Source organism: Anser cygnoides, chromosome 1, assembly GCF_040182565.1.
Source record: "Anser cygnoides isolate HZ-2024a breed goose chromosome 1, Taihu_goose_T2T_genome, whole genome shotgun sequence".
Taxonomy (NCBI): Eukaryota; Metazoa; Chordata; class Aves; order Anseriformes; family Anatidae; genus Anser; species Anser cygnoides.
In genome coordinates, this window is record NC_089873.1 from 64,177,160 (window position 1) to 64,465,517 (window position 288,358).

The following is a 288,358-nucleotide window of genomic DNA, read 5'->3' on the forward strand; positions in this document are numbered from 1 at the left end:
GCACAGACCTGGGCCAGTTGGTTGAAGCTGGCTCTGAACTGCTGTCCACCAGCAACACGTATGTTCTGCCTGCTACCACATGGTAACAACCGGCCTCCCTTCTGGCATGCCCTTCCCTTTTTTAACACACTGCTCTCAGTCTCTCATGTTCTTCATCTCTGGGGAGAAACAGACAGACTTCTGGCAACGTCAGGAAGAGAAACAACATCTTTCTAAGTATAAAAATCAGAGAGAGATGTTATCTTGGAAAACATCACCCTGAATGATGAAAAGTTTAGTGTTATAATAGGAAACAGGATCTGAGAAAAGAAAATACTGAATAAGCTTAAACACAGACAAAGCTGCCTATTCTGCTTAAAGTATGTGACATTACTTGACTAAAAGTCCTGCATCGGACCTCCCACCCTAGACAGTGTGTGGGAAGAGTTACATACCCCTTTGCTCTATAGCAAGAGAGGTAACCCACAGCTAACCCACATTCAAGTGTGGGCAATAGCTGGGCCATCTGGCTCTAAATCTTTCTGTGAGGGTGGTGAGAAATGCAGTGGTGGAGAACTCATTTAATTATACCTATTTGCATGTGGGAGGTACAACAGGAACCATATGGAAGCCCACAGAGGTGCAAAAGGTGGCAAGGAGCGCTGGCAAGCTTCAGCCTCAGGAAAAAAAATAAAATAAAATTAAAGAGCAAGTGAAGGGCTTGAAACCATTCAATTTGTGCTGCTGGATGACCAGAGCATTCAGGGAAACAGGACCTTGAAGTCAATCTTTCTTTAGTTTGTAAAATGCTTCACTTTTTCTGTATGTAAAACATTGGGCTCTCAGGAAACTTCTTTGTGGCAACCTTTTCTTTTCCTAATGGAAACAACCTTCAGAAGACTGGATTTTGACTGCTTGAGACCGCTTCTTTCTATTTTTGCATCTGGTCAAGTTTCTTTATTTCTGCTAGAGCTTATCTTTATTTTCATCTGAGTTACAGTTAAATCTGTTCCTGAATTCAGTCTATGTTCCTGGCTTCAGGTTATGGCCTCTAGCTTTAGTTTCCCTGAGTACTTCCTTGTGCTGTACCTCTCAGTAACTCTGTGGAGTAACATATTTCCGGAGCACTAATCTACCCCCTAAAGAAAGAATGCACATGAACTCGGCACCTAACAAAAAGGAAAGCATAGTGTTTCAAAGAATTACACAACATTACCTTATTTAGAGTAGCGTATTTAGAGCTGACATGTACAGAATGTTCACTGACATCTGACAGAAAAATGCCATTCTCTGTTAAGTACTAAATAAAAATTAAAATGGGTCTTATGATATAAAAAAAACCATACTTCTATACAAATCTAACCAAGCCAAATCCTGCCTAAGTCAGGATATAGATCATCATATATTTTGCATCTTCTGTGAACTAAATATTGTATAACCCACAAACCAGTTCTGCCAGTAGGGAAGTACAATGAAAACAAGAACCGATACACCAAAAGATACAGTAGGATACTAATTAGAGAAGAATCTCACGCATCTCAGGCCTTCATGCACATTCCAGATGAAAAGTCTCTTCTGATGGCAGCAGCAGTACAATGCACAAAGCAGCTGCAGTGTGTGCAACAGAGATACACAGAACAAGCAAGTAAATGCGAGGGAGTTACTTAACCTCAGTTAAATCAGCAGGCAAACACAGGATCCAGCATTCAAGGACATAATGTGAATTTCAGCCTGAGGCTGTAGACTCTGGCTTCTTAGTCTGGGGAATGGTTTACAAAGATTAGAGGGACTCGAGCCTGTGCAGCACCCAGTATTTAAGTCAGAACAGGGGGACACTAAATTTAGAGTTTTATACTGGCTTACACTGACAGATACACCGAGCTGTTTTTTTATTTACTCCCCACCACAAAGCGCGGTACACATGGTCTCTTAAGTGTGGTTTTACATCTATGTGAGAAGGAGCTGCAGAGTCAGTAGTGTGAATTGTGAGCTAAACATCAGAAGTAATCCATGACAAGAACTCTAGGGAGTTTTAGGCAAATCCTAGGTATTTGCTGCTGGAACAAAAAAAAAAGGACGGGTAGGTACTCATCAGAAGCAAAGCCACGACAATTTCTTTGAGCCCGATCAATAACATTCCCAGTACAGCTCTCCTGTTTTGTCTATTCGACTGTGTAAGGCAGAACAAAGACGTCATCTAGGGCCCCAGCAAAGGTAGTTGGGGTCCAACCAGCAGCAGGTTTTGTAGGCTTCCAGCTACTTAAGAACCATATTAGAACCCTACAGCCAGGGTTTCCTTCCCTACCACTGTGTAGACCACCAGATGAATGCTCATATGTAGCTCTGCAAGAGTAGCACTGGGATAATGAAAGGAAGAAACCTTCCTGCCTCCATGTTAATTTTGTCTAAATGGTCCCATTCCACTTAAACTCTTTCTTGCATCCCAAATCTCAAAAGTAGCATTCCATTCATATTTATATTTTTTTAATGCATTTTTGGATAACTACATGTCACATCACAAGTACACCTTACCTCCAGAGATCTAACATTGTCTAATTTTGGAACTCAGTACTTTAAGCAAATTTTGCTGTATACATCCAAGGCTTTATGCACTGCAAATTTGTTTACCTTTACCATACAGAATTGAAATATGCTTTTATATTCAAGCATAAACAGCACTATGCATAACTGCATAGATGAGGGGTGCTCATCTTATAGATGAGAGGAGCATGGACTGAGACTTCAGAAGCTCTAGAATCTTCAGTCGGACTCTGTCACATCTTTGTACTCATGATTTTGAATACAGTCTTTAAAGGAATGCAGTCAATTTAAAGGAAATTCGAGTTCTCTACCAGAAAAAGAACATCTACATTTTACTGCGCTGACATTGTTGGGGGGAAAAATGTTTTCATCTTGGGCAGCGCTTTCACCTTGGGCCTAGTGAGTCAAATTGCCTTTTTAGTCTACAGGCCTGGCACACAGTGAGAAGGAGGACATAGGCCTAAATAAACTAAAACAAGAAAGTGAATGTTAAACCTCTGCTATTTATAGTGAGGATCTGTTATTACCAAGCACTGCAGGGACAGGGATCTAGCTCTGAATGAACTCAAATACTAAAGAAATGCAGGTTCTGTAGCATGGGCTACCACACAGATTAAATAACTCACCTTGCTACTGCATCTAAAACACTTGGTGTTCATGTGTGTGCAGGAGAGATACATGTGGAGAGATGGAGAGTTAAGTGTACAGAAACTTTTATTTTATTGCACGTTGATGATGTTTTCCATCCTCTGAGTCTCAATTTGTCTATCTGTAGGTGAGAGATAACAGTACCCATTTTGCAAAGATGTTTTGGGAATTAATTAATATGCATAGAGTGCTCTGAAGATAAAAAGAACTAATTTGCATTTGGCTTAGATAACAGGAACCTTTGAATGCAGTGGTGGATTTACAGAGGCATTTTCTTTTTCACCAACTTAGGACTTTGAAATTGCTGGTATTTGTAGGCAGTACATTTATATAACATTATATAATAATTTTAACTTTCACACAGTTCAATTTGAGTCACAAGCTGGTTACAAAAGCACAAGACACTCCATGTTGTGCCCACAGTCCTCTAATCTGCTCCAAACTCGTAAATACCCAACATCCAGATGGAGTCCTTTCAACTCCAGTGGAGCCCTGCCCCGACCTGGGGATCTCTTTAGATCACATTTCTATGGAACAAGCTGAATGCCGGGTCCATTCGCTCAGACCAAATCAAGTTTCCCACCTGACTTTGAATGACCTGGGTCAAAACCCATCACACTTCTACAGTATCTTTCCTGTTCTAAGGTCTGCTGGCAGTATCTGTAAGGCCATGAAGGAGAGCTGTCTCTTCACCTCAGAGCACTAACAAACTGCACTGCTGTAGGAAGACACCTTACTTGGATGGATCAGCATTGAACCATTTGAGCTTACAGAGGTTGTGTGTCTCTAACAGAGGTTTCCTATTTCTACAGCAAAGCATTTTATTCTTGTGTAGGTAGATAGGAGATGGGTACTGTAAACACAGTAGCTCTTTTTCTCCAGTTGCCATATGCCTTTAACCACTTCTGTAAGGTGAAACAAAATATAGGGCCTGCACTCTCTGCATTCAAAATTTGATCTTCAAAGGAAGCTCTGTACTCACATGGCTTTCCATCTTATATTCCTAATCTCATTAAATAGCCTCAGTTTTAATACTTTAACCAATATGACATTGAACACAACTTAAAAATAAGACAGCTCTCTCTTAAGTAAGGAATCTTATGAATTCATTTAAATGGCCACAACTCTCTCTTTGTTCTTTTCCAAAATTTCTTATAAGTCACTTATGGGAGATGAATCTTCCACCCTTACATGGAGCTTTAGCACAAATACTATTTTTTTCAATCATGTATGATTATACCAATAATTTTAAAATTATTTTTATTTTTCTCTAGAACTGGTTATCAAACCTTATTTCTGAAGCTAGATACCTCCAATATGATATAAAAGAATTTATAAACAATAATGAGTGAAATGTATGTTTTCTAATTTACTGTTTCAGTAAAGAAGGAATCATTCTTGCAAAGGTCAATAATTTTTTACTGGATTCTTAACCTTCTGCTGAGTTGTCAGCTGTAGTATTGAGCCTTATTTTTGTGCAAAGTTAGGGCTTTCTTTTTACCATCAGGCAATCACTCAGACCTTCCACTGAGAGGAAAGCACTTGTGACTGGGCCTTTAGCATACACAAATAGATGAGATCTGGCTTTATTCCAAACATTTTTTCCCAAGATACAAATAATTATAATTATCTATTTTAGCTCCATTTCCCCCCATATTTCATTCTATATATAAAACCTTCTCTTCTGTGTTATTCACAGGCTACTAGAAGACAGGGATGTCAGGCCCTTCAACCTGTCTCTCTTCATTATTAGTAGTTCTGTTCTTATTAGTGGTCTCCTGAAATCTGGGTTTCAACATTGCTCAAAAAAAAATAAAAAATCTTTTTTCTAACATTGAAGGGGAGGAACACCTGGCAGGAGAAAACTGTATCCTGAGCAGTCACACTTTTGCTAAGATGATCACGCGATGCCTTTGCCAAAGGCACTTCCTGCAAGGACCACAGCCAAGGTGGTGGGCTGAGAGACCTCCCCCTGCTTGAGGAGAAAAAGGAAGGAAAGAGAGAAGTGGGAAGGATTCAGGCAAGTAGCAGCTCTCGTGCTGTCACTATGCACAAATCCTGTTACTATCCAAAGCACCTCACCGGCCAGCCAAAAACAAAGCCCACCCGTAGTTCCAAGTCCAGCATTACAGAGGCCAAGCAGGCTTGGAGGCACGATCCTTCCTCCAGGCCTTTTCCTGGTCTGTTTCTAAAAGCTGCCCACCTGCTGCCCCTTGGGGACCTAGGGAGCTGCAGCGGCCACCTGCCTGCCACGGCCACGCGCCTGGAGCACTGCAGGACTGGCTGCCGAGGGAGGGCTTTTGACCCCCTTGCTGTCAGTGAGGCACTGCCACAAGGGAAAAAGGTCTTTCTGACTTTACAATCAGCCGTGATATGCTGTACTGAACATGGCATGCCCAGCCCAATTTTATGCTGACTTCAGCCCTTACTTTGCTTACATATCTCCTGAGGGTGGAGATTTATATCTTACAAACCATTCTTGTACTGAGACCTTATACAGATGTTGGAGCATTTCAGAGTGCTCAGATCTATTGGTAACTTTATCTGGGGAATCAGTCTTTAATGTAATATTTCCTTCAATCTCAGAAAATAGAGGAAAAACCTTCGCTTTCATTCTGATTCCCCTTGACTTTAATTTTGATTTCCCGTTTCAATATCTTTTTCTTTTATTCTGATACTTTTTAAACTTACAATTATGGATCTTTAAGAGATAAATAAATGTAAAAGCACAAGCCATGACAACACACTGCAAACTGACAGAAATACAAGCAGACCCAACAGCATGGAATTAAATGAACAAAAATGGCCAGTTTATTCACTGGAACAGTTATGCATTACACTGTAATTTCAATTTGAACATAAAGATGTAAGAATCAGTATATTGGCTTCTTTTAATTATTTTCTTCGGCACTAGAGTGTTTTTCCCAACCATTTGACTGCATGATCATATTACACATGTTACAAGCACAGACTTTATGAATCCCTCACAAGGCATTAATCTGGGATTGTCTACAAGGACAGGAAAGAGTTAACATGGGAGTTACTTCAATTTTAAAAACAAATGATGCATTTTTGGAAACAAGAATTATTTAACTTTTTTTTTTCTTTTTTTTCCTTTTTCCTTTTTTTTTTTTTTTTTGCTTTTAGCATAAAGAAGCAACAAGAAGAGTTTCCATTATTCAGTCTTTAGCAAATGAACATATATACTTTCATATTCTTCACCATCTAGAAACACTTCATCATTTAACCCAAGAAGGCAGGACAACATAATGTCAATTCAAATAGGATTAGCTGAGTTATCACAGCAGAAAACATACTGTATACAAATTTGTGTTTGTCACAATCTCCACCAATGTTAAAACTCTTTTGGAAGGAACACAGCAATCTGTATGGTCAGTTAGATACAGAACATCATGCAAATGGAAACATTCAATAGATTACAAAAGTCACAAAACATCAGTTTTCATTTTTTAAAGTTGTTTACAAAGGATCGAGTTAATTAACCCTTTAACAGTCAGACCACAGGGCTGAAAACCAATAGGGCAATAACTAATAAAATGGACTTAATCTATCCACTGGTATAGCACACAGAGCCATACCTGCGGACAGGGGGAAAAAAACCAAAAAGCTAGATTACTCTTATTTCTTATTCACAGCTGATGGAATAACAACTCAGCTAGCAAGCCAGTCTACTCAAAACTTTTATCAATCACTTTTTTTCATTGATTTCCAAAATACCCTTGAAACCAAGTAACTGTATAATTTAGTTTGCAAACACTCTTCTCCACTGTTTCTTTTACAGCAAATAATGATAGTCAAAACAAATATGGAGCTTCATGGAAAGACACTTCTGAAACAAAGCCCTGTTACCCAGAGTCTGCTTGCACACTGACTCCAGTCATGGAATATAGGATTTTTGCTTTACCCTTTGTCAGTTTGTCACTCAATTGCCATTATATTTCATGAAAGGGATTTTCAAGAACTCCACAGGAAACAGATTAAAATCCAATAAGGATTTAAGCCATGCACCTCAGAATGAAAGATACAGAGTCAGTGATAGTCCTCTTGCCTTTCTAACATGAGAAATATGCAGATCACAAGAATTAAGAATTTTCTAGCTTAATTATGGATATGGAAAAGCTACATGATGTTAAGAATCTCATGCACGCATTTTATGTTGCATATTTAGATGTATTTATGCCTGAAGGCAAAAGGCAATTGCTTTTTTGTTTCTTTCCACAGGATGTTTAACTATACTAGAAAAGAAAAGAAAAGAAAAGAAAAGAAAAGAAAAGAAAAGAAAAGAAAAGAAAAGAAAAGAAAAGAAAAGAAAAGAAAAGAAAAGAAAAGAAAAGAAAAGAAAAGAAAAGAAAAGAAAAGAAAAGAAAAGAAAAGAAAAGAAAAGAAAAGAAAAGAAAAGAAAAGAAAAGAAAAGAAAAGAAAAGAAAAGAAAAGAAAAGAAAAAAGAAAAGAAAAGAAAAGAAAAGAAAAGAAAAGAAAAGAAAAGAAAAGAAAAGAAAAGAAAGAAAGAAAGAAAGAAAGAAAGAAAGAAAGAAAGAAAAGAAAAGAAAAGAAAAGAAAAGAAAAGAAAAGAAAAGAAAAGAAAAGAAAAGAAAAGAAAAGAAAAGAAAAGAAAAGAAAAGAAAAGAAAAGAAAAGAAAAGAAAAGAAAAGAAAAGAAAAGAAAAGAAAAGAAAAGAAAAGAAAAGAAAAGAAAAGAAAAGAAAAGAAAAGAAAAGAAAAGGAAAAGAAAAGAAAAGAAAGAAAAGAAACCTTAATGGTTAAAAATTGTCTGAATACTGTTTATCCCTTTCATACTCACTGCACACACAGCAAGCAAAGGAAAACTGAGGAAAAGTGATGACTGGAATTTTTAAAGAGGTAACTATAGCAATTATCATTACTTCCAAGGTAAAACATCAGTGTCTGCCATTTTCAAACATAGATTTCCTAAGTAGAGAGAAATTTACAATAACCTATGTGGATGTACATCTTCCATCAGAGAAAGGAAACAGCCCTCAGAAGGGTTGATGCAATCTATACCTGATGGTGATGATGAATCCAGCTATAGCGGAACTGGCAGCGCAAATCTTGACACTAGCATGGCACGCTGAGCAATAAGGTTGGTATCAAAGTAAGGGCCCAGGCTCCTGGGCATTGTTCCCAGCCTCATGAGGACTGGTCCATATTTTACAAACAGCTGTACTTCAGTATTTGCAACCTAACTAGCACAAGCAGCTTTTGTAGGTGAGGTCACATTGCATAAGTGAGGTTATATTTTGTAACGTAATCCTTCGGTTAACACTTTAATATGGTAAATGGCTTAAACAAGTTATCAAGTTACCAATCTTTTAAAATCAAAAGTAAACTGAAGGTCATCTTGGCATTAAAATTTGCAGCATTACATTAGTTATAGTTCACTCTATGAGCCCTACTGTATAGCTATGGTTACATTAATTTACCATGAAAAATGTGGATGGAGCAAGCACAGAGGTGCCAACCTGTCAATCAGAAAGAATATCACTATCGCCTCCACATAGAAGGCAGAAACATCCATATGATTAGCATGAGAAATGATAATATTCCCTCTTTCTGTAAAAGCTTCTATTAACCTTCTGATAGAAAATATATTTTCCTTACTATTATATGTTACATCTTTTGTTCCCCTTATATTTCAATCTTTTTTTCTTTTTTTTTCTTTTTTTTTTTTTAATTTCCACACATTTCCTATAACTGGATTTCCAGACTTTTATCATTTCACTGAACAAACAATATTTTTTAACACTGCATTGGAAAATAAAAGCCAAAACAGAATGCTGCAGAAATAAAAAGGCTATTCTAAAACCAAGGAAATTTCAAGGCCATCACAGAGAACAAAAACTACATTTCAGATACGAAAGTCAGAGCAGGATTTGAATTGCTTCCTTCCTGCTTAGGACACATTTCAGCAGTTCTGCGTATACTCAACCATTAGGCAATATATATATCCTTTCCTTCTTAATCTTTAAAAACCAGCATAGATAACACCACACCATAAATTAATTTTAAATGGACAGAGTATAATATTTTGCAACTCAAAAAGAAAGAAACAAACAAACGAAAAAACCCTTTTGTGTCTGGTTTTGTCTATGTAAATATTTCCTACAAAATATCTCACAAAGTTGCATGCTACCAATCACTATATAACAAAGAAGAGTTTATCATCTCAAGTTCAAGATATGTATTTTATTTTGTACTGGTTAACTGACAAAAGTTGTCCTGGGGACCTACACAGTTTTATAACTTACAATGCAATAACTACAGCCATTTGTACATTTAAGTTGGTTTGTTTCTAGTTCTCTTAAATTTCCAACATTTACTTGTTTTATTACATATTAAAAATGCAAATTGAAAACTTAGAAATGAAGAATTTAAAGCTTAAGGGAATAAAAAATTTAATAAACCCACTTATTTCTATAAAACAGGACCACAATTTCTATGCCATTAAATGGTGTTTTGTAACTCTCGATCCACATCGACATACCAGTACGTTGCAGTTTCCCAAAGTTGCTCTGCAAATTACAATCGGAAACAAATACGTTACTAAACAAATGTTCCACTATATCATTTTTTCATAAATTCATATCTATATAGAAAGGAAATGTATTTCACTGAATTTCTGTTTAACTAAAATTCAGGGCAAATGTTTGCTTTGGATATGAAAATAGGAAAAACTATTCCAAGTACAGCCTGTGGTAACTCTGTTCAATGTGCAATGCAAATTCTTTTTTTGTTTAACAATATACAGAGCTGTCTTTGTTGGACATAGACATTGCCACTATTTTGCAAGGTAACTATACCAGTCTGGCAATGTCAGGAATTGTGAGGTGCTCTTGGAAGGCAACATTTGCCTCAGACAATTTTTTATTTTTATTTTTTATTTTTAATAAAAATCAAAATAGCAGCTAATCTCCATGTCAAACTATGATAGAGCTGAACAAGTTTTACTTGACTTTTGTATGACAAGACAACACATCAGTTAAGTACGATACTAAATAGTTATGTAAATGTATACAAGAAGAACCATGTGAACTGCATGGAAACCTAAGCAGAAACACTGGTGAGTATTGTCTGTTTGTTCTGATTAGAATTTGATATCAGTCTGTTCCTATTTTCCCCACCTTTGACACTGAATGTTTTGTTACAATAGCTCAGCTGCTTTGCCAAGGCTGTATGACATACACAGTTGATTACACAGAATATTTCTATTTACAGCACCTTCATTACTGGTACCATGGAAATAATGATTGTTAGGCACACTGATTGGTCACTGATTCTTTCCTCTGCTGATGTTTTGTGTATCATAACATTTGGTAAGCACTGTTACTAACAGAAGACTGAGTTCATTTTCTCAGATTCAGGCAGAATATAAAAGAATTATTCCAACCATATCTGCAGCATTTTTTTCCAGCTGCTCTGTACCTAAGGCTGTACTGTGTTTCTCTCTTGTAGATCACACTCATGCTGCAGGGAAGGAATAAAGATGTGGAAATATCTAAGCCTTTCTTCCGTAAATAAATTAAGGCCACCTGACCGAGCAAGGAGTCTGCTAGTTACCAACAAATAGGCAGCGCTGAGGACTTCTTCTAGCTGATGGCCGATCAGGAAGCCCACATATGCTGAACACCTTACACAGCCGCTTGCCTTGCTGTCAGGTATTGTGCAAAATAAATTCTGCTATCCTTGGTTTTGTTCTGAAACTTGTTATTTAAAAACAAACAAATAAACAAAACAAAATGATTTACTCAGCTTTTACAGGAAAGAATCTTTAACTAGGAGCACTGTGCACTGTTGCGATAGAGTCTGCGTAGCGTAGATCACCTGAGTATTTGTCATAAACTGACATTAGCTAAGGTTCTGTATCTGTTGATTTTTGGCAAGGAAAAAATGCACTACAGTAAAGTCCTGCTAACTTTGATCCACCATTAACCCTACCTGCAGCAGTTATTTCACCACAAAATACTTCACTTGAAGTGCCTACAACTTGGCTTTTCATACTAGCCTTTCATGGTAAGGCCTCAAGCTAGTATCCTGAATATGGGAGCAAGAGGAAAGAATGTTTTTAATTAGCACACAACATTTTACTTGTTTTAGATTTTTTTTTCTCAGATACCAAATAGAAAGCAGCCCAAAAAAACAGCACCAATTCATCTACTTGTCTGAAATGCAAAAATATAATCACAATGCAAGCAAACAACTGAAAACAAATCAATACATCATCCTTTCATCTCCTTCTTAGGCTTAATAATTATCTTTCTGTGAAGAGCTAGAACAAAACCAGAAGCTAGTGAAATAGGAATTAAAAAAACAAGTGCATAAACAATATCAGTGCAGCAGCAAAATATACAGTCATTGTTAACATTTCAATTCCACCCATTGCCAGCATTTTTGTGCAAAAAGAATTGGCCATATGCTGGCCAATGCAACAAGCCTCTTTTTAATATTAACACAGTCATTCTTCGCTTAAGCTATTTCTCCTTGTTTTTTAAAAAATAAAATGAATTAAATATAATTCTCACAAAAAAAAAAGACTATTTTATAAACACAAAATCATGGTGCAAATAAAGTAAGAAATAAATATCACACCCTTAATGACAAAAGGAAGTTTGAACTGGTTCCTATGGCCGAACTTAGAGGTTGTGAGGGTAGGATTTTAGTAACTTTTTATTTTTTTTTTAAATATTGGCTTAAGTCTCTCATTGTATCAGAGGTAAAGCCAAGCAGCTGGGAGGAATAACTTTGTTGAGATATTAAATTTCACTATACTTTAGTTGTGATAGCAAAGTTTGAATACAATCAGAGGAACCATAAAAAGTCTTCTTGGTAGGTTGGGCTCTGTGCTTTGTGTTCTTCTTCTCAACCTTCCCTCAGTTGCCAGAGCTGTGGATATGAATCCAGACTTGTCGATGCAGCAACAAGGCGGGATTGTCTACCTGCTTGTTGGGAACAACCCAAATCTTTGTTGCATGAACTCCACTCTGTTTGGATTTTCTCTTACGTTGCATATGAAGATTAGGGATAAGGAGGAGGCTTAGAGAGACAGTTGAGAGGGGCACATTGAGAGCTGGAATGTGGCTGCTCTTCTGGAAGAGCACTAGGACTGAAAATTAAAAAGAAAAGAGAAGAAGCATTTAAAATACATGGCAAACATTTTACATGCATGTAAATTGCACAACGCTGGAAACAAATTCTAAAAGGTGATAAAACTGCATCTTTAAATCTGTATCCTCAAATATACAGTATAAATAAAATCCTCAGCGCGCACACACTCGTTGGCACCTGGATTTACACATGAAATGCCATTGATGGCCTGCCTGCCAGTTTCTGTATGCAATTGTTGTTTGCATGCTATGATGAAAAATGCTCTTTGGAAAAATAAATGCATTTGTGAAATGGGAGAACAAATTTGAAGGGCGATATACAGGTGCCATCTTTATGTGAGCATTAAGAATTGTATGTATACAACTGCTTAATTGCTCTAAATGAAGAAAAGTGCTAATCTGGAAATCAGGTTTCAGCACTTCATGAAAACAAGGTCTCTTACTGAATGCAACCTACTAACTAGTACATTCAAACAAATACAGTGTAACCTTCCTCATCAGGCTACAAACATTATGTATTTTGTAATCAACACTTCCAAAGAGTTTTTGTTTTACATTTTTGAATCCTCTTCAATTCTTTTTGTTGTTGTTGTTATTTGACTATTTTTCATGAACAACTGTTCTGATGACAGCATTCACCTGTCAAGCCTCTACGTGTGCATTTAGAGCGTACCCTGTAATGTATTGCAGAGGGATCTGAACTAGCTTTCAGTAAACGTGGTGTGGTTGGAGTAGCAGTCTAGCAGTGGCAGCACAAAGATAAGGGGCAGCTAACGGGAACATACCCCACTTCTTGGTGCAGAGTTCCAGGATGCTCCTGCTAGAAAGCTTCAGATATGCAGGCTCAGCTTAATTCAGCCATCTACACTACACAGCAGCAGGCAATGCGGACACAGCTCAACTGAGTCCCATATCATTCTTCAGCCTTGGCCTGTGAGGATGAACTTCAGCTCATCCAGCTGATGTCAAACTAAGTGTCAGCCATTAAACATTCAAGGAAAGCACATGGCAAAACAAGATTCCAAAACGGAATACAAATAAATGGAATTCATTAAAAAAAAATGTCCAGGAAGAATTTTTACTTAATGCTTCTTTAAGTTATTCCAAGCTCAACAGCATGATGTATGATGAATCACAATCATTCACAGCCCTTTCTTCAAGAAAATTTGCCTTTTCCATTTTCCTTCTTTAGAAACCGTGCTGTTACACATTATCTCTACAGTACAGACTATTGAGTGCTGGCTGAAGGAATGCAATTAGTCTATTGTTGGAAATGAATCAATTTGAAATGCCAGAGGTATTTGAAAATCTGCCATTGGAAATACCAGCAGTACTGAAAGCGTCTATTTCCACATATAGCATCTACTTCAGGAAACAAAGAATGGCATTGCACTTTCTTGAAGACAGAAACAAGTGTGTATCATCACCATTAAGAAAGGTGATGACAATGTCTGTTTTCAAATCAGGGGAGCCAAGAAGATTATGGCCAAAAATCCGTAAATATTGCAATTCAGCAGGAGCTGGAGTCCTTGCATTGCTGGGCTTATTTGAAGATCATGGACTTGCATGTCTTCGGTTAAACTCTGTGTCACATTTATGTTCCTGAAGATGAGTTACCTGATTTGCAAAATGGCTGGTGAGAGCAGGTTATAGGAGCTTAGGACCTCACTGGCTTCATTTTGCACTTGGCTGTCTGAGTAGGTCAGTCCCAAAGTGTTTACTGTTTTTTAGGACTATGACTCCTCAGTTTATATATAGTCTAACATTACCCACCTAGGCATAAACATTTCATCCAAAATATTTTCTTGAAGCTTAGTAGTAGGACTTGTTTAATCAAAAACTCTGAAAGGACTCAAACCTAAGTATTTCTTTCCACGGCTGTAATCATCCTTTTGTTCTGTCATATTCTGCAACATATAAATGCAGATAGAGAACCTAAAGAGGGATCTGAGTGAGATCTTTACCTACTCCTCTCAAATGAACCTGTGTCAGGAGTGACTGAAGATGGACTCAAAAGCTCTGCATTTAATCCAGAACTTATGAAGAGTCAGCTCCAGGCTTCAGCACCTCCTAAGTTTTCAAGATAATCTTACTAGAAGCTCTACTCTTCTTAAAGCCAGACTTTCAGAGAAATTAAAGTGAATTGAAACTTTAATGTGACATCTGGGGAACATGAACAACAAGGTGGTCATGTTAGCCTACAAAGATTGCCTGGCTCTCCTCCCTTGCTGCCCCATTGCTTTTTTACAGAGGACTTCTGTAATTGTCAGAAAGGAACTGAAACTATTTTCCTTGCTCATAAGCAGAGATCCAGAGATCTTTTGGGGGTTCCTTCCCAGCTTTAAATATAAACAACACACATGTCCATGCTTCAAGGCAGAGGACCGGTAAGGAAACGGCCACAGTTAGTACTAATTATGTAGAGGAATGGCCTGAAACAGGACCTCTTTGAGACACATTGGATTCTCCTCTATACAGATATGTGCAGCTTCATTAATGTACTGCCATCACTTTTACTACAAAATCATCCCTGACTGCAAATACTGTAACACAAACAATTCCAGAATATGCTCAGGTTAGGAAGCACTGGGCTTAGAATTACTTTTTTTTCCTCTTCACAGTAATTCTGTATTACTTCTCACTTTCAAATACAAGCACATTTCTATGCACAGAAGAAATATAAAACTTTGTCTCACCATTCCCTTTTCAACCAATAATAAATATTAGGGGCATTGGGAAGAGAAAAAAGATTACAAGGTTATCAGTACAAGTACCTTTGCAGCAACACATATACACCCACCACTTACAGGCCTAGTAGGTTTGAATCTTATCCTAACACTCTACTGTTACACCATTCTCCCTTTAGAAAAACAGTACATCCAGCTCAGTAATGCAGATTACTGTAGCAGTGTCTGAACAAAAATTACATCATCCATCAGGCAGAATCAGCAAGTGACACATGGCATGCAGTGTGCTTTTTATGGCAGTATAGGTGATCGTGGTAGCAGGTCCTGGAGCTGAGCTATCGGGCATATTGACAGTCACAGGCAGTAGAGGCTGGCAGGTGATATTAAGGACACGAAGCAAGAGAAAGCCATGGAAGAACCTGAAGCTGTTGAGTTTTAACTGGGAATAAGTAAGAATATTGTTACATTCTGCCCATGGAATATGTGCTGCTCTTAAAATACTTAGTTTTAATGCATTATTGTAAACCTCTCTTTAAAGGCTGGTATCATTTGGAAATATATCCATTCAGTTGATGAATGAGGTCTCTGTCATTTTTTTGTTTCACTCTTATTGCCTATTTCTAAGCAGCTCTTCTCCCCCACCACAGCACTCAAAATGCTAATCATATATTTCTAGGATCAATCGGAAAATATCATGCAAAGCCCCTTGGTGTTAGTACGTACTCTGTTCTTTCTTAAAGATGTCATTTGCATGCAGTATTATATGGCATAGATTGTAATTGTAACAAATCAGCAATGGAAAATACAAACAGACCGGTGATATTTTCAGAATTGAACCATTTTGCATGCATTTTACCTTATTTTTATCTTATTTCCTTAACATTTAATGTTATTTTTAGTTTATTTCATATTTTATACAAAATCAAAGCATTATTTCTTATAAAATAATTAATATTGCTTTCATTTCAGTGTTACGGGGGGTTTGTTCTGTTTTATTTCTTTTTTAGATAATTTGCGTCTAGCATTTGGCCCAAAGACAGACACATTCTTTTTAATATTGGTTGACAGTAATGTTTTGTTCTTGTCCAATATGAGACAGATTTTTACAGATGCTAGAAAGGGAGGAACATCATCCAGTAACTTTCAGTGTAGTCCTACATTTGGTTGTTTGCCCCACATTCCTGGACTGAAAAAATGAGGTGATGCATAGAAGGCAGTGTGAGATTTTCATGCATTGCTTCATCAGTTTTCTTGGAAAATCTCTAAAGAAAGTTCTCCCAGATTCTCCAGACCAGGTTCTAATAGAAGTATGCAAACATAAGCAAAAAGACAGACAAATGTATAGCTAAACACGTTGACTAGATGTATCTTGAAAATCTGTTCTTAGTTTTTTTTTCCAGTGTGGTTCACCAAAACCTTTACACTGGACCCAGTGCACTTTCATAGCGACTGTGAAAAACCCAGAGATACACAAGTCCCATTTAAAATTCAGTACAGATGCTTGATGAGGAAAAGCTCTCTATGTTTGATACCAAAGTTCAGACTGAATCTATTTGTGTTACGGTCAGGCACAAAAACTAGTTTGAACATGACTATACATACTGCAGGATGTGGAAAGCGCCCGTGTGAATTACAAGTCTTAACAAGCTATTGCTAGATCTCACGTGAAATGCCACTGAGATGTCACATCACTGCGAGAGTAATGTTAGTGACTTAAAAACAAGCATACCTCTCTCTTAAAATGTGTGACTTTAGGGCTGGGCACAGCTTTAATCTTCCTCATATGGTATCGTCACACGATTGAAAGCAGCTCTGCCACACCAGGAGGGACTATCACAAGAGGAAGAAGGATATTACAAGCTCCTGTCTTCCTCCTCTCCTGGATTTAGAAAATCTGAACCAGTAAGTTTAAATTTTTTTTTAAAGGTTCTTAAAAAGCCTTTTTTTTTTTTTTTTACTCCAAACTTCAATTACTTTATATGAAGTAATCGACAAACATCATGCTGACTTTATTAAATCTGTTGTTACGCTTCACTGCTTTATGAGGCTATGCAGCTATGTGGCTGAGACAAGCAAGGCATCAGTGTTAATATACCAAAAAGAGTGGGGTGTTTTCGCTTACTGGAAGAGTAACAATCTAGTGGTAAAAAATGACAGTCATCTGAAGGTCAATAGTTCAGCTAAGTGTATAGGTGTGTGTTCTTTGTAGGATGACTGATCTGAATTTTTAAAAATGTTGATCATACAAATAAAAAAATTTAACCTTTTAAATATTATTTCTTCCTGTATGCCATGGTTTTGGTTTGGAAACCTGCCAAGAAAGGTTTCTTCATCCAGTTCTGGTTGTGACTAATGAGATCTTTCTAAGTGAGGAAGCGTTCAGGGACAAGCCATAAATCCCTGAGACTTGCCTTTGGAACATCCCCTTCTCTGCTGGTTTGTCTGCAGAACAAGGCCACGCTTGCAAACAAACATAGGGCAGAGGTAGATCAGGTAGGTCTTCGCTTCTGAGAAGGATATATAAAATTGCAGGAACAATTGTTTGTTAGCATTTAGAGGGGGAACAACAGAGAAGCACAGATGAAAAGGCTGTTCCAAGGCCACTGAAGGACTCCCCGTGACCTGGCAGAACACGCACAGCAGTGCCTGATGTGCAGCCTGAAAGCAGTACTGCACCCCTTCCCCAGCCTGTGTTATGGCAGACTTCCACACATGTGGAGTTTAGCACTCTGTGGGAAACAGCTTCATACATAATAAGGCTGTAGATCAGCTGGTTCTCTATAGATCAAGGTAAGGTCTAAAAATAACATAACCTGTTTCAAATTGCAGAATATAGTCAGAAGTGACTATATGCACAGAATATACTGTGAACTGCTAAAGATACTGTCATCTCTTTTTTCTTAGGTTGGTTATTATGCCTTGATTAACTCAACCACCTCAGAAGCATGATTTGGCCTTTGCACTACCTACGAGCACGGACACAAGAGATTACTTTTAACAAGATTAGGAACTGACTACGGTGAGACTGAGTTTCCAGGTTAGGGAGAGCTGAGAAGTGCCTGCTAAAAATCTCACAAGTGCCTTTAAAATACAACCTTACAGAAAGAGAAGTCTGTGTATAACTCTATAATCAAAAGCCCCCCTTTAAGTAAATATATCTAGCAAAAAAAAAAGTGAAATCATTACTGTTTTGGCATCATTGAGGAACTGTCTGCATAAAAAGACCAAATGAGGACTGCAAGATTCAATTTTGCATTCTTTTCCATGTTTTTACATGGATATAAGTGCTCAGATCCTGTGGTTCTTGTTTGTATTGACCCTGCAGAAACCATCACTGTTCCTCCAGTTGGTACGTTTGCTGTTAGAGAAGAATCATAGCAAAGAGGCTTTGTTCAAGGAAAACAAGGGGAGTTGCAGACATACATGCAGCTATGTGCAAAGAGAAAAGAGTTTGTTAAGTTTACCTGACAGTCTGGCAATCTGGCCCCCTGGCTAGTTGTGAGCCGTGTGGCGGTATGGAGGCAGCAGGCTGCTGACAATCTACAAGAAACTGATAAATTAGACATATATACAGAAAGATTACAGAGCAAGGGGTTAGTAACAGCAGTACACAGGCTGTGCATCTGATGCGGAAGATTTAGTGAGGAATGTTTGCTCAGTTCCTTATCTGACAGAAACACCTTTTTCCTGATAGTAGTAACATTACTTCTCGCCTTTTTTTTTCTGTTCAGAAGAAGTAGAGAAGACATTTTCATTTGCCCTCCCTTAACACTGGGAAATTTTTGTTTAAACAGATAGCCTAACGGGCTGTGTTCAGAATCTGGGTTTAAACCTTGTACTCATTGTTCTTCTGTAGGTGATGAAGCTGTTTTGCTTACATCTAATATAAAAAGTGTCAATAAAGCTACTCAAAATTTCTCCAGAGAACTTATATCCATAAAAGAGATGCCATCTCATTATGGTATTGGAGAAAATGTTTGCAAGAAAGTCTTCACAACTTCTAAATGGTGCTTGTGAGAATTATTATTTTTTTAGAGAAAAGAAGAGGGGAATTGTTACATTAGATTTTCTCTATTACATTTAGATTATTTTATCAATTTTCTGTCAAAGCATTTTCCACATAAATTACTTGCAAAGCTGTACTCTAGTTCTTATTAAATAACAACACAACCAAATAATCCTTTGAAGGATGAAAATAGCTTTAAACTCCATAATATTTGGAGGAGTTAAGAAAAGTAGCCAAACAAGACATAACCCTGCTTTGCAGCTCACTAGTTTCCACCAAAATTTACATATCTCAGGATGAGCTAGTTTTCCCCACATTAGTCTGGCCACAGCCTGCATGACTCAGATTGTCAGAAAGCGCACTCATCAGGGTCCTTTTGAGCATTTAAAAATATGGGTGAAATTCAGACCAACTGGAGAACTACTGGAGATCACTTTTTGTCTCCAGCAGGGTTTGCAGATCTATCATTAGCTCTAGCTGCTTTTACTTGATTCTCAACCTAGAACTTTGGTGGTAAGGAGTTACCTAAAAATGAGATGACAAGATTTCATGTGATAGGAAAGAATTTGATTGATTGATTTTTTTTTCAAATGGCTGCTACTTAAACCTCAACATCAGTAATCTTTTCCCCTTAAAATATGGGTGGCTTCTGAAATTCAGAACTATTCTTTGTCTCAGTCAAGTGGAATAACCTGTCAGTAATTTCATATCAAGTCTTTAGATGATAACAGGTACAATGCAGAGCAACACTGCTTCCCAGCAACAATGAGCACCATGACATTTCATTTTTAAGACCAGAAAGCTTCTCCTTACTTCCTATGAAATTCTATGCTGACCTCCAGTGGGTGGAAGCAACGTACCCAAATCACTAGTTTCTTCTTGCTTCAGCTAGCAGGAGAGGATTTTGGACCTATTTTCAAGCTCACAGGTATCTACTTCAGAAATATATATGCATAGCTATATATGCTGGCACCATTGTGTCAGGAAGCAGAAATGGAACAAGAAAGGATAGTAGGCCATTCTCTCATATGCCAGGATGGTCACTGTGGTCCTGAGAGCAGAGGAGTACAAGAGTTTGCAACATACCTGAGCTACAAATAGAAGGGTCTGTCACTTCAGCACAAGGTTCAGATAAAAGTGGTGCCTGACAGACAGAGCAGGCTAACTGTAGAAGGGAAATGATGGTCAAAGAAAAAGTTAGTCTTATTCTAAACTAGTTTGCATAAGTCCAAAGCAAAGTTGTCTCTGACAGCTTAAAGGAGGTAGTCAGTGAGAAATGGAAGACAGCAGAATGCTATGTGATGAAAAGGTGTGGACAGATTTCACAAATGCAGAAGGAATTGTTCTGACAGGCTTTGCCAGGAACAATGCAAATACCTAATTTATGATCCTATACTAATATCTCAGACATCCTGCAAACATTTTATGAAGCCTCTTCGTCTGCTAGATTTGGCAGAGTGCATAAATAGAGAGCCAGATCCTGCAAGCATTATGCAACCTGGATAATAACTGTTTGACATGAGCAAACTCCCTAGACTTCACATGAGGCAGCAGCTCTACTTGGCACGAGCAGCACTCACAGAATCTGGCTCACCCCCAGTCACACCAGTATGAAACCTAGCGATCCGCATGAATTAAAATGGCTGAATTGCCCTCCTACACCCTCCAGGAGTGAAGTTTTTGAGGATTACACTAGGAAAGATTTAAGCAGAATGCATATGGATTACATCTATGCATTTCAAATTCAAAGGGGCTCATATCTACTTATGTCCAGATAGCTGTGCCAGAGCTAACTTTATTCCTTGTATGTTTAATCCTTTCAAATGTTTCAGAGCATTTGTAACCCAAATTCTTTAATGCCATGACAGTCATAAAATGACTTCTTGTTATGGTGGGTTGAAAGGTGAAAATGAGAAGACAGTATTTGGTCTTTCTGTTCTGCTATGGAGCTCCTGTCTGTATCAAGTAAAGGATTGCTTATTTCTGAAATGCCCTATTGAAGGTTAGAAGTTTCAAACGTCTTTACTGGCTTTGTGGTCAATGTCACATACCATAAAGACAGGGAAAGACAGGCATGTGGGCTTGTTATAAAATAGTAATAATAATAAATTACATTGTAGAGGCCTGTTCCCCTATTTTTCAAACCTGAGAGAGTGCCAGTCTAGCTACCAAGCAAAAGGACAGTTTGTCATTTGTGCAAAAGATACTTGGGGAACAGACATAGATTATATATGGTGTGTCCTCAGAATAGAGCACCAAAAAATGATAAAGTTATTAAATACAGACTATTTTATTTCTCTTATCTTTTCTACTTGCTGTGAGGAAATGAACTACTGAGGCAGGGTATGGGCTGGCTGATGTCCTAAGAACCCTTTTAAGATACTATGAACCTGTAATAAAGAAATGCAATTAAGTGACAGTTTCAGTCATAAACAGCAAAGAGGAGCTATTCTACGTGCACAAAAGTCATATGTCAATTTGCACTGAATTAAGCAGGACATGAAGCGAGTACTGAGTCCTACGGCAGTATCAGACAATGGTCACTGTAGCATCTTTTGGATCTTCAGAGGCTCAATTCCTACTGTAGATTAGGCCTGTTAAGATTTTCCAGTTCTTAACATTTCAGCCATTTGCTAGGAATGACAATGTGAAGGGCTCAGAGATTTTCTCTCACACATTAGTCACTGCTGATTTTCCTTTGGAATCTAATGCCCAGTCCTAATTGGGCTAATCAGCTCTTGATGTAAGAGCTTTAAAAATAACAAGCTTAGCGAAGCTACATCTGCTTATATGAGGACTGAATGTGCAACTATAAATTACTTGCTGAGAGCAAATCTCAGAAAAAAATATTTTCCTGTGCTTCCCTTTGGCTCAGCCACCAAAACAACACATTTTGCTCATGTCACAAGGTGTGCTCTGCCCTCCAGTCTATGAACTGGGTGACTCCAATCAACACAGGGCTGCTAAACTGGGTTATTAGTGTCTGAGAGGTGGGTTTGCCTGCTGTTGACATCAGCAATGTCCCCAGTGAAAATCCTATGTGCAAGCATTTTTAGTCCCACCTGTCCAAGACCAAGCAGACTGCAGTGGAACATTTCAGTACATTTTGACACTCAGTAAATTTGACAGCACTCTGTAGAGATCAGTAAGACCAAGAATAGTAAAAATCCCAAGCGTTGGGGATGCTATGAATGAGTAACTGATATATATTTTTACTTGTGCCTAGTTCAGTTAATCATCAGAGAAAATTTTCTTTTATCTGAAAGGATTAGACAGAGTCAAGCAACAAACCAAAGTGGTGTTTTTCCTTTGTTTGTTTGTTTAAAAACAATTAGTGTTACATATTTGGTATTTCTGATATGGAAAACATTGGGAAATCAGTTCTTAATGAAACGAAAAGCTCTCCAGAAATGCTTATGGAAAAATGTGAGACAGAGGCTTTTTTCAGTCTTTTAAAACAAACTTTTCTTAGTATCCCATTGACTACTCCATGATGACTGAAAGTCCTTTCATCCTAGCAAAATGTTTTAGAGCATCTATAGCAATTTCACTTTGTGTCATGCTACCCAGTATTAACTGAACTTGCTATGTAAAGTTTGAAGAATTTGATAACATGTCCATGAAGATGTTATTGACAATTTACTTGAAAACAGAAGCTGTCCCTATTTATATGGTAATTAATTATTTTCTTCTCTCAGATGTTAAATTAATAGGAAAGAAAGAACAGTTAATAAGACGAGTTAAAATTATTGGGCAAAGAACAAACCAGTAGTCTTCTGGTCATGCGGAGGCAGAAATATGTTGCACCACACTGCAAGTCCTAGAGACAATAAATCAATCATCTCTGCTCAAAGGTAGGGAACAAGGAGAACTTCAGAACTCAAATGACAAACATGATATGTCAAGAAGAACAGGGTAGAGGTTATTAAAACACATGTCCATCTTGCTGAGTTGAGGTTTGTAGAAATGCTTTCAAATTGTAATCTGAAAGGATGAGGCAAGTCCCAAAACTGTTTCTGTACAGAGGAAAAAAAAAATCCTTGTTTTGTGTATATATATATAATTTTTGTACTTTGTTAAAAAAAAAGTTCATGCTGTTATTTTACTTGTTGGTTTCACTTATCATTTATCTCTGTGTTTCTAATGGATGCCAAGAAAACTTTGACCTTCCTCAAGGCCAAGAGGAACTTTAAGTGGCAATGGTTATCGCAAAGAACAGCTGGTGAGAGGACAGCTGTGGTTCACTGTACAAAAAAGACATGAACAATGGTACAGGTCAAAGATCAGAAGTCTCTCTCCCTTCTCCTGCTTCCAGGGTCACTTTGGATCTGGAAATAACACAGTCAGTTTTGCCCTGTACATAGCCCCAGCTGGTAACCCTGTCAGCTATAAAATGGGTGCAGCTCTGCATTTCTGCAGGACGTTCCTAGAAGGAGAGGACTACAGTGAAGCCACCACACAGGCTCCATGCAGAGCCTGGCCAGCCTTATGAACCCTAGCCCTCTTAGAGCAGGATTGACTCGGGTCGTCCTGACCTCAGAGCAAAACCACCAGTGCGGGGCGGGGGGGTTGAGCCATGGTACAGAGCCGCCGCACAGCTCCATGACAGCCAGCCCTGTTCTGGCATCAGTAGCACTCAGGAAAGCTGATAAAACTTCACCAGAGGCAAATTAGCACTTACATAAACATTTGTCAGTACCCAAATCCTCTGGCTTTTCCCACCGATTTCTCTCTTTTCCCATTAAACTGAAAAATGGATTGTTGATTGCAGGTAGACAAGTATATCGACCAAGTAACAGTTTTGGTTCTACACCATGGTAAAGCAGACCAACAATGAATTTTTTATGTCAAGTCTTACAAATATCCAGGTAACTCATATCGTAAGCTTAATATTGAGAAAATTGGCATCTTAGATTATTGCTGGTTGGAGATGTTTTAACAACAAAAATAACGAAAGTATTCTTCCACAACTTATTTCTTAGTCTTCCCAATAACTATTTGAAGAATAAACCTTAAGAGATGTGAGCCTGCTGCTGAACTCCGATTTGCACACAGAGCGGAAGGCATCAACAATACCTGCACACAGAAGCAAGCTGCAGCATGCCAGCAGTAGGCTGCATCTAAAATCTTCAGCTCCTATCCCCTCTGCCTGTTCTTTTTCTTCCAAACGTGGCCCAGGAAGGTCCCACTGTTTCTACACTCCCAGGCTTCTGACATCTGCTCCTCCCTCCTCTTCTTTCCTGTTTACCTTCTGGATGAGGTCAGACAGAGTAAATGTAACTGAGAGCCTTCTGTTAGTTGCTTCTCGGGTGATTGAGCTTATTGGAACAGGTAGGGTATTTAACTGCTATTTTCTTATAACATCTAGAGAAGTGCTATCTGCCTTACCTGATTTCCACAATGCAACTCATGGAGCTTTACTAACAACTTTGCACGCTATCTGATAAATTCACATGGGCACACATATCTTAATAGATGGCTCCCCAGAACGTCAGGTTTCTTGGCTTTCATCTCTACAACAGTAACAATATACCTCCTCCCCGCCCCCCCCCCCCCCATTTCCTTATTTTGCATGACTTGACTTCTACTTTATTTTTAGACCTGAATTATCCCCAACATCAAGAGCTATTTCCCTATCAGTCCATGTGCTTCAGTAATAATGTGACTGCAACTATATGTTGAGCTATCAAAGCTATGTGCCAGCCTTGCCTTTTGCTGTAGCTCATATTAAGAATACTATTAAAAATTAAAGGAGAGGGGAGGGGGAAAATGAAAAGGAAATTTTTTTCTAGTCACTAACAAAATTAGTGAAATGCATTTTTTCTCCAAGGTTTGGGCAAAGAACATTAACAGACTTCTTGTCAGCTCTGTAGGTTTTTTCACACTTTTTATATCATGATGTATTTATGTGATTTTCTCAAGTGGTTTCTATGAATGCTTTAAATAATTCCTCATTAAATCTGTCAAGAAGCGAAATAATGGGTTAGTAAAACAGTAGAAATGGGGATGGGTAGAAGCTGAAAATATATATATATATATTAGGTTCCTTTCTTTTATATACAGTTCATAAAAAGCAGATTTGGAAAGGTCTGATGAGTCATGAAATACTTATTCACTAAAAGATGCACACATTTTAAACATTGCAAAAGAGGAAAAGGAAGGTCATAAAAATACAGAAATCGTCATACTTCTGTGTTGTCGATCACTCATCTTTCACGGAAACTTAAGTGTCATACATTTCAGATGGCCACAAATACATCCAGACAAAAAGTACTTGCACTATTTTATAGGTAAAGGGCCTGATCCAAAACTTGAAGTTAGTGGGAACAGTACCTTTAGTAGGCTTTGGAAGAAAGATAAAGTACAACTATAAGCTTTCATAGCCCTATAAATGCAGACAGGGAAATACTTACAATTAGGGATACTAGTCTTGATTAAAGAATTGCTGGTGAGCTTACTCCATACATCACAACATCTTAAGGAACTGCTCTATCAGAGAGCTAAAATATCAGCGTGTCTAATTTAAACAGATACTCACTTCTGCTTTGCCTATTTTATGAGATGAGAAGGACAATATTGAATATTCCTGTATATTTGATGGTAAAAAATCAGTAAGTCATGAAACCACATTAAACCTTGTCATAAAAGAAGATAAAGACAGATGACTTTTGTTACCAACATTTTCAAGAGACTTGAAGAGCTGTTTTAGTTAATTGACAACACTGGATTCCAAAGCCCAAAATTTTCATAGAAAGCAATATCTGGTAACACACCTTAAATATACGTGTCACCTGTGTACCTATTTTGTTAGAAGCAACCAAAACTCTAATAAACTTTTATCAAAGAACTTCAACAAATGATGTTAATATTTACTATTCCATCTAACAACGATACCATAACTTGGATACAGAGATAAAAATGTCAATAACCTTTTAATGAAAATAAACAACAGTAAGGCATGGGTTCACTGCAATCTTTTTTTTTTCTTTTTTTTTTTTTTTAACCTTTTAACAAACAGATTTGGGTTTCTATTAAAAATAGGTTTTATTTTGGAACTGCTTTCTTTACACAAGGAAAAATACAAATAAAAATTAAATGTTCATAGAACTGCAGTGAATTCATGCCATAATAGCTAAATTATATTGAAGTAGCTAAATTATATTGAACAGCATGAAATGTATGGCTTTGGTCTCATCTGTGATAACTGGAAAGCTAAGTATAAGAAAGCAAAAGCATAGAGCAATAAGGTCCTATTCACAGTGGCACCAAGAGGTAAAAGTACATTTAGCCAGCTGATTTCTTCATCAGTTACAGCCAACTAATGTCCTTGGCCAGGATACTGTTCTTCGAATTCAAAACGGCCTCCACAAGGACAATGTACCATGCTTGAAATAGCATAAACATGTAATGCCCATTAAGCTTAGTTAAATGAGCATTCAGATGCACGACATGGCCCCAAGAGCAAGAAGGTATATACATATATCTGTATATATGCACTAATAACACTCAGTAAACAATGAACAATTATATACACAGATATGGCATATTTACAAAACCCACAGAAAATAGAACAATGCAAAACAAAAAGTGAATATAGATAATAATGTCTGAATTATCTTTGTTGTGAAGAGCATCATGTTCAGTTAAAAACAAACAAAACAAATAAACCTAACTTTTAAAAACCCTGTTAAAATCACATCATATCTTTTTTTTCATGGAGAGCAGAGACACACTAGATCGATACCATAGGAGCCTTGCATTTGCCAGTAGCCTGCCTGATTATACAAGCTCAGAGACAACTTGCTCAGAAGTGAAAAAATGTGGAAAACTGTTCATGGGATGACCTATGCAATCATGAAGATCTACAAGACACCCTCCTAACAAAATTCAGGTATCATCTGATAATGTTCCTCAACGAACTTCTTCCACAATAATTTTCAAAATAAGCTATGCTTTCCTCAGTGTTCAGATTTCTAACAGCCCTGCTGTTTCAAAAGTGAAAGAAGTGCATAAAAAAAGCAAAGTTTGGGTACTAAAGTAGTGCTTACAGTAGCAAGGTTCAGAAATCTGTAAAGAGCTTTGTGACTCTGGAATTAAATTCAAAAGCAAAGCTAGAACAATACTTTTTGCAAAATATTCCTAAACAAATAAATAATGTGCAGAGCTACAGACCTTGAACTTATGACCTAATCACCACACAATGAAAGAAGACAAATTCACTATCAAAAACATATTCTCCCTACCTTTCCAGTGCTGTGAGGTGCATGGGTCATCTCTGTGGAGAGCCTCCACTGTGGAGGGTAGCATCAACTTGAATCTCCTTCAACCATTTGCCCAATCCCTTCATCCAAAAGGGGAGGATAAAACCAGCTTCATTTCCTACCAGGAGTTTCTATTTATAATATTCCCATTGAATGTGCTTTCCATATCTTTGCATTGCCTAAACAATGTGAAGAAGCCAGGACAGAATCCAAGAATCTTGTCCCATATGATAACTTCCACAACATTATTTTAAGAAAAACCCACGAGAAGGAACATAAGCTTTTGGTTTCACAGACAGTAACATCCCACAGAATATTTCTGAAAAATAATTTTCTAAACATTGCATCTTGAAAAAGCTCAAAGTCCAGAGTGAGGAAATGGGAATAGCAGCAGAGGGTATTGCTCAACCTTTCTGTCTGAAGAGTTTATCCAACACCTCATATCTCATACCAAAAGCCTTTCCTCCCTGTAATGACCACCCTACTCAACAGACTCCCTGTTCTTGTAGTCTTACGACAGCAGACTCTCTATCCTTGCAGTGTTAAGACTGTTTGTGCTATATCAAACACATCCATACATTCCCAGGTTTCCAACCTATTCTTCTCAGGTGAAAGCACTACAAGTGAAAAGGGTTGTTAACAAAGACAACTCAAGCAGTTCTCCTTGAGTCCCAGCTTAACTGGAAGACTTCTTAGGACTTTCATATTTGGGTGATTGAGTTTCTTTCATTTTTTTCTTGTATGCTTTAAGAAATAATTTCTACCTACAGTTGCTCTAACTTAGCTCTTAGAGACTCTATTAGCAACTCTCTATAGGAATTTCTTTCCAGTTAGAATTTTCATAAATTTAGATTTTTTTTGTAAGAATGCAAACCACCAACAACAAAAACTAGTTATTTGTTTCAAATTAATTATATTTGATTTGCATGTAAGCATAGAGCCACAGTAGAAATTAATCTTTGATGATTGCATATTAAGAGTATATATAAGTATTTATATACTCTTAATTGTGTATGATATGTGGCAAGCTTAGTGCTTGAGCAGTTGTGCTATTATACGATATTCCTTGTGCTGTCTGTATCTTCCATATTTGTCTCTTCTCAAGAGAAGTAAATGCCTTTCTGTAAATCAGCCTTGAAAGGCACATGAAAATCAAACAAACTTTCAGGTTTAATGTGCTTTCAGAAAAAGAACAACTCTCCAAAATCAACTGATTTTAACACTAACACTATTTGAAGTGTTTTTCTGTGTAGGATTTAAATACTGAAATTTGCCCTGTGGTAACTACAAATGAAAACAATATGGAAAAGAAGCATCTATCACAGTTTGTCTGGGGAACACCTCAATGAAGGGGAGACTCTCAGATTGATTGTGATTGACCCTTTAATCCCCCCTATTTAAGGGAGAATGCTGAAGGCATTAGTTACTCTTTGTTTCATGAGCCTGTCAGGAAACCTTTATCTTCAGATGCATCAGCAACACAAGGATCCTCATTTTAAACTAAAATTAGATAACTTTACATTCAACTTTGAGAATGTCCATGCTAAAATAATGGACAGAAAAAAGAACACTATCAGGGCACCGATAGCAGATTTTTTTCTGTCCTGTTCTTTCCTTGAAGAAGTCAAGAGAAGCACATTTCAGATTTGGGACTGTAGGATAGTAGGAGGCATCTAGCAACTTTGTTTTCAGGCCCTGTATATGAAAATTTGGAAGAATTTTGAATGTAACTTCAACTGAAAGGTCATTTCCAATACATTTTTACACCATCAAAAACGGTGTTAGGCCTTCTATATGCCCTGAATTCTTCATGTAATCATGAACATAGCCACATGCAAAAGAAGGCTGGAGTTTCTGTTGAGCAAATGCAATCTGGATCTGTCTATCAGAAGAATAAAGATTTTAAACTGTAAAAATACACGTTAATAACGGAAGGGAAGAAGCAGCACACAGCAAAGCTAAATGCGTGCTATTACCTAGGGGAAACAAAACATGATACTTTGGAAATGGACTGAGTGATATTTTTAGCCACAATGATTAGGAGCCATTAGTTCCTAAAGTCATACTGCCACAGCTTGATGTCAGTGGGACACACGAGCTGATTTAAAGTTGAGGGCAGTAAAGTGGAAGCCAAGAAAGAAATGATCATCTCTTTCCTGAGAAATCTTTACTTCAGTTGGTCTTCACTACTGAGTCTTCATGCCAGGGTCTTCCTCTGAAAAAGGCAGAAAAAGTAATCCCAGCTTTCTGCAGAGGGAGCCAGTAGCAGTGAAAGCTGGGGACAGAGCATGGTGGGGCGGCCTCTTCTAAGCACCAAGTCCAGAAGAAAGTGCAAGAAGACAGGCACGGCCTGCCTACTGCAGGAGGAACATACGACAGAGGAGCCTGCCCAGTTTCTCTACCAACTTCAGTTCTTCTGGCTCTTGGTCTCCATCAAATGCATTCCCAGCTACAGCCTCCCAGCCCCTATGGCAGTGGGAGCTAATGGAAGAATAGGGAAGCTCACACATCACGTGGGTGAAATCTTCATATAAAGGAAACCTTTCATGACTTTAAAAAAATGAAAAAATAAAAATTAAGTTAGGCCTGAATCATTTCTCATTTTTCACTTGTGAGGACATAGCCTCAAATCAAGCTGTATTCTGCTCTGTAGTGTTTGAGTTTGGATGTTGCTCTTCTGCAATCTCTGTGATGAAGAAGCAGGTAGGGGTTGCTACACTGCTTGCTCACTTGCTTTACTGCACAGATCGTTTGGGAAAAGAATCTCTTTCTGATACGAGGCAGACGTTTTAAACATTCCCTCTGCAAGCAGCAAAATAGCATCCTTCACAGTTGCTTGCCTTCAGGAAAAAGATAATGAGACAGATGGAAAAAAAACATCTTACTTATTCCTTTGTTCTGTTAACAATAATATATCTTCAAGAAATTGGTAAGACCAATGCTGATTCTCGACCTGATTCTGACATTAACCCTGCTGATAACAGAATCAATGTGCTGAAAAAAAAAAAATCACTGGTTTGAACACATCAGGCTCACAGAAATCAGTAGTACTGTCTCAAGCCTTTATACTATGAATATTAGAGATGGTGGCAGGTGAGACTCCAGATAAACATTATTTTCTGGACAACTCTATTTTTTCAGGCTGCTTTATCCCTTGGTCTCTGTTATTACAAAAAGTCAGAGACTGTGTCAGTGTCAATCTGCAGTTTGTGAACCTGTGATGCTCTGTGAGGTATCAGATGCTGGTCTATGAAAATGGTGACAAATATATAGTGCATGAAGACAGTCAGAACCCAGAGTTCCATATTAAAAAATCACATATTTTATGGTTAGTACTAACAATTTTGCAAAACAGTAAATTTGTCTCGTCTGTTGAGCACTCTTCTTTTTAAATCATTACTCCTTCCGACCATCAACATGCAAATACAATACAGAGATCACAGGTCTTCAAACAAAGATCATCAAGTCCTTGAATTAAGGATTCTTAATGATTCTCCTTGGCCTCACAGTCTATTGTAAATTGTAAATTAAAAGTACAATTACAATTAGAAGTCTTGTAAATTCTAAGACAGAAGATTTGTCATTTTGGGGTCTACTTCCTTTCATTTTCTTGCAATTCCAAAGAGGAGTGTTTGGTTATACAGGAAATTCAAAAACCACTTCTTTAAAGAGAGGTAAGTGTCCATCAGAAGTAAAACCATTCTTATTCTGTTGAAGGATGAAGAGGAAGGATCACAAGAGACACTGCCGGTGTTTAGGAAGCGGATTCCTGTCTATAGGGTAGAAAATGAGCACGTGGTCTTCCCTTTCTTATCACACTGCTGCCTTCTCCAAATCACAAAAATATTGACATAACTGCTCACACGAGCTTCTTCTGAAGTCAGGTGGGTATGCCTGCATATTTTGGAGTGTTGCCAACAGAACACAAAGGAGTTGTTAAAAGCTCAGTACCATTTATTTTATAAATTTTGAAGTCTTTACTTTTTTCACTCTGCCTTTTCCCCCTCTAGGAAACAGCTCTTCAGTTTATTTACTTCAACAAGAGAAGGTTTTGTTTAGACTCTGCAGTTTTACACTTGTCCTCTGTTACTTGCACGGCACTTCTCAAAGGTGGCTGTGATATTGCTGGCACTGAGATATAATGTACTGTATGGTATTGCTCAGCTTTCCAGAACAGATAGTTACTTTAGCAGAAAGCACATTATGGGCTTTAGCTTTTACATTTTCTACGTAGGCTTATTGTGTATAAGAAATTTCAAAACAAATGAACGAAAAAAAATTATCACCAGACAAGGGTGTGCACAAGGCTGGAAGTTCGGCATGGGCACAGAAGAAAAGTAACTATTATTTTGTCAGGAACAGAGAGATGTCACAACCTTTGAAATGACATTCAGTTCGCATTTCCTTTCTACATATCGTTCTAAGCAGATACTACAGCTTGGCAGAAAATGAAGAGCAAAAGCTTCCTGTGAAGATAAACTTAATGATTCAGTTTCTATAAACTAAACCTCCTGTGAGTTTAACACTACACCTTAGAAACACCTCTGCTGCCAGCAGGAGAGGGACTCTGCTTAGGCTCGCGCACATCGCCAGCCACTCCGTCATCAGTCCTCACCCATCTAACTCCTCTGTCCCGTTCAATTTGGGTCTTCTGTGGGGGCTACCAACACAACCACCAGACCAAGCACCACCTGGGCACAGGGGTGCAGCTTCTGTGGATGCCAGCAGGACTGCACCCACCTATTCCACAGCAGGACTTCCCCTACTGCATCTGGAACCAGTTTGGGCCACAGCTGGCAAAATGTCAGCTCCTGCTGCAGGTGACACAGGAGGAGACATTTTGCTTTTCAGGTCACAAGAAGGTGCCCAAATTAGATTGCATCTGCAGCGTTGGGAGGATGCACTGCTCTGCTAACCACTCAGCACCACATGCACCCAAGGAAAAAATGTTTACCTGGTGTGGCCACGGTTAACCTTTTTTCCTTGCTGAGACGGTGCCCATGGATGAATTCACTCATGGAAGGGGGGCCCCTCAGAAGATAGGATTCTGTGGAAGCGGGATGAGGGGGGGCTCTTAATAATTTCTGGAGGTAGGTCCCTGAAGTCCTGGGATGGCTCTGATCACAAAGGGAAGGTGAGAATAGTCTTGCAGGAGATCCAAGAAAAATACATATGGAAACAAAAGAGTTTTACTTTAATTACCTTTCAAAGCCTCACGAATGACAACATCATGTTAATTTGCTTAACAGGTAAAAAACAACTAGTGTTGCCACCCCATGTCATTTCCACAGCAGAGCACCTTGCCTGCATGGGAAATCCTGGTCCGTATTAGGGGAGGAGGAGATGAGGTTGACTTATATCTCAATATCCTGGAGTCGATATGTACAAGGCTCCCTGAATGTTCTCTGCTTTTTGCATTGTGACTAGAACGTACAAGAAAAAGGAATGATTATCTAGGACTTCTCTAACAGAGAGTCCTTTTCATCTTCAGAACCATGGAGATCCCCACACCTATAGAGCTTTGACAGGACAGTCACAAGACAAGATGAGAACTCACTGCTTGAACAGCAAAATATTTGCATTAGTTTATGAATTGCAGCCATCCCCCTTCGAAAGGTTGCTTGCTCCTTTGCAGAGAAATTGATCTGAGTGAACACATCCATATTCTTTTTGCACTGATGAAGAGCAAGTGAGCACTAGAGCTTAACAAAGAGATGCAACTTCTTTTGTGTTAAGCATTGAAATGCTCACAGAGAACAATCTTTTTTTATTTCAGATGCTCATTATGGAAAACCTTAAGAAAAACTTAAGGGAGAGTTGTTAAAGAAAATACATTCACACTAATATTAAAGACATACAAGATGCACTGAGACACTGACAGATAATAGTTCAAAAACTTTGCATTAAGAAGGAGGAAATAATATTGTGAGTAGGAGGATCAGAATGACATGTTGCCAGGCTTTGAATTTCATTTTCATATCTTCCCCACCTCCTTCTCCCCGAGTGCAAAACAAAAAAATAATAATGTTTACAATTCAGTGAACGACTTTAATGAAAGTCTGGCCACTGCACTGTACTATAAAGATCACTGCATGCATACCTTTTCCTCTGAGTGCCACTGCTGACCAGTAAGTTTGGTTGCTGTGGGCCCTGACTATGCAGGAGGAAAGTGTCTATGGTTGGCACGGTGGCTGATGCCTCCTCACTTACTTTAGGGCTGCCGATCTTGCTCTTTCCAAGCTTGCCTTTGCTGCGTCGGGACTGCTCATGGTCAAATTCTAAATCCTCCAGTCGCTGGGTAAGGGCAAGTTTTTGTTGGATAGCCATGCGCAACAGAGAGTTTAGTGTCTTCTTCTCATCCTCTGCAGCTGCTAGCTGCCTTTGCATCTCATCCAGCTGCGTGACGTATTCATCACACCTGGGAAAACAAACAAGGCAGAAAACTGGGGAACTGGTCCAAGAACCAACTTTACCAGTGATCGTATTACCGGGCCTCAGTTGCAGGCATAGATTTAGATCCAAGCTTTTGCTGAACCTAATCCTGCAAGCAGATAGCCTGAAAACTTCTCTTCCCACTTCGAACGAATACCTACTTGGATCTGAATGCTGAAACTTCCTATTGAGTAGTATAACTTATGTCTAGAATATCAGAGTATTCTATGACTATAACATGTTTCTAATGCACATAACTAGCAAATGGAGGATAGGCTTGGGATTATCCCCAGCTTAACCCATAAATAACATCTTGGAGGGCTGGTTCAGCTAGTAACTCACCATAGATACAGACGTCTACTTATTAGATAGTAGTATTTTCCATACATACTAATATCTACTACATAAACAAAATATTACCCAAAAATGATGAAAAAAGACTAAGTATCTTGTACACTTGACAGATCAGATTTTGTGAAATTAGAAACCTTCATTTGTTTGCCATTGTTAATCGGTTAATGCAGTAATATTCAGGAAGCCCCACACTTGGAATGAGCCTTCTGGAGGTGTGCTCAGATATCAGTTGTCATGGCCACTTACCCCTTTTTAACCCTCAGCCTCTCTTATCTGCATGAAAAACTTTTCATTCTTTTTCATTAGCTTTAGATCTCTGAGACAGATTTTGAAGTAAAACCACCTTTCTGATACGAGTCTGTTAGCATTTAAGATCAAATCCAATTTAGTCTTGCTTTTTAAAAATGATTCAATTAAGTTAACGTGAAGAGCAAGGCATTTCAGAATTTCTTAGTCAATTTTTGGAGTGAAATAGTTTTGGTTTATTAAAAATAGAACCATTTAACGAGTAACAACCAAGAGTGATAAATGTATACCATCAGTGAAATGATTCATGGCTAGCAGCACTATCTAACCATAAGGCATTTGTGGCAACATCTAACATTTTTTCACATTAAATAATACAGATTTCATTAAATCTCCTCCCCACATGTGATCTGTTTAAACCTAAGTAGATATGCTGCGTAATTACAATAGTGTAATGGATGATGATTTACTTTTATCAGTACCATTCTCAGAAAACAAGCAAAGAAAATAATTTTAGGTTTCCTTCTCCAAATGTGTGAAGCAATAAATTTTGAATTATTACAAACTGAGTGATGAAACTTGTTTGTAATTTTAATCTTCTCCTTCAGAAACAGAAATAAAGCATACTCAAAAATTCATACTTACTCTTCACTCACATACACACACATATATATATATTGCACTCTCCTTTTGAATAATTTAGGCACTTTAACTGGAAGCAAAATGACTCAGCCAGCCATAGTTTCAGCTACAGTTACAGTATCATCTTTCTCTACAGGACCTTAAAAAGCGTAAGTCTGTATTTAAGCCCCGAGGAAGAGAGAGATTTCTGAAATATTCTTCAAGTCAACTTGCACCTATTTCTACTGCAAGTTATGAGATGTTTATTGATGTCTTAGCTAGTTTCTTTGATAGAGACATTAGAATAAGCCAGCATTCTAGAAATTAAAATGAATTCAATGAATTCGTTTGAAATAGAAAATGTCTGAGTTAACAGGGTTTTAAAGACTCATTCTTGTAAACAGATGGATCCTGTATCCACCTCCCACTTTTTCTCTCCTGCTCTCCTCTTGTCTAGAAGAGACTTCTTTTCAAATATGCTTGTATTGAAAATTAACAGTAAAAAGTAACATCTGCAGCAACACCTGTAGCACTGTGCCATTAAAGGAATGAACTGTCTTGCTTTAGTATGCCCATAAGCCAATTTTCTTTTTAGAAGATTTTTTTACTTTTTTTCCTCAGGCCTTAAAATATGTTCTTGTATCTAGACATCTGCTTTGTAAAAAGAGCATAACTGAGCAGTTAAGAAACATAACCTCCTGAGGGTGGATACTACTAAACAAGGTTTAGACAAAAATGCTTTTCACTACCTGCTATGAACTCTAACAAGATAGGCTTAGAAATGCGGATATGCTACATGCTGTTAGCTGGCCTCACACTCAAAACAAAAACAATCTCATTAATACAACATTTTCCAACTGTTCTCACTAACTATATGCCCTTCCTAGAAGTCTCCCCACAATAGCAATCCAGCATTCTTGGCAGTTCACTGCAGTGTTTGGGTGGTTCCAGTCATCTGACCTCCACCACAACTCGAAGTTTCCTATTATTTTGCACAAACACATGGACCATTGTCTCTGTGTTTTGTTGCTCAAGCACATATATTTTTTGAGAAATAGTGTTCAGAAAGGCTAAGCCTAAATCAGTCAGATAAAGGCCATAATTAACTTTAGAAACTGCTGAATTAACAGCCTCAGATCTTGAAGTCTGCAGCAGCGAAGGTTATTCCATGTAGTGGGAGGTAGCCACTGCCTGCAGACATGGTCCTGTAATGAAATATTCCCTGATATATGCAAGTGAGGGATAAAAAGAAAAGTGTTTCCAATTAAAAAAGAAAAAAAGCTTTACACACATCCATATTGCCTTTTACCCATACATTTTATAAACATTGGTGAAGTCTCACAGCATACAGAGGAAGAAAAAGGCTAAGAGCTCTTAAGAGAGATGATTTCTGGCATGGTGTGGACCACTGCAGAACAAGCAGGGCTCCAGGATACACCAGAGCTCTCAATGGGTCTTTTAGAAGTGCTAGAGTAGTAGTTCATAACAGAAGTTAGGTTATATCCTCCCGCATCAGAGCTCTGTCACAGTTTCTCCCTTGTCTCATGATGGGTGTAAGCTGCAAGTGACTAGTAAATTATCTTGTATGCTGGTCTTAAGTTTTATGCAGTGTCAAGATTTCACGTTTCTTCTTTCTCCTGTCTCAGAAAGGAAGAAGACAGATGCATAAGCCTGCTTATTTTGTATCCAAGAAGCTTACGTAGGATTTGTCCAGATTTCTCTGTCATCTAGGAACGCAAACCAAATACCAGGTCAGGCCTAGGCATAATTTCGGTCACACAAATCATAGCGGAGCTTGAGCTAAACCCAGAGACATTGACAGTGAGAAATCCTGGCTCTACCACATAAGCATAATTCTTTTCTGCTCATAAATGTTTTCTCATCCAGGATAGCTCCGGGATCTGTCTGTACTTCTTAGTCCATGACTTCAGCACAAATTTTCTTTAAGTATTAATCATAAGAAAACATCTTGGTGGATACAGAATAAAATCAGTACATGTAGTGTCAGGAGGATGGCAATATCTTGAGAAATATTTCTCTACTTTTGAATATCTATTTAGCTTAGGAAAATAAAAAGTATGCAGGGAATCAGTAAAACTAGCTTTCTGAATTCCTTCAGGATCCTTCTGTACAAGCAGTTGTTTCTCTCCTTCAGCATGAGACATTTCATCCCTTCCCCTCTCAGCTCAACCCCTACTCTAGATGGCAAACCTAAAGTTTTAAAGAATCTGCTTTTCATTTGCCCTCTAGAGGAGCACTGGCTGTCAGTCTCACCACCGCACAGCTCACACCATGTCAGTGTCTCGGGGCTGGAGCAAGGGGCAGCAACAGTACGGGCAGGAAAGGCTCACACCATTTTTCTGCACTGGGAATATCAGAAGCAACACAGTAAATAAGTAGACAGAAGCTGTGAATCTGACGGGCACCACGTAGCCCTGGTATCAGGTGGGAATTTAAACTTTGCTCTGCTAACTCAATGCATCCCACCCACAAGCAGCCACAGAACATGACTTCTCCAGCAGAAGCTGCAGCAGCAGGTTTAATGCACCATTAAAACATACCAACAAAAGCGCTGCTATGGAAGAGTCCTCATCGTGGTGTCTACCCCAAAAATTACCACAGATATAAAGACATTGACTTTAAAAAAGCAAAACATTTAGGATGCTTGAAAATGAACAGTTAAGGTGTTTAACAATTAGCTGTTCTTCACATCTGGCAGATAAATTTCATCACTCCAGTTAATTCCAACATTCTGACCTTCTCCAGCTCTCTAAACTTTCCAGACAGATGTTTAAAAGAGTCTAGAAAATGGAACCTCTTTGTCCTATAAAGGTGGTGGATTTTTTGTGGTTTTAAGATCCAAAAGGGCTGGTGTAAAAATGGAGTGATTTAAAAAAGTAGCTGTATCAAGGGTTTGATAACAGTAAGAAGTTTTTATACTTTTGTTTTATTTTTCTTTTGTGAGGTGTGTTTGGGGAAACAGGAGCTTGAACTGTGGTGAGAACATATTCTTGCAGGTCTAAAGTAAATTCAGAAAGGGATCGAGGCTAATGAAGAAGGAAGCTGTAGAGATCAGAACCACAGAGATTTTGGATTGGGAAACAAACAGTCCAGGAAAATAAAAAGAGCAAAAGAGATACAGGCTGGACAGAAGGACTTCTGAGGGGCAGAAGAGAAGATCTGAAGAAAGAAACAGGAATGGAAGGACACACAAGTGTCAAGGGAAAATCACAGAAAAAGGAAGGCTCTTGCTTTCTGCATAGGGAAGCTTTGCAGAAAATTGTTGTCTTCACTATTCAGACTGGAAACACATGCGCTATGCTCTCCTTATAATGTGGCATGAGCTTTAACCAGTGCATATGATGAAGGATCCATACAGTTCATCACCAGAATGAACATCCATTTGAGAGTCAAGTGAACAGAAAAGAATGGGTTATGAAAAAGGACATTGCTCAATCAAGCAGCATGTAAAATCATTTTGAGACCTATAAAACAACTCTACTTTTAGAGAGATATTCTCCCTATAGTACAAATTCAGGAGTAGTATCATGTGATGCAGGATTACCATGGAAATCACTGTTTTATTTAACAGAAGACTATATATATATATATATATATACATATATATATATATATACTGAATGTTGCTATTGTATCAAATGTTACTGCATGGAGAATCTCACGTTCTTCTATTTCCAAACAGGTTTCTCTTCTTGAACAGACATTTATAGTATATTGTCTCTTTATCAATTAAACAAAAGCTATTCCAAATGAAGTACACAGAATGAGTCAATGATTTGAACATTTAGGAAAATTGATTTAATTATGAAGGTCATTAAATTCCAGGGTAGGGAAGGAAAAGCAATATTCTACAACAGAAAAATCTATAGAAGCCCATTGATATGCAAGATGTTGCAGTGAGTGACTTTTAATCACTGTCCCTTCAAGATACTGGTCAAAACGTATGACCTCAAGGAATACATCCATAGGTCCTGCAGTGAGCTTTTAATCACAACTGCATGGCATTTACCAACAGCAGTTGATGCTCTGGGTGGGGTTTATCTCTACTAATATTAGACATTTACAAAGTGGAAATTGGTAACTCAGCAAGCGACACAGATTCCTTTTATAGATGTAGAAGAGACACGTTTCATTGCATCCTACACAAGATATCTATAATAGGCATCTAAACAAATGGCACCCTTTAAGCTTAATTCTCACAGAAAAGATGCTGCTGCCTCCCACCGGCTGTAGGGCATGCCTTAAATCCAGCAGAAGTGTGCACGTTGGATGCATGAATACAGAAAAGAGCATTTAGTACACCAACCTAATAACCTCTTCAGGTACCAGCTTCTAAATCTTTGCAAACTTGTTTTACCTCGCAGGCTGATGATTCAGGCTCCACACAAGGCCCTTGTTTGCTTTATGCTCATGATTCCACACCTCTCTTCGGGAGTTAGTAGCCCTCCAGGTAGCCTTATAGAGTTAGTACATTCATTTATCTCCTGGAGTAATGAGCTTGTAAACAAAGACCACCACGTGCATTTCTAAAACACACACAGAAGTTTGCTTTCCTGAAGAAAATCTCTAGATGGCAATGAAATGAATGGAGCTACCTTGGTTCACACCACCTGATGATTTGGTTCTTCATTTCCATTATGGCACTACACGTACTCTTCCAACGATGAACCTATGATGAATTTGTACACAGCACCAAAGTCACAGAATGTAAATGGCCCCTTCTCCATCCTTCCCACCTCTCAGCTGCTGCTGCTACCATGACTAAGCAACAAAAGACTGAAGAAGGCTGGAAGAGGTGAAATGGCACCCATATAGTGCAGGGAGCACGGGGGAGATGTTGGCATGAGGCATGAAGAAGTTTTATTGCTTACGGACTAAAGCACAAGCAAGAAATCTTCATTGTGTTTGATCACAAACAGGAAGCGGGGGGGGAGGGGGAAGAAAGCATGATATAATAGAAAAAAATGTTTTCTTTGCTAATTTGGGTGGTAAGAATTTATTGATGGAAGCACTGGATCTTCAAAAACAAAATATTTGTAGCTAACTTTTTGAAAAGCACCTAAAACCAAAAGCTCTTCTAAGGACGTATGGGTGAAGGAAAGAAGAGAAATGATTAATAACTGTCCTGTCAGGAGGAACTGTACTACAGAAGGTAAGTGAAACCTTTATCCTGTGTAGAAGTTAATAAATTTGATATTACAGCTGGAGAAAGTAAGAATTCATGTTGGAATGTGAAATTGCAGTGACCTCACAATTATTAGTGCTGGATTACAGCACAGGCTGGTTGATGAAATAGATTTTTCCAGTGGTAAGTACTAAATCTCACGATAATGAAACCATAAGATTCTGAAGATCTTCATTAACCATACGACAGCTTTATGTGACAGAATCACTGCGTACTTCTGAATGTGAATATCAGCCACATAAATCTCCTATTTGATTTTCACTTAAAAAAGCCCTATAAATGCAAATAGACTGACGGTTGATATTGGCATTTATAACACTTTGCTCAAGGTTGTATTGACATTGCTATTCTCCAGCATTATTTTCCAAGACATGCATCCCAGTAGCACTTGAAAGCTTGCAAGTTTTGCAAGCACACACTGTAAGACTCGTTCACCTTCATCCAGCAAACCCCTGACCTTGCACAAAATAATTTCTGTCCCTCCTCCTAAGTACCCAACATACACAGGTATGTCTGTTCTCGCTGAGCACACTTATTTACTTTTACAGTGTTGAGTCAGACAGTGAAATCATTTCCCTTACCTGGTTGCAAACATTGCTCTCAAGGATGAGAAGGTTGCTGCATCTTCCTTCAAAGCCTTTAGTTCATTTCGTAGCTTGGTCATGGTTTCAGTCACCATTGCTTTTTCATTTTCGTACTTATTCTTCAAATTGGCTAATGCCACTTCAGCTGTCTGAAAACACAGACAAGGATATTTGCTTATGACAGAGATATCTGATAACAGCTCAGATGCCATGTTTGATTTTACTTTATATTTCCTTCTCCATTCATACAGCAAAATAAGGTTAGACCTGCACCGTGCCCTTTAATGTCATCTTTTAAGTTGTACTTCATAAAGCCAGGAAAAGGAGAAAGCAGTTCAAAGGACAAAGCCAATTATAATGCACTGGCTACAACTCAGCACCTTAAAAAGGCAAATGAGCAAGTTACTACAGCTTAAGGAGTTGCTACCACATCCTTGAGCCACAAGGTGCATCTCTGACCACTTTGCAAACGGGACACATGGCACATTAGACTCAGCCTTGGTAGCTGCAGGCTGAACCAACTTGGTTTTCCTCATGCTTTCTGCCATGGCTTTCCTTGCATGAGGTGATTGCTAGGATGTGACAGCTGGTTTTCACATCTGAGCACTGGCAGTACCTACTGTTGTGTAAAACTACATTATTCTGTCAGCTTTAATTACTACAAAAAAGAACAAAGAAAGCGTAAATTACAATTTTCACTTAAAAGGAAAGCAAGGCTTTGTAGCCACCTATTTCTTTATTTCTCTGCTTCCTTCTTTCTTTTATTTTGTCCATTTCCTCCACTAGATGTCTTTAATTTCCTGACCATATAATTACATTTTAGTAATTACATTTGTCTTATTTTTGCAAAAGTAGAATCTTTTGTTGTAGTTATGAAATTTAGTATCATTTTTAGTTTATTCAAAATACATACTGTTACGGAGGCTTTACACCTACTGCTGCTATGACATTTTAAATTATTGCCGTTTAAATACCTGAAGAAAAAATGTTTCCTTTTGCATTTACCTAGAGTGGGGGGCTATTATTTTTTCACTTCATTTAGTGCAGAATAAGTTGTAGCATTTCATATCAGCAATCAAGTTCCCCTGTTGATCTTGTGGTTTCTTGAACCATCATCAGGGAAAGGGATTGTGGAAAAACATTATTTCAAAGATGCCAGCAAGGGGATGCTAATGACCAAACTTGGAAACTGATTTTAAACTCAGTTTTCTGAATCTTGCTAGATTTGTCACTGACAATGCCTCTTAAGAAAAGGACATTATTAACATCTCCTACTAAAACACAGCTCTATTCATTTGTGCCTGGGGAAATAGCAGTTACAAATGGCCACATTAAAATAAATTTTCCTTTTTTTTTTCCAATTATATATCCAGCAATAAAGTTTCCTCTACTTTCACACTAGTTTACATTGAGAAATTTTTTAAAATTGTTAATAACTACCTGAAATTTTAAATAGATTTTTTTTTTCATGTCAAACTTGAAACACATCAGCAACACATTGTAAAACAAAACAAAACAAAAGCCACTTAGGGTTTTTGGCAGCCCTGATGACATATGCTTTGGTATAATGTAGGATGGTAGACACCATCCTACGCCTTAGCAGGAAAAAACAGAAATCATCACTTTCTATGTTTCCAACCACGAGCAAAAATTAACACATAAATTAACATGGAGAAGAAAGATTAATTATGTTTAACAAAGACACATTTTTGAAAAGAAATCTAGAACATAGTGAGTCAGCGGACAAATTCCTTCTTAACAGGTATGATTAAATTAGATTAATTTAAGAATTTTCAGGTCACTAATGAGGCAGAAGTGATTTATGAGAGCAGAGCTAGGCTCTATTGCTTAAACTGGGTTCTGCTTTGGCCCAAAGCAAGAATTCAGATGTCTTTGCTCTGCAAGAGGAGTCCAGCCCACTGTCTCTTAACTATGGCAGTTCAAATACAGAATTCACCTATTCAAGATTTTTCCTTTGTTTAGGAATAAAAATGAGTTAAAGAAATGTGCTGTGCCACTTAATGCTAGACTTATAAAAAATAAATTAATTGTTTCAGTATTGGAAGCATACATATTCCCTGTAAGCCCAGTAGTTTACACACAGGGGAACTGTGTACAAGGACTAGAGCTAAATAGTTAACAGGAATCAATGCCCTTTCCTCTTGCCCCTCCAGTTATTCTTCATAACCAAAATTCTCTGTCTCAACAGAAACCAAAGGGGAAAATGTCATTCTGCAGAAATTCATGAGGATCACCTCCTATGCAGAAACTCAATATTCATGTTCTGGCTGGTTGTGCTGATCTAGCAAAACAAAGTTTCAGTGCCTGCAGTTCAACTGGCCTGTTTGCTCCGGCCATTTCTGCACTACCAGAGAAGCGTGCTGGAAAGCATTAAGTATTATAGCTCAAGACAAGGCATCACTTTATCATTGCCTTGTTTTCTGAAGAATTTAGAAAAACGTAATCTTGGTATTCTGAAGTAGGAAAGGATAACACTAATTAATTACTTCTACTTTTCCCATAGACAATCAACAATTTTCTACCCAGTAGGTTTTATGTAGCCACAGCTGAAATTTATTTTCCAGGTATGGTAGAACCATGAGGAAGTGTGTTTTTCCATCACCAATGCCTTAATTTGTTTTATAAGAAAAATTGAAGTTACGTAGAATATAACAAAATATGCATTTTCTCGTAAAACAACAAAGACTTCAACAGTACTTTCTCATTGTTAACCATCTTAATAGGTTCTTTATATATGCCTAACAAGCTTTTCAACATGTTCCTTTGCAGGCTGCCCAGGGTCTCCCTTCTGAAATTCTCCTAAGTGAAGAATCATGAGCACAAGTGCAGTATCAGCAAAGCAAAACTGAGCGAAATGTGTTTTTAATAGGCAAGACAAAGTAGGGGGGACAAATCAGGAGATGCTTCTGCTAGAAATGTGCAGACAGGCAACCACAGCCAGTGGAGCAGAAGGGCATTGCTTCAATGCGATGCTCAGCTTCCTCAATCAGTCCTTGTAACAGCCAGCATGCACCGGTCTGTGCAGATGCTCATGTTACCCAGAGCTCATCAGTTTGGGACCTGGATGCTGACTGAGGCCGAGTGCTGTCAGACTCCTTGGCTCTGAGGATGTCGTTTTACAACTTAGCTAAATCAATCTATATTGGCTAGCTGCCACTGAAAGAATAATTACCCAGCCTTTCTCCATCCCTAACCTTTGCACACTGGATGGTTTTCTTCTGTTTACCACAAACTGGTCTGGGGAGCTGAACAGGCAGAAAATGAGCCTGAAGCACCCTGGAGCCAGGATGCATGATGAGGAGCATGGCTCAGGGTACAAGGGGTGGCTGGACCCTCTCTTGCAGAGTATCCATGTGTCTGGTCACCTCTGCTGCACTGCTAGGCTGTGCTGTGAGTACCATACCCAGGGAGAAGGCAGACTGAAGACACAGCTTCATGCTGTTCTTCCTCCAGCGTAGCCTAAATTATTTGTTTGTTCTTCCTCATAGCCAATCTCCAAAATTGTGCCCACTGCACCATGTGTGTGGCTGTGCCTGGAACCAGCTCTGGGGATAATCTAGGGAGGGAGCAGAGAGCTCCAACAAGTGGACTCCTGCCAGTGTGAAACACTAGTAAGGAAGAGAGCTAGGGCACACCAAGCTCATCACACCTGTTCCCCCAGAACACAATTGCAGAGTTTGGGCCTTCAGGAGTTGAGGTGAACACATACCCAAGGTGCTGCCAGAACTAATAAAGACCTTTTCGTGCCTCTCCTTATCCTTACAGAAGAGATCCATGCTCAAATCCAGCTTCCTAAAGGTTTCCCTCCTGAAATCCATGAACATACCTCATTTTCCCTATATAGATTTCATATTCCAGGAAGACTTTATATCTCATTTACTTTATATTAAGAGTAGAAGAAGCAAACCAAGTAAAAACAAAATGTTGCTGAAAGAATATTAAGTCCTGCTGTGGTATGTACAAAAAAGGAGATCAGCAGCTTGCCATTTTAGTGCAGAAACCACATGTGATAATGAATCTTTCCACCCAGCTTCAGTGTACAAATTCCACTGCACTGTGTCTATATAACAACTGAGCTTTTGTTTACAGATCAGGTGCTGCACATGTGGTGTTACCCAGCCCAGTTATCTGAAGGACCTTTACCGATATCTCAGTTATGGAAGCTGCAGACACCATAGTTATTGCCAATAATATGGATGTGAAAGTCTTCCTTACTCATACAGCTCCTTCCCATTCAATTATTTACCTAGAAGAATGACTGATCATATTTCAGTCACAATTTCAGGATATTAAATTCCCCTCACAGGCAGGTTTGCTCTCTGTAAGTTATTAGAAACCAAAATCAAAACCATTACTGAACTGGTCCTAAAAGTTATTATATCATTAATTTGATATTACTTCACGATTTATGCTCCCTGTTAATCCTAATGTTACTTGGTTTTGCTCTACGGAACTGGTGCTGACACAGTAATTACAGCTACAAATAAACAGATAGATAAATCAAGCTGAAGTAAGCAAGCAAGCTAGCAAGATTTATGTTGTGACTTGCTATCTTGAGCCATTGATTTGTTTAATAATCAATTTCCCTGGTCTTAGCTTTGTGGCTTCTTAGAGCAAATCATGTCCTCTTTTCCATCTTATAATGTTTGGTGTCTTCTATTTCTGGCCCAGCCTAATGCTAAAATGCTGATGTGAAAATATTACTAAAGAAAACACAGCTAGAATAAAAAGAAAGACTTTAGCATCAGATATTGTCAAATGCAGAAAGTTAGGCAACAGCTTATCAGGTTCAAACAGAAATTTATTGCATGTTGTTAGAGATTTAAAAGCTGTAACTGCACTGCCAGAGTGCCCAGCCCACTGCAACAGAAGGAGCAAGAAACAGAGATTCCTTCAGTGCTTTCCTGCAGTCTGGTAATTTCCTGTAGTCAGGCAATTTCCTCTTAGGAGAACTGAACACAGTTCAAGTTTGTTCTTTTTTTTTTTTCTTCCAGTGAGCCGTCTGTCCCTGTACCTGGGTAACAGAGGATGTTAGCACACTGCAATGAAATGTATGGCCAGGAAAGCTGTACATTTTTAATGGAATGTTGCAATACTTCTGATGGTCACTAGATAGCACCAGTGCTTCCCCAATAAAGGGCGTAACTCCATTACTGAAATACAGCCCCAAATACCCAGGGCCTGGCTGCTGATCTGCCCCCAGGATCTGAACGTTGGGATGCTCTAGAAAGACCAGTTCCTGTCATTTTTTTCCAGTGCATTCGATTGTGCTAATTTTGCCTCCCAAAATTATTCAAAAAATAAAAAATAAAAATAACAATCACCTTAAGTATCTCACAGCACGATGTACAGGATGAAAAGACATCACTGCATGTCAACATGCAGTCTTCAACATGCATGCTTCATTAGGGCTCAAAAGATGTTTTTAATAAATTGCAATACAAACTTTTGTGGATTTAGAGAAAATGAAAAAACCTAAATCAGATGTCCTCTGTAGGCTTGTCTAAATTGAACCCACAGAGGAAAATATCCCCAACCTTTTGCTGCTTAGAAACTTATTATTTTGGAGAGGAAGAACTCAAGGGGATAAATCTTGACTCATGTTTTCTGAACATGAGATGTGCTTTTGGTTGTTTTTTGTTCTTGGGAAACACTCATTGCCAGAGGCTGGCAGTACTGCTACACCACAATTAACTGAACCCCCATCTCTCTAAGTTTAAATTTCTTCACCCCTTTTATATTATTATGCCTTTTAACTTAAAAGTTTGAGGATACTCTTATTTGGTTTGCATTACAAGAATTGATACCCAGTTGAATAGCTACCAACATTTATGCTGTTACCCAACAAAGAAAAGTTTAGCTCATAGCACCTTCTTACTCAGCAAATCTATCTTTCCCATTTCAGTGAGCACACTTCAGGATGATGTGTTACTTCTGACAGTAATTAAAACAAACAAACAAACAAACAAACAAAGATTTAGAAAGACTGAGCTAGTTTAAAATAAATGATAGGTCTATGCTACTGTAAAAAAAAATCTTTGTTTTGGTATCTAAAGATGTACTTCAATTACATCTTAATTACATGGAAAATCCTCATGTAATTGCTCAGAGCTATTATTACTTAGCTAAGGATGGTACTTAATTACTCCAATTAATATTTAGGGGAGCATGGTATAAATGACTCAATGTATACTGAAATACAGATGCAATTTAAAAATCCCCAGTACCTAGAAATACAGTTGCAGATCCAATCATCAATTAAATTTCAAACTTTAACTTCAGATTAATCAACTTCTGAGAATTTTAACAGTGAAATCCTATCACCGTCATCAGAGAATAGGATCCCAAGCTATTAACCAGGATTTATGCCCCCATGTGGTTATTACTACACATCTTTAAGATGAGAAAAGTCCTGGGCAATCTGGACAGAGACTCTGTCCCTGCAGTGTCTTGCATTCACTTAATTCTGTGCATAAGAAGACTGTCTGAAATAAATAAAACTGTTTGCATGTTCAAATTTAACTTCTTAAAATTATTTGCAGACCCAGAATCTATCAGATACAAGGGGCTTGGGAATATATACCATGCAAAAATATTGTGAGTATTCTTGAAAAACACACCATTATGCAGTACTCTTTTGGTATTTAATATAGAATTCTGCAATTCTCAGCCTATTTACATTGGTATAACATCAAAAATAAAGTGGGTTTGATGAGTTGATAGTAAGACCCTGATAATTACAAGCCTGTCAGTTTCACTTCACTGCCTGGCAAAATTATGGAGAAAATTATTCTGGTAGTTATTGAAAAACACATGAAGGACAATGTGGTCACTGGCCACAGCCAAGGCAGGTTCATGAGGGTAAGGTCCTGCTTAATGAACTTGATTTTCTTTTATGACAAGGTCACCCATCTAGTTGACCAAGGGAAGCCGGTTTATGTAATCTTTTTGGATTCCAATAAAGCTTTTGATACTGTTTCTCACAGTATCCTTCTGGACAAAATGTCCAGCATACAGCTAGATAAAAACATAATGTGATAGGTGAACAATTGGCTGATGGATCAGGCTCGAAGAGTTATTAAGTAAATGGGGTTACATCAGACTGGTGGCCGGTCGCTAGTGGGGTCCCACAGGGCTCCATTTGGGGGCCAGTTCTCTGTCATGTTTTCATAAATGAGTTGGATGTAGGACTAGAAGGTGTAATGAGTAAGTTTCCAGATGATACTAAGTTGGGAGGAGCTGTTGACTACATCAAGGGTAGAGAGGCCTTGCAGAGAGATTTGGACAAACTAGAGAGCTGGGCAATCACCAACAATATGAAGTTTAACAAGAGCAACTGCCAGCGTCTGCACCTGGGAAGAGGCAACCCTGGGTATACGTACAGACTGGGGGATGAGAGGCTGGAGAGCACTCCTGCAAAAAAGGCATCTGGGGGGTGTGATTGATGGCACTGAATGTGAGTCAGCAGTGTGCCATGGCAGCCAGGAGGGCCAAGAACACCCTGGGGTGAATCAGGCACTGATGGCTGGTTAAGGAAAGGATTGTCCCAGTCTACTCTGGAGCTTTCGAGGCCTCACTCTGAGTACAGTTTATAGTCTGGGGCATCAAAATATAAGAAGGTCATAAAACTATTGGTGTCCAAAGGAGAGTTACAAAGATGGTGAGGGGTCTGGAGGGCAAGACATATGAAGAGTGGCTAAGGTCAGTTGGTTTGTTCAGCCCAGAGCAGAGCAGGCCGAGGGGAGGCCTCATGGCGGCCTGCAGCTCCCTCACGAGGGGAGCGGAGGGGCAGGCGCTGAGCTCTGCTCTCTGGGGACAGCGACAGGACCCGAGGGAACGGCATGGAGCTGGGACAGGGGAGGGTCAGGCTGGGGGTTAGGGAAAGGGTCTGCACCCAGAGGGTGGTCGGGCACTGGGACAGGCTCCCCAGGGCACTGGTCACGGCCCCAGGCTGCCAGAGTTCAGGAAGCATTTGGACAACGCTCTCAGACACACGGTTTGGTTTTGGGGGGGTCCTGTGTGGAGCCAGGAGTTGGACTCAGTGATCCTTGTGGGCCCCTTCCAACTCAGGATGCTGTATGATTCTATGATTTTTAAGCTGTTTGCTTTTTCAAAATACTCATTTGAAATTTTTTATTCTTGTAAAATATAACTTTATAATGAATCTGTCTCAAAAAAAATGCAGTTACTGTTTCAGGTTGCTTTATCATATAGTGATGTTGTCCCTTTTCTTAAAAACAAACCAAAAAAATTATAATCTAAAGGATAAAAAATGTTGCAACAGCAGGAAAAGTTATAAGAATAAAAAAATAATAATTTAAAAAAAAATCCAACGACCTGTAAATAAAATAACTCATCATTTCACCTGGTGTTTTATCACAAAAATGCCCTGCTCTATATAGTCCAAGGTGACTGTTTGCACTCTCACACCTGCCGTTCTCTTCAAGAGGTGTGCTTTAGCTTTCTGTTTTTTAAATTAATTTCCTTAAAGTTGCTGTGGTGCTTGACTGTAGTGGATCCCTCCCTGCCCCTCTGCTTTTCCCTCACTCTCTCTGCTGCCTGAGCCCTTGCTGAACGGTGTGTGCTGGAAAAAGCAGAGCTGGAGAGCTTAGAGAGGAGGTGGGGTGGGAGGGAAGAAAGGCCTGTCCTCACTGTGATTGAGAGGCTCAGTAAAATCTCTCCCCCTGAAATACTGATGGATAAGCTTGCAAGTGACCTGTATAAATAACAGGCACTCCCAGCCGACTCTTTTTGGCACCTTACCTGCTTGTTGGCTTTCAGGACTGCTCTCAGGGTTGCTATCTGCTCCCGCTTGGTACTCAGGAGGGATTTCAGCTTCAGTATCTCTTCCATTAAGGCCTCCTTGTCTTTGTCAATCATGGGCGCCAGCTCCCGAGCTGCAGCACGCTGGCGCGACAGCTGCAGTGACCGATCTACAGCCTTCTGCAAGTGCTTGATTTGGTCCCTTATTATGGCATTGAGGTTGTAGATGTTCATCGGCTCTTTGCGAATGTCACTGGTATCAGAGACAGGGGAGGAAGGAGGGGCTGTGATGACGGGGGAAATTGTAGGTGTTTTAGTTGGGCTCTGCTCCTTGCCAGGCTCCACGGCCTCTTTTGTCACCTGCTCGGTTGGGGTCCTGGCTTCTACGGGTGATGCCATTCCCCTTCTGGCAAGTCGCGGGGAAAGGAGACCTCGAGGGTCATCTGGTCCTTTCAGGCTGCCGCTGCGGGTGACTCTGCTTTGCCTGTAATAGTCCAACATAACCCTGTTTGGTGTCTCGTTGTTGCACAGGCAGACATGATGGTAGAGCTGAGCCAGTTCCTCACTAAACGTCACCAGCTCATCCTGGGCGGTGTTGAGGGTATTGTGGTTTTCATTCGCTATGCTTGTCATCCTTTGTAATTCCTTTTCCATGTGGACCATTTTTTCCTGGCTTTCCTTGGTTGACTTCTCCAGGGTTGTCACCTGTTCATCATATGTCTGGATTCTGCTCTCATACTTCGCCTTCTCTTCAGTGTAGTTTTCCACATATTTATTGTATTTCTCCTTTAAGGCTTTGATTTCTGCTTTAAGGTCTATCACCTCTGTAACAGCTACTTTGTATTTACATTCTAGAATCTCCAAGCCATTGATGTCCACTTCATAGTCATGTGCTTCCTCGCCAGGATCTCGGCCCTTCTCACTGTCATGCTCTGCTTTTAGCTCCTTGTTGCTTTGCAGCCCCCTCATGGCGTTGACGTGTTCCGTGAGCCTGTGGACTCGCTCATGTTGCTCAGTCAGGGCTCCCTTCGTGTGCTCCAGCTGCGTCTGAGACTCTTGTAGGTTGGCCAGGAGAATGGCCTTCTCTCTCTCCACCTGCAACAGAGTCAAAGTTAGACACCTGGCATCTGATCCTACCCGTGCTTTTCTGTTGAACACCTAACTCTGCCGATCATGTTCACCACTTCCACTCCCCCACTCTGCATATGCAACCTGAGGGCTTCCAAAAGATTCTACCCATATACCCCTAAACCATGAAATTAAGTCAAAGAGATATGTGCAACTTGTAGAGGATTATGAAGTCCCAACTTCTGCTGCCATATGCAGTATCTCACACATTGCCCACTGAAGAATTAGTGCCCAAGCACTAAGTGCATAGTTAGCTAGCGTGATGATACTGGATTTATCAAGACATATGTTCCCTGAATTTTATAGGCATAACTGCATCACTGTCAACTATAACATGTTACACTGATACATACATATTTCCCAGTGGAGTTTAAATTCACATTTCCTGTGAATAGCTTTACCATCCTCCACAATTTTTATTTATATCTTTGGACTGTTGCGAATTTTCATAAAGAGGGGCTTGATTACTGAACGCAACTACAGTAAACAAATGGCTGTGTACATTTCCACAGATTAGATCAAATAACCCACCATCTGTGAATACAACACAGATCAGGAGCCTGAGCACATGCAGCTCCTAGGAAGCCCCTTCCCCAGCACTTCAAGGAAAGCAAAATCCATCCTTTTAAGAATAATGCAGAAAAAGTGGAATTTGCAGCATAATTAACAAACCACTGGTTCTGACCTATTAAGTTCCTTTCTGAATAGCCAGAGAAACGTGGATGTTGAAAAGTGGAAGAGGTCCTAGAGGACTCTTCTTGACGTTTTAAAGCACAGCATCTTAAAGCAAGCGAACAAGAAAAATCTATCTGCTCAGATATTCACTGCTCATAACACCCCTGAATGATTCTCATTTCAAATTTTAGTGTAATGTTCCAACTTTTTTCTTCTTTGCCTTCATCCTGTTCTGAGCTGTGAATTGGGAAGCAGAGGAAGGCACAGGGACATGGCATGATTCTCGCTCTCATGGCCTTTGCAGCAGGACCTGGAGCCTATCAGGCTGACTGCTCTTACTCTCCCTCTGCTGCAGTATCTCAGCCCAGTATTTACACGTGCAAAGACATCATGTTCCACACTCCCACTGTGCATGGCTGAATTACTAATTCAGAGAATTCAAAGCTGTCAGTTCTGAAAGACCCTTCAAAAAAGCATTGCCTTCCCTATCAGCATCCCCCCAGGTAGTTTTTGGAAGAGTCAAAGCAGCCACCATGAAACTCACTGATGGAAAAGAAAAGCCTTTTAGAGACTTTGAGCTTATTAATGTTGTCTCACAAAATGTTTGAAGCAGTGGTTCAGACTCCTGTTGTCTCATAATGGGGCTTCTGAGCAGTAGCTGCTGCTCAGAAATAAAGGTTACTAAGGCATATGATGATCCTCCGGCTTTACAGAAAGGCTTTCAAAACATTGCCTCAATTACAACTTGCAGTTGATTGCAGGCAAAGACCGTAAGATTAAAAACAGAAGCCATGTTAAAAACATCTAAATAGTCGGCCTAGTTTTCTTGTGTGCAGGTGACTGATGACTCAAGAAAAAAAAAAAAAAACCATCATCATTATTTTATGACCCAAGAAGAATCTGTCTCCTTAAATATAGGAAGCTCCATTTAGGCACTACATAGCCTGTGCTGTAATGCAGAAGAGGACAGCTGAATGCAATGAGTACACTGGTACAACTGTTCCCCAATTGCCATCCCAGTCTGCCTTTAGCCTGTCGTGCAGCTCACCACCGGTGTCATCCCGCTCTTGTTGAGCATCTGGTTTACTGAGAGAAAACACAAAACAGCACAATCCTCCCTCCTACCAAGCCACCTTCTTAAACGGTGATGGCTCTGTGCAGATTTCCCTGCCAGGCCTATCCTGGGGACCAACACAGAGCTACCAGCAAAAGCATTTTCATTATCTTCCCTACGAATTTTCCACTGGGTAGCCTGCCTCAGGTCTGCTCTCCCTGGCAGCTCTCAGCTGAACTCTAGTTGCTACCACCTGGCACAGCAGGCTGAAGTGTTAATTACATTATCCTCACCAGCTAATGGAGGTATTTATTCCTTCAGCCTGGTAAGGTGAAATATATGTGAGCTTCTGGTAATTTAAAGGACCATCTCGCCTTATGGTGAGAAGCGTGGATAATGATGCACACACCAAAAACAGTTGGCTTTTTAAAATATATGTGCCCACACGTGTGGGTATGTTCACATGGAAGCAGGCAATTAACAGTGGATTCCACCAGTGTAAAAATTAACAGCCAAAGAGTTTTTCCTTACATTAAAAACAAAAAGATGACTTGGTGCTAAAGAAGTACTGTGTTTCAGTGTCTGCTTAAATTTATCAGACAGAATCCTACCAGATTATTGACCTTAGCTGTCATATTCTATAATGAAGAAAAACTGCAACAGAGCTAATAGGGATCTTTACGATCATTTTTCTGCTGAACATAAATGGGGTCTGGAAATAAATACTTCTCTCAAACAGAAAGGATTATTTCTAGAGAAAACAGTCAAATTTAAAGCCCATACACCATCTTGTACAGTAGGTAAAATGAAATACATGGATCTACTGAATTTCACTCATCCTAGTCCAGTAATTATGGATGACATTAATCCACTTCTGTTTGAAGATAAATACGTGCTCCTACTTCCAAGGATAAAAAATGAAGCTCCAACTGAGCCCACAGTGCACCTTCTGAATATTAACAGCTCTGCTGTTTCTAAGGACAGTAGTTATATTTATTGTTCTAGACAACAGTCTTTTATTCCACACAGAACAAACGTTTGGGAATAGGCTGCTCTTCTTCCATCTGTTTTTGTTTGTTTGTTTTTGTTTTGTTTTTATGATGAAATTAGTAGCTGTGGAAAGGATCCTTGTCATTATCTTAAAATGAAAATAAAAGCAATTCAATACTATTTGTACCCATTTTGAAGGGTGTCCTTCCTTCCTTTCAAAGATTTCAGTTTGAGAAGTTTTCCTCCCCAATTTATTTTATAGTTTGCACTTATGGAAGCCAATTATAGCATTGCTATTTCATTCTTTTTTCTTTTTTTTTCCTTTTTTTTTTTTTTTTTTAAACATAACATGAGAATATCAGTGAACAATTCCTGGTGAGACTGGAATAAACGAAAAGGAGAACTCCTCAGACACATCATTTTTGTCAGAGAGTAACAGGCAGTTGGAGGAGTGTCAGAATCTGGGCTGACTGACACTTTCTTTTTTAAAAGAAAGCTTAATCTAAGTTTTATAATGTTGGCCTTGGGAATAGGGAAAGCAGCAGGAAGAGAGGAGTCCTAGGCTTTAAAACTGGGATGGATAATTCTTCCCACTGGACAAGAAATGTGAAAGCAGAACAGAAAGCCTTGAGCAAATGGAATATGAGAATTCTCATCAAAACATTTGTTACCTAGTGGATTTAAAAGATGGAAAGTGGTCACTTGCAGTTGAACCTCTTCTAGGGACCAGCACAGATCACAGAGCATTAGCATCCCAAAGTTGAAGAAGGATCTTTTATCTGTCATGCTAACTTTTTTGGTGCAGACTTCTTTTTGAGATTGAATACCAAAAAAACTAGCCACACACATGCACAAAATGGCAAATCCAAAGTTTGATTCTCTCAAAAAAGAAGCCCACTGTCCTATAGACATGAAAATGCTTCCTAAAGAGGTCAGTTCCTTCAGCAGCTCTGTCATTGTAGAAACCTCTTCTGAGTAAAGAAGAGGAACATGTACCAAATATTGAGATATGACTGTATGAACACCACATGGCAAAGACACTGCTGAGGAGAAAAAATCCAATTATTCTGAAGAATTACCTTTTGTCAGCTTGAACCCAATTAAATCTCCCTCTTACCATGAGGAAAAACTTTTGATGGAATTTTTCACAGTTAATTCATGTGACCCAAGGTGAGCTGATACAATGAAACAGAGAAGATGATTGCTTTAAAAAGAGTACACATCGGCAGTTCGTAGTAAGCCTTCCCAGTATCTAAAGAAATCAGGTTTCCAGCTAGGTATAGTCTCCCTTTTTCAAACCTTTTAACATCACTAGAATACTAAACAACAATGGAGGCTATTTCCATGAGCTGCTGAGGCCCAAAGAAGCCACTGTGACCAAAAAATGGTTAGATTTATCTTCTAGGGTCCTTCTAGAGTCCTAGGATGGACAGCTAGTGGCTAGTGACTGTCAGAAGTCTGACTCCTTGTTTAAGAAGTGTAAAAGAAGTAACGTTAAAATCAGAGATGATAAAAATGCAATATCTTGCAATATCTTTCAAGTAGAAGTTTCCTGATTCAACAAGTTTAATATTGAATAAAATCAAGAAGACTTAGCCAAACAACCTTGTTTTTTAATTTCCAAACAGCTTTCACTTCATATTTCTATTACACTTCATTGTAAATTATGCTTGAAAACAGTTAAACTGTATATTAAAATATGAACATATCAAAGTATGTTTTTTCTGAAGTTGGGTATTTTTTCTTAACATTGTATTTCTGAATAAAATCACAACTTGCACTTAATATGTATGTAGAAGCAAAATATACATACTGTTTCTATTTTAATACTGGAAGAGTCTCTATCAGAATTTTTCACAGAAATAAAATTGCAAATTTCAAGCTTTTCTGGTTAAAATATGTATATTCTGCACCAAAGGTAACTGCACTAGATGCCATTGACATTTTCCTTGTTGTAGCTCAGATCAAAACTTCCCACGGTGAGTTTGGTGATTAAGTAAATAAAACAATTAACACTTCAGCAAGTACAGGACAAACTCATAGAGATTTGTTGTTCTCCAGCAAGAGCTGAAAATTGGGTTTGCCCGACTTTACCTCCAAATCACACTGTAAGCAGATCTTACTTTAGGAGAGACCCTCTTTGTCAGCCCACAGCTAGAAAATGCTGGATGTTTCTTTGAAGGTACCAAAACCTTTCAAGCTCTTTAGGCAGAGCAGATGCTCAACAGCTTGGACAGAGGGACCCCTTCACTGTGTTGCACTGTACCCCTTTCTAAGATAATGTCAGCTCTGGGCTATCAGCTTGATATTTAATTTGTATCACACCCCAAGCTCCTATTCTGGTTATGCCTGGGCTGAGCCTGGATAAATCGAAAATAAATGATCAACATTCACTCACCTACGCATCTGCTGGGACTCCCCACATGGACAAGGCATGACACCTCAGATGCTCTGTGAGTGCACACGTATTAAGAGGAATGCTTCTCTCCCTTTGTTCTCTCCTGATTGCATGCTAAGTTTAATGGCAAAAAACCCTCTGACTTGCAAGGATCATAATCAAACCCATTTGTATTTCACTTTTTTTTTTTTTTCCTGGATAATTTTGGTCATACTGAAGAGGACTTTATTCTACTTGAAACCTCAGGGATATTTCCCATTATTTAACCAGGAAAAGAGAATCTAGCCACATGCAACTACAGTAACCAAGCCCCTTTCTACTCTTCCCAGTAAACATCAGCTCAGATGATGCTGACTTTGCACAGACAACTATTCTGTCCTCTAAGGTTATTTCTGTCAAAATCTGAATATGGAGAAACACCAAAGTAGAAATACGTGGTCAAGAAGAACATTGGGGGAAGTTGAGGTCAATGCAAAAACTAGCAGCAGGGTCCATATGATGTGTGCCCAGAAGTTTTAGGACATTAAATTAAACTCTTACCTGCATAAGTTGCTGCTTCAGTTTCTGTATTTCTGATATGTTGAGCTCACTGAAGAGGTCGGAGACGGGGTGCAGAGATTCTCCTTTCCTACCCGTGGGAGTTCGGTAGTCACCATTGAGTTTCACAAGAGGCCCATGGATATGTCCATTCATTTTGTCATCATTGTTGGGCTCGCTCGCATCCTCTGCAAACTTTAATCCATCTACTGATATATTAATATGGTTATTATACATACTATCATTGAGGTTGATATACTGGGAGAGTTCCTTTCTCAGATTGTTCTTTTGCTCCCTTTCATTTTTTAAAGTTTCCAAGGCTTCCTCCAGCTGATGCTCTGCAATCTCCTTCAGCCGGATGGCATCTTCTAGCTGACTGTTAAGCAACACTGTCTCCTCCTCAAATCGTTTAATCTCATGCTTTAAGCCTTCATATTCAACCTGAATTAGACAAGACAAAGAACATTCATAATACTAAAACTTGAGTCATGAAAACCTGCCATTTATCAGCCCTATTGAAATAGGTACTACAGAAAATGTAATGTTAAATACCAGGCATTGCCTGCAGTTGCAAAGAAATGTCTGCACAGAAAATGCAAGTGGAGCTTTCTTTGTTGAAGATTCCACTGCACACTTTTTACAGCAGGTGAGAAACAGGAAATATTACACCTTTTCCCAAATAACTTATGACAATAAACGATGTATTTCATGGAAAGAAACTGTTTAGTAGCAGGTGTGCCGGTAACCATAGATTTATTAAGAATTACCATTAGCGGTATATCATGGTACATATAAATCTCAGGTTAATATAGTCTGATTTATTAATTACAAATATTCTGAAGATTACTTCATATCTAAATTCTTACCAGATGTAAAGTCACACAGGCATGGATACTCTAAAGTACCTTGGTGTCTTAGTGTTCAAAAATACTGATGGAAGGTGCAGAAACTGCAGGAGAGCCTCAACTCTTTTCTGTGTTACATGATCTTCTCCTTTATTCAAAAAGCATTTAATTTTAAAAATTGGACACTGGGCTATTCACACAATCACTTTAAACTCCGAGATGCTTAAACTATTGCTCATTCAGCCACCCAGTCCTTGAACTGTGTGTAGGGATGCCATTTTGGAGCATGTGGTAACCTGTTTTTGCCTGAAACACCTCCACCACTGACCCTGCGCTGCTGCATCAGCCTTGGAGGGACTCACGGGTCCTTTGCCTTTGACAGCCCCACACACATTGCAGGATTTTATCAGTTTATTTATGTGCATTGTGGGCTGAGGAAATCATCTCTCTTCTTTAAAGGCGACTCCAACATCTCCCACAATAAGGAGATAACTGCAGTACTCTCTATTGCACCTAAAAAGAAGCAAAGCCTAGGGAACCCCATTCTAGCCTGAAACCAGTTGCTCAGCAATGTATAGACGGTGCAGAAGTTCCCCAGTGAGGCATATCTTCCCTTGCTGGCCCTCTTCATCTTCCTTTTCACTGGTAGAAAATCCCACAGAAATGAAAAGGAAGACTGGTAAAAATGTCTCCTAGTAAAAATGATCATACTTTGATTTTTAGTTTAATTCTAGGCATGTTAGTCACCCACCTTTTCATTTCTAAATGCCAAAAATTCCCTGTATTGGGTGAAATAATTTGGTGGTTTAGCAAAGGAAAAGAAACACTGAACTTTCATCCTTCTACAAAAAAAAAAAAAGAACCTTTTAGTTTGAGACATTTCTAATTCAAATGAATATGCATTACTATGTGCAATTTTAAGCCATTGTCTAAAATATTTTTTATTTGATATGTATATATATGTATATTTTTAAACAAACTATAAGATTCTGGTGAATACAGAAACATTAACCATTCCTTTTGGAGTAGAATGTTAATCAACCTGTCAAAAGTCTTGTACTCATAAGCTTTTGGAAAGGCAAGCTTAAAAATCAAAGCACTAATCTTCAAACCCAGAGAATGAAAAAATATTGAACAACAAAGAAAGTTCCCAAGTCATACTGAGAGATTTTAAACAGAAAAGAAAAATCTATCGTATTTTGAAATTTGCATTTAGGTACCTGGTATATTCTCTGATTGTAGAAAGACATCCATCTAAAAAAATTATTAAATCCAATCAAGTAGCTACGTTTACAACTTAAAGACTTGGAGAGGAATGAAAAAAAAAAAAAAAAACCACCAAAAATCATAGACTTTCTTCCATTTTAAATCCATATGAAAATCAGAGTTCCACATAATCTATGCAGTTAACTGTATCATGGATTCTTGCTTACAATATACTTGTAACATATGGTTTTGTAAGTTAAAGTAGTAAAATATAAAATGCTCTTGATATTTTATCTTGTAGATTGAAATTGGTTTTGGAATCACAAGTGCGTGGGTATGTGATATGAAATGACTGATTTTTTATGTCGTTCAAAATGTGGCAATGCTTTTTCTCTCCCCAGAGTGCCAGCATTTGATTCCATTAAGAATGAAATACTATGACAAATACAAACACTGGGAAACAGATTTTCTTCTGGGGGAAACTAGGATGGTCCATAAAGGGGTATTTATATTTACTTTTCCTGTGAAGATGCCTCCTATGAGGTTGGTGTGGAAAAAATATATTCCTCAAAGGCAAAATTTGCTGGCTTGTTAAATAACTCTGACATAAAGATGATCTGCTAGAAATTCAGAGTGTGAAATAAGGGAATGACACCCACTTGCATTAATTGTGCATTCTCTGCAGCACTGCTCCATTGTTCTACATGCTTCAATTGCATTTGTGCTAGTGGGGTAGAATAGCAAAGACAGATGAAATAGTGCTGCATATTCCTGCTGGAATAAGGCGACCTTGCTAATGGACTGCTGTCAGAAACTGCCAGTCTTGGCTATTTGATAAAAGCCCTAAACTAACCATTCAGTAGGCTAGGACATAAAACAGAGTCTGCAGAGAAATATTGCTGCAATCTGCTGGAAGTTAGGGAAATGCTGTTCCAGAGCACCATGTTATGCTGGTCTGGGAAGTGTCTAAAAGAAACTGTTTCATCATCCAGCTGGGATACTTACATATTTACTGTGGCAAGCTCAGTTTTCTGACATGAGAACAAACCTTTTTCATTCAGTTCAAAAGACAACTGTGTGCCTGATGACTTCCTCTGCAGTATTTATATCCAGCGTCAAAGGAAGTTGTGCTTTTGTAAAGGCGAGAGGACAGACCCAACCTCTGTTTGCATCTGGATGTAATGGGGCTGTGATTTACGGCAGCTCCTGGGGGCACATTCTGTACTGCAGTGAGAATTACAGCATGCTGCCTTGTTGCCAGCTGCATGTCACTGCCATGGGGAAAATATAAAAGAAACTAGGAGGATCTGACATCCCTTTGCCTATTTTTGGAGCTTGCCAAACGTGCAGGTTAGCACTTCTGAGCAGAGAGCAGCAGTGGTACAGGAAAACCCAGTGAAAAGAAAGAAAAGGAGAATGGGTAAAAGATTATTTCCTCTTTTCTCCACTTCAGACGTGGAAAAGGAACACAGGAAACAAAGTAAGAGGAAACGGAGGGCTGACCTGCTCCTGCTGCTCGGCATAGAGGTCAGTGTGCAGGGCGGGAGGGGAGGAAACACAGAAAGGGAAAAGATGCAATCATGGATATGGTAATAATTATCCTGCTATTAAAAAGTTCTGTGCAGAAATAGTCCCTCAGGATTTTCCCAAAACTGAGGTAAGGGCCACCCCATATGTAAAAAATGGCCAATAACACTGTTGCGGAATAAACATCTAGCAAAAATCCAACTAAAAAAAATACCAATACACACACACAAAGAAACTTCTATCAAAGTGTTCTGCTGGATCACGTCATGGAAACCTGAGAAAATGCCATCATTTTCCAGCACAGCACCTAGAGTCTCCCAATGCTTACTTGGTTCTGTTTCAGAGTGGACACCAGCTTCTGCAAAGTGATATTTTCTTCTTCAAGTTCAGTGTAGTCCTGCAGGAGCCTCGCCTCTCGAAATTTGTACTCTCGAATTTCATCTTTCATTCGTATCCTCTGCAGTTCTACCATTTCATTATTCTGGTGAGAGAAAAAGCAAGCACGTTACCATTTGTGCACAGCCCCTTTAATGATACACACTGCCTTTGGAAAAGGCCACGCACAAAAAAAATTAATCCTGAAATAAAAAGGATTTAAGAGTCCAAATCAAAACAGCATCACCCTTTGAACTGAGGCAAAACAGTACTTTCAGGTGTGTACTGGCAGCACAGTAATGAGAACATCTGATAAGGAAGCTTGATTAAAACAATTTCAAGATTAGATGTTTATTGAAATGGGAAGCCTGGCAGGGCTTTATCATCTCATTAGTTTTATTGCTCAATGATACAGCTAGATCTAAATAAAATTACCACCCGTTCTCCACCAAAAGATGCTCCCTACATTCATACAGCAAAGCAATGAATTACAGCATCTATTCTGCAGAGACATCTGTTACTCGCTCGCTCCTATCTGCAGGCACTAACGAGCAGCACGGGCAGGTGGAGGACTCGCCATGCAGCCTGCTGGAAAGCACTGCCCCAAAACTGACACAAGCCTTGGTGTGTGGGGCAGGATTTTACCCGCAGGGCCTGGGAACACACAAGGTCACCACTTTCATTTTCCCATTAGCAAATGCAGTTCCTGGACAGCCTTAAAAGAGGTCACGAGGGATCGGCTGCACGAAAAATCACTTCCAAGAGATTCCAGGCCTGAGTGTTTTTTACATCAAGGGTCAGGATGTTCCAGAAAGCCCCCCCTGAATCTGCTGACATAACCCTGATAAGAATGCACTGTGGGAAGGTGGAGTTAACACAGCTGGAGGAGAACAGTGACTGACACAGCCAGCAGAAGCAACCTGCCCCTCTGCTGTGACGAGCAGCCTGGATTTTCCTGATCAATAGAAACAGGCATAAATGGTCACAGCATTGTCTTCCTTCCAGCAGTAACTGAGCACTGCTGCAGGGCTCCTGGAGGCAAGCACTGCTGGGTCTCTAATGATGGGGCAGGGCCTCCTCTCTGCTGGGGTGCAATAAAGAGCACGTGGGGGGAAGCAGTAACAGGTTTCTCTAAAAGGTTTCTGTGCGGAGGGAGGGCAATATATGTGGCCTTATATCCACCTGAAAATGTGGAATGTTTAAGAAATCATTACAGCAGAAATTGTAGTCGGTGAGCTCTGAATATATCCATCTCTACAGCTGACCCTCTAATACTTAAAGATAAATCCATGTGGTCTGAATTGGTGATAAACAGAGTTTTGCTTAGCATCTAGGTTAAATAAATGGTAATAAAATCCTGGAAAATAACACTGCAAAGCACGAAAAAAAATGTTGATGCAAGAGTTATTAAGGTGACTTTTTTAAATGAAGCCTTTTTGTTAAAGAAAAATAAAAAATCATCATCCCCACTCTGGCAGCTGTGTAAGAAGAAATAATCAACATGATTTCTTAACTGGAAGCACACCTTTGGTTTAAAAGATCCCCAGTGGCAAAAGAGTGACAGAGCATGAAATAAAAGTAACTCTTGCATCCTTCACTTTCTAGTAAACTCATGAGTGAACTGTAAAAATGGCACCACAGCTTATTTCACAAGGTGAAGGCTTTTTATACCACAGAGCTGTTTTCACACACATTTCTGTCCGCACACCTGCAGCAGCAGAGTTTATTTATGCTTTTAGGTGTGAGGATCTGGGCAAGACTGAGGCTGGTAGTGGGCAACACTGAATGCACAGCTCTGCCACGTCAGGTATAATCAAGCTATTCTGCAGTTCCCTGGTGTTTGCCATCGATTTCAGTGGTCAAAAGGAAGGCCTCTTCAAAACTGAGGAAGAAAAAAGGCAGCCAGGAATGGAGGATCCAAGTCAAGAATTGTTACTAAACCCTGACATATTACTTCCCTGAAAGAGTCCAAGGTACAACACTTCCAAAAAACCTCCGAAAGTACTCTGTAGGACCAAGGTGCTCCTTTGCCTTTCCTGTTATTGCAAACAGCAACAGAAAACATCAGTTATCATTTCATTGGAGTGCATCACTATTTCTTTAAGACAGAAACCACATTTCTTTGTCACTTGTAACACTTACCTCTCCTACATCATCTTGGAAGTATAAACCAAACTATTTATAGCACTTCTCCTTTTACACACACAGAAGCTCTCGCTATAGAGCAACCTCCATTTTTCATTACTCACAGTACTTGGTCAAACAAGAAACAGGATAGAAGGGAAGAGTTGCTGGTCAGAGCATCCCTTCCATGCCTGCCTGCCCCAGCTCTGCCTGCAGTACTGCTCTGGCACAGGGGACAAAATCTCATCGTGTTACTTTGAAAAGATGATGAAATATTCTCTAATGGAAAGTGCATTTTGTCATGGAAAAAACAGACATGAATTAGTGGGTAATAATGGTGGTAGGGGGATGGTTGGACCACATGATCTTGGAGATCTTTTCCAACCTTAATGTTTCTGTGATTGTTCTCCCTGCTACGAGATCTCTCCTTCTGTTTGTAAATGTCTGCATTAGGCTGGCAGATGCCCAGCTGAGAAGTGCTTGGTTGCTTTCACTGCTTTGTACGAAAGGCAGTGAGTGCTTCAACATTACAGGGCAAAAGCCTGCTGTTGTCACAGTTTACAAGTGAGTAGCCACAGGAGATGCCAGACTCCCATTCTGCCTTCATTCATACGGAATCCCCATGTGTTTTGTGCAGGTAAGCTATTCTTCAATCTATACAAATATCTCATGCTGAGGTTATACTTTGTTACTGTCAGGAAATAGGATATATTTATTTCCATCAAATGCCGTGGCTAAATACATTACCTTCTCATGAGTGTCTATGGCTATTTTGAGATATTTTAAATACGTTTTTCTCAAGCAGACAATATACAGTTATAGAAGACATCTAGCTGTACTGACACAGTGTCATTGAGGTGTCAATTTTTATTTGGTCATTGTATCAGCCCTCTTCTGAAGTGACTTGGACTTGTATGAGAACAGCAGGAGAGGATATAAAAACATAAGGCAGAAGAAGTCTGTCAGCAGGGCAGTTATCTATGTGAACCACTAGAGGACAATGTGACCCAACTTATTCTCCAATCTGTAAAATAATTCATAATTAAACTTAACTGGTAATCAAGCACTGAATGTTAAACTTCCAGGACAGGGCAATCGATACATGCACTTTTACTAGGGCACAGCCTCAGTAGTTTTTACACTTTCAGAGAGGATTCCCCTGTGAACTACTGCATCTGTAAATAAAAAACAATTTAATCCAAGAGGTGGAGCTGACGACACATGAGTAACATTTTAATGTCTATAAGTTATTTTTGATCCTAGTCACCAGCAGAACATAGTGCAATGGTTCTAATGGACCCGTGCCAGAAAAGGGGAAAAAAAGAAAAAAGGATAAGGCCTTTTTGTGAAGCTATAGCAAACAACAGAGTCCTTGTCAGCATTGCATCTAATTATATGCGAACAGTAATTGTGGAAGATGTCAATCACATCATTCAACGCATGTCTAATGTAACAGAACAGACCATGAGAAATGAAAAACAGAGGGCTCCAGTTCAAAAATTGGGGAGCTAATGTTTGGGCTTTTCCCCTACATTTTTTCATGCAAATTTTCATGAAAAGCTTTCAGATCCTTACTGCAGTAAATTGTGCTATTTTTCATCCTACAAAACAACCTTGTAATCAGAAACTAATTAGATGCCCCAAACTACCCTGACGAAATCACTACTTATCTGCTGGAAAAAATGCAAGCATTAGCATGATACTGTGCATTACTTTATAATTTTCATAACTCATGAGTAAGAGAACAATGGAAAAATTATATACTTCCGATTTAATGTCACTGTGTTATGGCTGATGCAGTATAAAATCTCATTCGATCTGATGACAGTTTTATTACACTAGCAGTAAATTGAATCTAACAGAAAATTTATGCTTAGACTAATATCCGTGATCTCATGTGTTTGTTGACAAGTCTCGCTTTCCTTTGCAGAGGAAAATAAAAGGTGCATTTTTTAGGAAAAACAACAGTAAGCAAATAGTAGAAAATAAAGTTTAATAGAGGTTCAAATTTAATTACAAACAGGTTGACTTTTCATGGGGAAATGGCTTAGAGGCCTACCAGCACAAGTCTGGCAAAAAAACAGGTTTGGGTCTTCCTTCAGTATCATTCCATCACAAAACTAACCCTACTTATAAATTATTTTGTCTTCTTGTTAAATACATCGTTTGCATCTATTTGGCAACATCAAACCATAAATAAATTCATGAGAAATTAATGAGGAAAAATATCAAACCCTAAACTATCTTTGATTCGTTGCTTTTAGCAAATAGAAAATCATTAAGTTTAGAAAACACCTCCAAGATCATCTGGTCCAACCATCCCCCTACCACCAATGCCACCCACTAACCCATGTCACTAAGCACCACATCCAACCTTTCCTTGAACACCCCCAGGGACGATGACTCCACCACCTCCCTGGGCAACCCGTTCCAATGCCTGAATAATCTTTCTGAGAAGAAATTTCTCCTGATTTACAACCTAAACCTCTCCTGGTAGAACTTGAGGCCATTCCCTCTAGTCCTATCACCAGTTATCTGCAAGAAGAAGCTGATCCCCAGCTCCCCACACCTTCCTTTCAGGTAGTTGTAGAGAGCAATAAGGGCTCCCCCGAGCCTCCTCTTCTCCAAACTAAACAACCCCAGTTCCCTCAGCTGCTCCTCATATGGATATACACTTAGAAACTTTAAAGCTCAATTACACCTCCTATTTAGAAACCTCTAATGTGAATTGTGGGTACTTTTTTGTCTTCCTTAAGAAAAGGAAAGTCTATTTCTGCATCCTACAGAGATGTCTTCTACCCAACATAGTGTAGCAGGAAGTGAGAGGACACCACTGGAAAGCCGTCCCTCCTCCTTCCTATGGACGAAAAGAACCACAAAGAGACTTGCCATACCAGGGATGAAAAGTTTTGCAGACCTGCACACCCTCAAAAGGAAATGATTCCCCCGAAAAATAAGAGTCTATACTCAGCTTACTCAACACGGGGTAAGCGGAATAGGGCTAAGTGTAGCTTTGGAAAATCCCAGATAAAGGCAAAGCATGAGGTTTCAAGCAGCACCGCCAGCCAGCAAGAAAATGGACAAAGAGAAAATGCTTTATCAGGTAGGATATTGAAATAGTGCTGTGCAATAAGGAGAGAGGTAATCCTGTTAACTTCACTGGCTGAACCAACGGGGCCATGAAGGATCTGAAAGTGTTGGAAAGCCAGTAATGGCCTCCAGAGATACCCAGCTTGCCCCTGGCACATCCTGATTTTTCATTCTGAAGGGGACAGAGAGAAGAGAGGACAAAAAGGGGAACAGAAGAGCAAGGACCATTTTTCTTTTATTTACTGTCAACTGTTTTCAGTCCCCAGATGAGGTCCTCTAGATTTGCCTTTAAGTTTCTCTAGTTCAATACTTACTTTGAACTGAAAGAACGATATTTTCAGTGTTTCAGAAGATAACAAAAAATATAATGGGATTTTGTGGATGACCTAGTCTGTCCTGGTCTGACCTTTGTGTAGACTTTGCAGCCCTGATCCTGCTGATGAATCATAGATGTGGACACCCTAGCAGAGTAGAGACAGAGCACCTCTTATAGAAATGTTTGTTCTTCCTTTTCAATATGTATATCCCAAAATAAATTACTTCAGAGATTCACTTTCTTTATTGTAAAAAGTCTGCATCCTCCTTTTTAATCTGAATTTATCTGATTTCGTCCTTCAAAATGTTTCATCCATGTGGCATTATTAGAGTTCATAATATCATATACGATCTAACCATCAGTATTGGCACACTACTTTAGAGCACAAACATCTCTCCTACAGTAACCAAGAGCAGAAACCACTAACAGTTGAAATGTTTGATTTTGATATTAAAACAATTTCCTTAGCTTTTGATATACTATACAGTCTCAAAAAAAAAAAAGGAAAAAAAGACATACTATTGTGAACAAGATCTGTAGAATAGTAAGTACCTATAATCTTTCCCTCTTATGCATTTACTTGCACAATGACAGCACTATGAAAAACAAGGATAAAAAAAGCCATATGTTTGTTAGCTATAGTATATTGAATAGAAACCAGATTAAGATAATGCATGTTTCAAGTTGCTTCACCAGCAATGGCTCTAAAATAAAGCATTTTACAATCCACCTAATAATTTCACTGTCTGAGATTTTCAACACGTTTAATTGGATAGATAAATCTAAAGAAGTAAGGTGAATTTCTAACAAAAGCAATTAAGTGGCCCATTTATGTAGTTACTACAGTTTGAAACCAATAACATTCAATGTTTTAAACCCTACTACATATAAATCCTCATAAAATACCTATTTTATTGACTTTCATATATAAGTATGTATATAAAACTAACAAATGTTCTTATTATTTAGGCATTTAATTTTCCTTCTCTGTAGCATGGGTACATTATATTATAAAGACTTTTGTATAAATGAAGTATAAATATCTAATCATATATATTTATCTGGTGAACACATGAAAAATTATGGTTCGATCTTGACTGCATTAGTAGCACTCAATATTTTATACTGGCACCTTCAACAAACAATGCTGCAATATTCCTAAGAGTTCCTTCAAAGAAGAAGAAACTTCACTTAACAAAATAGTATTAAACCAATGTGCAAGGAAATTCAGACTCCAGGGTTACAGCACAGTTCAGTTCATATGATCCTACCACATATCTGTGGAATGAAGTTGTGCATTTAAACATGAGCGTGGCAAATACTAAAATATTTGGCTGGAAAAAAAGTTTTGCTGTGCGAAAGACATCGTGGAGGTCATTTTTGTTTCAGTTTAAAATTCTGCTACTTATCTGTCTCCTGCAGCTCTGGTGGCATTAAACATTTCTGAGAAGTGGGAGTATTTGTTTCTAAATGCCACATTGGCTGGGTAGAAGAAAGAATGAAATACCTGGGCCTTGGAGCAAGCTCATAACAACATCCCACAGAACAAGAGCAGGCAAGGGCTCTTGATTCAGGGCTCTCCGCCAAGAATCTTTCCACAGTCCATTCAGACCAATTTTGGTCTTCAAATTTCCACTGGTTCCGATGGACCACGGCCATTCAGGGACCAGCCTGGGCCCAAAGTCCAGTCCTGCTCTCTCCCTCTTGCCCACTCTGCGTCACCAACTATCCCATGCCTGAGTAGGTACTATTATAATGATATTAGAAAGAAATTGCTCAGAAAAAAAAAAAAAGAAAAAAAAAGGTGTGTGTGTGTGTATTCATTCTGTGGCATTTTGGATTACATAGCCTTTTTTTCCCCCCAATTACAGGATTTCCTATGAGTGTTGTCACTTTCTAGCCACAATTAAAGAACCCAACAGAAGTGATTCTACATGACAATGCCTCAAGGCAGGGTTTTTGATGAAGGATTCACACAGGCCTTTTCAAGCTTGTCAAGAAACCCAGGGCTGGTTCTAAAGCTGAACAGATCACTTGGGAGAGGCATCTGCCAGCTACACCATCCCTTTGAGAGGCCATCTGTCCGGTGCAAAGTGCCAAATTTCTTTCTGGACCCAACAGGGCACTGGCTGACCGTCAAATGAAAAGTTGTGCTAACAGGGTGCAGATTTGCACTCCTCTGTTCAAGCTCATCACTGGGACAGCTGCTGTTCCTGGTCCTGCCCCCCCTTGGGCCAGCACTCTCTACCACATCATCAGCCAGATCAGGGGGCAGCAAGACACCCCCAAAAGCAAAACAAAGTTGCTTTCTATGGTATTTACTCCCTGCTACTGTTGGCAGGGTGAACACAGAGACACTTGTGCTAGCAGGAGGTAGGAAACAGGAACGTGTACCATCTCTGTTTTGGACATTTTTGCTGCTCAGCCACAAATACATAACTTACTTGGAATTCCAGAGGCAGAAACCCAGACCCATCAATGTAAATTGTCAAATTTATATAGCCTCCAGAAGGACTAAGATTTCACTGTATGAGGAGTGGAGAGGAGTAAAGTGAGTTGCTGAGGACGGGAGGAAGAGAAAAGACACTGAAGTGGATACATACAAGCACCTAAATAAGAGGGGTGAGCTTTGACTATTTTAGCACCCATTATGCTTGGTTGGAACAGAAAAATGTACCCCCGCTTGCTTTTGCACTGCCCTCTGCTATATTACCCTACCTTTTGATGCCAGGATATTTTCAGAGCCCCCTGCTGTAACCTGTCTCTGAGCGTGCCAGGCAGCAACTCCAACCTCCCGTGCTGCAGGCACAGAGCTACCCTCCTTGTACACTCTCCATTCCCCATGGCAACTGCCTCCCCTCCTTACGACTCGGAGCTATTTTAATTACAGCTTGCTGCTAGCTCAATCATACTCCTTACACCAGCAAACCAGCTGCGCTGCCAAGGGATGTGTGCACAGGGCCCGGGCTCTCAGCTCGGCCTTGCCATCCTGCGCTGCATTACAATACCATCCAAGCTCTGCTTTCTTTCAATTTGCATGCCGAGCCAATCGCCAGTCTTGTAAATACCAGCTAGAAGTTGTAGTAACAATGACGGCTGACAAGTGCCTTTGCTTTCCCCAGATGAGCAGATCAGTTTGCTGTGGTAGAGCTCGGGAAGCTGAGAGCCTGTGGACACACAGACCCAGCGCTGGGCAGCAGAATTAATACATCTGGTCCTGGGGAGAGCGCAGCTAAGCTAGCAGGGGGCTCAGTTCAAATTAACCAGGCAGGTAATTAATCCTGATCTACAGCTCACAAAAGATCATGGAAACCATAGAAAAATGGATCACGAAAGCCCTCTGGAGAGCATCTAGTCCATTTGTCTTTCCTTAGATAGGAGCAACTACATCTATGTCATTCCTGATATCTAATCTCTTTTTAAACAGTTCCAATGATAGGTCCCATTACTTTTCCCAGAAACTTGTTTCATGACTTCACTATTGCCTTTCTCAGAAAACTCTTTTGAATACTTAATCTGACCCCAGGTCTTTTGCATTGCATTGAGAAAACAGTATTTATTCTCCTACCCACAAAAGACAGGAAAATAAATACCTCTCTTCCTTTCTGCAGGAGCCCTCCATTTACCCACCATATCCATCTTCAGCCACCTCTCCTGTACAAACAGAAAAACATGCTAAAAGTGAAGATTTCCAGATAGCTCCTACAACAGAGAAATCCTGTAAGATGTCCTTGCATGAAATATAGCAGGAACACAGGAAGATGGGTGATGATGATAAAAGTAACTAGATACCAGGGAAAAAGAGAATAGGAGACCCCAATTAACTCTCTACATTCTTTCTAGTGCATGGTTCCTCACAAAGGATTGAGAGAGGAGGAATACATTGAAAGAAGCAAAGAAGAAACTGTTAATACCTTTTAGAAATTAGTATGAATACAGTATGAATAAATAACTAAAGGATACAATAAATAAATAAAACTATTTACAGGTAAAAAAGCCTGTTTCTAGTAGTCATCTGCTGAGACGTTCTCTATTGTGCTGCAGAGGAGCTGCAAGAGTTCAGAATCAAAGGAGCTCTGTAAAAACCCATGCTTATGGCACAGCTTCCCTTGAGTGCCAGCTGCACAGGTGTTTTAAAAGAGACTTGTGAATGTGCACACACCTCCCTCACAATGACAACAGACTATTTCAAGTTATCCTTGAAAAACATCTATATGGTATAAAAGGTTGCTAAGAGAGGAGGAGCAACAAGCAAGTAAAACTTGAGTAATTCTTATTCTTCTCCAGAAGGACAGAGACGTTTTTTAACAAACACATCTGTGCCACAAAATTCAAATGTTATCATGTGGCCAATTATGTCACTAATAAGGTAGAGTATTTCCTAAAAGTCAGGATTAATTTCAGTAATTAAAATTCATGTAATGTTATCCATCTGCTGCTAAAACAAGCACAGCATTCTGCAGCAAATTTGACCTTGTGCGCAGAACCCCCACCAGCCTCCCCACACTTATTTTTGTGACAGTAGCACAAACATCAATTCAGAAACAGCAGTTGATTAATATTTAAAAGATGAAATTTGACTTGATGACTAATGCCTTTTTACTCAAAGACTTGGCGTTTTTATTTTAGGTAATAAATTTGAGTGACTTAGGTGGCAAACAAGCAAAGATAAGTATCTCATCTGTCTATAAACTGCATTCTTTGGGACTGAATTTTACACATAATTTTAATTCATCACAGCAAACATGGTAATTCATGACTACAAATGCCTTTGTGAAAGATTTGATAAAGTAAACTGCACTACAGATTACCTAAATTGATTGATAAGGACAGTGAAAATACCTGTACCCAGAAAGTGTCTCTGAAACATCACACTGCTCTTGACAGTTCAACATGAATTGGTTTGACGCTTAATCTTGGCTCTTATAATCTGACCTTTCCTTTATTTGTTTTAATACAGACTGGATATTACACAGATACACTTAATATACATATTACAGTCTACACGGGTAATTTTTAAATTGACAGTTTTCTATCTTGTCCTTAAAAGGCTGAGCACACAAGATGCTTGCCTTTTGGCACACAGGACAGAAACACAAATGTAAAACACAGTCCAAGGGCTGACTATTAATGACATTCTCTGTGAGAGTTACTCAAGCATGTTGCTCGTGGCAGCACAACCTTAGAATTAAATTATTCTTTTGGAAATTGAATAAACACTGAACATTATGCAGAGCCTGCAATGCACCAAAACAGAACTAAATGCCATAAAATACCATAAATGCCATATTTTCTTAGAGAGTAAAATATTAGTTTGACTTTGGATATTAATTTTATATATATATATATTTATCCTATTATTTTGTATTCCCCGTTAAAAACACTGCTGTTTTCCTTTCAGCATGTTTCCACTGACTGTCAGCTGACTTCCATACAACTGATGACGGCTGTTGGGCTGACAACAGAAGCCTTCCACTGAGAAGGATTATTGAATTATTAATAAGATATGGTTAAAAGAACTGAACTGGGAATGCCCACAGAAACTTAAAATGGCCCTTTATTTACCTAAAGATAGCATTCACTAAATCACTGCTGATTGCCCCTGAGGACCTTGTAGCATGAAGAGGACAGCATCTTACGAAAAATACGGAGTGACCCCCATGATTGTTAGGGCACACACAGACGAAGGGACTCGGCATCTCTTGGACTGTAAAATCCACAGTTCAGCAAGATAGCAAAGCAGCTTCTCCATCCTTGCTGAAGTTATGCTCAAGGACCTTGACAAATGAAGACCTACTCTTTTTCCAAATTTATGGAAATCCAGAAAAAAAATACCCATATGACAAGTAGACAGGAAAACTTTTTTTTTTTTAATTTTTTTTCACGAAGACAGGTCCATCTAAGCCTTACCTACCTCAACATCAGTGTTTCCGAACTCTAAGCCTGCCAGCCTGCTGGTGTCTGCTGGATGAAACAGGGGTGCCAGCCTGGCTGCCCCACCCAGCCCCCCGAGGTGTCCCCCTGCAACACGGGAGTGCCGGGCTCCAGCTGCTGCTAAGAAATCTCCATGGCAGCAAAGGATTGCAGTCCGAAGTCTTAACTGCGCCCTCAGTTTTCTAATATCCCAGCAGAACAGGGCTGATTGATAGCTCTTGCTCTATTTGTGGGTGGTTTTTTTCCCTTATTTTTAATATAAAATATAACAAAATATTGGAGGAAGGCTCCAAGCTCATTTTTGTGTTCTACAATTTCCCTACTTTTTTAAGTACTCCAATAAAATCTAAACCCCGTTTGAGCAAGTAACTATTTAAATACAGGCTTTTCAGTTCTGTTGTACTTTCTATGGCTAGATACAGCATAACTGAATTCATGTATGCGCTGCAAAAATGCAGCAGAATAATCGATCTAGTGAAACGACAGCCATCCTCATGGGGGAAAATCAGCACCACACTTGAACTAGGTCAAAATTCAGACAAGCAACAGGAATAAGATGGGATTTATGAACTTCCCTTGGTTAACTGATCAATATATTCCCTGCCATATAGCCCCACAGCTGCAGACCATTCTCAGTTTCTTCTTTGAAATACAGCTACCGGTGTCTCTAAAGACAACAGCCTCAGCTGCTAACTGGTCCTTGTGCTCTTAATTATCATACTGAGCTTTAGTTCACCCAGCATCTTGACCAGAGAATTGACTTGGTATGTAGGCATGCAGTGATCAGGAAGATGCAAATACAACATGGTACATGGAATATGCATCATAGCTGCACACTTGCACCATGCTCTTTGTGCAGTACAACGTATGATGCCACCAAATACATTGGCAGAATGGGAAAAAATCCCCCAAACAGAGCTTCTGGTATAATAACTTTTGGCAACACATTTCCCCTGTCAGGGGCTGCACAATTAGTTAATAGCCTCTACCTTTCACCTCTGATCACGTGGAAGTTTCTGTAGTTTCTGATTTTGCTTCAGCTTGTACAGAATGCAAGCACCTCTTGTGAAAGACTGCAGCCATGAAAAGAAAAGTTAACCTTACAGCTGCACTTGTCAGTTCTTCGCCCTGATCCTGCCTCTACCGATGGAGGCTCCTTATGGTAGAGTGGCTGAACCACCACACTATATAAACGCTGTCTATGAAATGTAAATGGTACCCATTTTGGTGATCTAGAGAATGGCTAGCATTCCTTTGCAGTAGTTTGGCATCTGCTGCAGGAGTGACAGCTGTAGCAAGCACAGGGAAGAGAGCTGAGTTGCTTTAGGCAAAGAACATCCCCACTTAGGAATCGTAGATGTTAACGGCATGGAAGGTACTGGCTTTTAATAAAGTGTGGTCTTCAACCTAGATGCAGTTCAAAGACTCAAGTTAAAAATCCATTTCTTGCTTGTGTCCTAAGAAAGAAGAAACTTTATTTCCATGTGGATCTTTCCAGCTATTACCGCTAAATGGGAAACCACTGGAGACAGCTCTCACACAGCAACAAAGGGATGAGGACAACATCAGCCACTGAACCCTAAATATTTTGCCCACACTCCTGAGCCCCTCAGAAATCACATTAGCTAAGTTTTAGGAGTACCTAGGCACAATTCAGATGTATTCTTTGGTATTAGCCTAGCACATTGGATCACAACTGCTAATATGGTTTACTTTGCTTGCTTTCATGAGTAGAAGTGACACAAAGCCTAAACCTTTTTCTCAGTCTCATTAAGGGACTGCAACTGCTGTAGCACTGTTCCTTTGGGCTGCTGTTTGACACTAACTGAGCTGAGATTTTATTTAGGAGCTGCTTTACTAAGCAAACTATGTACTTAGCTGTTTTTTTAGCAAAAGAGATGGATTTCAAACAAAACTAAACACTGTTCCAAACACTGTAGTTTTTCTTCCCACTCATTCCCTTGGTAGAGTGTTTCTGGTGACCCAGACAAAGCCCTGCAAATCGTTTCCAATCATTTGTCTCAAATGTAAACACCATACTGTAAGCTTCTCCTACCCTTACTTGTTCTAAACTCACCAATAAAAACATCCTGCCCTGCCTAATAACACTGAAAATTCAAGGTTCCCAGGGGATTTTTTCTCTCCATTACCATCTGTGGATGGAAGACTGCCAAAACATATCCTTTCACTGCCCCTCCAATCCTCTCTCCTTAGTCCACTTTTCTTTAACTAGAGGCATGAGTGTGATTAACATACAGCAAAGACTAATTGACTAATTTCTCTCAAATATGTCATTTCAGCTAAGCAGGGGTTAATGAAAGACATACATATACCATGTATAAGAGCTAAATTTAAAGTGGCAAAAAAAATAATCTTGCATATTGCTTATTTGCCATATTTCTTCAATAAAGTGCATTAGTACCCCAGTGATGACAAATGTTTCAAGCTGTTTATTTGCTATAAAACAGGAAAAGTATTATACCCCAGTAACAAAAACCAGTAATAGAAATCAGCAGCAGTCTATCCCATGGTGCAGACTTGTGGACAGAGGAACAGGCCAGTCTCTCTCAATGCTGCTTTTCCCCAAGGATTTACGAAATTGAGGATATCTTCTTACAACCAAAGTTTTTCTTTTTCTTTCTTTAAATCAAAGTTTTCTCCCAAATTCTCCTTCTATTTTAAAATTATTTTCTCACATTCGTGAGGGAAACTTAATTAAGAAAAATAAAACAAAATTTCACTTTGAAAAAGAAAACCCAAAATTCAGTAAAACATCTTGGATATTCTTGGCTTTCAGCTTATGAGAAAGAGAGGCTGAGGAATACTGTGGACAGAATTTTTTATCTCACAATTCAGATGACAAATGAAGATGATCGCCCAAGATGAAAACTCATGTCTGACCATGCATTAGCTTATGTTTTAATTTAACATGTTAAAACCATACAACAGAGAAAGTAAGTCATACTATCCCTGCATGATGGATGCTTAATTGAGTTCAGCCTCATCAGGTGTTAATGCTGTAACGTGTCACCATAAGGATTTTTATACTTATCCACTAATACCTGGAAAAAATGTTTTTTATTTATGTTTGACAAAGCCCTAAGTGTTTGCTGGAAATTAAGAGCAGTAAAGATTTGTCAGAGCTTGACTAATCACACCTGAATCTGATTCTCTTCCAACAACAGAATAACACGCACACATTTCACTTAGGTGTAACAGACTAGGGTAAGAGATATTGCATGCCACAAGCCCTGGCATCAGTCCCTTTCTCTTCTACGGAAATCCTGAGGCTGATCCAAATCCAGGGAAACCAGTGGAAGAATTTGGATGGGAAATTTAAAAATACTGCTAGTTTGGTGAGCTTTGAATCAGAGCCCACATTTCTCACAAGTCTGGGACTGGAAGGTTTGAGTAAGACAGTAGCAGACCACGAAGTATACACTGGTCTGTGGCTCAACTATGTTCTTACAGTGGCCTCAAGGTCAAGCACCAGCACTCTAACAGGCTCTGAGCAAGACCAAGGCCTCCTCTTCTCTCAGCCCTGGGAAATGTTTGAGAGATGCAGCTCCTGACTGTACCAGGTACTTCATCACACCATCACTGGTGCTGATTGTGCACTGCACTGATAAGAATGGTCAGGGCTCTGGATAAAGCATCTCCTGGCTCAGTACAGCTCTTTCAATACACTGAAATGTCACAGTACTTGTTTCAGACAGGAACTCTTCTTTGTTCTCAAAGGTGAAAGAGGACTGCTTTATATAAGGCAGTCTCCATTAATATGGGCTTTCATGGAAGAACAAAAGCCAATGATGCAATTTTTGCTGCTTAGAATCTCAATTAGAAACTTGGACTTAGCAATAGCACACAGCTTCAAGAGTAACTGGGAAATGGGAGAAAGGAGTTGATGCAGAAATTATTTCCTGAAAATTGAAAAGCTTTATTTTAAAGAGAAAGCCAGTTGTAAGATCCTATAATTTATCAGAAAACCAGAAAGCAAGTTAAGTTATTTAAATACTCCATCAAGGAAAATGCAGAACATCGATAGTGTTTTGTGTGTGAGAGCACAAAACAGATGTGAAAGAAAGATGCTACATGACATTTTGTATCTTCCCTTACAGGATATCAAGAAGAACCTGACAGATTCATACTAACGCAGTTAAAAAACAATCAGGAGCACTGGGAAACAGATTACAGTATTTGAATCTTGAATAGAGAAATCAACGCGTTTCAGTTAGTTTTGGGGATACAAGCATCCCAGGAATTTCTGAGCTTTAGGATGCAACGCAGATCACTGACTGTAAAAAAGAAGTCTTAAAATGCAAGAGGACATCCAGTTATTGAATATAAGAACCTTAGCCTCTGCTCCTTAACTTCTCAATTAGGGGAAAAAAAACTCATCTGATTACAGTAAATTTGAACAAATTATATGTCTTAAGAATTTAGAGCATATTTAGAACACAGTGCAAACATTTGACTACCAAGTAAAACAAAACATATAAGGAGTTAGAAAATTCATAAAACAAAACTTGGTTTTCAAAAAGGAAATCCTTACTGCAGACAGAATTTATTTACATAGTATTTTATCTCTCATATGAATAGGATTAATGCGTGCTATAAGAACAGACTTGTTAAATCAGCTCGCTGAGTATGCAGGGAGCTGAACAGATGGCAGCACCGAGGTAGCAGCAGAAATCACTAGTCCTCGTTTACACAGATGATCTTGATCATTTCCATAATGTGAGAAAATGACTCACCTGTGAAATACAATGTTCTGTGGTTGAGGCAGAAATTTTCATTTTTGTCCCCTGGAACGGAAGATTATGGACTATCCAGACATCAGCACTATATTATTACCAGTTCTGGAAGGAAATCACATACAGAGATACACCATCTCTGCTCATTTGTGGAGTTATCTTTCTAGGGACTATTTATTTGACACATCATGAATAGATTTTCTCTAACTCAACTACACATAGTTTGCTGCTGGCTACTTCAGGTTATTTAGTTTCTTTGTAGCTAGTTTTATTCCTTGGATAAGATTATCTTGAACTTCAAGGAGGAAAAGGCTAGAAATATACATTTATCTTGTCCATAAAGAAGACTTGTTTAGAGTGCCCAGTCAAAATTTGTATGACAACATTTATTTAGAGTAAATCCTTTACCCATGCTAGGTTTTGGGCACTTAAATTTATTCTGTGGTATGAAATGTCCACTGGGGGGAGGGAGGAAGGGGGACGACACTTTGATCTTTTCATATATTCAAAGGCAAAGGAGAAAAGTCTTAATTACAGGAGTTAGTGGAGTACTTCATTGCCTACATAGCACAGCAGAGCTTTTTCAGAAAAATAATTGCTTTTATCACTGTTTTCATTTACAGCTCAAGCTCACGAGTTAAGTGAAGCATCACACACTAAGGCTAAGAAAATCAGCTTAATTTTACTGAATGGAACAGAGCAGTGTATATTCTAGGTTTAGGGCTTCCTCATTTTTTCTTCAACTTAGTGTGGCAGTATGCAAATGGTTAAAAAGTAACATTTAGTAATTTTTGGTAGCAATTTGTGTATAATGAGGCAAATATATACTAAATATAATTCAGCTGAGGTCAACATTATTGCATTAAGGATTAACTGCAGCCAAGGTCTATAAACATATATATGCAAACAAATCTTTGATGAATCTTGATAATGACATGAGACCAGTTCCTGAAAAAAAGAAAAAGGGGGGGGGGGATGAGGGCAGGGGAAGGGAATAACATTTAAGGGCTCAGAAACTTCTCTATCACACAAGCAATTGAAGACAGTCACATTAGGTCACAGACTCAAACAGAGCTTCTACAGTCTGATCTGGCACCAGAAAAATTACTGCTTGTAGCCAGCTGTCTGTACCTTACAGAAAAATAGCCTCTGAGAGTAACTCTTAACAGTATAAGAAGGTTGGAGATTTTCTATGTGTTATAGAACTTTGTTCCCATGCAAATCTTGCATTAATTTTTCACAGTAACTATGAGGTTTAATGTTCTTGAATCAAGGCAACTGCACAAAGCTGACAGATCATGACTTTTCTACAACTGCACAGTGCTGGAGAGTTTATGCACTACACTCCTCTGAATCCCTGCAAGGGATTCCTTAATTTAGTCGAAGATTCAATACATCATGAGTTTGCCTTCAGTCCATTTTTGCACTGAGGACAGTTGAAATGTGGGCATCTGACCTGAGCAAGGCACAAGGTTTTAAAAATATAAGGCAACAAAATATACTGAAAGTCAATAATGCACAGGCAAGAAAGAAATACAGTACTCCTGGGGGGTGATGCATGGGAAAAGGTGTTTGAGTATGCAAGAGAAGACACGCATACAGTTCTCCCTTTACTGAGAAATAACAGCAGGTGAGATTTGCAACTGTCATTTCCTGGCTGAAACAAAAAACTTGGTGGCATCAGATCTGGATTTTTTTCATTACTTGCTCTTCTTAAAAACACAGACACCAATCCTACTTACATTATACAGCAGTGACACCGGCAAACAACAAAAAGCCTGCAAACCCACCAACACAGAGACGACCCATCTGTGGAAGGCCTGCATAGGCCCCTGTAACGTTCATTATCTGAACCAGGGAAGATGTGCCATCGGTGCTTTGGTTGTTCTGGCACACACAGGGCCCTCATAACTCAACTGCTGTCCTGCTTGTCTGCTCCCAGAAGGCACACTGCAGCCACATTTTTCAGTGATGCTTTCCACTTCGAGGTGTGGGAAGATGCAAGATACTTTTACTGCATGGACCTGCTGGCAAGCTGTGAGAGCAGGGTACCATGTGTACCAGGAGAAGCTGCAGCACAGAGGAAAGGTGGGAAGGAGAGAATTCACATTATAGGTGCATTTTGCTGAAGGGCCAAACTAATGCTTCAGTGCTTTTTGTCATCTTCCAAAAGAAAACAAACGAAAACTCTAGGAAAACACTAATTAAAAAAAATCAATTTATGTTCTGAAGAACATGAAAATTGTTTCCTAAACAATCAAAGATAAAATGTCTACTTGGTGTAATTTTCTTTCTCAGAGCAAATTATTTTTTCCCCACCCTTGGCTGAACCATAATAGGCTATCAACTCTGTGCAATAAAGCCCGACACGATAAAGTGAAAATTGCAGGAACAATAACCAAAAAAAAGTATCTAACTAGGCAAGAGCTTAGCTGAAAACACAGGCCCCATCTCTAAGAGGCGGCAGCAATAAATCATGTTTAGAAGTTAACCCCCATCATGCTGAAATAATGAAAGTTTCTAATGGATTACAGGCAGGAGATGTAAAGCAGAAAGCCAGAGAAGGAGAAGGCACATGGCTCTGCATTGCAACCCCAACAGCTCCTGAGTTATGGGCTTCAGTGGAGGAAGTGACATGTGTTTATTTTACTCTACTGTTGTTTTCACAACCCATTTTACCACACCATTGAACGACACCATTATAGGATCTGACCTGTTATTCAGCTACAGCATAAGCTTTAAAAATAATTTGACCTTCAAGACCTCAACAGAGACAATGCTTGGAGCTGCCTCCACTACTTCAAGGTAAACTAAAATGGGAGTTTTCCTGTCAAGTGCAGCATAAAAAACTATTAGGCAAAAATGCTTAAATACACATAATAAAAACTGAGTGTGGTTTTAAGTTTCAGTAATAAGACAAGCTTTAATATTTCAGAAGTTTTAAGATGGTATAGCTCATACTAGAGTTTTGCTGTGGTGTTAGACAGGAAAGAAACAGTCATGGCTAAATTTCCTTAAGTACTAACGTGTAATAAAGAATAAACCAACCTATTGTGTTCTTATTGGTCTGAGCTTCCTTATAGCCCCCCTGGGAAAAGTCAGTCCAATATTATAGGTAAAGCACCATGATAATCCAGTCTTTGTATTTGGTTCCTGATGGAAGGAAAGATTACCTCTACAGTTCACTCTAAGTTACTGCCATATTTTTTAATGAAACAACAACAGGGCTGAAGAAAAATCTCCAATTAATATGCTACCTTTGGAAGCAAGAAGTTTTCCAGTTTAGGTCAAAGAACAATTTTTGCCTTTAAATAGATGATCATGGCTCTTCCTGCCTCAAGGCACCAAGTTACAGAGGCTGTAGCACATGAGACTATGCAAAGAATCATCATCTCTGATATTTCTAAGTTCAGCTGAGAACAAAAATGTAGACTGTGGTAGGGGAACTTAAAAGTTTCAGTTTCTGTAATGCATTTATTTGGTCTTGAAATGAAATATGGTTCTCAAAAGTAAATGGATATGAAAGACTGATTAATCTACATTCAAAATACAGCTGAAGCTGAGCTGATAGCTGGTTTACTTCGTCTTTCTGATTGCTGCAATGTGAAACTAGGTAATAGTATTATTTGAATTCCTGCAAACTAGTTCCTAGCTCACCCATGAAATTCACAGCCTGAATTCAGTGGGAGGCAGGTGGCGTAGCTGACCTATATCACAGCTGTTGATACAAGAAAAGTTTATTGCTATTGATAACATGCTAAAAGGAGGATGATTTCGTAAACAGAAACATCATCAGGTTTTCCCATTTCTTATCGTAAGCTTCCAGACACACATAGGTGTGGTTTCTTGTTTCTGTTTTTACATTTTAAACTTCATAGCATGCACTGTCATTACTTCTTTCCCTTGAGGATGTTAATACAATTTCAAATGGACTAACCATATAATAGTATTTCTAAACTCTATCAGCAACTTCGGATTCAATTTCATTTATAGCCTATAGAGTGATTTATTTTAAAACAGAGTTATAGCTCTACTGTGTAACTCCATCTCATAACAAATTTGGTGAAAAGAAATTATGTAATCAGGCTGAGAGGAAGATCCATTCATAACTTTTAGTGTGCAAGGAAAGTGGTCATGGAAGGTTCATAACTGGCTTTTTGAAAGTGTTTGCAAAGTATGAAGACAAAACTATGTAAAAAGGTAACAGATGAAAGCTGTCAGAGGGTAAACTTCAAATCGCTAATGACATCTATAGAGCACAGGCAAACCAAGCTGTATTAAAAAATCATCTGTACCTTCTAGCCTCCAAAAGAAAATATTCTGGTATCTCAGAGATCTACAATAAAAAGTGTCATAAACACACTAATCATATTAAGTCTACATTTCTTTTACCTTACATTTCTTTTACAGCTTATTCCACAATAAAGTGCTTGTTATAAATGCTGCCAAAACAGTGAGCACCAGTTCTACAAGACGCCTATGAGCACATCTCAAAGTATCATCAACAGTCCTATCCATATGCTTCCCTATACATTTTTCATGTTTCTGCTTCAAAACATTCATAGAGGTCTTTGTGAATTGGAACTTCTAACATCTTGCAAAGGGTCTGCAGGTCTGTGTTCAAAGACTTGGACAACAAACAAAAGCCATCCATTTTCTGTCAGATTTTTGGAGCAAAGCCAGAATGAGTTTGTGAAACCTTGCTGTTGACTTGATATATACCAAAATATTGAATTTCTCTCTTTAATATATTTGGAATTACTCTTCCACTTCCCTGCTTTTCTTATCTGTCTTCAGACCTGCGAATGCCTCTTTTGAGGGCTGCAGATATTCACTGCACATGAAACACTGGTTGAGGAAAGCCACTTTGCTTCCTCCACATTCCTCCACATTGGCCAGAATTTTGCCCTTGCCACTTTAATCGAGTAGAGGTACTAAGCACAGAAACTGTGCTTCTCACTGCTGTTGTGTTGCCACTTTCCTTGGTAAAATGAGACAGTAGAGAATATGAGCAACAACTGTAAACCACCCTGTATCACTATTCATAACTCAAAGTATTGCATTAGCAAACTGTATTGTATATGAGTCCCATTTTCATGAAGAGGTATGCAAGACTGACAAGATGTACAAGATGTGGCCCATTTTTAACCCATTCCACTCTGAAGCTGACACTATAATGTCACAGCAATCCTTCACATAAAGTTCACAGCCAATATCAGAACAGACATCCTGACTGTGGCACTGAAGTGAAAACCACACATTTATTATGATGCCTTCAAGACACATTTGGCTGAAATAGCTGATGTACCGTGCTTCGAAAGGAGAGGAAAGTCTACGCAGACAGAATGAAAGAGCAGTGAAGGCAAAAATTGCATTCATATCTAGTTCTACCTATTTGGTGTGTTTTTGAAACAATGATGTCACAGAAGCAGACAAGCTCCGATTATGTATGAGCATCTGCACGTACACATCTAAAACATTTGCCAGCAAAAGTGCATTTCTCTCAATCCTGAAGCTTAAAAGTGGATTTGACCATCACAATGAAAGGGTGATAACACTGTCTGACCTCTGCCTGACTTGCTGCCCTCCTCCTGGACGCTGACTGGCACTAACTGTTGAGAACGACTAAAAATAACTGGCTTGTCTCATATACTATAATAAGGGCAAAGGGAGAAAAAGGGACTTATTTGAATTTCTTGCTGTTCACCATCCTGTCATATTCCTCTTTTATGTTTTTTCCCCTTGAGAACAGAGTTTGTTACAGAAAGCACAATTAACACACATGGTGAGAGCCAAGAACTTATTAACAATTTCATACCAGTGCCAAGCTGGTAATGAGTTTGGGGGTTTGAGGCAGAAGAGGGAACTGAGTATGAGAACCCACTCCACAAAGGGCCATATTTAAGGATGCCATCACATTGCCACACAGGGCAGACTTCCTTTTCCTATGGTGTAGGCTGCTAATTATCCAAAGACATGTGTTAGGTGTGTCACGCTCAGCCTCATTCTGCATAACAAATCATCCAGTCCTGGGGTCAGGTCATCAGCAATGCTCTCTGTCCTGGTTTCTAAAATATTTCCCTAGGAAAAGTTAAATCTCATTTCTCAAAATTACCCAGTAAATCACAGGAGAAATCCTTACAAGTAAATCAGTATTGATTAAAGGACAAGAAAAAAAAAGCACCGAAAACAAATGTGTTCATTGAACACATAAGAGCAGATGTGGAAGCAAAGTACCTTGGCTGATAATTACTGTCCATGTGTGATCAGCATGTATGAGTTTCTCTCAAGGTCCAGGTACTAATCACAGCTCCAAAGGAGACTGTTAGCTGTTTCACATTTGTTTGGTGGATCTCATCTCCGAATCAGTGTCTCTTCAGTGCCACCAGTTCCACACCGCTTAAATCATGAGCGATGTCAAAAGTTAAGGAGGAAGCAGGTTAGGAAAACAGCCAGCGATAGATAAATCTGTATGCAGTGAACAGGAGAAAATCAACAGCAGAAGGTTAACCTAGGCAGAGCTACAATGTACATGGGGACTCCCAGGAGAAGAGAAATACGACTGCACCATTTGTGTACTGATGGCTGGAAATACATCAAGTTTACTGTTTGTATAACCCAAAGGAGTCCTTAAGGCATAAAACATTCAACAATTGCCAGGCACGCTTTAGCACTGAAGAACTGGTAAGAATAGTGTCAGTCTCTCAGAGATTTAACTCTTTTTTTTTTTTTTTAAATTGGAAACTGCTCAGAATATTTTCACTGGCAGTCAAGGGGAATTAATTGGAATAGGGACAACAACTTATTTTCATTCTATGCTTAATATCCTTTATCAGTGGCACATGCTGCTGAGACTTATGCTCTACTTGCCCATGCACTCAGGGGGGTGAGGACTTTCAGCAAAAATTTCTTCTGCTGCTAGGTTTATCTCAAACAGAACTTAAGCCTTTGGACTAGAGCTTCAGAAAGTCTGGCAAGTAGAGTAGTCCCCCTTTCGCACTTAATCCTAGGCAAATGAATGAAGTCACAAGGGTAAAAGTAATCACTGCTCTTGGGCTATTGCTCCTGAGGAGTCCAGATCACGTTGCAAGGATTCTTTAAAAATTGGCAACACAGCTAATCTGAGTGCTGCCAAAACCTCTTACTCCATGCCACTTGAATAGATGAATGCCCAAGTTATTCTTAACTAGAAAATTAATAGTGAAGAGTGAGTCAGCACAAGCAGTTCTTATGAGAAACATCCAGAAACAAAAACAAGTCAGCAAAGTTATGCATTAAAAACAAAACCAAAGGTAGAGGGTGCTCAAATCTAACATCTTCTCAGTTCAGAGAGTTGCTAGTCCAATATCCTGCCTCTGGCAGTGGCGGCTTACATGTGCGTAAGACACGAGAAATGGAGACACTATATGATGATGCTTTTCCTGGCATCCTGTCCCAGCATCACAGCACTGAGGAACTGTCTAAGCTGGGCACCAGGTCTGAACCTTCAGGTGTAGTAAGCAGTGACGGTCCCATTCTCCATGAAGCTTCTCTCACTCCTTTTTAAACCCGTTACCTCTGGCCTCCACAGTTGTTCTTGGTGTGTTCTCACAGAACACCTTGTGCATGGGTGTACACAAAAGGCTTTGAGATGTTACATCAGCACAAATAAGAGTTCATTATTTCACCAGACTTTATGTAAGAATGGTTCATTGCCAGGTCCTGATTTGATTAATCAGTGCCTAGAGATTACAGAGCACAGCTGAAAGTACACACTCTTTCATTTTCTATCTGAGGCCCTGTAAAAGACCCTTTCTGAAAGAAGATGGGCATTTGAGTGTTTATAATAAGGCACTCGGTATTTATGCAACAGACCCTCGGTTATGCTCTATTATCCTGCCTGGCCTTTTTTTGACCTCCCTACTGTCCATTGTTTGGCTCTTTTATTCACAGTAGGGCTAAACGCCTGAGCACTGCCAAAGAAAACAGTGTCATGCATGTGTCAAATCACAAGTTTGCATCCTAAGTCATTGTTCCAGGCTCATTAACAGGAAACACAACCAGCCAAATCTGGATTTGGTAGACTGCAGGTATATTTGGATGCAAGAGCAGCAGACCGAAGAGCTAAGGATTACCCTGAGAAAATAACATCACAACAAAACGTACTTAACCTGCACTGGTAATCTTCATAAGCAACAAGTGCAATAGAATAGGAGGAGTATGTGCTTGGAAACACAACCAAATTTATGAGCAATTATAGGATTATAAACCACAGATCGGGAAATATAAAAGTGAATCTTACATGGCCACCTTTGGTTTCACTTGCTAGAGTTACTGGTTCATTGGCCTATGTGTGAAACAAGAACCTCAAGAAAATGTTAGGTGGTATCTAAGAAGGAGATGAAATTGAATGACAGATTCATAATTAAACCTTTATCTGTTAATAAGGAAACGGCTCAGGAGCAGCCAGGAGCTTATCAGACCTAGACAGGTCACGTTGTCTATACTTAGAGCTCCTTCTCTGACAGATAGACAATATCAGATACTAGTGTATTTATCCCCCTCACAGCACAAGGAGAGGTTGGGTAGGATTACAAGTCACAGCTTCATTTATTTTTCTGTCTCCAAGACATAAAGCCATTTTGTTTCTTTCCAGAAAGAAGTTCAATAAAGTTCTGTGAACAGAGAGAGCGATAAGAAAGTAATGCATCAGTATCCAGCTCTACAAAATAACACCCTCACAAAACTGCTGCACAAAGTAGGCCAAAATTAGTTACCAAAAGTTTTGTCTGCAAACACCACAGAAGAACAGGTCTCCAGTCTATCCAGAGCACAGGCAAGCATCTTCACAGGAAAAGCATTAAAATCTGGCTGCTTAAAGAAACTGTTAGCATGTTTTTGAGGATGCTCAGGTAAGACACAAGGGTATACTGGAGTTTGATTTTAAGGTCAGCAATATCTAGTAAGGTTTTCCATGTTACAGAACATTAGCCTATTTTATGATAAGTAGGATTAAAGTTGATCTGAACACACTTTCTGAAAGCTGAAGGAAACAGTTTTTTTCTCCTTTGTCTTAAGAAACTGAAAAGCTTGCTAAAACATTATCACTGTCAGCAAAGGAGGCAGAAAATATTCTGAGTGTGGCTAGGCACCAACAAGCTAGAAAATCTCTCTTCAGTATGCTTTTCTAAAAAGAGGAGAGAGAAAAACACCTCCCCTCAGGCAAAGTAGCAGATATATATTCTAAGCCTAATTTAGAGCCAGTTCAATCAAAGACTACTTCCAAAACAAAGGAATGTAAACATAGTCAGTTAGAGGAACTATGCTAATACTATGCTAAATTATGAGAGAGGTCTCCTGACAAGAGAGACAGCTCTTATCTCTCCGTCACTCCTTGCTCTATAGCAATCTCTGTAGGCTGCTCCAGCATCACACTTCTGCAGCTCCTTTTCAAAAAGCAGTGCTTGCATGGAGATGAAGGCACCACTAGCGATATCAACTCTGAGTACTTCAGTATTATTCCCTTTTTTCTTCTCTAGAAATGAAACCATTGCTACAAGTACCTGCAAAATGTAATGAGATAAATACATTTATGATGCAAGCTTTATCTGATCAGTGCAAATGCCAAAAGAAACTCCTGCTCATCAGCTGGATGGCTCTAAGGCACAGGATAACACCATGAAGGAGAAAGGTGAGCTCATGGAAGGATGTTGCACGCGTTGCAGCTGTCAACACTGCAGTAACTTAAACCACCTTGGTGCCTAGAATAATGGTTAGATCACACACACAGGTTTCCTATACAGTGCATGAAGAAAGCTAGGCAACTAAGAGGGGAAGCAAGCTAATAACACCGGAGGGAGACTATCGTTATATCACTATGGCCAGTCTGATTAAACGTGCTTCCCACAGTGCATGGTTCATAGCAGTGAATCCTCTCCTGCACTTGCTCACCTTTTCCAGCTTCCTACAGTAGTTAAACTGCTACGGACATAGGAAATCTGGGGCTGAAGACCACACTGTCTCTGAGGGATGGAGACAGTGAGCCGTTGTTGAGGGCAGTCACCTCACAGAGGAGACACTGGGGTTCTGGTCTCTGCTCCAATTAATATTTAAGTATTTCTTATTAAACATTAATTGAGAGACTAGAACTAGTTACCTATTCCCAGCTGAGTGGCTGTAGCCTTTAGGCTATGGAGTCATTCATTATAAGCTTGCTCACTCTCACTCTGCCTGATCCACAAAGTACTAACTATTCCCCAGCAAAGTGGAACAGCTTCGTCTGAAGGAATAAAGAGAAATCTCACCCCAAAATAACCTGTCAACTGACTGCTGGGGCACTTTCTTCAGAGAGAGAAGTGGATTCACATTGCCTCAAGCAGAGAAGATATTTGAGTTTCAAACCTTACTACAATCATGGAAACGGAGTAGGACATCATGAGCACCCATATCCTCCTCCAAACAGGTCAACTCTAAAAATACCCAGGGATGAGGTCAGCTGGGGAAACATCTCCCCGAGGGATTCCCAGTGGCACCTGCAGCCAGTTCTCAATATCCAGCAACAGTGTAGTAACAGAGCTGAGTCCAAGCCAGAGGTGCTCCTGAACATGCCTCAAACAGACCACTGGATGGGCAGAAAATTTTACAGCTGGAAACTTAGGCACCTATTGACTGGAGGAGCCCCAAGGAATAGATGGCAACTGAGTGAGTCTGCTAAGGAGCTGGTTTGGACCTAACTACTTTCTACATTAAATAGGAAGCACTATGTACCCAAATCCCATTATAGTCTAACCTTATAACAACAAAAGAATGTGAGATTGGTGTGGATATTTATTAGATATGTGCTCTCAGTTGAAGTTTTTAGGTTTTATTTTGAATTGACAAAAATGAGAGAAAATCTTAATTCTTCTGACTCTTCAAACTGAGAAAATATCATTTCTAAAAAGAAAGTAGTCAAATAGGATTTTTTGAAGGTGTATTTAGTATAAAATACCTTTTATATTTTGCATTACTCATGTATTTTTCACAAAGCTGTATTTCTAAAATGGCTATAGCTAGGAGTGAAACTTAGCTAGCAGTGAAACTAGCACCCAGCACAAGTGCTCACACTTTGCATCATGCACAGGTTCCCCTCACAAGGAGTCCAAGCCATCACTCCCATACCTTTCCCGATTAGCATGAAGTACAAAATCTTGGTACCACTAAAATGAATACAAATTTAGCTATTGATTTCAATGGTATGGGGGGCTATGCAATTTGTCTCCTGACTGCAAATAAAAAGTGTTTTTAAATAAGAAAAAGCAATCACTGGAAAATTAGAAAATGATGAAAGACTGTATATTTAAAATATGTTTTTAAAAGTTTTTTTTTTCCTTTAACATTCATTAAAGGCAGTCAGTTCATACACAGTTAGAAAATGTTAAGTGAGCTAATGACCATGCTGGTATCTCCAATGCAGAGAGGCCATCTACATAGACTTTGTGATTCATAAAAAACACAAAATCTAGTCTCTGAGTACTAAAAATGATCTCTCTGGCATCAGTTTTAACATCAACATATTTTCTTGTTCAAATTACAGACGTTTTAACAATCACCAAATGACATTGTGTCCCATGTCTGAGATCTTGGTGGGAGAAGAAGAAAAAAAAATCTTAGTTTCCGTTATTTTACTTACTTAGATGATGATGATATTTCTATCCAAAACTGTAGGAAATTTTATTACATCATAATTAACAATGCTGGTGTTTTAATCTTTTGATCATTTTAACATGGATCTAAAAAAACATCCGGGTACAGAAATTCTTGGTTCATCCTTCACCATCAGGGTGAAACAGACACTTAATTTCTTCCAAACCAAGTGTTTCTTCTAGTGATGAGGATTGAAAATGGTTTGTTTGCCTTCCTAGACTGAGATGCATTATCTCCAGAGACCTGAGCCTGATACAGCAAGAGAGATCCAGGTCAAGCCACCCTGCAGACATCAGCTGTGACTATATGGCACACTCTTGCAAAAAGGCATGAATTTTTAAACTCTGGGGATATGGAATTCCCAAGATTCTTAAAAGTCATCAGCATTCATGCGAGTGCATTCTGGTGGTTCAGAAAACACTCACATGCTTTCACATGACTATGGATTTCTGTGCAGATTCAGAAAGCTGAACTTTTTCAGAAGAGAACTCCCAGAGAATGGAAGAGCACTGACTGTGTTATTTAGGGACGTGGGACCAGAAACAGGAGGCTGATTTTTTGAAGACCAAGGAATCAGTCTTCAGTATCATAAGGAACCCAGAACATAGCTAAAATACCATAAATTTATGTTACTTATGTATAAACGTTATTTCTACCTATATGAGAAACATGCAGCTTTTTGTTGTTGTTGTTTGTTTATATTTAAGTCTAAAGGTAAAAGGAATGATTATTTTTGGTTTTAGTTTGCAAGATGCTTTAAATTTAAGAACACTTATAAATCATGTCATATGGGGTTGGGACTGGGGTGGGGGGAACAGGGCACAATCAAGTAACTTAAGTCCAGAATTTAACACACTCAGCGGAGCTGCTCACATAAAGACCATCCTTTCTTCCTTTTTTTCTCTAACTAGATTGTCAAATATACTGGTTAAAGAGACAAATGACTTTCTTATTGTAGCTGTCAACCTGTGGCAGCTCTTCTAATGACTGCTTTTACACCAAAACGTACCAGATGTTTCATTAAAGAAATGTTGTTGTTGCTTTTTTCCTATCTTAGTGTTATCAAGATTTGGATTAAGCTAAGTCTGCCTTTTCCTATTAGCAGTACTCAGAACCAGAGACACATTTCATAAACACAACAGAAGGGCAACTCATTTCTGAAGCCACTTGGATGTTACTGCCTTAGGATTTATAAGATTGGACCAAGGTATACTGAGCTGGGAACAAGGATGAGATCTCTTTGAGCACAAGGTGAAATATCAATGTAATTCAGTGTGACAAGGTCGCTAACAGCCTAGGGTAGGTGTCAATCACCCTCTATCTCTTATATTCAAGCAATTAATTGTAGTAGTGTCTGGTGTAAGCTTGGTAAGTGAAGGCACTAATCCCATTTATTGAAATACGTTGACTGTTTTTCCACAAAATAAAAAGTTCAGCATTAGACTTTGTCTTTGTGGTCCAATATCATCTTATAAATAAATGGTTTATGAGCCTGATTTTTATACAAGTAAATTCCTTCCTCAGACTGTAATTAACTATTATGGCTTGTTCTGTTTAGCATCTAAACAGGAAATAACTGCAGCTGGGCTCACACTGAGAGTTGTTATTATCTCAGAAGAGATGAGGACAATCAATATTCTGGGGAGGACAGGTACTGAAACTGCCTCCTGAATAACTTACAGGTCAATAATCATGACAGAAAATGGAAGGGAGTTTTGCATTTGAAGGAATCCCAAGGAGACCCCTGAGGAAGGAATTGAGTACAAAGACGAACCTGTATCCTCTGACTTGGTTGTTTGTCTGACTGAATCCAGGTCACAAGGATCCTGTTCTCCTGCAAGCATTTGGGTAACCAAATGATTCGGTAGGTGTGTCAGTAACTGGCTGACTATGTAGCACACAGTAGGAGAAGCTGTTAGCATATGACTTCAGGATAAGTAGATATAAACTTGATTTTATTTTTTGTTAACCACTGTGACCACAATTATAATCACATATTTCACTTGAATACTGAAAATACTTGAAACATTCAGGTAAATATACCTGAAAGAGGTATACTTGCCTTTTACTGAAACCCGACTTGTACTACAGGCAAGTTCAGTGCAACCATTAAATAAGAACGTTTGTTCCTTTTGTGGGCGATAATCTTTAAACCCAGAGTAAACGTCTCAGTCCTAGGGGTTTCTCTAGGTTAAGAGGATGCCATTCCACTCAGCTACAGAAAATGTAATCGTTAAAAAAGACAAATTATTAAATATTAATTTTTTTTTTTGAAATTAGCCAAAAACCACTGTTTCCCATGTGGACAATGATGACATTCGACTTCCTTAATGTTGCCTATTTTCTGAACATGAGTGTGCATTTTGATTTTTACTGTACAGTACAAGAAAACTGTTGAAAGCTTAATCTAATCCCAGCAAAACCAAAATACCTGAGTAATGACGTGGGTGGTGAGAAAAAGAGTTGTGTAAATATTGGAAATTTTCAAAAAATAAGAAGCATTTATGTAAAACAAACCTTCATGTAGGTGCTGTAAAATGCAATGCAAAGTCCTAAGAGTACTTTGAAAAATTATAGCTTCCTAAAGCAGGTTTTAATATATTTGTAGTTTTGTTGTTGTTGTTTTAAAGTAATTAATTTTTTTCCCTCCCCTTTCTAAACCACAGCCCCTCACACTGGCAGGTATGTGGGATAATCAAAGACTGATAGGTGTTTTCACATGCTGTAGCATTTTCATCATTCAGTGTCATGTCATCCATGAAAAATTGCTCCTTTGCTCCCTTCACACAGCCATTTACCTCTTTCAAGTCTTGGACAACAGCAGTGAGTCTCTCATTCTCTGCCTGAACGTTGGTAACCACCGCCCTGCTCTGCTTCAGCTCGTTCTGCATCTCCAAAATCTTCCCCAGGTAATAAGCTTCTTTTGACGCAGACTCCTGGAGAAGAGTCTCTTCACGTGTTTCCCCATCTTCAGCCACTTTACGATGAATTGAGAAGGACTGTCCAAACGCCTGCAAGAGGAAAACAGTGCACACTATTAAACTACTGAAGCCCTAAAAAAAAAAAAAAAAAGTTATCAACGATAATGAGCACCTGCATAGCCAGAGGGAATGAAATAGATTGGTGTCCCATTCTCTGACCTAATAAATACCGCCTTAGCAGCTTCCTAGCAGCTGAGGGCCACCATCTCATTTAGCTGAAAGGAAGCATCTTGAAGCTGTTCTCATTTGCAGTATGGATTTATGGCCCCATCCAGGCAGTCTCCACTGAGATCAAGATGGTGCAGTGCTAACTAACTCTTAATTATTGCCTGTATTTTATCTCTCCTGAATGAGGCCAACTGGTAATTGTCAATACCTCTCTTCTCTCACACTGCAAAATAAATGTGTTTTCTTTCAGAGAGCATAAACAGCTCAAAACCTTTCTCAATTGTTTTCCATTTTCAGTGTTCTTTTCTGAGGAAAGCTGATCTTACGGTATAGAAAAATGGCTTCCTACAACTTGAAAGATAAATGAGCTGAGTACCAAGCAGAGGTCACCTATGCCATGGGTAAGGTAAACATGGAGTCTGACTGCCACTTCTCTTCATTTATTCTGAAGTACTTTCTGCTTCAGCTAAAACAAAACAATATTTAAGTATTCAAGACATTTCTAAATAAATAGGCACTTTTCAGTGATTCTCTTGCTGTTCTTGTTACTGGCTAAGGGTGAGCAGTTTAATAACGTAATATTTTTCAGTGACAATATCTGAAGGGATGTTATTTGCATCAGCTCTGACACAACTTTGAAGAAAGCAAAGTACAAGCCATGATATCAGAACTGAAGGATATAACATTTAACTATGAAAGACGGGAAAAACACACAAAATATAGTTTAAAAGTGTAATATAGAAAAATAACTTAAATAAAACCTAAATATTAACAATAAAATAATACTTAAAATAAAACAAAAACCCATTTTGTTTGTATTATCTTTAAAAACAGAACATTTGATGAAAACCGCACCGCCTAACTCTGGTGGAAATTTCCAAAACGAAAACCAGGCACCTAATGTCATGAATATTTAGCCTAACATAGGCAAAAGCTCTCTCACATATCTTAATTCAAAGAAAGTGTATTTGCACTGAAAAACCATACGTTGTTTTGTTTTGTGTTGTGTTTTTTTTTCAGTGTTAGAGAGGTAAGCCATTGTAATAACTGGTTGTACAGAGGGAAATTCTCCATGAAAGCCTAATTTCTGCCCAGACCGATGAAAACACATAGCATAGTATATATTTGCACCTGCTGTAACCAGTGACCTCTTTTGCTTTCCCATTATTAAGAACTCCTCACCAAATAGAAATCATTGTTTTACTGTTGTTATTTATTGCCTTTCAGAACACGTTCTAAGTTTTACTGGCTCTGCAGCAGCCCCTTAGAAACTTCAAAGCAAAACCCTGTATAAAAACTTTGCAGCTTGTAGGTCTACTTTACTTGGAGAATCCTGTGAACTCAGCATTAAAGGATTCTAAAAATATTCAATAATGTATTAACCCAGCTGTCTTCTCTAAAGACTGCAAGTTACTGAAATAGCAAGCATCAGCAATTTGCTGAATAGGATTTTCCCAATAACAAGAAATTCAATTTAATGAGACTGTTGAACACTGATTCAGTCACAGTCTGTGAATAAGACAACTTTCAGAAACACTGCTAATAAATTTTATCTTACAATGCATACTTATATTCAATGGCTCACTACTCCTAATCTGAGACCTAAACAGAAAGCTCCAGTCTAACAGATTCCCTACAGGACAAATGTGAAGGCCATGTACCCAGGGGGGAAAAAAATAAAAATAAAAAAATCAAAGCACAGCAGGACAGCAGGTAGGACAGACAGGGTTCACGAAGAAAGGTAATCTGGAGCCCTTTCTACCAGAGGACTACCAGAGCACTACGGATGAAAATCAGTACACAGCAATGAAGGCTTTCCAGGTACATATTGTATTTTCCTCAGATGTAATGAGGGTGCACTTTAGCACATGTGATGTCTGAGAATGGCCATGAATACAGATTTTGGGGAGGATGGTTGGTTGCATAGGCCTCAGAAACTCTCCTTGTCTTTATTTTGGGCCATGCTCTATTTTGGTTTTGAAAAATAAATAAATAATCTTCTGTTCTATTTATTAAAACTGTTCTGGGGCACCAATAGAATTTGAGACGGCAAAAGATTTATCTAAAAAAATGTATACATGAAAATTGAAACATTTCTGTGGCGTGTCTATAAAAGCACTGTTGACATTTTCCAAATGCAACCATTTGTATTGGAACCATTGCAACAGCATATAGAGCTTCAGCAAAATAGAAACACCAGTAATTAACCAGGTATTTTTTCTCCATTGCAGTTTTCCTGTAATCTGATGAATAAATCTTTATTTCTAAAAGGGGGACAGGACAAATGACTGCCAAAAACATCTGATCTTCTCAGTAGATTAGTGAAGTCACAGTATTTTGTTTGCACTGCATCAAACCTCCATTTGTTCTTTTACTTAAGGTAAATCATTTAATCGCATCAGCTATTTCACAAAACATTTTAAGAGTGACTATAAATTGTTTTGGACTTCTGAGCTGATCTTCAATGCTGCAATGTGTTATGTTAGCTATACATTTGCTCTTACACAGCATAACCTCACCCCATTGACTGAATCTTCACCTCTGACAGACATGAACAACATATATGAAGGAAAAGTACGAATATAATACACGTACAGTGCATAAAAGCATAACTGAATTTTCAAAATTTTAAATGCAATTTTTGTTAGTGTAACAAAGTTACTGTGTACTTAATAATAATTTGTACTTATAACTATAGGAAATGTGAGAGAAAAATCATTAAAACATTTTTCCCTATGAAAGCAAATCTGAACTTTACTGTATATTATACCAGCCTCTTTATTTCTAAAACTGCTATCAATGTGTTAAAGATCTGGAGAAAGAAAGAAAGCACAATTATTTTTCCATATCAATGAAAATTATGCAAATCCATGCAGCATGGAGAAGAACACAAGATGACTTTTAATTAAAATGCAAGCCAAAGGTCCTGCTTTTGTTTTTCATGGTCTATATAGAATGACAAAAATTTTAAACTTTCTAGACATACCCACTTAAGGACTTCCACAAGATTCCTCACTTTTACATTAAGCCATACAGCACTATTTTTCATCTGGTAGCCAAAAGCAGTGCCAGGCTCTTACATGATTCCACTGAATTAGAAAAAGTCAAGAAACACTAGAGTTCCCTAAGCTAACAGTACCCAACTAACTCACTTGTATTGTTTCTGTGATGGTTTTTGGATTAATGCTGCATTGTACCACACAAACACATTAACAGCTACAGTTATTGTTAGTATGGTGCTGTCTTGCTTGGTGTGATTACTCATGAAAGCCACTTAGAAACCATTACTAGTCCTTTGCTAGCTCTTAGTTTCATCAATCACATGGCAGAAAGTTTCTGACAAAGCACATCATCTTCCAGATTCAAATCAGGACATAGACAAGTCTGTATACACCCATGCAAAAACCCTTCGTAGCTTCTGTTCCCTGGAGAACCTTCTTCCCAGCATAAGTACAATAGCTGAAATCAGCTACAAAGGCTGAGGCACACCATGTTTTAACACAAAGACTGTTCTAACAGAGAATTTCATATTACATTACTCCCATCACATCTCTCAAGACTTTGCTTGAAAGGATGCTGTTGACTGAGTTAGAAGATTTATTTATTTTAAGTTGGTGATAAAAGATGAATCACAAGATGCCATTCATTAAATATTGTGTGTATACATATATGTATATGCATAAATATATACGTACACACTGAGACCTGAGAATTGTATTACATAATTGTATTACACGTGCATAAAGTATTATGACTTCTTAAGGGATGTTTTAAAATCTGAGCTTATATATAAAAATAAAATTAAAGCAATGAATAACATTTGAGTGCGTGAGAAAGGATGGTGGCAGCAGACACGCACAGGAAAGAAGTCAGTCCGATCACTGAGACAGGTATGAGGAAAAAGTCATTTGTCATTGAACTCAAGATAGTCCCAAATAGAAATTCCAGTGCCCCAGAAGCAAACTACCATGAAAGAAATAATGCAGTGAATAAAACAGGCATAAACTTATAAAAATGCAATAGAAAAATACAACTGATCCAAACAACGTATGTGAGAATATTTATGTCACATATAAACAGCAATAAAAAACCTAGTGTATAGTTAATGTTGTGAAATGATCCCTGTACAATGAAATTTAGATGTAGCACTTATAAAAGAAGGGGCAAGAGAAGCTACAAGTTCAGTTTAGGTGTAGAAAGCAGCATATATGCAAAAGATCAGCTAAAAACAGAAGTAGGTAATGAATGAAGCTATTTCTGAGTTTGTTTTAATTTTACTAGCCACCTCCTGGGGCAAGAGATCTGCACAGAAACTTGCTCTTCTAGTATATGATGATTAACGAGCAATAAAACATGACTTGACTGCTATCAGGATGATCAGGCAGCCTATCTTTACGGCTTTGACACTTAATGTAGTTTCTCTGATGTATAATGCAACAGCATTGAACTTGTTCAAATGATTACCTGTTTCAGCTGCTAACTTGCTGCAAAGTGGAATGCATTACATATCAGTTACCTCCACATTCCTAATACAACAGCAGGGGAAAAGAAGGTTGGGATTATCCAAAATGGTAGTGTACTTCCAAGGCAAACTTAGTATGACACCACAGATGAAAATCTGTACTAGAGAAGCCTCACTGGGGTACTGTAGGAGGACAGCTCTTTTGTGGCACCACTTGCATGCTCACTTATTACATAATATTCACTTAATCACTTGCAGTTCTGCATCTGTCTTTCAATATATATATATATTTTTAATTAATCTCACTATATATTTGTGACCTTTCTTCAAAATTCATTTACCAAGCTCAGGGTTCTGTGACTTTTTTCTGCTAAGAAGCAATACATTGTAGACATAGGTCTATGATGAAATCCTTTCTCAGCAAGGCTGAGAAGGGGAGTGAGTGAGCTAAGCAGCTCTAGCCCTTCTTCAAACCCAGTTGGTATGAAACTGCCTCCCGCATAAGATGTGATGTGGTGGCAGCTGCACTGGTGCTCCATTTAGATGCCTTCTCTCTTTGTACTTACCTCCACTATTTCACACCCTGCTCATTTGAGCAACCTGATCTTGGTGGCCCTACCTGAGCAGGGGCTTGGACCAGGTGACCTCCAGAGGCCCCTTCCAACCTCAGCCATTCTGTGATTCCATAATCTGAATGCTGCTGAAGTCATCCAGGATGAAGTTTCTTTGCTACTAAATCCAATCCAGCATTCAGCCTTACTAGGAACCTTTCTTTCCATAGGCTTTCCTACAGGCATGTGCTTGGTGCTTGGGTATGATAATTTGTCTGTTTGTTACTCCTTGCTCCCTCATCCTTTGGGTACACAGACTGTCCAGCATTTTAGACAAGGATTGTGTTTTATCCTTGAAGAATACAGCAGGTAACAGTCTAAACCTGACTTGTATGTCTTGACAGCATTGCAATGCAAAGAATAAATAACAATGTCCTTGCAGAAATGACAGATGTGTGGACTGATGGTCATATATGTTTTCTAAGAAAGTGGAAAAGTTTTATGACTCTAAGATTTACTCACAGTTTAAACCTTTATGTAGTTGGCACGACCACCTGCTGTTCATTTAACATAGCTGACACAGATCAGCTATTTGGAATCTAATACAGAAGTGATTAAAATATTCAAATGCAAATAGGCATATTGCAATCAAAACAAAGACATGCATGTTTAGTCAAAAATGGTGTGAGAACAAAGGATTTCATAGGTATTGTGTGGACAGTGCATGAGAGAGAGCCCATACCAGGAAGCAGGTTTTATACTTAGAATGCAGGCTGAATCAGCAAGGTCACACAGGCAAGAAAGCTGGAGGAGGAACTTTTGGTTTGTAAGGCAAACTAAAAACAGTTTGTTTTACACCTACTGAAGTATCCCATTCATCTGATTCCTCCTGTGTTCACTAAAGCAGGGTGCTGAACACTCCTACAGACAGGCAGAAGATAGAAAGATGCTGGATCCCAGCAGTAATTTCTCTTTCAAATCCAAACAAGGAATACAAAGGAACTGATCAAAATTCAATCATATCCAAGCAACCATCTAAGCATGAGCCATTTCATAATTTCAATACTCATGAAGATGATCAGTTTTACTCTTTACATCACACAACATGAATAGTCTTTTTTTTTTTTAAAGTAACAACATACATTTTACTTCATATGCCCCAATTTGGAGAAAAAAAACTATTCAATGTTTTATACACTTCGAAGTAAACTAACAAATTGAGGTTTCCTTATACGTTCTTGTGAGATCAGAAAGCCTTATAAAAAGGGTGAAAATTAAACCTTATAGGACAGTTGTTTCCAATTCATGCTTGGCTAAAGACAATCAATATGACCTTAAGGAAATTGTGCAACTTCCCATTGGAAAATGTAGATGACAGCATCTGATACACAGGGAAAGAGACTGCTATTGTGCACCCATTCATGGCCTGAGACACAATATATTATAGTTATGAGCATAAATGCTACCCAAAGAAGTTATTTTATTACCTCATAAAGAAAAAAAAAACAAACATTTATTTCCAAATACCAGTATATTTAATCTACTCAATTCAATAATAATAATGTGAATTTTGGTGCAATTGTAAAGTCGTGTAAGTTAATATCTCCATTAAGTATTTAACTTGCAAATAAGACTTGCATACCAATGTGCTAGAGGTTTTATCTGTCAGAAATACTGAAGAGATCATATACATGGGAAACAAAAGTAATACCCAGACTGTTACAGATGCAGAACTGTAGCAGAAATGTAAACAATTCGTAGTCTTTTCCCTAGGGAAGCTTTGAATAAAAGCATGCACACTGTCGACGTCTTCTGTTTGCTCTCAACAGATGCCTGCAGTGTCTACAGGCCTGTTGAAATTCATGTATCAGTTACTAATCAAAGCCTTCAGAAAGTACTGGGGGAAAATGGCATTTACATTCAACTCGGCTACGTGCGTGGCCATGCTTCTGTAGTCCCAGTGCATCTTGTGTTGATTTCAATCAATATGCCACGGTACGAGGCCTTAGGCAGCCATGCTTTATATAAATATGGAACAAAAATATTCCTAAATGTGGCAGGAACGAGAAGAAAGCACTACCATGAAAATGAACATTCAGTAGTAACCTCCATTGTTCATCATCAACCCAGTCAAAGCAGAGTGAATAAGAATTTCCATTTAATTGCCTTTAACAGCACTCAATATGAGAATTCAAATTCCCTCCAGGCACAGAAAACACAAGAAAAAAGAAGCTTGCAACAAAGAGCACCACTTATCTACAACACAACTAATTAGTTTTATGATGGCAATTTTAAAGCAGCTCTATTCAAAATGAATATGGCCAATAATAAATTTATTTCAATAAACAATACTATTAATGAACCACAAGACAACTTAAAAATTTGCACCAATGTCTATACTGATGCTTTTATGAGTTCACACTATCATCAGATCAACCTCCAGCTATTACAAATTTCCAATTAAAACCAAGAGAAACATCACCAGAATAAATGTGAAAGAACTGACAAGAATAGGGTGTTTTCTTGTTGCTTTTTGTTGGTTTGCTTTACAAAAAAAGTGTCTAGCCTCTGAGATAGAACATGCCTTCCATGTAAACTTTACCACCTTGTCGTGTGGCAAAATCCCAAGTTTAACTAAAACTTTGTGGTTTTTACTCTTCTGTCTGCTTTTCTGTTCTTCTAACAATGAGGCTAAGGTAATTGCACTTCCTTGTCCTGCACTTGCTTGAGTACGGCTGCATGCTGAGATCCAGTTCCTTAAGGGCTGCGTGCCTGCCTGTGATCTCTAGTTACTTCAAATGAGCTCCCCATACGTAAATTCATATACCATGGTAAGAGTGTGTTTGTAGTGCATTTTGGAAGTGGCCTAAGCTATGCCACATTGCTAGTGAACAATAAAAACAACCCATGAAGAATACTGACTGCTTTCTACATTGCTGCTGCTACTTCAGCAGTAGCTTTCTGCTGGAGAGAAGTTTCAAGGGTAGTATTTATAGGGAAGGATTATTTCCAGTTGCAAAGTCAGAACAACAGGGACGAAGGAAGAACTCTTTTGTCACATCAAATTAAGACTATCCCAGAGCAGCCTATAACAAAGCAGAGGCAGCATGCCCTGAATGCATTCTCTGGAAAAGAAAAGAAATGAGAAACAGGGACAGGACTAAGCCCTAGGCAGGTATACACAAACCAGTGAAGCTGTATGAAGCAAAGAAAGAAGTTTGCTTCTTAGAAGAGAATATTCTTTGCACATTAAAAATTATAATAATAATAAGCAATAGAGAAATCCTGTATCCTAGGCCCCAGTTGGAGTACTGTGTCCAGGCTTGGGGCCCCCAGCACCAGAAGGATGTGGACCTGTTGGAGCGGGTCCAGAAGAGGCCATGAAGATGATCAGAGGGCTGGAGCAACTCTCCTATGAAGAAAGGTTGAGAGCTAGGGTTGTTCAGCCTAGAGAAAAGGCTCCAGGGGGACCTTACTGCAGCTTTTCAATACTTAAAGGGGGCTTACAAAACAGATGGAGAGCAACTGCTTGCTCAGTCAGATAATGACAGGACAAGGGGGAATGGCTTTAAACTAAAAGGAGAGATTTAGAGTAGAGGTTAAGAGGAAATTCTTCACTCAGGGTGGTGAGGCACTGGTACAGGTTGCCCAGAGAGGTTGTGAATGCCCCCATCACACCATAAAACTTGTTGAAAGTGCTAGTGTTGCAAATAATTAAAAAATAAGGTTTGTTTGTGCTTGAAATCAGCTTTCCTAATGTTGATCTTTCCTGTTTTTATAAGCTCCTTTATATCTAAACAATCTCAAAAGTCAGTCCCTGAGAGAGGAGCTCAGTCTAAGTCATTGTAACCAGGCAATATTTAGCTCATATCTACAGCAGTAAAGGCAGCAAAAGACGACCTTCCTAACTGCTAAAACATCATTAACAGCTACACCTTTTGTACCTAACTACATTTAATAAGCACAAATACTTCAAGTCTTAATTTGTCTGTTATCACGTATTCATATTGCCTGCAATTCCTTCTGCAAACCAACAGCACAGCAGTTCTGACTACTCCATAGGTGATTAATAAGAATCTCAGCCGACACCTGAATTGTAAATAGTTCCCAGACTTGTTCGCCGACATGGTATAAATACATAGTACTGCCTGGTGATGAAAACCCCCATTTGTGAAATGAATCATCTCCTAGTAAGCAATTAGCAAAGGATAAATTTAAGAAGACAATATGCTTTTGCTTTGTTAGCAGCTTTGTATCAAGGTGACCTATCTTCTAAGCTATGAAATAATTGCATAAGAATATGCAAACTAAGCACCCATGACTTCTCTAATTCTACTGAGAAAATAACCAGAACTTTCATTGGCTTCAATGGATCCCAGTCTTCAGCCCTAGAAATTTCCTTCTGAATGATAAACTCTATTCTGGCTCCTGATTCACTATATTTGCTCATGTGGAAATTACAGGCAGGAATCACAAGCAGTTTAAATAATTAACTTTTAAAAGACACCAAAACCTATCAATCTTGGCTCTTTAAGGTGCAGCCTTACTTTCACAGAAGCTTTCAAACAGCTTCACAAGTATCATCAGAATTTTCCCTTTAGAGAGTCTTCAGTCTCACAACAGCAGTTTTTGTGGAATGGAAAAGTCTGCTTTCTTCCTGTGATGCCCGCCTGCAGGAGCAATGCCTGTGCTTTTGCAGAGCCTGAGATCAGCAGCACAGTCAGGAGAAGACTCCAGTCAGCAAGGGAGCGTTTAGCTTGCAAGCTAAATCTGTCATGGCACTGGATGCCAGAGCTTTCCTCTTTTTTTTTCCAGAAAGGAAGCTTTCAAATGTCTCTGAACTTAATAATTGGCAAATTGTACAGATGGCCATTCACATTGTTGCAGCACCAGAATCTTAATATTGATGCCTTCCACAAATGCTTAATGATTTCCTACCCTTTTGAAGAGACTCATAAGTATTAAGATTGGTACAAATGAAGTACAAAAGCAACTATTTGCTGATATGTGCACGTGCTCACATGCACAGCATAAGAAAGAGCAGAACAGGGGTTAAAAAAGACAGTTAGCAACTGTTTGCTACAGAGTACCATAAGTGTGATTTCATGCAAATTAAAAAGAACAGACTGACCTAAAGATAAGGTGCCAAGATGAAGAGGACTGAAGCCATAAAATATACAGATAAGGAAAACAAGAAAAGACATTTAGAATTTTTACCTAGCATTTATGAGGAACAAAACAAAATAGCGAGGCATGATACCAAACCCACCATCCACTCCTAGCACATACAGACAAAAGCCAGTCAATAAGAACTCAAAGTACGTTATGAGAACTTACTACCTGGTATCCCCTGACACACATTACACGTAATCCTGACCTGACTACTTGTGCACACATACATGTTTTGATTCTTACAAGTATAGGGTTATTAAAATGAGTGAATGAAATCTGTGACAGAATGAGTGTAAGCAAGCAGAAATCAGTCAACTTACAGATTCTGGAAAATAAGTATCACCTCCCCCTTTCATAACGCCTCCAGAAGCACTAGCAGCTTGCCTAGCTCTGGAGGCAACTTTTTTTTATATAAGTAATCTGTGTACACATAATCAACATGCAGACAATCAGTATACACAATGTGTATTCAATTGTAAGTATATTTACAAAGTAAATTGTAAGTACATTTACAAAGCATTGTCATGTCCTTGAAATATTACGTGCACCTGTACAAGGACTGTAACTTCACAGATATAAGGAACTGGAGCATATTTATTATCCAATGGACTTTTCAAAGCTAAGTCCACCTTCTGAACTTGGCTGCTTGCAGTGACTGATGAACCTGTATTATGATAAAACCCCTATAAGAGTGCTAGTGAACAGAAAAGTGGGCAAAACTCGGTGAATGAGAACAGCACAGCATGTTGTGATCCACGGTCAGCACATCCACAGCCAGGGTCCCGTCATCCAGGGTCCCGTCATCAGGAGGGATGTCAGATTGCTACCATGTTACTACTGTCTTTATAATTTCTATCCTTTTTTATTTTTTTTAATAGCGTAATGAGCTTCAAGCGTTGGGTGCCTTTCCTACTGAGATTAAGAAAGCACCAGCAGCTCCTCAATGCAAAACATGGTTTCAGAGGCAGCTTTGATTTATTGTTAATCTCTCATACTGCTTGAAATCTCCATTATATGAAGAGCATTTCTAATCTACATTTGTAATTTACACTTACTCTACTCGATGAGTCATTATATAACAAAAATACTATCACAGCATGGCATCTGACAGAGATGTCACAGACACATATAGGGATGTTCATTTTCCATTCATCGCTTTATGGACTAAAGAGTCTTTGGAGAGCATCACACAAATCTACATTGGAAAATATCTCAGTTAATCAAAGGATTTGTATCATCAGAAGGAGATAGAACTCTATCAACTCCCACTTTGAGGCAGTTCTTGAGAAGTTTTTTTTCCTTTTTGTTGTGTGTGTGTGTGTGCGTGTGTCCATCCCCCAAAGCAGCATGTTCATTAGGTATCTTAAAACTGAACCTCTGAACTGCAGCACATCTACACATGAATTTGTTGGTAACACACACCGATAGAAAAGGGTACATAGCATAAAACAGTCTCATTGAGCAACACATTTAGTTTACAATGGATTTGTATTTTGTCACAGAGGAGTATCTACAATTGTAACTACCTCTACTGTTGGGAATCTGTAAGCCAGCCTTTTAAACATAGCAGTGACTCCAAATGAAATCTGTACAGATCAAGTCAAACTGCATCACTGAAGTCTCTGCATACCCAAAGAGGGACATCACAGAACAAAAAACACCCATTCTAAAGAGCCCTAGGAAAATGAAGAAATGTATGCTTCTCGATGCAGTTTTGAAAGTCCTGTAGACACAGCTGTGTGTATACTAACACTGATATACAGTGATGTGCAGTGCCCCACCAATCCAGATATTTAGGAAGACAGAAGAGATCCACGGCAGTCTCTCACTGGCCAGGCAAACCCAGGCTGTTTCTGTAGAAAGCCAGTCAGCTACCTCTGTACTAAGCTTCCCCAGAATACTCCTTTCTGAGCTGACCCATATAGCAGGGTTATAGCAGGGTTTTTCAGTGGCTTAGCTCCTTTTGCACAAAACACTGTCCCAAGACAGTGAATTCAAGCCATAACCAAGAGTTAATCGAGTGTTTCCCTTTACAGGATGAATTACAAATACATTCATATACTACTAACACATCACCAGGAGCTGTGAATCAAAGTATAGTTAGGAAGGAAAAAAAAATCAAGGAAAGGAGAACAAAAATATTTTTATAAAATATCTAGTATTACACTCCCACACTTCTCTACCCTCAATGCAGATTAGAAAAGTCTGGTAATATCAGAAGCCAGGGGTTTGCAATTCTATATATACATATAAATATAAATTGATTAGGACAGAATTCATATGAAAAAAGAAACTTAAGTCATCATGACTCTGCTGTTTATTACACAAACAGCACAAAGACACTGTGCTGTGTATTTACACACAGAGACACGTAATCACATACCAGTGCTGATGATTTCAGAACACTCCAGGAAATGGAGATGGATTTTGATTTAAAAGACTGTCCAAACCCCTTAGGCTGCTTTCAAAATAGCAACTCATAGGTTTATTTCAGGGCTATTCAATCCATTTTTGCTAACATGCTCCAAGCAATTTTATGAAGGTCTGTTCAGTAGGAGCAGCATTACAGCTCAGCTGGGCCAGCCACATCCGGCATGCCACCTCGCAGCTCAGAAATACAGGCACATATCTAACCTGCTCCCAAAGAGATCAAGGAATGTTAAAAAAAATAATAAAAAATCTGAAACATCATCACAGCCATGGCTGCAGTAAGGTTTAATCACATGCTGATTCCTGATTGAATACAAGTGTTATCCTCTCATGACAGGAAGAGCATAAAAGCAACGAAAAACAGAATAAAGGAACCAACAATGTAGTATAACAGAAAATATTCAAACTTTTGGCATTAAAAGTTCTTTGATATATTACCTGGCATGCTGTAATTTATTACTACAAAATTCATGTAAATGTCATGCACTACTGAAAAGTCCAACATGGATTTATTAAGTATGTTGCAAAACAAAACAGCACAACCAAACAAAAACCAGATGAAGAATGTAAAAAGTGCAAAACAATACATGTTTAAAATATTTGACTGCTTGGAAATATAGCAAAAAATTCAGACAGCACTACTGGCATAGCAGTGTATTTATTAGGAGGTTAGTCCCAATGGGTCAAAAGGTTATATGTCTGAGCCACTGAAAGAATTACAGGAGACAGGAAACTATTTCATCAGATCTCAAGATTAACATGTTTCATTGCTGACCCTGGTGATACAGCATAGAATACAAATAATATTAGCAAGACAGTACACAGCAACTCTTGGTGACAAAAAATAAGTATATTTGGAAACAAAAACAGAGACTTAGGTTTTAACTTCAGTGAAATATTGCAGAAGAAGGTCTGAGGTTTTGCAAAGGTCACGGTAAGATGATGACATTTTCTACAGAAAAAGAATAATGTCATTCGTTGAAAGTACTGATAAGTCAGGCTTCTCAGGACAAAAAGCACTGAAAATAAGCACGAAGTGTTCAGATCTCATCTTGAGATACCATCATACTATTTGTTATTTTCAGAATGAGGTTATGCACTCACCATACAGCAAGATTTTTATCTATTTTTCACTATCCAGAAGATTAGACCGAAGAGCTGTTAACAGTTATTAAAAATGGTGAGTGATTCTTACTTAACTTGAATTGCTGGAAACTATCCTACATAGAACATTTTAAAAAGCAACAGAGAGAATTGTGTCTCTAACAAAGAGCTTTTCATGAAACAATCACCCTGAAGAGGCGTAACCTATGACCAGCTTCTTGATTTTAGAAATACTGATCCCTTGCTGTGCAAAATTATAATTTAAAGAACTGGAAACATGTTACCACTTAATATCGCTAAACAGAAACATCACTACACATTAAATATCCAGCCTGTTTTTACCAGATACCTGGCCAAGCCTGCTCCAAAGGACTAAGGAGGTCACTTGAATCCTGTGACTGGCCACCTTCTTTGGCCATCACTCCTCTGGAAGAAACCCAGACCTCCTACATCCTATGGCCTCTTTTCAACTACATTGTGACCACCACTATGTTAAAGAAAGGATGAAAGGAGGAGGAAAATGTCAGCTTTTCTTGGTTACACTAAACAAACCGAACTAAAAGCCAGCCTTCAAAATGCACAGAGGGAACATATTTCTGCCCTTTCATTTCTGTTTTCATAGAAATGACCACATAAAGAACATTCTCCACTTATTTAGATTGACTAATCTACTTTATCTGTCAAAGATGTCATGTATTTTAAAAATGCAGACCCATTTGAAGGGTAGAAAATATCAAAAAATAGTTAATACAAAGAGAAAGATGTGGAAAGTGGAATAAACCACTAGCAAGAACAGCAACTTCTTCAGTGCTAAAGGCAGAGTCACTATATTATAACCAGGAAAGGACAAAAATATAAACCCACATCGATATTTTAACAGTATTTAGCTAGAATTTAATAAAAAGTAGTTAGGTAGAATCTACACCTCTTCATTGCCCTTTTCCTTCAGAAGGAGCTTCACAGAACTGTTAACTGATATCTTGGACTGTATCTGTATATATATGGAAGTACTGCCCAACTATCATTAAAAGGAAAATGTATTTCAATTATTTATTCTAAAGTTTGCTGTTCATGTTTGGTTGTTAATGTAGTGCCATGGAATCTAATACAAAGCAGAAAGTCTATGAAGAGCAACTGCTTTAGGAAATTTCCAGTAATGAGAGGGTTCAGCAGAAAAAATGGGGTAGCCATCTTCTTTAAAGAAAGGACACAAGAATGAAATAAGGAAAAAAAGTGTGAAGTACAGGCTGCTGTTTAAGTCATGCTAGACATGGAAGAGAAATCAAAAAAATGCTGCTTATCCCATAGTAATGAGCAAAAAACAGCTTCCAAAAAGTTAGCAGAAAAGCAGGAAGAAAATGAACAGTAACAGCCATGATACTGGGGACAATTATGAAGGTCCCGAAGAATACAGTACATGCTTTCCTTACTCTTCATTAGAAACAAAATAAACCAAATGCAAAAACTTTGTGACAGAGAACATTATTAAACAGAGAGAACTGGGGATCATAAGCAAAGCAAAAATGAGCAAACTATTACTGAAATAAAATTAGATGTCAGTCAAGTTAGAACTGTACCTTATTATATTAGGCCCTTAAACAAGAAGACATCAGCGATTTGCAATAGAAGAGTAAAATATAGATCAAAATCAAATTGCTTAAGCAATCAGAATAGTAGATGACAGGCTTGTGCTCAATTCAGAAATGCATGCTAATCCAGTAACTAAAAATGAGCTAATAAGATGGACTTGGTGAGTCTTGCAGTGCTTTAAAGGCTTTGATGTATTATCAAGATTGTCTTTATACTATACAGTCCTCAGATCTCTCATTTTCTTATTGCTCTTCTCAGAAGTCACTACTGGGAACTACAGTTGCATTTGTGCTCAAAAACAAGAGTCGACAGTTATAATGAAGATAGCTTCAAATTAACTGTATATGAAGGATGAAGTCACCTCTTAAAGGTGATTATTTTCCACCAGAGAGCAGCAGTTAGGTTGGGTGAGCTTGCATATAATATCTGAAGGGTTGAATAATTTTACAGGAAGACAGAGATGATTTTTGCATGCTTTTTTAATGAAGATGAAGAAGAGTCTATTTAAGTGGTAATCTATCACAATGAAGGACTAGAGAGTCAAGCAAAACTCGGAGATGAGGAAGAAACCGTAAGAAAGAGAAGTGGATATATTTTAACACAAGTTACAAGACTGACTGTCCTTAAAGGATACCAGAAACAGAAAGAGTGGGTGGCACAAAACACAGGAATAGAATTGGGTCTGGAAGTAATTAGAAGGATGGGAGGAAGATACGGCTAAGGTAAGAAACCAGTGCATAATGAAAAGGCTTGGTGAAATGAAATTTCCAAGCCCAAAGATACAAAAAAAAAAAAAAAAAACCTTTATGATCAGATTAGGATAGCAGTAATTGTTGTATAATTGTTATAATAGGGCAGGAAAAGGATAAACAAATCCTAACCAAAACCATGCCTTATGTTAATTGGTTCCAGAGCAAGAGCAAGAGTAAGCAGTATATAACAGGCTTGAGTATCAATAGCCAACATAGGAACTATTTAAATAAGAAATAAAGCTCGCGAGCAGATAACAAGCATATGTGGAAGACCTGGTGTTACAGCTACAAGGGCAGAAGAAATATTTATTTAGCAAGGAAAAGGACTCTTCGTGTTCAAATGAATACAGACCCAAAGGAACACAACAAGATATATTGAGCAGCTTGTTTGTGAGGGAAAATAATTTGGTGCTGATTTTACTAATTGCTGTCTATGGAGTAGCTTGAATGAGGCTAGTGAGACCTGGATTTCCATGGTTCATCCGTATCAGGGAATAAGTACCTGGGACAGATGAGAAACAAATATGAGAATATTCAAGTGAAAGCACTTATTGGTCCAGCCTCAATACCACAGTGCCAGTACAGATATCTACCAGAAGCAAAGGATTGATTGCAGTTTCTTATTGATAGTTAAGATCAACAACTGCTGTGCAGCTGCCTTGTATTACCTGCAGCTCTCCATCCAGTCTACTGTAGCATTGGCCAAACAACAGACAGAATCCTAAATATTTAGAATAGTCTCAAATCCTAAATTCAGAACAAGCCCTACATCTTTGAACTCCACCAAAAGCTCCAGCTGCAGCCAAAATGCTACAATTGTTGGAGCTGCAAAGCAGTGTTCAGAAAAACATTTAGTATATCATTTTTATAACCCCCTTACTGCAGTAACGCTACTATAAGTTCACTTTGATGTTCCAAGGGAAGCAGCAGTGTCTTACTGACATGCCACAGGCTTTCCTTAATGCACCTGTGCCTTATTCACTTACCATGCCACAATTATATTCACACAGATAACATTCCTACCCAGTATACCAAGCTGGTAATATTTGGAGGTGGTTAAAAATAAAGATCAGTAGGCTAACTGGACCAAAAGGTCTTTGTACCTTGCAAATTCAAATTTAATCTGAATTTAAGAAGCAAGACACAGATATGGAACAACTTTCACTGTGCATGGCCTAAAACAGAAGTTATAGTATTACATAGAAAAACCCTTTCAAGAAGACTCAAGATAGAGCAGTAGCACAAAAAACAGCTCCCATAATGTTTTTATCTCCCTGTTGTAGTTTATCAAGTGCAGCATCGTTGGGGTGAACCTACACAGTAGCCACAACCACTCAGCGTCCAAAGGAGTTATAGAAAGGAAATAGTTACTCAAGCAGGAAGGTTATGCTTCTGCAGAGAACCCAACTACTCCAAACCACTGTGGAGAGTTTCACACTTGGAGCACAACACTGCGTTCAATGGAACTGAAGTTAATTTGCATAAACCCTAAGTCCCCAAATAACTCACCTAGAAGTGAAGTATCAAGCAAGGTCTACACTTCTCAAATGGACAGAGAAATATTTAAATTGAACTGGAGAGGTAGAGATCTATAACAAATCTGATAAAAGAGGTCTCCTTACCAGGTGTCCTTATCAAGATGTTTGAGAGTTGTGAGCAATAACTAGTTAACTAGCAGTAACCATTAACTAGTACAGATCTCAAATACATTTGAGGTAAATAATCAATGCTGAGCTGAAAGGTTTTCATGTGCCGAAAGCTTTCTAAATGAGGAGAAAAAGTTTCAAGTCTTCATACGTAATCAAGCAGAATCGTTGCTTCTTGAACAGGCTACGTCCTCATTAGTTTTAAACAGTCTATGTGGTGTGCTGATACGAAAATGTTTTGAATATTTCAATAAATATTAATTCATACATTTGAATATTTCAAGAAGCTAAACTAAACCAATTAAGGATAGAAATGTCTGCCTTGATAAACGTTCTTCACCCTGTGAAGAACTGGTAACACACGTGAAGCATTGAAGTTGGTGCAAGGAGGAATGAATTGTAATGTGTGGGTGTGGGAGCACCAGAAGATGCCAGAAAAGGGCAATAGAAAGCCATGTGCTTACAGCAGGTCATCAGGATCCTAGTATTCCATTTCTCAAGATGCATCATTCAGGAAGACAGAGGACTTGAGCTTCACGGCTTGAAAAAGATAGGGTTGGCACCTCAAGACACCCAAATAACAATGTAAGGGCAGCATGGAAATGCCAACAGTTTATGAACAGAGTTAGGATAACCCCAACAAATCACAATTCCAGCTCCTAAAGAATACAAAATGTACATCCTAAATCAGCACGTTACCAAATTAACGGCATGACAAGAACTTAACAGTGGGCATCCCTTTTTTTCTGTGTCATCAGAAGAAAAAAGGAACCTTGACAGAGCACTTGAACACACATTTATCTTGGTGCTTGTGGGAATGTGGCTATGCAAGTGTGTGTGAGTGAAATCAATTTTGGTTCAAAATCAACTTCCTCTCCTATAAGTAATGTTTTGGCTCTTATGTAAATATCTGCATATTCTAGCAAGTTATTTGCCACCCATCACTGGAAAAAAAAAATACTTTCTGAGGCACGCCGACAGCATTTAAAATTGAGAGCTCTATCAAGAGGATGGTGGCAATAAGCAGTCTACACAGGCCACGGGCACATGATTCAACCAATTGGACTTATAAGACGATGGTAACCTGAGTAAGTCACCATCAAAGAGGAAATTATTGTAACCTGAGGAGAATCAAGTTTAAACCTATGCCAATAATATTGCTATAATTAGGTGATAGCAAGTCTTAAAAGAGGTATTACATGTGCCCTTTTATCACTGCTAAGTAACATAAATTTGCAGTTACTCTAAGAAATCAGGGAACCCAAATGAATACATGATCAATGACGTATTATAACTATCTTGAAAATACAGAAAAAGAATAAAAGGAAATAAGGAAATCACGTCTTGACTATTCTGACTGAAAAATTGGAGCTGCTTCCAGAGTGCCTAAACATCAGAAACACCATTTAGTTTCCCCTTTTCCTTAGAGCTATATATGTAGTTTTGATCGCTCTGATATCCTGGTCCTTATTGCTACGTATTTATGTATTGTTCTATTACCATTAAAAGAAACAAGTGTTTCTAGTATTTGGCTTGAGATTTCCTAAACCATCTATTACCTGGTCTTTGAAGACTTGGTAAAGTATTCATCTTGCTTGGATGTAGCAACTGCATTATTCAAACATAACATCATGGGCTCAACAGAAAAGTGACAGAGATTTTATAGGCTGCATTTTACAGCAGATTAAAACAGTTAATGCAATGATATCTTCTGGCCCTCAGATTTATTCTGCTCTTAGAAGACTTAGTCTTTTAAAAACACATTTGAAAGAAGCTCATTAACCTTTCTCTTTACATAGATTTAACACTGAAAACACTATACTGATAACTATTAAGTTGACTTCAGTTAACTGCAAGTAGCATTTTAATACCGTAATTATACTGACAAACACTGTCGCCATCCTCAAAAGTCTATCTTTTCCTCTTTGATATTAACATAACTAACTCATAAGAAAAGAATACTTCATGAGCAGAAGTTAGATATCATCAACAGTTTTTTTTTCAGAAGAGTGTTAAAAGTTACACAGCAGTTGCAACTCAGTTTCTTGTTTTCTTTTATTCCTATCTTGTAAACTCAGGAAAACTTTCAGTATGACCACGCTCATTTCACTTGACCTCTGTGTGCATCACCACACCTTGCCACTACTTGACTGAGTTAATTATTCATTAGCTAAAATAATCTTTCTCCAAGATAGCTAGAACTTACAGATACCACTTCAATATGAATAAATAATAGCATACTGACAGGAATATGGTATTCATTTGGTCAGAAGGATGGCGAATAAAATGATCATTGATCTAAATAGATACCACAACAATCACAGCTTTAAACATCACCATGTCTTTCTCGTAATATTTTTCAATAATGAAGAAAATAGCCAACTTTGTTCAAAGGGCCTCAGGTATCAAGTACCCACACTTCTACACCTCAAAGGCCTCTGAGTTTTAAAAGGCAGGAGGTCAGTGCTTTATAAATATCAAGTCCCTTGTAACCTAGTTTCAAAACCGGCACTCATAAGTTATTTATTATTGTTGTTATTTTAGAAGCTTCCTGTAAAGATTAATTCTAATTAGTATTCCACCTCAAAAATGGAGTGGAAGGCCTTCTAAAGATCTAAGATATTTCATATTTTTGGAAAGTAAAAAACATACTAAAATTTCAATTTGAAGAGCAAAGAGTGTAGGATCTGATAAAGGGAAGAAATCAAATTTCCTTTTCTACACTCCTCTTGACAATCCAGGGAAACAGGATTCCTGGAACAGGAAACATTTGCTTATTTCTTGAAATAAGGGATACAATTTATCATACATTGAATTTTCTGTTTAAATTATCAAATCATGTCTGTCAGTGTTACTGTCTTTGACCAGTTGCTTTAAATTTCCTATGTAAATTTGGGTAAGGGCAGTTCCAAAAAGAACAGCTTTCATTTTGTTTTTAAATAAACACCTACTATGAGCATTACGTCTGGCAATGGCAGGAAGTTACAACATTTAAGGCTGTAAAAAGCACAGTTATATGCTCTCTTTAAGTGAGATAACAGAAGATATAGAGCTTGAAAAGTCAAACTTTGCATTTCCTGTTCCTCTTTGATTATAAAGAAAACCTTCAAAAATAGTTTACATGTGTATAAATCATCAGTTGATGTTGCAATTGCGTATTTTTACTGGCTTGTCAGAATGTTTTTAGAAAATCTGCATAAATGTTTTGAGGTAAATCACATAGCAGGAAGGACAGAAATGCTACCATAACTCTCTAGTAAAACAACTGTGACTGAAGTACACAAAAATCGTAACTGTAAAATTACACAGCCGATTATACTGCTGCTGAAATAACCTCCTGATTTGAAGAAAATATCAATGGTTTTCACCTAAAGTACCATAAATGTCAACTGTGACTATTATTCAAACTATAAAGGTTAGTGCATTTCTGTACTCAGAATTTAAATTAGCAAATCCCTATTATAAAGAGCACTTTTGAGATAAACTAATTAGATTTTGAGCTGTTAAAACACTGACAGTGAGTGATGGCCTGGCTGCTTGCCCTATTATTTCTTCTGAACCAGAAAGAAACCCTTATGTTAATAACAGTACTTTACTAGAAGCTTTTTAAGATAAAACACTACCTGTAATAAGGAACATGCATTAGTGCAATCTGAAAGTACTTTGCAATGACCACTGAAAGATCAGTAGGCAATGGAGTGCTAAAAGCCAGCACTAGTGACATTCAAGCTGAGGTTCATTGTGAAGGACAGTGTTAAAGTAACAAGGCTTCCCAAAACCTCTTACATAACTTGTGTAAAATATATTTCAGCACAATCTGTAATTGGTGCAAAAATAGACATTCAAAATGACCATAAGCTTGGAATGGGTTAGAACAAACCCATTTCTGTTTCTGCTTTTTCAGGATGGTCCCACTTGTTTTTATACAACTATGTTTCAGAGATTTATTGGAGAAATCAGACAAGGAAAACCCATTTTCCCTCAAATGTAATCTAATGCAAGTATCAGGAGCTATGTGCTCCATGTGGCATACTTACTATTTACTTTTTAGGGCAGTTCTCTATTTATCAGTTAGTGGATCAGTTAGTGGAGCTTCCATCACATACCTTTCAACATTATTCTATAAAGTAAAATACAGACCTTTTACACAAAGTTTCTCTATGATAAGCTTTCTTTATTTTAAGTCCAAATAGCTCACACAGAAGATAGGTAATAGCCACATGGAAAGCAGAAAAGAAAAAAAATAATGAATGATATTTTGTGATTGAATATTATATCACAGGCCAATGCCAGTATTTTCAGTACGCACAAAATCAGAGCCTGAAAATCTCACCAGTTGAAAAACAGATTTATTCTACTACTAATGTATATATAAGTACACTAATAGAAGCAGAACCACGTCAAAAAGAAGTTAGTGACAAAAGCCTGAATCTGTTCACAGGACAGAGGTCCAGTGGTGCCAACTATAGACTTGTCTCACATCCTTCCCTAGGATTGTGGATAATTGATTCCTTTTAAAAATGGGATACTCATCTAAGCAAAAACATTTTAACTGTTGGCTATTAAGAGAGAGAGAGAGGGGCCAAGATCAATAACACGGGCCCAAACTTCTTCCCAGCTTGTGTGCCCATGACAAGAGAACCCAGATCTCCAGGTCCCACAGAAACAGTCTAGCTACATCGGGTACCAGCAAGAAAAAGGTAAACAAATAGGAAGTGCTATGGGAGATTGGATGCAATATAAGAAACAAAGAATTTCAGTATTTTAAGACTGACGCAACAGAGATCCTTCCATATCTTTAACCTTCCCAGGTTAACCAGTCTGTTAATTTGCAAGTATACAAGATATATGGTATTATAAGAACCACAAAGAAGCCTGGACTTCAGAAAAAAGGGTTCATTGAATTTGTAAAGGCCACATATTTACATACCCTATTTTCTCTCTAACGACATATCCAGCATCCATCTTGTGAGAACTACTTACCTAGAAACCATAAAACTACAACAGCAATTCATCTACCAACATGACAGAGACAGCAGCATATTCAAGCGTCTTTAACAGCTTGATCAATTTTATAGAGTAAAGCTGCTCTCTGTTCTGAAACTGTATCTGCTTTATCAGAAACATCCTGAAATTCTTCCTTTAAATGACTTGAGCCAATGCTGAGTATACCAAAATACTCTTTAACATAGATTTTTATTATTTTTTTAAAGTAGAATAAGGGCTGAAGTTGAAACATTTAAAGTCATTTCTTCATCCACAAAACCATCACCATCTTTTCAGAAAGATGGAGAATTAGGCAGCTTTTTATAAGCATCTGAGATACTGATACAGACAACTAAAAGGAGGTTCTGGTTCAAGGATTGCTAGGTTTCAACTAAAAGTCTAGTGAAAGGAACCCAAGGACACCATTTCTAAAAACATACCACAGGAAAAATAAATGGAAAAACGCCCTGTAATTTTAAGCATGTTTCCAACAGTTACAGGCTCATTTTTCTGCTTTCAGTTATGAAATGCAATTTGAACATCATGGATTTTATATGTAGCTGAAATCTATTTCTAGAATATGCAAAAAGCCTTCAAGAGATGATAGTCCCCACACATGAAAACTTCACTGGATATCTGGGTCAGCTGCAGAGTCATCACATAGAACATATGCCCACAGTGTCAGCATGGTGGGCAAACGAGCTCACAATCTGTCTTTTTCATACTAAACAAAATCTCTAATCGCAAAAAAAAAAAAAAATCTTCCAGTAGTTGTTTTCCATTTACTATCCCTTCTTCTTTCGCTTCTAGGACCTAATTAGAGACTCATCAATTATACTTTCAGGCTGCTTTGTAATAAGTGTGCTTCCACACCCAATTACTCCACTTTATCAATCAGAAAACATCTAATTCCCTTTGGCGGCTATCCTCTGGTTTTATTCAGAACTTCTGTAATGATCTGGGACAGAATTCATCTTTCCTGACTAAACAAGCTGTTTTCCGTCACCTGTCTCTTCCTATGTATTACTTTAGAAAATCTGTGCTATTAGCCCATGGACATTCCATGCCTACACAATCTGTATTTTCATGGCAGTATCAAATACAGCATAGTTTTTGTATACAACATATTTGTATACAGCATATTTTCTTGTATACAGGAAAAAGAAATTGTAACTCTGTAAGTAGTTGCTTGATAATGGGATGCAATATTTTTTTTAATATTTATACATACGAATGTGTGGATATCTATGCATATATAGTAATTACGAAGAACAGGAATATTTACTGTAATGAAAGCAGCAAACATTTAGACTATTAGACCTTCTAAGTCTACTGAGCTGATGAGGTAGGGGGGATGGTGTGGGAAGTACTTTTTATCAAAAAAAATCTCTTCCCTGCTTTGGATTTAGTCCAAGTTGACACTCTGTGATACAAAGTAGCCTACCAAAACTCTAAAGATTATTTCCTCGCATATATTAAGGATGGGTTGTTTTTAACTTCTTTTCAAAAGATTGTATGCCTTATCTACAGTACAATCATACTCGGAAGTTATACCCCAGCACATTTCAGACTAATCATATAGTTGGTGCTGCTCGCTTTTATAGTTGATTTGCTTCACTATTTTAGAGAATACAATTTTTTTTTAAAAAAAAAAAAAAGAAGTGTTTCACCTCCCACTCACTCCCCTGCACAATTTATTCATTCAGCAGTTCTGGAAATTCAGCAGGGAATTTATTAGCCTTCTGTTCAGTAATACAGATGAGCTCCAGGGAAAGAAGCAAATAAATAAATAAAGCTATAATTTGTGGCTGCTATCAACACCAAATTTCACTGAATGTCCTTCCTGGTAAATTGCAGGAAAGAGCATAAAACAGAAAATGATTTTATTCAGCTATACAGAAAAAAAAGATTACAAAGACAACCTGATACTTCAATGAATAATTTGGTTCAATAAATAGGAATTCTGCATGGCTTAAGAAATCAAACAAATTGTCCTAAATCAAATAGACTACAAGTGACTACATGTCTTTGTGCAGCTAGCCCTGCTAATGGAAGATAGCCTTAGCTCCTCTAGTGTAGGACGGCTAGCCTGTGCTGTCAACCCTCAGCCTGCCAGCTGGTACCTCAAACTGTAGATGAAAGAAAGATCATGTGGATAGATGACGGGGTACTCACTCAGCTGTTCATATCCCAAGGAAGAAAAGTGTTTTTAAGAAGAACATGTCACTGAACCAAAAGCATCTCAGTAAGGTACCTCCTCAGATGGCTACAAGAGACCCATCCTCCAACGAACTGCTTGACGCATTACACAGGGAAGAGCTACAGCCACCAAGATCATCCTTCAGGCTCCAAAGAAAGAAGATGAGCATTAAGTGCCACCCACAGAAAAAAGCTGGCATATGATTTCAATACTCTCAAGGTGTACTTCTCAGTTGAGAAGTATGGGAGAAGGCTTTCCAGTATCTTCATCAATGACATACACGATGGGATTGAGTGCACCCTCAGCAAGTTTGCAGATGACACCAAGCTGAATGGTGTGGTTGATACCAAAAAAGGAAGAGATGCCGTTCAAAAGGACCTGGACAAGCTGGAGAAGTGAGCCCATGTGAACCTAACGGGGCTCAACAAGTCCAAGTGCAAGGTGATGCACCTTGGTTGGTGTACCTCAGACATGAGTACAAACTGGGAAAATAACTCATTGAGAGCAGCCCTGCAGAAAAGGACTTGGGGGTTCTGGTAGACAAAAGGCTCAACATGAGCCAGCAGTGCATGCTTGCAGCCCAGAAGGCCAACTATGTCCTGGGCTGCACCAACAGGAGAGTGGCCATCAGGTGGAGGGAGGTGATTGTCCCCCTCTGCTCTGCCCTCATAAGGCCCCACCTGGAGTGCTGCATCCAGGTCTGGGGCCACCAGCACAGGAAAGATGTGGACCTACTGAAGCAAGTCCAGAGGAGGTCTATAAAGATGATTAGAGGGCTGGAACACCTCTCCTATGAAGAAAGGCTGAGAGAGCTGGGGATGTTCAGCCTGGAGAAGAGAAGGCTCTGGGGAGACCTCACTGCAGCTTTCAAAATTTAAAGGGGTCTTACAAAAAGGAAGGAGAGGGACTCTCTACTCAGGTAGATAATGACAGGTCAAGGGGGAATGGTCTTAAACTAAAAGAGGACAGATTTAGACTAGACATTAGGAGGAAATTCTTCACTGTAAGGGTAGTGATACACTGGAACAAGTTTCCAAGATAAGTTGCAGATGCCCCATCCCTGAAGGTGTTCAAGGCCAGGCTGGATGGGGCCTTGGCCAACCTCATCTAGTGGGTGGCATTCCTGCCTATGGCAGGGGGGTTCGAGTTAAAGGATCTTTAAGGTCCATTCCAACCTGAGCCATTCTATGATTCTATTAAGGCATTTGTTTTTAATTTTTTTTTTTTTCCTCAAGGAATTTTTTCTTTTTTCCTTGAGGAAAGCAAAAAGAACAAAATCCAGACCTTTGCTCAGTCTCTGGGGATCTCATGAAAGCTTTTGCTCCAGTCATTTGGACATCATTAACCAAAGCAGACTGCCCTGAAAATGTCAGCTAATTAGTTAGTTCTGACAAGGTAGATCAGCCACTGAAGATGAGAACACCTGAAACCTTCATTTATCTTGCTAAAGAGAATAGGGATGTAGTACTTTCCATTTTGATCAGCATATTTTTCTCCTTCACACCCATGGATGTTTTCAGGTTCTTGGGTAAAGTAGTTTTCAAGTGAATGATAAGTTTTACAGATCTTGCCGCCTACAGCAAACATTCTCACAGGGCTCAGGATTAAGTGGTATATAGGCTGTGAGATGCCTAATCTTAAAAAAGGAAATGTATCTGTCCGTCAAAAATAATTGGTACTAGAGGGTAGCTGAATGCAAAGACAAGGAAAGAAAAGAATGAATATCTGGTGTAATCACATTTCACACAAATCTCTTCCAACTAGTTGCAGAAAAGCAAGACAGAAAAAAAAAAAAAATTAAGCCCATCAGGCAGTTGTCCTTGTATAGGAAAACATTGTTGCCAAAAGTTGAATTTCACAGTCACGTGAACTTACATAACACAAGAAAAATAAAACATCTGCTCATTTTAAGTATCTTCATTGCTCATCCAGAGCTATTTTTACCATCTTCTATATATATTGTTATTCTGGAATAGATTTACCCCTAGGATTCAAGATTCCTGCTCGAAATCAGTCTGTGTAAGCAATTTCCTGCTTTTATCTTCTTCCAGATCCCTAGAAGAACTTTGCTGTAAAGTGAATTTAAGTCTACTGGCATTAAGTCTATGTTTAAGTCTACTGCTTTATTAATTACTTTCATGCACCTCTTAAGCAATGTCATTTTAGAGCTGCTAGGCACCACTAGGTCATGCATCAAAAGCCATTCACAGGCTCTCATCTAGGCAGCTGGATTACATAAAACAATATTACACATGCTTTTAAGTTATCGGGCTCCAGACATTCTCTATGTTTTCTCGGGGGTCATGAAATAAAATTAGACTATGAACATTTGCTAAGATCAGGTGAAAATTTAGCGCATAACTAATATTTTCCAAAGGTATTGGTGGGAGGGAGACAGCACCAAAAAAAAAACCAACAACCCAACAGCAAACAAAAAATACCCCCATCAGATAACTTTCCATTAAAGATGTTCCTTTTCTACTACAGAAACAGCCATTTCATCATTCCCCCCGGCCCTCCCCCAACTGATATTCAGATACATTTTTTCATGGACACAAAGACAATTCCAAAAGCAAGTCAGAGGACTTAAAAATAAATAAATAAATAAAATCATAGAATGGTTGAGGTTGGAAGGGACCTCTGGAGATCAGATAGTCCAACCCCGTTGTTCAAGCAAGGCCACCTAGAACATGTTGCACAGATGCCTTTCATGAGAGCTTGATCCCACAGGTGTGGTCCTAACAATAATGACAGGCTATGTCTTACGCACTTTAAGAAATCTTGACTAGTAACTCTGTTTATGCTTTGAATTTCCATATTGAAACAGCTACTCAGTTTAAAGCCCCCAGTGGTTTAAGGTACAAGAAAAGGATTATGTACACATTCCACCAGGATAAATCTCATTTCTTTGTAACATCATTTTGCATTTTAGAAAACATTATTCTTCCTTTGCATGTCTCTCCCCCTTCTTTTTTTAAATATAGGGAATGTTTTTGTCAAACATGAAGTTCTCCAGAACCGATTTAAAATAAAAATCAACTACACTGAAGTATCTAATATGCACAACTGAAGTGGAACACAGAAGTCCAGCCCTACCAAATAGAAATGGAAGCTTGAGCCATCTTCAGAAAGTGTTTTAAGATGCAAACCTGCTCTCCTAACTTATGAAGTAGACATATTTATAGGCAAATATGATGTACTGGTGACTTTTATTCAGCATGCATAACAAAAGTAAGCATTCAAAACCAGTTGTACCTCATGGCCAGTGAGATAGGATAGTAGATAAACTAGGGGTGGAGTGGGCAAAGGGAGCATGCTCTGGACCCTAGCTTAGGACTGCTGAGCAAAATATTCATAATCACACTGCAGCTACTGACAATGGCATCAATGTCATCATCCTTTAAATGCCAGGGGCATTTCACCCTGTCACAGCAGTTGTCAGGAGTCTAAAAAGGACACTGGTTCACTTCAAGCCATGAAGAACCATAAAAGCAGTACAGAAGAGACTCAGCATTACTCAGGAAAAAACAACTGTACAGTGAACCACGTTTAAGTGTTAAAATGGGGACAAGATTGATCTAGATTAAGTGGATTTTCAATAAAGATGCAAAAGAGCTCTCAATCTAGGAAAGCTCTTAGGCATGTGATAACCTTAAGCATGTAAATAGGCCTCCAGGTTTCCATGGCACCAGTAACAAAGAAGGTGTTTGATTGGATTAGGACTGAACGCCTTCATTTTCTCCTTGCAGCTACTCTATTTCAAGCCGAATAAGGTCCAGGATATTCACAAAAAAAATGTAACAGATTCACTACTAACTGGAAAAAAAAATGCTATAGACAATACCAGTTAAAGTTATCCTGGGTGCATTTAACAATCCTAAAACTGAAAAATTCCCAGTCTTTCAGTTTTCAGGGAAACTCTCATAAACTTTCAATACTCAATAAAAGCAGAGTATTTATAAATGACCTATTTAAAATAGTTAAATGAAAGGTGCTATCATGAATCTGGACAGATTGGAGAGCTGGGCGATCACCAACCACATGAAGTTTAACAAAAGCAAGCGCCGGGTCCTGCACCTGGGACGGGGCAACCCTGGCTATACGTACAGACTGGGCAATGAGACGCTGGAGAGCAGCCCCGCAGAGAGGGATCTGGGGGTTGTGGTTAACAGCAAGTTGAATATGAGCCAGCAGCGTGCCCTGGCAGCCAGGAGGGCCAACCGTATCCTGGGGTGCATCAAGCACAGCATCGCTAGTCGGTCGAGGGAAGGGATTGTCCCACTCTACTCTACGCTGGTGCGGCCTCACCTCGAGTACTGTGTGCAGTTCTGGGCACCACAGTACAGAAAGGACATGAAACTGTTGGAGAGTGTCCAGGGAAGGGCGACGAAGATGGTGAAGGGCCTAGAGGGGAAGACATATGAGGAGCGGCTGAGGTCACTTGGCCTGTTCAGCCCGGAGAAGAGGAGGCTGAGGGGGGACCTCATCGCAGTCTACAACTTCCTCGCGAGGGGGAGTGGAGGGGCAGGTGACCTATTCTCCGTAAACACCAGTGACAGGACCCGCGGGAACGGTGTTAAGCTGAGGCAGGGGAAGTTTAGGCTGGACATCAGGAAGAGGTTCTTCACCGAAAGGGTGGCTGCACACTGGAACAGCCTCCGCAGGGAAAGTCAGGCTCCCCAGGGAAGCAGTCACTGCACCAAGCCTGTCTGAATTTAAGAAGAGATTGGACTGTGCGCTTAGTCACATGGTCTGAACTTTTGGGCAGACCTGTGCGGTGCCAGGAGTTGGACTTGATGATCCTTATGGGTCCCTTCCAACTCGGAATATTCTATGATTCTATGAATTCTGGGTATTTTTATTCTATTTGAACTCCTTGTGCTAGCATTTTGAAAGACTCATAACTGTTTAACTTCTTTCAAAACAGTGAGTCTTCCAACTATCATTTGTAGATAGAAATATTCAATAATGAGTATTTCATAGAAGAAATGGGATCTTGGTCTATTTTCCCCAGCAAGGCTCAGTCTTTAATACAGAAAGATTACTTCACAATTGTTCTTTTAACAAGTCCATGCTATTAGTAAAGCAGAGGAAGTAAATATCCTTTCAAATAAACAGCCCTGTCTACTGAGTTATGAATTTGCATTAATATTCAAACCCTGCTGCATAGATTTATCTTATACGAGCACTGGAATCTATCCCAGCCAGCCACATATTCATAGCATAGGCTGTTTGTGTTTTTTTCCCCTCCATATTTTTCCTTCCAGTAACATGTCTCTCTTTAAAGATGTAAGATGTGCTGAATCAGTGGCATCACATAGCAACAATCTCAGAAGTGTATTCTTGCCAGAAAACCTCATCTGTTTTTTGTGGTTCTGCTTTTCTAGTGCTCATTAGAATCAAGTTTAACAACATAATTGAAATACTAGATAGGCTCATAGATTACAGCATCTTTTTCAGCTAATTGAGAGGTGGGTTTTTTTGTTTTGTTGTTGGCGGGTTTTTTTGTTTGTTTTTTGCTAGCTGCAGTAACAAAGGTATAACATGGTCACTTGAAAGAAAAATTAAAGTTATATGAAGATAAAAATCCAAAACAAATGAACTTGTTTTCTTGGAACAGCAACACAATTGGAAACATACACTTCTAAGCAAACATATTTGAACAACCTATTCTACTATGCCATCCCAGCCAAAGCGAATTGCTGTTTTATGGTCTTCCATCTTCTGAGGAGTCTGGAATAGCTGCCCTCATAGAGTCCTCTACCACTAGCTATCTGAGAGTAGATAAACAAGATGGGTATAGAAGTGAAACAGACTGCACCCACAACTGGGCATCCCTCTTAACTGACCTGCTGCTATCAGATGTGTCAAGCCAGCCTGGCACGAAGACCCCAAATCAAAAGCTCAGGCTGGCAGAAAGTAGGGACTCCCTATGCCTTCCTCTGCAGTGTACCCATCATATTAACTGTTGATCCAGGAAAATAGGTTTGTAAGTCCTTTTTTTTTTTTTCTTCCTGGAAAGATGTGTTTTAAACAAAGCCTAGAAAAGCTTGCCTCTTCACATGCACAGAAGGCTACTTCAGCCACTATTCTTGTTCTCAAGCCATTTCCTTAACAATTTGAGTTCTAGAATGTAGCCTTCCTTCAGTGATAAAACAAACAAAAAAATGAGGTAGATTAATAAAGAAAAAACACCATGTTTGAAGCATTGTATTTGACAGAAACAATCCCATTAAGAGCACTTAAATATTTTTATCATGTCTTTATCGAACAGATCCAGAATAAATCTTTAGAATAAAAGCCACATTAAGTTGCATTAATATTTTATATTTCTCATGTAAACCAAGCTTGTTTATCTCAGTAAAACTTCCTGTGTGTTTTTGGTTTTTTAATATGCATCGTGAAAAAGCAGTTTCATTTCTGTAATAAGATACAGAATCCTCCTTGTAGAATCAAGCTCTTTGGGTTCAATCATCCATTCGGCCCTCATAATAAAAATACACTGGATTCAAAATGAACAATGTGGAAAAAGCAATAGCTCTACACCACTGAGTTACCTGAGGCCTACCTGCAATGAGACCTTTCTTCCCCCACCACTTCATGCTTTGAAATGGCTTTTACATTGCCAGACAGGAGTTTAACTTATTCCCTTACAGTTTCACTGGTGTTAGAGACAGCTAAATCACAGAACTTGAGGCTAAGAGATAGATTTGCAAAAGAAACGTTTGCTTTGATTTTACCAACACACATTTAGCAGGATCAGAGAAAGCCTTTGGTCAGATAGCAAAATGTCTCACCCAATGTGCATACTTTTGGCACATACCTAGATTTCCCTTTCCCTCTCCTTTATTGAAAAGGCAATAACATATACAAATGAAAGCAAATTCTTGCAAATTCCTTCAGGAGTGAATTAATGTTTTTAATGGTGGCCTAATTTGAAAAGCTGTCTCTTCAGAAACCACTTAATGAATCAATGTCCCTTAGTATTTCCAAGGAGGCATTGTCATGAAGGGAATTATGCCCTTCAGTCATGAGAGAGAAGCAGCAATATATTTATTGATGAAAATAGTGATTTAGTAAGGCTTAATCGTGGATGAGACAGTGATTTAACAAAGCTCTAATGGTAAATGTGACACTAACAAGATTCGTGTTGGCAAGGTCACTTGATTATTTACTGCACAGAGGACAGGGTCAGACTAAAAGCTTCAGGGAGACCCTGAAGTTGAGTCATGAGGTTCAGAACGGAGTCCCTTTTGCCATCCAAACTCCAAGGAGTCTAGATATGACAGGATGCTATTCCAATCCCAGACTTACCAGTTTATGCCTAAAGGATTATATACATATATATATATCGGGGAACTATAGGCCTGTCAGTTTGACCTCAGTGCCAGGAAAGCTCATGGAGCAGATTATCTTGAGGGTCATAACGCGGCACTTGCAGGGCAAGCAGGCGATCAGGCCCAGTCAGCATGGGTTTATGAAAGGCAGGTCCTGCTTGACGAACCTGATCTCCTTCTATGACCAAGTGACGCGCTTGGTGGATGAGGGAAAGGCTGTGGATGTGGTTTACCTTGACCTCAGTAAGGCTTTTGACACAGTTCCCCACAACATTCTCCTCAAGAAACTGGCTGCTCGGGGCTTGGACTGGCGTACGCTTCGCTGGGTTAGAAACTGGCTGGATAGCCGGGCCCAGAGAGTTGTGGTGAATGGAGTCAAATCTGGTTGGAGGCCGGTCACTAGTGGTGTCCCCCAGGGCTCGGTACTGGGGCCGGTCCTCTTTAATATCTTTATCGATGATCTGGATGAGGGCGTCCAGTGCGCCCTCAGTAAGTTTGCAGATGACACCAAGCTAAGTGCGTGTGTCGATCTGCTCGAGGGCAGGAAGGCTCTGCAGGAGGATCTGGATAGGCTGGAGCGATGGGCTGAGGTCAACTGTATGAAGTTCAACAATGCCAAGTGCCGGGTCCTGCACCTGGGGCGCAACAACCCCAAGCAGAGCTACAGGCTGGGAGATGAGTGGTTGGAAAGCTGCCTGGCCGAGAGGGACCTGGGAGTATTGGTTGATAGTCGGCTGAATATGAGCCAGCAGTGTGCCCAGGTGGCCAAGAAGGCCAACAGCATCCTGGCCTGCATAAGAAGCAGTGTGGTCAGCAGGTCTAGGGAAGTGATTGTGCCCCTGTACTCGGCTCTGGTGAGGCCGCACCTCGAGTACTGTGTTCAGTTTTGGGCCCCTCGCTACAGGAAGGACATGGACGTGCTCGAGCGAGTCCAGAGAAGGGCGACCAAGCTGGCGAGGGGTCTGGAGAACAAGTCTTACGAGGAGCGGCTGAGGGAGCTGGGCTTGTTCAGCCTGGAGAAGAGGAGGCTCAGGGGCGACCTTATCGCTCTCTACAGTTACCTTAAAGGAGGCTGTAAAGAGGTGGGGGTTGGTCTGTTCTCCTACGTGCCTGGTGACAGGACGAGGGGGAATGGGCTAAAGTTGCGACAGGGGAGTTTTAGGTTGGATGTTAGGAAGTACTTCTTTACCGAAAGGGTTATTAAGCATTGGAACGGGCTGCCCAGGGAGATGGTGGAGTCACTATCCCTGGAGGTCTTTAAAAGACGTTTAGATGTAGAGCTTAGCGATATGGTTTAATGGAGTACTTAGTGTTAGGTCGGAGGTTGGACTCGATGATCTTGAGGTCTCTTCCAACCTAGAAATCTGTGATACTGTGATCTGTGATACTGTGATACACATTCAGTCCTTTATATCACTTTGCTAGGTTTACATAGTTTCAGCATGCATAGTAAATTACTTGCAAAGTTTTAGCAAGCTAGCTATTACCATGTATCTCTCACAGGTAAGGAATCTCTCGACCTCTGGGAGTAACCTTGAGAGGCATCCCTGCTCAACAGGAAGATTCTTGCATCCAGCCCACTGAAATATAGGTTAGCTCAACAGGCTCTGGGCTGTCCCCTATTTATGGTGCAAGACAATTGACTGCTAATCATATTTGCATACCAGCCATGTTTGTTTGGTGCATGCTCCATCAGCCTTTGGATCTATCTCCCCCAAATCCACCTTGAGCCCAGTTCAACTATCATGGCCAAACACACTCAACATAGTCATCACGGATGGTTATTGCCCAACCAGGGTTACAGGTGAAGGGTCAGTGATGGGGGCAGGGGAGAGGGGGAGTACACTGTCACTAGCATGTGCAGATTACTTTGCATCTTTAATTCCAGAGTCCAGAGAAAGCAACAGGAAAATTGCAGTTGCTGCATACGCATATATTTCACCCATTTGGAAGTAACATGCTACCAAGTGCATACTATTATATTATTTCAAATATCCCTGCCTGCTTCACAATTCCAAATGGTAGAAATCAGATGAATTTGTTTAAATTGTTTTATATCATTATTATCAAAACAACTAATATTCATGTAGTATTATTACGGTAGCTTGGGGGGGGGGAAATCAATGTTTTCCTAAGGTTACTCAGCTTCTGCAACAATTAATTTACCCCAAGACTGGCCACAAGGAAAAAAAAATAGGATTATGACATTCTTGAGATGTGCGAGCAACTGAAAACTTATCTTTTGCTAGTAAAAAGAATCGAATGTTTTTCACCACCACTACTCCCTGAAAAAAATCAACTTCAAAGTGAGGAAGGATAATATTCTGTTAACGCAATTTATCACATGCTTTTATGGAACTAGAATCTTTTGTAGTTGAAGCGATACGCATCTGTATTAACATTCTGTTTGATAAGCAAATGAAACTTAGAAAAAAGTTAATCTTTCAAGTAAGATGCTTGTTACAAACAAATGACTTGGTTTTGGAAATACTGTGCATGAGATAAATTCAGCATGGGCCCTAATCATCACATGGAGCAGAGATTCCTTTCCATCAGTTATTTCACAACAGAAGAAATCAATTATAGCCATAAACAACAGCAGCAACCACTTCAGAAAAAAAGTGGAATGTACTGAAATAGGATAAAAACAACACATTAAAAATAGCCCTATTTGAGCACAAGCTTCTACTGCGTTTCATCAGTTGTCCGAACTGAGAGCTTTCAGAACAATTTGTAATGTATTGCTCCATTTTTGCAATTGTAAGATCAAACTACCAAAAACATTAAGCAAGTGAGATTCATGTTGCTCACTCACACTGATCTCTGTAAGAATCTTTCTTCTACAATGTTTTGGTTTTGGCTGGGATAGAGTTATTTTTCTTCCTTGTAGCTAGTATGGTGCTGTGTTTGGATTTAGGATAATAATGTTGATAACACACTGATGTCCTAGCTGTTGCAGAGCAGTGCTTACACCAAGTCAAGGACTTCCCAGTTTCTCATGCTGCCCTGCCAGAGAGGAGGCTGTGGGTGCACAAGTAGCTGGGAGGGGACAGAACCAGTAGAGCCGACCACAGATAGCCAAAAGGGATGTCCCATGCCATGTGGCTTTGTGCTCAGCAATAAAGATGGGGAGAGTTGGCCAGGGGGCTTCAATTCCTCAGGGACTGGTTGGGCATGGGTAAACAGATGGTGAGCAACTGCACTGTGCATCACTTGTTTTGTGTATTTTTTTCTACTGTTTTGTTGTTGTTGCTGCTGCTGCTTTTTTCTTTCTTTTTTTAATGTCTGTATCTCAACCCACAAGTTATTGTACTTTTCAGTTTTCTTCCCCATCCCACTAGTAGGGGAGGGAGAAAATGGCTGTGTGGTCCTTAGCGGTCTGCCAGGCTAAGCCACAACATAACAGTTACAAAGCAATACGTTACCCCAGAAGGAAAAGATATTTAAGAAGTGATCTTCAGAGTCCTACCCAGAGTGAAACATCCATGTGGCTGAACTGAGACTATGAAATTTCTGCATCTTTTAGATGAGCATAAAATCATCCTACTAACTTTGACTTCAGTCAACGTTTTTGTGACATGTAATTGTCACCATCTTTGGGCAGAGGCAAAGAGACAAAATTTAATGCTGAGACACTTGAAGAGGCATAACTTCCCAACACAACACAGTTGATGAGATCTGCCATGTTTCTTGAACTATCAGCTATTCTGCAGCTGTCTGAAGGCTTCTCACACACAAACAAACAAACAGGGACACTCTCAGGATTCTCTGAGGTTGCCTTGGACAAAACCTGTGCTCTAGCTGCACAAATACCAGACCACCCACTTGAGCTACAATCCTCAACCCTGCTTGCCAAAAATCAAGGAAGCCATAAGTCAGTTTTATTGACATAACTCCAAGAACTGGCAAAGACCATTTCAATGCTCAATGTAACGGAAGAGCATTCGTCACCTGCATCTGGCTGCAGTCATGCCCTACAAGACTGTCCAGAGGTGGCACTGGGCAGGCGATGGTCTTTTGCACAGTGTTTTAGCCAGTGAAGCCAAAAAGAGCAGCTGCCATCACCTGAGAATTTCTTCATCAGCTTGACACCCTAGCTAACCTGACTGAACACACCTTGAAGTCTATTATGCCTGGCAATCACATTGATGAACCAGGACAACTAATGAAACTCAAAACAAAATAAAGGAATTTGAGCATGTGAAAGTATTAAAAGAATTCAGTAGAGTGACATCATCTGCAACATGGCCCACAGCACTAGCACTAAAAACTAGCTTGTTTACAACAGTACTCATGGGTATACCTACACAAATAAGCATTTCCACGGCCTGTCACAAATCAGTGACCCTAACAGCACTCAGAAGAGATTTCTCACTGCTGACACAGTACTAATATCTAAACTGATCCTTAAAGTTTGTGGAAACGAGCTTGGCATGGAAACACACTGCAAACCCTATGAGCAACAAAGCCTAGGCTGGATGGTACATACAGAGAAGTTAGTAGCATCCTTCTGTATTTGAACTTTGCTGCTCCCCTGAAAGAAAAGGGGTCCTGTACCTGCCAGGTTTTCTCTGAGCACAAAACAAAAATAAGGATGAAAACAATTCATTCTTGCAAAGAAAAATGTTTTGATTTCCACATCCAAAGTCTCATTACCAGATGGAAGTATAGACCTTGATTTAATTGGCATAAGTGGCTTAGTGGCAGCTCTCAGATTTAAGAAGCCAGAAGAAAAAATACACAGATGTGAAATCAAGAACTCATACCTAGTGCTTTCTGTCTGGAAGAACAGGAGATAAGACACCAAATAATGCATTTTTCTGTTATCTACGTTTTGACCGTTAGATTGCTGCAGTTATTCCCTAGTCATATATTTAACAAACTTAAATATATCCTACAAACCCACAGGTAAAGAACAAGGGGGAAGGGTTATACAGCACTAACTAAGATCCTTGGGTTATTTCGAACTAGCAAAAAAAAAAAATGAGCATACAAGAAAGATGCCCTACAGGCTCTCTTCAAGGGACAGGTCCATTGTGACTGATGAGATGGCTCATCAATAGGGGATTCACTTCTACAATTACATTACTGACAGGCCAATCTCATGCATATTCTCTTGAATAAACTTCTGCTTTAAGTAGGCTGCAGTCTCATCTATCTTGAAGTTGAAAGGCTCCTTGAATGCTTAAGCTCAGAGTAAGATAGAAAATAAAACATAAGGCTAAGATATTCTAGCACAAAAATCCTTCCTGAGTGGCTTTTGTATTTCAGTTTAAGGATGAGAAACTAGCTATTTAGTTCTATTCTCTTCAGGTATGCTACATGGTATGAGACCCAGAAATTGCTCCTAGCCTGTCCTTTTCTTAAAAACGATCCTTTCCATTGCACTATTAATGTTTTACAGCTCTGTTGAAGATGGAGCCCCTTCTATTGCTATTGACCTCTTATGTTTCTTCTCTTTCACTTAATTTATCTGACAGAAATGCATGAACTTATACTAGCTACAGCTCTCGTGATGTGGTTTTCCTCTCACTCCAAAGAGGAAATTTAAATCTCCTTTTCATCCTTAAGGTCTTCACAGAATTGAAGTTTCCAGTGTACGCCTTAACTGTTACATTCTCAGTAATGACTTCAGCACAATTTACATGATTTTCCTACCAAACAGAGGTGATAAAATCACATTTGTTGGAAGAAGTGGTCACAGTACATGCGTCATATCGAATAGAGAACTCCCAGCATGACTAGAGTTTTCAGTAAATACAGCAAATGACATTATTAAAACAGATGATAGAACTGGCACTGAAATGGCTGCTTTTTTTTTTTTTTTACTTTTTTTTTTTTTTAAATCATGTCTTCCTTCTCCCAGACTCTTACTGTATTGGCAACCCTTCCCTCAGAAGCACATAAAGTCAGACAGAAAAGTTAAAATGCCTTGCCAAGGACTGCTCAATGACATGGGCAGGCTTCCACCTGGCTCTTAGTAGACAGTCTTTCCTTGCTCCCTCAGCTAACAAGGTTAATTAGTTACTAACACTATCATGGAAAACCATCTTGAAGACCAACCGAAAATTCAGCTTCATTATTTATGGAATGCTTTAGTTTAGCTTATTTTTATTTCTTAAGCAACAATCCTCCACATCATTCTCTGTGCCCAAAATATCAGACAGCATCCCGTATTTGAAATCCTTATATTCGCAGCAAATGTAATCCTGCAATATCCCTAAAGACAAAATGCCAATCCAATTTTGGGTCCTGAGGCACTGCAGTGATGGCTTCTGACAGGGTAATCCAGGCACAGTATCTTTTCAAGTGGCTAAACCTGAGCTGGCAGCTCTGAGTAAGTTAGCTCTACTGCTCCAAGCATCCCTGGATAAAAGAACAAAAGCATCCCTTGTGTCCTCTTAGTCATATGCTACTCGGGGCTTTCCTTGTCTTTGCCCTTCCCAAAAGTACCAATATTTCTTGTTTGTGCCGCCTGCAAATCTGCATGTTAGTTTGTATCTGGATTTGAACCCTGCCCTGGAAGTTTGAGTTATCCAGCCCTAAGGATTTCTCTCTCTCACACTGACACCAAGTGTTTTGCTGTTTCATTTAACTCTCTCCATAACAGTCTTTGCACTGACATCTTGTCCTTCCCTTTGTTGAAGTGACTGCCACAGAAATAAGGCAAAAATGATTTTGATTAAAAAAGGCAGGAGAGATGAAAATCAGCTTTGTGCTCACTGAAGCCTCCTTCAACCCAGTACAAGGGTTTCGATGAAAATCGATTTGCTTCTCTTTAGATTAAGAGATTCATTTTTGCACTTCAAGGCCATGCTAATGAAAATGTTTCCTCTTTCTTTTACCCATCAGGGAAACTCTACTCAACTTTGAAATAGGGAGATGTGTGGGAGAGCTATGGGACTTGCCTGTTCAACCTCAAAACATTTTTAACCAGTCGCAGATCATTCAGTTTAGCGGGTATTCAGACATACAGCAATAGTTATATATGCATATATACACCAAAGGGCAAACTTCAGCCATATAGAACAAGGTGTAGATCAAACTACCACTGGAGTCACTGAAAGCACTGATTTCACCTAGGACTGGAGCACATGATGCACCATCACCACTTGCATACACCCTCACCAAGAGGCTGAGGATGACAGCAGGAGGCTTGACTGAATTCAGTGGATCTTGACTCGGGCCTCAGTATTGTACCCACTTGCAAGTGTCCCAGGCCAGCAAGGGAGCATAAAATGGAAAATTCTGGATATCAAATGACATGTTTTTTTAAAAAAAATCTACTTAGGATACACTGAAAAATAGGTATCTCTAGCAGAACTTATGTTTAAAAAATACCAACCTTTTATTCATCTAGCTAGTCTGAAATATTTCTTCCACCTGAAAGAATTATTTCCATCTGCTTTAACAACATCTGAGATCAAAGACTGGCTTGATCCATCCTTTCAGTATATGAATGTTGTCACATACGTACGAAAAAAAATCCAAAAAATCATATTTGCATTTTAAACCTAAAATAACCAACAAAGCAGAAGACAGAAATGTAGGTTTTAGCATCATTCATGTTATCTGAAGCTGTTCTCAGCCAATGTGCACAGCTAGTGCTCTTACTCAAGTCTAGCTTAGTGTTCCCTCTTTTTCCTCTAATGCTATGGAAGACAGGCAGGATTTTTCTTTGTTTCCTTACCTGACCACATCAAACTTACTTGAAGGCATGGGACAGCACTATTAGTGGCTGTCCCAAAAGACAGATGATTCCACACTTCATATAAATCCAAGCAAGACTACCATGCATCTTCATTTAGAAGGAATGACTTCCCATTGATTTATTATTTGCTATTTCAGCTTTAAAATCTAGGATTGTTTCTGCTTAGAAGGTAATTAAGGGCATACACTGAGCTTGCTAATAAAGCAGTTAATTGCCAAGAATGATTGCAATGAATTTAACCACAGAGGAAAGAAGATGAAAACATGAGATTAGCATTTTAAAAGCTTGCAATTACAGTAAGAACAGCTGCTTATGTTTTACTAAGGTTACCAAATTTGAAATAAAAATGGAACCTCTTCATGAAATTGAAGTAAAAACAGATTTCCACTAAACCACATGGTAAAGCACAATAATTGCTCTATAGATTGTAGAAAAGCAAAAGGTTTTGTCTCACTGCTGAGAATTATACAAATGCTCAAATGCTCAACTTCTCATTTTACCTTGCCCACATATTGTGTGAAAATGCCTTCTCATATTTCAAAAGGGTCAAATGCTGGTTTAAGAAACCTGGATATATCATAAACATAGTTTCTGACAATATGTCAAGGCATTTACTCCATCATGACTTGCTTCTTGCATGTATCTACCAAAGTCAACCAACAGAAGTCATGAAGGAAATAAGAGTCAAAAAGATACAAATAAGGGAAGATTTTGCTTTCTCCATTTGCTTTGGTAGGCGCAGAACCAGTCCCTATTTCAAGGAATCTTTTGCATCGTTATATTCAATCAATTACATATGCAATGAGGAAAGGAAAAAAAAAACTACAAGATTTGACAACCTTTTGTTAAATGGCTCATAGTACTATCTACAGGAAAGCAAAGATTTATATTGCATGTTCCCAACACAGAATATTAGACCTTCAGCAGCACTGCGTCTGTTAGTCCTCATCTTACAGCATGTTACTTCACTTGCTGATCATAGAATGGTTTGTGTTGAAAGAGACCTTAAAGACCATCAAGTTTCAACGCCCCCTGCCATGGGTAGGGACACCTTTCACTAACCAGGATGCTTAAAGCCCCGTCCAAGCTGGCCTTGAACACCTCTAGGGATGGTGCAACCAAAGCTTCTCTGGGCAACCTGCTCCAGCGCCTCACAACCCTCTGAGTGAAGAATTTCTTCGGTCTAATCTAAATCTCCCCTATTTTAGTTTAAAGCCATTTCCCCTTGCCTTATCACTACACACCCTGACCAGGAGTCCCTCCCCAGCTTTCCTGCAGGCCCTCTTTAGGCACTGGAGGGCCGCTGTAAGGTCTCCCCGGAGCCTTCCCTTCTCCAGGCTGAGCAACCCCAGCTCCCTCAGCCTGTCTCCATAGGAGAGGCACTCCAGCCCTCTGATCAGCCTTGTAGTCTCCTCTGGACTCGCTCCAACCGGGCCATGTTCTTCTTGTGCTGGGGGCTACAGAGCTAGACGCAGGGCTCCAGGTGGGGCCTCACAAGAGCAGAGCAGGGGGGCACAATCACCTCCCTTGCCCTGCTGGCCTCACTGCTTTTGGTGTAATCCAGGATATGGTTGGCTTTCTGGGCTGAGAGCACACATTGCAAGCTCACATTCAGTTTTTCATCCACCACTACCCTCAAGTCCTTCTACACAGGGCTACTCTCAATCCAGTCATCCCCCAGCTTGTATTCATGTTTGGGGTTGCCCTTACCCAGGTGTAGGACCTCGCACTTGGCCTTGCTGAACTTCATGAGTCTTGCATGGGCTCACCTCTCAAACCTGTCACAGTCCCTTCCAGTGAAAAGGAAATCAACAATGGAGTCATTAGATCAACATCATTTTTCCTACAGAATTTCTATTCTGTGCTACTTCAACAGGGAAAGTGGTAGAAAGTCTGCTAAAGAGTAAGCTACTCAGCCTCTGCCAACCTGCAAGTCCAGCCACTAAGGTAGCATTCTTGCCACATTTATAGGGGAGAATCCATACTGAACTGTTCTCAAGTACCCAGCAGAGCCCACAACATGCATAATTTCCTCCACTAGTCTTTCCAGGATTAGACAGTCCTGTGAAGCTCTCTCCACTGCCTATATAGGAATCCGTGTAAGGGGAATAATGCCAGGAAAGACAAGGATAAGCAGGAGTAGATGTAAAAAACAGCTTCTCATAACCACAGAGTATCAGCCTGCTCTGCACACTGATGAGACAAGGCAGTGAATTTCTGGGAGTAGGGTTAATACACCATCCCCTCACCTTCAACCACCACTTTTTCCAGATGCTTCCCCAGCTAACAGCCTTCTCTTATATCAGCTGTTTACTAATGAAGTCATCCATTCAGTTTAGAGAAGCCTAAAAAGACACAGTCAAGGAGAAACAAGAGTGCATAAAGAGTGGACAATGTAGATAAAAGGAGATACCATGCCTACTGCATTTAAGACCATCTTCAAAAGGACAGATTGAAAGCAAGGATTTATATTCGCTAAAGCCAGTAAATAACTTTACCTTCTGCTCTCACCTTATCAATTCTGAACTAACGTTATGTTTTTGAACCTTTATGCAAGCTCCCTTTTCAACTGCAACAGAAGGGAGGATAATATAAGGGAGAAAGATTTGTAATATTTTAGAAAGCATTACCTTAAATTCTCCAAATTGATGTTTATCCATCTGCTGAGCACAGCACTACATCCTCTGCATCAATAAGCTCCATTTTTCTCTGTGCTTAATATCTAACCGATGAAGCACACTAAGACCACAGAAGTGTAACTTCTTGGTTAAAGCATGCAGATAGCTGTAATATCCATAGTCATCAGAGAACTGAAGAGTGGAAACAGTCCCACTAAAGCTGTCACTGAAACACAATATATTAGGTGCTGTCATGAATGGAGTATACCTCAAGAAAGGAAGTTATTTTATATGTGTATACATGTGGCAAACTTGCATCCTGGTGAATTAATTTGATGTTAAATAAGGTGTTATGGGCCTCCTTCACCTGAAACTTGCCACATAAAATTCATTTAGAAAGCTATCTGAACCAAATTTGTTCATTAGATGTGTTGCATACGCACATTTCAGTTCTGGCAATGAACAGTTTGCATTCAAGATAGCATTAATGGAGAAATATTCCAGCTATGGATGTTGGCAAAAGAAAAATATAAAGCTTTCTTTTTCTAAAAGGATCCATTTCTTGTCTCTATTCTTTACATTTCATCTACCTTGATTCTCTGTTTCAGAGAGCAACAGAAACCAATTTTCTACCTTCTACCCACTGTTACGTTAAAAGTTCAACAGTGTTAAGAATTGCCCTTGATTAAATATGAGCTTATAGATGCTGATGCAATTTATATCTACAAATTAATTGTATCACGATGTACTGGGTTTGGCTGGGATGGAGGTAACCTTCACAGAAGATAACATGGTACAGCTTTTCGTATTTGTGGCTAAAACAGTGTTGATCTCATGTTTGTGATCTCAATGCTTTGGCTATCACCAATCAGCATCAGGGCCTTCTGTTTCTCACTCTGCCCCCCAGTGACTGGACAAGAGGTTGGGAGGGGACACAGCTGGGACAGCTGACATAAACTGATCAAAGGGGTCTACCATATGATATCACGCTCCACAATAACCAGGATGGAGGTGTTGGGATAGCCATTGCCTGCCAACACAGCTGTGAGTGGTAGCCTTAGGTAGCTGGATAACTTAATGTCACGGTCACTGACCTGACCAGTGTTCAGTAAATCAGCCTATCTTTCTGCTCCTTTGTTTCAGTTCCTGCATCAAGTTTGGATTCTAATAGGAAGGGGATAGGGAAATTCTGGTTATTTGCAAAAAAAAAAAAACCACGTATTTTGCCAAATTTGTTTTATTTCTGTAGAAGGGTACAAAAGGGTAGAAGTAACTGTCTGTATTAAAAACACGGTTGTACTGTGTAAGGAGCTCAAAAGGAAACTTATATATGAGTCTCTTATTAACTCCTTCAAAACAGAGCCAGGCCCCAGGAAGACAGAGAACATCATTCTAGCAAACAAGATGTTGAATTTAAATTAGAGAGGGCAAATGTTCCTGAGCAGAAAGACTGAGTAGAGTAGCTGCAGTTGAGCAGTAACAACAAAAGCCCTGTTAAGTACACACTGTAGTAAATGCAATGCAAAGTTGTCTTCAGAGAAGTATATCAAATAACGTTTCAAATTACAACACCTAGAGACAAACAGCTCCCAACTACTAGTTATGTGAATTTTTAGGATCAAGCCAAAACCTACCAAGCAAATGAGAATGGAAATTCAGGTTCCTTCCCAGCTCTGCCATTGATCTGATTTAGATACAATTAGAAATTCCTCTGCTTGATTACTACCGGCTGCAGGTTTCCTAGAGCACTGTATAATTCACATTGATTTAATCTTTAAGACCAGAAATATCAATAAAGCAGCATATTGCTGTCTATAACTATGCCATCATTTTTTTCCTTTACTGATAGACAATTTGAATTAAAATATATATATATATTGCTTCTACTACTACAGAAAATTCTTAGTTGATTTTTTATGAACCTCAAAAATCAATCAACTAGAGATCACCAGCATTTTAGTTAGCTCATAACATACACCATCTGTTAGCTCATAACAACATACAGTTCACTTATTTCCTGATTTTGGCAATATAATGCTTTTTCCTACACAAACACGTAGATAAAAGAACAGACCAACAGAATCCAGGTTATCTTTTCCATATCTTCTCCTCAACCTTCAGTTTATTCAGTTACTGTCTTGAAAATACAGTACTATGTATTTCACACAGTGCCATAATCTTGCATAGAGCCTCTGGGCTCCAATGAAAAATAAATACATCTGTAACAATAAAATGAAAAAGTTATACCAGATTTAGAATACATCTTCATCTGAGCTGTATGTATATCTCTTCCATGCAAGTATTAAACTACGCACATGTATATGGTATATTTACCACATAAATATATACACCCACAAACACATTTTCACATATATATTTTAAATAATATTTCATAAGTATATTTATATACATACACACATGAATATATATATATATAGATAGATAAGTAAATAAAATAGTGACTGGTCCCCTGCTTCTTCCCAGATGTTAAATCCATTTCTCTGTAAAGAAGTGACCCTTTCTTAAAAGAGGTGAAAAAAAGAAGAAAAAAAAAAACCACCACAAAGAGTAGCAAAAGCAGAAAGTGATGGGAAAGTCCAGAAGATGGAGAAGGAATCCCTATACTGATTCAACTTCCCAACAGCACCAGCCTAGTAGGATACGGGCTCTGGGAAGCCTCCATGGGAAGGCAGCCACAGGGATGCTGTAACCAGACCCAGGAACATACTGCCAGCCTGAAGAGGACTGGAGGGGCTGTGAAACCTATGGAAAAATTTTCCAGACAGAACAATAAAAAAAAGTGCAAGATGGACCATTCCAGAAGGAAAATTTTGTCTTGGTAACCTTCCTGCCAGCCTTATTAACTCCCCTACCAAACTCATGGCTTTATAAACCAGAACCGAAGCACTAAAACGATGTGTCTGCAGACTTCAGTGTTGCATAAGCTTATAACTCAGTAGACTTTATGACTGCAAGCCATTTGTATTGATTTATTCACTCCATTAGTGAGGGAAAGATGAAATTCTGCATTGATAGATAATCAAATTGAAGAAGGAATAGCTGATTAAACATTTTAAGATCACATTCTAAAATGAAGTTTTAGAAAGATGTATCCAAAATTAAATACCAAGAGTATAGAGTTCAATAATCAAAATCTATGGTCAGAAACTTAAGCCACCAGTCTTATTCGTAGATGAAGTTATGCGGCCACTTTTTACAAACCATCGTCTTAACTCTACTCAATAAAGCTTTACAAGACTTGTTAATGTAATTATGAAAACTAATTGCACAAATGAGTTCACAATTTTTTACTTCTGGGCTTTGAAGTAACTGTGTTTATGGAGATCAACAGCTTCCTAGAAACATAGCTGAATACTTAACACAGGAAGCCTCTTGCTGCCAGTCACTTCACACAATATAGGAAACAATGTGCCTTTGAAATTCAAACAATTTGGTCATTTTCCTTCGATGTATCCTCTCTAGCAGACCACTGACATAACTGCCATTAAAGCAATAATGTGGCAGGCATGAAACAAGATCTGCTTTAAGTGAGAAATTAATCTTCCCCAAGTAAGTATGCAAATATTTAATTTTGACATTAAAAAAATCATAAGAGGAATAGGAAAAAAACTAATCCATGAATAATAATACCACCTTTTTGTTGGGCATCTCGAATTTCTATAAAAAGATAAATAAGCATTATTTTCCTCATTTACCTATGGTGAAAGTTGAAAGTAAATTGCTCAAGGCCACAAAGTGAGCCAGTGGCATAACTACGAAGTAAAGCTGAGGCTTTTTAGTGCCATAGCAGTACCCTGCTATTGTACCGCTCGTTATCACGCGAATAGTTACAAAAATTACAGTGAAGAAATCCACGCTCCTGGTGACCTCCCCAGTATCACCCTTCCTTTGGTAGCTTTCCACAGACCATTTCCAACCTACCTTGCCTTCTGGGTAACTCGGCCACCTGGCAAGGCCTGCAAGGCCTGCCTCGAGCATCCCAGCCAGCACCAAGCCCAGGAGAGACCGCAGCGCTAGGACACCCAGAGACTACTGGGCAACTGCTCCGGGAGGGACAGGAGGCGGCACACAGGAGGATCTCCTGAGAGGCTGAAGTTCTCCATAGGGCTGAGTAAGCTTTATTGCTACCTCATGAAGGTCCAGGAATGGACGTGACTGAGCATGACATCAGCACTCACAGAAAACAATCCGTCACATCAACCTAATGGAGCCTGCATCTTTAATGTGGTATTGATTCCACTAATGTTCCTCTGTGCTGACATCCGGGAGCAAAATACCTCTCTTACACAGTAAACTATACTCAGGTCACGCTGTACAATACCCCATGTCATTACAAAGTTTTTTGTTGTTTTTTTGAAGCAATAAGTGTTTAAAATTCAGCTTTCAAAGGCAGTCACTAACATTATCATCACTAAGATGACACGTCACGCCTAGTCACCGTCACGCCTAGTCACTGTAACCAGTCATCTTCTAAGGAGAAGACTTCTGAATGTAGCAGGTATATCCTAAGCAAGCAGGCAAGGCTGGCAGAGCCGCACGGGTTACAGAACAGGGTGCTGTACCAACACTTCAGTGCTCAGTACTCATTTCAGGGCTCTTGTGGTTTGGGGGTTTTGTTCTTTGTCCATTCTCCTTAGTCAAATACTTTTTTCTTTTTTTTCCCCTCCAAATGGCTAACTATACCCACTGTATTTAAGTGTCAGTGTTGCTCACTTGAAATCTAGTGGTGACCATTCATCAACTCCCACTGATTTCAGTACAGCTGTGTTACTTGTCACCAAGCTGCAGGCACTGGAAACCCAGAACTGGTTAAGTGATCAGGGAACTTCAGCTGGCAAGAGGTTTTCCGACTGGACTCCCTCAACGAACCCCAGCCATCTTTCTGTTCTTCCCCTCTCCCCCACTCCCTGTACAATGGGGACAGTCTATGACCCCATTCCTTCCCTCCCTCAAACCACAGCCAGCTCTGATCTGTCTTCTCACACCTTGTCATATCATCATGAAGGTTTCTGAAAAGGAAGTGAGGAGTAACAAGCTTTTTTTTTTTTTTTTGGGGGGGGGAGGAGGGCGGCAACCCTACAAGGTGTCTAAAGAGCTAAGTTTTTCCAGGTTTTGAAAATAGTTACATTCATGCTTATTCATCATCTTTGCCTGGTTTATACTATAACTGCAAACAGATGAGTTCATTACATAAAAAACATGACAAATAATCCCATACACCTCAATAAGATATATTTGAGGACACTCCCCTCTACATCCCTGTAGATGTTTGACACTCTAATGGACTTCCTATGCAAACAGCAGCAAACTCTGTACATTTGGAAAGATAACACAATGAGAAAAGCAAGAGCAATGCTCCTTTGGTCCATCTACCCCATCTTTTCCAAATCCCAAGCAGGATCCTACTTAAAGAACTAGTTGCCCTGCTTCTGAAGTGCTGAGAAAATCTTCACTCTGCAGACAGCTGCGAAAACTCGTGTCAGTGAATAAATTATGAAACGCCTTTCAAAATGTTAGTACTATAGTTAGAATATGAGATGAATCATACTCCAGAAAAGAGACACCCCCATCTGTCAGATCTGCAAAGCTGGGAACTTAATATAGAAACTATACAACTTTCCTTGAGATAAAATTCGCCTGCCAAATCTGTATCTTTTCTAAAATAGTAATCTGCCTTGTTCTCTTGCTCGGAATGCTCCACTTTTTGATGATGCCCCACTATGAATGAGAATTACTTTGTTTTATTAGTACTCTATCCAGCCGCAAATGGATAAAATCTTGAGAGGAAAAAAAGAATCATTATTTTTTCCACAAAAGGACCTCTGCCATATGGTCAAAATGAAGGATGCATTGGCTTAAACACATTTCACCTCCGAAGAAACTTATCCATGCAAATGTAGTTTTACTAGAAATTATACATCCATAAAAAAAATGCCACTCATAAGCCTTCCAATTTTCTTCAGAAATATTCACGCAAAAAAAATCATTTTTAACATTAACAGTCAAGTGCAGTCAAACTAATGTATTCACATAAAGAAAGCCTTATGGACATCAGATCTTCAGTTCCACGAATTTCTACTGACAGTTTACAAGAGACTTGCTTCCACAGTGAGAGTGACATATGTGCTCCACTTCAGAAAACATCAAAAAATTCTGCTTTAGCACTAACTAAACACACTATAGGGAGGGACAATTCACTTTTTTTTTTTTTTAAAAAAAAGCATCTGAGTTCCAAACATAAGGTAAGCAATCCTGTGTATGATGATCATGGATTTTGTTGTGATATTTAGAATAACTTACTTTATTCCATACTAACTATCTTATATGTAATGATTTTTTTTTCTTGGGCAAAAAATATAGAGCACACTAAAATTTGCAAAGTACCATCTCTACTTGCGAATACTTAAAGTTTGAGGTGATCTTAAAATGATTTAGGACTTCATTTATGTTGGTTTTCTTCTCATGTCTGTATAGCAGATACTCCTAGGGAATCCTCAGATGCACCCTACCTCTTCACTTTAATTAGGTCAATCAAATTTGTTCCTGTTTCATATCACAACTCAGGGTGTTTCATTGAGTCTGTTCCTTTTTTTCACTGAAGTGAGCATAGAAAGAAGAGAAAGTGGAACTCTTTTGTACAAAAGAGCATTGAGGTCATCACAGAGCCAGAACACCTACAGCGACATGAATTCACCCATCACAAGCAAGAACTTTTGTTTAAGAGAAACCTCTAAACAGTTTATCTTCACAGTTTATGAAGTTGTATCACAGCACTTCCATGGTAAAGGAAGTTTGAATGTAATAAAAAAAAAGACAAACAGTCTAGTGCAGTATCACAGTCTTCACTCTTACACTTTAATTCCTCAGAGCTTTCAACATTTCCAATCTTCCTGGCAGCTTTCAAGCTTACATTACATATAAAAATAAACAAGTCCCTTCCACCCTCTTTACGAAGACTAATGATGTTACAGGAGCTTAGCAAGCAGACAGGCAGGAAACTTATTCACTACAGCCTGGAGAGCACAAGCTTGGGAGAAAGGATTTCAGTGCTAACAGCTGAGTGCTAAACGGACAATTTCTCCAGATGTTTTGGCCCTTAACAGGGAGCAGCAGGCAAGCTGCTGGTCCTCACAGTAGCATCCCCTCAAGTTATTACATCACGGTAACAGTTTAAGATATGAGCTTCACCAGACTGCTGTCATGGACATTGCTGGTGAAGAGGATTTCCATCCTGTAACACAAGAAAACAAAGAACTTTAGCACGAACCAGGTAGTTCCTGCTACACAGCTCTTCGATTCCATCCCCATCTTACCCCCCACAACATGCGAACACAAAACAAGAACACACACAAAAAGGAAAACAAGAGGAGAAAAAATACCAAACATAACATCACCTGGAAATATCTATACTAGTTTCATAGGACAGCTGAAAAGGGACAAAAGAGCTTGCATAGGCAGAAATATAAAGAGCTTAATTCAATCAAGATGTTATTGTGGCACAAGTAATAGATTTCAGGGCATCTTGCAGCATTTAAAAAACCTCCTTGGTTTATGAAAAGGGAAGGAACACCCTCAAATTCCTGCTCAACGTAAATAGCTTTGCAGATCTTTACATGGGTAGATTTCACAAAAGAAATTCAATTAGCCATAAGCTCAATTAAATATACACAAAATTAGACTAGGATAATTAGTGAAAAAGCACTAAAAAAAGTCTCATTCTATGTTAAGCTTTAACTATTAAGAATATTAATGTTATTAATTACTATAGCAATTATTTTAAACCTAGACAGTTTGTATTTTGGTCTGTAGGTCATCATTACCTTGAAGTAAACGTTGTCTACTTGTTTTTTTTTTTACATTTCTTTTAAAAATTAAAAAGCTATGCTTTTTGAAGTAGATATTGTTTTGATTTTTTTCATCTTTTAAAAAAGATACCATGGTTAGTTAGGTGAGCTCAAAAATAGCATTGCTATCCATTTTATAAAAACATGATCTACACACACCACTTTCCTGTACCCTAAAGCACTAGGGACCATAAAAACCAATTTCCACGTGCCACAGGAAAAGAACAAGAGACAAAGGTATTGATACAGGTCAGAAAAAAGAGTCACCAACAGGAATAGGCTTTTACCACATCTAGTATCTGAGGGAAGACAGGATGCTTTTCAAGGCTGTAACGGAAAACACTTTGCTATAAAAACAGAAGTTCATAGGTCATAATTTCTAATTAGGTTCTGGCAATATTTGCATTATTTAAAACTGCTTCCCACACTGTTTAAGTGTGTGTTAACTAAGCATGCACTTTCTCCAGCCACTATAGGGCTCAAACACATCATGCAACTTCTCCATAGAAGCTCCAGTTGACCAGCAAGTGCACACCATCCACTGTTCATCCTCAGAAGAGCCTCCCTATTTCCCAGTCATTTCGGTCCTTACTCCAAGAGAGTTATGCATAGTTTACACTCTCCATCCCACCCATAGCTAACGTGAATGCTGTGGAGCTTACCCTTTGCTTACCCCAGCTGTTGGGAACATTGACCTATTTCGCAAGAAATGAATGGCCTGTTTCTTCCTATATGTCCTCCTGCCAGCCTTATTCTTCTGTTCTTTCTTCTGAAAGCACCCCAAAAAGAAATCACTTAAAGAGTTCATCTCTTTAAATGGTTGCTGGGTCACATTCTCAAAACAAGACCGTGAAAGATTTCTAAAGCCTTCCCGAGGCTTCTGAGCCCTGTGGCAATACAGCCAGGACAAAGAATCTGTATCCTAACAAAAATAATTTTTTTTCTTAATTCCTATTGTGAAACTGCTGCAAACCTCCTCGTCTAAAGAAATTGCTAGCTGAATTATTTGCTAGTTCAAGCTTATCTATTAGCCAGTAGGATCAAATAGATTTATGAAGATCTATCTGCAATTTCACACCTGTTTCCAAAAAGAAAAACAATTTTAATTAAACAAATGTAACTTTCATGCAAAGATTAGGTGCATGAGATTTTTATGAGTGAGCTGAGGTGCAAGACTTGACAGTCTATGCTAACCACAGGCTGCTTCCATGAACAGCCTTCCCTGTTCTTCCTCCTCCTCCCGACCACGTCTTCCCACCTTCCCACTTCCACCTGCACTAGGATGGGTACAACTGTGTTAACTGGCAGATCAGGAAACCAAAAAAGCCAGACTGCTGCACAACTCCAAACAAGCCCCATACCAAATAGCATTTCACTCACTTTTCATTCACCAATGATCCTGTCTACTCTTTGGTTAGCTTGTTCTAGGTCAAGGTGTGCAACCTCAAGTCGTATCTGCTTTACCAAGACAAAAGCGGAATTCTCACCTGCTTCTTTCAAAACATCATCTCTAAAGCAGCTATAAAATATAAGGAATGAAAAGAAGAATTATTTGTATACAAGAACAAATCTTTTAAAATGTGTGCAATTTACAGATATTTATCCATAAATTCACTTTTTTCTATTTCCTGGGAGGTAAGAAAGGCTATATATATCAGCAAAGGCTCACCTAACATCTCCAACAGTTAGCAACAGCAGAGTCCTAGGGAAGCAGCCAAGAAGAAAGCACAGTACAGTAAGATATCCTCAGAATATACACTAGCTTGCACATTTGGGACTTCCTGAGCCATAAATGCTATCTGTGTTTAATGGCTCTCTACAGGTATTTCAGAAACACATTCTGTCCCTTTGTGAAACCAAGCAGCAAGGTGACAAGTTTCACAGTTTAACTGCATTTTGTTGTTGTTGTTGTTTGGGGTTTTTTTTGGCCAATACTGAAATGCAGTTTTCAAGAGAAAATATTTTATAACCTTTAGACATCACTTCTGAAGCGAAAGTGTCAGCTCAAGTCAATGTGCTTGTGCTTCAAAAGAGCTTCAATAGGTTAGCAGGGCATAACTTTTTGTTGCAAAAGTTGTATTGACTATTCTGCTATGTAACCTGTTTATCCAAAGGTTAATTCTGCATTTGAAAGTAACCTTACTTAATCTCCCTCAGAGACAATTGGATTTTTGGTCTTCCCTGTAGATACTGCCTCCCCACCTCACCCCTTTTTACAACTGTTTCAGCCTTGTGGTGATGAATCATGTTCCAGTTCTTTGATGCATACCACATCATTGCTATGACTTGTTACTATCTATTTTACTCATTTGTTCCTCCAGTCCCCTTTTCTACAGAGAGAGAAGAATCCTTTGATATCCTCTCCCTTAGAAAGAAAGATTGTGGAATGTAAGTCTTCATTTTCCAATGTAAAGACAAGAAAAAACACCTTTGCTTTTACTAGTATGATTTTAAATATTCTCAAACGTATTTATTTAAATCTTTTAGTGGTTTGTTGTCCCTGCAAAAACTGGTGACAGTATTTGTACTCCCAATGCATCTCCAAAGAAAATATTGTTTATTTACACTTCCTGCAATTTAATGTGACTTGAGAGGTTTGTTATTTACGTTTCCCATTTTCATCCAACTTCAGCTTTCCAAAGGAGTCTTCAGAGAGTTACGGTTGTGTGTTTTTTCAGTTACAGTGCCCTCTTTTTCATTGCTACATAACCCCACTGTACCCCCTTTTATTTTATTTCCCAATAGACAATACTTCTCCTTGGAGCCTCCAATAAACTGTCTTTAAATGTTTGACCCTTTACTGTGAGACTTGTAATGCTTAACAAAACAAAAAACACACATACAAAAACACCCTCCTTTTCTGCTCTCAATAGCATTGTCCTTGGCTTCTGACAGAAAATTTTCTAGCTTTTGCCGCCCCCGGAGAGATGCTGAATTTCTGTGCACTGTAGTCACTATTACAGGACAGCTTTTCTGCCATGACATTTTGAAACCGCTCTGCATACACAGCTCAGGAACCAGCTGCTGCCTGTCCTCGTATGAATCCTCTCACTAGTCTGTCTGTGAATTTGTCACTGTGTCTGAAGCTTAGTTTCAGTATTCCAACCCAGTATGATACGTACGCAATCCAGATGGACATTAAAGACCTCTCTCTCCCATGACTGTTGTACCTCATCCCTCTACAGTCTTTCCCATCTTCCTCACGGTATTACTGCTAGTGTAACCACACTGATGATGTAGTCCTACTACTGTATTTTCCTTTTCTGTGCCTAGAGTCTAAACTCATGGGGATTTTGTTACTTATGACAAGCTGCTAATCTGACTTGACTTTAAGCTTTATCATGCAACAGTTTCCCCATCAGCTAAGCCTGTCTTTCTCTATACTTTAATACTATATTATCCCCGCAGTTGTCATCGTCCTACCAACTTTAGGATGTATATTATAATCAACACCTTTTTAAGATAAGCATTTAGTTGCCATATTTTTCCTGTCAGTTCCCTGATATTAGTGCAGAAATTCGTATACCATGTTTGATATCTTTTTTCCTTGATCTGTATGCTTAAAGAGCACTCCATTCGGTCTCACTTCCCTTCTATTTCTCAAAGAATGACTGCTTATTCCTTTCTGCCCCTCACAGAGGGCACAGCAAAACAGTTACTACCTGTATTTTGTTTCCAAAACGTCCAGATTCACTGTGCTAAGAATATGGGTAAGAGACCTTGACCACTGGGTCCTCTCACTCCTTTCCTAGGAACCTGTCCAAATACCTTGTGATGCTCACCATCACCCTGACACCTAGGAGTAAAGTCACTGGGCAGTCCTTCTCTGAAGAATACCAATTTTTTATTATTATTTTTATAAATATATTCTTCATAGATTAATAGTTCTCCATTTCAAAATGCAGCGTTCTGGGAAGACACTTTCATTGCAATGTGTTACAAGAAGGACTAATTATTGCACCCTATTTCTTTATCGCCATGTCATTGCCATCCTGCCATTAGCCTGGAGCTACTAGTTTAGAGATGGTATTGCTCTCCTTAGTCCCTGACATAATCCTCATTCAGCCTCTGTCTTGTTTCCCCTTTTTCAGCAATTTTGGCATTGCTCAGCTAAAAGAAAACCTGCTCTGTAACAGTGGTGTCTGTGAGCCCCTTCATTTCCCTGCTTTCAGCTCAGCCTTTCAAATCAGAAAGGCTCTCAGAGGCAAAGCTTTTCTCAGAGGCAAAGATGGAGCACATTTTGGAAATTCTGAGCAGGAAATTGAGAACCTACCTCTCCCTTGGTGGACCTCTGCCTGTATTTTATTAGAAGGGGTTGTTGCTAGTTTAGTCTGTATCTACATAGCCATTTTTAACTATATCTTTCAAGATTCATTGACAACACTGGGGACTGAGAACTTAGTGGCCTTTGCCCATGCAACATAATTGGATTCAACAGGCTTTCTAGTTGGATTATGTCTCTGAGCTGCAGAATTACCTGAACCTCGTATGCTGGGAAGGAGAATATTGAAGACAGTTGACCTGACATCATCTCCACAGGTGACCTAGATTCACTTCGTAACACAACCCTGCTAGAGACAAGCATCACATTTCCAGCAGCTCCACTGCAGGTACAGAGCTCCTCTGGCTTGTGACCATAGAAAGGTTCATTGCCACCCATGTTTGCTCCCTTAGGCAATATTCACCTACTCAGGTTTGAGCAAGATTCTCATCTCTACTACAAAGCTGCATTTTCCCCTGCATTCCATCTCCTTTTCCTGCACTAAGAGGGATACTGGGCTTTGGTGACAGTGTTTTAAACTCATGGCATATTTCCAGCTGTTTCAGTGAAGCTGGAAAGAACAAACATCAATGAGATTAAGTATCCCTACTTTTACCTGTCAGCTGGTACTCTTAATTCTGTAAGAACACCCTATGCAGAATCTTTCACAAAAAATATAGTAGCATTCCATCATTGTGAATAAAATATTTTCATATATTTTTAGGGTGTTTTTTTCTTCCACAAGCAATCCAGAATAGTAATGTACAAATAAAAAAACTGAGCTGCTACGAGGGAAGCCACAGCTTCTGAGTTAGCATAAAGACTTCAGGGAATAAACACGGGAAATGGACTTCATTTCACCACAACTACACTTGTTTCTCTGTGACCCGTGTACTGCTATGGTGCTGTCATTAAGGAAGAATTTCAGCTCTATATAAACAATTTTGGGGTGCGGGGGGGAAGCCCCCATATAAATGGTAGAAAGTTAATGTAAAGAAAGCTTTGAAAAACAATTCTTACTGACATTAGCAAAGAACTAAATTATTCATATTACTGAGTGCAGAAGAAAGTGCTGACACAGGTAATTGTTTGCATGAGGAACTTTCCAGCCTCCCCTAGCTACCTTGAACTCCTGTTTCTAGAAATATGCAAAAGGTCTTAACCTTTGATAGCTGTTACATGAAACGATTACTTGTCTACTTCACATCTAAATTGCTTAGAATTAAATTTGAACTCCTCCAAGACTTGTCTGCCTATCCAATAAAAACAAGAGTTTGCCAGTTGTTAGGGAATTTTTTTCTTCATCTCTGTTATTCAGTAACATCTCTCCATGTGTCAGCAGATACAAGTATACTGAAGGAGAAGTTTCCTTATTGATTTATCTCAGACCTCTGAGCCAAGAAGCCATTTATCACTGTCACACACAGAGTCACAAATATATTTAACATAATGTGTTAAGCACAAAGGCTATAAAAGCAGTGAACCATATTTTCCAATAGGCTGCTGCTTAACCTCTTTCTCTCTCTGTGAAACACATACTACAATTGCATCTGTTTTTTCACACATGAAGTTACAGACACTTTTTTTTTTTTCAAATGAATCAAAATGTTTTAGTAAGGTATTTCAGTTGTCGTCCAAGACCCATTTCTTCCAAGATCTGCTTTTTATACATTGCTGTGTTACAGCTTGAAAAACTTGAGAATGGGCTTGATGGCAATTTTTTTGCTTTTATAAGTTACATTTATTTGTGTAAGAGATATTAAACACTGGAGTTTAAAAATCTGTATTCCTGTCATCTCTACGAAAAACATAACACAGGCTAAAACTTTCTCACTAGTCACAATTCATCACATACTTATAGGCAAGACTCTTTTCTGCTGGTGCTATCTTTGATTTAATTTTGGGGTCCTTATTTTAGAGTAATCCTGGGGTTCCCCACTTAATTACATGTCTAGAGATAATGTATATTACATTCCTCACTGACAGCTATCGTAATGGAAGTGACAGAAATCAAACTCTACTGAACACTTTCTAAGAAAACTCACAATATACATAGCCATGAAGTGTTTCATCTATTAAATCTACACATTTTAAAAAAATGTTGTGTCTTCATCCAACATCATCAAATGCAATGCGATGTGAAGGCACTCTACATTACAGAGTATAGCACAGCTCCTTGTTTTCTCTGACCAACGAAAAATATTGCCAGAAATATTGCTACAAATATCTTGTTTTGTAGGAAGCACATAAGCCAATATCCCTGCTGCAAAACAACTGGACACTCAGAGATGACACTTAGAGATGACACTTAAACACAAGACAATTATTCTTAGTCAGTAGTTTGCTTGAAGTTAATGCTCCTGTTTCAACCTTGAGCAAAAGCCTAGATCTTGGAAAGCTGGTTTGCTTTTACCACTTTTTCATTTGGTCTAATAAAGGCTATCACGTTTCCTTCCTCACCTCACTTATTATAGATTTATTGGTATTACTGTAACTGTGATGGTCTTTGAAACCTTACTGAAAGTTGTAAGCTCTTACGTTTCAAAGAGCTTCCAAATATAATAATACTGGTGTGGTTATGATCTAGAGAGTCCACACCCATTTACTTCCAGAAAGAGAAGCATTATTTTTTAATTTATGACTTAGGAACTTTAGTTTCATAATAGCAATTTCTTTACAACTCTTCCTGAAAATAAGAATTTTATAAAGTTTAACTTTTTACAGTTTTTAAATAACTGACTGCATGCACAAATGAAGCACATCACATGCTGGTGCAAATCAATGCATTTCCATATATACATGATATACATTTCAGTTTACCATACAAACTTGGGTTGAATGAAAACTATCAAGACCTTAAGTAGTTTGGACCAAGCCCTTTACCACTGATGTGAGATTATCTGGTACTTTCCTAATTCAAAAAAAAAAAAAAAAAAAGGATGGTGAAGTAGAGTGAAAGTTTTACAGTGGAAGGGAAGGGGTTGTTTGAGTTATAACAGAAGGTAGCTCATTTGGAATTGCTAATGCATAAACTAGAAGTATGTTAGGTACACTAAATTATAACACAAAACTTTGCTTTCAAATATTCAGTGTCCTAAATGTCACTGTGAAATAATCCAAATGTGTAAGTCTTAAATAGATTAGTCACACTCATGTGCTTCAGATTTACCATATATTTAGATTCTTTTCTCTTTAGTTCTTCTCTACTGTGTTTTTCATGCCTTTTACTTCAAGATATTGGTGTGTATCAAACCCTAAAATCCAAGTACTCCCAGATGTTGCAGATAATCAGATTTAGACAGCAAACTAAATCCCAGGGTACCATCAGCCCTAGGGCTTTCCACTACCTTTCCCTGATGGCCAGGTATGCTTTGCTGAATTAAGTATGTAATCTCTTACCCAAAATAAGCCAACTGAACAGCCTACCAAAAAGTGTTGCAGCAGTTCATTTTATAGCCCCAACAACAAAACACACTGGCACAATATATGAAAAATAATGGAAGAGGGAGACACTCCACATAACTTAGTTTTTAAAAACGCTCAGTGCCTGAAGGCATTGGGAGTAAGCAGGGGAGAAGCTCAGGAAGTTTTATTAATTGTAAAGCAAAGTAGTTCTCACTATGTGCTAGTTGGTATTTACACAGACAAAAATACAAGATGTCCCTTATATTATTAGAAGTTGTCACCAGATGGAGAAAATAAAGCAAAAATAAAGTTACACATCATCCAAAAAGGATCACTAAGGATTTAAGTCTTCATACTTAGACCAAAGATATTAATGTTTTTGCAACACTTACGCCCATAGTTCTCCTTACTGCATGTATCAACACCTGATTTCAAAGACGCTGAATTTTGTCTAATGCAACCATGAAAGCTCCTAAGAATAAGCAGCTGTCTTGCTGATGTTTAACTATGGGTAGAACAAAGTTATACTATAAACTTTGGAAATAATCTGAAGAGGCAGTTCTGAGATATTGCTGAGAACTATTTCCAAAAGACAAAGATTTTGTTAATAGCTAATGCTGAAAAATCTGTTTTCTAGAATTAATTCACTGACAGAGCTATAATCACCCTTTCTCTCCAGCCTTTCAGTCAGGTTTATGGGCTAACAGCTCAAAGGCACTAAAGCGACGAGCAATCAAAACCCCTCTCTGCAGACGGCATGCATTACAAGAGACCCTCAGGGGCTTTAAGGTTGCTGAGCTTGGATGGAGGGTGCCCCAACAGAGGCTGTAGAGCATATTTAGGCAACCCAGGCACCAGGACTGACTGGTTGCTAAGGAGCAGACTGATCTGAAGAGGGCCAAAAGGAGCTGTTGTGCAATTCAAACCACACTCTGGCATCTTGGCCAGCCCCCCAGCATCCAACTGAAGGCTCGTCTCATGGACCATACACAGCAGGAAGTCCTTGTTCAGGATTGAATCATGCAACAGCAATACCTGGAAGTTTCTACAGGATTCAGAAGCCAGCCACTCTGTCTGTAGGGGCTAGAGGGTTGACCCCTAGGCTGACTATTCTTTTCATTTTTAGGTGTTTGCTCTCACCAGGTGACTGGGAGGGGTTCACACTCACAGCTTTCATACCAAAGCAGGCACACCAGCCCCTTGCACAAGAGTTACGGATTCTAGTAAACAACTCAGAAGATTTAAAATGCCACTGTCAAATAAGCCTGGAATTAAGTTTCCAGCCCTGCCATCAGATGTTAAGATTTGGTTTTCTTTTCCAAAAATCCTTATCACAAAGTTCCCACAGCAACCAAGCATTACATCCATACGACTTCAATTCTCGCCTCCGTAACAGCTCGGAGATATGCCTGCAATAACTGCGAGCACAAATAATTGCTCTCTCTATCCTCCAGATGATATCTGCAATAAAGCATGTTAGAATGTGACCAGGATTCTAAATAGGTAATTTGAGCGTTTTTTGTAGTGAAGATAAATTAGCAATGATGATGAGTCATTAATATCTCCTATTAATTTCCACTATTGTTTAAAAGTCTCCTAGAATATCAAACAGTAAAGAATCTATTATAAGAAACTGTTTGGAGAATTATTCAGCACTGTTGCACAACCAAAGCTACTGAAGAGAGCAGCAAACAAACAAAACTCAAAACAAACAAACCTAAAAAACACCTGAGGAGCACCTCTCTACCCAGCCCTTTCCACTCAATCCCCACAAGCAAACTGATGTCCAGAAATAATATTTCAAATCAGCTTAAGGTGCTCACAGACACACAGCATGGGCGAAGGATCAGTTTCACCAAGGGTTTGCACATTTGCCTCTAGGCCTCTGCCATTTCGTAATGAGCACTGCTCAGTCAGCAGGCACCCACCCACCTTGCACAAATACACCTTCACTTTTTATGGCAAAGTGAAATTTTATGGCAAGAAAGTGAAGAACTTCTTGCCAAACATAGTAGTCCAGCTATCTGTGCCAAGGCCTGCACGCTGCTTCATGTGTGCACCCACCTTCTTGCAGGCTCACGGCTGCTCCGTCCCCAACCCTGACCTCTTCTTCTCCTGGAATCAGGCCACCAGCTGATGCTGATGGAGACCATACCAACTCCATCCTGCTTCCCTCTGCCTCTTTCTACCTCCACAGAGAAAGGAAGGATTGTCACAAGCTGCAGCAACTGATGCATACTGGGATTTTACTTTCATCATTTGTGACCAAACATTCAGAAGCTTGACTATTTTTGGACAGAGTTTTGAAGTGCTGACAAGCCAAAGAGTGGACAACCTTTAAATAATCGGACCCTTAAGATATCTACAAGTGCCCACTTTGTTGGTGCAAAGAAGTATTTGGGCAGTTGGTTTCCTGCCTATGTCTTTATGGCTTAGGCTTAAAAAGTAATGTAACATTCTGTCACCAAGAGTAGGATAAAGATAATTTTAAAAAATGAAAAATTACACACCACTTCAGACCCTATGTAGTGTAAATGCATAAGTCATAGCTGCAATTTTGAATGAACAGATTCTTTTTCCATTTGTAGATTATAAACTAAATCCCCCTATATAAGAACTGTTTGCAACTTCCACAGGTATGTTGTTCCTACTTATGTGGCATAAAGACACTTGGAATAGTGAAAAGAAAATGAGAAACGTGACAAAAATCTCATCCGCTATTTCCCAGAACACTAGGTATAAAAATACCTTACAGATGTTATGAGCTTCACAAGTCCTCTGCCTCTGCCCTGCACCTGCCAAGTTGGTATTATAAAAATAGAGCATTGTCTGAATACAGAAATACCAACCTTTCAAGATAATAGCTGATGATAATATTGACATTTTAGTCCAGTAAACAAACTTCAGCTGGACAATGTAGTTAGCATATATTAATCATCCTCCTCTAAACAGCTCACTCACCAGATTGTTCCTAAATAGCTTAAACAACTGGATACATAAATATTTTTTGTTAGCACTAGAAACAGCAAGGTTCTCTCTAAATTTTCCTCCTTTACATGAGGCCAGCCTATAAAAGAAAAGAGACACATACTGCATTGAAAAAGCTGTTGCTATGAGACGGAACCTGTATTATTTCTGCATGTCACCTTGTGACCACCCTCAGCTGCCACTGCAGGACCAGGGTAACTGGGCTATTCCAGAATAAAAGCTTTGATCTGGTTTGCATGTTATGGAGCTAGCCCCTTCACCTGGCAGAAACAAATAAAATGTTAATTTTGCTGACTTTGGTTAATCTTTAAGTGCTTGCTGAGTGCTCACAGTGTAGGGCTCTTCTCAAGAAACATCCAAGCAAGAGAACTGGAGGAGGATGGAACCAAATATGAAGAGTATTCAAGAAAACAGCTGGTCTGATGATAAGCAAAGAGATCCCATCGGGGCTATGTAATGATCCAGGAAATACAGAAATAGAAAACCTACAGACAGGGTAGGCAGCCATGGTTGTTTTACCCTCTTCCATTTCTCTAGCCCCATGTGGATATACAAAACCACTAACACCAGCACAGCTCTTGGCAGTTTCTTTAAGATAGCTGTAAGCAGATTTGTTCCGGTCCCTCATGTATTCAGGCTATATCTTCCTTTCTTTCTGTTTTATACTTCCAACACCATTTGCACAGGCACAGCTTTAAATAGGTGCAGTTTCACAGAGGAAGCAAGCATGGAGTTCACCCAGTGAGGCAGGATTCCTCCTGCTGAGGGGAGGTTAACAGTCTCAGGGAACAAATGGAAAAAGGAACATCTTTGTGCAGACCCTCCTTGGAAGTACAGCCATGCAAACAGAGCTGAACCAATGTGCTGGTGGAAGCAGCAGCTTGTGAAACCAGAAGAAGAGCAGCACAGAACCTCAGAGCTTGTCAACTACCACGCCATACCCAGGTGCAGATCTGGGGCAAGTACCATGGGATGTGCTCCACCACTTTCAGGGAGAGGAACCACCGCCTGCCTAATGCACAAACAGAAGCACCAGACAGACCGATTAGGGCCTCCCCAGGAAAACATGAAGCTGCACAGCACCAGACTTAACACAGCTCCTGTGCCAGAAGCACAGCAAAACCTTCATGTGAAGGGAGATCAAATCACTCTACCCTCAGCCAGGAGCAGGACTGCTGAGGGTGTCATGTTCCACCCCCCAGGAGAGGGATTTCCTTGCTCAGAGCAATTATCACCTTGCCAGTTAACTGAAACTGCACTGCGTGATGAAAAAGAAGTTGTCCTGTTCTCCTTAGCTGGAGAAATCAAACATCTACACTAGTCTACCTTGGGCACCTTTGAAAAACTGAGAGGAGATGAGATTTAACTAGCAGGGGTTATATTTCCCTCATATCTTCCACAACTTGGTAGACGGAAAAATCGTATTTCAAAGAAGAGCGTTACAAATTCTGGCTTTTCCACACCAAAACTGAACACAAATCTGAAGCATTCAGACTCCCATTATGTCCTTTTAAGCCAGTGTCTAACTGGTAATGGATGAGTTACAAGCTATTTCCTCTGCATAGACACATGAGGACTTTCAGCTTAGGAATGATACAGTATCACCCCAAAAGAGAAAATTAGCATCATTATGACCTTCTCCAATTAAGGAGTCAACTGTAAACCAGCTAAAGCATTCACTGTTCAGTGCTGTTACCTTCCACTTGACTTGATTCACAGCACCATACAAAGCACAGTAACTCACTGCCCAGCCTCACCGAGCAGAGACTTCTCTAATATGGACATAGATTTCCACCTAAATGACACTAACAACAGCACACAGTCCTCGTGGGTTAAAAAGGTTGGTTTTTACCATAGCCTGAAGAATGAAGGTCTAGAGCAACACACAAACCTGCTAAAACAGATTCTGCCACCACCATTCTTATGCTCGACCCATTCTGTGACCCACCATTGCACATTAGGAAAGTCTCCTTTTTTTTTTCTTTTTAAGTTATAGTACACTTTTTCACATGCAGCTCCTTTAACGCTATTTCCATAGCTGTTTATACTCTGCTTTGCGTATATTCATTGATCTAGACAAAACTCAACCTTTAAGCAGATAAATAGTCCCAACAGAATTTAACACAGAAGCTTGCAGTACTACATGGATGTTTTGGCAATACTACTGAGTGCAGCAGTGTAGCAAGAATAAGCTCAGTAGTTTTGCTACATCAGCCATGACAATAACAGCCTTGCAAATAATCAAGCTCCATATTTAATATCATACTATCCATACTTAAGATCATTTAATAACTAAAATACTTTTCCAAACAAGAAAAAATGTTATTAAACATGCTTTATGAAGCAATAATAAAATACATTTCATTGTCATCTGTCTGTGCCTAAGTTCAATCTTTAACCTGACGGGACAGCAAATGCAAAAAAAAAAAAAAAAATCAATGACTGCACATCATTTGGAATAAATAAATATCCAAGAACTGCTGGAGAGGAACTAATTACTGCTTGTGTAAGCGGTATGCTTTAGATGTCTTCTGTCTTGCGCTGCACTAATGATCTAAAAATTCAGGTATAAAGATGCAGTCACTCTTCTCAAATCATAAACAATCTGTTATGATCCTGGCTGCAGCACTGCTACTTTTGAGGTATCTAATATATAAGTGATGTTATTAATACTATGCCTGCAAAACATAACCAAATCCATACACAGACAAAAAAAATGGATAAGAACATCACTCTATCACAAGTACCTGCAGATCTGCAGCTTAATTTCAGTTGCCAATTTGCCTTTTTTGCCAGACAAACATCTCTGCACAGCCAGGACTGTTTGCTTCACACTAAGTCCTACAGGGCCCTGGCTGCACTACCTACCGATCATTACTGGGAACATGGCCCTAGATAGAAAGAACATTTAAGCCAACTTTTTGGCTTCCTCATCCTCTGCACAAGTCAGACCTTAAATTAAAACAGCCTAAGGTAGTAACCCAGGGAGCACACCTTCACAGCAAGGCAGGGGGAGTGGACTGGAAGCTATGACCTTATCCACCAAGTTTCCAGCATGTTCAAAATGCAAGTTTTCTGCCATTTTTTGTTCTTCTCAGTGGTGCAGCGTAGGCAGAGAGGAGGCTGCCAATGCCATTGAAAATAAAAATGCACCTATACAAGTAACAGTTATAAGAAGGAAAAATACTAACCACACAATTAATTGGTAATGAGACTTTCTGAGAGCATCACATGGACCGTAGTATAGATGAGCTGTCAAAATCAAAACATGCCAAATTCTGAAGGGATACCGCATCTTGCACAACTGGGTCTTTCAGTAGCACTCATGACATTCAGCAGCATTACATCTCGAACATACAAATCTGCGATTTGCCCCTGGTCACAGGAGAAATACTTTGTACCCAAGAGACAAAAACATTTACAAAAAGCTCAGTGTCTCTAAAAAGGCCTTGAGCTCTTCCCTTTTTCCTAGCCGCCGTTCTTCCCTGCTCTCTGCTGGTCTTCCAGACCATGGAAGCTAGATGTCCTAAGTTTACTCAACAACTCAGAACAGGATTTGTTTAAAGAAGTGTTGTTCTGTAGGAGTCTGGGGTGGTATGCATGTTACTCATGCTGTCAATTATTTTATGATATAGGAGAAAGTGAGCATTTATGCAGATACTGCTGCATTTACACTTCTGGTGATTGTATGAAACCCTGACAGAAACAAAAAGTCTGTATTCAGCAAAACTGATCTGCTAGCAACAAAGGCATCGCTTGAGAAAAAAAAATCCAAATAAAGACAGAAAATGCAGGAAAAAAAATCATACAGTCTGATGTTATCGCTAATATACTATACAGCGCTATTAATCATTGAAATAGCCATATTATTTTAAGAACATTACAGAAGGCTTCTTGTTAGCATCGAGTAACCATTACATCTCTCAAAATCAAAACTGAATCAGTATATTCTGAAATTTTGTTAAACCTGAACCCTACACGGTGAAAGCAATTTCTGCTGCAGCTGAACTAAACTGGAATAGGAAGCGTGCTACTTCCACTTGAGATAAACATAGTTTATAAAACGAACGTGCTTTATCACAATAAAATTACAGACATATCAAAATATCTCCTGTTGGCATTGTCAGCTAAACCCTTTGATGCTTTGTTAGACATCAGACTGCTTCATGGATATGCACACACAGGAAATAAGCATTTGGAGTACCTTTTCCTTTTTTTTTTTTTTTAATGTAATTAAATGTATGCAGTAGTCATCTGTGAAAGATATTTAAAAAATGGTGTAGTATTCTAGAGAAGACACACACAATTACTGGATCTTAAATATGTACTTTCTGTATGACCTACCTTTAACCCCTAGAAAATAAGAGACTGAAAATGCAGAGAAACAGCTGTACTTGATTCCTTACCAATCAATGTTGCATGACACCAGGAACTAATAACTAATTAGTTTTCAATTAAAATGCTTTCATCCTCTCTGAAGCAAAACAGCAGCAATATTTTATCTCATTTTAGCTGAAATAACCATTAGCAGGCTATAAGAAGAGGCAATGTAGTTAACATTGTATGTTTAATTCTGTGACAGATTTCAATGGCAGACTAAAAAAAAAAAAACAAACAAAAACCCACAAGACATCTTGTTTATGCGACTTAAACTGCTATGGTCTGGTTGCAAAGCTCATTAGCTACAGAGATCTAAACATACCAGGGTTTTTACACTGTATGTTATCAAATTAGGCAGTTATCTTAGACTCATGGGCTATACTGTACCCACATATAAATTCAGGGGGTAACATCTGCAATGGTTTTGATTTAAAACAAAACCTTAAAAAATTAAATTTAATATGCAGTTAAAAAGGTTAGCCACTCCGGAGGCTAATCCAACATGCCTAATAAAGGCAGGTTGTGTTTCAGGAAGAATGATTGCATAACTTACCATTCATTGAGTGAGGCATAGTGGTAGTGATGCCCAGACACACCAACAGCACTTGATTTTAGTGAATTATAAATCCTACTGGATTGGTAAAACACTATAGACCATCACATTTAACCCATTCCCTTGCAAATAAAGGATTCAATGCAACGATACTTAGCCATCTGCCAGCCAGATTCTTTCCCTGAGCTGTCCCAGCGTATAATTACTATTATTCAAAATGATAAACAAAATTTTTGGTTCATAAACAATACAAATTTATTTCTGTTTCCACCCCAGCCTGCAAATATGGCAGGGAAGCAATTGCTCTCATGCAAATAGCTGCATAGAAAAGATCTTCCCAAAGGGCTCTTATCACTTTACAATTAATTGTTCCACCTAACACCCCTTACAGGCAAATTCCTCTCAAGCCAAACAGCAGACCTTGTCTGTGCTACTATTTCTTTCCTTCTTTGCCAGTCTCTGGACTGGAAGCACAATAGATTTTTATGCCTTCCTTATACCTCAATAGGAATCCCCTGCAGCCCAAGTTAGTTTGTGGTCTGCTTGCCTAAGGACATGTCTGCCTTGGCTAGTGATGACTACCACAAGCCTTTTACCCTAGAAAAACGGTTTACTCAACTTACAGAATTCCCCTTCTTTCTTCCTCCTGCATCAGATTGCCGTCTGCCTCTTTATATGTCAAAGTAGATACCATAAATTCAACCTACACCTCTCCACACAAAATTCCTTAAAATAGGATACACATTGGTTAAGTTCTTGTAATAACAACAAAAACTTCTCATAACTTGTAAGGAAATGTGATTGTCCTGGGACCCTACATTCATTTCTTGGGAGTAAATACCTGGATGGGGGTAGTGGTAATTGGCAAGCAGTAAAACTCTACTAAAAATAAAAATGCTACTAAAAATATGAATAAGAGAAAAAGCTTTTTAAGGAAAATCCCAAACTTAATACCTGTGCTTGCCTATATGAATATATTTATTCTGTTAAAGTCAAATGTATAGTTTGTTTCCAATTATATTGCCTTTTTTATATTTTAAATGAGATCTCTCAGCTTCCAGTTCCTCCAATATTGCAAGAAGTATTTTAACAAAATTTAGATGTTTTCATACAAAAACTATGAGCCTAGTTATGTCAACATTTTTCATTATTAGATCATGCGCTGGACAGCTATAAGATTCCAGGGACACACACTATCTTCTGGTCCTGTGCATGCACAATGTTTACATCAGTGAGGTTCTATTTTATTACCAAAACTCACATGGGCCATAGTAATGCAAATAGTGATCGACAGTGATGAAAAGACATACCCTCCCAAGCAGACACTGGAAATAAGAAGACATGCCAACCTATGGAAAAGATGAGTGACCTCCCGCTCATAAAACCTGTAACTCATTTAGATAACCTCTACACAGAGAGCAGCAAAATAGCCCCATCATGGTGCTCATACAGCCTCCAGTGAAGTGCAGAACAGCAACAGCATCTCCTTCGGGAGGTTATTAGAGCAATAATGTGTTCAGCCTTGGAAAAGCTGTGTGATTGGCAACCCTGAGCTCACAAGCACTTAGCTAATGCAGTGGGCTGAGCAGCTACATCACGCTCCACACAGAGGTCACACACAAACATCAAACGTGATAAGCTGTGGGGAAGCGAGCACCAATGGCATCACCCAGCAGCTGATATGTACCACTGAAATGGCGGTATGCCACCAGGAGCCAGCATGATGTCAGACCACCATCAGCTCTGAGACGAGCTTCAGAGGCGTCTGCTGCCAAGCGAGGTGCCACCATCCACACCATCATCATCAACAGAAGAAGGATGCAGATACATTTTCACCACCTGTTAACTACTGCATTTTTTGGTCCCTCCAATCCCTAACTGTAGAAAGGCCCTGAGATTTTACTCCAAGGCAGACTAGGTAAAGGTATAATGACAGGTTATTACCTAGCAGTAATGTTCACAAGTGCCCTACGCTCAGATTCTGGCAACATCCCACTGGTCACCTTAGTTGCCTTACTGTTAGCCCCCCAGGTTGGTCAGATCAAGGCCATTAAAAAAGGCTGAAAGCTGCACTGCACCTCCCTAAGATAGAAACAGCCAGGTGCTGAGGCTTCAGGCTGAACAAATTCAATGCAAGCCTAACACAAGTCTTGTTTCTCCTATTAATTTCTTCTCAGAACAATAGGAAACAGCTATTTTTAGAAACTGTACACACAAACACTAATTTTCAACTTTGGCAGACTTTATTTGAAACATAAGGTTCAGATACAAAAATATTTTGCATCTTATGAGCACTGATGGAATTCTGTTGTGAACAAACTTGCTCACAGCGCAAAATCTGTCCAAAATGTTTTGAACCTTCACCCCATCTCCAAAAACACGGCTTCCCACCCAGAGAAAGAGCATAGCAGAGAGCCCACCCTGAAACAGTTACCTGGCCGGGCCACTCACACAGCACGCCAAGAATCTTCTTCTGGATGGCATTTCAGCTAATTTTGAAGAATACTTAACTCTAGACCTTTTGGATCCTATGGCATTGACTTAACCATCATGGTATTAGCTAGTTTGACACTTCTCTACCTCTAGGAAAGTTCAGATTTGCCCTGACTTAAAACTGCAATATTCCCAGAAAGGAATTCCTCTATTCAAACAGCCCTAATTAACTCCTGCTCAACGTTTTAGATTGACATCCAAATACATTAACACCTATCTTAAAGCAGAGTTAGTTAAGTACCACCTGACATCAGTACCAAAAAAGCTGCTTTCCCCTTAGCTTAGTCAAGCAGCTTAGAATATTGTACTTCAAGTAGTATGACTGAAGGTAAATATACTGCTGTTGTTTGGTTTGTTGTTTTGTTTGTGTTTTTTGTTTTTTTTTTTTTAAACTCATTGCATGCTTTTAAAGAAAGAAACTTTGCAACCTCAAAATTCCCTACAATACAGTGTTTTTACAGAACTTAATTCATCGTCTGCAGCTATACAATAAAAAATGGAGATAAGTATTTTTCTTGCTGTTGTTTGAAGGATTTTACTATTACACTTATCCCATTATATCTCAAAGATAAAGAACAGTTATTTTCCCACTTCTTTCTTCTGAAGAGATATTTAAATTTTCCAGAATTTGACTGTCAAAATCCTTTTATTTCCTAATTTTACAGCATTATCTAGATATTATCTGCCTAGAGTTATGCAATATCATGATATACAAGAGATAAAACATAGGGTCAAATATGCTTTTTTCATGAGTCCTTGGCCACCATTTTCTATCAAGGACCAGAAACTGCATAGATTTAGCTCGTATCTAAAGTTGCTCCTAATTAACAAAGGCCAGGCCTGATGCTATTCTTTTATTTATTTATTTATTAAATGAGTGATGTAGGTAACTACAAAAGCTCTGAAAAGAAATGAGAAATGGTAAAGGATAAGCAACTCAGTGCAATTCTCAATGCAACTCTATGTCAGAAGAGAGTACGTACAATCCTCAGGAGTACAGAAAGGAATTAGGGAGCAAAAAACATTTTCTCTCTCTCCAAGTAAGGCACTAGTTATCAGATACTGGCTTAACTGGGAGTTCCAATAGTCTGCTTCTTTTAGGAGACACTGAAAATTTAGTGAGGATGCAGAGAATTACTGCCTACAGAGTACAGAGAAGTACTGTTTCAAGGTTATATGAAAACTCAGCACTGAAGGTAAGCGGCTCACTCTGTTCAGCAGATGAAAGAAGACTGCCAGGTGACTTGACTATGACATCTAAAAAAATCACCTCAGGCAGAAATTGCCATGTCCTTTGGGATATTTTTTTCAAGCAGAGAAAAACATAAAAAGGACCACCAGCTGGAATTTAAAACCAAGCACATGCAAATATGAAATTAGTTACTTTTTTTTAAAAAAAAAAAAAAAAGATAACGGATGGAGTTAACTATTAAAATTAATTGCAAAAGAAATGTTAGAGCCCTCTTGATGCCTTCAAATCCAGGCTGGTTGCCTTTTCGGAAGGTACCCATGAGCCAGGTGCAAACTGTGGGGTTCAGCACAGAGCTAACAGGAGAGTTATATTCCAGCACTTGCTCACAAGGTCAGACTATGCAAACAGTAAGTGTATTTTAGCCTTAAACTCTACAAATTTATTCACCCAGCCATAAGCAAATCTGAATGGTGGAGCTGTAAGCACTTAGGGTGGGATATCTCCTCCCTAACATCAAGCCATCCAGAAGTCTGTTGTCTAACCTAAACAAGCCGGTAGCTCCTCTCAGTGGTGGTACTTCCAGAAGTGTCCTCTTGCAGTCCGACTGCCCCTCAGCCTGTCCCTCTCCCTCCATGAGGTAAGGAGGGAGCCCCAAGGGCTACGTGTCAGCAAGAGGAACCCAAGCTTTCATTATATTATATAGGACTATTGAAGACAAAAACAAGAATTGGTTACTCAGACACTGGGAGTGAAATCTCAGCCTGGCTTAAGTCAAAGGGAGGTTTGCCTTTGACTTCATCAGGATAGGAGTCCTACATTTACTGAGGAGTTCCCCATACGGCAGTAGCAGCTACTGGCCTTTTAGTCAATGCCCAGTATCCCACAGGGCAAGGTGTCCCTGCTCCAGGGAGCTCACAGTCTAAAACAAGGAATAGCAGAGCAGTACCTGAGGGCGTTGGGGAGGAAAGTGACCAAATAGTATTTGTCAGAACTGATTGGTGATGGTATGCTATGAGGTATGCTGTTCATCAGGCAGCACCAGGGTTACTGGAGACAAAGAAAGGCTCTGTGAAAACAACTGAAAGGAAGATGACAAGATTCCTCAGAGGTTTGAAGAACATCTCTCCCAAACACGCAAGGTAAGTTCATCTTACAAGGCATTATATATTAAAGCAAAAATAATACTTCACTGTCATGCAATCTGAATCTCTTTCAATGAGAGATTTAAAATATTTAACGTGTGTAGCAAAGCACAGTTAAACTGAAGCGTTTCCTTACAAAAAAAACAATTAAAATTAAATTCATAGCAAAATAGCAGAAAAAATAATTCATAGCAAGTGATGTTGCAATGTGACAGATCATTTAATGGGCTATCAATGTAGCCCAGACTTCCAGCTTTAATGATGGATAACTTTTTTTAAATAACCTATATAAGAGGAATCCAACAAGAGAAGCCTTGTGATCATCCGCCCTATCCCACTCCCCTTGATGTTTCTTGTCTTAATGAAGTAACTTATTTCTATACGACCTTAAGAAGCTGGATACAATTTTAAATGGTTTTGCACATAGAAAGATTGCCAGCAAATAAATGTTTTCTCTTCCAAAATAATCCCATAAGTTTATTTGTCATTGCAGTAGTCTCTGAATACAAGCCAAAGAAATATTTTTGAAAGTCTAGACAGCTGTGCATGATGCAGTTTTCTGAAATTTACTCCAAACACTTGAAAAAGAAAAGCCTAGTAACTGGAAATAAGTGACAGAGCCACGGAAGAGAAAGAAATCAGAGACTAAAGCTACATAGCAGGAACTATGGACAGACAGCACATAATACGTCAGCAATTATCAATGATTTAAATCCAAATAAGGAAGTGTTTCTTCTGTGATCATCAGAGGAAAAATTATAGGCCAGATATGGGGCATTACAATTTTGAAAAAAGGACACACCTTCCTTAAACCAAGAGAGACAACTGAAGCAAAACATGAAAAAGATTTTTTTTTCCTGTTAAACACAGTTCTGTTAGCAGTCACAGCGTGCCTTGTTTTGAGGGCACGTTGCTGCACTCATGCAGGGAGGAGTTCCTTTAATCCCAGCCACTAAGCTTTGGGATACAGCTACAACTAAGAAATAAAAAAAAAAAAAAAAGCAAAAACAAAACCACTTTTTTCTTTGAGTCCTTTCAAGCTACAAATGTATTCTGCATTTTCAAAAAGTGACAGGCTGGCATCGACCAGGTGATCTCTCCTCTCACCTTTTCAGAGGCAGGAAAAAATGCAGATAATACAATAAACACAGATGAAGTTCTAGCAAGTCTGGGATTTGAAAAGTTAACTTGTAATTCTATGATTCCTTCTAAACAGTGTTTAGCAAAACTTGCTGCAACAGAAGTGAAAACAAGGTAAAGTAAGATTCAACTCAAGCCTCCAGTATAGATGGTCTCGATAGTGCCCACTGATATTTCAGTCTAAATAATTTGGAAGAAAAATCACACTTCACACTTCTATTAGTAGTGTGAAGCATAACATGAAAGCCTTGTGTATATAGGTAAGTCATAAGGACAAGAATGAAGTTTTGAGCTTTGCTATGGGCTAGTCTAAAACACAGCTTTAATTAAGGGATCACAAGACAAAGTCATAATCTGGTAGTATCACTTTATGAAGAATATCCTGTCTTATCAATGATTAACCATTTAATAAAAATGCATGTCAATGTGATTGCAGAAAACAGTCTCTTGAGTATATACTTGATTTAATTAGAGCTTCAGTACAGAGTTTTGCAGCAAGACAATAACTCTTAAAATACTTGTAAGCTACCACCCATTTTCTTTTGGAGAGACCATCATGACCTGCCATGAACGCAAGATTTACATATTTAATATATAGTCATGTAGAAACAGATGTATTAATACTGCACATAATATAGAAAGTTGAAACATAGAAACAAGACTGATTTGTGACTTTGACAGACTTTTCATCCTGAAGTATCATTTGAAGTCTCTTATCCATCCATCAGGGACTGCAAGAACTGCGTCCAGATTCTCATTCAGACAAGGAGAGATATACAATACTAAACCTAAAAAGCTGAACATTAAACTAACCATGATCTTTGACCAACTCATCCAACACCTGACTGAATAAAGAAGCCTTATCTGTGTGATTAAGGCAAAAAGAAAAATACCATACAGAAAGGAAAGCAAGCAGGAAACACTAAGCTATCAAAATATTTAGTTTCATACATTCAGTCTTGTGTAAAGGGCTACAAATGTTCAAATTAATGCACTGTCTAACACACAGAAGTATCAGATGCAAAGGTATTAGCTAGCAAGCAGCAATGTCAATCCCTTTCTCAGTTCTACCACATCTGACCCTTGGTTAGATGATGGGATCAACCAAGACTGGAGACAAAATAACAAAGGTCTAATTTTACACTGAGTTAATAGGTCTTTTCCTCTTCCATTGCCACCTCCCTGTCAGATAAGAGGGCAGGGGGGAAAAAAAAAAGAAAAAAAAAAAAAAGATGTTTTAGCATTCGTGCTTAGAACTGCATGGAATCCACAGCAAATTTGCTTGAGCTACCAGTTTAAAGAAAAAAAGCTGAAGACTTTTCTAAATATCACTGGACATGAAAGTCATGCTGAGTTCACCACTTCTCATGCACTCTCAGTAAAAAGGACTGCAGAAGCTCAGTTCCTACCTCAGTTATATTTCCACAGTTGAACTACTGAAATTGCAGAAATGCAGAACAAGCACTATTTGAAACCTTATTTATGTAAACACAACTGAGAAGATTTTGATATCTTTCAGGACACGTCAGCAAAAGCACCACATTTTACCCAGCCAAGGCACATAGCTAAGAGAAGCACTGCTCGTGGCTTGGCAGTTCCCACAGTCCTGAAGCTTGCACACAGAACATTTCTGACCACATTGGAAGTGACACGAAGCCAGATAAATATGTATTACGAAAATGTTTTCTCCCAAGGTAAGCTCAACCCACAGCACTGAAAAGACGCCCTAGTTGGGTGCTCACCAGCCTGCTCTACACATATCCCACCCAGCTAACCCCTACTGCTCTGGTATTTACCCCTCTGTGAGCAAAATCCAGCATCATCACTCTTCTTGGGTACCCCCTCTTCTTCTCTTGGGAGCAAACTGTTCTTCACAACCCAGGTACTAAATAAGCAGCACTACCTTCTCAAAAGCGGGAAGCCTCAACAACCTTCCCTTCAAGGGACAGCAAAACTCACAACCCACCGTGCTAGTGAAAACCCATTTTCACCTGTTCCACAAGCCTGACACTGCAGAGCTGCTCCCTGACACTGCAGCATGAGGAGGTTAAAGTCCAGCAGAGGAGTAGGGCAGGGAGCTGGGAGTTAGCTTGTCTCATCTCTTGACCACACGCATGGCAGGATTATTATTATTAGTCTCTCTGGAGCATCAAAAAAATCCAGAATAAACACAGCAGACCCTGAGCCAAAACACACCCTTAATCACAGCTCCTGTGCTGTCAGCTGGCCTATACAGAGCTGGCCCAGCTATTAGGGACACACAGCCGAACCAGATAACACTCTGTAAAGGTCTCAAAACCACCTGCTTTTTATTTGGCATAGCACTGGAAAGATCCAGATCAAAGGAGCAGTTGCCAGCACCAGTGTAAAGATGGTGTAAGATAGAGAAATAACTTCTTGAACATTGATTAGGATCAATCTGTAGCTTTTTAGACAATTCAGGATCCACAGGGCTCCCCTGTAATAACCAAAGGACATCCCTGCCCTTCAAGACCTACCTCCTTTCCTTTCTCCTGTGCAGTGTTTCTTTTTTTCTCTCATCTGATCCTGTTGTTACGTCAAGCCCATAAAAAATGGATCTCTTGCATTTCTCTTTTCCACACAATATTACTAGAACTCTCTGACAAAGTAAGTCTAAAGACTTTAGACTTCACTTTTCATCATGTTTTCCAAAACTGCATTAAGGAGCAACCAGGCAATCACTGGTAGACAGTGAGAAGCAGAAAAGGGAAGATCAATAGGTAAAGGCAGTAATCCTTTATTCTAGTGAAACAACAACAGGAATAATTTATATGACTGCAGGCTTAATTATCTGTGTTCTCACACGGTGGGATTTCATGGAGTGTGAGAATACCTGGTCTCTGTAAATTCATTCCTGTAAACCCCACTTGTGCAGAAAATCTGGGTCAGCCTGGTTCTCTTAAAACATTTTTCTTCAAACAAGTCTCTTATCCTGAGGTGCTCTCTCTAGAAAAAACGCCATCAAAATTCAACAGCTTTCTAGAACTTGCTTCATTTGGAAGGCAGGTGGCCCAGACCCAACAGCAGCCCAGCGGCTTTGCTTCCAGAGAGGCATTCAGTGGTGCACCTACAGACATCATCAGTTTTCACATATGCAGGTAGACATATTCCCCAGATCATTTCGTTGTATGTTTGGCACTAAAAGCTGTCACTTAATGCAATACTGAAACCATATGAATTAAAAATGAGCTTCTTCATGATTGTCTGTGTATACCTATAATAAACTACTTCAATATTCAGAGCTTGTGGGAATGTGAGTGTAATTCATAAATTATGAACAAGATTTCTTCAAGCCGGGGTAATTATTATACGTATATAGCACTATGCAGAAATGTAATATTTGTGCAGAAATGCCTTACTAAAATGTCAATATTATAAAGCCTACAGTAACTGATGAGATTAGTTTGGACAAGAACTTTAGCATATACGAAACAACACAGTGGGATGCTAACAGAGGCAGTCCAATTCACCAGCTGTAAATTACAACTGTTTTTCCGCTGCTTTCTAGTCCTCCATTGGATCCAGCACAACGCATGATTATCTGCGCCTCTTATAAGGACTATCATTAAAAAAATGAAATCTTGTGATGCAGTTCACAATAATGCACAAGTCACAAAAATATTCACAGACAGGAAAAATATTTCACAAATATTTTATGTAATTATGGCCAAAACAAACAAAAAATGTTACATAATATACAAATCATATTAATAATTTGAAAAAATATTAAGTGCAAGCTTTTTTTCCTTGATGTTTTGTCAAACAACTTTACCTCCATTACAAAGGAAGCAAAAACCTGCCTACTCTGAATGACATAGATATGTAGACAAAATTGAGACAATTTCTAGGAAATAACAGGCTTCCACTGGAATTGAAAGGAAATACTGCAATCTATTTTAAATTATTTTAATCTTAATTTTGAAAGTGTTTCATTTCAACCAGTTAGACATGCAAGTTTCATTTCTACATTACAACAGAAATTATTGTGATCAAAAACAGCAATGATTGCTGTAAATAAATATATACATTTGCGGTTGTTTGAGAAGCCATCCCATTCTATTCTTAATGATGCTTATATACTTATTTAAACCCCTATACATAGAGACAGAAAGGACAGGGGATTTGCTGTTTATTTGTTGTTGTTTGCTTTTGAGGGACAGGGTTGATAACATCATCTTAAACTCTACAAGCTTATTATACAGTTAAAAAGTTTTATGTTAAAAATGTATTTCAGTAGTTATTTTAAAGACCATTTATAAATTGGCCAACTAATGAGCAATTAGGAAGCTGGAGATCCTGTTGTTATGAGAACCAACACTGCCAGTTTTCCCTCCCTCTGGTCCTGGCAGGTTGCTGTTCACAGATGCTGCAGAAGATCACTGTTTGCAGACATGGCACATGCAACCCCGTGCAGCTTGGTGGAAAGGATGTACATTTTTGGGGACCTGCTGTTCCATGAGTATCTATCTAACATCTTAATGTTGTCTGTTACTGTGAGATCAGAGGCCTGCATATGTAGAAGTTTCATTTTTTAGATTATACTTATAACCAGAAAAAGCTCAGAGAGGAATAAGAAGCCCAGCATGTTCCATCAAAGGTATGGTTAAACAAAGGTTATGACCTTTAGCACTGAGATTATACAAACAAAACCAAATTAATGTAATGTGCTCATCCAACTCCTATATTTCAATTTCAGCTAGGTCAGGAAGTTGTCCATGGGGTTATGAAGCTAATTCTGGTATTGGATAATCTGCTGTGCAGCCTTTCCCGGTGAGATGCTCCTTCTGGAAATCTGATCTCTTGTTTTGCTTTCCTTTATTTTATCTTTAGGGATAAAAGAGAATTCAAATGGAGAAGGAAATATCCTCCGTGTATTTCACAAGTACACCCGGAGTTTTAAAGTCAGTTTTAAGAAATCGTTTACTTAGAGTCACAGAATCACAGAATGGTTGAGGCTGGGAGGGACCTCTGGAGGTCATCTGGTCCAACCCTCTCCTCAGACAGGGACGCTGAGAGCAGGTAGCCCAGGACCATGTACTTCTTTGCTAATTTAACGTTGCATTAAACAGTTGTGCTTCTATAACTCTTCTGTAGGGGAACTTTAGGTGTCAAGTCAATCTCTGAAGAGCATACTGTTTTACCCCTTTGCTTCTACAGTCAGTGAGTTAAATGAATTTCAGACATAACACGTAAAATAACCTTTACAAAATGCTTAACATTGAGGTTCCTTAGCCACCCCTTCACCAGCCTGCACAACTTAAAATTATACCTTTTTAGTACTGTAAATCTCAGTACAGGTATTAGAGAAAAAGACTAGCTGTACAATGCTTCTGGTGGTCCCTTAGTTCAAGTTGTTGAATGGATTCTGAAAGATGCACTGCAACAAACAAATAGGAGACTAGCTTGAGGACTGGTGCGCCCACATTTCACTCTTATGTCAGTCAGGAATTTGACTGTCACACTTAGATGGAGCAGTAACATAAACAACTTGTTCACTGGGAGTTTTAAAGTATATTAAGTACATTAGCTATAAGTTTCAGCTAGCATTTGCAAAAAGCCACAAGTTCTAGATTAGCAATGAAGACCAGATTCTGCTCTTATCCGCTCCAGTGTAAGAGACTGCCTGGCTTATAAAAGCTGACACTTGTACTGCTGTCCTTCCCACTCCCCACTGCACTGAGGCACAAGCCTCATAACTCAGCTAAGGTATAACTATCATAGAAGAAAATGTCCTTTCTGCAGACAGATCCCAAATCTGAAAAACATCACAAAAAATGGATTCCTACTGAAGTCAATAGAATATTTTAGGACTTGCAACAGGGTGCTTGAGAAAGAAACTTGGCTTTAAACTGCATTCAGATGCACTTGAGCATGGAAAGTGTCTGGGCATGGTTCAGTAATGTAAATTTAGACCTAACTATCCATAAACAAGAGGCCACAAGTCTTAGCCTGTTTCCTATGGGCTCTTAAAGTCTCCCCTTTTCTAATAACTTGGAATCTGCTGGCTAATTATGACCAAATTTGACTAAGGGATAAATATTGCAAAGGTGATTAATCTTTCCTACCATCTCTGTAAAAGTAGACAGACAGGGAAAAAGCAGTAAGGAACAGGCACAGAGCAACATGGTCCTTCTCCCCAAAGGCTTCTCAGAAGATTATAGGTTTGATTTTGGAAGCTGCTTTGTATTTGTCACACCCACTGAGGTCATACAGGCTCCCATGTCTCTGCAAACCAGCTCCTTCTGAGCAGAAATCACTTCACCCCTGCAATATGCAGACAATGCTGAATGGAAACAGTGCAGCCATTCTCACCCATCAATCCCTTTCTTCAATCATTTATTCTAGGGTTGGTCTTTTATTTTTTCCCCGAGGAGAGCGTGGTATAGTAGTGAAACATCCAGTTCAGTACTAAAAAGAGTGGACTCATCATCAGAAGTAACTATCTTGACATCAAGTTTACAAAAAAATCAAACTACAAACTGCAGTGCTGGAGCCCCCATCCACTTCTGACTCAGAATTGCCCATTGAGTCACCAGAGCTTGCTTCAGCTGCCAAGTCATCTCATCAAAACACCTTGTAGTTCTGGGAACAGCATCATGACAGTTGCTATTAGAGTTGTGTGACTTAACACTACAAACAGCCAAATTTTCTGCAAGCATAATTCTATTGTCTTCAGCAGAGGTGCAGCAGCAGTGAATGCAGATCATAATTCACACTGCACTGTCATAGAGCCCAATCTGTTTATAAAAAAAATAAATTGAAACAATACTTGCTGTACCTGGCTCCGTATACCTTTTGAGAACAGACAAAATCTTGTTCTGTATTAGTACCAATGCCTTTGGCTGCAGGCCACAGCACGCTCTTTATAACAATAACTGATCACCAGAAGAGGTTTTGGTAATGGAAAGGTTAAAACTGCAAAACTGTAGTGCAATTGCTATGGTTACCAGCATGGAAATAGAACAGACATTGAAGAATAAATTTTGAAATGTCTATCTTCTTCAATGGCAACAATCTACTGAGGTTGCTTGCATTGCTTACTGGGAGCCCAGTACTCTAAAAGCCTGAACGACGATGTGACCTTACCAATCATACTCATCTTCCTCACAATGTCACCAGCTTCCTGAATAAAGCAGGTTTGCATTCACTGAATATGTTTGGTGGTGGGTTTTTTTAATTATTATCATGCAACAATTTGGAAGGACAAAGTATGCTTTGGATAGGTAATCTTAAATTTAGGAGCCACTAATCCTTTTTTTGGCAGAGCTCTGACAAAGGCTACAAAGAATGTTGTGGAAGAGGCTTATGAAGGCCTCTAGACTAGCTTCCTGTAGATGTGGGGAAGAAGATGGACATAAGATGGACAGAAGGAGCCTTCAGACCTTGATGGACCCTGTGGGCAGGTGGACAAATGTCACATTGCTCCCTACACAATGCAACCATCATATGCTAGGTTTATCTAAATGGCAACCTGTGGCCAAGACACCACCCCTACTGTGAAGAGGATGAAGAATGGCTGTTGAAGGACTGCAATGTGTCAAAGCAATCAAATGCTTTATCCTCCTTTTAGGCCCAAGCTGCCTGTGTGGGTGAAGGCAGAATTCAAAGCCACCACCATCTCGTACACAACATCTGGAGACAAGAAGCCACCTCTTGCAGCTACAGCAGCTGTATCAACCTGGCTGCAAAGCAATGCAGTACCCATCACAGTTCACTCCACACAGTGACACTGTGTACTATACGTGAATCAGGTGCAGAGCAATAGGGGATCATTGGTTTGCTTTGCATGATTTTGTTCTTTTTTTTTCCCTTAAAAGAAATAGCAATGGCTGAAACCTGCTTGTACTGAGAATGGTCTTTAACCAAAGGACAATCCATTGTATAAGATCTTGGTTTTGCAACAAGACATACACAAACCAGTGAGCCATCAGGCAATTCAGTTTTGGGAATTTCCACCCTTGCCTACATAAACAAAGTTAAAGGTTTGTGACAGCTGCTTGTGTTTTGATTATCTCTTTCGGGGTCTCTGAGTTCAAAACCACATTCTAGAGAAGCAACTGGCAGAAGGAAATTATTTCTAACAGCCCATCCATAGAAAAGGCCCCATTATTATTATTAATTACTCATATTGCCATAGAACCTAATTGTCCCAACCAAGAATAGAGGCTCACTGTGTTGCATTCAATACAAACAGGCGGGCAAGGCCAGGCCTTGCGCCGCGGAGCCTGCTGCCTACGAGCACCCAGGCCAAGCTCCACGTTAACTATTGCGAGTTCTGCAGGAAGCCTGCCCAACACACCCAACAAGGTTTTGGCTGGCCTGAGCTCCCAACCACCTATAAAAGCCATGCCTTGCAGGATTAAATGAACGTTTCCCACATACGGCCATTATAAAGGGCAGCCCACCCATCAGGGCCCAGTACAACCACCCGCGGCACGTATCTTTCCCAGATGTAGCAATGGCAACAAGGGGTGCTTTGTGGTAAGAAAGCTGCCCGGGGGCAGTGGTGGAGGAGAGGCATGGCTTGTACTTCACGTGGGGAGCTGGCTGGAATTTGTCTTCTCCTGCAACGAACAAATGGATATCGGGAAAGAACAAAAAGGCGCAGAAGAGAAGAGCTGTGTTTTGGAAAGGGCTAAGTGGGAAGGAGTAGGCAGACTGCTACAAATGCCACAATGGCAGCCAGGAACGGTCAGCTTCCAAAGGGGCAGGGAAGAAGCCAGAAGTGGCAAAAGAGAAAGAACTGCTGGGGAAGAGAGACAGGGATGCTCTGGTATCACCAGAGTATGTGGGAGAAGGACCAGGAGAGGCTGGAGGGTGAAGGGGACAATCCCACAGGAGGTGGGGATACAGGCAAAGCGCTGTTGATTGTCTCTCGTGAGAAGGACTTCACCACTGAAGCACTGCTGAATAATGAACTGAGAAACCTAATAGGCTTCCATAACTTTCCTAGCCTCATTTTTCCTTAAGTTTTGATTGTGTAACAGTAGCAAAACTACCAGCTAAACTGTTCCTAACTGGTCTTACTGGTCACACTGGCACCAGTGGGAACTACTGCCACTGCACATGCTGGCCAGTGAGTACAGGCAGCTGATTTCTTTGTTTTACTCGTTGATCAGCCTTTTAAAATGGAAGGATCTTTAGAAGATAAAGTATTTGATTAGAGCTGAGAAAATTTCTGTTTTCTTTGTGATTTAGCCCCAGATTTCCTAGGAACTTACAGCTGAACAACCGATCTCTGCACAGCTTTTGGGCCTCCATTACTCATCTGTAAATTCTCTTTATTATTCCTTTATAGCAAATCCCCAACAAGATTGTCTACTTCCACAGTAAAATCTCTAACCTTTTATATATATGCTTAAATTCATTGTGCCAGGCAGCACAGAATCCCCAGGTGCTACTGTCAGGCAATAAATAACAATTTATCCAACCCTGCTGGGATCTTGGGGGCAAAACAGAAGCTCATGAAACGAGCAGTATTTTGATTTTTCAGAATGTTTGACAGAGTGAAGTCTGTTCTTTAACAGTATAGCAATTGTTTTATGTTGGCTAACAAAATTGCATTTCAGTAACTACAGACTGTTTTATGCTGATGCACATTTTCATCACCACTATATACATCTTGTCCCTTTCGCCTGTCCGACACGCCGTCAGTGACTACTCCAGTGAGTTTTATTTCACCGTAGGCTCTTCCCAGTGAAGACCCCAGCCAATGCCAGCCCCTGTTTGGTCTGGAGGCAGTGCCCATCCTTATAGCAGCCGCTGAGGTCGTGCTGACTCACTGCCTCCAGCCTTCGCCTGCACCCACTGCCAGTGCTCCGGGAAGCGCCCTGCTCCACTCTCCACACAAAGCACCAGACTGCAAGCTCTGAGAAAGGCTGCTGCTCAGATTTTGGACTCCTATCCACTAAAAAAATAACTGACTGAAATAGAGGCCTCTCACTCTTAGCCCAATGGCATTCCTAAGGAAATAGCTGAGCTGAAGAACCTGGCCAGAGAAGAATCTCTGCCACAGGTTTTTGGGGCAGAACTCAGGTTTCCATCTTCCAAACCCACTTCTTTCAGGTGGGATAATTAGAAGTTAGTTACTCACAGCAAGCAGATCCTTGCATAATAGCAAGAAAGTGACAAGTGTATGTGCCTAGCCCAGCTGGAGCTGTGGTTGCCTAACAGAAGTTCTCACTGGTAGAGAAACCAGGGGCTCCACCTCAAGAAGAAACTTGCAAATAAGGGATCGTTACAAAAGTATATGCAGCACAATCTTCAACTGCAGCTCTTCCTGTTATACCCAGGGAAAGGGTTATTTATACCCAAACAAGGCTTATATGCTCATTTTAGATTTAAGGTTCTTTTCATCAGTCTAATCTGATACAAAGACAAATCCAACAGCAATAAAGCATAAGAATGACTCTGAATGGATATAATCTCAGCCCAAAGAACAGCGAGTAAAGTACTTTTCAAACACCAAGTGCCAAAGGTCTGATTTACTCAAGGTGTCATTTCATTTCATGATCTTGAATGTATTCCTCCATGCTACTGCAAGCAAGAAGACAGAAAATACTTGAAACCACAAATTATGAAGCACTGTTAAGTAGATTACAGCAAAAAAGTGTAAACAAGGGAGGCCTAAAGGTGTATCCTGAAATCTACATATAGTCAACCAAACAGAAGTGGTCTGTCATTTCAAAGTATGTAAGCAAAAAGATGTTTCAATACAAGATTGCTCAGTCTGCTTAATAAAGCAAGACTGTTTTCCATGATAATTAAAAAACAGATTTTAGGGTCCAAATTTCCAGGTATCTGAATCTGGTAATTCAGGTCTGTCACTTTAATGTGGTTTTTATTTTAGGAATAGTAATCATCAAAGAATATATAGCATCGTTGTAACTTTGAATTCATCCCACTTGGAAAAATGTTATCGCTTAACTATCTTGTTCCAGATTTGCTCCTATTTTTACACAGCTAAGCTTACAGCATGTTAAGTGAAAGTCTTGTTATTACCAGATGGCAGTCATCTGCCCTTAACTGGCAGAAAAAAAATAAGAACTTACCTAATGCCCAAGAAATGGAATTACCTAATGCCCAAAGTATCAAACTCCTAACAGATCTAACGTGCCTCCATCTCCCATATTAGCATACATGGAAAATTATATACAAATCACACTACTATTTTTCTTACATATAGTTCTATACCATACACATTATTTCACAAAGGAGTCCTTGTGACCATATCTTTACATTTCACTTTAAAAAACTGTCACTACGGACACAGATTTATGACTGTAGTTTTTTTAATAAGTAACTGATCTAGTGCACATTCTCAGCTCACAGAAGATGTAAGATACATGTCGGATAAAAACTCATTCCTTCAGGTTTCTGCCTTTTTGTTTGTTTGTTTGCCTTGCCCTTATGCATTTGGACCAAGTCAAGTGCACACACATGATCAGTAATTGAAGCTCAGCTGAGTTATGACAATTCATCAAGCTGCAAGAATAAGATCATGTGTTTGAGACCAAGTAATTACAGTTATTCTAGTTCTCCCTTCTTTGGTGAGAAGAAATGCAAATTCTCAGTTTATAACACATTTTATCATTTACATCTTGATGACAGTGGTGTTTGCCAGCTGGGCACAGACTCAATAATTAAATTGTTGTTCCATTTTACCCTTGACATGCACATAAAGCCAGGACTTCAATGTCAGTCTCCAAGTCATACCTGCTATAAATGATCCTGAGGTGCAATCCTGAGCATAGGGTATATTGCTAAAGGTAGCATTCTTCACTTGAGATTCTTAAATGAAGCCTTTCCTAACAGTCTGTAGGTGGGAATCACATGCATTATGAAGGAAACGAGTGAATGCAAATGTTCCCCCAACTAGACTCAGGCCAACTCTGTGTGTTTGTTATCAGGTTCTATCCAGTACAACTTTTTAATGCTTTGTAAATCTCCATGAGGTACTCTGCATACGAGAAAAACTTTTCCCACCCATCTATAAAACTTGTCTTTATTAAAGCCATGAATTATGCAAACTACAAGCTATTCAGAGCACACTTTTAATAAAAGAAAACAGAGATTCAAGTTGGGTAATAATTGTTAAAGTATCCTGGATTAGCCATCAAATTGAGAACCAGAGGCTATGCCTACACAGAGAGTTTAATAACCCAACTGTGAACTCCCCATGTGCCCACACCTATACTCATACCAAGTTCTCTCTAGCCCTCTTAACACTGGAGTGCCAAAGGCTGCGTGTTTCTTGCTGGAAACCTGAAGCCATGTCTTGGAGTCTGGCATCCTGCGTCTTGCCATGAGGATGTGAGTAGAGGAGATGTCAGTCCTGAGCAAGACTAAATCCAAATCATGCTGTGTTCATGTTTGGCCAAAATCCAAACTTTTATAAATGAATTGTTTCACCAAGCCACCTGTTCCCTTTGCCTGACCCAAAATCCTACCTTCACTCTTAGAGATTTGCTGCTCCTTCTCCGTCTTCCTAGCTGAGCTTTACAACTACTAGGAGCTGTTCTTCCTCCTCCAAGTGTCCAAAACAGAAGTTAAAACTGCTGCTGTTAACAAAGTCCAACTTCCTTCCATGGATGTAGCCATCAGTCAGTGATGACAAAGAGCACTTCACAGTTCATCACTGACATTTAAGCCTATCCAGAGTAACTAGGAAAACCAAGGAAAGGCTGTGTGCTGTGGCTAAACTTCCTGAGGTGCATACTGAATGCACAGCATTGCCCCTGCCGCGTGTTATCTGTGATTTCTGAGAGCACAAAGTTAAAAATGAACAAACACACACACACACACACAAAAACAAACAAACAAACAAAAAACAGGAAGGAGTTCATATAATTTAGTTGAAATTAACCCAGAAATGACTGAAGTGAAAGGTGACCAACTGGTAACTGAGGACTTCTTTTATGCCTCTGGGTTAAGCACAGTGTTATATGTATTACAGCTAGCGCTGGAAACCTACTGGTTGTGTAGATGGGTTTAACGTGGCTGTACAGCACAAGGACAAATTAAGTGTGATTCAAAGGCGAAAGGAAGAAGGAGAGGGTATGGCATGGCTGTGTGGGTAATGGGTTCCACTCCCAGCTCTGATCACAAGGACTCAAGTGCATTATCTAACCTTGCCATGCATCAGTTTTCTGGCCTGAGGTTAAATAAATAAATAACCCCAGAAACAAAACAATGGAAAAAAAAATGCAGGGTTGCTTTTTGCAAAACATTATGAAAAGATACCTTACTGTGCACTCCTTCAGCCAGCCAAATTTTAAAACTGCCTTAGAAGTCATCTTTTCCAGGATGATTTTAATGGTGAGGCTGCTACAAAGCAGAGCTGACAAATCCTCTGCTGTTTCATTTTCAGCCAATGTTAAAAAAACATTTCTAGAGTATTTCTATGATTCTCTCATGTCATTGCAATACCAAGACAGAGCGTGGAAGGTCTGGTCTGCCACAAATGGACAGATTTCTTACATTCACACAATGACAAAAAGGATCTTTAACATAAAAAGTTCAGTTCAGTGTCTAATGGAGCATCAAATCTACAGTAATTAAGATATAAGGCAGAGACTGCAAAAGGGAAGATAAAAGTGTATAAACCATCATGGACATGAGATAAACACTAATCTAGAATGCACGGCAGAAAATGAAAGGCTGCAGACAGGAAGGAATCACAAGAGAAATGCAGAAAATGGGAATAGACCAATTTCAGTCTTAGCAAAAGCCTTTTGGTGTTAATAGTCTTAACAGGTCTGTCCCAAAACCATAGATTTAGGACAGTGGCCTGATTTTTCCTTTAACTATTAAGTTTGTTAAACTTTAATAGTGAAAGACATTTGGAAACACATACATTAGAATCCTGAAATTATTTTTCTTAATACTACCCCTCCACAGAGAAGCACAGTTCCCATTAAAGCACTAACCTGCAATCTAGCTCAATTTCTACCTGCTTACTTCAGCTTTAGACACCTGCCCTTGCTGAGATGTGTTTTTCACCTTTGGAATAGTCCTAACTGCTTCCATCTGTAGCTGGTCTATACTCTGGACTGCTTTCACAGGACAGTATGAAAAATTGCTCTTTTCTCCTCATAGTCATCTGCTGTGAGTGATGCAAGCAGTCCTGGGTAAAGGGACAAAGGGAACATTCTTACCTTTGCATGCCATATCAATTCCCCTAAATTGTGGACAGGAATATACCCTCTCTCCTCCCCCATAAAATATAGTGGTGCAGAGTTCAGGAGGAAATGAGGAAAGAAGAGGGAAAGAAAGTCACGCCACAAATGTAAGGCATTTCAACAGAAATGAATACTTGCTTTTCATCTGTGCCATTATAAATTAAAATCATCCCAAAGAAAAAATGTACAGTACAGAATCATACTGAATTAAACATCACCCCCTCACGTATCAGACAAATAGGAAAGGGAAATCCATAGCAAAGCCAACTTTTTAATGAAGCCTACAACTTAGCAGAGCTATGAGGGACACAGAAACACAGGTGAATTAGATTTCATTCCCATTGTCCATAGGCCAAACAAAACACCAATATGAAAACATGACGGAAAATAAGCTGCTTAAATGAACACATATGAGATTAAAAAAAAAATGAGAAGTTATTTGAGAAGCAGGTTGCTTTTCTAGAATCCCTCAATACAGCCAGAAAAATATCTGATCTCATGTATATTTTCTCCAAGTGGCAATTGCATAAGGTATGTAAAAGTTGGCCAGGTGCAAATTTAGTCTATGCATCTGACTTTGAGAATGCTCCTCATTTTACTTTGATGAATGCTCACAAATTACTATTTCATGCCAAATGTTATTTTCTCCACCGCTGTTCTGCCCCCAGTTGCATTTTCCATAAAGCCAGGTGTTCAGTCTGACTGGTGTTCTGCAGACAGACTGCACCCACACATACCTTAGAAGGCAAATCTGCACTGCAATACAGAAGGGAAGGAAAAATATTTCACATAAAGGAAGGTGAAAAGATGGTAGTGAATTATTTTTTTTTTAATTCATTACAAAAGGCTTAATTCCAAACGGATGCAGACTTATAGATTAAAGACTATTCAGTGAGCCATCATTCTGCATTCACGAGCCTTAAACAGGAAGTACTTCACAATAATGATGCCTGGCTCCCCCATTAACACTTCAATCAGTCATTTTAGATTTGGTACTAATTCAATATTTTATAGAAGATCTATGGAAAATTAACTTTTCCATGACATAAAATCCAGTTGCAACTCCCAGTTATCTCAGAGGAGCTCAACACATGGTGGATTCACTCCAAATTCCTCAGATTGGCGAGGGATTTCTTAGAAGAGTGAAAGTACGAAAATGATTTAACTATGAGGAGAAAAAATAAACTCAATTCAGAACTATTTTAGTAGTATGTGAACCCCAAGCATTTAAAGCTGACTATCAATATTTAAGGGTTGGCTATTGCAGGAGGTGTAATAAATCACACGTTTTTCTGCACTGGCTCATAAGGATACAATGCAGTTAGTGAGAGCAACTGGCAATGCAGGTCCTTGGGAAAGCAAAAAAAAGTTCATCTACATTTTTCTTTGCATGCTGCCAAAGCTCCAGCAAGAGCTCTAATTTCCCCTAAGATGATTTCAGCTGCTTACGTTTTCTGTAGGCTAATACACAGCATTCATTTCCTTTCCGAGGAAGCCATCCTGCCACAATTTGATAAGCATCCCCTTTAACATCAGTACCTGTTTAAGCAGCTCATTCTGTCCCCCTATTTCTCTGGCATTCATTCCTATCCTCACGCTGACTTTTTGGCTATGTAGGTAAAGCATTTTATGGGAATGTATTGTGAACCACATCATGTACCCAGGTCTGGTTACAGACAGCATACACCCCCCTCAGTTATTTTTAACTGAGGTCGCTTTTCTAGCTAGGTGGGACAGTATAAACAGATGCACAACTGAGAGCTAGAACAGGGGCAGGCATGACAAAGGGAGACGCAGAGCTGTCTCACTGAGAGAAAAGCACATCAAACTACTCCCTTACTAATGCTAGGTCAATGCAGGCTCAATGACAATCAAGAGAAAGTGAAATTCAGGCATGGAGGGAGGCTATGACTCTGCTAACAGTCACTATTTCCAGGCAGCAGGCTGTTATATGTTGGGTAACATACAGCGAGCTGCTACTGGAATTGAACTGGACATAGTGGGCACTCTCAGAGACCTTGCATTGTCTTGCTCCTTTCTCCTGCCTTTCTCCTCTAGTCCAACCTCCTGCTCAAGGCAGGGTCAGCTCTAAGCTCAGACAGGGTTGCTTAGGGCTGTATCCAGTTGGGGCTTGGTAACTCCCAGGGAAGGAGACAGCACAAACTCTCTGGGCAACCAGTGCCACTGCCTGCTCTCATGGGGAAACAGTTCCCCTTTAAATCCAGCCTGAACCTCTCTAGTTTCAATCCATGCCAGTTCTCTTGTCCTCCCACCATGTCCCACTGTGAAGAGTCTGGCTCTGTCTTCTCAGCATCTCCTTGTAGGCATGGGCAGGCTGCTGCTGGGTTCCCCCAGATCCCTCTTTCCCAGGCTCCCTCAGCCCATCCTCACAGGGGAAGCGCTTCAGCTCTTGATGATCTTGGCGGTCCCCTGCTGAACTCAGCCCAGACTATCCATTCCTTTCCTGTACTGGGCAAAACTGGATGCCATTTTCTAGGTGGGGTCTAACAAATGCCAGTTCCAAAGTAATCATCACTTCTCTCAGCCTTCTCAAGGCTAAGGTCCTGCCAGCACCACCGAGGATGCCATTAGCCTTTTCACTGTTAGAGCACACTGCTGGCCCAAATTCAACTCACAGTCCTCCAGGATCCCCAAATCCTTTTCCACAGACCTGCTCCCCAGTCAGTCTGTCCCCCAGCCTGTAATAATTGAACATAAGCTTTGCAGGGTGCTGCTTGACTTTGTTAGGACATTCCTTATAAGTACAGCTCTGAAAATGAACTGCTAAGATCATCTTCAGATTCTTTTTGTTGCAGACCTGTGCTTAGGTCTGAGGAGAGGAAAATACAAAGTGATGAATGAAGAGCTGGAGAAACACCCAAAGCTTTGTCAGTCTTAGGGCTCTTCTGGATCCGGTTGCTGTGCAAGCCCCTGCGTAACAGCTCTGTCACTGAAGTTCTTGCATTGCCTTCCATGCTCTCCTTTCCGTGTGTAACAGTTCCCTGTGCTGCCCTGCTCTCCTCTCCTAACCAGGCCAGCTGTGAAAGGCAACTGGGTAAACACCCTTCCATTAGCAGTGTATGCACACACAGGCAGCACCAGCTGGGCTCTGGAGGAGACAGCACTGCAGCAAGCGTCTGACCGCTGTCCATCCAGGTCTGCCGCTCACGCACCCTTTCCCTGCTCTCACCTTGGAGCTGGGTGCTAGGCAGCACAGCCCTTCTGAGTGGCACGGCGTGGAAAGGCTCACAGAACCGAGTGCTGAGAGCAGGATGAGGTGTTGGAAATGCTCACTTCATCCCACATACGCTGTCACTGAAAGGTGTACGTATATACTGAGGTGGCATCAGTTCACAGCTCTTAAGTTACATATTTGGGACACGTTCATCTTTAGGGGGAATTCAGAAAATCTCACTGGGATGTGTGAGCCTCTTCACACCTTACTAAGCATCCTGTGCTGCATACAGGTGCATAGAGTGACTGCCCATTTAACAGGGCTTTATTTGGGACAGGGAGTCTTCCCCTCTGCTGTTCTGTCCTTTTTGGATCGAAAAAGCCCCACCAACTGTACACTTCAAAAGGCAGAGAGGAAACTGCAAACACAGGGCTTCAGAGAAGAGTGTGGGAGTCAGAGGGACAGCACTGTGCCAGGGGACTGGGGAGATGGAGCTTGAGTCACCTGCATGAAAGTAGCACAGGCAAGAGCAGAACAGCACAGAAACTGTCAGAGGGAGCTTCAGCTCTACTCCTCAAGAACCCTTTCCAGTCACAAGCCAAGAATTATTTGTGGAAGCCACATTGCTAAACTCACTAAGTACTTCATAAAACAATGATGCAACATCTCTGTGAGGTAAAAAAACCACAAATTTTTGACCTGCAAAGGATAGGGCTGCTCACCGATAGTCTGGTTTCCGGTAATTTACCAAGGATATTTGGGTTGAGTGTAATATGAACACTAAACTGCACCTTCAACCTAAAAATCAGATAGCCAGCTCTATGTGTGATCCAGGGGAAGAGCTTGTCCCCACAGAGCTACATACATAGAAGCCAAGCAGCTGAGTGAGAAGCTGCTCAAACTAGTCAGCCAGAGAGTGAAGGAGAACTTGGGGATCTGCTCAGCTGCTATGTTCATGATTTGATTTTTAAAGAGAAATCTCTGCCTAGGATTTCCCAGGCCTAGATGCCTTGTATGGTTGGACACCAAAGCTGCCTTCAATCCCCGTTTTATCACAGCTGGAGGTGACTGACATTTCTCCCCTCTAAAAATATTGCCAGCCACCAGTGAACAGCAACTAATCACAGAATCACAGGATGGGTGAGGTCGGAAGGAGGGACCTCTTGAAATCATCTCATCCAGCCCCCAGCTGAAGCAGGGACAGCTACAGCAGGTTGCCCAGGAAAGAAGATCAATATGAAGCCATTTTACCCTTCATTAAAAGAATGAAATCTAACAACAGAGATTGTACTTACAGCAAATGCAATGTAAACATGTAAGACCACAAATATGAGACTGGAAAACGGTTTCCACAGAATATAATAATTACACTCTCACCCCCATAAAACAGTGAAAACAGAGTACCTTTAAGCACATGACAAACAGCGATGAGTCTTATTCCCTGCACTCTTATTCACAGCAGGTTAAACAGCACAGCTAAAGCAACCTTCTGAACAGGGGCCCTAAAACTACAGCATTTTTACTGCAGGGTCAAAATTCCACTAGTTTGAGATGTAACTGAGCAAGGCACGGCAACATATCTTACAGACTGGAGAAAAAAATATGAACATTAATACAGCTTTAAAATAATAATGTTTTGTTTAACACTATTCCTACAGTCTTGTCTAACTTCAGGACCACCAATGCTCCATCTTGTAACACTGAAGGCTGTTAAAGTCAACACAACAGGGTGTATGTTTTCACATTCCTACTATTCTCTCCGTTTTTGAAAACGTAAGGTTGTTAGCTGATAGATGTTTTGAGTCTTTCCAGAACAGCTTACACATGTAATAACTGCTCTATTTTGGAAGAAGTATTTATTAGGTCACTGTTTAAAACTTCAAGCTTTTGTAATGTAAACCAATGTCATGCCCCAAAACATTCAAGTCTTAGGCTACAGCAGAAACCTCTGAATAAAGCACAAGAAACATCGGAGCTTACTATAATAATTCATTTTGCATGGTGCTTAGCATATATTCTATGTACAAGTATTAATATTTAATGTAATGTATTGCAATTTGCTTTTAATTCTACATCCTATAATGGCCTTACTTTCCTATCTCACCCTCCAGCAATGGAAATTATTGTATAGCTGAGGCTCTGTATTGCAATCTGTACGGAAAAAGCCCCACTGAAGTTCACTCGAGTTTTGAACTGCCAAGGAACATAGGAGAAGAATTCAGATCCTAGATGGCTAAGCCATGACTAAGTAGGCAAAGACAGGCAGCTCTGTCTGCTGAGCAATAAATGCAATGAGCTTCTAACGGCAGAAAAAAAAAAAGAATTAGTAATGAAATAATTCAGAAATGAAGACTTGCCTCAGGAAAAACATAGGATGAGATTCGACCCCAGTAAATGAATCTGTTCAGAGAAGAGGTAATGGCCCTACACATAATTCTGCCCACACCCAAGTACCTACTGTTCCTCTTGAATGGACAAACCATTTGTTTCAGTATAAATCTAAGGCCTCTTTCCTGTACCCCACCATGACTTCAGAGAGGCTACAGATGTAGAGAGGCAAGAGCAGAAGAACAAATCCTCACTGACATAGCAGGATCTTTCCTAGCTCCTGTCCAGCCATGGTGTTTGATGTCCCGCCTTGCAGACCACACCCAGGCCACCGTCCTGGATGTTCTCTGCAGTGCCTGCTGGAGACAATACACTAGGACCATCCTCCACACATTTTGGAGGGAGCCTTAATAAAAAGCTGGCTTTGAGCTGCCTCTGCCATTTTGCTAGAGAGCTTTCAGACAGAACCCTACGACCACAAATCCCAGGCCCCCAAATCACAGCACAGCTTGCCCAAAACACCTCAGTCTGAATTCTGCCTTGCTGATGTCATCAGAGGCATCGTTTGCTCATGCACACAGTTAGGAATCTGATCTGCACTCACGGAACAGTCATAACGGAGGTGTTTACAGAGAAGATGAGAAAATACATTACAGCGACAGGAAGGAATATGAGCAAATTCTCTTTGCAGGGCTGCATGTGCGGTAAGAATCAGTGTGGTTTCACCTATAAAGGATGGAAGCAAGAAGAAATCTCTTGCAGCCCACATGGAGGATGGAGATGCCCTATCTGCAGGGACGGAGAGCTCTGGAATTGAGAGCCCCAGACCTGAACTGGAAACTGGAGTGACTCCATTCTTGCTTGGCATCAGGCAAGCTACAGGATTCTCCTCTTCCTTTCTCCACAGATATCTCAGTGTCCATGCTGTGGTTCGCACAGCATGAAGGCATGGCCCTGCAGGACAGCTTCTGGGCTGCAGAGCACACAGTCCCATTGGCTTTGAGGGGAAGTAAACAGGAAGAGAATTTGTGCATGTTTCATTTCAGTTAGCCAGGCTGACTGATCCCTCTAGTTTAATAATTTAAACTCAGTTCCTTGCACTGTCCCTTCTATCTGTGGCCATGTGTATAAATGTGTCATCCCTAGTTTCTGATGAGTCTTCTGTATAATAGCTAGCTAGACAGCTGCTTCTCTCTCTCTTTTTTTTTTCCCCATAGAAATCGCCTTGTGTATTTCCCCCATGATTCTGCTCCTCTATTAATGCCGGGTCATTTCAACTAGCATTGCCTTCATGCCCGTGCAAGTCACATATCTCCACCCCTGAACCTGTGACTATTGATTTCAAAGTCCTAAGCCTACTGCATAGTCTCAGCAGGGGTGGGGAAGCAGATATCAAGTTTAAGTAGATCGATAGGTTTTTCTGAAAATTAGCTTTCTTCTTCTTCTTGAAAATACATTTTTAAACTCTTCTGGTCACTAAGCCAAGCCTGTAGCATAACACATTTACCTGCAAGTAGAATAAAACCTTTATTTTATTAAAAAATGCTTCTAAAAGTGCATCAAAGCTAGTACTCTAAAGAACATTCATATATAATCTTAGTACTCTAAAGAATATTCATATATAATCTAAGTTTACAAAGTGATTTCCCTCCATATGGAACGTGTTCATGATTTCTGACTGAAGAGAATTTCTGCACGTTATATATAGCAATACATTGCTTTTAAATTTGGAAAAAAAATCTGTTTAATGCTTTACCGTCTCTTTTTGAAATATGTAATCATTTATGTTCCCATACAGTATAAAAATACTACCAAATGTAGGGACGTGAGTGCTGCATGTGTGTGTACACATACTCCTTCCGTAGGTCCTGTGCATGTGCACTGTCTCAGTCTCAAGTTATTTCCCTTAATGATGACTACAGGAAGAGCGATGATATTTCAGAGTCATGTTTAGCCGAGCCAGAAGGTTAGGTGCAGTCATTCCTACCTACTTTATACTTCGGGGGTTACAGAAACACGTCCGAAAGATGAAGTTGAAACACCCCTCAGATCATTTATCATTTCGGCATGACGCAGAAGTTTAATTCCCACTGACTGGGGGTGACCTCAAGACTACTGTACAGCTACTTTGCCTCCCCTTAATGGCAGCGCTTCCCCAACGCAGGGGAATAAACCAGGTCTATAAATAACTTCAAAAGGAACCGTCTCCCTCCCCGTGCACTGCAGACGCCTGTTTACACAGCTCCCCTGCCTATACACCCTAGGTTTGCCGAGCTCTCATCCTCCGTGCCGGCCGATCCCCTCTCCGCACACAACGCTGCGGCGATGGCTTGAGGCACCCCGGTGCCGCAGACGCCCGGTGCCCCAAGCTGCGGCTCCGGCGGGGATAAGGAGGCGATGCCGGGGGGCTGCGGCGCTGTGCGAGCCGTCCCGGAGGCCGCGGCTCCCCGGAGACCCCCTCCTCCCGTCCCCGCCAAGCCCCGCGGCCACTCGGGGCCTTTCTGCTCGCCCCGCGGCGAGGGGCTCAGGCGGGGACACGCGTGGGGCGCCCCCGCGGCTGCCCTGCGAGGCGGGGGGAGACAAAAGCCTGGGCTCGCTCACCTCCTTCAGCTGCTCCAGCTCCTGCTTGAGGCCGTCATACTCCGCCTCCAGCTCGTCGTACTGCTGCTTGAGGGTGAGCTTCTCCTCCAGCACCACCAGCCCATACTCCGCCGCCTGGATCTTCTCGTGGGTCGTCTCGGAGAGCTCCCGGGTCAGCCGCTCGATCTCGCTCTTGTAGTGGTCGGCGCCCTGCAGCACCTCCTCCGCAGCCATAGCCCCGCCGGCTCTGCCGCACCGCCGGGCCGCCGGGGCAGCGAGGGGGCGGGCGCGGCCGGGGGGCGGCACCGGCACCGCCACCGGCACCGGCGGCCTGGGGATGGCGGCGGGGACAGGGATGGGATGGGATAAGGATGGGGGTGGGATGAGGATGGGTTGAGGATGGGTTGGGGATGGCTATGGGGATGGGTTGGGGATGGCTATGGGGATGGGGATGGGGTCCGGGGCCGCCGCCCAAGCCGCCCCCGACCCCGCCGCCGCTCTCGCCTCCCCCGGCCCTGCGGGGGGCTGCCCGCGGCGGGGGCGGCTGGGCCGGGCGAGCCCCGCGGCCCGGGGAGGCGGCAGCGGGAGCGCGCCTCGGTGCGGCGGCGGCGGCGGCTGCTGCCGGGGCGCTGCTGCTGCTTGCGGAGCCCGCACCCCCGCCTCCCCGCCGCACGGTCCCTCCCCTGCGCTCTTTAAGGCGCCGGCGCCCCGGGGTTTGGCGTGCCCCCCCCCGGCAGGCGGAGGCAGCCTGGGGACGGCGCTGCCCGAGCCCGCCGGGTGCTGCCGCCGGCTGGCGGGACCCTCCCGGTGCGGGGATTATGTCAGTTTTATGCTGGCTGCAGAAAGACAGATGATACTTGCCCGGCACAAAACTGGGGTGGTGCAGACAGACAGTAACTGATCCCGCACAAAGCCCGCCAGTAAAAAGTTAACACGTCGGATTAGGGGCTCTTTGCATATCTGAACTGGAAGAGTGAGTTCAGCCAGGATCAATGTTATAATGTCTCGCATCACAGCCTTTTTGATTTGGTACTAGGAGTCTTAAGCCCAAATTTATTGTTTCTTGAAACTATGGCCTGCAAACAAAGACCTTATCCTATCGGTATCGACCAAGCTTTGCTATAAGTACTAACAGGAACAGGTTTTCATGCTCAACAAACTTTTATTTTTTTAATACTAGCAAAACCAGGCCTTTAAAGTACAAAGTTTAACAATTGACTTAGAATTTCCAGGAAACAGAAGATGGTTTTCTTTTTAAAAAAGATGTTATGTATTGAAGATGGATATCAGGGTCCACCAAAGAAGCACTGTATTGGAAATCAAAGACATAGATTCTCTTTCTTCCTTTTAAACAAACCACATCACCTTTCTACCTCAGCTTCCCCATGTTCTGAGAAAGACATAAAAATGCCTAGACTCCTCAGCAAAGTGCTTTGAGATCTGCAAATGGAAGCTCCGATGCTAGTCATACGATATGTGCATACAGTATATAGCATCTATCCATACATGCATACATAACTAACACACTGTAATCTAGCCTGCATAAACACTGCTTCTTGTTGCCTAGAGAACATAAATCAAAAAAAATAAGTAAAGTAATAGATGTTCTGTCAATTCTGTACCTTCCAAAAATGCTCATTTTTAACGAATTCTAGTGCAGAAACAAGAGTAATATTAATGAGAAAGCAACAAGCATGCATATTAATAGGTAAGGAGAGTGAGTGGCTCTCACCAATGGCTGAATATCAAAATGAAGGAGGAAAAAACAGTATTCCAACTGTAATTCCAACTGCATGCCTAACGTCACCATCCTTTCCTTAGAAGAGGATGAAACACTCCACAAATCTTAGCAAAAAACACAAACAAAAATGATGTTGTCTTGAGAGCTTTGGATGTTCTAGTCTAGCTGTGTTCAGCTTTTGACCAGCTTTTGGTCATTATGAAAACAAACACTTTGTGAAATTTCGTTCAAGAACAGATTGGAAAACACCTTAAGACCAGTGCTGAAAATGAGCAGTTGGTTCAAGGCAGTGTGGAAACAGGCTGAAGCAACAGGATGCCTATAGCTAATCTGTCCTTGGTGTAGCTCCATATACATCATTTAGTTGACAATCTCACTCGTAACCCAAGGGCAGCCTCACCACATGTCTGAACATCTGTGCCCTGGAGAGGAAATCTGGCTCGTTAAAATGTGTCATTTTTCTGCAATACCTCACAAGAAAGTTAGGGAGAATCTTCCCTTTTAAAATTGGGAGGAGGAGTGAAGTCCAGCTGATGTGCACTGTGCAGAAGTTCACAGGGGCCGGGGGAGAGTTTGCATAAACTGCAAGTCCTCTAGCTACTCCAACCTGAAAACACCTAACATGCCTGTCATTTGCTATCATTAAGACTGCATCATGCCTCCTCATGTACACACCATCAAATCTTGCTCCTTTGGTGAGAGTTGCCTTTGTTTTAGAAGTCTACTGCTCTAAAGTCTTCTTTAGGATGAAATGAACCATGCCTCAGAGTTGTCCGCTGTCAGTTTCTCTACTGACTACAGAGGACCTGGCGTGGCCAGTTCAGACACAGACGTATACATTCCAACATACACATTTAATTAAACGAATCCCAACTTTTGCATCTATAGCTTTCATCGGGGCTTAAAACTGGCACCCACACTCTACTTTCCAGACTCCTCCTCCTGTATTTATAATGAACTACTAATGTTGCCGATGGCTCTGAAAAAATTTCAAGCTCTTTTCCCTGATATAAGGAATTCTGGTTCACCTCATTCCCGACTCTGCGGAGATTAGAAGGGACGGATGATCCTATAAATAGCATCTTAGTTATGGGGACAGACATTTTGAAAGAAGAAAGTGACCCAAAGGTGGTCATTCTATAGTGAGTACCTCACAACTGCAACAGCAGGATCTCCTTTGACTCTTGCTTTCTGGACTGCCTGTATATGTATGGATGAAAGTGACTGATCAGATCTCCAAATTGGAGAGATATGGATTTGAAAGGTGGACCGTTCAGTGGATAAGGAATTGGCTTGAAGGCTGCACCAAGAGAGAGGTGGTCAATGTCTCTATGTCCAGGTGGAGGCTGGTGACAAGTGGTGTCCCTCAGGGGCCTGTCCTGGGACCGGTACTGTTTAATATCTTTATCAACTACATAGACAGTGGGATCGAGTGCACCCTCAGCAAGTTTGCAGATGACACCAAGCTGAGTGGTGTGGTCAATACACCAGAAGGAAGAGATGCCATCCAAAGGGACCTGGACAAGCTGGAGAAGTGGGCCAGTGTGAACCTAATGGGGCTCAACAAGTCCAAGTGCAAGGTGCTGCACCTGGGTCAGGGCAATCCCAGACAGGAGTACAGACTGGGAAAAGAAATCATTGAGAGCAGCCCTGCAGAGTAGGACTTGGGGGTTCTGGTGGACAAAAAGCTTGACTTGAGCCAGCAGTGCGCACTTGCAGCCCAGAAGACCAACTGCATCCTGGGCTGCATCAACAGAGGGGTGGCCAGCAGGACAAGGGAGGTGATTGTGCACCTCTGCTCTGCCCTTGTGAGGCACCACCTGGAGTGCTGCATCCAGATCTGGGACCCCAGCACCAGAAGGATGTGGAGCTGTTGGAGCGGGTCCAGAGGAGGCCACAAAGATGATCAGAGGGCTGGAGCACCTCCCCTATGAAGAAAGGCTGAGAGAGCTGGGGATGGTCAGCCTGGAGAAGAGAAGGCTCTGGGGAGACCTCATTGCAGCTTTTCAGTACTTAAAGGGTGCTTATAAAAAAGATGGAGAGCAACTTTTTGCTTGGGCAGATAATGACAGGACAAGGGGGAGTGGTTTTAAACTAAAAGAGGGGAGATTTAGATTAGAGGTTAGGTGGAAATTCTCCGCTCAGAGGGTAGTGAGGCACTGGCACAGGTTGCCCAGAGAAGCTGTGGCTGCCCCATCCCTGGAGGTGCTCAAGGCCAGGCTGGATGGGGCTTTGGGCAGCCTGGGCTGCTGGGAGGTGTCCCTGCCCATGGGAGGGGGGTGGGGCTGGATGGTCTTTAAGGTCCCTTCCAACCCAAGGTGTTCTGTGATTCTATGACTGCACGGTAGTGCCAGCAAAGTGCTGGTGTCAGGCCACAGATCTGGTACTTTTTGGAGCATATTTATTACTGTAGATAGCCCTAAACGATGATGTAGGTATTTTAAACAATTTCGCTGCACAAATATGCATCACTTCACATTGTTTTAAGTCCTGCTGCAATGCTTTATGCTTTCTGCCTCAAAAAAATCAAAATACATGCTCCAGTCTTACCAAAGATTGGCATAGCACCCTGCATTGTTATTCCTCCTTCATTTTGCCCTGCTGCACCCCTCTCACATGAATATTTCAAAACACTTTACAGTCATTTAGTGACATTCAGCATGCCCTCATAAAACAAGCTTCCTTATAATTGCATTTCTTTCATGAACAGAAATTGTCCTTTGAAATCCTGGCACATTACACTGGTAGACTCTTAGACTAAAGATAGTAGGTTCCACTACCAAAAAATGCCATTCTGGTTGCACATTTTTTGAAACAAACAGATTCAAAGACAGGCAAAATGATGTGTTTCAAACCTTGCTCAAGGTAGTATTATCTAAACTCTAAAGCAATTAAGAATTATTTAGTGACCTATGTGAAATGAACTACTGGTTCTACATCTTAGCAGAAATGCAGCTATAAAAGCCACCCTTGCAGATGTCACTGCACCTACAGCATGCACAGAAATCACTCTGAGTCCATGTGCATGGAGGATCTCACCAGGATGGAGTCCAAATGTAACAACTGCTAATTAGTAGTGTTTGGCAGGCTTGCCAGAGTGTCCAAATTAAACAAACAAAAAAAAAAAGTATGAAAGTATGAGGACCAATCTGTTGTCATTAGTTGGAATGGGATTGGTTTCCTGAAAAATAAAAGAGGAACAAAGCACTGAAGGAAGCCAGTACTGCAACTATGCTGTGTTTTGGAGATAAACAAGTGACTTTTATACTGCCAAGGCTTCATCTTTCTTGAGCACTGAATATACGCAACGTATTTGTAATGAATGACCAGCCAAGAGATAAAAGGGAGGCACTGAGAAGGAAATGAAATTTTAAGAGATATTTAAAGATCACAGTGCAATAAAAATGGTAATAGGTTTTAAGAAAATTCATTTATAAAGGACATTAAGAGAAACTAAGCAAAAGAGTTAATAAACAATAATGCATATAATGAAAGGTAATGTTGTTATAATGATTAACATGAGTATCAGTGTTCAAAAGAAAGGCTTTCAAAACATCAGTGTCCTTATCTAAATTTCTGTTAAGAAGCTGGAAAGGTAAACAAACAAAAAAATTTAACCCTATGGTCAGGTGGGCTTAAACTTGGCACACTGGGGCTTGTATCTCCACCAGAATAATTTTGCACTCCAAAAACCTGAAAATTTTGAAAACCACTGATGTAGTACATACAGAATCCAAACGAGTAGAACAGTGGTTGGTGTAAGTTTTGTATGCAATGAGTAGAGGGCAGAGAAACAAAAATTATTTTTACAGGAAAGCTATGAAAAAATAAAGCACAAGGACATTTAGAAAACATATTCAGCAATAACCAAACAGCAACACAATTCCTACAGAATATAAATACTACAGCCAATAGCAAAGGATGTGCGCTGTTGTTCTGTTAAACTGAGTAATATCACCCCAGCTTGAAAGGATGTTGCTTTCAGCGTGCATTGAGCATGGGTCTTGGTTCATCTCCACGGACATCATATGATTCTTTTCCTTGACATCATTGCCCATGGGCTTCAGACCCAGGACACAGTTCTACCATTCCATGCAGGGTCTTACAGTACAAGAAATGGCGAAAAGCAACATAGAAAGGGTTATTGTGCCTATTTAAGCTACTAGGCACTTTTGTGTGATACAAGGAATACCTGTCCAGTTAGAATATGTTGTCCAAACAGCTTCTCAGCAATTTAGTCCAGATAAACCAGTGTCACAATGTAAGCTGTTTCTTACTGGACAGACTTAAAACCAGAAGGAGGGATAATGTAGTTTATCTTCGATGAACAACAGAAATATCCATTGCCCAGAGAATGAACATAGTGAGGGCTGAGGCAAACTGCAATTTAGCAGGTTGCTCAGGACAGCAGATTTTTATGAGAGATGGGCAAAATAACCATATTTTGAAACACTTTTTAATATTACCAGACCCTTGGAAAACCAGGTACCCTTTGCTGCTCTCACTGAGGGCAGAGTAGGTTGTGTTTTGGAGACTGAATCCTTCCAGCAGCAACAATTTCAGATCCACTTCCCCCCTCTGAGCTTCAGCAGAGCAGTAGCAAGTGTCTCTGCTACTGTCTGGCTGCACTTTGCCCCCTCCCCTCCCACCTTCTGCGGTCACTCTTTGGCATCTCCACCTGTCAGTCACTCCTAAGAAGTCTTTAGATGCTCTGTCTCTGCATTAGAAACAGAGAAGTGGAAGACTAGAAGGCATCTTAGAGGGTCATCAAGTCCAATCCCACATGCAGGTGAGATTAAACATATCTAGACCGTTCATACTTAAGGGCTACCTAGCATGTTCTTAAGACCCTCAGTGACGGATACAACAGGCCTTCAAAGCCTTTTCCAATATCTCACCACCACCATCACAAATAGAAACATTCCTAATGTAGAATTTCAATTTTCTAAACTACATATCAAGCAGATCTGCTCCTATCCTTTGGTAAACACCATGCCTTTTTCATCAATTTTTAAAATGTCTGAGTACTGTTCCCTTTTCTTCATCAATCAAATTTCCAGCTTTTCCTCAAACCCTTCAGACTGTCCTTATGAATCATTCCTTCTAAATCTCTGGATGACCTTTTCTGAATGGTCTTATGTCTTGCTCTTCCAGGCTGACCATAGTCCCTCCAGCAGAAGGCTTCTCCACTACTCAGTAACATGGGCCAAATATCTCCCGTGTTGCCAGTGTAACCCTCCCAGTACTCCATCTGATTTTTTAAGAAGCAACTTCACATTATTAACGAGCACATACTTTGAAGTCTGCTGTAACTTCAGGATCATTTTTTGCCCTGCTGCTTTTTCAGCCACTTACTGCTTTGCATTTATGTTTGCTGAGGTTCATCTTGTTGATTTTGGAACATGTATGCAGTATGTCAAGATCATTTTGTATATCCTCTTTTGCACATCCTCTAAAAGGCCTGCAATTGTTTCTAGTATGGAGGCATCCACAAAGTCATATAAATCTGTGATTAACCATGCAGGCTGGGCTCAATTTCTGGATGCAGGATGAAACGCAATTTTAAATCTCCATTTAGAAACCTGGGAAAATAAAACAAACTCACAACTTACTGAACTTGCCACTTTGACCTGGTCTGCACTGGAGAATCTGTTGGCCGTCACTTAGTGATGAATCAAAAGCTGCTCCCCAGCGCCTTTGTCTAAAGCCATCACACCACAACCAAGCCGTTGGTAATGACCCTCCAAAATGGGTATCTCCGGAGATTAGAGAGGGTCTCTGCTGTGCAGAGCAGCCGGTCCTTCCACAAAACAGCACCTTTTGGCTGCCACTTACCCTCCCGGCCAGTTGCTCAAGCAGAGAGGGACTGGGCTGACACCCTCTTTTCTTGGCAATTCTACACTAGCACTCTTTAAACCCAATGTGTTGTTTTCCAGACACTCACAAGTCAGTTGTTCAATCTTCTTTAGTGTCTTTCTGGGAAGTGACATGAGGCCGTACATCACATCCTCCGGTCTCCTGCTTCCTTTTATTATGTCAACTCTCTGCCAAAGTTCTCCTGCCAGCACAGCATGGGCAAAAACAGTTGGCAAACTCAGATGATTGGGTAGATCCTGTGTTTGAAATGGAAGCTGACTATGAAATAAAAAACAAACTGCATCTTATGGTCCCATTTAACTGATTTTTCTCCTCATAAGTGGTTAGTGTGGGAGAGGAAGAAATTTGTATTCAGCAACGTGCCTTGTCTTGAAATGAAAACCTAGGATCTGCAATGTGCCTATTAAATGTAGCTTCAAAAAGCACTTATTTCTACTAAAGCTAGCATTTGTCTTGCAATTCTTATCATGCATCAATGGCTAAAAACATTTACAGATTATGATGGCCAAGAGAAAAACTGAAAGTTTTATGTGGAATTTAATTATAATGTTGTGTTGATAATATTAGGAAAATTTGATCCAGATAATGAAAAAGACATGCTTGTTTTTTAAAGAGATATAAGCTACTATGAGCACTCAGGAGTGGGTTGGCTTTGGCCTTCTTTCAAATGCAGCTTTCAAAAACACATTACAATGAATACAGAACACACAACACAAATGAAATTATGTTAAGTTTATAACCAGGGAGTGTAGCATTTTAGAAAGGTAGATTTATGACAGTATCCTGTAAACTTGTTCTTTTCTGGATTTTCCTCAAAATACCTAATACAGATCAGGCAATATATATTTAAAACACCAAAATAAAGGCTTACAGAGAAGACATCTGGATCAGAGCTACAATCGTTTTCATCAGGTAACAGAGGAGATAAAGCATAATTAGGAGATTAAGATCTTGACCTGGAGATTGACTTCAATGTGGATATTTCCATTCATTCTTTTTATCTGTTGGGTGGAATGACTAGTCTATCACACAGCAGGGTATCCTAAGAGTAACTGTTTAAAAACCTCCCTAGAATATTTTTTTTCAATAACTTAATTTATGCTATCAATACTTTTTCATTTCATAATCGTATTATTCTGTGTTGTCAAATCCAACTGTTCAAAAAAAATGAAATCTAATAAAAATCCTAATGGTACTTCCTCTGTGACTTGTTTTGGGGGAGAGATGATTAGGGTTTGCTTTGCCACAATAGTCTGAGCTATTTTGATTTGCGTTATACTTTCTGAGACAGGTCAAAACTGGCTGGTATCTGCTTCCAGCTTTTCCTTACAACCAAGAACTTTTTTAAAAAATAAATAAAAAATGGGCTTTCGAGGCCCAAGTGACATGGACAGTAGCTAAACCTGCAAATTAGCAAGGCATAATGAGAACACAGCAGTTGCCACTCCTGACCTTACAGAGCAGATAACATGACTGAGTTCCTAGAGCTTGTCTGGTGGGAAACAGAGTAATGACTTTAGGTTGAGCACGTTTATTTCAAAAGCAAGCCCTGTCAATGAGCAAATCTAGAAGGGTAGGGAGTCACATTTTAACAACAGCTATCCAAATGAATCTAGATGGGAAAAACAATGAGGTGTAAGAGTAGAGCAAAACAATCCCACGGAGCGAGAGCCCCTCCCGAAAAGTAATACCACTTTTGGGAGGGTGATAGAATTAATTGAGACTTTCTGTGAGGTTGTCTCCTGAGATTTTTTTCATTCTTTCTTGGATGATTAGGGGTTTCTGAAAGTGCAGCAGATGGATCTTAAACATGTGGAGCCTGGGAAGTGGGGAATAACCAAACACCTTTGGGTGATGAATGTTACAGTTCCTTATAGGAGTTATTGGTATAAATAGGGGGAAAGGCAAGAGGGATGCTGATATTTGCCTACCTTTGTTTGCCCAACTGGGCAGCAATGGTTCAAGGGGGACTAGGAGAAACAATCAAACTCTTGCCAGTATTGCACAAAATTGGTAAGAGAAATAACAGATGGTAATTCCTTTGATGCAAGCTACCCATCTGCTACTGCTTCCCCTACGAGCTCCTGGAGATACTATGTGGAAAAGCTTTAGAGACATCCTGTGAAAGGCAAATGTAAATGTGGGTTATATAGGAGAAGATGGAAGGAGTAATTCTGCTCGTGGAACAGGACATAAAGAGAAGGAGAGCAGTATTTCCATTCAGCTCTTGGTAAGTCCCAAAATAGGCTTGTCAAAAGCAGGAACAACTCAGCTATATAGGACAACTTGCAAAGTAACTATTCCGCACTGTTCTGCACTGAATACAGATGAGTGATGGTATTTCCAGAAAACCCATTTACAAGCAAAGTTAGGTGTGGTACCAGATCGTACAGTTATGTAGAGCAGCTGAGTCCTACCACTGGTGTTGTCTCTGGTCATAGCTCTCTTCTCTGCCTGCTTTGCATCATTGCATCAATGTATCTTGATAGTATTTAACTTTGATGTTTAACAATTACCATTTATTTTACCTTTTAAGATGGATAAGCTCATCAATCTTACTGTTTTCAGGCTGTCTGAAAACTCAGGCAGCTACTATTTTCCCATTTATCTATATGAAATGAAAGGAACAATCTCTGCAAACGAGACAATACACTTACCTGGAAGAAACATGATATTTTGGAGCAATCAGTACAACCATGGGAAAATAAACATGGGCACCTGGTCGTCCTCCTGCTTCTGCCTGACTTTCAGCTGCTCTGCTGCCTGCCACCAATTGATCAAAGCAGCTGAATAAATAGGAAACATCCCTCAATTAGAACATTAACTACCATGGAGAAGACAATACAAGCATCCAGCTTAAGGGAGAAAGCTAAATACTAACTGTCCTCTCCTCCCTAGTTTTCTTTAAGAGAATTCATTCTCTTTAGTATTGTGAGAAAATGGCTGCATTTTAAGAGATTTGGCAGTTTACTGATGTTAGATGCAGAAGGGAAAGTTGATTTGTAAACTTGTCACAGATTCTCTCTGCAAGGGATCTGTCAGAGTAGAAACATGCTTTGAAAATGAATTAGCAGGATGAGAGACATGTTTGGAACAAGGAATTCCTTATAGGAATGGTCAGGAGGTAAATCTCTTGGCTGACCTTATATCACCACTGTCGTCCTTTGACTGATCCATGGAAAGCTGGAAGAGATGCACGCACACGGGTACATTTCACAGCTATCCAGAGAAAAGGGAAAGCAGAATATTTTTTTCATTGCCTGTTACAACAAGGAGATGAGATTTGGTGCTAGGTAAACACATAACAGGGTTTAAACACCCTCCCCCCACACACATTTACCTATTTATTTGTTTAAAAATAAAGATATTAAAGGAGTATCATGACTTTGCCTTGATCAAAGTTGAAAGACGGATCATAATGATCCATGGCCAATAGGATAATGCAGATGCCTGAGTGTGGTGAGCCCTAGGACAGGCCATGGGTCAACAAATGACAGGAGAGCAACACCTGTAACTGTTGGAAAGGTGGTATCACTGGGGACAGATTTGGCTGGTGGTCTGTGCCAACATCTAGCTCTAAACCCCCTAGCATTAGAGAGGAATAGAGACTCAGGGAGGGCACTGCTCTGAGGGTGTCCAACACTGCATGGAAGCAGGTTGCTCAAGGTGGAACCAGGCTATGAGCTGCTGCCGAGAACCCAGTGCTGAGGCAGGTCGGGTTGGGCAAGTGCCACATTCCCCTGGGTTTGACTGTGCCAACTCTCTGCACAGCGAAGGTCTCAGCTAGCGGTGGGTGAGTGTAGCTTTTCCTGAAACTACCTATCACTCACTTGGTCAACTAAGTAAGTTGAGTTTGGCAGTATCTCATTGTTATTTCTTTTCCACCTGCAACAGATGACAACTAGAAAACTGGAGAAAAGGAGAAACAGGGATGGAAGGATGACTTTGGGAATATGACAATAAGAAGGAAAATGTATAGGAAATAATAATTAAAAAAATGTATAGGAAAAATATGTGACCTCGCTGACTGGCCAAAAGGGGATTATCAGCACATCAGAGAGAGAACTGAAGGTAGAAAGGATTAGTCTACTGGTTGTGGCCATCGGGAACAGCAACCTGCCACTCTGATCCCTGTCAGCAATGTCCTGGGGAATGACCAAAGAGTGAATTGGGTCCTCCCTTCCTGGCCCTTCAGGAAATGCAGCCAAAAGTACATTGGTGCTCCCATTCTCACAGGAAATAGATGTCAGGAAAGAAGCTGTTTGGCATTACAATGCAGCAGCCTTCCCCAGCCTGCAGCCTTCACTTCAGTCTGGGGCTTCAAGTGCTCCAGATTCTACAGTCTCAATAGAGAGGATTGAACAAAAATATCAAGGAAGTAAGAGAAAACTTAAGTGACTAAGCATTAAAAAATGAAGTGAGAGGCTTACCATAGCCAGCCGAATAGATGAAACAATTTTGAAAAATGAGGTTATATACAGGAAAGCTGTTGGGAGCCTAAGGGGAAAAGAAACCTCACTATTAAGGAAAGTTTCTTTTAAACTATTGCATTTAATCAGCTGTGGTTGTGTTGATTGTTTGTAATAAATGTAGGTAGAGGTCACGTTACCTGATCTAGTACTCCTAGTTTTCTTTTTAACCGGTCCTCTGCTTAAAGAGAAATACAAAAAGTATTACAGGTGGGCAGAATTATCCAGTGGGTCACTTCTCTGACCCCATTCAGGGCACAGCACCACAAGCTGCCAGGCTGGTGCAGGGAACAAGAGGAATGGGGAGCTGGGACCCTGCAGGCAGGCACTGCTCTCCAAACACCCGCTCACAAAAACCTGGTTGTTGCAATTAGTTTGGTGTGGCTAAACTGCCTCCTCGCACTGCAGCTAACCTATACACAACTAAACAAACCTTAGGAGCATGAGGTATTGACTGGCAGCATGAGCTTTAAAAAAGCCTTTGATGATATAGGTCTCTGCAGTCTTTTGTTTTGTTTTCTCCACATCACACAGACCTGATGTTTTCATTGAATGGCTCTGTATTAATAACATATATTTTTGAGTGAGGAATCATATCTGAAATAAACCAGTAGTTTTCCAAACAATACTTTGGGCTGAATTTTGCAGACCTGCTGAAACACATGAAAGATAACATTTACCTGTTCTACAAACCACATGACATTTCATTGTCTAAACCATTAAAGCATCTCCATGCTGACACACAGGGGCAGTCGAACCATAAAATGCCTGTTGTGAGTGCTCCTTCTTTCAAATGAAGGAGGTAGGTTTATGAGGTGGTTACTATGGTAAACTCCAGATGTTTCTGCACTTCCCACTGCATCATTTGCAGGCGTTTCTTAACAACATGTAGAAGCAGGCAGGGATAGCTCACACCTTCTGGATAAATTATTTGCCGCAGGCATCAGTGCTTTACACTTCTGCTTTCTGTTCTTCCTTGTGGTTTTTAATGTCAACAGTTCCCAGACAAATTCATTTGGTTCCTGGGAGACAAAAAGCTGCTTGTTTGGTCTTTGAGATGCTTTGTTTTCCTTAAATACCCCTCTGACACTATGTACCACTCTGTTCTGTATATTCCTCTTCTTTTTGTCCTCTCTCCATTCCCCTTTATACTTCCTGTTTTCCTCAGGCTTTTCTGGCACCTGTACCAGTGGCAATTCTAAGCTGTTCTACAAAAGCTACACTTTGGATAATTTAGTTTCATATTTATACCACATAAAGCAAAAGATAAAAAGTCTGTCTCCTGCAAAGCTGTTAATAAAGTGAAATTTCACAACATTTCTATATATAACTCCAATCTAAATAACACTGTCACCGCTGCTGTGTTCAGATGCTATATATTGGCAGGACATTGATAAAGTAAACATGGGATGTATTCGCATTCTCAAAAACACATATAAAAGAACTACGTATCAGTGAGACCAATTATTTTTCACTCAGTATAATGAAACATGCCAAAATCAGCAAGGACTCGTGAGCCTATTGATTCAGTTTATAACTGAAAGAAATGGTTTGCCTAACAGTTTGAGAGGAGAAAAGAGAAAAAAAGGGGAAAAAATAAGTTGAAAAAAGGAATCTTTGTATGTTGTTTGTTTTGCTCTAGGTTGCTTAAAAATTGGTAGCAAACACAAGAAAAGATGTTTTTTGTGTGAGATTTGGCATAAACACCTCTGTAATTTTTGTTGTTTTTTCCAAGCATGCTCATGCTTCAGAATGCAAATTGCCAGCCAGGAGTTACAGACACATCTCCCAGTACCGAGTGGCAAGCTAAGTAGCAGAAGAAATGCAGCACCAAAGAGTGTAAAGCAGTTACACATAGTGACGAGTGACTCTGATTCAATATTCAGTATTGTGATTCAGTTCGCAATGCTGAGTTCTCCTGTTACCTTTTATCACCAAGGAAAAATATTCTCCTTCGTCACTGCAGATAATTCTTTGAAAGATGAAGCTTCCTACTCACTGACCGTCGAATATGCCAGGAAGGGAATAGAAACTGTCGTTGGTACTCTGTAAAACCATGGTTTACCTACCCAATCTTGTCTGAAGCTTGAGTGACCTCACTTCAAAAATGATATTTTACAACTAGAAAGTATACAGATAAAGAGAACCAGGTTGGTCAGAAATATGAAACAATTTCCACTGTAGAAGAAAATGGAGAGATTTGGTTTCCTCAGCTTGGAAAAGAGATGACTGAGGACATGACAGAGGTCTAGAAAACCATAAATCACACGGAGCAGGTGATAAGGGAATGATTAGTCATTAGTTTCTTGAGACGAACTGCAGGGCACTACATGAAATCATCAGGCAGCAGGTCAAAGACAAATGAAAGAAAGCACTTTTACATGCAGTGCCTAATTGCATTGCAGGACATAACATCCTGTTTTGTTTGGATGCCCAAAGTATAAATAAACTACGAAAGCTACTAAGCAGCTTCATAGCAGAAAGGTCTGCTTTTCCCCTAGAGAAAATCTACATCTCTCAAATAATAAGTGTTGAAAATCTTAAAGTTGGAGGGGTGGAGACAAGAGAATAATAGAAATATTTACAAATTAGGAAAAAAAAAAAAAGGAAAGAGAGAGAACATAAGGAAATGGATATTGTCTGTGAGGTTGAAACCATCACTCTAATGAAATCAGACATTTCTCAGTTGTTTGCAGCAAGTCTAGGATTTCAAGTGGAGGACTATGCTTTGTGGCAAAATGATGCCTGTAACAGATGTATCATTTCTCTCCCTAGCTGAGGGAAGGAGGAAAAAAATTTCTAAAACTGACTGAACACAGAATTTAGTAGATACAACATATGAACTGCAGAAATGCACAGAAATGATAATGTGAATTAAAGACTGAAGTTTGAGCATTTCAAACCCAGTCATTTTTCATGTTTTTTGAAGATGATGCCAAGGAATTTAAGACGGACTTAAACCAATGTACTGACTTCATATCAGTATTTAACTTAACCTTCCAGCTCACATCCCAGCCGATGCCAAAGACGTTTTAAGAAATCGATTGAGAGATCTGTTTTTCATTGTGATAAGCAATGGTAATTACTAGGAACTTCTTGACAGATAAGTGCTGTAAGGAATTATTATTACTAGAAGACAAATCTGTTTCCTTAGCTAAAATAGTACACTGTCTTACCTCAGTGCCTCTGTAGCAGATTTAGAGAAAATATTCTTCAAATAATAGATGCCTAGGGAAGATTATAATATTCATCACTCTTCACAGGACACCTAGGATTCATTAGTTCAATCTAAAAATATTTTTTAATTATTCAGGTATATACTAGAGTTTCTTTATAACCCACTGAGCCTTGCCACTGTTGACAGTTGTTCTTCAGAGACAGTCATTGTTTATCTTTTTTGTTATTAAATATATTACTGAAACTTAAATCACATTACTGTGTATGAAGATCTATTAGCCCTCATAAGGAAGGCAAAAATTCACAAAGGAGATTTTGGCTTCCATTCGGTGTCTATATTTCTTTAAATTCTTTCAGAGTAGGTGGTAGATATTTTATTTGGGCTTGTTTCAGCATATTTCCTTGGGAGTGGGGCCATTTATAATGCTCTAAAGGGAATCCTAACAGATACCACTAGCCTCTTTCCATGGGATTCTCCAGCCCTCATAGACCTGTAGTCCCAGTTTCAGTGCCTAAATAGAACAGGTGCTAGTATATTTGAAAGACATGCTGGGAAACGAGGCAAGTTCTCCTCAAAAAGGTTTTTTTCAGCTGTATTTTTCTATGCTTCTGTAATTTGCATTATTGTCAAACCTCACTGGTGTCAGAAAAACAGCAGGGTAAGGTTTGATTTTTCAACAGCAATTTCCATATGGGTCAGCCTTTTTGATCTCATAATATTTTGCAGCACTGGAGAACAAACTAAGTCAAATTATCATCAACACATGGAAGCTGAAGATAGATTAATGGAAGTTTTTGTCCTTATTTTTTCTCTTATCAGCCCAAACTACTTTATTTTTAGATTATATCACTTTGTTCCCTTTCCATAAATACTCCATCTTTTCACTTGGATGACAAGATCATAATTAATTTATATTAACATATTTAAACCCAGAACAGGCATACATAGGATGATTTCCAGATTTTAATAGTTCTTTGCCATCTTCTGTCCCCTCCTACATCAATCATCTATTTTCATACCAGAATGAATAAAATTTAATCTAACTGTTAAAGTCCCAGACAATCTTGATCTGCAGGAGCTACATGCTGACCTCAAACTTTAATTTTCTTGTATCAATGCAAAAGGTGCTGGCTCTTTTTCAGCATTGTACCCACCACATCCAGGGTTCTGAGCTCCTATTCCTAATAAATACTGTGTAGCCAACAATTTAATGTAGTTCAGCTGCCCAACAAGTTTTCTAACAAGTACTGGCTCATGCATATCATACCTGCAGATTCTGCAAAACCTGAGAGGACTGCCAGGCTGTGACAGGTTTACCTCTTCATTGGCAACATTATAAGTCAAGTTACTCAAGGAGTCTTCAGAGGAATCTCTAAACTCAAGCCTTACTCTAAAGACTGATCAACAAAGCTAAGGAAAAACATCAACACCCGCATAGAATTCGTTTTGTGGGTTTTTTTGTTTGTTTGTTTTTGCAACATCCTACCCAGCCAGTCCTCACATTCATTGGCTTTGCTCTACCTGATTCCAGGCTCTGACTTTTTATTCTCTCTAAAAATGGGTCATAAAAGAATTATCTTTTAAAAATTTCCTGTCTTCTGCTACCAGAAAGCCTTCCTCAAGGACTTCCATCCCTTACCAGATGATGCGATGCTTGTTACAAGCTTAGATAATTGAATAGGTTCCTCAGATAGGAGCCAAAATTAATCTGATTACTTTGAGCATCTATTTTTATGTATTCTTCAGGAAGTCTCAAAACACCCCCCAAAAGTCTAAAGTTCCAGTAATTCATTATGTCTATTTCTATAGTAATTCATTATGTCTATTTCTGGTTTTGCTGGTATACATTTTTCATCAAGCACAATCAAGTTTGCAAATAATCTGTTCCTGATATCTTTGGCCCATTAGAATTAGTTACTACAAGCAATTTTCTGAACCCAGCTGCATGACTTGTGTCATATCAAACAGTTTGATTTTTCCAGTTCACATCAGGAAGTTCCTGATAACTGGGTCAACAGGAGAACAAAGTTTTATCACAGTTCAGAGTGGTCATGGTCTTCTGTTTCCTTCTTTCCAATGAAGCCCAAATAAGATCAAAGACAAGAGGTAATACTTTGCTCAACAGGGGCCTTGTACTGTTAACAGGAACAGTCAGTTGCATATTTTGGGGAGCATTGTAGAGTTAGCTTATTTCCTGATATAAAAGCAACTTTTGCAGAATTAAAATTCTCAATTAGGAAAAAAATCAGTTTACAACTGGAGTCATCAAAAGGAAATATTTTCTTTATTGAACTCAAGGTAGAATATACTTAAGTTGAAGTAAAGTTCAATATTTTTTCAAGTGACCCAAAACGTTTCATTCTGAAGCACTTCTGCAATAAACTGCAACTGTTGATTGCAATGTGCTGTATGATATGAATTATAGTGCAAGCGTCCATTCTTTCTTAGTGGCTTGGTTTCCTTGCCACAATGTATGCTGCATAATTCAGTGTGTTCTTTATTTTAACAACACGTATGGTACATTGTAGGAGCTACAGAATTCTCATAGCACTATGAAACATATGTCTAACCAGGAAACAGCCAAAATGCAATGCAGAATATTGGAAAAGTTGTATGTGATGTTATACTCTAAACAACAACAACAACAAACAGATCAAGAATTATTTTTCAGATATGACTTAGTCACCAAGTTATTTACACAGTTACTATACAATGCAACAATTATCATTTGTTATAGAGTCAACTACTGTTACCAGTCACAACCAATTGATTTTAAATGGTGTTGCACTAGAATTTGGTCCGTGTTACTACAAACACTAAAGCAAACTGTATTTCTCTTTCAGAAATGTTGGTGGTTTAACTTTTTTGCAAATTTTTAACATTTCTACATCAATCTTGAGGGGAAATATTTCACATTTGCATTCAAATTTAGGTCAAAACTGATGATGCATTATCAGGTTTTCTTGATCCCTTTTCCACCCAGCTCTAACTATAAGTTACCTCTTACAATCTCAATGTCTGCCATGCGAGTTGAACTAGGTGAATATCAACATTTCTGCCTGCACGTTTGTCTCAGAGCCACTACTAATGAGGAAAATACTTTCAGCTTTTCCTGAGATCTTAGGTAGCTTATAGGTCTCCTCTTTACTAGAGCATTTAAAGGACATGGTTTAGTGATGGGACTTGGTAAGTCAGGTTAACAGTTGGACTTGACGATATGGACGGTCTTTTCCAACCTAGATGATTCTATGATTCTTTTTACGGAGCTCCTGTGTTACAGTGCTGCTTTTCTTCCTGCAGTTTGAATCATTACTCTTTCTATTTTAGCTTACGAAGTTATTTTCATAAATAGGAATCCAGTGTGTTTTTTTTTTAATTTAGCACCAAGGAACTGAGGTATATCCAGTTTGATTAAACAAGCTTCAGTATATTTCTAAAAGAACGGAATGAAAATCAATAAAAATGACTAAATGTTGTATAAAGATCTGATGCATATTTAACATGAATAATTTTTCTTCTAAGCAGACTATGTAAAATAAAATGTTTCTTCAAAAAAAAAAAAAACACAGGATCTTCTGGACACTTGTTTAACTCTTTCTTATACTAGTAAATTAAAACTTTTTTTGGTAGTATTGTGTGGCCAAGAAGTTTTTGTAACTTTACATGTCATTGCACTACAATAAAACAGTCATTGCAATGTCAGAGTACCCCAAAAATGTTAGTGCATTCAGGAAGTACTTATTGTGATAGCTCTTAATCCAGAAGTACAAAGAGTTTTTACAATGGAGAATTTTCTTTCATTTAAGGGTCAAATTCTGCTCTTAATCACAAAGAGCTGAGGACTGTGTGAAAACAGTGCTTGGCCAAACCATGCTTCTGTAACCTCCTACCAGTGCAGACCTGACGATCCCACCACCCCAAGTATGAGACACAAGCCCAGCCCTAGCCACGTACTCACCAGGAGAAATGCTCCTGCATCTGCCCTGGGTGCTAGGTTCAAAGAAATTCAGCTCCAAGGCACAGTTTCACTGTTACACGGAAAAAAAAAAATAAAAAAAGCAAATAAACTTCTCAATTTGATTATGCAGCTGATGAGTCCCTAGATTGCCTAATCCAGAGGCGAGTAAGCTTTTGCCCTTGGCTGTAGGACTGCAGATGTCCCATACATACACCGCCCCCAGCCTCCCTCTCATACAGCCCAACAGCACCCCTCATGCTCCCACCATCCAACACAAGTCTGGGGATGTTACTTTTCAAAGGGCACAGTGAGGAGAATGATGGACATAATGCAAAACACACTTCTTGGTTAGCATTGCTCCCAGTTGGCTTGTTGACAAATCAAGCTTCTACCACATTTTAACACCACCTTGCCCACCTTCTGTGTGAGCATTGCTGTCATGAGTGAGGCAGGAAGCCCATTTATTTCATGCACAGAATCTCAAAGCTATAAACTGTTGTTAAGATGCTCTGTATCATATTTGCTTGCAAGAGCAAGAAAAGCCTTGACTACAAGTATGTCCTCCTTTGTGCCCAGCACAGTTCAAATGTGCTGGGCTTTGAGGCCTTCCTAGCTTCCTCTGATGTCTATTGCACTGGTGGTAACACCAGGTGAGGTAAGACAAATGTTTTTCCTAAAGTGTCTATCATAAACTCATCCTCTGAGATCATGTCTCTTATCATTATTTCAATAATAAAATCTTATTAGATTTCTTCCACTGCTACATGCAAAAGGCATTTTATGGTATAATTTTCTAAGACATTCATGATAACTCATCATGCTATTACAAACTGGGAATGATGACTTTCTTGGGGCCTATCACATTCCCTGTACTGATCGAGTAAACTTACAGTGCCGGTATTTACAGACATCTCACTGGAAAAATAGGAAGAGGGAACCTGCCTTGTGATGAACCCATCAGGAAGGCTACGGCAGTCCCAGGCTGTTCATCCATCACCTCTCTCAGCTCGTTTCCCCTTCTAGGATGAGTTGGTGTCAGTCCAGAGGACTGCTTACTTTTGGTCTTGCTGGGCTGGTATCAGAAGACCTTTCTGGGGAGGAGGCTTACTTTGGCACTTCAGACACGGTGACACCACACAGCAGAGCATGGTATAGGTGTGCTCCTGGGCGCACCAGGAAAACCACATCTGGGAGCCAAACCAGATGGGCATCCAGGGCCCTGGCTCACTTCTACACGCAGCTCTGCAGCATGTTGCTTTAATGTACTTGCCCAGATCACCGTTCTCCCAAGCATCTCTGTACCGGAGCACAAGGTGCGTACCCCATGCTGGCCTAGCAGATAAGGACAGGTAATTCCCCAAATTGCACTGCTGCAGGGACACTGCAGATACTCATCAAATGCATGAAGCATTCAACTCCTGCCTATGAAAATCTTCCCTCCTAGTTACTTACTCTCTATGACTGCTGGTGGCATTCCTCCTTATCATCTTCCTTAAAAATCTTCAAACCAAGGCCCATGTATATAACTCCCAGATGACCCAATTTTAAGCTTGCTCTGGGTGGCTGATCAAGAGACCACTGACAGCTCACTGAGGTGTAGTCTTGGTACCTCTCCCTTCCACAGTTTAAGCACTGCAGAAGCAGATCTTAAATGTTCATGAGCCTGAGAAATAACAAGGTTACTTTGTTTTCCATCCTAATTTTTCATTGCCTGGGCTTGTCTGCTGGCAGGCAATTTCATGAAGATGCGCTCCGATAAGCTGACTTTGAACAGTGAATCAATTGCTTGATTTAAAGTCAGAGCCCAAACTCAGCAAGCAAGTCATAAAGCAAAAAAATTCATTAGAAACAGAGCTGCAGTAAGCCAGTCTAATAAAGGGCATCCTAATAGTTTATGTTCAAAGCATCCTTTAATAATAAATAATAGTGTTTGAGAAGTAAAGAGACTGAAATAATTGTTCACGAAATTGCACAATACAGTTAATTTAGAAGAAAAGGAAGATTCATCCTGATCCTGATTTTAAATTCTTCTCCACATAGCTGCCTGATCCAAAGGCCATGAAAGACTAATGAATCAGCAGTTATTAAGCAAAATCACTCACAGTACTTCCTCTTCGTTGTTACAGAAAGGCTGGTAAAGAAAATTAGACTGACAAATCTTCCCCTAAATGGAAAGAAAAATTTCAAAGCAAAAGAAAATCCATTCATTCTCACTTGTGGAATTTCATGTTATCCCATATAAGGTCAAGTTTCTGCAGCACACAAATGAAAAATCCTAAAACCCTAGGTGCTATAAAATCACCAGGACAATTGCCAACTGTTAGTTTCAAAGCATATGTATCAGGCTGAGACAGAATTGAGGGCACTTTGGGATTCCAGTGCATGGCAAGCTGTGCTACAAAAAATGGCACAACAGATTAATATTTCATACCAAGCTAAGACATTTTTTAGTAGGGAAAAGACAGAATGGAACGGAAGGGGGTTGACCATGTGAGCCCCACAGCCAGCCAATGGATGGTTCGTGCCCCCCGCAGCACTTTTGACCCGGAGGACACTGCTGTCACCTGTCAGAGAAAGGGACTGCAGAAGAGAAACTATAAACCATTCATGTTGCAAGAAAAGGACAGAGCAATCTGTGAAGCTGATGTGAAATGCAGACGTTAGGAGGACTACGTGTGGTGTCCTACAAAATGAAGGATATTTGAGAAGGTGAAGCAATAAAGATCACATCTATCACCTTAAAGCAGGGTTAATCACAGCAACCAAGATTTGGAGACTCATTAACATACATCTTGCCTGCACACTGATGGCACATTTTTATAATTGTTTTCATAAAAATGGCATTACAGTAGTATATCTTCATTTACTTTAACCTAGTCTGTACTGATTTCAACTCCAATACAGTCTGTGCTTCTATTTTATTTTTCTTTTATGGTAAATCCCAGTTGGGTATTAAGTATTCAGTTATAATTTTTAGTGGTTCTTCACACTACACAGCTACAGTGATAATATCTGTGTACTGGGTCACACCATGCCCTGGATGGAAAGAGAAAGTATGGAAAAAAAAAACCAGTGCTACGAAAGGAAACCTGCTGTATTTCCTGGGTGTTCTTCCTTGCTTTGCCCATTACCTCATACTCCAAAACTGCAAAAATCAATACTGTACCTGCATCTAGCTCTTGTCACCCCACTGCTTTCTGTTCCTTTCCTTCCAGCTTTTTCTTTGCTGTGTCCATCCGGGGTCCCTGGAGGACTGCAGGGCCAGGCACTGCAGACTGTGGGAGTGCGCCAAGGGGCAGAACTCACAATGTGTAAACAGAAGCATGGCTGTCTGCAAAGCTGAAAGGCACAGCAGAGAGAAGGTGGCTGTCCCTCCACATCCTTTAGCTCACTTTCTGTCACCACTTCCCAATTTAAACCAAGATCCCAGATCTCTAGATTTAGGGGGGAAAAATCACTGCTGGAAAAGTGATAGTCATTTCTTTCAGGTCAATGTTTTTTATTGTTAATACTAAACAAGACCATGTTCCTTCCATGAACACATGCAAAGTTTCTGGGCACAAGCACGTTGCAAACTTTGATTTTATAGTACATAAGTGAGGCACTGTCCACAGGCCTGTGAAGCACAGAATGGATCTTGCTGTAGCACTGAATTCAGTCTCCACACTGTCATCTAGTGGATGTAGTAGTGATAACCAGAGCTCGGTTTAAGACTACATTGTCATTTCCCTGGACATCCCAAAGCTAAAATATGTATGTGTTTGTTTATTTATTTATTTATTATTATTTTTCCCCTGTGCTGTTTCTGCCTTTTCTTACCCAGTTCTCTTGGGATTGCTCCTTTCTGAATCACCTTTACACAATAATTTCATTCTCTCCATTTTAACCCTTTTGTACAACAATCTCCTTTTCTTTAGGCTACTGTAATTTCCAAACGGGCTGGATCCCCATTGTCACCTAGTGACTGCAGAACCTCCTCTTTTCTTTCCTTTCTTTTAGAAAGTATTTCTTTTCCTTACAGCAAGGTAGAAATAACTTTCTTGTCTGTGAAAGACAGAATAAATGCCCTTATGGATTTACCTTAAGTGATGCAGGTGCCCTTTGGCACTCCAGTTTTCTAAGACAGTTCTAACAGGCTGAACACATTGGGTGTGTCTTTCACTTCATATAGCATCTCTGCCTCTCCAGGCTTCAGTCCCGCACTATTTGCAGTCTTCTGCTCTGAGGAATTGCCCAATGAGCTCAGCAACTACAAGGGTAAGGAATTGATGACATACAGTTAAGTCATTTATCTTTTTAGGCCTAAACCTTACAAGTATGTAACTATGGCAGACTAAGCAGTATACAAATAAGATGAATGTCAGCAAAGTGGTGCGGTTAGCACATGAAGCATTCTCAGAATCCTGAGTTCTCCCAGCTCAATAAGGTCTGCAAGATGTGGCTGTTGGCCACTAGGATCCACACTCACGACACCATAGCTCCAGGCATGTCCTACCTTGCGTGTCAGGATGGCCTGGATATGTTTGCCTTTGTAGCTGTTGATGCCCAGACAGCGGGACCTTATAGTGCTAATCCTACTCTGTTGAGACTACCTCTCTTTCTTTGATTTTCCCTTTTATCCTCTCAGTTTCAGTGACCTGTGACCTTCTGTATTTCCTCATTTATGCAGCCAGCTTGCTCAGCATCCCTGGGGAGGCAGCTCTGAATCCATCCTGAAGACAAGCTGCCGCTCCATCTGCATCCTGCAGCTGCCTTCCTGGGGAGTCAGCTCCGCGGGCCGACCCAGTCCCTTCACCCTCGCTGCACAGCTGGCTTAACCACAGTGATTTCACAACATCGACCCCACGGTCTACTAGATGTTAAATCAGCAATTAGCTAAATACATTACTGCCAGATCAGCAATTCTATTACTGCCTTATAGTTACACTAATTTGACCAGTCTCTGTCTCATCAGAAGAAACACTAAATATATTTGTGCTGGTTTCGCAATTTTGTTACTGGCCCATCTTGGCTCAACAGCCCCTTTTGCATACCAAGGGTCTGTGATCCACCACTATCTTTATTTTTTTCTTACAAAAACTGAGAAAGGAGGAAAAATTACTTGTCAGAAGTCATAAAGGAGGAATGTGAGGCCACTGACATACAACAGAAAAGGTGAGACCTTACGCACAGTTTAGTGTAACAGTTTGTAAACAACAACTTGATAGTCCAGACAAGATTTTCTTCTCTGCAACCATACTTTTGCATTCACATCAGGGGTTCACTCGAAAACCTTTTGCATGAGTGCATTCTAAAGTTATTTTTAATAGAAAGTCCCAGTTAAATAACCATTTTAATAACCCTCCACCAAAAATCCTGATTTAAAAAATAAATAAATAAAAATATTCCACAGTCTGCAAGATTGAGTTAGCTGGGGAAGACAGAAAATGCCACATTCGTGCTCGACTACTAGACAAATCTGGGAGTGAAAAGTTCAGGCAACCTGTTCTGCTGAACCCTGTTGTTGGTTTTTTTCAACAATTAATTTTCAAGAATTCAAATTGCTTTGGTAAATGGGTGTGATGCACAAAGAACATAAGGAAATCAGAAATTGGTGTGTTAGCTTCAGATCTACAAATGACAGCTGGAAATTAAGTCTGTTACTTACACCTTGCTAGCAGGTGGTGGGTCTCCTGGGGATGATGGCTAAGCCAGCCCACCACCAAGTCGTTAATAGAAACCTGTTCCCTGTTGGAGGGACCACTGGAGTAGAACAACTCAGGACAGAAGAAAAAATATTTCGGAGCAGAGCTCTCCTTCCATCCTCTTACCATGAATATGTGTATAGACCAGGGGATGACATGCTGGAGAGCAGCCCACAGAAAGGAATTTGGGGGTTTTGATCGACAGCAAAATGAACATGAGCCTTGGCAGTCAGGAGGGCCAACAGTACCCTGGGGTGCACCAGGCACAGCATTGCTAGTCGGCTGAGGGAAGGGATTGTCCTGCTGTACTCTGTGCTTGTGAGGCCTCACCTCGAGCACTGTGTGCAGTTTTGGGCACCACAGTATAAGAAAGATATAAAATTGTTAGAGAGTGTCCAAAGGAGGGCAACAAAGATGGTGAAGGGTCTAGAGGGCAAGACGTATGAGGAGCGGCTGAGGCCCCTTGGTTTGTTCAGCCCAGAGCAGAGCAGGCCGAGGGGAGGCCTCATGGCGGCCTGCAGCTCCCTCACGAGGGGAGCGGAGGGGCAGGCGCTGAGCTCTGCTCTCTGGGGACAGCGACAGGACCCGAGGGAACGGCATGGAGCTGGGACAGGGGAGGGTCAGGCTGGGGGTTAGGGAAAGGTTCTGCACCCAGAGGGTGGTCGGGCACTGGGACAGGCTCCCCAGGGCAGTGGTCACGGCACTGAGCCTGCTGGAGTTCAAGAAGCATTTGGACAGCGCTCTCAGACACATGGTCTGATTTTTATTTATTTATTTATTTATTTTGGGGTGGTCCTTTGGGGGCCCAGGATTTGGACTCAATGGTCCTGGTGGGTCCCTTCCAACTCAGATATTCTATGATTCTAATACATAAACCAAGTCTTACGAGTGATGGAACAGCTGTAAAGGTGACCTGGTCATAACAGAAACATACTCTCAGAGAAGGATATCTACTTAACTGGGAGCCTGGGACATCACTGATAAGGGCAGAACAAAGAAACCTCGACAGCACGCTGACCTTCTAGGAAAGCTAAAGTGAGCAACAACTGTTCCAGGAACTGGAGTCCACTTCTGTACCTACACCAAAGATAAAAGTATAACTCACTATCCAACCAAGGCAAGCTTCTCTGCACAAGACCTCATGGTCAGACCAGACTCTCACCACGGATGCCTGGATGACTCTGTCCTGTATGATGCAGCTTATCCACACAGAGAGACTTTCCATGGTTGATTGGCTCCACTCCTGGAGCAGTTTGGTGAGTGCTGTACCACTAATACTTCAAAATAATTATGTGTGCCTATAGTAAATATAAGTATATACTTATCTTAATAGTAATAACATGTAGCAATTTGTAATAAATAAATTAATGAAACAAAAACCTCCATGTCCTTGTGTTTTGCAAAATCTTAAAAAACCACCATTGTGATCTGGTGGTTCGGATAACCCTTATAGGTCGTGACATCAATTAAGTAGACAGATATAATTTGTTACTTGTGGGTAAGCTCATTTTATTGGTCAGTCTTCATCCATTTCTCAATTCTGAATTGTCCCATTTCTAAGCTCTGTCCTGCTGTGCTATATGCTACTGATATGATTTGATCCAATTTAGTAGAAGTATTTATTACCTCTATAAATTATCATTAGTACAAATGATAATAGTAGAGTTCTAAATGTCTAACTCACTCTACTGGAAAACATTAAGGTTCACAAACTTGGCTTACACCATGAAAATTAAACTAAACCCTTCTATTTTAGGCATGCTAACAAAAGAAAGAAACTTAAATGCTTTTCACACAGGGATAGCAGAATGCAGTAGAAAGCTTCAACTACTGCAATATTAGGGCATTTAAGCCTATGTTAATAGGCTGACAGGTTTCCTTGACACCAGTTGCAAAATCATGGAATATGAGACTGAGTAGATGAAGTCTAGTATAGTTAAGCCTGGAAGCCATTAGGAAAAAATAAAAATAAAAATATGAGGAAGAACATCAGCAAAAATTGTAAGAAGTGTTGAACACAGCCCTGGGAGGAAACCAAGAGCTGGTATTTCTTTTGGACTCTTTGCTTGCTGGAAAAATGGACGGTCAGCTGCAGAATAGAAACTGCCATGTCCTCCCCTTCCTACAGGGTTTCTCCTGGGCTACGTGACAAAGACACCCTTAAAGGTGTGAAAACATCAGCTCAGGGTGTGGGAGCTACAGTCAGTGTTACTGGGGGCTTTCTGAGCTCTGCATGTGAAACAAGTTCCAAAGCCCTTGAAGAGATACACTCACACGAAGATTTTTCTTGCTGTGCTTCTGCTGTCTTTTCCCTTTTGGTGAACAAATAGCCTCTTTGCTATAGCTGTAGTTAAGATGCACATCGAGCACTGGTGTCACAGCTTCTGGGCATCCTGGGAGCTAATGCACACCTAGGACTGGAGGACATGGACCACAGGGTAATATAACATCCTGGCCATGGGCAAGGAGTGGATTTTATGTTCTTCACCTCCTTGTGCACTACTCTTTCTTACAGTAAAGGTTACTGCTGCCTCAGAGTGGAGTTAATTTTCCCCTTCAAATCTGTGGTGCGTTGGCCCTGGCTAGCAGGCCCACACTGCTTACACATCCCTCATTCATCCATCTGCAGGATCGGGGAGGAAAGAGCAAAAAAGAGAATGAGAATACTTAATAAAGACAGCAAGATCATTTACCAACTACTGTCATGGGTAAAACAAACTCTCCTTGGGGAAATTTAAATTAATTTATTGCTAATTAATATAAATACTCCAGTAGTGATTTGGGTATAAGGAAATAAAATAAATAAATAAATAAATAAATAAAAGAAACTAACATTTCCACACATAGGGAAATAAAGTTTTCTTCCCTCACTCCCACTCTTTCCACCTTTCCTTGCCACAGAAAGACAGCAAGCAATGCAGTGGATTGGGGGCAGGACGGAGCAGTTTCTCTGTGCTGCTCCTTCCTTTCCACCCTTTTACTATGCTCCATCGTGGGTCCTCAATGGGCTGCAGTCTCTATGGCATGTACCTGTGTAAGCCAAAGCTAATCAGTTCCTTTGGATATCATGATTGAAATGAGCAGAGCCAAACAACTTAGTAGTGAATCAACTTATTAGCTAAACGATTTATTAGCTAATCAATGTTAATCCAGCTACCTCAATTATTAGCATCAAGTTTGTATTCATATTAACATGATATACAAATTATCATGTGTCTACAACAAACGCAATTTGAATTCCCCTCACCCTCCTGTTGACTCTGGCACCACCAGCATCTCTCAGTTCCCTGGGACAGGAGAAGCATCTCCTTCTGTTCCAGGAGGTGGTCACCACCTTGCTAAGAGGGTGCTCAGTAACTACAGCCCAATTTGCCGCTGTGCCTCAAGTATATTTATACCTCACTTGCCACATCCATGGTTCTTCCAGTTTCGACATACCTTCCCTTCCCCTTTACAGTTCTTCTCCTGGAATATTTTGGTAGACGTATCACTGACCACAGCTGCCCTTTGTTCCACATCTTAGCGTGTGCCAGTTGCTTCAAAGAAACACTTCCTCCCCTGCAGTTAACTCAATTCCTCTGTGGTTAGTTGGCATTACACAAGGTCATGATGGTTCAGCACACGAGGGTTTATTTCTGGGTGAAACATGCTCAGGGGAGGGTGTCTTAGTTTGGCTACCACCTGCTCTGGTGTGGGCTCACCAGGGGCCCACCATGGGCCACAGTCCCGCTGGGGAAGTATCTGCTCCCATGCAGGTCCTCCGTGGGCAGCAGTTACTTCAGGAATACTCGATCCACCATGGAGTGCATGCTCCTCCTCCAACCTCAGTGTCCCCTCTGCTGTTTCTCACTCTCATTTCATCCTCCTTTTTCTCTGTGTGGTGTTGTCTGTCCTTTCTTAAATATGTTTTCCCCTAGGTGCCACCAGCTTGGCTGAAGGGCTCAGCTGTGCCCTGCCATGGATCTGTTGTGCAGCTGGCTAGAGCCAGCTGTGGCTGGCACAGGGCAGCTCCTGGCCTCCTCCCATAGAGGGCTCACCTGGCACCCCTCCCACTGTGAGCAGCTTGCCACCAACACCTAGTACGTTACATCTGTGTTATCAGAAAAAAAATATATTCGCATATACGTCTTACTAATCAAGTAAGAAAACACTAGCATGCTGTTATGATGTTTTACTCTCAAGATTTCTCAGACTGTCTCATGAAACAATCCCTAGAGTCAGAACCGAAGGGACATCTTAGCCTGACTAAACCAAGGACCCCTTGCACAACACACCTATTTGCTAACTTCAGGTTTATTGAACTAGCACTGTTGACTCATCATTCACCACTGATGTATTAAAACAGAAGCTCCAAGCAGTAAAACAGCACATTTTTCAATCCACACCGTGCTTTCTGCAAATTGCATCTACATCAGAACTAACCATAAATGTGCACAACAACCAAGAAAGAGGACTACAGAAAGACAATAGGTACTTGTGCTGAAATCCCAGGAAGATTTTTGACTAACCCCATAAAGGGAGTAGCACTTACGGTTATATCACCTGTATATCAAGCCCCTGTCAACTCTAACATACATGTTTGACCCTTCACCTCTTATCAAAACACAGACCAAAGGAGTAAGAGAGTTTGTCATCAAAACATCTCAGCAAAACTCCCCACAGTTTTTTATCTCCCTTGGAATAAAACCTCCCAGAAGTACAGAAAAACTTAAAGCCACTTACACTAGCCCAGTACAGACAGCAGTGGGACTTCTCATCTTACTCTGTTTTTTTCCCTGAGAGCCTTTCTTTACATTATGTATGGAAATCTATCATCTTGGTGCTAAATTAACACAAACCAAAAGCGCTGTGGGTCTAGTGTTCACAAATAAATCTAGTATGAGTATCCTCAGGATGCAGTCATTACCAAACATTTCTTTCGTCTTGCTCATTATATCAGGGTGAAGTTTTTTTCTAAATACGTCTATGTGAGAGACATTAGTGACTTACCCAGAATATATATTGTTATAGTAGAGTATAAAGATATTTTTCAACATTAATACTGCAGAATCCCTCAAAACTAACCTTTAGTTGGTTTATATATGTCACCTCCAAGCATTAAAGCACGTCATCACTTTGTGCTTTATTTGTGCTCTGTATACCATACTCTTTCTATAAAGAATCTTTTTGTCATAACAGCATTTTAAAATTTAAAGGTTAGAACTCATGCATGTTTAAGTCTTGTCTGTAGTTATTTAAGTCATATCAGAGATGAAATTAGCTTTGGATGTACTTGCACTTCAGAACAGGTTTGATCGTAGTTCGCTGTATGGTATGCAAAGCAGAAATGCAGAGGAGCAACATCAGGTTCCCCTAGAGATAGTTGTTTGTTTTTTTTTTGTTTTGTTTTGTGTTTTTTTTTTTTGGTTTGGTTTGGTTTTTTTTCCTTGTTTGGTTGTTGTTTTTTTTTTTGGTTGGTTGTTTGTTTTTTGGCTCTTCTGCCATGCTGCCCACACTGCAGCTGCTAGAGGTGCCCACAGGTGCAGCAGACAGTACCAGAGACAGAAGCTTTTGGTCCTACGTTATGCAGGTCTGTGGCTTGAACACAATAAGAGGTTTGATGTTAACATGTGCCATTTATGTGCATATCCAGACTGCTGCTTTTATGGAGCAGATGGTCTTCAGGCTCTTTATGCTGCTCCCTGTAGATAGACCTTGTAGCTGTAATGTTGTTCCTTGCAGGTATTTTCATCTGAGCAGCTGTCTGAATGGACAGTGGCCAATATCAGTCACAGCAATTTATCAAAGCGATTCCAATATTGGCAAAGTCACTATGAAGTCAATATTACGGAGACTGGAACTGCATAAAGCAGTTTAAAATAACAGCAATTCTGCTGAATGTGGCATCATTGAACCCAAACTGCAGATTACATTAAAGGACATTTGTTTACAGAGCTTGACAAATTAGAAATGTGTAACCACCCCTGATGTATCCTGAAGATAACAGTCAGTGAACTAATTATTCCATGTTGATAAAATCAGGCAATAATCCTTTTGTCAATATCCCTCTGCAAGCCAGTTGTGATAATAAACAGGAAAAAAAAATCTACCTAAATGATTGTTTTGCTGTTGTTGTCTCTTTTATGTGCATGTGTTTTGATATTTGTTCATATTTGGAAAAATGGGGATCTCTTCTGTTTTATTAACAGACATTCTTAATATTTGTGCGAAGACTGCATTTGTCTTTTCTTCTTGCACTAAGAACTGGATACAGCAAGCAACACGAATCTCTTACACATTATATGTATGAATACATTTGCAGAAGTTTTCCTATAAAGTGTGCTTACAGATCCACAGATGGTTACAACTTTACAGATAAATCTTTAAAGGGCAACACCTGTGCCACAAGCCCACAAGCTACTGCTGTGGCCCTACTGGTATGTATTAGGGAAACTGCCACCCACCTACAGAAAATGTCTGCTATACCTATCAAGTATTTTTCACCTTTCTTGGTTCTGACTACAAGTCCTAGAAGATGAATTTGCAGGGTGGGCCACAATGTATCACCCACCGGGGCCTAAGAAGAGCATTCTTTTTATGTACAAAATGATTATATGCACAGGTAGAGCATTTATATTAATTTTCATTCATAACCATTGTATTTATAGCCAGTTCTTTCCAATCTATATTGTTTTCTTTGTTCCTTGAAGTCCTCCTGAGAGAACACAATGGATTAAATAAAGCCTTTCACGTTTGTGCTGGTACTGCCCATTCTAGTTGCTTATGGCTTCAAGCATGAAGAAGCAACTCTCTGTGCCAAACTTAATTTTAGTTCAGTTTAAAGGTGAATCCTGCAGTCATTTCTCCTTGCCAATGTTAGTGTTAGGGAGAACCAAATAGATGTTTTATTAATGTCTCTTAGGTGATGGGTCATAAAGTATAATAAGCATTGTCAAATGTACTTACATTATCAAATTAATCTAAGTATACTGAGATATTTAGGGAGTATACCAAACAGTCAAATGAATCTTTGAAAGGGAACCCTGGGAGGGAACAGGTACAACCTGACCTTTGATAAGAACCTGAAAATGCTGAAATGAGTTGAACCAGAACCAAGGAGCGGAGGGAGCATGCATCGAGTGAGAAAGGTGAAAAGTTTAGCAGAGAGGAAGACTCCTTACTTCATCTGGACGACCACCTGGACGACCACCGGAGGGCACCACGCATGTGCAAATGGGAGGAGAGCTAATTAGAATGGAATGCGAGGCTGATGTTGCAACCTGTAATGAATATGTATGCCTTACGTAATGTTGAATGTATAAATAACGATTGGGATGTAACGGGACTTGAAGCCAGATTTGGGCACCTGGCCCGGCTTCCAGCGCTGAATAAAGCACCTTCATATAATCACTTGGTGGTTATGTGGTTGCTGCGCTAACACCTAGACTTCTATTTGCTTCTGGCAACACTGCTTGCTTCTGCAGTGCTTCAGATCCAGGACAGTCTCTGTATTTCTAAACCAAAAGAGACATGCGTTTTTTCATCAATGCAGTTAAATCGTTGAAGAACCAGACAGGCTGAGAAGTACTATAAGCACAGGTATTAACAAAGTGCATATCCAACATTTCCATAGACATGCTCCCTCACCTCTGCAACCAGCAACCCCTCTCCCGCATTCAGACATGTATTTTCTCTGGCCCAAACGCTGCACTCTAATTGCATCCCACATTGTTTTCTTGTAGGGTACGAGTCAGCATCCCTTGTAGCTAGCTGGGAACCCTGAGGGCTGAGTTCTCCTTGACTTTACTGCAGTGTTGGAGGGAAGGACTTGTCAGCTTTCTCGTCTCGCGTAAGCCATCAATTATCTTCTCTGGTTTTTGCTTGATACTGGTATACAGAGCCAAAAGTTATTCAGTGACATCAAACTGTCAGGATAATTTCTTTATGAAAAGTACCTATGTTTTGGTCTGAAGGCCATCATAAGTGGTGCATTAGTGAAAGATTGTTTTCCTGCAAAGATTATAGTAATTGTTTTAAGGAGAATGCTATTTATGACTAGAACTTTTAAGCACTGATCATCAGAGGAAGGGGGATAGTGCCTAGGGGATTCAGGAGGGCTTGAAGTACACAAAGGTGCAGGCTCACTTTTACAATCCTAACAACCTTTCAGAATATGGTTGTGCTTACCATGTTCTTGAATTATTTGTGCCATTAACTCAAAATGAACTAACCAGTATTGTAAAATGCATGCAGCCACAAAAAGCAACATTACGGAAAACACACCTTTATGAAGTCTACCATTACACTATCTGAACATCTCACTTTATGCCACGATATACCCATAAAAGTCCTTTCCTACTGTTTAAACAAAAACGTCAAGATGAATTCTACCTTTAATACTGAAGACTGTAAGGCCCACAATCACTTGAAGTTCAACAGACCATCCTTCCCAGCTTCTATCACCACAGCCTTAAGGATGAGATGTCCTCTTCACAAGTTCTCAGCATCGGGACTGATGTGCTTGCAGAGAGACACATAGATCTTTATTTTCCAGAGAATTATCATAGCTTTGGATTGAAAACTTAAATCCGCCTTTGACTATGTATTGTGTCTGGTTGGCATGGAGTTAGTTTTCTTCATCTGGTGCTGGGTTTTGGATTTGTGGCTGAAACAAAGGTGGTAACTTACTGATATTTTAGCTACCACTGAGAAGTGCTTGTGCAGGCAGCATCAAGGCCTTTTGTTTCCACTCTGCCCTGCAGAGAGTGAGCTGGGAGTGACCAAGAGGCTAGCAGGGGACACAGCTGGGACAGCTGATCCAAAGCAATCAAAGGGGTATTTCACACCAGATAAGGTCCTGCTCCATGATAAAACTGGAGGATACTCTTTCTAAAGTAGCTGTTGTCTGGAGAGTGACTGGTCATTGTTCTGCTAATAGGATGTGGCCTTTACATCACATTTTTTGTTCTTGTTGTTCCCTTTTTCTTCACTTATTAAACTATCTGTACCTTGACCCCTGAGTTTTCTTGCTTTTGTTCCTCCTATTCCCTGCTCCTTCCCTTTGGGGAGTGAATCGCTTGAGGGTGCCGAGCTTCTGGCTGGGGTCAGCCCACCAGACTACCAAACTTTAACTGTCTTACTGAAATACCATATGAAGCTTAGCTTCGGGTTATTTTTAAAGTTTCTTCAGAAATAGCTCAGTCATTTCAAAGAAAAAGCTAGAAGATTGTGCTGCGTTTACTGGGAAGTGTCAGCATCTTCCTATTGACGATGAAGATCTGGAAAGGTTGAGCCAGCTTGGCCACATGCCTTTCGATCTCCCCCGGAGATACCTCTCTCACCTGCACACCCACTCTCAAAACAAACAAACAAAAAACATGCATGCATGTGCCCAAGGGGACTTGCTGGGACTCAGGAATAAGTGCTACAAGACTCCCACTGCCATGGCCATACTCCAGTCCAAGCCTGCAGGGAGGAAGCAGAAATTCTTTCTTACTTTTCTTATCCACATGGGAGATGCTCTAGCAACAATCACAAGAGCTGAAAGCAGTGAACTATTTTTCTCTTGTAGGTGTGGTACTGACGAACGGCAGAAAAAAAAAATGGTGGTGCAGAGGGGACTAGTTTAATACAGAAGTCACAAGAAGTAGGCTCTACATAGTTGAGCTGGTGGCACTAGAGCTGGAGTCTAGGAAAAGTTTCAAGGCCGGCAGCACTGCTGGGATGGAAACAGGCTGGGAGTCCCAGAGGCAGAGGAAAACAAGTTGGAGCCAAGTTATGTAAGAAGATAAAAAGATTTAAAAATAATAAGGTTGCAGTAGCTACTGAAAAATCAGTACAAGAAATCCTAAGAATGATAATAATAATAAAAAAAAGCAAGCATGAAGGCAAGATTTCTAAAAGAAAAGTCTAAGAAAGAAGACAAATAAGGATGGTAATGGGAGCATAGTAAGCGTAGAGACTACAGCCAAGTCTTAAGACTTTGAAAGGACGAGGTTTCTAAAGAAGAGGCCACAACCCACCAGCCTGCCATAAAGAAAATCACCCTTGATTGGAAAGCAGACACACACCTAGCTAGGATTCAGCTAACGAGGCATTAGCAGGAAAAAAGATAACTTACAACACCTGGGAGGGAAAGTACTGTTAAGGCAAAATGCAATGGTGAAATTCGTCCAAGTTCTCTAGACTAGCACTTTGTAATGCTTGTTATCCTGCACATTTTGTTTTTCTTGATGACTGGTTCTATTCTAGGTTCACAGGGATCATGTATGACTGAACACATGACAAGACAGTGGGTGTGATTTATGATGTGTTATAACATGTATGTGAAGGAAATGGCTACTGAACATGTGGCTTCTGTATTTGTACCTGGTCAAAGGAAATTACCATTGCAGTTAAGCATATTGAATTTGTTACCTCAACGTTACACAAACTTCCACCCTACTCGCCTTCAATCACAACTTCTGGTTTGATGACAAGAGCTAAGTATGTGTTTTCTTACAATATGAGACAAAATAGATGTATCTACACCAAGACCCTGGAGCCAGCTCCTTACGGAGAAGTATGTACACAGAGGAGGTTGTCACCAGACTTCAACCTATTATTCTCCTCTTCAATGCAAGTCATTGTTTCCAAGTTTCACCATTTGTCTGCTGCGAGAAAACTCTGCGAAACTCCCCCGTGGAGTATGGTGTTTCTCCATCTGTAGGTCTAAGCAGAGCTCCTGTTCGGAGGAAAATTCCATTTACTTTCAGTCACTCTGGGCTGAAAGGCAGCAGCAACTTCAGCAGTTCTGAGTTCTAGCTTTGAAGTTGATGCAGTGGAAGATCAAAGGGACAGTGTTTTGCACCAGTGAGTGCTGTCATTTAGGACCTCAACAAGAAATGCACAGGACTAGTACACAGGAGGTTACAAAATACATTTATTATGAGGCTAGCAGAAATGAGAGAGCTCAAACTCAGTTTACACCCTCTGGATGCTGGGAACCCTGAGATGATACAGCATCAGAAGGACCTCTGATCAGAGTAAGACATGCTCCCATCCATAGCGAGGTTCACTAGCCTTCTGGTGATCAGTGCTTAGAGTATTTACAGTTTTCCTTCTACTGCAAAACTTAACCAGTCTCAGTGTGACAGATGAGGGATGTTACATGTGGGTGGGTGTTTGATAAGGAGCAATCAAAGCCTACTTGAGTTTCACACGCCAAAAATAATTATTCTAGTAGGTACTCTCTGCATCGCAGCCACGCAACAGTCATTTAAGTGTTTCAGCTGCCACGGTTACGTAGCAGCCAAGCACTCTGTACAATCTATGGCATCATCCAGGTCAGCCATTATGTGGATCACTGTCTCCTCAATACAATGGTCTTCCCTGCGTGTCCATTACAGTTATCAATGTGTTATTCAGTTTGAGTTTTTAAAATACTATCAAATTGGACAAGTCAAAGATCTGTTAAAAGAATACATGAATGGAATAAAACATGCACAGTGAAGAAATGTCTATGGAGTTTTAATTCTGCTCCACCGTATGGGTGAATTGTACTCAAGTTTTAAATTGCATGCGCACATGTAATTATTTTTCCAGGATAGATCAGGCAAAGGACAATATAAAAGGTATGGCAAGTCCTGTACTGAGAATACTGTGAGCATTTTGACTTTTGCAGTAAATAAGCAGATTCTTCTACTATACGAGTCTGATTTATGATATAATCTTTTTGACCTCTGAGTGCACCATTAAAAGCCCAGACCTCCTTTGTCAGCAGGAAGTGTCAGATGATACGCAGAACTGAGGAAAGAAACCTCCAAGCTCATTGCAAGCTTCCAGTATTTATCGACAGATATTGGCGTGGATGTCTCGCAAGCAGCAACAATGCTCACTACATACCAGCCATGGGGAGAACTCAAACTCAGAAGCCCCAGCTTGGAGTTTGCTTCATGACTCACCCCCACTCTACATAAGAAAGTTTGCACATGTGCACATACTGGCTTACAATTACTCCTTCATCCAGCTCTACATGCCAGTTGTCTGCCAAGCAGATTATTAATATCCTCAGCAACATTTACCGAACATCTGCAGAAAAGACCTCTGTGTAAGCCACCATGTTAGATACTGATATACCAGGGTAATCAGCTCTTAACCCCCACTGTTTTCCTCTATTGAACTGTTCTATTTTTTATGAGGGAGAGAAAAAGATAGCGAAATGTGACTTTTATCTCTGACACCAGAAGAGAACCTCCCCTGGAGGGCCAGCAACACACCCCACTCATGGCTCATTCAGGCTGTTTTTTCTGTTACTTTGCTTGACTCAGAAAGACCTATTGCTCCACCCTGACACAGGGACTACACATAACTAGCCACATCCTCTCATGCTGCTGAAAAACACAATTCATGCTGGCAGCTCAGTGGGCTTCACCATTACCAGAAGTGGATTGCTGCATATAAGCTACCTCTCGGCTCTTATGTATCTGCTCTTAAGCTTAAGCAGTGTCTTTTCTGATTAATAATGATCCCTTTACCTGTGTCGAGATACTCCACGCATCACCTGTTCTTAGGTTATGGTCTCAGCTATAGCACCCACATTGCACCTTTGCATTAGCAAATCCAAATGAGTTTGATGCTTGAGCATGTTTCCCTCAAGGGTCTTTTCTGACTGGGCAAATTAGAAACTAAACACACTGGATCTATAAACCTGAAAAGAAAAAAAAAAAAAGGTTCTACTTTCTTCCTGCAAACAGTTCAAGCAAGCATCTGGACTGAAACAGTTATGAGCACTGACACACACTTCTGGCAGAATGGTGTCAACTGCCAGCAAGTAGTTTCTGAAAGGCGGTCTCAATGGCTCTTTCTTGCCTATTTTTATACTATATAAAAATATATTTTTATAAAAATATATATTTTATAAATTATTTTATTATTTTTATTATTTATTATTAATTGTATATAATAATTAAACTTAACATTAATTATTATTATTTATTTTATAAATATATTTATTTATAAAAATATATATTTTATATACTATAGCCTCTTTAAGTCAACGTCTATACCTTGCGTGCTTCTACCTCCTCACACCATTGAAAACCAGCTCTTTGTATCTCTGGCTTCATCTGTTTCAAGTGAGTGAAAGGAAGCAAGTTTTTTCAGAAGGCCTTTTCTCAGGACCTTTTTTGATGAAGAGTCTTCAAGCCTTCTCTGAGCTTCAACTGAAAGTTCCCCTTGATGTTCCTGAGAAGTCCTTTCTCCACACAAACCTGCAAAGGTTCATTATATCCTGTTTTCCAATGCATTAATGAACGTAGAGAGCAATGACAGTCCCAACACCAACTGGTAAGCAATGCCAGTAGTAATCAGCTGCCAGCTGGACTTTGTACCACTGACCACAGACTGTATCACTCTGAGCCAAACATTCAGCTAATCTTCAGCCACTAATGTAGGCCACTTATCCAAACTGTGTCCCTCCAATTTGGCTACAAGAATACAAACAGAAACCAAGTCAATAAGCCTTGTTAAAGGTAAACGTCACTTTCTACACTCCTCCTGCCCACAGAATCAGTTATCTCATCATAGGAGGCCATCAGGTCAGTCAGGTGTGACCTACCATTTGTTAAATCCATGGTGACTATTTCAAATGGCCTTACCCTTACCATGCTTGGGTAGACGTGGCTTCAAGGATGGTTGTTCTACAGTCTTCCCGAATAAATAGGTCCTGTAGTTCCCTGGATCATCTTCCTGCCTTTGAAAATGGTAACATGCCATTGGCCTTTTTCTACTTACCAGGGACCTCCCTTCCACCAAGTTGCCATGGCCTTTCAAGGACGGCAGAACAGGCTTGCAATTATGTTAGCCAGATCTCCCATCACCCTTGGATGCATCCCTTCTGGTTTCATGGACCTGCGCACAAACAATTGGTTGGAGTGGTCTTCAATTCCAACTTCCTCTGACAGGTAGCTCTTCACTCCTGCAGACTAGACTGCCACTAGGCTCAGGACAAAGTAGGTCTGACAGACCTGACAGCAGAATAACAGAAGGTATTTCCCAAGTCTCTTATCACAGGATCCACTGCCCGCAGAGCAACAGGATCACATTTTCATTTTTCTTATTTTTGCTGTCAACATACTTAAGGGAATACCTCTTGAAACCTTTCTGTCTGAAATGGTTCCCCACAGACTGGAGACTACTGTGTCTCACACAGTGATCTTCACAATCATCCAATTTCTCCGTTCCAATTTGCCAGCTAGCAGTTGGGCACCTAAATGTGCATTATACTTCCACCCTTGATCTTAAATGGAATTCCTGGACCCGTGAGCAGAGGGTGTGGGTGCTCACATAAGAGTGAGCGCGACCTTCAAGGCATTTTGGTGCTCTCAGGGCCATGACAGGATCCACAGTTTGTACAATAACCCCACTGGTGACATTCATATTACAAGTCCTTTGAAATACAGGAAACATAAGACAACAGCCACATATTACATTAACGACATATCTTCAGTGCTAGTGAGTGCCCTCATGTTCATGTTTGTCAGTTTTCTCCAAGCAACAGCACTTGTTTTTTCACAGTAGCCACATCTAGGTGGATGCCAGCATCTTGCCTGTCCCAGACCAAGGGCTAGGTGTGCTATGGTGGCTTCAGTCAGCAGCATAAGGAGTAGGAGAAATGGAAACTGAGTAACAGCGTCTGGCACAATTCTCTTATCCTGCAGGTACGTGCAGCAATTATGCATTAAGTGTAGCACAGGCTAGAGGCCAACCTTAAGTGCAAAGTACTTTAAGTACAAAGGCTTACAGGATAACTACCTAGTCAATACATGAACCAAAGACAGAAAGCCAGTCTATTCCAAAAATCCTAGCCATAACAAAGCAGTGTAGCAGCATAAGTCACAAGTCATCTTGCATACACTGTCACAAAGGCAGGCTCTTAACACCAAGGCTGGCTCCTTGGTGTTAGGGAGAAGGAAGATGGAACTGTCTGCATCGGCACACAAACTGGCATTCTTATGTACTGGATGCACAAGGCCAGCGAGCAAACTTCTGCACACACTTACAACATAGTCATCATGGTCCAATGGACTGAATAATTTTCTATTGAAAAGAATTCATCCAGCCACTTCAGTCAGGTTCATATATCATTATGCAGAACAAAATCCAAAATAATTCTCAGCAGGAACTGTGTTGCCGGCACTGGGTGTGCTTAAGGCTACAATGAATCTTCCTTAATGCAGCCAGTATAACACAGGTGCTAAACTCCCAAGAAAGCATAAAATAAAACCTTCTTAAGAGTTGCCAACATTGTTACAAAAATTCTCCAGCAGCAACTTCCAAACTAATACTTGGGCATCCATCCAGAAAAAACATGAGTTATTAGGACACGTGGGCCAGACAGGGGAATTTAAAACCTCACAAACAGTTCCTTCATTTGAAAGAAGAAATCTACAAATGATGGAAGGGAAAACTTCTTTTCTTCCAACAAAAGCCTATTTTTCTTAATTCAGTGTACAAAGAGACCTGGAAAACTGTAATGTTATGTGCTCCACTGGGTAACAGCGTACAAGATCCCTACAAGCGTGCCTCTTCATGATAGGAGTAGCACTGAAAGCTCTTTAAGTACTGACACTAATTCAACACAAAACAGAAAATGAAAAAAACAAATGAAGATAAAGAAGTTCCTGATGTGTTTTCTGAAATATAAGCACATGCTGTTAGTTCAATAGATTCCAAAAGCTTAGACTCAAATCCAGTTCCGTCACTTGTATCTATGAAACCACTCAAAGGAGGAAGATCTGACAGTTACTCCAAAACTGTGTTTAATCTACATGGTTATCTCTGGTGTTTAACTAACTGCAATAAATATAACTACCTGCTTTTTAAACTAAAAAAAGACTAGGCATAGCCTGCAAAAAGTTTATTTCAAGTATAAAAATCATTCAATGAAATATCTACAGAGTTTTTACTTTTATTATAAAGGCTTAAACAGATAAAAAGAAACAGATAACCACAATTCTGAAAAAAAAAAAGATTCAATTCGGAATTCTGAACAACAAAAAGACACTTAAACGAAAGGTATCCAACAAAAAATACAACTCATGTCACAGTAAACGTTTAGTCAAACATTAGCTAACGTTTTACAAACAAAGGAATTAATCACAGTCTGGTTAAAGTGAGCATCATGGTCTAGACAGAAATGAATTCAAACTCCCTGCACTTCAACAATTGTGCTTTTCTTTCAAATGTAAAGAAAGTAGAAAGAGGGAGGAAGGGAGTGAAGAAGGGAAAAGTCTTCATCGAACTATCAGTTTACAGCACTGTTTTCAGACGAAGAATTCTGAGTTCAATTTCTACAAGTTCTATAAAAATAGATGCAAGAAAACTGGGCAGCAGCATGAATACCTCATAGTATCCCCTTATCTTTACGTTTGATTGGGGGGTTTTATATCTGTATTCCAAGTATTAAAAAAAAAGTTTCCACAAAAAAATAGAAAGCCTTGTTAGGAGCACAATAATCAAACTAGCATAAATAGAAAATAAAGGTGTAATGCCTAGGAATCCCTGCAATCCCTTTCCAGTAGAAATATTTTTCCACTGCCAGCAATGGAAAGTATCACAAGCATAACTTTTCCAGAAGCAGAAAAGAAAACAGATTATGATGATTTAAATGAGTTTGAGGTTTGTTTGTGCATCTTTTTTTTTTTTTTTTGGTCAAGATACAGCTAACTCCTGGCTCTGTAAAAATAATTCAAATATGACAAAAAGAAACAATATATTTGACAATGACATTGTCAGCACCAAAGCCTATTTGTGCAATAAATACAGATTAAGCAAATCATCAGTTATTCACAATTATTAGGCAAACAGGGCTGAAATGTTGCCAACAACATAACGTATTTATCTCTCTCTCTATATATATATATATAACTATGCAGAAATATGAAGTAAATACGAAAAAAATTGTAGTGTTGGCATTTTTTTTCACCAATAATATTGAGTAAGACCTATGATACAGGAGTGCTATCTAGGCCTTTGCGTTACTTTTTTCCAGATACATTTTCCTGTAGGTCTGAAACATCTCTTTTGAGTCTTTGATTGGAATGTGAAGAGCCTCGCCATCTCCTTCCAGGATTTGTATGGCTGTATCAAGTGGAATACTGTCCTCAACTGAAAGACAGACAGAGAAGCAGGTTAAAGCAAAGGTCACCAAGCAGCTAGCTTGGGCTTTGCCTACAGTTTAGTTTAAAGCTCTGGCTGAATTTCAACACGAGTGCTATCTCTGATTCAACTGTACACATTTAAGCAGGAAAATACCATTGATCTCCAACTACACATTCTTATGACAATAAAAATCTCGACAAATCTTTGAAACTCTTATGTCTACTCAGTAGTATCCATTCTGGCAACAGAGATAGTAAAGAATCAGTCAAAATAGATACAGGCATGTAGTAAAGGAACACTTAAACCAAGGAAAGAGTATTCAACTTTTATTTCAAAATCAATAATCAGAGGGGCAGTTCACCTGTCGAGATCCCTTCCAGTTTTTTTTGCTTCACTGGATCATATTTTAACCAATCTTCTTTTTTACTCTTTACACCTATAAAGAAAATGAAGAGATTTTTTTCAGGTTCCTATATGACAAGCGGTGGTCCCTATTCAGCGTTAGGTTTCTAACATATAAACTGCCACAGGAAAAAGGAAATTTTCTTTGTCTGTGAAGATGACTGCAAGAAGCGGCATGTACAACTTAAGATTTGTTTTTATTTAAAATCAAAGATAGTGTTTGACACAAATACGCTTCAGAATACACTGCTTAAAATGTGTAAAGACTGGGGATAAGAAGAGGAGGAGGTAGAGGAAGACAAAGTGAAGACAAAGCAAAGATGGCAGAAGTTACCACAACTAAGAAAGTGCTGCAGCAGTTAGAAAAGAAAATGTGCAGGATATATTTGGCCCAAGACTCCTCCCTTCTTCCAGGCCTCACTCAGATCTCTCCCTCTGTCTACACAGCTGAATTTATACACAACCAGGCTAACACTGAATACAAATCAGATCGCCTTTAGTAACAACGCCAGGGGAACCTGCTCACCACAAACAAGTCAAGCTATCTTCTACGAGAAGGCTAGAAAGCCTTCTTACAAAGTTATTTGAAACTGCCACACTCTAAAATAACTTCATTCTGTAAACTTTAAGGAAAATAAACAAAACCTGAAATTGAAGAAGTCTCACTTTTTTCAACTTAACACACAGCAAAAGTCTGTCAAAAAGCTAGAAAAGCAATTTCAACCTTCAATTTCTACTCCCATGTTTTCACTGTCTGCAGTTTTGTATAACACGACTGAAAAAGGAATACTTTTCACTTGCAAAAATTTCTTAATTAGTTGGGAAAACAAATTGTAAGTATAGCCAAAATTCTAGCAATGACTCAGTTTTACATACAAGTATTCTACCTAAATTCACAACTCTCAACCTACTCTGAACTGCCTACATCCATTTGAAAGTGGAAGAACAGAATTGCACGTGTATCTTACCTGCCACAGTGGTTTTCTCACTTTCCAGAGAATTCTTTGTACTTAAGCTTTCATCATCAGTCGCTGAATTTCTGAACAGTATCTCTGGACACAGTTTAAATTCAAGTACTTGTGGTTTCCGTGATTTATCATCTTCTGAGAGAGAAGTATCTCTTTTTGAATCTGTGCTATTTTGCGACACTTTAGGCTTTAAATGCCAGACAGGTCTGACAGGTGATGTCTCTAACTTTGTCAGGTATATGCGTTCCTGTGCAGTACGTTTAAATGCAACTCTATTGAGATAATGTTTTTTTGGTTCTTTTTGAAGATGCAATTTTAATCTGTTCGTTCTTCTATTTAAATATAACAGATTTTTATCAGAAAATATTTTCTCAGAACACTTGTCTTTGTTTTGACCATCGAGATGTCTCTCTTTGTTAGAAAAGTAGTTTTTGGAGATGGTAGATCGACCCCTTTTTCTCTGTAGTTTAAGCATAGTGTGATCTGCTAATGAATTCCTAGGTTTCCAGACATTTTCTCCATTCAATTTTTTAGTCTTGTCAGTATTTATCACGCAATTATATGAGCGCTGCTTGGAATTCTTTGCTTCAGATTGTTTCAGTCTTTCATCTTCCACCTTTGTTTTCTTAGAGTCTCTCTTTCCAATAATATTGTCCTTCCTCTTCCGTTTGTATGACTCCTCCTGCGGTGGATAAGCTTTTATAGATTTATGCGGAGAATATTTGTGGTTTCTTGACTTTAAGTCTTTACTGACAAAGCCTGGGAACTTCATAGTTTCAGTGTGATAACTATTCAGCTTTTTAAGTTTTTTTTCTGCTGATAATTTTGCTTTGTCTTTGGTATTAATTCCTACATTTTGTCCAAGTGCGTCCTTTTGTTTCCCACAGTTCTGTTCTTCACCTGCGTTCTCATCACAGATTTTTTTTTTTTGGCCTTGATGGGCTTCAGCATGTTTAATTGCAGCAGTGTCTGATTTTGTACATTTGTGAATGTCTGTTCTGGATTTCATGGCCAAACCTGTTTTCATTTTATCTTTTGAAATGGAATCCACTTTGAAAACTCTCTCTTTTTTTGATGACTTTGTTATATTGTCTACATCTGTATGACCAGCTTTCTCTGATAACTCTTCTTCTGAGTCTTTCTGATTACCTTTTTTTTCAGAATTAAATTCTTTCCCTAACAGTGGAGTGATACTACATATTTCTGGTTCTTCCTTACAGTTACTCCTTTTTGATTTATCAACATCTTTTTTTTCAGAGGAATTGAGTGGTCTAATTTTTTCTGTTTGTGTTGGAAGTGGTTTCTGTTCATCATCCATCTTTAGCCTGGCTTTTTTGTTCATTACAGTAGTATATTTGCATGCATCTTTTTTATTTTTGCGAACATGATTTTGAACATTTTCAGAAGTTGGTGGATTTCCTGCTGCACAGTTGTTCTTTAATACGGCATCAGATTTACTGTTGTTTTCTTGTCTCTCTGCAGAGCTGATATTTTCAGCTTCTGAACGCTGATCATTATCATTTTTATCTGAACCAGAAGTTCTGCATTCACAAGAGCCCTGTGGCACTCCACCTAGTTCAGACAGCCAATTCATTAAACAACAATAATCGTCTTCCTTTCTGGAATTGGGTAGTGGCTGAGGGTTTTCTTTCTCCTTACATAGACTTTGATCAGGTTGAACATCGCTTTCGAGCTTCTCCTCCTGGGGTGAAGCCTTTTCAGGTTGAGTCAATGCTCTGCTGCTTTCACTAGAGGAACATGGCTTCTCTTCAGGAAATATTTCTTGCACCTGATCAGAGTTTAACAGTGCAATTTGTAGCTGATCTATTGGGTCCTTTAAATTAGACTTTTTGTCAGAGATTTGAGTCTCTTTTTGAGTTTGCTTCTCTGTCCGCTCAAGCACAGAATCATTTTGTAGTGGTTCTTTTGTAAGCAAATCAGCCCCTTCAATACCATATGGAAACTCTTTCACAAGTTCAGTCAGCTGATTCTTTAGATATTTAATAGGTTCTGCTCCAAAAAGGTTCACCTCTTCTTCTATGCTATTTTTAGTAGACGTGTCATTTTCTTTATTGACGTCTGTTGTAACAGTGAACACATTTGTTTCAGCAGTCACACTCATCAAGAAATCTGGTGAACTTTGAGCTAACTCCTGGTCTAACCTAGGAATAATGTCCAAGTCACTTTCAGGATTTTTGAAAGATGCATTTACCAGCATTTTTTCCTCTGAGGCAGAATTTGTTCTAGGAGGATTGCCACTGCTTTCTTTCTCAGAATGGCTGGTTTTGAAACTATCCAAAGTGCTATCTGCTTCACTAACGCAGCTAGATGACTCTTCCAATGTCTTTTGCAGCAAGGTCTCTCCCTGGGGACAGTTCTTGCTCAAGTCATTTTTATTCAAGTCCAGCAATTGCTCCTTTTGCCTTGGGTCAGGTGCATTTTCTCCTGATGAGGTACTGTTATTTAATGTATTTGTCTGAGGGACGGAGCTGAATATGCTTGCTATTTGTGGATTATAGAACGTATCACCTTCAACAAGAGAACATACACTAGAAATATGAAACATCTGTTCTTCTAACACAGCTGTAGGAGTATTTCCTGTCTCTAACACTCTTTGCTTGTCTTCATGGTCTTTTTTACCTTCTTGAAAGATTTGACCGTAAAAATTCAGGCCCAATTCAGAAAGAGATGGCTTGTTTTGTAATCTGAGCTGTAGATTTTCTCCAGCATCTTCCATGGTTTGACAAAGTTTCCTTTGTTTTTCATCAAAGGAATCATTTGTACTCGTACTGTTTTTTACTATTCTCCTTCCATTAGCTGATTTGTTCTGTTGCAAATGTGAGTCTTCTTTCTCTACCAGAACACAGTCAGTGGGTGATGAATGGACAGTTTCTATTGTTCCTTTATCAGCACTTACCACAGTTAAAATATTTTTCCCCTCTTCTTGCAAGCTACGTATGCTTCCTGTGTCAATTACTAGACAGGTTTTATCTGCAGATTTTGGACACTTGTCTGCCTGCTCACTCTGTGTTACCTGTTTAGGAAGCACTAAAGGAGAGACAACTGCAACTTGGAGTTCAAAACCTTTTATCGAATTGCAGCCCAATGTGTCATGTTTTTGTCCTACAGAGGCAGTTGTCAAAGGCAAGACTGCTTCATCTGTATTAACCGGAAGATTACCTTGTTCTCTCTTACTCGTTGTGTTTTGGCTGTAAGGTAAGGGTGAGATCTGATTTTCTGTGGGGCTTTCATTTGACTGGCTATTTTGAATACTTGCAGGTTCTGAACCATGTTTTCTCCACAAGCCCAGGCATGCAGTTAGTTCTTCTGCAGAGTAACTACAATTGCTTTGTTTAAAACATGAATTTTCAGTAAGCTGTGCTTTTTTCTGAGCTACATCACTCTGGACTTTATTTTCATTAGACCGCATTGTTTCTGATACAGGAGTGTGAGTGTGGACCATAACTGTCCGCTCACCTTTCAGACTTGATACATTCTTTTCACCAGTGTCTTTTAATAAGCTTCCATCTGAGCCCTTTAAATCTACCTGGGGTTTTTCACCACAAAGGAGATTAGTCAGTATGTTATCAGCAGTAGCACCAGCTATCTTCTCTTTCAACATATTTGTGCTGCTCAATACAAACTGAAGAAACGATGAGTTCTCAGGGTAAGCTGATACATTCTTTGATGCATTTCTGACAGAGCTATTGGTTTGACTAAAACCTGAAGTATTGTTGGAAGATGTGAGAGTTTTTTGAGAAGAAGCCAAGGCTGAAGCATCTTTTTGTCCCAGCATGGGAGCACTCTCAGGGTTATTTAATTGAGCTAGGAGTTTGTTGTGGGAAGGAACAGGAAATGACCTTGATAAAAGGTTTCCCTGTTCCACCTGATGATTACTCCCAGTCACCTCTAATCCTCTGTTGTCAGCACCAGCTTTCTGTTTGTCACTTTTTTCTTCAGGTGAAGAGTTAAGAACAGGTTGTTGCTGAGTGTCTGTCCTCACTGCTTCAGATGGGGAAGGTGCTGCATTTTGATTGGGCAACTGAGGAAAACTATTAGAGAGCACATTTTCATTACTGGCAGCAAGTGAGGGACTGCTCTTACCATGTTGTGAAGCTAATAGTTTTCTTTTATAATGATACATCTTTTCAAGCAGGATACATTTTCTTTTAATAGTGTGCAGTCTTTGAGCTTCCCAAGCTAGAGCATCCTCTGCTGCTTTCCTTTCATCTTCTCTTGCTGAAGAAGTTTGAGAATTAACAGGCGCGTTCACTGAACTACTAGTCTGACTTTCCTGAACTGAAGCAGGATCATATGGTGGCTTTGGAGCAACCACTGAAGAAAGAGTTGCCATTTCATGCAAAATATTATACAATTCTTTGGAAACTTCAGGGGATGGTGCAGACAATTCATTAAAAGCCTGATCTGCTGTCACATTTCCACTTGAGTTACAGGCATTCATAACTGATTGACTGACTTCTCCAGATTGCTGTGTCTGCCAGTATTGGTGAACGCTGTTAATACCAGAAGCATTTTTTTGATCTGACAGGCACCTCTGTTGGCTGAAGGTATATCCAGTAGACGCATTTTGAACTGCCTGTTGTACACCTAGCAAAGGTTGTGCTGCAGCTCTTGAATCACAGTTGGCAGGCAGCAAAGATGGTGCAGAACATCCACTAGGAGCTTCTGATCCCATCTGACTTGGTATATATTGTGGCAGCTGTGCGTTTGCTGTAGTATTTTGACTTGGTGACTGTGAAACTTGAAACTGATTACTGGAGTAATATATTTGGCTTTGGACATGTTGCCCAGACGTACCAAGAGAAAAAGAATTGTTCTGACAATGGACATATTGATTGGATGACTGATTGACAGGTAGAGAAATGCTTTGAGATGAAGCAGGACCATTCATGTTATACTGTGGTGTGCACCCCATCTTTGAAGAATTAGTGCATTCGCGGTTACTTTGATACAACATCATAGCTCTCATAGAATTATGCTGTGATGTTTGTGACTGCACAGCATAACTGTTTGTGGTGGCATGCTGAGGTCCCTGAAGCATGTTCCGCAAGTTATTTCCATCACTCATTTGAGAAGACAGGGGAGCTAACTTTCTATAGGAAGAAGTATGCCTACTAGAGCTTCGCCAAGAGTTCTGAGTCGTCTCTGTCCGTGCACGTGACATTTGATCGGGAGGTTTTGGTGCAATTACTACATATGATGGTAGACACCGATTGCCTGAGTATTCTGAGGCATGAAAATCTTTGCCAGCCACAGATGGTCCTGGTAAGGAAACATTGACAGTTGGTAGATACATCACTTGGTTATTTCTAGCATAACTGCATACATTTTCAGAGGAAAATGTATTTGTTTGAGGAAAAGCATGTGCTTTAGGAAGCAACTGAGTGTAACACACTTGTCCACTTTGCTTGTTATTCTGTGCATCAGCATTCTGGAGTGGTCTTGCATTCCAGTCCATCTTTTCTTGATTTCGTTTTCTTCAGTATAAAACCAAAATTCTAAAAACAAAACCAAAATCAAACCTTAATCTTTCTATCAAAACTTATTTCATTTGCCAAGAAGTAATTTAGAATGCATTACAAACAGAACCATTCAACTTAAATTGCTAGATAGAACAGCAACTCCTTTGGCACATCCAGTGGACATCAATTAATGTCAAATTATGTACATTATTTCCCAGAACACTGTTAAGTTACAAAGATACAGAACAGTAAATAACAATTCTATTGTCTGTTTAATGAATAATAAAATCCTGAGATTATTTTGCTAATTCCGTTACCAGTCAACTTTTTAATTTAATAATAGATTGCTCTATTTACCTTCTCATCTAAATCTCATTTTAAAAAATGCATCAGTATAGCATGATATAATAAGCAAATCTTAAGAGCAGAGCATAAAAGGACCCTAAAGAAATAATATAGGTCAGAGTTTTCATACAAGACTGGACTTCAATTATTCATTCAAACGTGACAGAAGAAAGGAGAAAATGAGTGCGGGTTCAGTAAAGATCTCTCATAATAATGCACCCTGCTTGTTTTCATTTTACATGCCATTTTCTCTTCCCTCACTTTGTGGCCAGTTACTAATTTTTGAGAAATACAAGTTATGACACTTGTTAACAACACATGTAGCTACAAGGTAACCACCCCAAATTCCGTTAAGTAGCGTTAATTTAGCAGGCTTGAAGGCGTGAAGTATGAGGATGACATCATCATCATCATTACTTTTTCAGCTACTGCTGTAAGTACACCTGCAGGAGGCAACAGTCACAAATCCATAACTCTTCATGTGTTATATTCCATAATTCACATTGATTATCAACAAGCCCAGCTGGGTGAGTATGTTACCTGTGAATGACCAACAGAAAGATGTTATAGCCAGTATCTTCAAAGCCAAACACTATTTTAGCCTTCAGAAATTTTGGTCTGATTTTTTTGGGTGGTCCTTTGGGGACCCAGGAGTTCGACTTGACGATCTTTGTGGGTCTCTTCCAACTTGGATATTCTATGATTCTCTGGAAAAAAAAAAAAAAAAAACCTTGGTAAGTTCCTCTCAGTACAATCAAACCCACCTAGGACAGAACCAACAGCCTACTTTGTGCTGGGTGTTACCCTCAATTTCTCAACAAAATATTTCACATAATTTCTCCCAGGTCAACCAAGGCTCCTGACTTTCTAACATGAGTTCTTTCAGATTAAGTCTCTCTTGATTTCAAATTCAGAATTAGAAACGTAACTCAGATCTAGCTGATAAAAGCCACAAAGTTAAAGCCTTCTAGTTGATTATCCAGGTGTTATTATGAATGGAAAGACAGCTATATCTCTTCACTCTCTTACTTAACTTTCTGTGCTCTCAGAGGACAATAATACAAAATGAAACTGGAAAGCAAAGTTGCATATGGAATTTGAAAAAAAAATAAAAAAACTTTACAACTGCACAAATCATCCAAGATTAACAACAGTATTAAGGCAACATTTAAAGTAATAAAAGAAGCTTAGATGAGAACAAAGGCTTTTGTACCCAAGCTAAAGATTTCAGACTGATAATATTTGACTGGAGATTTCCTGATAAATAATCATGGGATAAAACAATCATCTCCTTGAAAAATAGCTGCTGAAGCTACTTAATACACTCACATTCCAGAAGTATGATTTAGATGTGTTAACAAGACTAAAGTGACATCCAGTAGTAATTACAAAATCCTCATGCAACAGGAGAAACTTTGACTACATGCAGTGCCCAGCCTAGTCAAGAGTAAAACCAAATTCCTGGCACTGTCAAGACCATATAGATGAAGAACACAGCCTTACTTCATAGTTGCTAGCTGAATTAAGACAACATTAAGCCTGTGTAGTAGAGCAGCTCTCTCCCAACTCTCCCCCAAACATCACTCCTTTGTTACCAATATGCCTGGTCTATGATTCAGGGAAGAGCTGTCATGGCATCATTCCTCTGTTATCTACAGAGTGTGGTGGAGCCTGACACTGCATCATCCCTGTTATCTATACACTACAGGCACGGGACGATCAGGGCTCCCCCAACTGTATCCAGTGCTCCTGTGACATGGCTAATTGATGAAGGCATTATTATACGCTAAGAGGGAGTTTCACAACCTGAATCATAGCCAAAATGGAAAAAGACCTGAGCCATGAAAAATTACTGGCTTGAAGTCAAATCATCTCATGGTCCTACAAACAGCAATCCCAAGTGGGAGCCCTTTGAGCTCTCCAGAATCGCAGTGGGCTGTGACCCAGGAACTCCCGCTGGAAGGGATGCCTCTCAGGGAAGACTTTTGCTGACAGCTGATGCGTAATTGGGAAGAGTGAGTATTGCACTCTTAATAAGGTGGAAGTCCTTAGGCACGCAACTAACTTGAGAAACCCCTGATACCCTGCAGTAAGTCTCGTGTGAACCTTGCCTTTCTGCAATCTTTGTTAACTCTCTGTTCCATCTATAATTAGACTCTGTTAATTGCTATATCATATCTAACAGCTTTGAAGTTTTAGATATCACATAAATCCAACCTCGTAATTACCACTGAAGTGGCAATAAATTTCAGTCACTGCTAAATATGAGTTCATCCGAGTAACATTACAACAGTCTCCAACTGTGATCACAACCTGAAGCATCATAACTTTAATACAATAAAACATGCTACGTAAAGTGGTATTCGGCAGAAAGCACTTGTCTTACGAAGAACGGCTGAGAAGATCAATATCAGTACAAGACTTCAAAAGACAAAGAGAAGACCACTCTTCACCCATGCCTGCATCATTCACCTGATACATTCTCTTCTTGACCAAAAGCCCCAAAAATCATCAGCAACTACTTGGCTACTGCCAGTTTTTCATTGAGGGTGCACAGAAAGGGAATGGAGAGACCCAGTGAATGCAGGAGTAACAGCATAACCCTTCCACGAATCTATTACACAACTAATGTGGCTATACCTAGATTTCTCCATCAGATAGTTTAAGGCTTGCCTCTGGCCTCTGTACTACACAGTGTCCCTGAATCACCCTTCTGAGAAATGCCACATTTCACTTGCAGAGAGATCTGAGAGGAATTTGGGCCATAAATATCGGTAACAGTAAGTTTAACTGGAGTGGGCTTTTAGACTAAAGTTAAATATTCAAGGGGAAAAAGAGTAATACATTCGAACAGTGGAAAATTGTTTCCTTTGGTTTTCTAGTAACCTTTATCTACACAAAACATTGTCTAAATTCATTTCTGATAGAAGGCAGAAAAGTCTCAATTTTCATTGGCTATTTTCATTATTGATTACTTATTCTTAAGAGGCCATCCTCTAGGAGAAAATATTAGACAAATTAAATGAAGCCTAAAACACGACCAAAATGTCAGTCTTTATCTACTGGATCAAGTAAGATATTCCAGCAAAGACTTAATACTTCATTCACTAAACATCGTAACTTAACGTTAAAGTACCTACTCCTGCATACTGAAGCCAGAAAACACCTAAATAGGGAAAACATAGGGAGAGTATGTAACTCACCATTAAGACTTGGAAGAATCTTACGTGTCACTGTAAGACAAAGTTAACAAAGACAGCAAGAGGCTGCAGAACCACGTTGTGGGAACCACTGTGCCAAGACAGGACAGTAACTGAATTGCCAACCCAGAGCAAGTATTTACCATTTCTGTAATGAGACAGGGCAGTAACTAAACTGCTAATTTAACATTAATATACTTGGCATTTTGACTAAATACTAAATGCACCACTAGAGCAGGTAAGACACACAGCGATCATCAGGTAAACTGCTCACCTGCCCGTTGGTTTCTATGATTCACAGGGGGACACTGACTCCCAGTCCAAATGAAGCGAGCAAGATTAGAAGCCAACAGACTGCAGAAACCAAAAGTAATAAAAAGATTGCTTGCCAACTATGGGTAATGCCAACTTTAGAGGATCACAGCATTGAAGATCGCACCACCTGGTGGCAGGCGATGTGACTCAACGGTAATACAGGCAAAGTTTCTTGACCAGACTACCTTACACAAGGACAGATGCCCCTGGAGCCTCCATGCCATGAATGTGAACTCCTAAGGGCCAATAGAAGGTCTGCAAGATCCCTAACAGGTTGAGAGAACTCATTCTGGGGTTGTTCCTATAACCAACTCCTGACAAATGGACTGGTTAACACCTGGTAAAATAAGAATGAAAACATAGCGTACATGCTCTTATGAAAATTTGCAAGTGGCTCATCACCAACCAAGGACAGAAGTCTGGATGTAGAGTATAGAATTACAAGACAAAGTTTATTCATGTGTATGAGGTGACTCAATTGGAATTGAGCACACCACTCAGACTTTACATTCAGCCTTTATGCTTTTTCAGATACTTAGTTGTGTACAGTCGTCTTGTCTCTATATGATGCATGCATTCTTAACCGCTAACACAACATTTTTGAAGCATAACACACTGTTTTCTAGCAGTCAATTCTTCATGCACTCTTGCTGGCCCAAGGATAAAAGGAGATCTCCTTATCGTTATCATGCAGCCTTACTGGCAGCAAATTGTGAGGTGCAGCATGAGCCCACCTGGACTGCTGGGGACAGTCTGATGGATGACTGCATTTGTTATACTGCTCGCTCCAGCAGGCAGTTTATCAAGACCCACTTCACTGCCCCCAGACTTATAAAGTCAGTCTCCCACAGGTTTCTGATGTCATGAAATCCATATCTCATGAGGCTGGATTAGGTTCCTGGACCTAGCAATTCTATACAGAACTTCAAGACCTTCTGGTAAAATTCCATCCACTTAACATTTGCAATAGTATTAGGCTGTAGAGTCGATACATAGTATGACATCTCTAATACTTAAGATTTTTTGTCAGTGCACACTGAGGTCAAAAACAAGTTAATCTGAAGGGCATTTGCTCAGAAATGATCAAGTCAAAAGGCAGACGATCATCTGGATTAAACAGTACCAGGGAAGTTCAAAGATACTTTTAAAATAAAATAGGAATCAGCCAGAAAAATATAAAAACAGAGTGAAAATTTGTATCAAAAGGAAGACACCCTGAAGTGGAAACAGCAGTAGTCAAGAACAACATGATACTGCCCACAGTCACTTTGCCAACATCACAAACTCTACTTGCACCAAAAATCACCTTCTCCATCAGATGCCTTGAACAGCCCAGCTCACATCCAGCTAGTGTGGCTGACAGTGCAGGAAACATGTAGGAACCCACACCTCAGGCATCTGTATGCAAACTCACAGGATGCCTTCTCACCAGCATGTGAATCAGCAGGCTGCAGGGCACAGCAAAGGCTCATATAGAGCTAGAGCATACCCATCTCCCACAGAAGCGATGTGCAAGAAGAGGGCATGTGCTTATAACCCATACTTTGGGGGAAAAGAAGGGAGATGAAGCACTTTGTGGGATAAAAGGTTTTTTTTTTTTTTTTTTTTTTTTAGAAACGGTGGATGCTAACATTTCATGGTTTAATAACTGATTCAATAATAAACAACAGGAATAGAATGGTTCTCTACTAGCTTACCAAAACTGTACGTTATTTAATCTGGGCAAATTTGTGTACTGTAGTTGTACATTATAGTGCTTGGTCTATTAGAAAAATCATTAACGTTTGCACAGTTATGGTCTCTGTGCTTCTGTAGTACACTGTTACACGTTTTGCTTCTGGTAACAGACGGACCTTAAGCATGATTAGAGGAAGTAAACTATTCACCTGGAGATTAGGGACCTCAACAATTCAAAAGTACCATAGGAAATAACCAGCAACAGGCGATGACAAGAATGATGAAAATTAGGGAATATTTGATCAGATGCCCCATGCAGCACTCAGACCAGGAGACTGGTAATTTAACCCACCCTAGCAAAGAAAACTGTAACATAGCCTTTGATTACCATTTTAAAGGAAGCAGCCATCAGTAGACCTCACTGCTTTCCAAAAGCATTTAAGTTGACTTCACCCAAGCCCACCGATAAGGGGGAAACTAGCATCGTATGCTGATTTGAATGGCAGTCAGGGAAACCCAATACTTACCAGCATGAGAGCCAGCACACGGCTGGCCTTCTTCCCGTCAGGGATCAGGATACAGGAGCACTACCTCTCCAGTGTAGCTGTCACGGGGCTCCACAAGCAAACACCCACACAACCACTTGCTCGCTCTCAAGCAGAACAGGGGAGAAAACTGGAAGAATAAAAATAAGACTCATGGTTTGAGACAGAAAGCTCACAAGGTGAAGTGAAGCAGAAGAGACAGGTCGTGGGGGACAAGCAGCACAAAGGAGATCACCCGCTGTCTCCCTCAGAAGACTGATGGCCAGCTGCTCTCTGAGCATGCCACCTTGGAAGCCACCCACCCTCCATTCCCCTGTTTTTACTGCCAACCATGATGTTGTACCTTGATGTTATATGGCTGGTATGTCCCAGCTATGTCCCCTCCCAGCTCGGTCACTGGGAAAATAGGCCTTGATGCTGCCTGAGCACTGCTCAGTAATGGCCAAAATACTGGCGAGTTATCAAGGCTGTTTTAGCCACAAAGCCACAGCAACATCATTTGGGCTACCATGAAGGCAGATAACTAACTCCATCCCAGCCAAACCCTGTACAAAGCTGCAAGATCGTGACTAATACGCACATGCGATAAGTTTATAAATTGCCTTTGCTGTGTATGTAGTGCCTTACTTAACCAACAGGTATACAAATGAAGGGCTTGACTATTTCCCTGGTATAACAGCTTCCACGCTAGTCAATCAACCATCACAGCACACCTTGCTGAAACTGAGAGCACAGAAGACATTAAAGGTACCGACTGCTGCAAGAGGATCCTTGTGCTCTAGTGCCACGGCTGCCCTGGGACAAACCAATGGAGAATGCAGACAGCTCTGGGGCTGTCCTATGACCGTTGCCCCATGCCCTACAAGTACAAATAAACAAGACGTGAACATAAATGGCCAAGAATTACTGCATGGCATAGAAAGTTGTGACAACAAAAGTTGTTCAGCTGCTTCAAGTTTAGAAGACAAGGATTTAAATGTCGCAGTTAACTCGTAAATATACTACTTGCTGGCATTTAGCTATTGAGCCTCATCTGTTTGGATAAATACAGACTGACATAACCAGATTTAGCCCTACAACTCTCCTTCCAAGCCTCTGTTTTTCCTGTTTTAGTCATTTAAGGCTTCAGCTTCTGTAAAGACCACAGTATTTCAGTTTCAAAGACAAACTACAGAAAAGATTCAAAATGCAATAAAAATTGACCTTCTATGAAACACTGAACAGCACCTGTGCTAGAAAATGGACTCATACAGCCCCATTTTCACGCTGACAGTAACAGCTCCTTAGTTAGCCAAAGCACCACATCATTTTCTACTTGAAAAATACGGGTTGCATATCCAAGTCAATCACAAATTGCCAGACAGATTAAGTGGAAGGCAAACTCAAAACCCTGTAGAAACAGATGGGAAAAAAAAGTAAAATAATCACAAGAGAAAAGTCATCAACATTTAGACTACTGCTATCAAACCATCAGAATTTGCAGGTGCTTTATCTGCCCTCTTCACCTCCCAGAGGACTGCTGTTGCAGTGCAGAGAGCATTTGGGTAATGTGCTGGCTTACACCCCTCCAGGACCACTACAGGTTTTCTCAGAACAAAGAGACGAATTTGGATTAAAACAGCCCAATTTGAAGAAGAAAGCGCCTCACCCACCATTCAATCAAAATATGGCCAAGTTGTCTGATTGAAAGTGACTCAAATTATGTAACACACAACGGGCTCTCTATAAGCATACATAACATGTCATGGAGTGGGGTGAACAAACTAACATTAATCTGAACACAAGATTTCCAAAGCTGCATATGACTTGCAAAACCAAAGTTCTGCATAGGAGAGGTGCAGTGCTTTATCCAAGATCTCAATAAGAAAAGCACAACAGTGAACAGCATTAAAAAATTGCTTTATTAATGAGATAGAATAATAAGAAGAATATAAATAGTAAGCCTTAAATGCCTTCAGATACTGGGAACCCCGCTTTTGTGCTGCATTGGATGGGCCCCAGAGTCCTTGGCATGCTGTGCAGATCCTGTCTCTTGAGAGGCTCAGTCTCTGTCCTGTGGTACATTATTTCATGCAGGGAAGTGAAAAAAAACAAGTCTTATTTTGACAGATAGGAATGTTCTCTTTCAAGATATCCATCCACCACAGTGCACCAACTGCCACCAACCAGCATGTATCTGTCCAGCACAGATGCAGGCCTATAACCAGGTCTCTGACCCTTACATTGTATACATAGGATCAGAGAGCAGCTACTCATGTTAACATACAGGCTTCTCAAGCCTTGAGCACAGGGCTGACAAAGCTTGCTTGAGGTCACTAATTCCTCCAGCACACTGTCTTCTGTAAGGCTTCCAATACAGTCAACAAGAAAACAATATATCTCTGGAACAGAGAAGCTAGTAGAAGCAGCATGCACCAATATTTGAGTGATGGTAAACAAAACAAGTTTAATTTGTTCATTCCTTTCTCTGACATATTACTCCACATGCAATAGAGCAAGTCATCACAACTCTATAGGCTTGAAGGCACCTCAACCACTACTTGAGCCAGGTTTTTATGCGTGTTCCTTTGACCAAGAAGACTTGCGTTGACTGTTGAAAGCAGCCTTGGGTGCAGCAGCCTTGGCATCGTGCCGCCAAGGGAAGACAATCATCCTTCCCCCCCATCTGAATGAAGTAAGCAAGAGGCAGAAAAGTGAGGGTAGTATTGCCTTGTACAAAAGAGAAAAGAAAATGGCACAGGGGGGAAGCAGAGGTGGGATGTGTTGCCTGGTTAAAGTCTAGATAATGTTTCTGCAATTTGACAATAAGTGAAGGACAGTCCAACCAGGGAATATGGAATTCCTCAGCCCCATCAGCTGGTTGAGTCACTCACCCAAAGAAGCCTGATACCCAGGCTTATGCAAGCCTTCCCACATCCCAGTATTAAGTTTTGGATTAAGCTGGATTTACTGACTGAAGTTCAGCCCAACGCTACTGGATTTACTCTCATTTTAACCCAGATAATTGTACTACTAATTAGTATTTCTTAACAATGTGTTAAAAGAAAAAAAAAAAACAAGCATAGGTGGTGGGAGTCCCTTTCAACCCAGACAATAGTGCTACTCATTTATAGTTGTTAGTGTACCATTATTTTGAGATTGTTTATCCTTAATGCTGTTGATCTGATGTCTGTTACCATAACCCCAATTTATAAGTCAATTAGGCTTCCTTAAGACCCTGTACTCTGGTTGTTTTGGAGCCTTGCCCTGCTTTTGGACCCCAGATTGTTTATGGTAGGAAGAATCCCTTTCCTTTGCTACTTTGATTAGATAAAGTCGGACGGAAAAAACCATGAAGGGAAAGTTATCCTGCCTATTTCTTTTAGCTTACTGTCTTAGAAATACTGAGCTCCATTTGAATGTGGCTGAAGCCCCACACTGTCATCCCTAAAAATTGATAAGCTACAGCCCAGCAGGACATTTGATCTGCAACAGGTAAGATTCTCACCAATGCCTGTGTTAGATGCCTTCAAGCTATTCTGGAGTAATGAGACCACCACATGGTTCCCATGGTGGCACGATGTGCCCAGGGGAAGCTTCAGAGGCAGCTGCAAGATGCAGGAAAAGGAGCCTCTGAAACAAAAAAAAATGTAAAGCTTTATATATTGACCAAGACTGGGTCAGAAATATTTGGTCCAATTTGAACTCAGGCAATGATATGTCAGATTCCCCCCCTTCCTGAACCCTGACTGAACTTATTAATCTGACGAACTATTAAAATTCAATATGATGCCAATGGAGGCATCACAAGTCTCTCTACAAGCTCTTGCACATGCATAGACCTACCCAAATTAAGCAAGCACTATTGCCGATCTGTTACTGTGGGTTAACTTGTCTTGCAAACACACCACGTAAGGGGGAGACACCATCTAAATTTCAGAACCTGAAGCACAGACCCTCACTTCAGAGTTTGGGATCCAGCTATAAATTCCAGCAGAAAATATATACTCTATGTTTTGGGCGTCACTAACATACATTCAAAGAGAAGTGCCCTAAGATAATCAAGGATCCCCAACTATTCCCGGGCCAATCCCACAAATTTGGAATTAAGCAGAGTTAGGTTGGTTATCAATCATGCTTTAGATGTAGACACTGGGGCAGATGAAGACCTATGGGGATATCATGGATATCATCCTAGTGAAGCCCAGCAGAACCCACTGATCATTAAAAAAAAAAAAAGAAAAGAGCGGGTCCTGGTCCTCTCAGAGCCCACTACAGACGATAATACATGCTAGACTTACAGGCCCAGTGTCACGTGGGCCTTACTAGTTCAGTGTCATGTGGGCAAAATGTCCCCCCAAACCCACGCAAAAGGGCGCTGACCCAAAGCGGCCTGAAGCATGGAAAGCCTGTATGGCCCTGGCCATTCCCCAACAGGCAATCCAGAGTCCCAACATCTGTTTTACTGGCTCTTGTCAAGAACCCTCAACAGTACCACATGTTTTCCTACCAGAGCCTTAGCAAGGGCCCTAGTGGCCCTCCTGCCACTTCATCAGCTAGAAACTGGGAGAAACCCAGCCCTGCATTACTCGGACTTAGCAGACACAAAATTAACACCATAGGGGGACTGGTCAGAACCTAATGACCCCTCTGAGGTTTCATGGAGGGTGCAGATTGTAGGGATTTCTGATCCAAAGGTAGATGTCACCATCAATGATAACATCTGTGTTGCCTCATTGATAAATGTGCTCAAAATTCTGCAATCAGTAGATCAGCCTGGAGGGGACTGATTTCCTCGCAACCTGTAGTAGTCCATGGGTTCACAGGAGCCTCTCCAACCCTTCCTGTAGTCAGTCAAGTGCTACTTCCCTAAAGGGCAGATGGCCCAAGGATCTGCAATTTTGGGAGGTTCTAACATCTGTTGTGGAGTAACCTAAATACAGTTCTGATGAGGTCAGGGTAGAAGCATTTTGTTGCTATAGGGGAGAACACAGCAGCAGTGACACGACTCCGATGATATGAACTCTGCCCAACTGGGACAGTTGTTGAGTTTATAGAACTTCAGATTAGCCAACTCATTTTTTTCCACAGAACTACAGTGTCAGGTAAGCAAGATGTAGTAAATTACAACAAAGAAAGGTAACATATGGATTGCTTCAGGTAAGGAAGCTCTACTCGAGGCCAAACCTTTCATGATGCTCAAGGAAAGGTACCGTCTCCTGGCACTTCTGAACAAAAACTCCCCCCTAGTTCACATACTCCAAGAAGCACCTCTCCTACCTCCGATGACACATGCTGTTAATAACCTGGGAACCTGCATGCCCAAAAGCCCAAAACCTCTCTTCTCACAGAATTTGAAGAATATGGAGTACTCACTGGGGCTGGTACTCTCTACTTCTGCACTTGACACAAGTCTTGCAAGCCTTGATGTGATCATCCCTTGAACTGACAACTCTAATGATGGAGCAACAGGCAAGCACCCAATGCCATGAAATCTCTGACAGGAAAATGATGGATTGCATCAGAGTCCAGGAGACTACAGGATAAGAAATCTGAGCTTGACTACGAGTTAATCACTTTATCTAATATATATGGCACCTCATCCCTTTGGTATCTTTAGTATTCAAGGAAAAGCCATCACAGTATCATTCCTCTGTTGTTTGCAGAGTGTGGTGAAGCCAGATGCTGCCTCACTCCACTGTTTTTTGTGCAATACAGGCACTGGATGATTGGATGATCGGGCCTCCCCCCTGACATGACTAGTTGACAAGGGCACAATTACATGCTACAGGGAAGAGGATTGCACAATCTGAACCATAAGCACAATGGACTGTAAACAAAGTGAGAAAGACCTGAATCCTGGAAAAATAATCACCAGAAGTTAATTATCTCACAATCTTATAAGTAGCAAGAACTCTCTGAGCTCTCCAGGGACCACAAGTGGGCCGTACCCTCAATCTCCCCCTGAGCTGCACCCATTCCCCTTTTCAACAACCCCACCTAGCTAGTGCACAAACACAATGGGTCTTGGCATCTGACCATTGAGTACCCAGGCATAACATTTGCCTCCTCATAGAGAGAGGTCCCAATAGCTGATGAAGTAATCAGCTCCATTTACCTTCCTTCTTATCTATGCATTGTGATTTGGGGTGTTAAGGACATGCTCTTCTTGTGGCCTATCCCCTTAAACAACTGTGTTCATTTTAACTTATACTTGGAGTGACATGTAGTATACCTTTAATCACTTACAGTAAGGCTATTGCCATAGTCCTACCATTGCTTGTGGCATCTTCATCATTAGGTGAAACTTTTCCCACCATCAGTATATCAAACAACATTCTCCTAGACAAACCTACATGGGAACCTGTTGCACAAGACCTGATCCTTAATTTCAACCCTCAAACACTGGGATCTTTCTATTCCTCCTGGTAAATTCCAGGGTCCTGCCCAGAATGTAAGTCTTTTTTCGGGGTCTTCTTGTGTGCTGGTACCACAGGTATTCCTGAAAGCACTCTACAGTAGTTTTTTGTTGTTGTTTTGTTTGTGTGTTTGTTGTTGTTTTTTTTTTTAACCCAGCCTATTGCCTCCTCCAAACAGAACCTTCAGGGCCTCCTAGACACTTTAAACTTCTGGTGCGACATGGCCTTGTGTTTTAGTCTGCTTGTCTGTCCTCTCTATTCTTCCTGTTCCTTCCACCTGGGACTGGAAAATGAATCATCAACAGGCCCTAACCCTTCTCTCAAAAGGTATTCAATAATGTCAGTATTTGGGACCCCTCACTTCTACTGGTGGTCCACTACAGTGAAAACAGTGCTTAGAGGGCCTATCCCTAAACTAATCCATTTGCCAGCAAGGGGCAACAAGGCGTGCAAACCCTCAGATTAGGAATGTGAGTGTGCTTTTCTTGCCACCTTCCTTGTCCTTTCTGATATTGACAGACGCCTTGGTGATCACCCCCTTACACATATGGTTGTACATCCTATTCTTCACAATGTCCTTTGCAGTTTTCCTTTCCCTGAGGGATGTGCACAATCCATTACCATTCAACCTCAGGCTGTTGCTATCTCCACCATCAGAGCCCAACGTTTCAGTCCCGAACATTTTATTCTCACTCCCCTCTCCTTCAAGCTACCTGTGGTCCCCTCAGACTCACCTGTTACAGAGGCCCCTCCTTTCCCCATTCCGCAGAAGGACATCTGGTTTACTGATGCCCCTGCAATCCTTCATCATGTCTGGTTCACGCATGCCGCTGCCATCCATACTACAATGACCAAGCTGTTACAGACAATTCCTATGACAGTGCCCAGATGACTGAACCCTTCACTCCTCTAACATCTTCTAGGTGTATCCCCCGACTTCCCTGGTAGAAAGCAAGCTCCTTCTGCACCCATACCAGGGAAATTTGGGGCTGCCTTCTTTGTGAAGAAATCCAGGACTATGCCCATTTGCACACTTCAGCTGCTGGCCGTGTTGATTCCCATTCTGCTCACCCCACAGCCAAGGCTACATGGAATGCCCAACCAGATGCCACTGCTGTGATCAGAAGGGCAGCAGTGGTGGCGAACACTGACACCTTTGATAAAACCAATCACAGACCAATACTAGCAGACAAACCTGAGGAAACTAACACAAACCTCATGCTGGTGTCTGTCACCATATCCTAGATCTATAATTTCATCCACTGCCTTAAAGTCATACAGGCCTGTGGCCCAACTTCCACGTTCTGGAACCACCTGGCTATTTGAAGGTTTTCCTGTAAGTAAAAGCTCTTCTCCTTCATCTCTTTCATCCCATAACCTCTGCAGAAGGAAATCTTATTCTGCTTCAAGAGAGTATTTTTCTATTCTGCTGCCCGTTCCTAGATTCATCTCAACACAGGATTACTTCATTCTTTCACTTTCACACAGCATGAAGTACAGCAGTGTAACTGAGCCATTCACAGTAGTTACATGATATTCCTATTCATTATAAAGAGCTTTCTGTAACTGGACCAAAACTCTAGACACCAAACATACACATTGTAATGCCAGCCATTCCGATCTCAGTTGTTTCTTACCTCTCCAGGACACACAGTTCAGAAAGCAAAAGCTCTAAGAACTGAAAGTCCAGCTCTAGGCTCACACACCCTCCTTCCCACATTTCTGCTTCTGGACTTGTAGCAGCCAGTCTCAGATAACAGAAAGCACTTCCAATTAATTCGGTACACTTGGCATGTAGTATTATAGAAATAGCAGCTCCACAGAACCACACCTTTTGTACAAGGTGGCCTCAATCAACCACATTCCTTTCTCTAGCTCCAAATGCCTGACCAAAAGAAAAACTATATACACATTAAGAATAGTCATTTTTCTTCTTTTATAACTGTATTTTAGATGTTGTAGCAGCCCCAGCACACAGGGGGGTTCTTGCCACAAAGATTCTCAGCAGTTACATAGGAGGTAATTTGTTAGATGTTACCTACATCTCAGATGCAGGCAATCGTATGGTGGTTAGAATAACTTTAAGCATATGGAGACCAGTCACTTCTCTCTGCAGATTCCATTCCACCATTTCCAGCAGTGTATTTCTGTCTCACCTTCTGCTATTGGCTTTGCTGTCCTAATGCTATCTGCTGCTACAGATGCAGGCTACAAAAACTGTTCTTGAATGGGCCTATTTGAGTTTCACTCATATGAGCTGAATCAGGTTCTTCCTCCCAGCCTCCCATTGGAATTCTCACTGTGTTCTCCTCCACCCACCAGGACTTCTAATCTGACTTTATTCAGTATTATCCAACTTTACTCCTGAGTCAGTTTGTTAGCTTACATCCTCCACACACACAAAAAAAAGTACAGATCAAGCAGTAGTTTTTAAAACAAAACTCATAAACTTATCCTTTTCAAGTCACCTGTCAGAATTATCTTCTTCAAAGCTTCTCATTAGCCTAGCCTACATTCCAGGTGTTTTCTGAAGGGATGCCATAAGCAACCACCAGCTCCAGCAGTTCTAGGGGGGCTGGGGGTTCCTTCTGCCCTGAAGCTGGAGCCCAGCCTGGAGCCCCCAGTGTCGGCCAACAGACACAGCTGCTGACTTCAGGTTTCAACCAGGTGTCCTCGCTGCACTAACGCACTCAGGAGAGAGAGTGAGATTATGCAGGGAGAGTTAAGAAAAGATTTTTTAAGATGACAGGACAAGCTGCAGCAATCACACACAGGGCTCAGTCAGTCAGACATCCTGACCAGCTGGGGTCTGCACTCAACTGGCCCTCTTAATATCCCCCCTTCCATCTGCCCCCTGCTTTGTTCCTCCCCAGCTCCCCATCCCCCCGCACATTCTGCATCCATTCGCACAGATCCACCATCCTCTTCCTCACCCTGCACCCAGGACTCCCAGGGCTGGAGGTTCTCAGACATGGAAAGGCCCAGGCCTGCCTGCAGTTTCCTGGTGGCCAGCAAGGCTGGCACAGTTTGTTTCTTGTCACTGCCTCCTTTATGCATGCCTGTCAGGTTTGTCTTTTAAGTTTTGCTTATTGTTTTCCCCTTTTCTTTATAGCCCCACTTGACAAGATCCCTGATCAGATAACCTTGATGAGATAAACATCCTCGCATTCCTGCACTCCTACCAAGTGGGGAGCAAACCTCCTGGCGACACTGCTGTCTCCATCAGCATCTGTCACGTTTGTGTCTGTGTGATGTCTTCCCCTTGTTCTTCCTCTTTTTCTTTTGCACTGGAAAGGCCTTTCATGAACGCCATGAGGCCCTTCACCTCCCCCAAGCCCTTACACTGACCGCATCCCCCAGTTTTACTGTGGAAAAAGGTGTCCTGAAATGGCAAGTCTTCAATGCACCGGGGAGGGTCATTCTTAACCTTTGGTCTGCTATTTCTTCTGCTGCTTTCTCTCACACTTCCAATCACATACCAGCCACATCAATTTTTAAGTTACAAATCTCAAATTAAGTTTCAACAGGCATGCTTGAAGTGGGGCTGTTGGACTATTCAAAGCTTAGGGAATGCTTAGGGAAAGCCTCAAGTGTGGTGAAAAAGGAGGGGTGAGCAGGAACAACATGAGAGTGGAAAAGAAGAAAAGGGTCTGGCCATATGCAAGCAGGGTCCATCAGGACCAGGGAGGGGCTCACAGGTCTAAGGGCAGCAACAGAGAAGACTATGGCCAGCAATAAAGGGACCTCTGTGCACATACTTTCCCACAGCAAATTTATGCCAACGTGTGTGGCTACGTAGATATAATTTGGTAGTAAACTTCAAGCTGAACTAGTCCAAGCAGGACAAAAACACAGAAGACACTACCAACTAGCAACAGACCAGTAGCAAAGTGAATGATCAAACACTCCTGCAGCTAGGTATCACTGTGTACAACAAATAGACCAATAAAACGATTAACTGTTAAAAAATAAAAGTGCCTTGGTCAACTTTCTCCAGCTTGCATTGAATACAGGATTTATAACAAAATAGTTGATAACTTTCATAGGTACTTTACGGTACATCGACCTTGGTACATGACACTGCCTGCAACCCTGTCATCACTCTTCTGATTGCACTAAAATGGTATTTCTTGTAGCAGGCAGATAACTGGAGAAATTACAACTATGTAACTCAATTCAAAAAATTATCCAGAGGTTGAAAAAAAATATCATAGGACAAGGAAAAAGCACTACTTGGCATCTGGCAATGAATATAATCTGTATTCATACAACTACAGCATCAGACAGTGCCTCAAGAGTCATGGGAATTATGCTCCCAGCCAGAAGGAAAGCAGAAAAGAGCTCATTCTTCTCACCAAGAATGAGAAACACAGATAAATGCTATACCACATACCAACAGAAACGCTGGATACAGAAAAATCTCAGTTTGTCGTAAGCAGCATCTAGATGAAGCTTGACAGTACTATCCTGAAAGAAAAAAAGTGAATTTTCTGCAAACGCCACGGACTCCAAGCATTTGGAAGAGCTGTGATTCACAGAGAGTTTTAAAATTCTAGTCCTCCACAACACCAAGCAACGCAAACGTTGCCAAAGAGAGGTCACTGCTGAGAACAGGCCCAAATCCAAGCAACTTACACTCCTCAGGGGAAAAAACATCTCCTAAGTGATGTTTCTAAAACACTTTTTATAAAGCGCCTACACCCCCACAGTACATTTGCAGATTTCTAGTCAGTATCACAATTCATGGAATCAATCTTGAAATGTGCTTCATACTCTGAAAACCCTCCAACTTCCCAGACACATTCAAAACACTTCCTTACATCTTCGGCAGCTGTATGTAACTCCATTTAGAAGTAACGCTCTCAAATTATTCAACATCTATTGAACGCTAATTGAAGAAAAGTTTGCAATCTAAGTATGGGATGCTGGCTGAAGCGCACACTAGTAAGTTAATTGCATTTCAGTCAAGCATAATGAAAATAATCATCAAAAGCACATAACAGGAGAGCTGTTTGGCATATCTGAACTTTATGCAGGCCACTATACAGACAGTAAGGCCTTATGAGCCTTCAAGATCATGGGAGTATTTAAAAAAGCAAAAGTATAGTTGTGATAATGTCTTTCTTCTCTACTGATTTGTGAAGCTTGCTGTAATTAACAGTATTGTCAACTATTCCACTCACTGTACAGTCTTGCTTGCAGTGCCTTCAAGTAATAAATCCTGAAGTTTTTGTTGTTGTTGTTTCACTCCTTCACTGCCATTTGCAGATTCAAAACTGTTGAGAACTTGTGTTTCTGCATAAGTATAGGAGTCATAAATAATAAAGTTATCCTACTAGCGCCTATCAGTCAAATGACTGAAAAAGCAAAAACCCGTTCCCTGTTAGCAATAGAAAAATACTGCAGTCCTTGAAAAACTGTGGTCATAACAGTAGTAACTATAGCTCAGAAACTTGAAGTGGCAAAAACAGGCTGAGAATTTTCACCTTCCCCAACACGCGTTTTTTTTCCCCCTTCCATATCTTCCGTTGCACTGACCCTACTACTTGTGGTGTTTCTGGGTAAAACAAATAGCTATTAATATAGGAAACATTTTCAATTTTTCTGAAAAGCAAGACTACTTCAGCAGTCTTGTTAGAGAGCGTCCCTTCAGACCGATGTGTAACACCCACTGGAAGAACAGGACCTCCTTACGGTCTTTGCTCCCAGAAGGGAGCAATGTCATTAAGCTGCAAGCGTTACTTTTATGGAATCAGCAAGAACCTGTACCAACAACCACTGGACAGTCTCCTGCTTCTAATAATACATTAGCAAATCTCCTGGCACATTTAGAAGTCCAATTTGCTAAGAAACAACAGCTTTCTTTTCTTAGGGCACAACATCAGCTCATGAATGCAAAGAACAGAACCTCCTAACACTAACAACCATAGTGCATTTCTTCACCATGTTTCCTTGTTTGCTCACCACCCACCCCCACCCTTCTTAAGCATCACCAGCAGGCTCTACAATTTCTCACAAACCCTCAGTCAGGTTTAACAAACCATGAGCTGCTCCAGGATTTAAGATACCTGAATAGCACCTCCTCACTCTTCTGCTCCCTTTATTCCTACTTTGCCGTTTTCAAACTTCCCTCCTGGTCCCTTTTAAAAGAAGGGGCAGACAGTATTAACCTTCCTCCTGTACTCACTTACTATTAGTCATCAACAAAGAGAAGAAAGGTTCAACACCAAACTAACAGGTCAATCATTGTATTGATTAAGACCAGGAAAGACCACGACCACCATGACCGAGCCGTATACCTCCAACACACTGAGAAGTTGCTCACAGTTGCAGCAAATGAAACTGAACAAGCCCAGCACATCAACAATTTATCAAATCACTTCCCCTGTTTGCAGTCTGCAGCCAAAAGCTAATGGACACAGGTGGGTCCGTTTTTACAGTGAAAAAGGCCTGGCAAGGAGCACTGCCTTGGGAGCACTCATCCTCATCTGGCGAGGCACGCCACCACACCTCTACTCCATCGGGGTGACTACGCTGACAAAGGACCCTTTTTGATTGTTTTTCCTCCTGTAAAAGGCAAACGTAGAAGCTGGGAATCATAGTTTTGCATGAAGTTCAGAACCAGATATAAAAACACCTTAGTACCAGAACATGTTTCCCTGCAGAAATGATCTAAGGCAAATAACTTGCTGGGTTTTTAAAAGGCACTGTTTGAGGACAGCTTCCAACAAATAAGAGTATTTTACAGATCTACAATTATTGCAGTTAAAGGGGGGGGGGGGGGGATTAAAAGGCATCTGTGCTTTAAGTAGAAAACAACTGAAATAAGTTTCTCCTAAAATCCTGGCAGACCAATGAACTAGGGAAAGCTTTAGCTATGATCAGGCAAGAAAAGAAAACACATTATTTGAATCCTTTCGTGCCAAAATGTCGGACAGTATACTATTTTCTGGGGAAAGGAAAGGAAAGGAAAGGAAAGGAAAGGAAAGGTTCCCATTAAGCTTGAACATGCCAGTCACAGGAGCTGGCATGTACCCCTTGAAGTACCAGTCAGCTGCACGAACACAATGAATTAACACTTCCTGATAAATGGCTTTAGAACCAACTTTGCACATTTTTAAGGCTTTGTTTTGTTACTCAGAGGAATGTCTGAACCGGCACAACTACGAAGTGTAAAGGATTTGATTTTGTGGATAATAACATAAAGGCGATCGTTAACACAAGTTTGCGTTCTCTGCCAGGGATGCCTATCTGAATGTTTTCAGCCTACCGGCTGGGTAATTTCAAGAAAATCAGGTGACGAGACCGCATTTAAGGAGCTTTTGTCACCAACAAGCGACAAGTTTCATCCTTCCCCCGGCTCTGCGATGGAAGCGCCAGGAAACATTTCCCAGGAGCGGGGTTTGTTTCCTTTCGGTTTTGAGCCACCCCAGGCGACCAGATCGGAGCGGGAAAAGGCCTGACACCGCCAGAGCCCCTGGAAAGGCAGCCTCAAGGAAAGAAAAACAAGCCCGGAATTCCTAGAGGGCTTCCGAAACACCCTTAACCGCGCTCCCCACGGCGCGGACAGCCTCCCCGAGCAGCCCAGCGCAGCCCAGCCCCGCACCCCGCGGGCTTGCCCCGGCCCCTGCCCCGGCCGCCCCCGCCGGCCAAGCGCGGCCCCGCGCAGGAAGCCGCGGCCCCGCCGCCACGGCCTCGCCTCCCCGCTTCCGCCCTCCCGCCGCCGCCGCCCGTCCTCACCGAGCCCGCCGCGCTCGCCCCGCCGCTGGGGGCTCCGCGCCGAGGCAGAGGCGGCGCCGGCGGCGCCCGCAGGCCGTGGGTCAGGCGGGTGCAGGCCGCCTCTGCTGCCGCCGCTGCTGCCGGCCGGCAGGGCAGCGGCACGGCGCCGGGGACCGCCTCGGGGCGGGACCGGGACCGGCCCCGCTGCAGGAGGAGGAGGAGGAGGAGGAGGAGACGCTGCACGGGCGGGAGTTGCTCATTTCGGCTTCTGGGCTCCTCCTGCCCGCCTCCTCGGGTCCAGCCCGAGCCGAGGAGCGGCCGGAGTGCGGGGGGAGCTTGCCTTGGAGGAGTGGGGAGCGATAGCTTAAAGGCTCTGCAGCAAATGCACTGCGTAGATTCACATAGATATATAACCGAGATAGAAGAAAATACGTGTAAGCGGTACAGTACTTGCAGGTAGCCTACACACCACAACACCGCCAGAAGTCTATGATGCCTTTGGAAGGACTAAGATTAAGTTTTAAACAGATGACAAGCTGGTACTGAATAAATCTTACCTTAAATTTTGCATGCTGAGTAACAGACAGAGAAACTAAGAGAAGGTATAAGACAAACTATGTCAGAAACTCTTACATAACCACGTAGTCGAGAGAGTGATTTTTTTATTTAGCTCTGCAGATAAGCTGACTCAGCTCTTGCACGTTCTCACCCACACAAGTGTTGGGATGTGTGTCCAAGCAGTCTAGCAGGACAGGTAGGATAAGGGATTGAGGAGCGAGACACGATGTGCCAGCTACTAAATCCTCTCTCTATGTCTCAAGATTCTCTTTGCCAGTGAGAAAATAGTCTTTATATGCATAGCCCTTATGAGTCAACAGTTACTGTGATCTTTTGCCTCCACGTGAGTCTTTGGCAACATTGCTGAGTCAAAGCTGTCCTTTTGTTTTCTCTGTCTAGTTATCTTCTGGCTCTGAGCCAGTTTATTTATCCTCCCTTATCTTATCTTACGGCTTCATTCTTGCTTCATTCTTTTGCTATCTAGTTATTGGCTGAAACCATGCATAGGTTGCACTAGGATCCAGGTGAACTGCTAACATTGGGTAACAACATGTCATTCCCATTTCGTTCAAAACAACCTCAAAAATTTTCTTCCAAATGTCTACTGTCCCATTTGGAAGAGGAAGTCTTCCAAATAAGAAGATTTAACCAGAATAATAACCAGAAGTAACAGACCCACGGTAGGGGAAATGAGACCGTTGCGCCAAGACAGGACAGTAACCAAACTCCCAGCACAATACAAATGCATTTAGCATTTCTTGCTGTGAGACAAGGACTAAATTGCTGATTTAGCACATTTAGAGGACATTGTTTTCACATCTGGAAGGCAACAGGGTAAGAAATGTAGCACTACTATGCTTGAGAAAGCTACAAGATGAGGGTGCAGTTACCAATTATCTTGGATTGACTGTGGGCTGGTTATAAAAACAGTGATTCACCAGGGACTATTAGCAATTAATCTAAAGGATTTAAGGAAGTACAAGGAACGACAGATCACAGAAACTAAAAAGCATGAAAAGGCTATTCAGAGACTGAGGTGGGACCACCAACAGAGCATCAGCATTGAAGACCCCACCATCTGAAAATCAATTGCTACAGGGGCAAACATGCTTCTCCAGGCCACCTCAGTACCTCATCCAGGTTACTTAAGACTAACGGATGCAATGCAAATGAGGAATTCAAACTTGTTTCTTGAAAACAAGCTCAATATCATACTATGTTTCTAGTTACACTTGCACAGGTACATACACACTCAAATACACGGCACAACTTCCCATCGAAGCAGAGATTAGGAGTCTGTTGCAGGCATCCACTGGCTTGGGTTTGTTGACAGTAGCTACTCTTCACACAGTAGTTTTCTTGTTGTCCAAGGCTTTGTGCTTTCTTTGCCACTCAGCGCTTAATCTTTTGGGGATCCTTGACCTTTGTCTTCCCCATATTCCAAGCTACCAGAACATGCCTCCCAATCTGGTTCTGTTTGTGTGACATCCCTGCCCCCTTCTTCCACTGTCAGGCATGGCTTCTCCTTAGTCAAAAGCTGAGTACTAGGCAAACAGGAACTGACTATAAGGAGCTGAGTCCAGCAGCATGACACAAATAGGAACTGGGTGTAACAAGCATGCATGCATGCCATGGTTGAACTTGGGAGAGAAAAGCACCTAGGAAAAGTATGGGAGTCAAGAACCAATAAAATCCTTCTGTTTAAAAAGCATGCAGTGGAAATTAAATGTGACCATCATGAATTAAAGTGTTGGAAGGTAGTGTCTGATGCAAGGCTGCTCTACTTGAATGCTGATAAAATTTAGCAATTTTATCAACACTGTATTGGGCCAAAATTGTCTAAATAGTCGTGTTGAAAACCCTCAATTTAAAAGCAGGAATAGTGGAATTAAGGCCAATGAGGAAAAAGTCATTAGGAGAGTGTTGTTTATTTGGGAGTAATCTGAGCAGAGGAAAGGAAGTAGGTGTGGGGAGGGTGAAAAGATGTGTTCAGGAAATGAGAAGATGGGTAATTAGGCATAACATGAAGCAAAGATGAAAGAAGGGAAGTGCCTGGCTGGGGGTGCAGGTGCTTATTGATGGTGATGTTAAAAAAACTGAGGTACCATGGGACTAAACACATCTAGTTCCTGGTTTCAATTTCTACTCCTGTGATCTCACACTTGATTTAATCTCAGTCCACAGTATTTTCTGTTCACGTGTTTCAACTCATCTAGATGTCCAGATTCCATTACAATTGTTCTAGGTTACACTGATTTTCAACAAGACAGAGTCTGAGTAACCTTTCTAGGTCAGGTTAGTGACACAGAGTTCATTTCCTTCCAATCAAAAATGCCTATCAGTAACAGTGGTGTTCCCAGCATCTTAAAACACAAACAATATTACTGCACAATTGCACTGATGCTTGGTAGTTCTCAGAGTGGTAGAGGCAGATGCACTCATTATTTCCACGATAATTATCAATAATAGGTGGGAAATCTCTTTTCACCAAAAGAAAGAGGGTTTCTCTTGTGATGAAAGTGCTGTCAAACTGCATCCATTTTTTCTTATTACTTAGACCTACATCATGGCCCTGAGGGCAATGCCAGGCTGGACCATCCCTGCCAAGCTCCCCCAGGGCTTCCCCTCCAGCCTACAGACCAGGACCCAATTTCGGTCCCCAGTGCCATCAGCCCCTACCTCAGCAATGTCACAGCAGGGCCGGTCTCCAGCTCCCCAGAGCCCTGCCATGCCCAGCCATAGGCCACACTGAGCTAGGACAACACACAGGTCGATGGCCTGGCCTGGCCTTGGCCCATCCCCATCCCCATGTCCCTGCCCAGCCGTCTCAGAGCTTTGTCTGACCCTGTTTCCCCTCACTGGGTCTGATTCTGGATGTCCCAGCTTGGCCTCAGCCTGTCCCCACCCCCAGGGAGGTGCCAGATGCTTGGGGATGGGACAGGGGATGGGCCCTGGCTACCAGGCCATGTCCCAATGGCCACCATTTTGTGACCCCGATTGCCCTGGTCTTGGGGTTCACCCTAGCACCCTGTCCCTGTTCTGCTCTTGCTTCAAACTTCAGCCATGCCCACTGACCTACAGAAAAAGGGTTTTGATCATCTCCATCTACAACTTTAAAGACAGAAATGTCAAAAGTCATGCAACCTGTATTATTCAACGATATCCAAAGGAGTAGAGTGGATCACTGAACAATATATGAATGTAGGTGTAAAGGTTCTCAGAAATGATTGCGCTATTGGACTCCATCAGGCAAAATACAAGACAACAACAGGGGTTAGGCAGCTATCACTTTATTAGTAATATACTCACACTCCAAAGAGCGTGGTAAGTTCCCTTCCACAAAGGGACAAGGGAAGCTGACTGTCAGGACAGGGTTCCAACTGGTACTCAGCTCAGGGACATCCCTGCTTTAACTTATATACTCTTTCATTTTTGACAGTAGATAATATATTATCATGCCCACGTGGTTACACATCAAACAATGCAAAGTTGCAATCAGAAGCTTGAGTCACAGTGACCTAATGTTTATCAGCAGGGGCAGGATGTTCACTTCGTGAACTGGGGCTAGGTCAGGAACACACAGCCATGTCTTGTCCTTGACTCCTTGCCAAACTTCCAAGTCCCCCCCTTCCTATGAATAATACTGATATCTATGGGATATTAAAATGGCAGAATACTCTTTGCTGTCCACACATTTCAACTGTTATGCATGTCTCCATTTTTCACTCTGGCATTTCACTGATTTGATTTGACAGAGAACCCATCCTATTTGTAGTCACAGATGGACCTTTTCCTTTATCCTGCACATTGTGTTCTTCAGTCCACAACTTCATATACAAAGCTGCGTCCCCCACCTCCACAGAGATACATATTCAGACAGACATGTTCATTTATATCATTCCACCTAATTTTCTCTTGTATCTCTGACCATTCTGATCCATCCCTGATAACCAGACTAAAATATCTCCTTCTTAAGGAGTTTCTGGTGAACTTAAGGGCATAATGAAGAGCATATTTATTCTAAAAAGAAAGTCTGGAAAGAGCTAAATTCTAGATGCCAATGAGCTAGAGCTTCTTAAAATCGCCAAGATCAGAAATAATTGGTCATTTATGTCCTTCCAAATTACTATGCACTCTCTTCTGTAATACCTCTGTAACAGTTCTGTTCTCATGTACCACTTTCATGAAATCAGGATGACTGCGGTTTACTCATCAATTGCAACCTCTTCTCCATCTTCACATCTTGGAGGATAGTTACAGGCACTTCATAATGAAGCAAAGGCCTCCAGCTGAGTCAATGACTTGAGGAATTGCACATGTGGGGTATGTTTCCAGTTATCATGTAACATATTTTGGCATATGTTTATTTATTCCTCTGTCTTCTTTTCTCTTTCCTGTTTTCTTGATCTTCATGTTTCTGTTGGGCACTGATATTTGCTGTTACTGATTGTATCACATGCCTCAGGCTGCCAAATACTTTAAGAGGCATATCCACCGTTCAGATTCCTAATTCTGTTCCTCTGATGAGTTTCTACATGTCTAATCCACAAATGGTTCATACAATGTCCCGTCTACTTATCAGTCTTTTAACATGGATCCCTATTCCAAATAAGTTTTCCATCTCCTAACTTTCACCATCTTCTGGCTCAAGGACATATCCAGAACTATGTTCCCTGGATACAATAATCTGACCTTCAAACCAACCAGCCTTGATCACTTGCAGATCTGCATGCTGGGATTACGGGCTTGGCAGCATTCCCAGAATTTTGTCCTCAGGCATGTTGCTGCACATGTAATATACCATCTTCGACTCAATGTTGAACTTCTATTACTGAACCAAATTTTTCTTGGCCTGAAATTATGCGTTCGTGCTTCAAAACTTTCTATGTTCTTCCACATAGGCTATTCTTATGCAGTGGTTGGATATTCATGTTTTGGTCACTTGTTGCTAAGGGCGTAGTATCATAACCTGAAGAGAATCAAAAAGATTTAAACCCATACCAGTAATATGCCATAATTAGATAGATATTAGGAACAAGTGTTGCATGCATATATTATTTTAACATTGATATATAAGGTGAATTGTCAGGGATACTAGAACAAGAAAGTGTGTACGATTTAGTCATTAACCCTAGAAGAGAACTGTATTGGAAAATGCCAGGACTGCTAAGACTAGACATCCAGATAACGCTATCAAGATACTATGTCTTAAATTATGTTAAACTACATCATAGAAAACATAATGTATGCTATTAAGAAATTAAGTTTTGCACAGTCTCAGGGCTGGGATTTGCCAGCACTGGCTTTGTCCAGGCTTGTTTTGTCCAGGCTGGGGCCTTGCCTGGGGTTGTTGAGCTGCAACAGCCGTCCTCTAATGATCAGATCACCTATAATAGTACCTAACTTGTTTTAACATTAGATAGTTTTGTGCAAGTGTGTCCTATGGTCACTCTAATGGATTTCTTTTATAACTGTTAGTGAAAATAGGTCATTATTTTGTGCAAAGGGAACTGTCTATTGAGATGGGGAAGATGCTAAAACTTATCTGAATTAATATTTATCTGCATATATGGTAAAATAAGCTGTTTACCGAGGAATGTGGATAAGAACGTTATGAAAAGCAGATGTAAAAGGAAGATATCTCTCAAACTGACAAGGCCAACGGATAAGGGAAGGATAAACAACTCATTGGCAGGAAACAAGGCAAAAAACTCCTACCATAAGAACTGTCCAACAGAAGGTCAAAGTCCGGGAAGGTAAAAAGTTTAACCTCCTCTTCCTCGTTGCCTTCATCCTGAAAGACCCCAGCCCGCGACCACCAGGCTACATTGCGCAGGCGCAACCGGGAGGAGCTAAGGGCGGGGAGTATGGAAATGAGTACTAGGAAGAGGTCTGCCTTTTTGGGGAAAAGAATGAATATGTATTAAAGCTCATGTAATATGTAACAATATTCATGTATAAAACTGTGAGAAACTACCAGAAAGGCGCACACTTTTCAGGGAAGCTATTCCCAGTGTGCCCGGTGCACCGCAATAAAGTATACCTACTTTGCAACCCTATGGTTGTGGAGTCACTTCTACATGTCATCTATGACCTTGGAATGTAGAGGAGTACAGGCACAGGATGACAGTTGAGGCCTTGAAAGCACAGGCACCAGATGATACCAGAGGCCCCAGGGTTATAAACAAATCCCCTGTGGTCAATTACTGGTCATTAAAGGAATGCAACCTTGGGAGCTGGTTAAATCCGGTTTTAAGGATAACAAGGAGAACAAAGAGCAAGTATCCAGCGTATTATGGAAGAAACCCCCACCATCAACACCAAATTGCTCCCATTGCAGACTAAGGGGCACCAGTGACTCACCACTGTCAATCTTAAGAGCCAGAGGGGTAGTAGAAGGGTGAAACCAACAAAAGGAAACAGGCATAGATAGTGGGAAGTTTCTGTACAACTGTTTAAACTACTAATTATTTTGTTTTTTTCTGTATTATTTATATGAATTGGACAATTTGTGTGACCATTGTCACTGGACTAATAATGATGCTTTGCTGCTAAGATTTTAGTTATGCAAAAAGTATATTGTTCATGCTAGCAAAGTGTTTTTTTAATTCTTATTATTACTCCACAAAAATGTTAACATATTGAAGCACAGTACTGAAGAAAAATAAAAACCTGTGAACCCAACATTGCATAAGGGACATGTAACTTGACCATGCACAGAATCTATTGAGGGTACCTGACTGGAACTGGTGATTTCAGAACTGGAACCACCTTCAGGTTGCGTGCATGTATGAGCTCAACCTGGCCAGTGTGGTTAAGAATAACAAAAAAATGTTTTTGTAAATATATAAATGGCTAGAGGAGGGCCAAGGAGAATCTCCATCCTTTACTAGACGCAGGGGGGAACATGACTACTGAGGGTAAGGAAAAGGCTGAGTTTCTTAATGCCTTCTTTACATCTGTCTTTACTAGCCAGACCACTTATCATCAGTGTAGTCAGCCTCCCAACATGTAAGTCTGGGATGGGGAGCAGAATAAACCCCCCACAGTTCAGGTGGAAACAGTTAGAGACCTGCTGCTCCACCTGGACTGTTACAAGTCCATGGGGCCAGATGGGATCCACCCAAGGGTGCTGAGGGAGTTGGCGGCTATGATTGTTGAGTCACTTTCATCATCCATCAGCAGTCATGGTCATCCAGAGAGGTCCTTGAAAAGCCTGAAAAGCTGCCAATTTTAATCATCTTACAGCCACTCCTTGCCATGAATCCCATTCCCACTCTGTTTCCTTCTTTCTACTGTGCTAGCAGATGTGCTATATCTATAATATTTAAAAGCATGCAGGCACAAATTGCTGGTGCAGTTCTTCCAACACCATTCATAGCAATCCCTTACAGGGGCTGGCATTTCAATCAAAGTTTTTAGTTGTTTGGTTTTTTTTTGTGTTGTTGCTTGTTTTCTATTTGATGTTCATGATCAGTCTGCATTAACTGGACTTTACGTCAAATTATTTTGAATTTGCTCTGTTCAATCAGTTCTAACACCCTCTTGGTTCCTGTTCAAGTTTCTTGCTTTGTATCTCCTGTGGCTCTGGCTATACTAAAGACTTACTTTATACCTTTGTCACCAACATCGGTCTGTGCCTTAGCATAACCTGGTGATAGCTGCCCTCACCAGTCTCCCATGTGCCCCACAAACTTTTAAAGCTTTTTGTACTGACAGTTGCAGTTGTAGAAAATCTTTTGCTGACTTGTAGGATTTCTACATGTGTCATTTGTAGTGGGCAGCCTGGAAGAATATTCTAAGAGGAGCTAGTGATCTATGTATCTAACCCAGGTTTTTGCCTCTGTGTCATCAATATTACGTGGCTGTTGCTTAACCCTAACAGATGTGCAATTAATCAATGTGTATTTAATCATTTTGTAACTAATCAATGTGTGTTTAAGCCTCTGTGTAGCATATTGTTCTGTCCACTTGAAATATTGTGCAACTTTGATCACAAACCCATCACAATCAGATTATTGATCCCAGGAACTCTACGTTTATTAATGTGGTAAAGGATATTAAAGTGCCTTACCAAAGGACTCTTCAAAGCTAAGTCCACATACCAGGTCTGATTGCTGTCGAGGCTGATGAATCTATATTGTGAGCAAACTTCTGTAAGAATGCAGGTGAGCACAGAGCTGACTGGATCTACGCAGAGTGCTGTGCCATCACCAGAGGCCCATCCAATGCTGTATCATTTCAGGGTCCCCAGCAGCAGAAAGGAATAAGATTTTATAACTTGTTATCACATTTTCTGGGATACTAATAAAATAACTATTTTTCTTGAGTGTGTGTGCACTTTTTGTATTGGAATCCAAAAAGAACTGACACCTTTAGCTGCAAAACAGTTGTTACCCCTATTAAAAGAAACTACTGTTGATGTGAAAACATTGACATGAAACTAGCAAGAGTTGACCCAAAATTAGTGGCACTTCCTCACCAGAGAACACTAATCATGCATTAACTAAGTGTAAGGAAGCAAAAAAGAGTTAGTGCATATGTGGTAATGCACCAATGTAAAAGGCAATTCTTTAAGAAGAAAAAGAAAGAGAATGATTGTTTATCAAAAAACTACCTCTCCTTCCAAAAAGACAGTGCCTAGCCAATAATTCGTTTGGTTTCAGAGAAACTGATGTCAGGTATAAGCCCCGTTATAGCTTATGTTTTGCTATACTGAGACACAATAACATAACTCATTTATCAAAAATTCATTGTGCTTTATCTGTTGTTTTGCCATAGTGTTGGTTTTCTACGGTCAACTCTTTCTACCAAAACTTGCAGACTTGTCACCTGCTTCTGATACACTTGAAATTCAGTTACCTTCTGTGCAATACTGATTAAATGTACTTGGAGGTCTATAACCCCCTCTTGTATTCCCTGGTTTAGTACCTGAAGAGTGTAATTATTTTGTTGTATTTCCCATCTGACTATTCTATTTCTGAGAGTAAGCACATGCTTTTTTCATGTGAGAGGGCCCTTTTGGATGGCATAAAGCAGATGCTATTTTGCTTCTTTTTACATATTTTGCATAAAGATGTCAATCAAAACTTTTCTTATTATCAGTCAAATCTGCATTTTCTGATTTCACTTTATCACTCCAATGACTAGGCCCCTGCTCTTGAATTATCTTCATGAGAATGGATGGATACTCCACCACAAAACTTACATTCTCTTTTCTTTATTTCTAAATGTATTTTTTATCAGCAAACACCTACCCAGCAGGTGGTCTGCTCAGAGCTATGGTCTGCCCATTGATGTGTTGTAATATTGATAATAATCAAGATAACAGCCACAGTCTGTCTCTATGTCACCGACATTCAACATTCTTTTAACCCTACTGTTAGCTACAATCATAGAATCATAGAATATCCCGAGTTGGAAGGGACCCATAGGGAACATCAAGTCCAGCTCCTGGCACCACACAGGTCTACCCAAAAATTCAGACCATATGACTAAGAGCACAGTCCAAATGCATCTTAAACTCCTGCTATTCAGTGGAATTCTTAAACTCCACTATTCAGTGGAAAAGCATTGATTAGGATGTATGTGACCAAATGTAAGAAAGAGTGTTTCTGTATTTTTTGCAGAGGTGTTATGTTGTTTAGGAGGAAGGAATGTGGTGTTGAGATATGCTTGCAGTGATAACAAAGCTTACCAGACAACCTTGTAAAATGCAGACAACAACCAGACTCCTTAGTGCAGTTAGGTGAAAATCACAGTGTCAAGTCAAGTCAGATAAGGGAAGAAATATTACGACCTCCGAGTAAAAAAAAAAAAAAAAAAAAAAAAAAAGTCAGAGAAACTCGAAAAATAACAAGATGGCAACTGAAAGCCATGAATTATTTGTGAAGCCTCAGATAGGTTGTGAACCTGGACTACCCAGTCAATGGGAAAACAAGGGAGGGTCCCGGTCATTGAGAGATAAAGTATATAAATTTTACTACATAACTAGTAGGCACGCTCCTGCTTGTGGGACTCCCGCCATTGCAATTGTGAATAAAAATGCTACTTCACTGAGATCCTCACCTGAGCCTATGTTATTGGCTACAGCATGTTTCTCACAGTTTCACATCCTTTTTGTACTGTGGTGCCCAGAACTGCACACAATACTCAAGGTGAGGCTGCACCAGCGCAGAGCAGAATGGGACAATCCCTTCCCTTGACCTACTAGCGATGCCGTGCTTGATGCACCCCAGGATACGGTTGGCCCTCCTGGCTGCCAGGGCAGGCTGCTGGCTCATATTCAGCTTGCTGTCAGATCCCTCTCTGCGGGGCTGCTCTCCAGCGTCTCGTCACCCAGTCTGTACGTATAGCCAGGGTTGCCCCGTCCCAGGTGCAGGACCCGGCACTTGCTTTTGTTAAACTTCATGTAGTTGGTGATCACCCAGCTCTCCAATCTGTCCAGATCTCTCTGCAAGGCCTTTCCACCCTCAGCCAAGTCTACAACTCCTCCAAGTTTAGAATCATCAGCAAATTTACTCAAAACACCTTCTAGTCCTACATCCAAATCGTTTTTGAAAACATTGAAAAAAAAATGGCCCTAAAATGGAGCCGTGGGGGACCCCACTGGTGACCAGCCACCAGCCTGATATAGCTCCGTTTACCACAACCCTTTGAGCCCTACCCATTAGTTTACCCAATTGTTAACCCAATTGTTTACCCATCGTGTGACCTTTTTATCTAGCTCTATGCTGAACAAAATGTCCACTAGGATCCTGTGGGAAAGTGTATTGAAAGCTTTACTGAAATCCAAAAAATTACATCAGCTGGTTTCCCTTGATCAACTAGACGGGTGATCTTATCATAAAAGGAAATTAAATTTGTTAAACAGGACCTACCCCTTGTGAACCCATGTTGGCTGGGAACAATGACTGCATTGTCCCCCAGGTTGTAATTGTAATTCTTTAATTAAAAAACCCTGCATCAATAGATCCAACCACTGTATAGAAAGCTTTTAGGTTTCATTTGTTTTTTTGTTTTGTTTTGTTTTAAATTTATCTAAATTAGCAGCCACTCTATGTGGTTCATACCTTTTTTCTTTTCCAATGAGTGGATCAAACCCATTTCCTTTTACAGTGAAGAGACAATGGTGAAAAGACTTCTTTTTATTCTCCCATGCTGGATTGTTTACAAACAAATATGGCAGCTGGTGAAACAAAGCTCACTACAAAACATATTAAACTTTGCGAATAAGCTGAATTTTCTTACTCACATTTTCACCCACAGAAGGATCAGGACGCATGTGCCCAAGTAGTTTGGCCGGGACAACTTCTGCATGACATGTAGGACAAGATGTGCCAGGTACTGAATCCTCCCTGCATGTCCCTCTTCACTACTGAGAACTGTCTTTGGATAGGCTTTTTATAGCCTTCTGGAATTACGTTACTGTGATCTTTTGTCTTGGCATCTTGTTTTACCCCACAAGAGTCTTAGGCAACATTGCTGAGTCAATACTGTCCTTTTGTTTTCCTTATCTAGTTATCGTCTGGCTCCAGGCCAATTCATTTGTCCTGCCTCACCTTATCTTATGGCTTCATTTTCTTGCTATCTCGTTATTGAATGAAACCATGCATAGGCTGCACTGGGATCCAAGTGAACTGCTGACAGTGGGTAACAATATGTGCTATTATTTTAGTCCTTGTTCTACAGTTTCTTCTCACATGCCCATGCACATTTACACTCCCACTTCATTCAGAAGAACTTGAATATTTATATTGCAAATATCTGCTTAAGTTCCAAATAAAAGTTTGGAGTTCATTTGCAGGTAAGAATTTCAAGTTGCTTTTTTTTTTTTTTTCCTGTATGTTATCAAGCACTAACTTAACATACATAAGGTAAATTGCTAGTTTTATTTGTCTATTCCATTGTCAAACAAGTTCTAGCTGGACCCACTGTAGGAAAACCTTTCCCATCTCTGGTTTCTGATGTGTCTTGTCTGTTATGCTTTCTAATTATTCTGAACCTCTGTAGTAAGAATGCTTTCATTATAGGTGAATATACTGCAATAAAGCTTGCTAAGGTTTTTTGCATATTTAGGTATTTATGGACCTAACAACCTAGGGTCATTTAGTGTCACAAGGGCTTACCAAATGCCCTAAAAGTAGGTCTACAGTTTTCTTGGCTTACCTCTCTGAAGAATGTGTGCCATGCAGAAAAATGCAGAAAACTTAACAGCTTACAGAACTTTTTTTGGGACAAAACACAAATGAAAACAAGCCAGTTATTCTCAGTCACAACAGTCACAGTCACCATTTGTTTAGCTCTTCTCTTGGTTATCCATAATTTTCACACAGAGTCCCAGTCTGATAGAAATACTTCATCCCAAGCTAGGCTTGTAATGCATTGCCTGTGCAGGGCTAAATTCAGAGGTGACTTATGGATCTGCCCCTTTGCTGTGCAGAAACACTCTTTGCTATATTTAATTTTTACCTAAATATTAAACAGCGTGCTGTCTTGCACATGCCATTTTGCAGCCTACTTTATCTGCAAGTTGGTCTGCTGAAAGAAATCTGAGACTTTCTGGGTACCTCAGCTTGGTCATTGATCTGAATAGGCTAAGCTTGGCTGAAGCAGTTGTAAAGGCTCAGACTTTGAGATCTGTGATGACTGAAAAGTTGTAATTACAATTTTCCTTAGGTTCCTGCAAATGGTTTGATTTGGTTTCTCTGTATTCCCATCAATTTGGGAATAATCTAGTACCTTGAAAATATATTTTATAACCTGTAATTTACAAGTCAATCGAATCAATTCTTCTGTGAAGTGTGGTTGGACTGCATAACATTTGAAGTGCCTCTTCTGATAATTATGTATTTTGTCAGCTACAGAAGTGCATTAACCCCTATGCTAGCCTTTTCTAGCAGAAAGTTTCAATCATCAAGTTGCTTAATGATATCTACAAAGACAAGTAAATAGTTATTTCCCCTCGCTGGAGTTTGCAGGGACCCTGCTTAACTGATACAAATGTAATGGCAATGACCATGGTTCTTCAGGTATTGAAGAAGAATCATTGTTTTGGCTCATTAAGGCCTGATTAATCAAGGCCAACTGATTAATGGCACCGCAGTATTTCCAATTTTTTGTCTGAGCACAGTTATGTAGTGCTTGTTTGGAGGATTTGGAGGATTTGGGAGAGTATTGGACTAAAACCTGCCTGCAAGACAGAATGCTTTATGGCCAGTACAGTTAGCTTCCTTCTTTTGCATGGGGAGTACTGTTGCTTCTGCGAAACTCCTGCACTTCTGCGGAGTTTTAAACAATCTCTTATATGCAGATATATTATGTCATATATCATGTCTATGATGAGTTCTTTTATATTGTTTGACTAGTTTTAAAGTGTTTGTCAAAGGTGAGCTTAACCACAAAACACCTACATTAGCCACATAACCTGAATGTATTATAACTGTTATAAACAATTTAGACATAGTTCTGAGTAGATGAGCAAGTGGAGATGTGTGGGGAGAATATGGCACGGTGTTCTATGTCTCTCACCATGCAAAAGAGGTCTACAGAATAGATACCTTGCTCCAGGATCACATGAATATTTGCTAGTCGTGGTCTGAAAGGGACTTTCTGGACTCAAAAGTGACTCCTCCCTCTTCCAAACATGAAGTTAAATAAAATTATTCTGACACAGGAACTAACAGTACAGGAGTTTCATATTAAATTGATGTTTGGTTAGAGTCACCTAAATGTTTTCATATAATATCAAGGAAAAAAAAAACACATAAAATTAATGTGATCCTTTATTATTGGTTACTCAGTCAATATCTCTATAGCTATACTAGATTTACACTTGAAAACTTCCAGTATAGATTGGCTTTTTCATGTAACCCTTTTCATGGCCATATCTGAAGCAGTGAAATTTGCCTTATACCACCTGTGGCCTGCTAGAAAATAGCCTTCATGAGTACAAAACTAACTGCTATGGCTCACATAAGGCATAAGATTTGGATATCCAAGCTAAAAAGTTTCCTCTCTCAGCTGCTTGTCAACATCTGGAAACAATTGCTTCTACAGACCTGCTGGCCAGCTGAATCTAAACTTAACACCTGTTGAATCAAAACCAACTCCAAAGTATCTCATTTTAATCATATTTTTCCCAGGAAAGCACCCTAATTTTCAAAAATCTATTCATTTCTAAGCAGCAGTATAAATTCTGAAATCACCCTCCTTTGAACTTAATTATTATAATTATGATAATTACTTTAATTTTCTAGACATTATAGGAAGATGCCTTTCTTGTGGTATACTTTTTTTTACAGTTAGTCCTGGCCCTGCTGTGCATTTTAGCTGTGTCTCAGCTCTATCTCAGCCCCATACCAGCAGAAGCCCTGTATACACACAGTCCCCCTGCACACTGCATTTTCAATTTTAAAGTGCACCATAGGAAATTGGTTTAATAGAGAGGGGAGTATTCACACCAACAAAAATCATACGCCCAACATAAGTTAGCTAGATATTTTAAGGGGCTCCCACTGAAGCTGGAGGCGGCAAGTGCAAGGGTGGGGTTGGCACCACAGAGGTGAGGCAGTAAGGTGAGGTCTGGAGGGGTGAGACCTACCCACATCCCATCAGCTTTTTGTGAAATCACATACAGGAAGTGCAGCTGCACAGCAGAGCTGAACCAAGCAGCTTATCACTTTTGATTTTAGGCTTACTCTGATCATCTTTGGAATAGGGCGTTCATTTAGTAGCACTGAGAACATGACTGCGCAACTGCCAGCCATTTTTCTTATAAATTGCCTAAGTGAAAAATTGTGAAAATATTTTCGTTAAGTATACATTTGTACAGATCTCACTGGCTGTGTGTGCCTTTTTGCCTCTTCAGAGTATTACAGCTTTCTCACTAGGGCCAAGCCACATAATGCACAATAAAAAATGTAAATGAATCTAAATGCACCCGGTTAACTGGTGACTGACTGAAGCAGAAAGTCAGATCCACAGCTGCAGGGGATTGACAGTCCGATGTGCCCAGCCATGCCTGCGGGTGAGTAGAAGGAAAGTAAATGTCAGTCAGTCAGGCTCAGGTGCAGCTGAATCAACTGGACTCTGTCCCGTGGCAGTACAGGAGTGCCAGCACCTGCGGTGGGCATGGATGAGAATGCATCACTGTGCATGATAACGCCGTCTCCTGGGGACCAGTACCTAGAAAAAACTGCTTGCTGCTAGCTGTTGAAAGAGCTGAGCTTTTGACAGTCCTGCCCTGGGTGGCCTCTGGTATCTCCCTTTTGCTACCAGGAGAAACAGCTCTCTCTACCACTTCCCTGGCTCAGCCTGCGTTTCACAGCAATCTTTATTCTCTGCCAGTGTTGCCCCAAGCAGAGCTTTTCAGTTGAGAGCCCCTTTCTGACATAATAAATTTTCTGACATAAATGTATGGTCTACACAGAACAAGACAGGGAAAGCGAGAGACAGAGAGAAGCAGAAGAAAAGAAGGAAGGAGAGCAGGCAGGTTCAGATCTGGCACCAGAGGCCTTGACTCCAGTCACCACAAACTTATGGACAGCTATAAACTCTCCTCATTTTACTCATGAGAAAACGAAGCTCACTCTCTCACACTCTATCTTTTCCTAATGCTCAATCTTTTGTCTCGAGTGTGTAGGCACCAATTGAACTAATTTCCCCAAATCGGTCTCATTTTTGCACTTTTGGAGTGTGCAAGTGGCTATTAGTAACATGCAATAGTCATGTACATAACTGTTGATGAGCTGCTGAAAAAAGGCTCCGAGGGTTCGATGGGACACCTGTGTGTCAGAGGTAGCCTGTTTTAATGAGCTGTGTCTCCTGGAATGCTAGAGATAGTCGATAGGTATCTCCTGGTTCTGATTTCTAATGAGTGAATAGCTCTTCTTTTGGCAGTGTGTATAAGCAGCTCATTAAATGCCACCTAACACAATGCATCCTTAAATGAGCTGTCTCAAAGCACTGTGTATAACATCCTGCCCTGATAAAACAAAAACAAAATAGGAAGCAAGGTCACACAGTGTAGCCATGATTTACTTGTATCTCATGGGAACGAACTATTAAATTACCAATGTTTTCTTGAAAAATTATTATCACTGAAAATATTTGGGGAGGCACTGCTAATAATTCAGTATGGGAGTAGCAGGACATTTTTCTCATGCTGCAAAAAGCATTTAGTTGGATCAGGTGCAAAGTTAAAAACAGCCTAACAATTTAAACATAGATTAACTAGCCCATTATTCCATGCTGAACTGTTTCTCAACCTATTCATCCACATAAATACTTTATACCCTGTTAACTAATGTCCTACGTTCACAGAATACTTGTCACACATGTTAAAATATATACATATTACAGCACTCATAATCCTTTACTATCTCATTTAACTAGTAAGCAAAAGTATCATCAGGTATACCGTCGTTTTCTCTGCAAGGAATGAAGAACCTATTCCAAAGATCCATTATGTGTTCTTGTAGGAAAATAAGCACACACAGAAGGCAGATTAATAGAACTTAATTTCTCAGGGCTGAACTTTCTAAACATAAAAAAGCTGTGCTATGTTTCTAGAGTAAAATCTTTGGATTTATCCAGGTTCATGCCTTTAAGTAGCAACAGCAAGTTCAGCCATCTGTATCTGGTTTTGAAATAAAGATAGAGCCATCAGTTTCTGTCAGCTGTTTGACTATCTGGCTTTTAAATTCTGCTGTATTGCTTTGTAATGGGTTAATATCTTTAAAGAGCACTAATGGAAAATTATTATATGGCTTTGGAATACCCTGCACAATGCCTGTCATCTGCTTTTGTTCTAGGGACAGAATGATCCTCCTTGGAGATAAGTATTCTCTGTGTTTAATTGCATACCCTTTTAATCAAATATTGCTTGCGTCTAAGCTTCTTTTGATCAAAGGCAGAGTGCTCCTTTTGGAATAAATAAAGGAAAGTTGACAGGAGAAGGTAGCCTTAGGTTGTCCTTAGGTGACATGTGACCATATGTGGCTAAAATCAGTTAGGGTACTTCAGAAGAAACCACCGAGGACTACCAGGGACCTTCAAAGAAAGGAAGACGTGCAGATGAGCCTGAAAAGGAGACAAGAGGAATGGCACAACACAACTACAAAACCTATGTAGATTAGCATGCATGAATATGTATCAGACGTATGTAATATGCATGATTACAATGTGTAAAATGTAATGCATAAATGTAATGAAGAAGTTGGCATTGGATGTGCTTGATTTGTGGAGAATCCACTGATCACCCAGGCCTGAAAAAAGGCAATATCTCCTGAGTGTGTGAATTGGCTTATTGCACACTGGGTAAAAAGATCCAGTTTTTCAGATAACAGCTTGGTTGGCCTTCTGGAGTTACTCTGGCCCAGGTTATCTGTTTTGGGTCGATCAGACTTTTGCCTTCTCTTAAATGCTCTGGAATGAATATAGACTCTATATATCTCTTCTCTTGGAAAAGGAAGAGATTGAAACCCTGCTATCCTCCATGGTAAATACAAGGAAGTCTTCATCAGGAGACAGTGAAACAAGCTCTATCTCTAGAGAAAGGAGGTGGTAGTATTTTCTTTTCCTGGTTCTACCGTAAACAGCCAGGAACATTGGTCCTCAACAGCTTTTTCATCATTCCTCAAATGTTCCCTTCAGTTTGGATTACCCAGATGACCTGCTTAAGTACCTCCATCCCATGAGAAGACAGGTAAGCAAGCACATCTCCAGAAAGCAGTGTTAACCTACCCAAATGCCATTTCATAATATCAAGTAACAGTGCATCTGTCCATGCTTGTGACTGGGTTTCCCCATGCCATGTGGTTAATCTTTTTCTTTAGGATGATACCAGCCTACATCACATCACGAGTTAATCCCATCTGGGTATCTTCAAGTTTCAGGTTTCAACAATTTCATGGGCTTACCCACCTCTAGAGCCATCATTGATCAGCCTTTTCCTTGTCCTTTTTCCCCAAATTTAAGAGAAAACAATTCATACTGCTTCAGTGCACCACAGAAGTACAGCAACAGATCACAATGTGCAAATTTCTTAAGAAAAAAAATCACACATTTTAAATCAAAATTTGTTGGATTTCAGCAGCAAAGCACATTCTTGTTTATTATTTCTGAAGGAAAATGCTACGTGACCAGGCTGGGGGATGTCTGGAAGAAGGTAAGTATAACAGCTAGGTGTGCAAGTTTTTTAGTGGATTTAGAGTTGCTTGGCATTAACAGTTTTGTTGTGGGACTTAAATAACAAAGCATGTCCAGAGGGTGGGGAAGGAGAAGGAGCATTTGGATTTGCCTGCCATTTGTAAACTACATTAAAAAAATGTCTGGCAACCAGGTTTACAGAAGAAGCTTTTTATTCACAAAAACAATCAAACAACAACAAAAAAAGCAACCACCATCACCCACAACACAGGAAACAGGGAGTGTCTTTTCAGTGTTATCTATTCTGACATAAGCACTTTTTTTTTTTTTAATCATCCTAGGTAAACTAGTTTATTAGCACTTCTTTCAAGGCCTATGTTTCACAAAGGGCTGGCAAATCCTGCTGGTTTTCTTCTGGGAATCTCTGGTAATTTGTTGTTTGCAACCATCAACCACACCTTCCCCTGGAATCCCAGAAACTGCATGGGATGCTGAAGTGACAAGAACCATGAGCCCATAGTGAATTTGGCAAAGACTGATCCCCACCCCATCTTCAGCTGGCCAGTGTCTCTTCACCACCCCATGGCTGCCTGGGCCAGCTGAGTGTTTCTGGTAGCGGAAAAGCCCTGTGCTACACCAGGGCTAGGAGGATGACCAGAAGAGAAAGATGCACAGAAATGCATCAGAAACAAGGAAGGAATGGAAGCACAGCCTGCCGCTGTGTGTCAGGCCAGAGAGAGGTGCCAAATCCCCCCTCTGCAGATCCAGTCCAGAAGCAAGCTGCTGAAATGCACACGCTGGAGCAGGGCACACAGTGCTGACAGAAACGAGGAGATGGTGCTCAAGACACTCCATGTGAGCTTGCAGGAGGGTCTACTGAGTTATCTGCACGTGCAGGTGACCAAAACATAGAAGAGTCCTGTACATTCATGGCCCTCAGACTCCAGGTGAGATGCTGATGTTAGCGTTCACAAAGACACATAACCAAAGAGTGATTATATGAAGGTGCTTTTATTTGGTGCTGGAAGTTAGGGGCATGTCTACCCAAATCTAACTTCATTCGATTTGCTCACAATACAAACATTTATACTATTTAGAAACATACATTTGCATAATCTACTTGTAATCATCAGTTATCTTCATATTCATTGGATAAATGTATATTCCATCTTCTATAATCACAGCCCCTTTATTAATCTGATTGGTCCCTTTACTTACCTCTATTTACCTTTTTCAGTTACTTACATACTTTACTGATTACATTGGATTTCAATGGTATTTACCTTACTTTTCAAACCATTTATTCACCTAGCAATAATATCCCAGATACCCATAATATTTATCCTAACGACTGTCTCTTGTTTACATCAAATGAGCATTCATGGTACGCGTTGTTAGTACCAATACTGGTTTCACTACTAATACACCTGCTGTTATGTTAACATTTACCAACACTGAGGCACTGGGGGAGTGCTGCAGAGAGCTTGTCAGGACAAGCCACAAGCTGGGAATGGCCTTATTCTGAATCCCACTGTTGCACTGGAAAAGGGCAGCATCTTCCTTGAGGACAAGGGAGGTCCAGCCCTGTGTAAACTTTAGAAGCCCCATTAAAGCCTTGCTCTGTGGTTGGGCCTCAATACAATGGGAATAAAAAAGAGGTTATTGCAATATTGATGAGATTGTGTTTTTTTCTAGGAGTTCCTTCAGGCACTGAGCCTGCCTTGTCACTCTAACAGCGTCCATGAATGCTGTCCATGGAAACTTGTTACAGCATTTAACAAAGAAAAGCAGGGATGGAATGTGAAAACTGGTTCACAGGAGAAAGCTACAAGGACATGTGCAAGGAAATGAGCATTTTTCCTATTTTCAATTTAATGAATATTTTCATCTCAGTATTATCTTAATTGCAGATAAGCTACACTGTCCTTTTGTCAAATACTGTTAGCTTAAAATGCCATGTGCATACATCTAACTAAGTCTGCTACAGCATTTTCTGCTGGGATCCCCCCAGTTAAAAAGCATTGGAGACAGTGCTGTAGTGAACAATGTATCTGCCCACGCAGATATGTCCAAAATCCTTTCAAGTGTGCAGAAACTGGGAAAACAGCCAGTGGTTTGGATAGAAACAGCATGTGGAGAGAATATGTAGCTTTTCACTTTTCCTGAGCTGGTGGCATAATCTTGAAACACATGGTCTTAGACTTTTTCAGGTTAAGGAAAAGAAGAGTATAAAGACTTCGTTCTGTCAAAGTAGATGGGTAGCAATGCTCCTTTTTACTGTTCTCACAAAGTGGCTGTACAAATAGTCAGATTATCCTAGAATGGGAGGCTTAAGGAAAAGGAATAGAATGTTAAACACTTGAATAGGAACAAAAAAACTTCAGTTTCTCTGTGATGGCATGCTGAATAAAGTGATTAGATGTGGCCGTTTGAGAAAAATAACTTCATATTCTGTTCTTTGCTGTCAAAAGGTGATTACAAGTAGTACCCCTGAAGTAATAGAAATTCCCTGACAAAGTAGATCAGGTTAAAACCTATCAACCTCAGGTCTTTTCTTTTGTTTGAATATCAGATTGCATTTTAAAGTAAACCATTATCAGAAAATTCACCATTATTCGGGAATTTCTCTTCAGGCACCTAACAGTCATAGCAAGGTCAAACTCTCCATCTTCCTCCCATATTAACCTCAATCAGTATGTTACATTTTAAGACTGATGGATACTTTGTATTTTCTTTCCTAAGGCCAGATTTGCCCAGCTCCCCAGTTTGCATTCCTTTTAGCTCCTTTTTAGCTTTAGCACCATCCTGTGTATCCACTTTCAAGGCCTCTGTTATCCCATGCACATACTCCCCTATACTACATCTTTGGGCAGAAGTCATAAATAGTTCATTCCACTCGGCATAAACACTCATTAAAACCATCTGCTTAAAAACTGTAGTTATAGCTCAGGATCATACAAAGCTAAGCAAAAACAAAAAAAAAATGAGCAACGGAAAACTGTTTCTTAGAAAAAATAATGCAGTTACATCTGAAAAGCTAAGAGTGCTCTGGGAAAGCCACAACCAGTGCAGTAAAGCTTTACAAGTCCCGAGACCTGCACTGTTAACTTAAAACAAAGTGTGTTACCTGTAACTTGTGAAGGTATCACCATATTTATTGGACTAGAGATATGCATTCACACATCACAAAAGGCAATGGCTTCTGCTGATACAAAATCAGAATAACAGAAAACAGAAACAGAAACTGATCAAGTTACCACAATGAAGGAATATTTAATTAAAAGCTCTACCAAACATTACTTCCATCTGGTGCCTTGTCTTCATCCTATTCCAGTGACCAGTGTTGCTAGCTCTAATGGCTCTTCTTGATCTCTGCATCCTAAACAATCCAGAACATCAAAAGTACTACAGCTTAAGAAGCAACACTAGTTGCCAAAATTAGTTTACCATATATACGCAATTTGAGACATCTCTACAAAAACAACTGAACAAACTGGAAGCTAGTAGCAGCAACTGCATTGAATGAAGAATATTGCTAAGGACTCTCAAATACTGGAAATAAAATCAAGCATGAGAAAAGGCAACAGTCGTTCTTTTTTTCTCCTCTTACAATGGTAGGTACCTTGCACCAGAAGCGAGAATGTAACACTGCTCTGAGGGATCTCAGCACCGGGAAACACCAGTGCTTATCTTCAGAGGGGACAATTGGAGATTTTTCTACTGGCAAGCACTTGGCCAGCTTCAAGGCACTAGCATCCATCTCTAGAATGCCTCTTGCCTTTGCTAGCAAGAACATGTCTCTAGCAAGAATACCCCAAACCAGGTGCTTTCCTTGCTTTTCTGTTGGAATTGACCGAAGATGTTGGGTATTTTCTTCCAGTACACTCTGAAGAGTCTAGGACTTTGTACCAGACGTACATCCTGATTTATGTACTGGCATTATGGCCTTAGGCGGACAGAGCATGATCCTTCTAGAACAGCTGCCTGTGTTCTTCCCGAGAGGATCACACTGTACGAATGCATCCACACAGCTCCTGCAAGGCCTGTTTCCTGGCAGTGCTGTACTGTCTGCATTCGATGTGCTGGGCAGTATGCTAGTGAGGCTGATACTCTTTACAGAACATTTAAAAATGCTAATTAAATTTTCTGTTCTGAAAAATCATGTGAACTGAGAGCCTTGCCTGACTTCAAAATCTCTGTACTTAAAGCAACCAACTTGTACTAACAGATCTCTAACAGCTCTATTCAAATGCATTCAAAATATGCTTGTCTTCTTTTGGAGACCTTTACAAGTAGGTTGAGGAGATCTAAAATAGATTAAGCAACTTTGATTCAGGTTTTGTCTACATTAACAAGTCAACACAACAAGAACAGAAAAATATGGTGGTCTTGAGGCTCTTCAGTTCCTCGTTCCTTTCAGTTCAGGTGTTTCGCTTCATGCTGTACCTGATTTATTATAGTGCTGAACATCCTCATTGGAAAAGGTTCAAAACATTTGAAAAGGAAACCCCAAAAGAATCAAGCATAAATGTGTATTGATTACATTGCCACGCATAGATGTCAATAATATTTTAAAAAGTATTTTAAACACATGCACATGTATATAGAGAGGTTTTTTTTTCCATTGCTGTGTAATATACCTAGCAACCCTGAGAAATATGGGAACTTTAAATGTATAGAAGACAAAGAATGTAATACAGCTGTCTTGAACCATGCTTGAAAAAAACAGATACCACACCCCAAAAGACTCTTAGTCTACATATGAAGTAAACAAACTTATCTTGATTAATAAGTATGCATGAAGGCTCTTATCTACTTCATGGGTGGTATACAGATAAAGAGGATACCAAGTTAAAGAAAACACCAACCTCCCCATGAAAAAAATCATTCATTCTCATTGCAGAGGTGGAATTGCCTCCACACAGTCAGCATGAAACTGTGAAAAACACCACTTGGTTTTCTGTCTTCAGAAGTGGGCATGCAGAACTCTGGATACCGAACAGCATTGCTGCATATGTAAGTGCTGTTTTATTGTTGTTGGAAGGAAAATGCATTAGTGTTCTAGATAATGTTCATATTTGGGGTGACCATCCCCTTTTGATTTCAGTTTTCAACCTGCATCTATTTTCTTGGGATAGTGACTGAAATTTTTAAACAAAAAATTATATTTTGGAGGGCATGACATGTATCCCTTCATCACACCACCACCTTTGAGAAACGTTGACATTAGCTTTTATTTGTCTTAATGTTCTGTATTTACATGCACAAAATCCACACAGACAAGCTGCACACATCCATGTTTATGATTACCCTTTAATAACAGATATTAAATCTTGAGACTATACAACATTTCACCTGTCTACCCATCCCTCTTCATCCAAGGAGTTGGCTAGTAATGTTACAGTGTCCAGAGCCAGTACCACCACTGGATTTCCATCTTTTGGAGATAACTGGACCACTGTACCGTGTTTACAGGTCTAGGCTTATATCTGACTTGGATTCCTTTATTCTCAGCTTCATCCATACATTTTGAGTAGGACCCCGCTCCATCTCCACATAACTCTGATTTTGAGAAGACTGGAGCCAGCAAGTATGCTTTCAGGCCAATATTTTGGGTTGTCACCTCAATTTTTAGTTGTTCACCACTGCTATCAGTTTTTGTATTGTCTTCCAGACCCTTCTAACTAAGATGTTACCAACCATTAGTCGCATGTAGGGAACTATCAAATCCAATTAAAAGCTGCAGCAACTTTTAGTAGCCATCCTATATCTTTGTCATCACACCAACAAGCCTTAAGTAGGCCAGCAGCAGCTCCCATCCTTAAGCAAGTTGAGCTAGCACTATTCCTATAGTAACACCTGTGTCTTCTCTCCATGTTTTCCTGCCTGATTCACTACCTGAAGGATGTGAGGACGTGTGGAAGAGAGAGGGAGGGGGGAATGGAGGGGGTGAGAGCAAGATGGAAAGCATGCATCTTTGGATGCTTCTATCCAAAGCAGTTTTACAGCATCTTGGTGTCTGCTTGTCGTCTCAGGAGATTATTTCATTTCCATTCAAATTCCCCACATCAAGATTGTTTTTTCTTTCTCTAAACTGCATTTTTCTGGCTAGGTCTTAATGCACTCCAGCAAATATTTTCCTCCTCTTCCTTGCAATTCCCATTTGCTCCGCAGTTGCATAAGCCATCACCTGGCCATACTTCCTTATCTTCACTCAAGCTGGTGATGCTCCAAATTCCTCTGTCCATAAGTATCCTCTCCCTCAGTGTCACCTTTCATTTCTTTTTCTTGCTGTGGACAGGCTGCAATGTCTCCAGGACTTGTTCTAGCTCTCTGAACAACTGCTGACAACTTTCCCACAAGGAGTGCTGCAGTGCAACATTTCATTTCTCTCCTTTAGGGCTTCAGAGGTTGCCTATGCATATCGCAGCCTGGCAGTGGAACAAGAAGCCACTAGTGCATCCCAGTCCCAGGGGTGACAGCATTCACACAACACTCCTTTCTGACCAGAGTCACACAGCAACTTACAGCCCTTCATCCTGTCTTTTCACTTAAGCAAAGTTATAACCACGTTCAGATTCTCCACCAAGTTGCTGGCAGGGAAGAACAAGATCATGCAACAGTGCTATTGCAGTAGGAAATCACCATGATTTTTTGAGTAGCTTAGGTAGACTATAACATGTAAAAGCAATAACTCAAGAACAGTACCATATACAATTATGGCTTGGCATTATTATGATATGGTTATCTCATATCTTGTAGCAAAAATGAGATAATTATGGGATACCCACGAGATAACTGTGACAACAGATAACTAACAATTTATAGCTATGATAAAGGCAGCAGATGGCTATAACAAAAATCAGAGAAAGACTTGAAGACAAGTTGAAGACAATTACATATAGTTCACATCAGTTTCCTCATGAGGCATAACTATGCTGGCAGAATCACCTTTTCCATGGTACAGCTGAGGCTTACCAGTTTCTGCCAGTAAAGCTGTGTCACTGAAAACAACTATATAGAAGAACCCTTGTGCTGAATACTGTTAAGGGGACAAAGTATGTGAATGGCCTTTGGTCTCACCATGGTTATTCATGCTCCATTTAATAGCTTTTGTCATTCTCTTTAAGAGATGATACAGAACTGTTTCACTATACATTGTAATTTTAATCGATAAACTAATTGAACAAGGGCATTTTAGACAAGACTGCGCTTTCCTGGAGATCACTTTATATGCAAGATCTCACTCAAACTGAAGAACTTACTCCTTAACTCCAGAGCAGTCAGAAAAAGGTTGCGTATAACATTCAGTTAAAAAATAGCTAAATATGTTAACCAAGTAGTCTTTTATGACACATTAAATCTGTTTCTGCCATTAAAAGGCTACGTTTGAACACCATTCTTGGATCCTGTCTTAGGACAGTAAACTAAACTACCAAATGTGTGTCTGAGATCTTGGCAGAAGGCTATTTAGGAGAGGAATTAAAAGCACATCATTTTATAGCAGCAGAAGTATGGACAGATAGGACATTAGCCTGGTCTACATTAGTCTATTAAAAACATATTAGCTGGCAAGCTATACAGGACCCATGCTCTTACATCCACCTTGTCCACTTCTCTGTAGTAACTGGAAAGCTATCTGACATCCATGTGAAACAGAAGACTCAAACATTGAAGTCCAGATGAATTAATAGAAAAACGCATCTACAGTAATATTGGCTACTCACTGGTAATTGTTGGTGCAGCTACCCAGCAAACAGAAGGGCTGTGAAAAGCACTGATGTATCATTTTAGCTTAAGACAGGAACACTGAAATGTAAACAAGTTGCTGGTATGTGAGGAACTCAGGAGCTATTGCTTAACAATAGTAGAGGAAATCTGGTGAAGCCCTAGGCCACAGTACAAGCTCCACAGATCTCAAACCTGATTTGTAGTGCTGATCAAGCCACACTGAGTAGTACTGTGTTGGGGTCTGACCCGAGGGCTGACCCTGGGCAGCCAGATGAGAGCCATACTTGTGAGATAACAGAAGACATCCTGCCCCACAACAAAGAACCACCAATCTGAAGGAATGTAATTTATGTGTCAAGAACTGATTGGACTGCAGCTGGCAAAACAGGACTGTAGGGATATAAGAACCCAGGGAAAGCCTTAAGCAGTTTCTCTCCTTGGAGGTACCCAGCTTGAGCTGATATATGGGCACCATTAAATTCTTAATGATTTAAATAAAGGTTGAATGCTGTAGCACTGTAGCATGCACAAGTTGTGTGCACAAATTATTAAAGCATATACATATATATTTGTATATACATATATATATTTATATACATATATATAAAGCACATACAAGATCGTGGACAGAAAGCCTTAGATACCATCCACCATGATCCGAAGGAAATACACTGTGTTCTGGAGAGGATTAAAGATGGTGGATACCACTGGTGGGAAGTACTATTGGGATTGTCTCCCCCTGCTACAGGGGTTCAAAATCTTATGTTACATCCAGTCATTGTGTTGATCACAATGTTGGTATTAATGCCTGTTTACTGTAATTATGTATGTACGCCTGTGGAGATTATACCTAAATACCCAGAGGCAAATTGGGCTTTTTAAATACAGAAGGCAGGGATGTACATAAAAGCAAAGGAAGGACACTAAAAGGGAAACAAGCTGCTGGTGTGTGAGGAACTCGGGTAGCTGTTGCTTTGTTAGTGTTGGGGAAAAACCAAATGGATGTTTTAATGTTTCCTAGGTGATGGGTCATAAAATATAAATAAGCGTTATCAAATGTATCTACATTATCAAATTTATCTATGTATACTGGGGAATTTAGGGAGTATACCGAACAGTCAAATGAATCCTTGAAAGGGACCCCTGAGAGAGAACAGGTACAACCTGACCTTTGATAAGAACCTGAAAATGCTGAAATGAGTTGAACCAGAACCAAGGAGCGGAGAGAGCATGCATCGAGTGGGAAAGGTGAAAAGTTTAACAGAGAGGAAGACTCCTTACTTCATCTGGACGACCACCTGGACGACCACCGGAGAGCACCACGCACATGCAAATGGGAGGAGAGCTAATTAGAATGGAATGCGAGGCTGATGTTGCAACCTGTAATGAATATGGATACCTTACGTAATGTTGAAGGTATAAATAACGATTGGGATGTAACAGGACTTGAAGCCAGATTTGGGCACCCGCCCTGGCTTCCAGCGCTGAATAAAGCACCTTCATATAATCACTTGGTGGTTATGTGGTTGCTAAGCTAACAGCTTGACTTTAGTAGAGTAGATCTGGTGAGGCCTTAGGCCACAACATGAACTCTGCATAACCCAAACGCGGTATGTAATAGTGATTAACCAGTATTGAGCAACATTGTGCTAAGGTCTGAATGACACTGGTAAGAGGAAGAAAAACATGCTGACCAAGGACAGCACCAGATGAGAGACATACTCAGGAGATTACAAGACATCCTGCCCCACAACAAAGAACCACCAGTCTGAAGGAATGTAAGTTATGTGTCAAGAACTGATTGGATTGTAGCTGGCAAAACAAGGACTGTAAGGGTATAAGAACCCAGGGAAAGGCCTGAGCAGTCTCCCTCCTTGGAGGCACCCAGCTCAAGCTGATATGAGTACTGCCAAATTCTCACTGCTTTAGATAGGAGTTCATTAGGTGAATTCTGGATGCCTGGGGAGACCCATATCAACAGGGGAAACAATGCGATCTCCTAACACCATGACAATTTGCGGTATGTTTTTCAATGTCCACAAGTAATCCTTTCTATTCTTCTGAGAGAAACTGCAAGGTGGACTGTGACAAGTACCCCCTGCTCCTAACACCTGGTAACATGGATAGCATAACCAACAATAAGGCAAACATCCATAAAATGTAAAAGTAACCACCACCCCCCTTTCCAGCCCCAAGATATTGAGACAGACATTAACAGTGTGATTAAGCCTATTAGCATTACCAGGGCCCCCCTGCTGGTTTGCCAGGGGGTGGTGGCACCCATCACAGAACAGGGAAGTTAACAGCACATTAGATGGCCTATACATACACAATCAAGCAGCAGCAAGCCTTGAGTGGGACTTGAACAGCGGCTTCTGAACAGCAAAGCCTGTGATCTCGTGGTGGCCGGGCACACCTCCACTATTGTCATCTTCCCCAGAGAATTGAGTAGCTCATGTTCGTTAAGGTAAAGTGTGAGTCTAGGGTATGGTTATTGTATTGTATGCTGGTTAATGTGAATTTGACCCAAGCTGCAGAAGGTTCAAGTGCCTGAAAAGTCTAAGTAACTGAGAATTCTAGAAATTCTGTGCAAATGTAACCTATGCTAAACCCTAGGAATTATAGATAAACTATGATGACTGCTGGAATTTTTAGGTAATAAATTTCTAATTGTAACCACAAACCTGGTGGCCAGTCTTCATTCTGTCAAAGACCCTAAAAGAATCTGCCTGTCCTCCATAGCATCAGGTGATATGAAGCTGTGGGAATAAAAATGTTGTTTTTGCAGTGTTACATTGTTTAAACGTAAGGAATGTGGTATTGAAATATGCTTGGAGTGATAAGAAAGCTTAGCAGATGACCTCGTAAAATGCAGACAACCAGACTCCTTAGAGCAATTAGGCGAAAATCACGGTGTCAAGTCAAGTCAGATAAGTGAAGAAACATTACCACTTCAAACAGTATAAAAGTCAAAAGAAATTTGAAAATTAACAGGCCAGCAATTGAAGGCCATATATTGTCTGTGAAGCATCCGGTAGGTTGTGAACCTGGATTACCCAGTCAATGGGGAAACAGGGGAGGGTCCCGGTCGTGGAGAAAGAAAGTATATGAACTGTACTATGTGACTAGTAGGCGCGCTCCTGCTTGTGGGACGCCCGCCATTGCAATTGCGAGTAAAATTTCTACTTCACTGAGATCCTCACCCAAGCCTATGTTATTGGCTACAGAGTGTTTCTCACAAAGCCACCTGGAAAGAAGAGAATGTTTTTCATAATTTCTCATTAAGAATAAAGAATCTTAAAACGATATTACTACTAAAATTCCATTAGTTCATGAAGAAATGTTTCACTAGTGATTTTTCATACTCTAGTGTTTCCTTAATTTCACACCTGTACTTTCCTTCATAATTCCAAACCTAAATACTTGACAATACTTATGGAATAATATGAATAAAAAATGTAAAGGGCATTACTTTCTTATCTTTAAATATTTTTTGCTTAGTCTTTCAGAGAAAAAAAACACACACAAAAAAAGTAATCTACATTTCTTTTTTATTTAGAAGATGGACATTCTCAAAGAAAGATGATCGAATCATAGAATCACTCAAGTTGGAAAAGACCCCTAAGATCATCTAGTCCAACATTTAACCTTAGTACTAAAGTCCACCAATAAACCACGATAACTAAGGTCTAAAGCTATATGTTTCTTGAAGACCTCCAGGGATGGGGACTGAACCACTTCCCAGGGCAGTCTGTTCCAACGCTTTACAACCATTTCAGTAGAAAAATTTCTACTAATATCCAACCTAAACCTCCCCTGGTGCAAACTGAGGCCCTTTCCCCATATCTTATCAGCTGGTGATGCCTCCATTTGGACAAGGAATGTATGTACCTACCAGTTTAGGCTTCAAAAGGTCTGCTCTGACCAAAGTACTGAAGTTGGAAGATAAAAGAAATGTGCCTGGTAGGTGCCTCAAATTAGTTTACTGCTGTGTTATACCAGAAGCTGTATTGCATCATGGAACCAAATGATGACTGAAAAACAGATAAGGACGCTAAGACTTCAACAAATTCATATGCACATATATAGTCTACACAAATGCAAACAGCAGTAAACTGTGCATTACATTGGTACTTAATACACATTTACTGATTTCCCCCAGATTGAGCAAGATATTGGCCAAATGATCTTCTTACAGTGGGAGAAGAGGCATTTTGATGGCCATTTCTGTCACCATTAGGAAGATCCCCTTCTTAATTGTTGGTGCTCTGCCAACTTCCATGTTCAAATAATTGTATTTATATGGTTATTACATGATCAGTGCTAAATTCCTGCATTTAACTCCTTGATGAGGTCATAGTAAGAACACTGGTCATTTGTGAAGCTTAGTAAACTATAGCAAGAGCTCCATACACACAATAAAAATAAAGGTTAGCATCAAAGCAAAAGTTTAGAAGTTCACTACAGAAGTTTAAGCAGTAAGTTTACGTGCCAGCTCAACCTTCTGAAACATTAAGCAAGATTTTAGCAGTGCTTACAACAGAAGTATGTGCTGCTTTCTTCCTCTTTCATTTATAAATGCAGAAGTAATTACTGAAAGCATAAATAGTCCTGTTACTACCACCACAGAAATCCAGTTGGTAACACTGACTAAAAAAATACTGCAAGGAAAACAGGCAAATATCAAAATAAAAAAAAAAAATCAAATATCAAATATCAAAAAAAAAAAAAGGTAGGAGAATGTTGTCCAAGGCCTTTCATTTACTTTTTAAAGCCTGAGGTTTAATATGTCCTCACTGATCAAAGTTTCTGCCTGCATCCATCAGGACAGCACCCTTGGCACTGGCAACCTCTCCATGGGTGCAGGCAGCACGGCTGCTCTTTGGAAGGAACAAGTGCCATATCATCACCCCAGTTGTGCTCTCAGCTCAGAAGATACCTGAATGGAACAGGTTTTGAGGGACTCCTCAATATCCCCAGGCTGAGGTTGAATTTGTATTTGTTTTATTAACATATGTCACATCCACAAGCCACAGGCCAAAAGGTAACAGGGTTAGTAAAAGCTATTCTGTAAGTTTATATTCAACAGTGAGTTCTTGCTTTTGAATTATGAGAAGAACCACCCTGTATATCACATCTATCTGTATTCAATCAGGTCTACTGATACAAGAAATGTGGTGTTTTCATCTACCCTTTACTTCTATTTTTTTGTATAGCAGGTGGCGTCTCTTAGTAGTGTTGATTCCTGGTGCTATGTCTTGTCAGTTATAACAGTTTACTTGGTGTAAGCAGAAGACATCAGATAACCATAGTCAACCACTTCCTGAAATTCAGCATAGAGACAGACTTTCCATTATAAAGCTAGCAAATGGTTTTGCAATGGTAACGTTCATTCTGTTCCAGCTGGTGATCTGTTCTGCTCTTATGTATATACCCATGTTTACAGCAACTGGAAAATTGCAGATTCCTGTGCTTTGCTGCACATTCTCACTCCCTTCATAAAACCTAATTCTAGATGTTAGCAAACAAGCAGCAGTACAGGACAGAGAAGTGTACAGATGCTGAGAAGTGTATAGACCTCATCTATTTTTGCATCCTGCAATGTTTCTGTAGTCAAATTAAAGTGTAAAGATCTCGGAACTATGCATGATGCTGACCAGCAACATTAAATGGGAAGACAAAAGCAGCATACATATTCCTAGGTACTACACCTGAAAAATTGGGGATAGATTGATAAAGGAATGTCATTTTTGAAATCATATAGCTTAAAGCAGCTATTAATAAAACTAAGTGAAAAGTGATTAAGCAGGATGCTCATTGCACAACCTTTCTTTGTATCACTTAAGTGTGACCAAATAAAGTCCACCTGAGAAGGAGAAAGGCTGAGCCAAGAAGAATCCACCCCAATCTTACAGTGGACACAACATATCAGGAGATGGACTCCTGGCACTAAGTCACTTCAGCGTGCTCATACAATAAAGTTTAGACATGATCAATAAAACTAGTATTTCTTCCCCACACTATCAGGTGTCAGTTTGATTCAAGGTGACACAAGCACTACAGAACATTACTGAAAAATTATTCCTCATTTTTTAACTCATTACTATCTGTAAAAACTGTTAAAAAGCAACTAAGAGACTAGAAAGGACCAATTAAAACACCCAGTGAACACTGCTCTGCAATTTAATGATTACAGTTCTATTGATTAATCTTGTCAAACCATTTTCAGCAAAAAGAACGATTTTATTATAATGGGTGAATAAAATGTCTCAAAATTCACCTATTACTTTTATTGGGTTAAAACAGAAGTCACCTAATTCCATTTAGGTAAGGACTAGGAAGCAAATCAGGTTCACTTTCCAAAATTATGTTAGACTTTATAAGATTCCCCCACTGCTGCAGGGTAAACTGGAGAACACAAATATACATTTTTGCCTCTGATAATTTAAGACCATGAGCAAAGTGAATATTTCCTATTATTTTTAGGTACAAAGCAGTGTAGTAGATAGCATGGGCTTGCACAGGAGAAAACTATGCAGCAGATAAAGTAGTGTGAAGAAGTGTGTGAGTGGTTTCAAGTCAGAAGACCAGACATCATAGACTTTTCTAAGGGACTTTGTCTGAATATATTCTAAAGTAGAAGTGGCTTTTTTTTTCTTTTCTTTTTTTTTAATGCTACATTTAGTTATATTTTTCTCTTGTTCACAGCTAAGAGGAAGACAATTGAAATAGATTTTTCTCATGACGGTTTCATTATTATGTAACTGTATAGTTAACATGGAGTTACTCCTGATTTAAGCTAAAATAAATCAGACTAGTTCTTACAGATGTTAAGCTTAAGCTAAGCTGAAGAAACGCTCATGGTAAATCAGAGAACAGGGGAGTGGAGATAAGTGCAGCAACTCCTGATGGACACTGTCCTCAGAGAGGCAGTGTTGAAGGACTTGTTTCTCTTTTGCATGTTCATGGAGTATTGCTGGTTTGGTCAGCCAACCGAAAACTTGGAAGTGATAGCCCTGCAGTTACTTGTAGACTTGAGGGTATTTGGTGAAAGTTTAATTAAACTTAAAATTAGCATAAATTAAAAACAGAACATTTGCAAGAATTTAAGCTTTGTCACCTTTAACAGTTCCCAAATTAAGCACAAAAGCAGAATAAAGTGATTTGTTGCAAAGACTTTGGTTGCAGGCAAGTTGTCTTGATCATTATCAGGTCCTCCTATTTTTCTTAGACTTTTTCATTCCTGTTGCTCTACAGTTCTCTTAAGAGACCTTCATTGCTCCAATTACTCTTCCCTTCATTCTCATATCTGTATTGTATGCC

At 40.1% G+C, this 288,358-nt stretch overlaps 2 protein-coding genes across 19 annotated transcripts; both read right to left on the reverse strand.

Annotated features, from left to right (window-relative positions):
* Positions 1-8,847: 8,847 nt before the first annotated feature.
* BICD1 (BICD cargo adaptor 1) lies at positions 8,848-185,986 on the reverse strand. Of its 14 annotated transcripts, none has more exons than XM_013173048.3 (10): positions 185,538-185,942; positions 90,904-91,116; positions 60,177-60,329; positions 56,274-56,744; positions 49,489-50,583; positions 40,702-40,853; positions 33,362-33,679; positions 32,216-32,406; positions 18,459-18,534; positions 8,848-12,306 (listed from the first exon to the last, which is right to left on the reverse strand). In XM_013173048.3, the coding sequence occupies exons 1-10, from the start codon at positions 185,748-185,750 to the stop codon at positions 12,219-12,221; spliced, it is 2,970 nt and encodes a 989-aa protein (XP_013028502.3). In that variant the 5' UTR covers positions 185,751-185,942; the 3' UTR covers positions 8,848-12,218. The 14 variants fall into 14 exon arrangements, with proteins under 14 accessions (XP_013028502.3, XP_013028503.3, XP_013028500.3 ...); XM_013173049.3 differs by having other exon boundaries at positions 56,274-56,711; positions 185,538-185,938; XM_013173046.3 differs by lacking the exon at positions 18,459-18,534.
* Positions 185,987-226,285: 40,299 nt separating this feature from the next.
* RESF1 (retroelement silencing factor 1) lies at positions 226,286-255,375 on the reverse strand. Of its 5 annotated transcripts, XM_066998425.1 has the most exons (7): positions 254,618-254,767; positions 243,967-244,091; positions 240,462-240,609; positions 235,283-235,449; positions 228,915-234,433; positions 227,906-227,980; positions 226,286-227,550 (listed from the first exon to the last, which is right to left on the reverse strand). In XM_066998425.1, the coding sequence occupies exons 5-7, from the start codon at positions 234,391-234,393 to the stop codon at positions 227,408-227,410; spliced, it is 5,697 nt and encodes a 1,898-aa protein (XP_066854526.1). In that variant the 5' UTR covers positions 234,394-234,433; positions 235,283-235,449; positions 240,462-240,609; positions 243,967-244,091; positions 254,618-254,767; the 3' UTR covers positions 226,286-227,407. The 5 variants fall into 5 exon arrangements, with proteins under 5 accessions (XP_066854526.1, XP_066854540.1, XP_066854530.1 ...); XM_066998439.1 differs by lacking the exons at positions 243,967-244,091; positions 254,618-254,767 and adding an exon at positions 255,154-255,375; XM_066998429.1 differs by lacking the exon at positions 243,967-244,091 and having other exon boundaries at positions 254,618-254,773.
* Positions 255,376-288,358: the final 32,983 nt, after the last annotated feature.

Excerpts from the sequence above, each read along its gene's own strand:
- RESF1 (XM_066998439.1), bottom strand. The coding sequence starts at position 234,393 with ATGGACTGGAATGCAAGACCACTCCAGAATGCTGATGCACAGAATAAC. Across the intron at positions 227,981-228,914 it reads TGAGAAAACCACTGTGGCAG|GTGTAAAGAGTAAAAAAGAA; the intron begins GTAAGATACACG and ends TTTTCTTTATAG. Across the intron at positions 227,551-227,905 it reads ACTGGAAGGGATCTCGACAG|TTGAGGACAGTATTCCACTT; the intron begins GTGAACTGCCCC and ends TCTGTCTTTCAG.
- BICD1 (XM_013173046.3), bottom strand. The coding sequence starts at position 185,750 with ATGGCTGCGGAGGAGGTGCTGCAGGGCGCCGACCACTACAAGAGCGAG. Across the intron at positions 60,330-90,903 it reads TTGTCCAAGACTTGAAAGAG|AATAATGAAATGGTAGAACT; the intron begins GTAAATGGCTGT and ends TTCTCTCACCAG. Across the intron at positions 12,307-32,215 it reads GTTAACCGTGGCCACACCAG|TCCTAGTGCTCTTCCAGAAG; the intron begins GTAAACATTTTT and ends TTTAATTTTCAG.